This window comes from Dipteris shenzhenensis, chromosome 10 (genome assembly GCF_047967505.1).
Source record: "Dipteris shenzhenensis isolate YYH24624 ecotype China chromosome 10, Dip_SZ_1.0, whole genome shotgun sequence".
Lineage (NCBI taxonomy): Eukaryota > Viridiplantae > Streptophyta > Polypodiopsida > Gleicheniales > Dipteridaceae > Dipteris > Dipteris shenzhenensis.
Genome location: NC_141605.1, coordinates 52,468,114 through 52,756,471, shown reverse-complemented (window position 1 = coordinate 52,756,471; position 288,358 = coordinate 52,468,114). Strand labels below are relative to the sequence as shown.

Here is a 288,358-nt window from a genome sequence, read left to right as displayed (position 1 = left end):
CTTCACACACAGGAGTCCCCAGGGTGACATTCTATAATCAAGAGGACAATGTCACAAGCCAGCTGAGCGTGAGTAACCTAAATTGTCTCAAAAGATGCTTATGGTGGGATGCCATTTTGCCCCATCAGCTAACTCAAATTATCAAAAATCTCATTGGTTTTTGTTTACCCCTTCAGTGTTCAGAGGATTTTTGCCAGTAGCAAATCGATGGGCAATATATATAATTTAATGTATATTTGTCAGAGGATTCAATACTGTAGGGCCGATCTCCTCTCTTTATAGCAACAAAAAACGGTCCCATGGGTATGCGTGCAGAATGGGGTGAGGGGATTGATGCTGGACATGTACGATTTTGAAAATGATGTTTGGCTCTGCCATTCATTTGGAGGGCAGTGCTATGACTTCACAGCTTTTGTGAGTTTTGTTTTCACACCCTAACTCTATTCCGTTCTTTCAGTATTGTTCCGTTGTACAGGTTATGGTTATGGTACACGTTATGATGATGACCATCATTACCATTCTAAATTTAGGACTTCAAACTTTGATCTTTACCTGTTTCTGTGTAAATCTACTTACCTATTGCAAAATCTATTCTTGTAGGAACCAGCTCTTGACACATTACAGGAAATAGAGGCTTTTTTATCAGCCAACCCCTCCGAGATTGTCACAATATTCATTGAAGATTATGTTCATGCACCAAATGGCCTTACAAATGTATTTACCGCTGCTGCATTGATGCCGTTCTGGTTCCCTGTCGGAGAGATGCCTAAAGATGGGGGAGATTGGCCATTGGTTAGTGATATGATAGCCAAGAATCAGCGACTGGTGGTATTTACTTCGATTTCTTCAAAGGAAAGTACAGAAGGCATAGCTTATCAATGGAACTATGTGCTGGAGAATCAATGTAAGTGTGCTAATATACCAAATATTCCAGGTCCTGTCATTTGTTTATGAAGTATATCGTCAGAATAATGTCTCTAAAATTGAAACCGTTATGCCTTTTCAGATGGTGATGGTGGAATGAATGCAGGATCTTGTCCAAATCGTGGAGAATCATCCCCCTTGAATACACAAACAAAGTCCTTGGTTCTCGAGAATTTCTTTCCCACTGATCCAAATGACTTGGCTGCTTGCCAAGATAATTCCGATATGCTGTCACAAATGCTCAGAGTGTGTTACGCTGATGCTGGCAACAGATGGTCCAATTTCCTTGCCGTTGACTTCTACAAGGTCTTTAACAGTTCCTTTTTCGAGCTCTACTGCTCAGAAGAATCTCAGCTATATGATCAAGTTTAACATCAAATTAAAGGACGTGGTTTGTTGTTCTGTAGAGAAGTGAAGGTGGAGGAGCTTTTCAAGCTGTAGATACACTCAATGGGAAACTCATATGTGGATGCGATGACATTCATGCCTGTGAGGTAAAAGATCCTCTACCTTTCACGTTCTGTTGCAGTTAATATGTGAGAAGCTCCAAATAACTTGCTGGCGTTATTTCTTATTTACAACTACCATTACAGCAGATTTTCTCACTAACAACACTATCTTCTGTCACTGCTTCATTATTTTGCTAATATTGAATGGTAAAAATTATATCTAAGGTTAGGCTAGGCTTGCCAGCCCACTTTATTGATGTGGTCTTATAGGAAATATTACTTCAACCTAGGACCATCAGTAGTTTGCCGTGTGTGGTACAGAGCGAAGATGGATGCTACTATGTGCATGCGATCATTTACAGCTGAGAGTAAGGTCAGAAGAAAAAGAGATGGCTTGGCATTGAACCAAGAAGATTGCATTGTGTCACACCCCATCCCAAATTAGGTGAGCAGTACACATCAAGCTAGCATCAGCTTAAAGCCTTCGAGGGGTAAACCCTATCCAACCTAGTGACAATCTCGCACCTGTTGGTTGGATCAATTGAACGATTTGTCTTCTATGGCATCAACAAGATGGAAAGCGTCCTAGCATCTTCCCAAGCACGGATTTCTACACCCCTTCTGATAGAGCATAATCCACTTTACCTCTGTAAACTCATATGCAAGAATGAGCTCATTAGAGGGGATTCAGAGCAAAGATGAGTGTTGCTCAACGATTGTCTATCGAACTCGGTCTGGGAATCCAGCAAAACGTGAAGAGTATAGGTTGCTTGAGCGCCAGTAGTGTGCACAATTGCAAGTGCAGTCAATAGAGCCTCCTTGTGCGCTAGTAGCTGTATTAACTTGTGGTCTCAGAAGTTTTGAGTCAGCAGAGCTAAGTTCACTTGTTCAGCTGGCTAAACACAGACCCTCCTCTGCTTTGGGAAAGCTAGACCTTGCATTGATTCACCAATTTGCATTATGATACAACTCGAAAAGGGCATCACGATGAGAAGGAAGATGCAGACTACCTTGTCCTATAAGAAGGTAGATGCAGACTACCTTGTCACTAGTTCAAATTGAAAGCTACCAAAACTCTTCCGGATTTTTTGCAACGTCTATATTCAAAGCTTTCTCTTCCTTCTATGTTCACTACTAAGATGGTGAAAGCTGCATCCGGATTTGCATTCAAGGAGTTTAAGTGTCATACCACAGACATACTTTAGCTCGCGGACGTCCTGAAAAGGAGCAGCCATGCACCTGAGAGTCTTCTAAGCAATTCAAACAGCCCAATCTCTGAACCAGTATACTGGGACTAAAGATAGGCATCACAGGGTTTTCTTTTTTTTTCTTTTCAAAGAAAGGAACGTTCTATTAATGCTTGAAAGACTCCATACAAAACAGCCACCCAGAAACAACCGCCCGAAGGTACTCAGCAGTGTGTGTGGAAAAACCGGGAAAACGTTGAAAGAAAACCGGTCTGTTCCAGAGAAACCCAGCTCACTAGTAGCCTAGGGGATCTTTGGTACGGGGGCTAATAGCCAGGTGGGGGGACTATACAACCACCGAATCCCTCGCGGAGTGAAAATGTAAAAAACTCATGCAGGCCAAGCCTTGTAGAATCGAGCACGCCTCGCGACAATCGCCCTAGAGCTTGGGGTCCCACGCTCCTAGGTGGAGCAAAGGGTGTAGATGATATTCTACCAAATGGTGACCAAGGTAGCCGAGGGTGGAACCGACGGATGCTCACCCATTACCAACCTGCAGCGAGCAACCTGGCTACTACGATGCCCTCCGGAGGAGGAGGAGCTAGGCTATCATGAGGGACTACCTCATGGAGCTCTATCCTCTAAATGCTCTGACCCTGTATCCGGTAAGATGGGGAGATCTCATCAATTTGGAATGCATGTCCTCCATCAGTCAACAAGACCACCACTCGCTGTGCTACGACAGCTCCAAAGGAAATGTGGGATCATCTCCAGAAAACCAGCAAAGCAATAGTGACACTACCCCTCCACTTGCATCTGCTCTAACCACAGGCCGATGGGCAAGCCTTTGTGGGCAACCAACCAGTAGAAGTAGGATATCTTCCTTGGCTACAAATTGGACCATAACCGCATCCAAAAGCTGGAGCAGACATCCCGAGGCACTCTCTGGGCCACCCAATGCCTCTCCCTCGAAGGGGTTCACATCGAAGAGTCCATCTGAAGCCTCCTACCAATCCGTGTGGTGTAGGAAAAGAAGGGCACCTTGTCCACCTGCTCGGCAAGGCCGCCCCTGGAGGGCTAGAACCACTCTCCCGGATCCCACTGGACCTCCCTCAAGGGCTTACCCTCCCAAAGCTAGAGGCGCCATTTGGGGGCATCCTGCTCTCAGATACTTGGAGGGTCAATGTGCCAATTCTTCCCCAAATGTCCCACCACTTTGATTATCTGCCAGTGAATCCCATCAAAACTTCCATCCATCTCTGGGTCTCTCTCAGTGAGTGCCTAAAGTAGGCCTCCAGGTCCTACACGAAAAAAACTGGGCTGCGTGCTGCCTCGCTGTATCATCATCCTCAAGGGGATACCAATATGAGAAAACTGGCCCAACAATCTACTGTCCATCTACATGCGAAGTCCCTCCCACCAAGACCTAGGGATGGCTAGGTCAATCTCTCTCATCCGCTACCTTGCCCCTCGCAGATGCACTACGACGTCAAGCCTCGCCTCTGCCTCCATGGGTAATCTACTCCATCTGCCAAAGGACCCGACCGGTCCATTGTCCCACTGTGCCCAATCATAGACCTCTGGAGTGACTGTCTGTGAGACCGAGATGCAAACCCCTCCGCTCCATCCTACTGCAAGGGACCACTCCTCTGGACCTTTCCCTGGGAGAAGGTGCTGTCGCTATCTGATGTTTGATGCTGAGAACATATGCTCTTGAATTAAAAGGATGTCCACTGCCTGCCCTACCATTGCCCTTTGCAACTCTTGTCGAAGCATCAGGTACTGTGGTTGACTATGTGCACGGTCGTGGAGCCTGTGCATGCTCCAACTCACTATGGTCCAGCTCATGAGGACGGGGATGCAGAAAGCAAGGCTCTCCTGTGAGTGGGTGCATGCTCTAGAAAGACTACCTTATGTGACTTTGCTAGGGGTTTGGAGGGCGAGTAGTTTGTGTCTGTATGTCAACGTATTAAGGTGGACACCGGCTCAATGCTAATCTTCCGTGCCCACTTCATCATGAAGAAGAATTCTACCCCAAACAACTCCACACACTTCTTGAGTGGCTAGTAGTATGCATGATCAACCTTTGCCTCAAGCGGTAATCTGATAACTCCTATTGCCAAACCACACATGGGCTTCTCTCATGTGAAGCAAAGCTGAAAATTCACCTCCGCACCATGGGTGTGCCAAAGGTCTAGTCCCTATGGCCTCGTCCACTCATCCATCATGCGTGAAATATGATCTCCCATAATAGTAGGGACCACTTCTCCAACCCTATGGATGCGAACTAGAATCTCCAAACTGGGTGTGTCTAGGAGCCCACCAGGCTGATCGAACCCCCTTTCCGGGGCTACAAGACCACAAGCGTTACCTCCACGGGTAGAGGGTAAGAGTTCAAAATCTCCAGGTAATTCTAGGGTCCCAATCTCTAGAAGTCCCGTGGTAAGGGATGCCTAGGCTGGAGATTGGGAGCTGCTAGCCGGGAGGATGAGCCCCTTCCCTCTGGCTCCCTCCTCGACTCGACAGGATGCTGTAACGAGGAAGCGGAAGGGGACGTCGTCTTACCCTTGCCTGCTGGCAGGGGTGTCGAGGCATGGGAGGGGTGCGAGGCTGAAGAACCTACTGAGGAGGTGGAGAGGGGGGCGGAGGGGGATGGGGAGGGAGGGAGGGAGGCAGGTGGTGAGGGTGACCATAGTTGGAGGGGGGAGCAGGGGGGATGGGGTGAGGGGAATCTAGGAGGGAGGGGGGGAGTGGAGAGGGAGCGGGATCTGGAGGAGAGGGGGACGGGGGGGATTAGGGGCGACCACAGGCCCCCCCTACTGTGATCAGGCTCGTCAGGGATCTAGATTTGCTCCTCCTCAGCCACTGTCGGGCTAATGTCTGCAGCTTTTACCGTCGCAATGTCATGAACTCCTGGGGCTCATTGTTGATGCAATGGTGAGTGCGGATGTCGAATCTCCATCACAGGAGGATCCTCTAGCTGGGCAATGGCCCCTTCCGCTAAGGGAGATGGATCTCCACATAAGGGCTCCTGCTACTGCTCCTCCACAGGTGCCTCTTGAAAAGCCCTGTCTCTCTCTTTGCATCTAGCCCTCTGCCTACGATGCTTGCAGGCCTGTTCGCTTGGTTTCTTTTTCTTTTTAACCTGGGTCCAGTCCCCTTCTGAGGGGGTCACCCAGGGGGTCTGAGACTCCTCTTGCTCCTATCTAGGGGGTGCTGGGCTCTGGCCTGCTAACTCTGCCTGCTCTGCGAGGGTAGGGGGGAATTGGCTAGGTGACCCATCTGTCAGCAACAAAGACATTGGCCTGGTAACCTTGAAATCTCCACTCGCTGGCGAAGTGTGCCCCCTTCGAGATTCTCTAGGAGGATCAGCTTTGGGAGGGACTCTAGGCTCTCAACCTCTAGTCCGATCCTGGGGACCCCGTCATCTACTACCACTGAAGCGGCTAAATCTAGTAGAGACTCTAGCACGATGCCAAATGCCTAATCAATGGAGGGGAGGATGGCTCTATACTCCTTTGGGAGCCCTAGGAAGCGGAGCGTAATCGGAAAATGGGGAACATGGTGTGTCGTCCTCCACTATAAAGCCATGGTACCAAGGAAAGAGGTACACCAAATGCAGGCCAAGGAGGATGGGGCTCTGCTCCACGTGTCGAGGCAGTATCGGGGGAGCTCAACTAGATGAGGAAGACACATCTTCCATAGATGGTGACCTCCTGAATGTGGTCACCCTCTAGTGCCAAGCTCGCTTGGATCCACTCTCGCACCTGTTGCCTTGTGGGTGTAAGGCCCACAATTCTACCTACAATCGCCTTGTCCTAGAGGGATTGAACTGCTTGCTATACCTGTTGCTTGTCGACTGGAGAAAAGAGGACCTTAGCGCAGCTGTGGGATTCAAGGGTGTTGCCACAGAGCCCCTCTATCCAGAGCAAGGGTCACCACCAAGAATTTCTTTCTCCAAACAAGCACAAAGCTCCCACAGCAACGGAAGAAGAGGGAAAAAACATAGGGAAGGAGGCGAAGAGGGGGGGTGGGATGAGGCAGAGAGATGGTGAAGGAGGAGGCAGAGATAAGACGAAGGGGGGCGGAAGAAGACAGGTTGAAGGAAGGATTCAAAGGAGAAGGCGGGGAGGGAGAAGAAAAAGAGCTAGGGGGAGGCGACAGGGGATGGCGAGGAGGAGGGGGTGGAGAAGGCAGGGAGGAGAGGTGGAGAAGGCGGGGGAGAGGAGGTGAAGAAGGCGGAGGGGGGAGGCGAGAGGGACAACGAAAGGGAGCAAGAGGGCAAAGGGAAGAGGCAAGGGGTAGCGGGAGGTGAGAAGAGCAGTGGGGGGTAGAATGAGTAGCGGGGGGTGGGAGGAGCAGCGAAGGTGGAGGGGGGAGCAAAGGTGGAGGAGGGGGCAAGGAAGGCAGCAGGGGAGGAGGCGGGGATGGAGGGGCAACAATGGCAGAGGAAGAGGCGAGGAAGGAGGTGCAGCGAAGGCGGAGGAAGAGGTGGAGAAGAAGGCAGTGGAGAGGGAGGAGATGGCAGGAAGGAGGTAGAGGAGGGCTGCGGGGGGCAGCAGGAGCAGCTCTTGTACTTTCAAGGTCCACTTTGCTCTATTGTGATGGCCCCTCTAGGGTAGTGCTGAGCTTCTTTAGGCATCACATAGTTAATGTAAGCTAGTCACTAACTTGTTCATAGAATTTTGAGATGTCTTTGCTTGGGACTATATAGATTTCAAAGATGCTTTGCACAATGTATGCCAACGCTTGATTCATTTGGTACTATATACTAAGCCAATTCAATAGCAAAGATATAGAACAAATTCTTAATATGCCAAGTGAGTGAAGGAGGAATTAGATAACTATTGTGAGCAAGATTTATATATACAAAGGACAAGAGCAATTAGACCTTTCCAATTGTGGTGGCTCCGATGAAGAATGGCAAACTATGAGCATGTGTGGAAATGGTGGCCAACTTGTGCTTGATCCCATTCCATGATGGGATTGTGGATGGAGCTGAAAACAAAGTTTTGAAATGTGATGTCTTCCAAAGAATGAGACAACCCCTATCAAAGCAATCACATGCCACTCCGACTAAGCAGACCTTGTGAATCATTTTAGCATTTGGGACTGAAAATCCAAGGAAGCAACATCGGAATCCTCAAAATTCTTGGACTAAATGGTGGAACTAGCCTAGAATTATTAAAAGCTCAAACAAACCAATGAAAGGTAGAGAACTGAAATCAAGTAGAGCCTGATGAGCTTGATACCTAGAAGCTAGCAAAACTAAATAGCAGGGAGTAGGACATACCAAATGATTGATGGACTAGATCTTGGAACGCCTGGCACAATTGGAATGCCCAATTCAAGATAGCTAAAATGGCATGGCACTAGAACCATGAGCAACAACCAAACAAAGCTAAGTCAGCCCAATGAGAATTCCAAGGACACATGGAGAAGCTTTTAAGAGTACAGGTCATTGACAAATGCTATTGTGGAAAAACTTTGGAGTCCCCTAAGCCAAAGGCATTGGTCACATCTTTTTTGAAGCATGTGTACACTGAGGCAATGTGTGGCAATCTCTTAATGCATGTGACCATTCCGTAATAACCCTATCTAGGATTACTGGTTAGATCTTCTAAGGAATGTACGAGTTAGTCGGGTTGGCCAAGGTTAGTGAGGGAGGATTATTAGTAGAGGCTATCACCAATAAATGGTAGTGCTATAACCCTTCACGAGCCATTGGAGGAACAAGACCCTCCTCTCTCAATTGATGTCTCATGTGTAGTTGTTAGTATGTGCATCTATGTTAAATGAAGTTCCATTAGCCATGGCCAGCTTATTGTATATGGCAGCCCTGAGCAATGGAAGGATAGCAAGGTTCATCACCCTTAAGAAATAAAAGGCTACTTGTATTGAAGATCGATGAATTGGAATTTTATGAAAGATGGCAAGGAATGTGGCAATCATAGTTTGTGAAGTGAAGAGCATTGTGGATTCTTAATGTGAAGCTTGACTATAATACTCACTCAAAGATGTTTTCAAGAAACCAAAACAACTGATTGAACATAAGAATAGACAAAAAATGCAACCCTAGTATCCCTAAGAAAGGGAATGGAGGAGGGAAACTCTCAATACAAGCTAGAAGTCCACTGTGGATAGCAAGCTAGCTCAATGGAGAAGTATGTATGCACCACAATGACTCATCTGCATAAAATTCCTTTTGAACCCTTGTTTTGGAGTAAGGGATCATTGATATAGTCTCCATGGCAAGGCGATTTGGAACCTCCTTTGCTAGTTGCAATCATCTTGCTCACCAATCCCCAAAGTGTAGCAGCAAAGGCTAGGGAAAAAGATAAAGATCCACCCTACATCTACAAGATACCTATGATGAGGATGTGGAGGGGTATATAAGCTATATTTCATCTTAAGGAAGTATGTGGATTTGACGGTAGGATTCTGATGTAGGTAGTCTTCAAGTGGGATATTTCTATGAAGCCTCCTACTATCAAAGTAGGAACTGATGGATCTAATGGTAGGATTCCAATGTAGGTAGTCTTCAAGTGGGGTATGTCTATGGAGCCTCCTACTATCAAGAGGCTGCCTCCTACTATCAAGAGGCTATCTCCCCAAAAAGGGAAACAATGTTAGTTAGTAATTGACATCGATTGAGAGAATGCTCATGGATACCATGTTATCAAGTTGTGGAGTACCTACCATAAAGTTGGTGTGACTTTGATCATCATCATGGCAACAAGGCAAAGCCTTCATTACAAGGTGTAAGCAAACATTCTAGCTTGGATTAGTTTATTATGGTTGGTCCAATGGCCCAACTACCATCCTTAGGCATAGCTAGTGACTTAATCCAAGACTCGATAGTAATTGACCATACAAAGCATCCACCTTGGTTGCATAATCTTACCTCTAAGCCATAGCAATCTAAGGAGTAAACTTAAAAAAAATAATGGTAGTGTTGCCTTATTACAACTATTAGTAACATGAAAACATGAACCCAACGATGGATCCACATCAGTACCTCCCTTCGAAGGTTGAAACTTCCCACATCCTCAATCAAGGTGGGAAAATATAAATTTGAATAAAAGAATGACAGGGTTGCCTTATTACAACTAGACCCAATGATGGATAAAGTTTGAAACTTCCCACAAACTCAATCAAAGTGGGGAAATCAGGAGGCCAAGTGGCCTTGGAAGGAATATGGCCCTTTGTGCCACAAACTATAACTCTTGGGTTCCTAGCCCTATTCTTGATGTAGTATCATATACAAGGGGCTAATAATGATTTGGAATTAGATCTATGGGAAGAGAAGGCTAAATAGGCACTAATTCATCAAAGAGAAGTGGGGGATTATAGGGCTTCAGAGATTTTACGTTGAAGATTGGATGGAGAGAGAGGCTAAGAGGCAAATCTGGCATTAACTTGCTTAAGAATTTTCAAAGGTCCATATCTAAGGGCTTGGGCCTTAATGTGGACTTTCTTCCAATCTTTTCTTGAGCATATGCAAGTAAACCATATCTTCTTCCTCAAAGTTGATAGGTTGCCTATGGTCATCATCAAGCTAGAGCTTATACTTTGTCTATGTCTACTCCAATGTATGATGCACAAGCTAATGGAGATCTTGGTGATGCTTTGAGGAAGCTTCCACTTTGGCAATATCCTAGGCTAACTTGGAAGAACAAGCTTTGAACTGAGGGGCTTACAAGCAAATTCATAGGCAAAGCAAGTTGAAAACAATGACATACCTCAAAGGGGATTTCACCAAGAAGAATATGGTACTATGTTGTAAGCATGCTGCACGTAGCCAAGATAAGCATGCCAAGTTTTGAGCTTATGCTATAAAGTCTGATAAGCTCAACCAAGGCTTTATTAACCATCTCTATTTGACCATCAATGGGTAGATGCCAGGCTATACGATGCTTAAGCTAAGTATACATGAATGACCATAGTGCAAAAAGTAGAGAGGAATCTAGAATCCCTATCAAAGACAATGGATGTAGGAAAACCAAAATGAACCCACACATGCTTGAAGAATAGCTAGGCTACTTGGATTGCACCACAATGCTTGGTGCTAGACATGAAGATGGCCGTTTTGGAGAATCTATCAACCACCACAAAAACACAGTCATGTCCCTTTTTAGTGACATGGATATGAGAGGGAAAATGTTCCCAAGGCCTAGAAGGAGCTAGAAGAGGAAAGTATGATCAATGAGGCACTTTACTAATCTTATTTTGTTGGCAATAGCCATATGATTGATGAACTTTTCCACATCTTTTCTCAGATGGGGCCAACAAAATTCTCTACAAATGCATAAGAATCTTGAGCACTCCAAAGTGTCCTACAGTGAGGGGATAATGATGCTACATTATTAATTGCAATCTTAGCTAATGGTTGGTGTGGATAATGACTTTTATACCAAGCAGCTAGTGACTCCAATGCTTGAGCGCCTACTTGGAGTAATGCATAGATCTCTTTATCGTAAGTAGCATAATTCAAAGTAGTATTAGCTAGGACTAAATCAAAATCATCCATTGCATGGATTTCCTTGGAAAGAAAGAGCCCGATTGTACAAGTACTTGCATCATCTTCAACCTCAAAAACTTTGCTACAACTAGGGAATCTAAGAATTGGAGGAGAAGCTAGCTTAATCTTGAGAATGGCCATGATTTGTTCTTAAATAGGGCCCCAAACTTCTTATGGCAGTTTGCCAAGATTTGAAAGATTATCAACTCAAATATGTTAATGCGAATAGGCTGAGGTCCCATGATTGCTTGGATTTTATTGCTATCAATGGAAACGCGTTCTTGGGAAATGACAAAAGCAAGATGAACATTCAAGTGGGAAAGCATAAACTCACACCCTTTTGGATTAAGGTGGAGAGATCTTGAGCAAGGAGAGAGAAGGCTTGATGAAAAGTGATCTAGGTAGAGAAATCCACAATGCTGCAAGGGCTCGATGAGGGGCCTCTTCATGAAGGGCCATGATACCTCCACCATAGGATCTATGATCTTGAATGATGCAATCCAAGAGAGCCATGATATCTTTGTTATCTCATCTCACAATGGTCTCCATTGTCCATAATCCCTAGCTAGTCGGAGCATCATCGCATTCCCCACTCATATGTCCTTCAGTGGCTCCTAAGTCCCCTCTCTTTAATCTTTCATAGCTTGAGCCCTCGATTTGAGCCAAGTCATTAGTTCCTCGATGGCTCATGAAGCTACCCCATGAAGCTGACCTACTATCAACATTCTCAATTCTACACTCCATTCCATTTTAGGCCCACAAGAGGCCAATCTTTCCTTAACATATGGCATCATTCATGCCATTGATCAGACCACCCTCATAATGGTTTTAGGTTCAACTCAAATTTCAATGTATGAAAGAATCCCATCACTCCAAGAATGGCACTCACAACCCACTCACCACAACCTACTCCCCATCATTCAACCATAGAGGCTCACAAAACCCTCTCCATCAACATTATTATGCTTGAGCCCCATTTATTCATCACCTTTGTAAAGCCTCACATTTCCTTATAGTTGAATTGAGGCCCACCTCTTGCGTGATATTTGAGCTCCATAGACAAAGCCTCTCAATGTTTGAACCATAAGAAAAAGACTTAGAGCACTGGTTGAGTGAGTAATGTGCCCTTGACTATAGCCATGTTCATTAGATCTCACTAAAATGGGACTTTGGCACTTTCATCTTTATTTTGTGCATTGTGGTCACCTCTGCTTGATGCACTCCCCATGTGTTTGAGAATCAATTCATATTTATTAAGTTGCACAAATTGTGTGCCTATCGCAACACCCATCTATATGAGAATCAATTCATGTTTATTAAGTCGCACGAATTGTGTGCCTATCACAACATCCATCTATATTTCTAAGTCTTTGTAGAGTGAATGCATCATCGATCCTCATCTCATGATCAAGTTCTTTGTAGTTTTCGCTTCATTGCACCCTGTGTATTTCATTTTCACTCGCTTTAAAGTTCCCTATCATTAGTAGTTAGCTTTGTCCACCTGAATGGCGGCTATCACAGGCCAAGCACCAATGGGTCCATTGGGAATTACATCTATCCGTTTATCATCTACAGGCATTCTACCCAAGTGTATGATTTTAAAGGCGAAAGATAGATCAGGTGCACAACAACATCCCTTGGATCACAAAAGCCATGCAAGGCAACAACTACTCGAATTCCATCCCTTGGATCTTGATCCAAGGGTCTGCATCCTTTGAGTAGATCCAAGGTCCAAAGTAGGTGTTCAATTCATTAAAGAGTATTAACGGACCAACCTGATTATTAAAGAGATATGGGTGGTATGCATGCCTACATTGGAGAGAATCCAAAAAAGAGCAAGTGGCTAGAAATAAATCCAAGACAACACACAACGTGAAATGTGGAGGAGGGAGAGAGAAAACCAATGTGATTAACTATACGCTAACTTTATTATGAGCAATGAATGCGTATATATGTGTTCCATGTTAATTTTATAGGAAAATTATAGCTACAATACAATTGATGCAATATTGACTTCCATGAACAATTTAGAAAACAGATGTTCTAGTAGTAATGCTAGCCAAATGAAATAATGTGAGGTAGTGGATTTTTAGAATTTATATCAAATAAATTTTGAGTTCTTATATTCTTTTATGGTTTTGTAGGTTGGTGCAACGTCAGGAGCTTGCACCCCATGATCATATTCCTAACAATGGAGTTGGTCACATGAAGCTCAATGCCAATATTATTTTATCCTCATTTTATCAAACTGCAAATGAAGCCATATTTTTTTACGATGGCTTATATTTACAAATCAATTATATCCTTCTTTTTCCACTTTGAGCATGCTAACCATTCCATCTCATCATCTTTACACATAACATTTCTAGTTGTTTCTTAACACATACTTCCTCTATTAATGTATATAAATCCCAAGTATATGACTAGTAATGATACAAAAGGATCACTTCTACAACTATGTTTTTAGTAAAATGCAATAAACTTCATTTCGGTCCCTTTTTTCTTGTGCTTTTTTTATCCTAATCTAATTCAAGGTGTGCATGGTGCATTTTGTTGATCCTACTCCATAAAATTTTAAAGGTGCCAATTTCGATTCAAGAATATTGCATCAATAAGGACCAAGGTGAAAAGAGCAACACATGCACCCTATATTTCCAAGAAAAGTTAGAGCATGTAGATTTCCTTTCTATTCAAATATCTTCCCCTATTTATTCCATTAGAGATCTCCCAAGGTGGAACCTCCATAACGCATAACATAAGAAAAACAAGAATAAATTTAAAATGCTTCTACTTTTAGAATTTTACATTCCATACATATCCATGTTTGAACTTTGAATTTAATAATTTCCACCATTCAACATTAACATGTATGAAGCACATTGTTTAATTATGTAATACCCTTATGTATATATATTGCAATTAATTCCTTTCATCTAATTAATTACCTTCCATAAAGGAGCTTGCTAATGCATGTGTGTACAAAGTGATCACCCCAATGTAATCTTATGGATATACTTTTCTATATTGTACATTGTAACTTGTGGATTTAGCTTCTACAAGTACATTTTAGAGATGTTGGGTATGCCAAAGGTAAAGGATGAGTGGAAAATGATGAGCTGTATTTAAATCTGTGCTTTCCTTAAAGGATTAGGAAACAAGTATAAGATCTCTTCTTCTTCTTTTTACCTAATAGCTCCTTTCGTATGCTCTAGCTAAAATTTTGATGTCTTTTGTAAGTTGATCCAATGTTCAAGCCCTATATTTGTTTATAGAATAGAAATAACCCTTCTCATAATGTGAACTCTCTCTCTCTCTCTCTCTCTCTCTCTCTTTGAACAAAGTAGTGTACCTTTGGACTACACGTAGGGATGCCAAGCAAAGGGGTGTCCAATCAACAGGAGTGGTCTAGCAAGCAACAAGGATGAGTTAGGTAGATAGTTAACTCGACCTCCTCTTGTTAATAATACTCACCCCACTAGTGTGTTGTAGTGCAACTAGAAGAGATAGAGTCCAAGCTGCTAGCTCATAAAGTCCCAAGTTAAGCTGAGGCGAGCAAAAGTGACTAGAGAAGGCAATCTAATGCTAGTTTCCAGACACAAGTTATTTGTACTCACTTTATTGGAAAGTAATATAATTACTTATATCTTGAATTGTGTTGTATTCATGTTCTATTCACATTTATACTTGACTAAGATATTTCACATTTCTTGCACCATGTCTATGACTAGCAACCTCAATCTGGAAGCATCTGCTAAGTTAGACAACTCCAATTATGATACATGGAAATACCAAATGGAGACCATTCTTGTACTTCAAGACAAATGGGAGTATGTCAATGGGTCTACACCTAGACCATTGGACGATCCGGCCGGTGGTAACTCGACTCCACCTGTTGTCATAGCACCAGCAGTGGGATCTACAATGGGATCTATAGCTACACAAATAGTTTTCGCACCTATAGCAGATCTTGCCATTGCCCAACGAGCTCCGGTAGAATGGATTAAGAAAGACAAGTATGCCTATCATTTGATCAAGCAGAATGTGCAAGATGTCATGCTAGGATAACTCAACACAATTAAGACATCAAAAGAAGCATGGGATATGTTCATAGCTCTCTACGAGTAAAAGAACACTTCCAGGATTCTCACACTGAGAAACCAAATCAACCAGAGTTCTGCAACAGTAGAGCGAAACTGGTCATGCTTATGTACTCTAGATAAAAGACTACAACAATCAACTTACAGCAGCAAGAGAGACCATGAATCCAGCAGAAATGGTTCAAGTCATCTTGAATGGATTAGGAGAGGGATATGAGAATCTAGTCCAGAGTATTGCCATCCAATGGTAAATTTTGACACTAGAAGAACTTCAGTCAGTCCTACCTGGTGAAGAACTCAGGAGGCAAGCCATTCAAGCACGAAAAGGTTATTCTAATGATTAGGCATTCACAGCTTTAGACAGAAGCAGAGGTAGAGGTAGATCATATCAGAGAAGTAGTAATCATTAGCAACAACAAGGTCATCATTAGCAAAATTAGCATCAGCATCAGCAACATCAGAATCAACAAAGAGGAAATCATTCCAACCAAGGAAGATACCAAGGATGAGGGAATGCATCCACCAATGTGTCAAACATCTAGTGCCAAGGCAATCAATCTACGAGGGAATTTTTGAGGCAAAGGAAATCATCGTGGTGGACATTCTAGTCACAATCATTTTGCAAATCAACATGGGAATATGTTTCTTGCAAATGAGGAAATGACAAAGTTCAAGGGGAAGACATCACTATTGCACTTTTGTACATAGATGATCTAATTGTGACATGAAGCGAGGATAACTTCATCAGAAAACTGAAGGATACACACTGTGGAAGCACACTGAACAACGATGCAATGATTGGGATATATGAAGAATGAAAAGTACAAGGCTTATAAGCCTAGATACCAAACGGGATAAAATAGTGCTATCTAAGCACAATGCTAGCTAAGCACAAAGTGCTGTAAATTGAAATAGCTAAATAATAAATGAGATATCATGAGGCCATGTGGGCCCCATGGGTCCAGGGAAAAAACCTCCAGCTACCGGAGTAAAAAGTGTCCCGAACCACTACAGTGTGATCACTGGCACTCCCGTGGGTGCATACTGACGGTAAAACCCAACAAACCCCCCTGGAGTGATAGGTGATCACTGTACAAGGATGTATCAATGGAGTGATAGGTGATCACTATACAAGGATGTATCAAACACCAAAAGGAAATAAGTTTAAGGCATGTCGAAAGGCCTCAAACTTTTCTCTAGAAAGAGCTTTGGTGAAGATATCTGCCACATTCTGATCAGTAGGACAGTAGATCAGACTGACATCCCCTGCATGTAGCCGCTCCCACACAAAATGATAATGAACCTCAATGTGTTTCGTCCGTGCATGAAACACTGGGTTGTTAGCCAAAGCAATAGCACTTTGACTATTTGAAAAGATAGGAGTGGGTTCATCAACAGAAGAAGACAAATCAGCCATGAGTCTTCTGAGCCATACACACTCTACAACTGCTGTGAAAGCTGCCCTGTACTCAGCCTCACATGAACTAGTGGCAACCGTGGATTGCTTCTTGCTCAACCATGATATACAGTAAGAACCAAGAAAGAAACAGTTACCACTAGTACTCTGTCTGGTGTCAAAATCACCTGCCCAATCCGAATCACAGTAGGCATGCATCTGAAAATCACCCCCCTTGGGATAAAGCAACCCAAGATGCTATGAACCTTGTAAATAATGGAAGACCCGTTTGACTGCCTGCCAATGTGAAGCATGAGGACTGTGCATGAATCTGCTCAACTGTGACACTGCATATTGGATGTCTGGCCTAGTGTTACACAAGTAAATAATGCATCCAACAGCCTGAGCATAGGTACTGACATCAAAAGGTTCACTGCTATCATGCAATGACAACTTAAGACCTGTCTCCATAGGAGTACTGATAGGCTTACAGTCCTTAAGACGAAACCTCTCCAGAAGTTTGGCCACATACTTTGACTGTACTAACCCAATACCTTTTTCATCCTGTATGAATTGAATACCCAAATAAAAATGCAGTGGCCCTAAATCTGACACGTCGAATGTCTTCTTCAAATCAGCCTTAAAAGCTGCAATTTTGACATCACTAGTGCCAGTCAGTAGTAAATCATCAACATAAAGGATGATGATAATCAAATCCCCCCCTTCCTGCTTAACATAGAGGGTGGACTTAGATGGATAGTTGATATAACCCTGGCTTAACAAATAAGCATCTATTTTGGCATACCATGCCCGTGGAGCCTGTTTTAGCCCATATAGTGCCTTTCTTAACCTGCAAACCTTACGTTCACTGCCAGGTACTGCAAAACCAAGTGGCTGATTTACATAAACTTCTTCCTGCAAATCTCCATGTAAAAATGCAGTCTTTATATCAAGCTGAAATACTGTCCACTGATGGTGAGCAGCCATAGCAATCACAGATCTGACTGTAGTCATGCGGGAAGTGGGGGCAAATGTTTCATCATAATCAATCCCCTTCTTTTGTGCATAGCCCTTTGCAACAAGACGGGCTTTGTACCTGTCAATGGAACCATCTGCCTTACGCTTGACTTTATAAACCCATTTGGTCCCAATGGCCTTCTTCCCTGTAGGCAGGTCTACACGATCCCATGTGTGATTGCTCTTTATGGAGTGCATCTCTTCCTGCATGGCTGTCCGCCAATGCTCATTAGCATTTGCAACATCAAATGAATCTGGCTCCTCTTGATCTGCACATACTACCATAACATAATTTGATAGATGAGCCTGCTCATGCAACCTAGCATCTGCACGTGTACGGCCAACAACAGGAGTATCTAGCCCACTGTCCCGCATAGTAACTGTATAACACTTGGGTACTCGCTTGGATTCCTGTATACCTTCCAACTCTTGTTGTACTTCCTGTTGCATTTCGAAATCTGCCATAGGCTAATTTTCAGCAGCAACTGGAGGTGCTATTGGTTGTGCATGACCACCAACAGCAGGAGTACAAATAGTGTCATCCATAGACATAGGCAGAAGCCTCTCAAATATGTGAGGAGGAGCTTGATAAGACTCATAACCAGCCAAGGAAAGTTCTAATTTTTCATCGAAAATCACATCCCTGCTAGTCAAGACTTTCTTACTGACAGGATTATAGAGCCTATAGCCCTTGCTTTCCTTACTATAGCCAACAAAAATGCATTTGACTGCCTTATCATCCAGCTTTCTTCTGATCTCCTTTGGTACATGAGCATAAGCAATACAACCAAAAGTACGAAGATGTGCTACAGTAGGTCTCCTGCCATACCAAGTCTCGAAAGGTGTAACCTTCTTCAGTGCCTTTGTAGGACACCTATTCAAAATGTGGCAAGCTGCCATGATTGCCTCCATCCATAGGATATTCAGCAACTTCTTAGCCTTGAGCATACACCTAGCCATTTCAAGATGTGACGGATTCTTACTCTCAACCAAGCCATTTTGCTGAGGAGTATAGGGGCATGTGTACTGATGAGAGATCCCTCTCTCCTGTAAAATAGTATTCAAAATTTTAGACATGTACTCCTCCCCTTGGTCAGATCTGAGAGACTGCAATTTACATGAGGATTGATTTTCAGCCATGGCAATCCAAGCCATGAAGGCATCATACACCTGAGATTTCCTGGTCAAAGCATATATCCAAGTGAACCGAGAAAAGTCATCAATAAAAGTGACAAAATAGTAGTGACCCCCTAATGACTTAACATTCATGGGTCCACATACGTCACTGTGTACAACCTGAAGTTTCTGTGTGGCTCGAAAGGATGACCTGGAAAAAGAGAATCTGTGCATTTTCCCCAAAATACAGCCTTCACAAACATGTGGTGGTGGCTTCTCCACAGGAGGCAAATCAGCCACCATATTGTGCCTGTGCATGAGCATCAAACTTCCAAAATTTACATGCCCCAGACAGGCATGCCACAACTCTGCAGTGGACTGTGCATGAGTAAGTGGGGTGGCTAAAAAGCCAGCCTGATCAATAGGCTGTCGTGTATCCAATTGATACAAAGCACGAGTCAAAGTACCTGTCATCAAAAGAGAGCCATGCTGGCTGCATACAACACACTGATCTCCCTCGAAAGCAACAACAAGTCCACCCTTCGCCAAGGAAGATACTGATAACAGATTCTTTTTGATTCTTGGTACAAATAGAGAATCCATGAGGTAGATTGTGGAGCCATCTATGGCTGTAAGCATAATCTTACCCACACCTTTTACTGGATAGGTGGCACCATTTGCACATGCCACTATCTTTTTGAGAGGGAGGAACTATGGACACAAAGAAATCACACCTGGCTATAATGTGCTTTGAAGCACCGCTATCAAAGTACCAAGCATCATCAGACTCACCAATTTGAAGTGCATGTGAAGCATCATAACTGCAAGTATAAAAACACCAATTCTGCTCTTCAATAAAATCAGCATTTTCATCTGAAGTACCTGCAGTAGAGGCATCGGCAACCAAGCCTTTCTCCCTTTGCTTTTCTTTTGCAATCCTCTTCGGACACTTCGTAATAAAATGCCTTGGCTTTTTGCAATAGTGGCATTTGCCCTTCTTTTTAGGCTTGCTGCCATCCTGCTTCACACCGGAAGAGGTTGCTGCACTTTCACTTCCCTGCCCAACAGGTGCATGTGGTTTTGTTACAGGATGGGGTTTAGGCTTAGTTTTGCCTTTCCCTCTGGACCTAGCATAAAAAGCATCCTTTGCTGCACCAGATCTCAAATCTTTGTTCTTTCAAACCTGCTCTTCCTGCAACAATAAAGAAACCAGCTCTTGAAAGGAAAGTGGCTGTGCTGCGTTTCTCAAAGAGAGATTCAAAGAAGTATGAAATGATAAATAAGACGGTGGTAGAGAGCTCAAAGCTGTCTGAACAAGCTGCGTTTCAGGTATAACCTCATCAATGTTTATCAGTTGCTCTCTCAAATCCTGTATTCTATTCAAGTGAGTCTGCATAGCATCACCTTCCTTCATCTCTAAATGATCCAGCTCCCTTTTTAGAAAGGAGATTTTAGCCTCATTCCTGGCTGCGTATAACCTCTCCAAGGTTAGCCAGGCTACTCTAGCATCTATGCAAGAGCGAATGTGAGGAATTATCTGTCTTTGCACTGAAAGAGATATAAGAGACATTGTCTGTGCATCTCTCTTGTCCCATCTTTTCTGATCATCTGTCCTAGGAGGAAGTGGAGGTGGTGCCAGTTGTTGATGTCTACCCCCCTGTGGTGGAGTGGCAGGTGCAACTGTTGGAGGCCGAAGCTCGTCACCATTAACATACTCCCAAAGGCCTTTGGCCACCAAGATGTTCTTCATCATAAAGGACCACATCAAAAAATTGGTGCCATCAAGCCTGTCCTCCTTGGACACAATCTGTAACACATCATTTTGATTCTGTGCCATTGCGTGCAATCAAAAAGACAAATAAACATTGTATGTGTTCTCACACTGATTGTACCTGCAGCAAATAAAACAATACCCAAATAACGAAGGTCACCTTATGTGACACTTTTGGATTAAGAATTCTAATTTTTCTGCTGCACACTTACTAATGCATCAAATGTTCTGCTGCTACAACATCGCCCAAAATCTCCCACTGTTGACTGTTAAGTCAATATCAAATGCATTCACCACTGAGAGTACTCAAAGCATATAAATCTGAATATTTAAATTCAGGTCTGCATTATTTCTGAGCACAAATGCCAACCAAATCCACTCACAAACTGAGTATTTTTGCCCAAGCTTGCATCTGATACTTCACACAATGTTCCTGAGCACAAACGAATAAAAAGCCCCTTGTTTATCCACCACAAAACTGAGATTCACTCAGTGTGGATCAACAAGTACGAATCTGAGTAAAAAACTCAGAAATCAACAGCATAATTCCTCCTCGAAAACCGTTCTACATTAGCAAATGATGATTGGCAAAAATCTGAAGTGAATTGCATAAGCCCACAGCCAGTGTCTTGCATAAAAACAGATGTTTGCAATGTACTTGCATACGATTGTGAGAGACCTCGAAAGTAGCAGAATAAGCTAGATGCCTGCGTGTGGTGTGTAACACTTTGCCTACTTGGCTGTGCCTGTACGGCCCGTTGCCTGCGTGTCTACCGCCTATAAGGGAAGTCGCAATGCTGGTGCTGCTACCGCTTGTGGTCGCCAAGAAGCCACATAATAGTGTCACCCAGTAGTTCGCCCAGCACAGAACAGGAAGCGCCCTGTCTAGTAGAAAAAAACAGTAGCTTCAGGGTGATCACGAACTGAAGAAATGTATCGCCCAGCAGCAAACGGCCTGTAGCAGCTTCGTCCAACTCGCCCACAGCCAAAACGAAGAGCAGGAGTAGGGTAAAACGACCAGCAACCACTTCGCCCAGCCCACAGCTCGAGTAGAGCAGGTCGCAGGCCTCTAAGAGTTCGCTAGGTGAGGAAAAATGAGCAGGCAGACAGAAATGAACAGCCTACTTCTCACAAATCGTGATCCCCAACAGCAGCCTTAAAAAAAAACGACAAGAGCAGCTCCACAAGTAAGAGGGAGAGCAGCACGAGAGGAGTCACGGCTCCACGTTTCCTACTCTAAGAGACGACCTCCAAGAATGAAGATGCCAAGAGAAGGAGAGCCTGCTCTGATACCAAATGAAGGATACACACTGTGGAAGCACACTGAACAACGATGCAATGATTGGGATATATGAAGAATGAAAAGTACAAGGCTTATAAGCCCAGATCCCAAACGGGATAAAATAGTGCTATCTAAGCACAATGCTAGCTAAGCACAAAGTGATGTAAGCTGAAATAGCTAAATAATAAATGAGATATCATGAGGCCATGTGGGCCCCATGGGTCCGGGAAAAAACCTCCAGCTACCGGAGTAAAAAGTGTCCCGAACCACTATAGTGTGATCACTGGCACTCCCATGGGTGCATACTGACGGTAAAACCCAACATTCTAGTCACAATCATTTTGCAAATCAACATGGGAATATGTTTCTTGCAAATGAGGAAATGACAAAGTTCAAGGGGAAGATATCACTATTGCACTTTTGTACGTAGATGATCTGATTGTGACATGAAGCGAGGATAACTTCATCAGAAAACTAAAACAAGACTTATCTGCAGAGTTCGACATGAAAGATCTTGGACTTATGCACTATTGTCTTGGAATTGAATTATGGAGAGATTCAGATAGAGCATTCATGAGTCATCTCAAATATATTGACAGTCTCTTGAAGAAGTTTCATATGGCAGATTGCAAGATTGTAGCCACTCCCATGGAACAGAGTTTGAAACTTACTAAAGATTAAGAAAAGCCTACAATCAATGACAGGTTCATCGGATCTCTTATAAATCTGACTATCACTAGCATAGTTTATGGCAAATCCAAAACAATCTCATTGGAATGTAGCCAAAAGAGTCTTGAGATACTTCAGAGATACAAGACAGTTTGGGATAGAATACAAAGGAAGTCATCCACGGTTGCATGGATACTGTGACACTGACTATGCCGAAGATCATGAGGCCAGGAGATTGACACAGGGATATGCATTTTTCCTTGGTCAAGGTGCTATATCATGGTTGTCAAACAAACAACCAATTGTTTCTTTGTGATCCCCTAACCCTAACCCTAAATGGGTTTGTATATATTCTACATTTTCAACTAAATCTAGTGTACAATTAGTCATTTGTGGTGTGCTCTCTAGCTATGCCCTCTCTCCTCATCCCCACTCTTCTCCTCTCCCCTCTTCATATTTTGTCACAGGTTGCCAAAAGTAAACCCTGAGCCAAAGACTGTAAGAGATGAATCCCAGACCAAATAAGGGCAAGACGATGAAGATGCCAAACAGGAAGCAACAACAAAATGGGTTGGTCACTTACAACACACAAGTATGGACATTAAGGAGGAGACACTCACTTCAACGATAGGGATTATTGACAGAGCAAAGAAGAATGCCTCATAAGATCCATAGATTACCACAATAATGATAGAAAACATAACAAAATCTAAGGAAGCGATGGCAAAGATTAGAAGGATTACAACTGAAGCTAAGCAAGAGGCCCAAATTATCACTCCCATTGCCAAAGAATTAGGCATGCACATTGTCCTTGTGCCTTTGTGACAATAGAGACTATTTTTTGGTCAAGTGGATCACAAAGGGAAGGGGACTATGGATGAATCAACCGGACCTAATGGTCACATGTCCCCAAATTAGGAGGATGTGGCACACAACTTTGCAATGCAAGACATGCAGATGGCAAGGCCAAGGAAAATTAGAGCAATGTGCAAGCTATATATGGATGATGAGTACCAACAAAAAAATTTGAGGATATTTTATTTCCCATCTTAGGAAGTTGGAAGCCAAGTGCCATGGCTACCTCCTCCATAAAAAATGAAATCTCGAGTGAGGGCATTGACCCTCTATTCTATTCATGAGATCTCACAAGCTAGGAAGTTCTTGCTGTGAATTAGTTGCAACTCAAGAAAATAGGGCTAAAGGTAGCTCGAATAGCCCAACACATTACTACCACCTTAGGTACGCCCATAGGTACTTCTCCCCTAGCGATAGGAATATCCATGTTATGCGTGTGAGCTTAAAGCTTAGTATGATGAAATTGTGGACCTTTAGAGGAGAGAGAGAAAGAAATAGATGAGGAGCTTGCCTATCTAAAAGCCCGCTCAAGACCATCTCTAAGTAGACCATGGGCTTCTACTCCACAAGTACAAAGAAGCCATGGGCCAAGGCAAACTCATGATCCATTAAGAGGAGATGCTAAAATCCCTCGGCAATGTTAACACCAAGCTATTGCAAAACAAGAGAGAAAACGAGGCAATCCACCAATGGGTAGGGACCCTCAATTAGATCTGAATGCTACTATAGGACTTGGACCAGCCCACAAAGCACTCCAATGTACCTCTAAGTAGGAAAGACCCCGATGATGATGTAGACACTACAAGATAGTGTGGAGCAGCCGTAGTGCTAGATCAAAGTGGCTTAGCTCATGGGCTGCCATGATGAAATTTCTCCCCATAGACCACTGTACACACTAGATGAGGAGTGGTTTCCTCATCTTCACATCTAGTTGGTGAACCTTACTAGGAAATCTACGTACATTGCAACATTCATTGATTGTGGTGATAATTGTGAGTTGCCCTCCCAAAAATTATTCATGGTGTTTAGCATATTTTAGAGATCACCTACAAGACGTGGAGATTCACACCCATGGAGTTTCTCCATTGTTTTTTGAACTTGCCAAGAAGTTAGTATCCAAAATGTTATGCCCTCTTTTCTTACATATTTCTTGAACTTCTAATGATAACCTCAAACCCTTAACTTTACCATCATGTTAATGGGCAAAAGTTTTATATTGGTGTCAAAAGTTTGTATGCCTTGATAAAAATTAAGGTTTGAAAAATTCGCCAAATTTTGAAACTTTTATGAGAAACAATTTACACTTTTGCCAAGATTCTTTAAAATTTAAAAGAAAATATATAAATTTATAATATGTTCTACAAATATTAAAACCTAGCTCGATAAAAATTTGCCAAGATTTTATATTAATATATAAGTATAGCTTTGATAAAAACATCCTTGATCTTTATAGTGCCAAATTTCCTTAAAATGTCGTGTTTCTTTCATGGATGCTCTAAGAAAGTGTCCGTCAAATTACCTCCAAGAATGTCAAGTGTGTTATCAATGATGGTTTGGTCAATATAGATATTACTACTCCCATAAAGAATGTATCCGTCCTTTAAAATCACTTTTTCATAGCATTATCTCATCAGCTATGCTAGGCTAGTCTACTAGCAAGGTGGGTATTAGGTGGATATCTAAGCAAGAATTTACATACACCAACTGTCATCTCCACCCTATTGTTGTCCTCAACTCCACCCTCCTCAGCTAGCAACTTCTTGCTCCACCCTCCTCACTATCAAGCTCCACCCCTCATCTCCACCATGTGCTAGGAATAAATCTTCATTACAAGCACCCTCATTAAGATATGCCTCCCCATCCTCTTCAATATATGACTTGGAGCCACCTTGTCAATATATGCCTCCCCATCATCCTCAAGATGTGTCTCTCCCTCTCGTGAAGATATGCCTAGTTGACTCACCCCATGATGATTCCCATTTAGTTTGCTTCAACATCAAAGAAATGGTCTTATTTTACCAGGATTTTACTACCAAAGAGCTTATGACTGATGTCATAGGGTCTCTAGTTTAGCAAGGTAAGATTCCTTGGAAGTGGAGCTGAGAGTTATTTTTGAATCCATCTTAGATGAGATTTCTTAGGGGGTGTCCAATCTTTTTGGACTGGGTCGTGAGTCTTTTTGGATGAGTTAACATGACCCACCCCACTAGCATAGAATGGTGGTGTCTTTTTGAAGTATTTGCTCTCCCTCTCAAGGCCAAAAATGGTGATAGCTCAAAAATTTCATCATACAAAACGTTAAGCTCTCAGGTATAATGTTAATATTCTTATCGCTAGGAGAGAAGTACCTATGCGAGTACCTAAGTGGTAGCAATGTGTTGGGCTATTGGAGCTACCTTGAGCTCTATTTCCCTAAGTTATTGCTAATTGGCAGAAGAACTTCCTGGCTTGCAAATATCTTCTGAGTAGAAGAGAGGGTCAATGTCCTCACCTAGGATTATGTGTTGTGGAGAAGGTAGCCATGGCACTTGGCTTTCAACTTCCTAAGATGGGCAACAAAATATCATTTGTCATTGTTGTTGTCGGCCATCATCATCCACATATAGCTTGCACATTGCTATAGTTTTCCATGAACTTGCCATCTGCATGTCTTGCATTGTAGAATCCTGTGGCACATCATCCTAATTTGGGGACTTGTGATGACTAGGGCCAATTGATTTCTTCATAATCCCCTTTCCTTTTTTATCCACTTGAGCAAAAATAGTCTCTATTGTCCACAAAGGAACAAGGCCAATGCTCATGCCTAATTCTTTGATGATGGGATTGACTTAGGTCATTGTTTGCTTGGGTGTAACCATTTTTGGTAAGGCTCAAGGAATTTTCTATATATAGGTATCTTGCATGACCCTGCATTGCTCAATGGAATTTGGCAAACTTTGTCTTCGAGTTATAGTACACATTCCAAACTTGACTCATGAGACCAAAAAATTATGGAATAATGATTTGGAATGAGACCATTAAAGCATTACAAGTGCTATATTGTAAGTGAAGTATGCATCCTGAAGACTATAGGATATAGCAATTTATTCAAAAACATCAAAAATTTGTTTTGTACATACATGCATTAATGGGCGTCCAATGCTGTGCTAAAGTGATGCACACCCATTTGAGAGCACACTGTATAACTTTTTTTGGATTTGTTGAAAACCAAAACAGATTAAAAATTTGGAATCCAAACTACTGGTACTATTGCATGGTGGTCTTAAAACATTGATAGTTATTGGTATTGGTATCTAGATTCACCCTAAAATGGAAGAAGTTGAAAATGTGCAATTTGTGCATGTGCAAAGATCTTTTAATTAATCCAATTATAATTTTGAATTGTTCCTTTTTCCATGCACTTGCTTACTATATGGCTCATAAGCATGCCAAAGGTCATTGCATTTCATAATACACAACATCAAACCCGATAGCATGCTCTTTGGCCTATTTGTGTTTTGAAGCATTTGAGGCCACATTGCACTTTTTTGGGATATCCAATTCTGTTGACATGTATCGACGAAGGGGGGGAAATTGGCGGCTCAAAATTTTGCTACTCCCACAAATTTTGAATTTTCACACCTCCCATCCATCAAATCTTGGAAGATTAAGTACCTGCAACTTGTCCCCACCCTACAAATCGCACGCATCTCAATGTGACCTTGTGCCATCTTTGGTTTGGCATTGTCATCTTTTGGGTAAGTTGTCTTCTATTCTTTGCTCTCCTCACAAGCTAGCTTCTCTCTGTTTTGGTTTGGCATTGTCATCTTTCACTGATCATCACCATGGCAACATGCAGCTTGCCATGGCTTGCAAGAACAGCAGACAGAGGTTGTGAGATAGGAAAGTTGAAAAGTTTGGTCAAGGCATAAGGAACAGAAGACTCCTTGCAAAGAAGCAGAGCAGGAATAGTTGCAAATGCATGCATTCGATCATTGCCATTAGAGCGAAGAACACAAACTGTGATGTCACAATTGGTGGTAGCATTCAAGGAAGCAACATTAGGACATTCAGGTGAATACCAATCTCGAGTCTTCACAAGATTTAGCCTGCACCCTAAAGTTCATAGAGTGACAACCCTACCAACACCTCAAGAGATGTACGCAAAGCAGACAGAACACAAGAAAAGGAGAGATGGCCTTAGTGCAAAAGTCATTTGCAATAGTGGTGACGTTTTGGCACGAAAATACAAGAGTTTCTCCAAATAACTAGGATGGAAGATGTTTGACGAGCACATCATACACATGCTTGATACAACACATGTTAGTAGTGGTTTCCTAAACCATCCCCGTGGTTGTTTGTGATTGAGCTTTGGGATAGTTTACGTGTTTTATTCTTAATACAATGCAGGTCAGTGGTTGCCTAAACCAGCCTGGTGGTTGTTTGTAATTGAGCTTTGGGATAGTTTGCTAGGCTGGCTTGGACTTAATGTGATTGTCCTAAACCATCCCGATGGTTGGAATATCATGGAACCATGGTTGGTTCAGCTCAAACACCAGAACTAGGCTAGCTTGGACTTAATGTGATTGTCCTAAACTAGCCCGGTGGTTGGAACATCATGTGCAATAGTGGTTGGTTCAGCTCAAACACCAGTTACGTGATCATCCTGAACCAATGTGGTTCAACAAAAAGTAACAGCTGCAATATATTTCGCAATAGCACATCAATATATTGTTATTTTACTAAACCAGCCGAGTGGTTGGAACATCATGCAACCATGGTTGGTTCAACTCAAACACTAGTGTGGTTGAACATGGTTGACCAGGTTGGTGGTTGAAATTATTATGTTTCTTAGTACTTAAATTAGTTAAATTTAATTTCCTACTGTTTGGGTCATATACCACTTAATTTCTAGACTGGGATGGCTTGGACTTAATGTGATTGTGATTGTCCTAAGCTAGCCCAGTGTTATTTCAAGTCAAGCAGTAGTATCTGATTGAAATTGTGGTTGAACATAAATAAAGAAATGAAAGCAATATATTGGTATAGAAATGAAAAGCAATATATTGTTATTTTCTAATTGTGAAATTCAGAAATGAAAAGCAATATACTTGTTAATATTTATTGTCTAATTGTGACCATCAGGCTAAACCATCCTGGTAGTTGAAATAGTGACCGTATCCTAAACCAGCATTGTGGTTGAAATAGTGACCGTATCCTAAACCAGCCTGGTGGTTGAAATTGTGACCGTATCCTAAATCAACCCGATGGTTGAAATTGTGACTCTGTCCTAAACCAACGTGGTGGTTGAAATAGTTTTGTTTTGCTAGTACCTTATTATATATGATTGTATTAAACCAGCTCAAGGGTTCAAGTTGTTTTATTTTCCCATAGGTTGATTAGTTTGATTAGACCACATTTTTTCACATACTGTATTTTGTTTTGTTTTCCTCATAGCAGTGCAAAAAGGGGGCCTGCATGTTGGGTCAGCAGACGGATTGTATGTCAATCTTATGGAGCATAATCTTGAGATTTCAATTGGGTAGAGGAGCTTTGAGCATTGGAAGCCCTAGTATGTCAGGAAATTCAAAGATAGGAATGTTTGTTGTTGCCAATTTGCTAAACACACATAGGCTTTGACTTGTGCAAGCAGTTGTGAATGACTTGAGATTTGGTTGTATTGGAGCATTGCTCCATGGGGATTGATACCCATGTCTCCCTGATGAATGTGTAGTCTATAGGCGGCCTGGATCCTCATCATATGTCGCAAGAAAGGCCACCTAGATCCTCATCACATGTCCCAGATAACCACCACGCTTGTTTTTGTAAATCCCAAATGATAGATTAACCCCATGCTTGTTTTTAGTATATCCCAAACAACCACCACCGTGCTTATTTTCAGTCATCTAATCGCACGTCATGGGATCCAATTGCTCCCACAAATAGGCTGGTTCTCTTTAACTATTGTCTGATTTCAACCACCGAGTTGGTGAAATAACTATTGTCTGATTTCAACCACCGAGTTGGTGAAATATTAGAAAATGCATTTGTTTATGGCGTCCCCTTTAGGTTGGTTCTCTTTAACTATTGTTAAATTTCAACCACTAGACTGTGACTACGAATCAACGGGTGACCACAAATACTAAACGAATTAATTGCATGCCATTCATCTTTTAATAATACAAGCAAACCACTGCACTAGTGGCAATTAATATCCTAGTGTGCAACCAACCACTACGCTGGCGACCACTTATCCTTCACTACCACCTTGTTATCCTAAAATGGATCATATTGTTGCAAAGTGCTATACTAAAATAGTCCCCTTTAGGCTGGTTCTCTTTATCTATTATCAAAATTCATCCACCAGGCTGGTGACCACAAATTCTAAATGAATTGCAAGCTATAGGATCATACTATATTATTGAAAAATGTCCATCAAATTATAAGGTCCAACTCACAGAAACATTTTCAAATTATAAAGTCCAACTAAGTGAAGTAGTCATAAGAAAATAGAACCTTTGAATCCAACTAAATGCAACATTTTCAAATTATAAACTCCAGCTGAGTGAAGCAGTCATATCCAAGGATGGATAAGTGGTGAATTATTACTTTAAAACTGAAGTTATATAGAATAGCCAAATGTATAGTCAACCCCTAAAGTTACATACCCGGGTAATATATAACCAAGATTTACTCTTCTATGTTTCACCATCGTATCTAAGGATGGATAAATACAAGGACAATTTATTACTCTCTTTTTTTTTTAAAACAAGACAATTTACTGCTTAATTCAAGTTCTATTGAAAGGCTGACTGTATTAGAGAGGTGGTCAGCCCCTAAAAAAGTCCCCGGTAATATATATCCAAGATTCCAAGAGATCAAGTCCAAGAGGACTTTATATTTATGCAAGGATTCCAAGACAAGGGCTCGACACTTTGCATTGTGGAAGCCTTCAACAACATACTTCCCCAAGGGGATTCACTCTTCATTAAAGGGGGACGTCACCTGCGTGCATGAACTTCAAGAAAACCCCCTATTTAAGATCCACATAGGATGATAAAACACCCCTATTTAAGCTTATAAGATACCACCAAAATTCCATTATGTCCCCCCCTTTCCTTAAATCTACATTCTTTCTCAAGCATTTAGATTACACAATAAGCAAATTTAGGTTACTTTCCTTATGACTATTTAAAACCATACACAAAATCAAACTTGTTTAGACTAGTTACCCAAGGTAACCTATATTATATCCCCCCTTCTTAAATATGACATGGTCCCCCTAGCTTAAATTCAATATTGGGGAAAAAAAAAGAGCCCCCACCCCTAATGTATAAGCTTATGCCTCATTTCAAAAAAACCCCCTATTGTACACTCACGTGATATCATAAGTTTCCCCCTGTGAATCCCCCGGGATACTTCCCAAACTGTGGGTTCTTATAATATTTAAGGCCTTCCCACAATTCCTCCTACAATGTGACCATCTTGTGAATGACTCTTGGGAACTCTACATTCCTCCTCCAATCGATCAATCTCATGTACGACAATCTTGGGTTGCCAAGGGACCCCTTGCAAATGTCTTCATCAAGCTCAGGACAAGCAGTAGAAAAAATGTCATTGCTGATGTGGCTTTCCATCTCTGTTCTTTCGTTGTTCCTTCACTCAAGACCTATTGAGTTTTTAAACTAGTTTGCTCTCCTGCTATCCAAGATGTAATTGTTCACATATTCTAATCTATCAAATCAAGCCATCTTGACATGCTCAACGATGTAATCCAATGAGATCTTTGCCATCTTTGAACACCTGTGTACCAATAGATTCCCCACACATTACATCGACTTACTTGCATCTCATTCCTTTTTTGCAAATATCCTAAAAACTCTCGTGTTGTTGTGCCTAAATAATCACTTAGTAAAGTCTTCCTTTTCTTGTGTTCTATTGATGCTGACATACTCCTCACATCAAGATGGGAGCTGCATTGCTGCCACTCTACAACCAATTGTTGGAGCCATGTTGGTCCTTCTAATTGACAATATCCCTCAATGTTGTGTGCCCAAGTCATTTTTTGTTTGTTTCAGGGGACACCAACGTAGCTAATGTTGCCCTTTTTGTAGCTACTTAATCTAAACAGTGCACCCCTTTCACTATGCATGGGCCATCTCTCAAGTTAGAGAGTACACTCACCTCGGCGTGCATTTCCCTAGGTGTTGGTAGAGTTGTCAATCTGAATTTTTGGGTGATAGGCATTGCTTCTTTTAGGAGGGACATGGCTTTGGTCCACTCACATGACTGATACATTTTCACGATCAAGTCAATGTTCAAATGCGTGCCTATGCCACGCTACATATTGCAGCTCTACAAGGAGCTTTTCTACTTCATGTTGTTTATCCCTCTACATACGTTGCAAACATGTATTTCCTTGTCGGTTTGATATAAGTATGCCCTCAAATAGGTGTGCGTAATTTGAGTACAACACTTAAACCATACCAAATGTTCTCAATTAGGTTTGTCCTTTGGTCAAGGGGAAGCTCAAGTAGTGCCGCCTTGAATGATTACATGATTGCATGTATGTGGAGCACGAATTTTTGATGTTTTTGAATAAGAAGTTGTATCATATACTGTCTAGGATGCATGCTCCACATGCAATATAGCACTTGAAATGATTTAACAATCTTATTCAAAATGTTAATTCCATATTTTTTTGGTCCCATATTCAAGTTTGGAATGTGTACTATTGCTTGGAGACCAATTCTCCTGGGCAATGCATAAGTTATGGGTAAGGCAAGTTACCCATATGCAATATATTCCCTAAAAAGTGGCTACACCCATTCATGCATTTGCGCTATCAATGGTCTTCATTTTTTGTAATAGAAAATGGATAGCAACTTCCCTAAGGGGTGATTCACAAATGTCTATGCCGGACAAGAGAAGCCCCCAAATGTATCGTCTGCTGCAGCTTTTTGGAGTTAAAACGTGTGTGGATTCACAAGGGGTAGACTACTACGTATAAATTCATAAATTTTTGTAGATTGTATTCTCAAGGTAGAGTTGGTCCACTGGTCAAAATGTGAAATCCCATCCTACAAGGCCCAAGTTTGAATCCTATCTGCGGGTTGACTTCTGCGACACCGTCTAGTAGCTAAATCCCATCTTGCATTAAGGCCCACATTCGAATCGTGTCCCCGGGGTGTTGATTGGTTCTAATGTGTCCGCGGGGTGTTGATTGGTGGACTTCTAGTGGACACTCCTTTGGGTGCTCGGGCGGGCACATGGTCGTGAAAGCATGGTTTCGCAAGAAGCGTGCACCTAGCCATTTTCTTTTTGAGAAAAAGATTAGGAGAAGAGCTTTTTCGAGAAAAACAGCTTCTCCAAGCTTCTAGTTTACTTTGAAGTGATTATCATCGTCCGTGCGGCAAAGTTCTGAAAACATCCACAGCATTCCTAACTTCCAACTATAATAAGCAATCGCCCTACGTGCCCATTCCACTGTCTTCTTCACTGCTACTACTTTCTTCGCCTCTGTTTTTAATTTGCATCATCGTCTCTGATCACGTCTCGTATTGCGGGCTTTCTCTCTCTCTGCTCCATCCTCCTCCGTTTGCAAGCATTTCATTATGGCCTCGGTCGACAAAGCCGTCGGTATCGACCTCGGTACTACCTACAGCTGCGTGGGTGCCTGGATCAATGACCGTGTCGAAATCATTCCCAACGAGCAAGGCAACCGTACCACCCCCTCCTATGTCGCCTTCACTGACACCGAACGCTTGGTGGGTGATGCTGCCAAGAATCAGGTGGCCATGAACCCTGAAAATACCGTCTTCGGTAAGGTCTATGACGTGAATCTCCTGCTTCAGTGTTGGAATACTGTTCTTTGCTCCGTCAATATGAGAGATCGGCCTTAAAAGAGTGACGAGTTCAACTTCTTTTCGTTAGACGAATTTGTAAATCTGCTTTATGAGTCTAACACAATCGCAATTGGTGTGAGCTTTTGTTAGATGCAAAGCGCTTGATCGGTAGACGCTTCAGCGATCCTTCTGTACAAAACGACATGAAGCTATGGCCATTCAAGGTCATTCCTGGACCCGGAGATAAGCCGCTCATCGTCGTGCGCTACAAAGGAGAGGAAAAGAAATTCACGCCAGAGGAGATTTCCTCTATGATTTTGGCCAAAATGAAGGAGATTGCAGAATCCTACCTGGGACAAACAGCGAAAAACGCTGTTGTTACAGTGCCAGCTTACTTCAACGATTCCCAGAGGCAGGCAACTAAGGACGCTGGTGTGATTGCCGGGCTTAACGTCCTGAGAATGATCAACGAGCCGACTGCTGCGGCCATCGCTTACGGCCTGGATAAGCGAGCCACTACTGGTGGAGAGAAGCTAATTCTGGTATTCGACCTGGGTGGAGGTACATTCGATGTGTCTCTCCTCGCAATAGAAGAGGGAATCTTCGAAGTGAAGGCCACAGCAGGCGACACCCATCTAGGTGGGGAAGATTTCGACAACCGTTTGGTGAACTTCTGTGTACAGGAATTTAAGAGGATGTACAAGAAAGACATCAGCAATAACGCGAGGGCCCTTCGTCGCCTGAGGACGGCTTGCGAGAGGGCCAAGAGGACGTTATCCTCAACTTCGATGACAACAATTGAAGTCGAATCTTTATATGAAGGCATAGACTTCCGGATACAAATCTCCAGGGCAAGGTTTGAGGAGTTGTGCATGGATTTGTTCAGAAAATGCATGGACCCAGTAGAGAAGGTTCTCCGTGATGCGAAAGTGGATAAGGGCCAAATTGCGGAGATCGTTCTGGTGGGAGGATCTACTCGGATCCCGAAAGTCCAACAGCTGCTGCAGGACTTCTTCAACGGGAAGGACCTGTGCAAGAGTATCAACCCCGACGAAGCTGTTGCCTACGGAGCAGCTGTGCAAGCTGCGATTCTCACCGGCGAAGCGAGCCAGAAGGTGCAAGACTTGCTCCTTCTGGACGTGACACCGTTGAGTCTGGGTCTAGAAACCGCGGGAGGAGTGATGACCACGTTGATCCCCAGGAACACCACCATTCCCACCAAGAAGGAACAGATCTTCTCGACGTATTCCGACAACCAACCAGGCGTGCTCATTCAGGTGTTCGAAGGCGAACGGGCCAGGACCAAAGACAACAATCTGCTGGGCAAATTCGAGCTGACCGGCATCCCCCCGGCGCCCAGGGGAGTTCCCCAAATCAACGTCTGCTTCGATATCGACGCCAACGGGATACTGAACGTGAGCGCGGAGGACAAGACGGCCGGGGTGAAGAACCGGATCACCATCACCAACGACAAGGGCCGGCTGAGCAAAGACGAGATAGAGAAGATGGTGAGCGAGGCTGAGAAGTACAAAACGGAGGACGAGTCACACAAGAAGAAGGTGGAAGCGAAGAATACACTGGAAAACTACGCGTACAGCATGAGGAACACGGTGAAGGATGAGAAGTTTGCGGGGAAGCTGAGTCCAGCCGACAAGGAGAAGGTAGAGAAGGCGGTGAAGGAGACGATGGAATGGTTGGATTCGAATCAGCTGGCGGAGGTGGAGGAGCTGGAGTACAAGCAGAAGGAGCTGGAGGAGGTGTGCAATCCGATCATTTCGAAGATGTATCAAGGAGGAGGGGGAGGAGGGATGCCGGGGGGAATGCCAGACGACATGGGCGGTGGTGGTGGTGGTGGTGGTGGTGATGGTGGAACTGGAGGTGGCGGACCGGGTCCCAAAATCGAAGAAGTCGACTGAAGAATTACACACAACACAGATTGGTGCTTGATGATGCTGCTTGTAGCATACATCGTCTCCCTGTTGCTGTATAAGCTTGTAGGATCACGTAGATGTTCTGCATGTTGCTTATCGCTCTGTCGTAGCTGCTTGTATATATCGCCTGATAGCATCACGTAGCGTTTTGGCTCTCCATTTCTACTTGTTGATATACTGCTTCTTGATTTTCTGTTAGCGGCTCTCGTTATACCAACGTTACTGGAGGAGTTGGTGGCTTTCATGTCTGATAGGATAGGTTAGCTTTCTGGATCTCCATTTCTACTTGTTGGTGGTACACCGCTTCTTGATATTCTGTAACTCTTTTAAACGTTGCTGGAAGAGTTGTGGTGTTTCATTTCGCTCATCGCTCTGTTGTAGCTGCTTGTGTACATAGCCTGATAGCTCCATTTCTACTTGTTCATACACTGCTTCTTGAGATTCTGTAGCTTCTTCCCCTAATATACGACTGTTGCTGCTGGTGATCAGTTTAGCGTTTTACATCTCCATTCCTACTTGATGATGATACACAGCTTCTTCATACTCTCTAGCCTCCTCTCATTATATCAACGTTGCTGCTGGAGTTGGTGGTGTTCATGTTGCTAATCGCTCTGTTGTAATATATAGCATCACGTAGTGTTTTGCATACTTGTTGATACAGTACTTCTTGATAGTCTGTAGCTTCTTCCCGTTATATGAATATCGCTGGACGCCCCTCCCCCTGGGTCCCAAAATACGCAACCCCCCTGATGCTTGATATTGCTGCTGCTCCTTGACGTTGCTCTATTAACTTGTACTTCGAGAGTTTTCTCTGTAATTATAGCCTGAACAGATTACACAGAGTTTGTTTCTCCATTTCTACTTGATATACTTGTCGCTGCTGCTTCATATATACACCTTCTCGCTGTTGCTCGTAGCATCACGTACTCGAAAGTTTTTTTCGCACATTGCTTTGTTACGTAGAGAGTGTTTCTCCATGTTTACTTCATACGCTCCATCTTGATATGTGGCGCGCACACTGCTTTATAGACTTCATAGTTTTTCCATTGCTCTCTACCCATTCGAACAATTCGGTCACTGCAAAGATTTTCTGCTGTCAAGAATTTGGACTTTCTCAACGGGAAAGAACATAATCTTGACATGCTAAAGAAGGAAAGAAGGCCACAAAATGAGAAGTAAATGCAAGAATGGCCAGTTGTATCCCCAAAAAAAATGTAGCTCCTATTCATGTTGTTCAAAAAGACTTTCGTCTTCTTGTCTTTAGGTAGAGAGAAGAATTTCCTACTTTGCTTGAAGAGGTGAGCTCATCTAATTCATTGACTCCATGATTAAAAGCACAGTCACGATGCAGACTGCAGGATGAATGGAAACATCAAAGTGAGAGAACAACATCATGTGCAGAGAACTCAATAGAGAAGCAAGGATGTCGAGGTGATTTTGTGATTGCGTAGAGAGAGCTTCAAAAGAGACGATGACCATGCAATGTAAGCTTCCAAAAAGGACACGTGGCTCAAGCTACCACGTGTCCTCCCCTTTGTTTGTGTGGTTAATAAGTAAAAATAGGTAACTCCATAACTTCAAGAATGAGTGTGGTGGTTAATAAGTAGAAATAGGTAACTCCATAACTCCAAGAACTAGCACGGTGGTTAATAAGTAAAAATAAGTAACTCCATAACTCCAAGAACTAGTGCGGTGATCGCTCCAAGCCAATCTTGAATTTTCATGATTTGCATCCGATGATAGGTGGCAAAGCTATAGCAAAAGGCTGCACGATGACAAACGGTCAAGCTAGAGATTGCGTTGCATGTAGCAGGGTAGAGTTAACAATGTAGTCAGGCTTTTGACTATGCTACATAAAGCAGGAAAAAGCTACCATGTGTTGAGCTCTGCGGTGTTCAGAATGATAGATTTCATCTCATTATTATGCTAGTGTGGCATCATGACATCAAGAAAATTATTGACGAGAATGCGGGTCCGCCCCAAATTCATTATCTCACCTAAGAGAGCGTCACATCATGGTCCCAAAATGGCTGCAAAAAGAGTTTTGTCGTGTGTCAATCTGCAACCACCTGTCCCGCACTCCTTACTTCAAAGACACATCCACACAAGTGAGGAGACTCTTGTTCTCTCCAAAAAACAAATCTTTTCCAAATTTCTAGGTATATTTTTTGTGCTACCAATTTGCCATTCTCTTTTCAAGTTCTTATTTATAGGGTTTTCTTTGCAAGTAGATGTATGAAGAAGAAGAGGGGGAGGAAGATTTTTGTAGAGGAGAAGAGGAGAAAGAGGTCCATGAAAGGGAGAAGAGGGGTTTCATGTCTCTTCCCCCGTTCCCTCTTTCCATCCTTTCTCCCTTTCCCTACCCACATGGACAAGATAAACTGTGGATAGATTTTAATATGGCCATGATCATGGATGATTGCACACCATATCACATATGCTTTATAAGAAGTACTTGGCAACTGATACACCCTATGGAGATATTGAGACACACACGATATGGACAAGGAATCCTGGGTTATCATTAAGAATGTTAACCATTTCATGGATCGGCAATAGAGAAGAAAAGGAAAGGACTTTTTGGCAAACTGTGACGAGAATGAGCAAACAAATAACAACAAACGGAAGGAGATCTATGACAACCACCATCCACTATGCTGGTTCTTGGAGTTATATATTAGTGCACCAAGGAAAATGTGTTTCCTTGTGCAACCAAGGAAAATGCAATTGTTGATATGGCCCTTGAGGGGTCCCCTCTAGGGGCAAGGGCCATATCGACATGCATTATACAATAGCCAGGATGCCTCTAAACAAATATGGCATGTCAATATGGCCCTTGCCCCTAGAGGGGACCCCTCAAGGGCCATATCGTCAATTGCATTTTCTAAAAGTTTAATTGTATTTTTCTAGATGCATCTTCATGCAAACACCATGGTGGTAGTTGGAGCTATTTTAGCGCTATTTTGCTCCTAAGCCAAGGAAAATGTAGTCCTCCTTTAGTGGTATTTTAGTCCTTGTTGTAATAAATCCTAAATGAGGGAAAAAGTATTTTGAGCCACTGTGTTGACTGGAGGCCCAGTGGTGCCAATCATTCAAGCCAAAATTCAAGTGATTGGAGGCCTAGTGGTGCCAACCACATAATCAACTACAATTCATCGAGTAAAAATTGAGCAAAAGAGATCACATCTACATCCAATAATAGTTTATATAAAAATTAACAACAATTTATATTGAGAGCCTCATGGAGCAAAAATTGAACAAAAGATCTTACATTTATAAAACCTCAACAATTGCTAAGAGCCTTAGAGGCCAAAAGATTATATCCAGCCAAGGCTACATGTGCTGGGTGGTTTATATAAAAATTAACAATAGTTAATTATACTAAGCCTCATGGAGAAAAAATTAAACAAAAGAGATTACATTTATAAAAACTCAATAGTTGTTGATCGCCTCAGAGGCCAAAAGATTATATTCAGTGAGCCAAAAGATTGTTGAGAGCCTTAGAGGCCAAAAGATTACATCCACCCATTGCCGAGTGGTTATGAGCCTCATTGAGCAAGAGGATATTTATACAACTCACTATTGCCGATTGTTGAATATAACAAGAGGATATTTGTACAACTTAGTATTGCCAATTGTTGATATTGACGACAAAAGCTAGCTCATCTTTGCTGCATTCGAATTTTTTGGGGAGCCAATGGAGGAGTAAAACAAGTGCAGTGGTTGTTTGGGATATACAAAAAACAAGCGTGGGATTTATCGTTTGGGATTTACAAAAACAAGCGCGGTGGTTGTTTTGGGATTTACTTGTATTGGGATTTACTAAAACAAGCACGGTTGTTGTTTGGGATATACTAAAAACAAGCGTGCAATTTATCATTTGGATTTACAAAAATAATTACAAAAACAAGCGTTACGAGGTTGTTTGGGATTTACTAGAAGAAGCGCATTCTCAAATACATTTTCCATTTTCCAAGATAAGTGGAATATTGCTTCCTTGGAATGAGACTACATTTTCTTAGTACTAGCTTAGTCGTCCTCGTCCACTACTCCAAGACACCCCATGATGTGCTCATGCATGTCTAAACCTATTTTAAAGACACTCTTGCCCTTGTTTCGTTATGGCACAGGTTGCATCTCGAACTTAATAGCTCTTACTAGATGAGAGTACACAAAATTTTTAGGACTCTTATGTAACAAAATGTAATTGTGGCCTCTTGGATGTTTTTTTGTACTAAAGAGCTCCAACTACTACATCTCACTTCTCATACCAATGATCCTTAAATGCTTCCTCAACCTTGTGCTTCTAAGTTTTGTGCACTGCAACACAAAGTATGGGTCATCTTCCTTGTTCTCTCCAGAGGCAGCAATAACTACAAAGTTATCCGAATTCCTCTCTTCCAGACAGTCAGTGAGGTCATCGAACCTCTCCTCAAACTATGGCGAGTCATTGTTTGTCTCTCCATTCTTTGTCACTCCATCTGAATGTAGAGAAAAAACATGAACTCGCTCCCATGTCTTCACAGTTGCACAATTGTCATTATCTCGTAGATACATTATCTGTGAAGATTACATTTGGATCTGTGAGGATGTAGAAGAGGGTGTTGAGATTGACCCTCAAAGTGATGAGGACGTAGAAGGAGGTGTTGAGAGTGACCCTCAAAGTGATGAGGATGAGAGTCATCGTGATAGTGATAGCAATGCTAGTCTATAGCTAGTGTGCTCTAGTGTGATGTCTATCTATTTTGTCCATGCATTATAATCTCTTATATAAAAAAAGAAAAAATACATAATAAAATAGAACACATAAATAGAATATCTATTTTGAGATATATAAATATATGACAAACAGTTTCATGTTGATATTCCCTTTCCCTCTCCATTTTTAAAGTTTTGGGAACTTGCATTCTAAATCTTTCAAGAATGTTTGCTTTGAGTTGCTACGATCTTTTTAGAAATTTACAATCTCACAAATTGCAATGCTATTGTCTTGTAGGCTTCATAACCCACTATCAAAGAAAAACTCTAAGTATGTATTTATTGTTTTGCATCTTTTCATGTTTTCACACTACAAGGCATAGGCCCTTTTTCGATGGAAATACCGACCTTTTTTACACTAAAAAGTTTTTTTACGAGCGCAAAGGTCGATATTTACGTCGCTATAAACATAAAAAAAGAACGGTCGCTATATAAGCATCGCTATATAGCGACACTGGTAAATGTCGCTATATAGCAACGATGAATAGAAGCTTTAAAAAAACATTAGTGGGACTAAACAGGGCCACAACAAGCCCTGTTTGGACCCACTAATGTTTTTTATTTAGTAATTACAAAAGAATGTTTTTTGTTATTACAAAATTTCCCTTATGGAAAGGGTGATTAGAAAGAAGCTAGCAAGATTTGGCCGCACAGCCAGATCTCCCTAACCCTCGTGACTTATAAAAAGCTAGAAAGATTTTGCATCGTAGCCAAATCTCCCCAAACCTTAGTGCTTTGAAAAGATTTGGCTGCATGGCCAAATCTCCCCAAATCCTGGTGCTTTGAAAAGATTTGGCCGCACGGCCAAATCTCCATAGACCCTCGTGATTAGAAAGAAGCTAGTGCTCAAGATTTGATCGCACGCAAATCTCCCCAAACCCTGGTGCTTTGAAAAGATTTGGCTGCACGGCCAAATCTCCATAGACCCTCGTGATTAGAAAGAAGCTAGCAAGATTTGGCCACATGACCAAATCTCCCTAAACCCAAGTGATTTAAAAGAACCTGGAAAGATTTGACCGATTTGAAAGAAGCTAGCAAGATTTGGTTGCATGGCCAAATGTCTCCAGACCCTAGTGCTTTGAAAGAAGCCCACAAGATCTGGCCACAAGGCCAAATCTCCCCAAACTTTGGTGCTTTGAAAGAAGCCCATATGATTTGGCCACACATCCAAACCTCCCCTTCCAATGCTTTAAAAGAAGCCCATAAGATTTGGCCGCACGGCCAAATCTCCCAGCTAGTGTGGCCAAATCTCCCTAGAATCTAGTGCTTTCTCAAATCTACTACTATGTCTAGTGTCAATTCTAGATTCTATTTCAGATATGTTTATCGATAATGTGTTTTGTCTAACATTAAAGATTATAAAGATGATAGTTTGTATATTGCTTGGGTTTTTTACAAGAAAGACACAAATGTGAACAAGGTTGAGAAAGTTGTAAGTGGATTTGGAGAAAAAAGCATACCTTGGTACTTTGACATATATAGCATTGAGGGAGCATAGTTGACACGAGTTCACTTATTTGTTTTGTCACCTAATAAAAGTGCATACACTCGTGTTGGATCAGTACATCAAATCACAGAAGACGTGGTTGGAAAAGAGGAAGATATTGGATTGTTGATCATTATAAATCAAAATAAGAAATTTCTCTTGGATCCTAGTGATTATGAAGCATCTCGTATGAAGTCTGATGTAGATGACAACATGCACTCAAGAGGCTGGATAAGTGTTGAATCAATTGATGGAAATGAAATTGACACAGTGACAACAATCATTGAATCATATCGCAAAGTTTCAGCAACATTAAAGAAGCGTAAGAGTGGGGAAGATAGTGGGGAAGGAACAAAGAAAGGAAAGTCGACTATGCTTCAAGCACCAGGTGGTAGCGGAGAAGGGGCAAAGAAAGGAAAGCTAACTATAATTGATGTACCACAAGAAGTAACACCTCCAGAGGGTATGCTAGCAGTTGTGGAAAGAAGCAGTGGTAGTCAATTGGAGCCAAGTGGAGAGGTCATAGGAAAAAAAGGGCAAAAGAAACCATCATGCTTGGTGGAATATGAAAAATACTACCCATTCGGGTTGCATGCAACATTTCCAATTCCAGTTGCAAGATGTCAAAAAGCTCCTCCAAGCTATGTATATGGAGGGTTGAACAAATAGCATGTGGAGAAGCTTGCTGCAGACTTCGGTTATAACTCTAGGCCTCTTGCTGCTATAGCGGATTTAATGCCTTTCAATCTTGAAACAAAGCAGCCCCTAGAAAGGGTAGATAAAAAGGATTTAACCAAGTGCCACTATTGGATACTATCTGGACAACATTCAATATATGCTGCTAAAATATTCACATCTAGTGATGATAATAGCACGGCCCAAAGAAAGAACTACTACCGCACCTCCCGCACGCTTTTGTGTGGAGATATCAAAGATGGCAAACCTGGAGTTTCAAAATATCTTGAGACAATCTCCATACATTGATATACTTAAGCAGGTGAGGGGACAATGGATTCTCTTTAATAGACCCAAGAAAGCACACAAGGGCTTGCAAAAGGACATCCAGATCGTGAGAATTGGGATGTAAGTATAGATTTTAATTATGAATCACTTTTTATAAGTTTGTTTTCTTAATTATTGCATTCTAATGGATTCATATATTTTGCAGGCTTTCATTGACACTGGCAAGGTAACATTGGGAAATAGCTTTGCCATGAAGGATGTACATATGATAATCACAAGCGATGCCATTTATGATGGTTGGATCTCCATCCTTGAGGATTACATTGCAGGCAAATATTCACAAGATGGAAAATGCCGTAGGCAACCCACAGTCTCAATGTTTAGATGCTTGCATGGATTGAGTGATGATCAAATTGGTCAAATTCAAAATGACATTTAGGAAGGTAGAGTAGTCATAGCTAAAACAAAGACTGATGCCGTAGTTGTTGATATTGAAGGACGAGCTATGTAGATCAAGAGAGATGTTGCACTACAAGAAGAACTTTATATGTTTATATCGGCAGAACGACCTTCTTTAATGTTAAAAATTTGGGATGAGTGTAGATTACATTTTAAAATTACTCTAGAATTGTATCATCGGATTCATGGTTGCTCTGACTCATGGTTAAAAGTGAAGCTTCAACAGGGCAAGGATACTCCACCATTGCCTGATGCTGCAAAGGGGTATCTGAGGTGGATTATGGGACAAAGTGAAGGTGCAAGTCATGGACCGAATTCCACCCGGCCTTGGAGGTTCTACACATTTCGTTCAAACATGGAGGGAATGGAATTTATACATAATGTGTACCAAGAGCCAATGGCAATAGGGGTTGCTCTTTTAGATGTAATGTATGGACCAAGCAGAAGTAGAAATTGGAATGAGGATCGCTTTGAGTGTTTGTTGAAAAGCTTGATGAAAATCGCTTCTCCTCCAGTGCAATTCCTTTCAGTGGTGTTCTTGACCATGGATCATGTCTCAGGGGGGTCACTCATCATATGTAACCCTATCACATGAGTTTAACAGAAGGTTATTTTTAATTCCTAAATTCTACAAAAGTTAACTTACATAAGGAAGTATTTAAAGTAAGTTTGGGGGAAAAGTACAGATTTGTATGGAAAAAGGGTACGTTTTATTAAGAAAAAATTTACAGATAAGGGATTTTATAAATATGCTTTGAACGCACATGATATAGAGGTTTAATATATAGTGACCCCCCTAAGGATCATGTATCATGTTTGAAGAATGCATTAAATAAGACATGCGGACAATATAAAATACACTTCGGTTGCTCCTTAATTTTGAAACTGTAGATATATTTGTCACTGGATCTATGGATGGCTTAATTGCCTGTGTACTGGTAAGCAAGGAAAAGCATTTCAATGATATTGAGCGCTATACTAATGCACAATGTAAGCCATCAATATATGTTGCAGATGAAAAATGTGGTGCAGAAGAATCAGGTGTCAAGAAGATGAGTATGTATTGGACTTGTTCTCTGAGGGGCTTGCTGCAATAGAGTCTCTTTCTTGTAAGAGGCGTGTTGTTTCAGTTGTTGAGACTTATGAGGAGTTGGCAAAGGTTGAAAGTATATGTTGCATGTATGCTTACAGTAATCATGAAATTCGACAATGGGCTGGCTTGCAGGAACCAATATTGACAATAGAGGAGGTACCAAAAGAAGATGATACAACTGAAGGTGGAGGGGATAAAGAAATTGATACCATACCATGACAAAAAGAGCTGCAAGGGCATTCTTAGCCAACTTGATTTGATTTTATTGCATAGACAACCCTTAGTGAATTTGAGTAATATTGTTAATTGCGTTGCAGACACAAATGCTCAGCTAAAACATTTGTACCTACATTTTGATTATATTTGGACACTATTTGGTTAGATTCGATTTGCAAAACATTATGTTTCAATTTGTTTTGTGAAAGAATTAATAGACATTGAGTTAGTACCTTGTCCACAAAATGCTCTGTGCTTTGTGATGTGAGTTTGTATTCCTCCACTAAAAGAATGATTCTTTGATTTTAAACATATGATAGGTGTTGCAGATTGTCGTGAAAAGTTGAAGAGCTATCTTATTACAAAATTTGATCCTGCATCCAATGGTTTATGGAAACATGAATTGCCCATACCCATTGAGCACGTGTTTGAAATGAATGGCATCCATTATGAAGTAAAGAAATCAATAATACCTAGGGCAAGATATGGTCTTTTTGTACATACGAGCATCAAGAAGAAACAAGATTTGATGGTATATAATGGTCCAAAGTATGATTATATTACTTGGAGATCTCTCCTCAAGTTTTCCCCAAGAATGAAGACTTATGGAATGTTTGAAGATCCATTCATTGAGCCATTGACAGATGTGAAATGTATTGTGGGAGATGTATTGTATGGAAACATTGTTGGATATATAAATAGCTCAATGTATTATAAGGAAAGAACAAATGTTATATTTGTATACATCCCTAAACTACCACCTTGGGCTCAAAAGTCACAAGGAGATTTGAGTGCCCATGGCTACATTACTGTGCAAACCATAAAGGATATCTCCTTCGGAGATGAGTTACTTTGTGAGTATGAATACTAGTATGGAATTGTTAATGATTATGTTAAACGATGTGGTGCAAAATTGGCTATGTGTCAATGGTTTTGATTATATTTAGCACAAGAAAGCAATTTAAAAAAAGGTTTTATCAAGACCATGTCTCTAAGTTTCATGAGCTCTATTGTGATGGAGAGTTTCACGAGCTCTATTGTGATGAAATGGTGTTTTTGAACACCACATTTATATCATGGATGTCAAAGGTCTACCATAATCCTATTGCATATGTCAATACTGCAATTTATCAACATAGAAACATATGCATTTGGCATTAATTTGATACATCTAATATACCAAATAAAAATTGACAGTTGTTGCAAGTTTAATTTTGTTTTTGAACACCATATTTATATGATGGATGTCAAAGATCTATAACAATCCTATTGCATATATCAATACTGCAAATTAATTTACTCCAATGAATCTTCCTGACGCAACATCTATAAATTGGCTTTTGTTTATGGTTTCGATGCATATGAAACAACAAACATCTTTCTTTCACTAGCAAATCAACAAATGTTTTGGCCATGGAGCCATGTTCACATCTATTAAGGCCTTTTGCCATAGCAACATACAGAAGCTTGTTGCTTGGGTTCTAAGAATTGGGAAAGTATTGTGCATGGTCTAGTCTCCCCCAACATAATTGAAACTTGGGTCCTCAATGGAGCTAATGTTTCAATAAAAAACATCAAAATTTACTTTAGAAGTGACTATATTTTATTTCATGGGAATTGGCATTTTCCCAAATTCTCTAATACAGTGTGTTATATGAGGGAAAGAGGGGGGGGAAAGAGGGAGGAAAAGAGGAAAAGAGGAGAAGAAAAGGAAATAAGAGAAGAGAGGGAAAGAGAGGGTTCCTATGCCCATCATTGCAGCTAGCGCTTAGGGCGTTAGCTGCAGGCCAATGCAAATAACGAAAATAACAAAAAGGAAAAAGAGGAAGCACTTTCTTACCTGGAAAAGTCCCGAACCGTGTTTTGTGGACAGGGAGAAAGAGGAGGAAGAGAAATACCAAAAAGAGAAGAGGTGAGTCTTCTTTCTTTCACCAAATCTCGTTTTTTCACCTGAATCTCTGAAAATCAAGCATGAAAATTAGCACATAGCCTTAGCAATACAAGGAGAAACATGCTTCAACAGTCACAAAACAAAAATCTCACAAAAAATGAACCTACATTACTTAAAGAGACCCACCTTCTTGAAAAACTTCCTTTCACACAAGCAGAGAGGGAGAAGGGTAGAGAGGAAGCACAAGTGTTAGGAGAGGGGTTGGGTAGGGGTGAGGAGTGGGGAATAGAGAGGAGAAAAGTGAGGTCATTGAATATAAGGTTGGAGGAGAGATCTCGCAATAGAGATAAAGACGATGTCATGTGGGGTTTCGGGTTTAAGCCCCCAGCTTCGCTATATAGCAATGCTGGTCAGTCGCTATATAGCAACGTTTATATCCAAAAAGCGTCACTATATAGCGACAGAACAAGGCAAAGCGTCAGTATATAGTGACGGTTCAGGGCACTTATTGTTAGAAGAGAGAAAAGGAGCTCATGGGTGGCTATTTTTTGGATCTTAATAGATTTCCTTGCAGCTCATGTTGTGATTTTGAAAGTGTGCAGATGAAAGGGACGAGTGGAAGCTCGTCAAATGACGTGCCAACGCGCAGGAGTGCAAAGTGGCTTACAAAGAGGTTATATTGTCATTGCACTCATTGCAAGCGAGAAGTATGACATCAACGTCATATTGTCATGCACCACTTGCGGATGTATGGGGAGGAGCCCGAACCAGTACCCACTGTTGGTGTTACACGTGGTGATGGATCATTGGTATGTCAATGCTATTTGAGTTCATGATTAATATTGGATACCATTATGACACGAAACCTTGAGACAAGATCTTATATTTACACGAAATCTTGAGATAGGATGAGGAGGGTGGCGAGGGTGCGCATATACCTTCACACTTTGAGCAAGACTATACCCTCCCGGATATGCCAGATGATGACGAGGGTATGGTGGACATGATGGATTCTATTTTTAGGGGCACTACATCACATGTACACGTGATGTTAGAGTCTGAGGTCAATATGCAAGAGTTGCAATCAACACAGTTGTACGAGGGTGCCAGGATGTCTAAACTATGGGCTTGTGTCTTAATCTTGAATCTGCAAGCAAAGTATGGGTAGTCGGATACAAGTGTCTCGACCTTAATGAGGTTAGCTCCCGCATTAATTTGACTCATTATTTGGATATTGTTTGTTTTGAGAATCATCATTATTCGAAGCCTATGTATGTTTGAATTGTGACTCTCTTTTCTCCTCTCTTTTTCTCTCTTTTTTTTCCTCTCTTCCTCTATTTTCCTCTCTTTTTCTCTCTTTTATCCCCACTTTTTCTCTTTTCACTCTCTTTTTCTCTCTTAGCTCCCCTCTTTTTCTTTCTTTTTTTAATCTCTTTTCTCCTTTTTTACTCTTTTTTTCTCGTGGGGCACGTGCGCAAACATTGTCAAATGCTCCAGCCCATGCAAAATGCTGAAAGTGCAGAAGCTACGACCAACGACACCTTAGTGTTGGGAAAAGATCACCTAAAGCCGTAAAGGCGGAGGCGACTTCAGGCGCTCCAAGACGACCTCCCATTGCCTTTGTGGTTGAGGCATTGTTCCGAAATCTCTCAAGCAGTTCATTGACGACGTCATGTCGACCGTTCACAGAAGAACATGACATTCCGCTCTACTCCGTTCCCTCTATTTCATGTCACCTTTGGTGATAATCTCACCCATGTCGAAACTTTGACAGGCGACATTGTGGAACTCTCTCTGGCCAGTAGAACCTTCAATGTCTAGACAACCATTCTCCCCAGTCAGATCTTCCTTGTAACTCTTGGCTGTGATTGGTTGCTACAGCATGATGCCATTCTTGCTTTCAAGAACCAATTCCTATGTTTTCCAAATTTTGCGACCATTCCCTGGTTGTATTCTAAGCTTCTACCTACACACCTGAACTCGGCTCTTAGTCACGCAGAGGTGTTTCGCCAAGCAGAGATCAAACCACTCCTCTCTAACTTTCCTCAGGCATTTGCCGGCCTTATTCCCTCTTCAACGACTGCTCTCATTGTTCAGGAGAGACCCACCGACTCGTCCCATCTCTACACATCAACGACGACGGTCTCTCAAAGAAATATAAATTCTACGCCAACAAGCCAACGACTTGCCCAAAAACGGCATCATCCAACATTCACACAACCCGTGGGCTCGTGAACCACATCTGGTGAAGAAAGAGGATGGCTCCTACCGATTTTGTGTAGACTACCGCCCTCTCAATCAATAAGAGATCAAAATCCCCTTCCTTGTCTCAACGACATTCTCGACTCCTTGGCGAACTCCAAGTTCTTTACCACACTGGATCTTCAATCCGGATATTGGCAAATACCAATTCTGGAGGCCGACCATCCGAAGAATGCACTTTTCGCACACCCTTCGGGCTCTATGAATTCAAGGTCATGCCATTCGGATTAAATAACGCTCCTGGCACTTTTCAACGCTTGATGAACAATATTCTTCATGATCTAATCATTCAAGGCAAATTGTTGGTCTATCTGGACGATGTCCTGATACATCTTGGGAGGAACATAAAGCAGTTGTGGCGCAAGTTTTACAACTATATTATATACTGCATCAAGCGAATCTGAAGTTGAACCCCAAAAAGTGTAACCAGGTTTTATAATCTCTAAAGATGAGATCCGTCAGGATCCAGAAAAGGTCATAGATGTACACAATTTCCCAACTCCTTCGACCACCAAACAACTTCAAATGTTTCTTGGCATGTTCGCATTCAACTCACGGTTTATGCCAGAGCTGGCCCAAACCTCGGCACCTCTTCAGAAACTCCTCCTCCTCCATGCCAAATTTAGTTGGGATACTACCTGTCAGACAGAGCAAATCAAAGAACGCCTCCTGGACTACGCTACGCTGCTATGGAACTAGAGTGCTTCGCTGTAGTGTGGACAATTTCAAAGCTTCATCCATACATCCATGGAACCAAGTTCGGACGGACCATGCAGCCCTGACCAGCTTACTAAAGAAGAACTCTCTCCAACGTCGCCTCGCTCGCAATTTCCTACCGACCTGGTAAACTAACAAAGTTGCGGAAGCCTTATCACGTTGTCATTCATCATCGGCACAAGGTGATGAACTGCTTCCAGTCGCAACTCGGACACCGCTTCCTCTCCACCATAATCCAGACAAACTTCCGCTTGTTGTGGATCTCAAGCACCTTCAAGAAGAAAACAACATCCACCAAATTATGGATAAGTTAGTCTTCCGAAGCTCCTCTCTATTTTCAATTAATTGAGGGACTGTTGTATTATCATAAAGCACCCTTTCGCCCTCGCCTTTATGTCCTAGCTGTGTGTAGACAACAGTATTTACATGCTTTCCATGACGTGTCTTTGGGGGTCCCCTTGGGTTCCTAAAGGTGCTATCCAAGCTTCAATCAAGAGTCTTCTGGCCCAAGCTCTATCGTGGCCCAAGCTCCGATAGAGCCTACACCTCTACCTCCAATCATGCCCGATGTGTCAATCCTTCAAAAACCCGACCACCAAACCTTCTAGAGATATGCAAAGACCTGACCTTTTGAATTGGTCGCATGCGACATTATGGGTCCTTTTCCAACCTCACATTTTCAAATTCTTCCATTCTAGGGTAAATCTAGATACCAATATCAACAACTATCAAAGTTTTAAGACAACCATGCAGTAGTTCCACTAGTTTGGATTCCAAACTTTTAATCCGTTTTGGTTTTCAACAAATCAAAAAAAAGTTATGGAATGGGTGTGCATAATTTTAGCACAACATTGGAGGCTCGTTAACCCATACCTAAATTTGTTCTCATTTAGGTGTATCCTTTGGTTGAGGAGAAGCTCACATAGTGTACCTTTGAATTATTACATGGTTGGATGTACATACGTGTATAGAATAAAATTTTGATATTTTTGAATAAATTACTATATCCTATACTCTTCAGGATGCATGAGATTTTGTAGGTGGCAAGGGGAAAGCTTCGAAGTTTGCAATGAAAGCAACGCATCTGGGGCAGGCATAGTGTTTTTTTTTAGCATAGCTTCATTATCGTTGTTATTGTTGGGGTAAAGGGCAGTGTGCCCACCCACTTGTACAGGGCCCATATATATATGATAAAGGAATAAGCTAGAGTAGCTTTTGCTCCACCATATACGGTGTCTTTTATCCCTTCCTAAGTGCTCCCTCTTCTCCCACAACTGGTATCAGAGCACCATGGCTTCGGGCCTGTGGTGTGTGTGGGTGTAGACGACGCTTCAAGCTTCAAGTCGACGCACTTCTTGCGACGTGCGGAGCTTCCATAGCCATCAACAGAGAGGGAGCTTCATTGGAGAGAAGGAGAAGCTCAAGGGAGCTTCTACAGTGTGGAAAAGGGCTCTTCTCTTGGTGAAAGGGCTAAATCTAGTCACATTACCAGTTTTGGAGTGAAGAAGCTTCTTACAAAAAGCTACAGAGTGTGTCGTGGAGGTAATGGGAGCTCATTGTGAGCTCATAAGTGATTGCAAGCAGTAGTTTTTTTACCAAGATCTACTCTTTGGCAAAAAGGCTATTGAGGCCATAAGCCTCAAACTTGAGCAAGAGGGAGGAAATCAAGCCTCTGTGCTGGGCGCCTTTGCTTGGTAAAAGTGTGTTAGTTTTGCTTGTTGCAGTTTGCACAGTCCTCTGATTGCGATTCCGTCAATGCGAGGCTACCTGAAAAATTGCAATTCTGCTACCTATCACCTCACATCAAGGTTTCCTCCCAATAGATTTGGGTCTTATTTTGGCACCATAGCCATTCTTCGCACTTGCAGGTTCCAGTCTTGGCATAGTTCTTTGCCATTGTCTCTAGCTCACCTGGGAGTTGTTGGGAAGCCTGTGGATTGCATGTTTGATGCAGTTGTATGCTTGGGAGATAGCCGGTGTTACATTTGAGGTCTTGGAGCTGAGCTTGGCTGATTTTGGTCTCTTTGAAGGACATTTTACAAAGGTACGCCTTGTGGATGTTGTGTGGAGGGTTGCAGTGGATGATTTATAGGCCATTTGGATGCATTGCAGTCGTTATTGGATGCACTGATAGGCCCAAATTGCCTTGTGGGATGCTATTTTTATAAACGCTTTGCACATAGATGCTATTTTATGCTGAGGGATAGCTCTGACACATTGTAGGTGATGCACTGATAGTGCTATGCTCTCTTGGATGCGATATTATTAATGCATATGCCAGTGGACGGTGTTTATGCTTGAGTCATTTGGCACTTGTAGGCATTTTGGATTGCCATTGTAGTTGGCATTTTCTTTTGGGCCAGATTTGCTCATATGGATGCATAGTATATGCACATGAGTCAGATGCTTTGAGACATGAGTTTTGGTGATATTTCACTCTATTGTGGCATACACATTTAAGTGCACCTAGTATTTGGTGTGATTCTCTCTTACAGGCACTAGCTTTGGGATTTTGCTTTATTTGCATTATGGCATCCTCTTTCATGTCTGAAAAGGAGTTTTTCAGCATTGAAAAGTTTGATGGAACAAACTTTTCTTTGTGGAAAGAACAGATAAGGGATGTGCTTTTTCAAAAGAAGTAGATTAAACCCTTGGCAGGGATTGAAGCTAAGCCTGCAAAGGGTGGTAGCAAGCTAAGGGTGTCCACTTTTTGTTCACTCCCCAATCCTAAGGAGGTGGAAAAACAAGCTTTTTAGCACACAAAAATGCAAATCTCACCTACTTCCCTATGGATCTAGTCTTTGAAGTCTTCTAACACAACATCACACTTGCTATTGTGCACACAATCGTATAGTCTGATCGAAAATTCGATGCACACACAAAAAATTTCTTTGTGTCACACGGCATGGTTCCAGGGTGGTCACACGTTTGTCACGAACAAAGAGTGTCATATAAAATTCTAAATTTCTCACTCATTTTAGATTAAATGTTATTGAAACTTTGTAAGTGGTCTCTTTGCATTATGTAGAGCTTAACTTGATTTATTGGTAATTTTTTGAATGATTTATCTAATTATAAATAATTATTTATAATAAATAAAGTCATAAAATACATGCATTTTAGTAGCACACCACATTTTTTTAGTATTTTGAATAATTAAGCAAATCCAATTCGGTGGAAGGTTAGTAGGCACATAAGGGTGTGTGGTTGAATCATCAAATCCCAAATCCAACGGTTAGATTTAGGAAGATTGAAGTTTAATTTTTACTTTTACTCCTCAGAGGATCAACAAAGAATATTAAAAATAAATCTAGTAATTCTCAAACATAACCAAACATTTCAAAAATGTCAATATTTTTAGTCCTCTGCATGATGAATAAGAGGAAAAAATTTTGGTTAAATTTGAGTAAGGGAAACGTACGATATGGCCTCCAACAGTTAAATCTCCCTTTTGTGGGGGAAAAAGGGCCACCCAAGCCTAATACCAAGACAAGGTAGGCTTGGTATTAGGCTTGGTGAGGTAGGCTAGGAGCATCACCGATCCTAGTGGCAAGCCTTTGGAGTCTGCATGCTGCCCATGTGGAAGGCTGAGTCATCAAAACCATGCCACGTTGTTAGACCACGTGGTGCCATCTCATCAAGCAGATGTGACATCACTCCTTGCCATGTCACCTTACATTGCCACACGTGCTGCCACATGTGCCACCTCATCATTCCACATCATCAGCCATGTGACCACATAATGCCACCTTGGCATACCTCATCTCCTGGCCACGTCACCAATCCCTCCACCTCAATTTGCCATGTCATCTACCACCTCATGAATGCCAACTCATCATGCCACATCATGCCCAGTACCACATCATGACCATGCAGGAAGAGACTATATTACCACATCATGACCATGCATGGTGCCACATCAGCCAGATGTATACACATGACGATGTGCGATGCATACAATACCTCGATCGAGGTACATATGATGGGTGAGGCATACAATACCTTGTTCGAGGTATGTGACCGAGGACACATAGAGATACCTCGATCGAGGTTCATACATACATGCATGCGCAATGCACTAAATACCTCGATCGAGGTATAAGGTCTGATCACGGCTTTGGGCATAGCAGACCTCTCCACCAAAACTAAGCCAATTAGTATCAATCTTAGCACCTCTCCACCAATAATAATGAAGAGCAATCTAGTGGATGAGTTGAGGCTCTCTATAAGACACCACGTTTTGGTTCATTTCACCCATTCTTAGCCATTCTTGCCTCCTCATCACTTTGTCACACCTTCCATCCTACTTTCATTGAGAATGGGTTCTCAAAGCCGTAGAGCTAGTAGATGTGAAAGATGTAGGAACCCCCCCCCAAATCTCATTGACGAGGAGCGCAAGCGGAAGGCTCGTGAGCGCAAGAGAGCCTCTAGAGCTCGAGCTCGCGCTGCCACCACTGATCCACCTCCAGCTCTACCTCTACATCCCACCTCCACTCCCACCCCCACCTCCATTGTCCCCCCATGCTCATCCGCTCCCCTACCTCTAGCCTCCGCCCTTCCCCTAGCCACCTACATTTTGGCCTCCACCTCTACCTCTTCCCCCTCCACCCTCCCCCCTCCCCCTCCCCCTCCCCCTCCCCCCGCTCTGCTTGGTGCCTCCCTTCCCCCGTCCACCCTACCATCTCCCATTGATCCCGTTGCCCCACCTTGTAGCAGCAGTGTTGCTTCACGACGTGACTTGCCGAAGTCCACTATCCGTCGTCGTACTAGCAAGATTGTGCAGTCTTTTTTTTGTGACCTCACGCCAGCTTCGCAGTCTTCTCTTCTTACGTCCCTGATTGGTCACCCTGACTTGGTAGAGTGTAGGAGGCTTGTTGGTCTTGGTGCACGTAGAGATAGGGTTGTATCTAGCGAGGTCCTTAGCAGTGTTCGACGTTCCTATGCTTCTATTAAGCATCGGAACTCCAGTGATGCCTTGGCAGCACATCGTGCTATTGTGGCTGCCATTAGTAGACCTCATATGATAGGCCATGTGCGTACCGCTTCACGTCTTCTTCAGATTGCACCGCGCACATTGCGAGCAGGCATCATTAGGAGGCAGAGTCTAGAGGATAGTGAGACTGATGCTCTTTGGGCTTCGAGTGGTCGTGCACCTCGCAGCGATCGATTGTTGGATGATTCCACTAGGTCCTTCATACAACAGTTTTGGGAGGAGCATTGCAGAGCATCCCCGGTGTTCAAGAAGGCATTGCGGAAGAGGGTGTCACACGGTGTGTACATTGAGCATGGTGCATGTTTTTTGCAGTGTACCCAGACTGAGTTGTACACTCAGTTTGTAGAGGCGCACCCGGAGTTCAAGATTGGGCAGAGGTCATTTGAGCGATGCAGGCCATGGTTTGTGCGATGCTCTCAGGAGCATGACACATGCTGTTGTCGCTACCATGTGGATTTTGGATTGATGTATGACGTATTCCGTTCCCTTGATGGTCATAGGGGAGTGGTTCCTACTAGCCCTCGCGACTTCATTCATTCCATATTGTGTACACGAGATGGTGATGTTTTATTCCACTCCCTTGATTGTGTGGAAGGCACGTGTACTTTGTGTGGTGACTTTGCTAGAGTGCCACGAGTTGCACTAGATACTTGTGATGTGCAGATGGTTCGTTGGCAGCAGTATGAGTACTGTACCTTGACATTAGATGGTGGTGCACAGTCGAGGAGGTTGCAGCTTGTGGGGAAGGAGACACCACGTGTTGTATTCATTGACTGTTTTCGAGGGAAGCTGTACCACTACATACGCCACTCGCACACTGCGAAATGGGAGGATCGTCAGTTTCGTGCATGTTTGAGGACATTTCCTATAGGGGTGGTTGTCTCAGTGGTGGACTTCGCGGAGAATTACACCTTTGCACCACAGCATGAGATCCAATCGGAGTATTATTTCTCTGAACAGGTGATGTGTGATTGAGTATTGATTTTTTCCCCACCTCATTATATTGAATTATTTCAATAGTCATATTTTTTTTTCAATGCCATATTGCAGGTTGCTATATTTGTGCACATTAGCTATCGTCATGCACAGGCTCATGTGGATGGCATTGATAGCACCATGGACTCACGCATCATTGTGCGAGAGTATCACTTCTACATTAGTGATGATCGATCGCATGATGCCCATTTTGTGCAGCATTGCTTCACTTTGTATGATAGTTTCTTGAGGGATCATGGTGTCACATGGCAGCGGCGCTGGATCTGGTCAGATGGTTGCGGTGGTCAGTTCAAATCCGCTAGATAGTTTTATTGGTTCTGCAGATGGCACCGTGAGACAGGCATTCCGATCACATGGAGCTACTTCGAGACAAGGCACGGTAAGGGAGAGCACGATGGTGCAGGTGCTTGCGTGAAGCGTGCTTTGCATCGATACCAGTTGCATCATAGTGCCGATCGCTTCAAGGTTGCACATGATGTGGTGCGGTGGTGCAGCCAACACTTATCCACTAGTGCTACGTCCTCATTTCAATCGCGTGACGATAGGGTGGTGAGCCGGTATTTTTGGTGCGTGGACATTGGGAGTCTTGATCAGTCGAGGCCTTTTGATTGTCGTTCTGTGCCTGGCACTCTTGATTTCCATTCCATCAGGAGCGTAGGTGAGTCTCACCCCGTGATCTTTTCTCGACGGTTTGCATGTTTTTGCTCTGCATGCATTGATGATGATTGGGGAGGGTGCTCCATGATACCATGGGCCGATCCATGGGTACGGCGAGTGCTTTCTCCCTTCCAGCCTTGGGAGGAGATACATGATGGTCAGGATGCGGGATTCAGTTCCTCTAGAGATTATGACCAGCTTACAGATATTTTGCGTATTGGTGATATCTTCGCGATTATTGCTTCGGAGGGCAATGAGGAGGGTGTGGATTATTACTTGTTGCGATGCTCTATGCTGAAGAGTGTGCTGAATGAGGATACAGTGGATGGGCATGGGATGCACTTCAATGCTCATAGCATGATCGTCGGTGGCCACTATTTTTAGCAGATACAGAGGCGTGGTCGCTATATTGAGTTCCAGGAGTACATGGCGGATCGGGAGGCATACATGTATTCTCATCTTGTTGTTGGGATCAAGATTACTTTGAGTCGTGTTCGCACTCGCAAGGCGACGTCCACTCCACGATGGCGCCTTGCAGTGGCGGATCACGAGAGCATACTTGCAACTATTGGCATGAGAGCTGATCCTAAGGAGTAGCACATTACATATCATATTTTTTGGGATCATCAGTTGATCAGATTGATTTTTATTGGGTATCACTAGTTGATTACACTTTTTTGTATTCGATATGTATAGGCTCACTGTGTGACCGTACCATTGTAATTTTCATGGACTCATATTTTGTATTTCACTATGATGGCTGTATACACGTTCATACACATCATTGTATTAGATTCTATTTTTAACATGATGTCCGATGTCTTCTCAATGGGATTTGTTGTGTTTGTAATACAAAAAATTGTTTATTAGTAGTAATGTTGTAATTTGTTTTGTGCATTAGGACATTTTAAAAACGTGACTAAGAAAATTCGCGCACGTACTAACGAAATATGCGTGTGGACTTGCTTGTTGGGGATGAAACTTCGCACGACTCTTAGGCCACCCTAGACATACATCCACGCGAGATTTGGTCTGAATTGATTTGGTGTGCGCCACGTGGAAGGTACGATGCGTACATTTTTACAATCCCTACTAGCACGCATGACTACGTATGAGCTATGGCACATGTACTAACGAAATGCGCGTGTGGACTTATCTGTTGGGAATGAAACTTCGCACGACTCTTAGGCCACCCTAGACATACATCCACGCAAGATTTGGTCTCCAACTTATTTGGTATGCGCCATGTGGAAGGTATAATGCATACATTTTTACAATCCCTACTAGCACGACTACGTGTGAGAAATGGCGCACGTACTAACCAAATATGCATGTGGACTTATCTGTTGGAGATTAAACTTTGCACGGCTCTTAGGTTACCGTAGACGTACATCCATGCAAGATTTGGTATCCAACTGATTTGGTATGCGCCACGTGGAAGGTACAATGCGTACATTTTTGCAATCCCTACTAGCACGACTACGTATGAGCTATGGCGAATGTACTAATGAAATACGCGTGTGGACTTATCTGTTGGAAATGAAACTTCGCACGACTCTTAGGCTACCGTAGACGTACATCCACGCAAGATTTGGTGCCCAACTGATTTGGTATGCGCCACATGGAAGGACAGTTGCGTACATTTTTACAATCCCTACTAGCAGTCGTGACTACGTATGAAAAATGGTGCACGTACTAATGAAATACGCACGTGGACTTATCTGTTGGGGACGAAACTTCACACGCCTCTTAAGCTACCCTAGACGTACATCCACGCAAGATTTGGTCTCCAACTGATTTGGTATGCGCCACGTGGAAGGACATATGCATACATTTTTACAATTTCTACTAGCACGACTAAACCCTAAACCCTAAACCCTGGACCCTAAATTCTAAACCCTGTTGGGCACAAAACTTCACATGCCTCTTAGGCTACCCTAGACGTACATCCATGCAAGATTTGGTCTCCAACTGATTTGGTATGCGCCACGTGGAAGGACAAATGCATACATTTTTACAATTTCTACTAGCACGACTAAACCCTAAACCCTAAACCCTGGACTCTAAATCCTAAACCCTGTTGGGCACGAAACTTCACACGCCTCTTAGGCTACCCTAGACGTACATCCACGCAAGATTTGGTCTCCAACTGATTTTGTTTGCGCCATGTAGAAGCAATCCCTACTAGCACGGCTAAACCCTAAACCCTAAACCCTGGACCCTAAATCCTAAACCCTGTTGGGGACGAAACTTCACATGCCTCTTAGGCTACCCTAGATGTACGTCGACGCAAGATTTGGTCTCCAACTGATTTGGTTTGCGCCACGTAGAAGCAATCCCTACTAGCACGGCTAAACCCTAAACCCTAAACCCTAAACCCTGGACCCTAAATCCTAAACCCTGTTGGGGACCAAACTTCACACGCCTCTTAGGCTACCCTTGACGTACATCCACGCAAGATTTGGTCTCCAACTGATTTGGTTTGCGCCACGTAGAAGCAATCCCTACTAGCACGGCTAAACCCTAAACCCTAAACCCTAAACCTTGGACCCTAAATCCTAAACCCTGTTGGGGACCAAACTTCACATGCCTCTTAGGCTACCCTTGACATACATCCACGCAAAATTTGGTCTCCAACTGATTTGGTTTGCGCCACGTAGAAGCAATCCCTACTAGCACGGCTAAACCCTAAACCCTAAACCCTAAATCCTGGACCCTAAATCCTAAACCCTCTTGGGGACGAAACTTCACACGCCTCTTAGGCTACCCTAGACGTACATCCACGCAAGATTTGGTCTCCAACTGATTTGGTTTGCACCATGTAGAAGCAATCCCTACTAGCACGGCTAAACCCTAAACCCTAAACCCTAAACCCTGGACCCTAAATCCTAAACCCTGTTGGGGACGAAACTTCACATGCCTCTTAGGCTACCCTAGACGTACATCCACGCAAGATTTGGTCTCCAACAATTTTACATTGGGCTATGGCATTGTCTAAAAAAAGTAATTTTCTTTTTATACAAATTAGTTTATCAAATGGTTGAATTTCAACATATTTTGATATTAAGATCGGAAGGCTAGATTTGGAAGCATGAATATGACAATAGTTGTCTTTTTGAAAAATTGATGAAAATTTGGATTTTGAAACACACTTTATTGACAAACATGAATAGAATAAAATTTTTGTTTAAAAACTGAAAAACTTTTATCAGCAAAATAAAATTTTCATCCAAAAAAAGATGAATTTTGATATGTTTAATGTTTAATGTTTGCAATTAATGTTTAATGTTTACAATTACTTCACATGGCATTCTTTTTTAAATACCTTATGTATTAAACAAACTATAAACTGAGATAAACTGAGATAAACAAAGTGTGAAGAACATCATGAAAGTACGAAAATGCTCATACATCATAAAAGTGGGAACAATATCATGAAAGTACCAAAATGAATCTATACATCATCATCATCATGCTGCAAAAGTGCATCCCTATACAAGAAACGTGTGAAGCCTAAACAATCAATCTGAATCTGAATCTGATAACTCTACATATGATCCTCTAGTGGAACGCTGACGTGGCTCCTGTATGACTCACTGCCCAACCGTCCGCCGCTGTGTGCCCTCAGGCAATGCCGGCTCAGATGGGCCAGCCTCATCACCTGCATGAGATGGGCCAGCCTCATCCTGATGAAGAGGAGGGCATGCTGCACGCACCACTGCTGCCATCTCTGCCTCCCTCGCCTCCTCTATGTACGCGCGTCTCAGCTCCCATAGCTGTGCATCTGCGAATACTCGTGCCTGAAATCCAGCGCGAGTAATCGTCTCTACATGTGAAATACGCTAGTCTCGGTCCCGCCCTAGCTGCTGCTCCACCCACTGTTGCAATGATGTCTGCAGCTCTACCTCTCACTTAATCCGGTGTGCCTCCTCTGCTCGTGCCTCGTCACCTGGCATGAAATCACCGTACGAAAAGCATCGTGGAATGCATGATGCAACCACCGATGTATCCGCACCCTCCTGCATCAGCAATGCTCTATGTGCCTCCTCCCTGTAGTGCTCTGTCAAGACTACACGGGCGAATGGATCAATAGCCTGACGATGACCAGGATATAGATCATGCATGCCCAGTCCTCTGTATGTCGCCACATCAATGTCGGCAAAGCATACAGGGCACACTGAACGTGCCACCATGTGGCGGGTCATGCAGTGGAGATGTGCGATGTGGCCGCACCCTAGTCCAAACCACCCTACGGTGTCAAAGTCCTCGTGGCAGAGGACACAAGTGGCAGTAGGAAGCCTCGCTATGACTACTGCGTCTATCGGTGTCCTAGTCGGCACATCTATAGGAGGAGCAGGGTATAGGGCCACACTGGGGTCGATCCTATGGCGCGACGGCGGATCACGACTAATATGCCTCAACTGCAAAATATAGTGCTCTGCGCGATGGTATGCTATGCGTGTCCGAATCCTCTGCTCCTCCAAATCTGTCTGCAACAGTCGTACGCGAGACTCCATCTCCTGACGCAATAGATGTGCCTGCAATGCAAACATGTCGCATACATGGTGAGAATTAACCAAAAAACTTCAGTTCAAAACACGCTACAAAAAAATAAACTAACATAATCAAAATAACTAACCTCGTCCCTAGACTCGGCCAACACAGCCTCCAACTCTACAATCCGTCTGTCTCGAGCCTCCAACTCATGCTGAGGCGCCGTAGATGTGGGAGGTGGTGTAGATGTGGGATGCTCCATCGATGATCGAGGTGGGGGAGGTGGAATCGCAATAGATCTCGATAGGGCCGAGACCATGTGTTGCAAGGATGATGCCACTGAATGAACATCCCCCCTAATCTGTCCTCCCACCGCTCACAATGCCGGTGCAGGGATGGTGTGCAACTCTGGTCCCTCGCGTGGACGCCGACGAACACCTACAATCTGACGCTCCTGACGCCCCATCCTACCACGTCCTGCTCCTGATCCTGGACGGGTACTGAGGTAGTCCACCCGATGACCAAGGACAAACTCAGCGTAAAGCTGCATGGCAAACGACCTGGCTATCTGGCGGTTGTGAGGCAACTGACCACCATTCGCAGCAAGATATCTCGGATAAATGTGTGCTGCTATGATGGGGTGCCTACACCGTAAAATATGCAAGGGGAGCCCTGATCGTGGTCGCTGGCCCTCGGTGTGACCATCCCAAAACATGTCGTCCAAGGCCTCCCTGTGATGTGACTCCCGCTCAAACAACTGTCGAATCGCTCTCCAATCCAAGCCACCACCAGGGATCTCCGCCTCGGCCTGTGCCTGAAAGCTATCCACAACGTCCTCAACTGTCTCCAATCGACTCAGAGCCTCAATAACTGAATCCAGGCTCGCAACCAAGTGAGGGGGTGCCCTAGCATCTTGCAGTGCCCTCATCTCAGCTCTCAGCATCTCTATCTGCATACAAATAGTGGTGCTAGAACCTGTGCGCTGGCTGGCGCATGCACAAAAAAAACACATGGAAATTAATATTATATTTGGGTAATGAAAATAATATTCTATTCAATATGACTTATAATCTATTTACGTAATGAAAACTATTTGTACGTACTCCTTGATGAGGTAGATCCTATGCACCTACCAGTAGATGGGCCAAATGTGTGGCTCAATATTAATCAATATTATTAATAATTCTTAATTTTGATTAGAATTTTTTCACTCTAGTCATTGCATTTTAAAACTTAGATGTCTCAAATATTTTCTCCTTATATGTTTCCCTTTTTTCACTTTTTATCCAATATGAAACTTTTCCACATGTGGTGTAAGGACCACATTGTCCACTAATGGCCCCTATACTAAGGATAGATAGTGGAGAGGTTTGGTTAATAAGACCTTCTTTGAATGCTTTACTGCCTTGGGTTTGCAATAGATATGGAGGAGATAGAAGGATACCTAATACATTACTTTGAACGATACACAAGCAAGGCGCATCTAGTATTTCTCGGACTACACATTAAAAAAGAGAGCGGGTTCACACTACAGACCTTTTAAAGCGAGAACTTTGAGAAAATAATTAAGCCTTTTCAATATTATCTATTTTGGTTGGGCAATCCACCTCAACTAGTGGCCATTCCTATAGATCATCACTTGGTTCAAGACATTTTGTATAAGACTCACTCGACTTGTAGTTGTAAAAATAGTTTTGGAATGAGATCATCCACATATGTAGCAACAACAAAGGGCACAAGATCCCTAGAAGAGGATTCAAAAACTTTGAAAATTAAATCCTTGGATGTCCCTATGCAATGGGAAGGGTTGCATACGATAACTAATGTTAATTTTGGTTGAGCTCAAGTAATAAGCGTCACCGTTGCCTATGGTTGGACTAGCAAGAAAGAGACCACCCTTGCTTACAATGAAACTAGCATATAATTCCTTGAGCATGTGGTTGACATTCCATGTGTGACATAGTTTCAACGAGGGAAAGGAGATATGTAGCATCCGCACTATTTTGGTTATGAGGTGGTTCACGTGATTATTGATACAAAGTCTTTTTGGGAAAACATCTTAGTCATTTGTAAAAGACAAGATAAATGTTGTTAACATTAGTCATAGGTTTCCCTACGGTGCAAAAAGGGATGTATGTGTGCCACATGGCGAGCTGCCATGTAGCAAACAACATGGAATGGGATGCTTCAAATGTCGACTCTTGAAGGTTATGGAGTTCTCTCTCTCTTAAGTCTCTTATCTATGATCATTAAGGGATGATTAGGAGAGATTCAGTCATTAACAGGCTCTATTTGAACTTAGGTCTATAGTTGATCAAAACACTTGCATATATTAGCATGAATGTGGAATGAATATAGATCCACTAGAGTCCCATGTGCAATGAATGTTAGGTATTCTAGTTAAACTTTCAGTTTCTCTATGGCATATTTCTTTCTTCTTATACATATAAGAGAAGTAGATGAATTATGGAACTAGACAACAAACATGATCAAAGTGCTAGATCTAAAGCATGCCATAGTGATAGCATAAGAATCTCAAACAGTTTATAGGCACAGACCGTAATATTCGAGTTCTTGAAGACCCATCCAGATATTCTCAATCTTGTAATATTCTTTTTTCAGTTATGCTAGAGTCTATGCATAACTTAGAAGAATTAGACATTTGCAAACTATTCCATGTCTTCTTAAGGTCTAAGCCACTATTTCATGTCTTCTTAAGGGATATTGAAGATTTGGACTAAGCCACTATCTAGGCATTTCCAAGCTATAGCCTTATCATGCATGCTTAGTCTAATCAATCTATTGACTAATAGGGGACATATGCCTTCAACATATTTCCTAGTAGAATCGATCCTTACTAATTGCCAAATAGTTAAAGGATGATTTATCATTAGTAATTTCCCAATATATTAGGGATGATTACCCAAGCTTAAACCTAGCTTCCTTCTAAAGAACTTGCTTGTCCCAAAGTGTCTAGTCAACTTCAAGCTTTGGTCACCAACCATGTCACTAGTCAATCTTTAATGTCCAACTCCAATAGTTGACTAGTAGGTTTATGTTTGTGTATTAATTCGATAAGTCGAGCGAGTCTTATACAAAATGTCTTATTAATTTGATAAGTCGAGCGAGTCTTGTGCCTCATTAAACGTTTTTTAAATTTAAAATTTTCACATTTTAAATTTTAAATGTCGTAATTCAAAAATAAAAAAAAATTTTACAAATGCATTTCAAATTTATAAATACTTTATAATTATTCCTATGAACGTTTTTTTATTTAATAAAAATAGCTCTATTTAACAAAAAAAAATCTCATTTTCACATTTTAAATAAAAAATGTCGTAATTTATAAATTTCAAAAAAACATTAAAATGCATTATAAATTTAGAAATTTTTTATAATTTTTCTTATAAACTAAAATTTAATTAAATTCTACCAAAAAGAAAATGCTACATAAAAAAAACAGAAATATAGAACATCTTCACATTTTGAATAAAAAATGCCTCATTAAACGTCTTTTAAATTTAAAATTTTCACATTTTAAATTATAAATGTCCTAATTCAAAAATTTTAAAAAAATTTACAAATGCATTTCAAATTTATAAATATTTTATAATTATTAATATGAACGTTTTTTTATTTACTAAAAAAGCTCTATTTTGAAAATAAAATTTCATTTTCACATTTTAAATAAAAAATGTCGTAATTCATAAATTTCAAAAAAACATTATATTGCATTTCAAATTTAGAAATTTTTTATTATTTCTCTTTTAACCTAAAATTTTTTATTATTTCTCTTTTAAATTCTACCAAAAAGAAAATGCTACATAAAAAAAATAGAAATATTTAACATTTTCACATTTTTAATAAAAAATGCCTCATTAAACGTTTTTTAAATCTAAAATTTTCACATTTTAAATTATAAATGTCGTAATTTAAAAATTAAAAAAAAAATTTACAAATGCATTTCAAATTTATAAATATTTTATAATTATTAATATGAACTTTTTTTATTTACTAAAAAAAGCTCTATTTTAAAAAAAATAATAATTTTCACATTTTAAATAAAAAATCTCGTAATTCATAAATTTAAGAAAAACATTAAAATGCATTTTATAATTTTTCTTATAAACTAAAATTTTAAATTACGTTTTTTAAAATTAAAATTTTCACATTTTAAATTATAAATGTCGTAATTTAAAAATTAAAAAAAAAATTTACAAATACATTTCAAATTTATAAATATTTTATAATTAATAATATGAACGTTTTTTTATTTACTAAAAAAAGCTCTATTTAAAAAAAAATTTTAATTTTCACATTTTCAATAAAAAATCCCGTAATTCATAAATTTCAGAAAAACATTAAAATGCATTTTATAATTTTTCTTTTAAACTAAAATTTAATCAAATTCTACATAAAAGAAAATGCTACATTAAAAAAAACCCTACCTGGACTCTCCCGCTCCCCGTCCATCTCCGTCGATGTCCGTTCGTGGCTCTCCATCGCTCGCGCTTTTCCGTCGAAGTCCGGCAAATCCGAAATCGGTGGATGAGGCAGAGCTCGATCGAGGTATGCGGAATGAGGGGGGTCGCTCTCCTTTTATAAGAAAAATTAGGGTTTAGCTACCTCGATCGAGGTATTCTTTACTTGCCCATACATCTCGGCACATATACCTCGATCGAGGTATTGGCATGCCACGATACCTCGATTGAGGTATTCTTGACATAACCATACATCTCGTTGGCATGCCACGATACCTCGATCGAGGTATTCTTGACATGCCCATACATCTCTGTACATCTACCTCGATCGAGGTATTGCCATGCCACAATACCTCGATCGAGGTATTGTGACATGCCCATACATCTCGGTACATCCACATCGATGGAGGTTTTGACATGCCACGATACCTCGATCGTGGTGTGTTGGCAGAAGCAGGATGCCAAGTCATGTGTCCAGCATACCTCGATCGAGGTATGTCATCCGCCCTGTTGGCTGCCCTGTCGGATGGCACATACCTCGATCAAGGTATGCTGGACATGCCACCTGACCTCGATCGAGGTTGAGCTGGATTGCCACAATACCTCGAACGAGGTAGATGTGGCATGTATAGCTGGCTTGCCAGCAAGCCTCGATCGAGGTAGAGGCTCGGTCCGGTGAAAAAGCTACGTACCTCGATCGAGGTATTGGCTAGGCTCGGTTGTGCTCGTGTGTGATTTTCATTGGAGCTTATACCTCGATCGAGGTATTGGAGACCGAAGCAAAACCTTTGTATTTTCACTCGAGCGGGTGTCACACTCACTCGAAAGTGGTCCGGAAGTGGACACCCTTAGCTTGCTACCTCCTCAAATATGTCTGAGGATGATTGGAATGAGCTGGATGCATTAGCAAAGTCTACTATTAGACTTCATCTTGCAGAGTTAGTTTATTTCATAGTAGTAAATGAGCAAACTACGAAAGATTTGTGGAAGAAACTATGTGCCACTTATGAGAAGGAAACTACCTCTAATAAAGTTTACCTCATGAAGAGATTGTTTGAGCTACAGATGAAGGAAGGGGTCTCCATTGCTTCTCACTTGAATGAATTCAATATTATTTTCAGCGAGCTTTAGGCTCAAAAGATGAATTTTGATGCGGAGACTAAGGCAATATTTCTCTTATGTTCATTGCCATCCTCATGGGATACCTTCCGTACATCTGTCAGTAACTCTACACCTAGTGGAGTACTGAAATTTGATGATGTTGTGGGTAGCTTGTTGGCCGAGGAGATTAGACGGAAGTCTATGGACGGCAACAAGCAGGATGCAGCCTTAAATGTGCAAAGGCGCAGATCATAGTTCAGAGGGAAGTCCCAAGAAAGAGGGAAGTCTCGTAGCAAATCCAAGGCACGGAACATTGAGCGTTACCACTGTGGCAAGAAGGGCCATATGAAAAAGGATTGCTACAAGCTAAAAAGAGAGCAAAAGGATAAGAAAAAGAATGCAAATTGGGGTGCAAATCAAAAGGAAGAGAGTCCAACGGAGGACAAAGGAAAAGTGAAGATCGAGGAGATCAATGCAGTCACTAATGATAGTGACAATGACGTTCTCTTCATGTCTAGTTTATCTGCAGAGTTGCTTACCACTTCAGATGATGCATATTCCCAGGATTGGACTTTGGATTCTGGTGCTTCATTCCATGTTACTCCCCATAAGGAATGGTTCTCCACTTATGATAGTGGAAAGACAGGTCGTGTGTTCTTGGAAATGACTATGCATGTGACATAGAGTTTTCTTTTGCAAATGGGTCTGCATTTATTTTGAGACATGTGAGACATGTGCCTAAGTTGACCAAGAGTCTTATTTTAGTGGGTCAGCTAGATGATGTTGGTTTTCACACCACTTTTGGCTTTCAGAGTTGGAAAATTTAGAAGGGCTCTATACTTTTAGCCAGGGGTGCCAAGTGTGGGACTTTGTATCCCTTACATGTATCAGGGGTATTTGATCATGTTGTTGCAATAACCGAGCAGGCAAGCACTTCTTTGTGGCATTGCAGTTTGGGACACATGAGCCAGAATGGAATGAAACTCTTATGCCATTTGGATTATGTACCACATTTGAGTTTCTTTGATTTTGAATTTTGTGAGCACTGTATGGGAAGCAGACTAAATCAGCCCATAAAAGAAGGGGAAAGAAAGAGTTTGAAAAGCTTGATTTGGTGCATTCAAACGTATGTGGTCCCATGCCTACACGGTCATTAGGTGGGGCTGAATACTATTGGACATTCATTGATGATGCAACTAGGAAAGTGTGGGATTATGCTGTAGCTTGGAAGAGTGATGTGTTCCAGGTATTTCAGATCTGGCTGGCCTTGGTTGAGAATCAGTCAGGTAGAATGCTTAAATGCCTATGGACTGACAATGGTGGAGAGTATCTCTCTCATGACTTTCAGCATTTCTATGATACACATGGGATTAAGAGGGAGCTCACATCCCCTCATACTCTATAGCAAAATCCAGTTGCAGAAAAGATGAACCGTACCATTTAAGAAAGGTTGCAATGCATGCTTTCCAATGCAAGTCTTTCTGGTGGTTTTTGGGCTGAGGCAATGAAGACTGCAGTGCATGTGATCAATAGATCACCTGGTAAGAGTTTGGATGGTGGTATTCCTGAAGAGGCATGGAGTGGCAAGAAGCCCTCTTACTCTCATTTGCATATATTTGGGTGTGAGGCATATGCATATGTGCCGAAAGAGCTTCGAAAGAAGCTAGATCCTAAGTCTAGAAAATGCATCTTTCTGGGTTATGGTGAAAGTGGAGAGATGGGCTATCGTCTCTGGGATCTAGAAGCAAAGAAGATCATACGCAGCCATGATGTAGTCTTCAATGAGAAGAAGATGCATAAGGCACCCATGAGCGATGTGGAAATGAGAAGAATCACTTTCTAGGATGTGAATCCAGCTACATATGTTGATAGACAACAAGCTATCCATGCACCAAGTGTGCAAGAAATGGTACCACCAAGTACTCCCATAGGTATACAATCAAGGGTAGATGATGGATCATCTATTGGTGGAAATGATGAGCCAAATGTGGCTGATATGGCCCTTGAGAAGATAATCTAGAGTGTCTAGACCGCCTGATAGGTTTGTTCCAGGGGTAGACTATGTGATGCTTACTGATTACAGGGAGCCTTCTTGCTACAGAGAGGCTCTGGTGCACGAGGATCAATGCAAGTGGGAGTATGCTATGCAATCAAAGATGAGTTCACTTATGAAGAATAAGACTTGGGACTTGGTTTCTTTGCCACATGGAAATAAAGCATTGCCATGTAAATGGGTCTACAAAATGAAGATCACAGGTGATGATGTGCCTAGGTACAAGGCCCGTTTGGTCACTAAAGGGTTCAAGCAAGAGAAGGGTGTGGACTTTGATGAGATATTCTCTCCGGTTTTGAAGATGACCACACTTAGATGCATGCTTGGACTAGTGGCATTAGAGGACATGGAGTTTATGCAGATGGATGTCAAGACAGCTTTCTTGCATGGGGATTTGCATGAGGAAATTTACATGGTGCAGCCAGAAGGCTTTGAAGAAAAGGGCAAAGAGCATTTAGTTTGCAAGCTGAAGAAGAGTCTCTATGGTCTTAAGCAAGCGCCTAGAGTATGGTATTAGAAGTTTGATGCTTTCATTCGGTCCCAAGGTTTTAGAAGGAGTGAAATTGATCACTGCCTCTACACTAAAAGGGCTAAGGATAATAGCTTGATAATCTTAGCACTATATGTGGATGATATGCTATTGGCTAGCAAGAATACTTATGAGCTAGATGCATTAAAGGCCAAGTTGCATGAGGCCTTTGATATGAACGATTTGGGACTTGCAGGTCATATTCTTGGTATACGCATCACACGTGATTGGAGTAGGAAACTCCTTTGGCTTTCACAAAAGGAGTATGTTACAAAAGTATTGCAGCATTTCAATATGGAGGGGGGGAAGGTAGTGAGTACTCCATTGCCTCCATATGTGAAACTGAGTCATACAGATAGTCTCAAATTAGATGAGGAAAGGGCCATGATGGCCAAGGTTCCTTATGCATTAGCAATTGGGAGTCTTATGTATGCTATGATAGCTACTAGACCAGACATTGCATTTCAAGTGGGAGTTGTTAGCCGGTATATGGCTAATCTAGGACAGAGGCATTGGGAGGCAGTTAAGTGCATCATGAGGTACATGAAGGGTACCAAGGAGATGTGCATATGCTTTGGTAGAGGAGACATGCATGTACTTGGGTACATAGATTCAGACTATGCAGGGCATGTGGATAGTAGAAGATCCACTTCTGGTTATGTGTTCACCTTTGCAGGTGGTGCAGTGTCGTGGATGTCTCACGCACAAAAGTGCATTGCTTTGTCTACCACAGAGGCTGAGTATGTTGCAGCCACATAGGGTTGCAAGGAGGCTATATGGCTTGATCGGCTAGTGGGAGATTTGGGGATTCATACAGGTGTACCGACATTGCATAGTGATTCCATGAGTGCTATTCAGCTAGCACAAAATCTAGCCTTTCATGCAAAGACCAAACACATTGAGGTCAGGTGCCATTTCATTAGGGGGGTACTTGAGGACAAGCGCATAGAGCTTTTCAAGGTTCATATAGATGATAACCTTGTAGATATGTTGACGAAGAGTCTACCTAGTCAACGGTTTGAGTATTGTCGTGTATTGATGGGCATTGGATAGTATACTCACTGGGTTTTCTCCCTTAAAGGCACATTGTCCTTTAAGTGGGAGGTTGTGGGGGTTAAAGGTCATTGTGCCTTTACCCCAGTTATGTACAATACTCAAACACATATAAATGAATGAAAAGAAGATTAGGGTGGTTCTGCACCCACCAAAACTTGTGTGGCTCTCTATTTCTCTCTCTTCCTCTTTCGTTCTTGCTTCTATTGAGAGCACTCTCAGTTGTGGCAAAAATCTTTGGATCGCAGAGTGCCCTCATCATGGTAGCCCAGCTACTTTCCAACCACTCTGCAGAGATTGTGGCATAGGACATGCCTGTATGGATTGGCCCATGAAAAATAAAGGCCCAAAACAAACAAAGGTTAAGCTTGATGTCCCAATCGGCATCATTGGGGTGGACCATCAAAGTCTAGGTCCAGCAAGTGTAATATCACAACCTGTAAATGTAATTACATGCCAACAGAAAGAGGCCACCAAGGACCCTAACATTCCAATCCAACCAAAGCAACTTCTTAAAAAGAAAGCACAAGTGCCTCCACCTCCGCTAAGCAATGAGCAGCCGAGCTCATCCACATCAACTCTCGAGCCTCAAATAAAAGAAGCTCCATACCCAAATGCAGAGGTGGAGGAGGCTCATTTTCAGGCACTTCAACAATGCGTACAAAAGGAACAAGGCTGAGAAGCCAAACTCAATTTGAGGCTGAGAAACAAGCTCCAGACCCAATCCATGACTTGGCCCCACAGAGTATTGATATTGTACTCGAGCCTCTATTCCAACAACAAACTCCACAACATAATGTACCACCACATCAACTTGAAGGAGCCGCACTCTCTAGCATCCTGAGTTGCCCTGTGTCAATTCCCATCGAAATCCTCCTACGAAATTGTCCCAATCTCTGGGAGAGTTTCAAAGGGTGGATTGAACTCACAAATCCTCCTCCACCTATGAACGACATCGAAGATATCCCTGTGCAGATGGGTGAGAGAGATGACATATGCAACATTATTGTGCCTTTGATCCACAAGGCATATAATGAAGTCCAAGCCATAGTGGATGGTGGAGCAAGTGTAAATGTCCTATCAAAGGAGCTCTATGAAGAATGGGGTCTCCCACCAATGCAAAAGGCTAATTTCAACATACACCTTGTCGATGATTCACGGGCTAAACCCTTGGGAATAGTAAATCACATGTCCACAAAGGTCGCAAGAGTCTGCTTTTCCCTTCAATTCACAATCTTGGATCTTCCCAAAAAATCCTATCAAATCTTACTGGGACGTCCTTGGTTACGGGAAGCATCAGTCCTCCATGACTAGGGAATTGATAGATTGACAATCTAGAATTGTGACACCACAGTTAGGGTGAATGTAGGAACAGGAGCTATAAAACCAATTATGCCTAGAGCATTGGATGACTTATCTTCCATGACAATCTCAAGCAAATCAGCTCCCTTGCAACAACATGCCATAGCAGGTGATTCACAAAGCAATGTCAATAACTGGATACAGACATTGGCAACCATCAACAACTACCATTCATTAGACCCCATCTTCTCACAGATAGATGCTAAGGTGCTACAAGTAGATCCTCCACTCACACATGAAGAACCAATCGATCTAGAGATGCCATTCTTTATGGCTGACCTCGAGTGGGATAATGAACCTAAAGAAGGTACCCATACCTAGGATGACTCAGAATGTCTTTGGGACCTTGAAACTGAGGCTGAGAATGCTGAAATTGAAGATCAAATCTTTGATAATGACTTAGCTATTCTACATGCCCTAATGTCAATCGAGCTCCCAATAGTAGAAGATCCCACAAGAAAGCTGAAGGAGGAAATCGCAGAAAACACTTCACTGAATTTGAAGGAGTCCAAACAAGGGTCGTTGAATTGTACCTTGCAAAGCCAACTCCCTCAAAATCAGAACCACTGCCTCTTGAATGGTCCCCTGAGGGACTGGAAGGAGTATGTGCAGCAAATGAACCCTTACTAGGATATACCTTACCAGTGGAAAAGTTACCCCACAATTCCCAACGTAAGAAGTTTTGGAAATATAATGTGTAGATGAAGCTCGATCAAGAGACTTCAAAAAAAGAAATCAAAGAAGAGCCTAACAAATTGGTAAATGCAACTATGCCACCTAGTGCACATGACACATTTTAGGCTAGTTCAACACCATCAGAGGCCAATCTTTGAGAAGTGCCATAATACTTCAAGAATTACACAAGTGGCAGTGCGCCAATAGCAATGCCAAGACCACTAAGCAAATCTGAAGTTCAAGAAACCGATAGCATTGGAGAAACTCCAATCTATGTGGGACCGGCAAAAACATGCACAATAAACCTCACCCTTGAAGGGGAGGAAGAAAAACTGGTTTTCATTGGGAAACAACTTCGACAAGAAGATGAAACCAAACTCAAAGCACTCCTAATGGAATACCGTGACTGCCTAACATGGTCATACAAAGAGATGAAAGGAATTTCATTAGAAGTGGCAATACACACGATACCTATAAGGGAAGGTGCTCACCCTAAGGTATGTGGACCTTATTGCACAAATCCTAAATATGGCACCATGGTTTATGACGAGCTGGAAAAACTCCTAGATGTCGGATTCATCTATGAGATAGAGCACATTGATTGGGTTTCCCCCATTGTCATTGTGCCTAAATGCAACAAGAAGCTCAGAATATGCGTAAACTTAAAAAATGTGAATGCCGCCACAATTAGGGATCACTATCCCCTACCCTTAATAGAAACAGTGTTGGAAAAAGTGGCAGGCTCCAAAATATATAGCTTCTTGGATGGCTTCATTGGCTATAACCAAGTGCAAATTGCTCCTAAAGACCAATTAAAAATAGCATTTGCTACAGAATGGGGTATTTTTGCATATAGAGTCAGGCCATTCGGCCTTTGTAATGCCTTGGCCACATTCTAGCGAGTCATGTTCACAGCTTTCAAGTCATTTCTGAATAAGTTTTTACAGGTGTTCTTGGATGATTTGTGCATCCATTCAAACAAAAAGACCACTTCAAATGTCTTGAAGTAGTACTAATCAAATGCAAGGAGTATGGAATCTCCCTAAATCCAACAAAATGCCAGTTCATGGTCACCCACAGAGTTGTTTTGGGACACGTCATCTCTCAACATGGGATTGCAACTGACATGGACAAAATCAAAATCATCGTGGAATTGCCGCCTCCTACAAATTCCAAAGGTGTACAGGTCTTTATGGGACATGCCAGCTATTATAGAAGATTTATATTGCAGTATGCCATGATTGCAGTATGCCATGATAGCTAGAAGAGTGTGACCAAGCCTTTGAGCTTTTAAAGTGGTGGCTAATCACAGCACCCATCGTTATATCTCCCAATTGGGATATTGATTTTCATGTTCATACTGATGGATCCAAGTATGCAATTGGTAGTGTGCTTTGTCAACCTGGTGAACATAAAAAAGACTACCCATTCTACTTCGCCAATCGACAACTCAATGATGCAGAGATTAACTATACCACCACAGAAAGAGAAGCCCTAGCAATGGTGTATAGTGTAAAGAAATTTCGGCACTATCTACTAGCAAATGATTTTGTCTTCTACATCGACCATCAAGTATTGCTTTATCTTGTGAACCATCCATGTACAATAGGAAGAATTACCAGATGGCTCCTCTTGCTTCAAGAATTCAACTTCAAAATAGTGGTCTGCAAAGGTGCCCAACACTACATTGCCGACCACATGTCTCTTGTCAAGTCGAGAGAAGAAGCCACTGGAGTAGAAGATGACTTACCGGATGCCACACTATTTCAAATAGATGATGTTCCAGAGTGGTGTGGAGATATCATTGGGTACTTAATGGCAGGAAGACCACCCCCTGAAATGAAAGTAGTAGATGCCAAAAAATTGATTTTAAAGGCTGCACCCTATCAACTCATTGTAGGACAACTGTACAAGATGGGCAAGGAACAGATATTAAGAAGATGTGTAATGCCTCATGAGATCATGCCAATCCTAAGTGAAGTCCATGAAGGCATTGTAGGAGGACACTTCCAAGGGGAAGCCACATCAAGAAAAGTTCTCCTCATAGGCTACTAGTGGCCAACACTATGGGCAGATGCCTATGAATATGTAAAAGGCTGTGATGTATGCCAACAGACTATTAAACCACAACACAAAGACTTCAATCCCCTAACAATAGTTGTTGCACAAAAACCATTTGAAAAATGGGGGATTGACTATGTGGGTCCCATACATCCAATAGCAAAAGGAACACAGGCATGCTACATCATTGTGGCCACTGATTACTTTACAAAATGGACTGAAGCTAAAGCAGTCAGAAAGGCAGATGCCAGAAGCACATCAAGATTCTTATACAAAAATGTGATCACCTGATTTGGATGCCCCATTGAAATTGTATCAGATAGAGGCACACATTTTATCAATGAGGTAATCCAAGAACTCTTGTTTGGCTTCATGGTAATCCATAGAAAAAGCACTCCCTACTACCCCCAAGGGAATGGACAGGCTGAATCCATGAACAAAATAATATGCATTATCCTCACCAAGGTAGTAGAACCACAACGTTTTGATTGGGTAGAGAAACTGAATGCTACCGTATGGGCATACAAAACCACATTCAAGGTCAGTACAGAGAACACACCTTTTCAATTGGTGTACGGCCTTGAAGCTGTGGTCCCACTAAAATTTGCAATACCAAGCCTACACATAGCAGTACAGGAATGCATGGGAGACCATGAATCCTTGAAAGAAAGGCTCTATCAATTGAAGCAGCATATAGAGACAAGACTAGCCACCTACCATGCCATGACAATAGAAAAATCTAGAAGAAAGGCATGGTTTGATGGAAATCTGAAAGCTAAAGACATCAAGGAAGGTGACTTAGTCCTGTTATACAATGCTAAAGTACACAAGGGGAAACTGAAGTATCTAGGTCAAGGACCCTACCGAGTATGAAAGATGAATCCCATCAGAGTTGTGCTGCTATAAACATTGGATGGAGTCCAATTCAACACAACAATAAACGGGAGCTGATTGAAGCACTATTATATCAACACACAAGCCATCCCCGACAAAAATGAAGATTTGGGAAGCCAAGTCTTCCTTAGTTAGGATTAGATTGTATCATGAGCACTAACTTGCATATGTACGTCTTCGCACATATAGGTAGCATTAATCGATTTTAACCTAGGGCTCATAAGTGATGCCTGAGTTCTAGCTGCCCTATGAAAATCCAGCAAAAAAAAGCATATAGTTAGTCCCTACCTAGCTACTAGGTCACACGCACTCACACGCTTTCGCTTAGACACATAGATGATTGCATGAATAATTGTACCACACACTTTCATTCCACATCGAGAGCACATGCCAATCACATGGAGGGCATGTGGAGGAGTGTGGAAGAGTGTAAAGTCAAGAGAAATCCTTCTAGAATTCCAAGGTGGTATATGGAGGATGTTGACATATGAGAGGGTCCCTATGGGCTCCAAGGGGAAAGACTCTTGACTTTCTCAAATTTTTAAGAGTCATGAGGATCTTGTGAGGGGACACTTGTCAAAATGTGCCCAAAAGGACATTTGATGGTGGCCCATGTCCTTATGTCACCAGGGGGTGAAGAAATCTACTGGCTGAAAATGTAACAAGGTGAAGGAGTGTGAGAATTGCTCTATACAAGAGACCTCTCTCCTCCCTCTCCACCATCTGGTTCTTCTCATTGTAGTTATGCCATCACTTGTATCCAACTTTGCCTATCTCTTCCCTTCTCCCTAGAGCATTAGGCTCTCACTTTGTATCCCTCTTCTTGCTTCTGATGTTTTGAATAAAGTTCATGCTTCTTTTTCCTCATCCTTCTTCCATCTCCTCTCTCCTTGCTCTAAAACTTAGTGTACCCATATGAGTGAGTCATTTCTAGATTTGTTTTAAGGGTATTTTCTAATGACCTCAATTTTCCATGTATCTTGGAAGCTACTTCTCTACTAAAGGATATCGTTGCCCTTTCCATAACTATAGTCAGGTATGGATAGTTTTGATAGTCTTTCGTAAAATGGTCATAACTTTCTACTTCAACCTCTGTTTTGAATGAATCTTAAATCAAAATCTTTGTCTTTTCAAGATCTATCTATTGATGTATTTAGATATTTGTTCCATTTTGTAGAATAAAATTTATTATTATCTGAGTGGTTGGGTCTATTGTTTGGAGCAGTTTTGAGAACCTTTCATAAAACCATCATAACTTTTTGTTCCAAGCTCCGTTTTGAATGAAACTGATATCAGAATCTTTGTCTTTTTGAGATCTATGTTTTGTCCCAACCATCCCATTCAGCCAAATCAGCACTACTAATTCATGCCTTTCACATTAGTTCACATTGTGTTGAGTTAAAATATATTCTTCCAACAACAGCTCGCCCTTACTTTTGGGGTTGACCGATTAGCTCAAAACAATGCTTCCCTTCAGCCTTTCTTATTTCCAATGCTATAAACCTCACCTTTGACGTTTATATCTTTGTTTTGATCTGAGAAGATAGAGAGTGAGTGTCTCTTTAAGCTTTATCTTATGCCCAAATCTCTTCTCTCTTCTTCAATTTGTGGGTTGAGATGTGACCAAAACCAAACCCCTAGTTTTGTGTCACAGTACAATCACTATACATCAGAGCCCACTAAAGATTATCCTCGGTAGTATAGTCATTCAAAGGTCTCTCTCACTACCAACACAAGGTACAAATACCCTAAACGGCCTGCCGATGCAAAGTTCCTCGAAGTATAGTCTCTCCTCACCAAGGGCACACTAATCCATAGAGATGGCATATTGCTTTGCACAATCCTTGACCATCGCCTCAAGGCAGCAGCACAATTCCTATCCACAATCCTGGGGGTTAAGTGTAGCAAGAATTGATCCCTTCCACTCAGCACATTTGTTTTGCTGAGCAAGAAGCTAAAACAAGACTGGGTCTAGCACTTCGTCATCTTCTTTATAAAGAAACTAGATGGTTCTTCAGGCCAAAAATGTAAAATTCCACACCTATTGGCTATAATCATTAAAAAAGAACTACAAGAAAGAGAAATGACTCTGCCCCAGTCACCAAAACCAATTGAGGAGTCGGACATACCCTTCTCACCAGTATGGGAGCCGTCACCAGCTTCTCCCACTATCACATTGATAAGTGCAGATGCCTTAGCAGAAATACCTATTTTGGAGGTCAGGATTGAGGAATTGCCCCACGAGTCTTTTGGTTTAACAATTGTAATTGTTAAATTGACTTACTTGCCTTGCATAGGTACGATATGGATTTTTGAGACTCTAGAGTACACACGTGAACGACAACCACGTAGGACTGCAGTAAATAGACATAAACTTTTTGAGCTACAGCTCGGTGCACAATTGCAACCAATATATCTCTAACAGCAGCAACAACCAGAGCCCGAGGCAGGATTGGAACCAGAACCTGAGGAAAGATCGGCACCAGAGCCTAAGACTACATCATCACTAGAATCATCCATCGACGCCATGCTAGTCGATGAGTCACAAGGGGAGCTAGTGCCAAATCAACAGTATGACTATTGTACACAAGGGACTAAAATGCCATTGGAACAACCTCCCCCAAGTACTACAGAATCATTGGGATGGCTAGATGTGCACCACTTGTATCAGCAATATCGCCAAATCTCATCACCGTCTATCATTCTCCAACATCAAGCTAGCCAAATGGTCCAAATGTCAGAACTATTCACTAGCTTGGCCAAGGAAGAATATGCAAGAGAATTGGACAGGTAGACTACAACAGAAATCAAAGACCAATTCCAAGCAATTGCCATAGAGGTCAAGGCACTTTGGGCGCAGATAGATGAGAAGGAGGTAGAAGAAGTGTGCATGAACCAAGCTCTCCAAGCTCAAGAGAAGGCAGTGAGGGATGTGACCTCCAACCTCCACCAAGACGGAGGTAGTGTCACAAGCTCGACTCACTCTAATTCACAAAGAAGAAGAGCTCTAGGATTGCAAAGATAAGCTTGGAGACATGAAACAATCTTTGGCAGTACATGCCTTCAACATTGACTAGCTTACAAGGGAATGCAAAATCTTAAAAGACCAACTTGCTACTGCTCAAGAGGCCAACACTTCACAAGCACAAGTCTTGGACCACCAATGGTCCAATACCACTGAAGACATTCCTCAACCTTGTAAATGAGAAAGCTTAAGGAGGCATATACAACCATCTACCATCAATACAAAGAAAAAATGAATGAGATGCACTCCCAAAAGATAATCATCTCCAAGCTTGAACTCCAATTGCTAGTGCACAACAGTGAGGCATTGGAATACAACACCAATGAAGCCCCATTACAATGCACAACGGTGGTGTACCAAGAGCTTGTGGCTACTCTACAATTGGAATATCACCTCATTGCACACGTGCTTATCCAATGGAAGCAACTCCAAATTAGGATCATATCTGCTCATCCTACAATCAAATGGGAACATTCCATCGGGACTAAAACCTTGCACATAATTTGTCAAGACTTGTCCGAAGATGAGAAAAATATCTTCTACCTATCTACACATGCCGGGTTTATAGCACTCAGGATGGATGCTTTCATTGCATATGTATGCCTCATGGTAGTCCTCCCCTTAGCATTATTGCAGGTTTGTTGCCATTGCTACAAAGGCCATCACTATTATTTGCAAGGCACAACATAATCGACATCCCACCCATGCAGCTGATGATCTCATTGCACCAGCAAAAAGAAGTGTCAAAAGATGACACGGCCTATTTCACATCCAACTTCCCATATCTAACCACTCTTTCTGCCAACATCATAACCTCACTTACCCTTGCTGCTACCACCCTCTTAACCTTCCCTAAGCTCCATCCTAACATCTATTCCCTCCATCATTTGTTTTCTCATGCCTCTCACCATTTTCAACTAACCCAACAGTCACAAACTTACAAGCCCCTCACAGCTAGCTTCTTCCCCTCCCTTGCTAATCCTACCCTTGAGGATTACCAAGCTGCTCAAACCATTTGCCTAGTTCTTTGCTCCCTCCGCTCTGCTCCCCCTTCCACAACTAACACTCTTTCATATTTCTCCCCATGTCCCTAGATTCTCTTCCATATTTGACCTTCGACACCACTTGTGCTTCCATCAACAGAAAATGACATAGTATTTGATTTTGAATATCAAGATTCGGATAATCCAATTTGTACTCCCATCCAAGTTCCAATGATGGGTATGATTTTGATGAGATACCACTTCCCAGTAACCCCATTAAGAAATTTTGGAGCTAATATCCTGATATGAAAACTTGAGGTGGATGGACCCTAAATAACTTTCCTACCAACCTTTGTCAGCATCAAATTAGTGAAGGTTGGATTAGCAAAATGGATCCACAACTTGATAGGTGCCACCCCAAGCTCTTTGATGTAATCTTCTTGAAGGAGTACCTGCGTGCACCTTCATGTCTCAGAACCCATCCCAAGTTCTATGTAGTTCCACGGCGTAAAAAATGGGAAGCCAACATACACACTTTGGATGAATATTGAACCATACTCTTGTGTAGAATGGAATATCCAAGGCACAATGGTTTGAGCACTTCAGTAGCATGAGCAAGTAATGCACGGCAACATTGATCGCTTCCTTCGCCTAAGTGCTATATTCTGTAAAACGTTGGAATTCATTCTGGAGGTCCCATCTTACCTCGATTCCCATTTGCCTCCACTCAGTTTCAATCCTAATGAACGGGTCGATGCTCAGATTACAAGCTGTCTCTATCAAAGAGTGATCTTCTTAGAAGCATGTGACATATCTCTATTCAAGCAAATGGTGGATATAGGCTAACTGAGCAAAAATTGTATGGTGCCAAGGCTTTACAGCAGGATCGACTAGCACGACACAAGTTCCACAGCCACTAGACTAAATGCATGGCAACCCAGACACAAACTCGCAATAAGCCATAACCCGAGGATGGGTAATGAAATGGATCCGAGAGTATGTTGTCTCTGTGCCAACATAGACTTAGGTAGAACAGAATGTGTGTGTAGAGTAGCGGCAAAGCTCCACTTGTACTTGCATATGCCTAGAAATAATCCCTCTTAGAAATGCAACTTGCATGTTTAACAAGTTCTACATGCAACACCTACATGTGAGTTCTACATGCAACTCCTACATGGAGTCCTACATACAACTCCTATATGCAACTCCTACATGCAAGTTCTACATGCGACTTCTACATGCAACTCCTACATGCAACTCTTACATGCAACTTCTATATGCAAGTTCTACATGTAGAGAGAGAATGTGTTACAATTCCTACATGCAGAGAGAGAAGCTCTCCAACTTGTATAAATACCCCATAATGGAATGAAGCCCACACTCTTTGGGGCATTGCGTTGAGTTCTACTTTGGTATTCCAAGTAATTGTCTCAAGTGTCCATGCTTCCTTGCACTCCTCCCTTCTCCTTCTCCCTCCTTCTCCTCCTCCCTCTTCCTCCTCCCTCCTCCTCCTCCCTCCTCCTCCTCCTCCTGCTCCTCCTCCTCCCTCCTCTCTCTTCTTTCCCCCATGCTCTTACACCTTCTTCCTCTCCCACTACTATGCTCCCCCTAAACCCTTAGTTCCTCAACCCTTAATCTCCATGATCTACAAGGGAGATGAGTTCTCCACCATGTACTCTACTCTAAACCTTGGAACCTCTTCTAAACTCTAGAACCTCTCTCTAAACATTGGAACCTCCTTATAAACCTTGGAACTCCTTCTAAACCTTGGAACCTCCTTCTAACCCTAGAACCTCTTCTAAACTTTGGAACCTCCTTCTGACCCTTAAACCCCTCCTAAACCCTACAACCCCCAATGAAGGCGAAAGCCTTCATTACCTCAACCATGATGGTACACATTCTTTTACACATGCATGCACTTCTTGACTTTGGCAGAAGCACCTCTCGATCATGAGGTATTCTTGACTTAATACATACATATGTATGGGGTTATGCACAGATTGGCACCATCAACGGTTCACTTTACTACTTGACTTTCATCGACAACTACAGCAGATATTGTTGGGTCTACTTTTTGAAAGAGAAATCTAAAATCTTTTCTAGATTTCAAGAATTCAAAGCCATAGTTGAGAACCAGACATGTAGGAATATCAAAGTCATGAGAACACATAGAGGAGGTGAATAAATATCTTCAGCATTCATGAATTTTTGCATAAGCAATCGCATTCGAAGACAATTTACTTGTGCAGATACTCCTCAAAAAAATGCAAGAGCTTGAAGGAATAATGGTACTCCAAAGATGTAATCTTTGATGAGGAATTAGAATGGAAAACCTCAAATACATAGGAGATAGACACACTGATTGCTCAATCACCTACAAAAAATGTTGATGAAGAAGAGCAAGAATTGCTAGAGACACCCCAAGAAGAGCATCAACAAAAATGGTCTACTAGGGAAAGAAGACCACCAACCAAATTTACATATGCTCAGAAAGGAAAGGCAATTTTTTGGGAGAGCATAATGATATACGATTTGCATCAAGATCTATGAGTAATTTGACATCAGTTTCATGAGGCAATTTGACATTCGTTTGATCATCAAAGAAAGATTCCAGAGACCAAGTACCAAAGCATATTTTTAATGCTTTTATTGATGCGTATACAATGAAAATATCAACTTTGGTAAATTTCTTGAGAACTTATGTTTGGATCCATCTTACACATTTTTTTCATTGAGCTAGAATTTTGTAACATACTGTAACAAGCTCATGTTCTTTTTTACATGTCTTCAAGTGCATCAGCATCTAAAGAAGAGACTAGTAAAGGGAATCTTTGTCAAAACATCTTGTGTGATTGTGTGCAAAATGCAAAGGATAGATAAAGAGACTACTCACCATATCAATGACACACACTGTAAAGAGATATGGTCCCTTCTAGCCTTTACCTGAGGTTGAGTTGAATGTTGAGGGTACAAATTCTATTTTGGCTATATTTGCTAACTAATTCACTAAATTGTTTTCATGTAATTATATGTCATGATTTTACATGTCTTTTTTGTGTCATTTCACTAAATTCTTTTCATGTAGGGAGATGACATAGTTTTGGGAAGTTTGTGAGCATTGTATAATCATTCTCGTGAGTCAATTTTGACCCAAGGATATTGAAATGCTCTAAGGTAAGATTGAGAGCTAAAAGAGCAACATTATAGAAGCATTGAAGAGGAGGATGCACTAAATGAGGATGAAATAATGACCATAACTTGAGTCCCAAGGAGGATAGCTTACACTATGAAGTAAGCACCATGTAATATGAAAGCTCAAGCAAATCTTCTCTTGTAGCCATTCTTCTAACCTTAAATCTACAAGAAACTTATGGATGGTCAGACACTAGCATTTCATCCCTCTTTTAATAAGAGTTTTGAGTTACTCAGATGAATAGTTTCATTGCATGTATTTCCAATTTATTGCTTCAAGTTCATTGAATGAATCAATATCTCAAGTTACTTCAAATGGTACTTCCAAAAGGAAATATAATTGCTAACTCAACTCCAAATAAAATGCTTGCATCATTAGGAATACAAGTCAATTCATGCATGTCCCAATGATTGCATCCTTTATATAGGAACATACAAGAACAATACAACTTTTTTATAATGTGGTGCATCTTGATATAGACAAGGCACACAAGAAGATAAGCTTTTGGGAAATTTACCATGACACATGCCCATCCTAACACGCATGTTGCACCTATTTCATTAGGGATCATTAGCTAGACTTATGGATTGGCATTCTTGCACCTACCCCACAGATGTGACATTAAGGATCCCTAGTATGGATGGAAAGGCTTAGAGACATGCAGAAAAGAGATAGAAATAAGTGGCCCAAATTTGGGCTTGAGTCTTGGCTTCTATGTCTTGTATTGGCTATGGATGGTGATAATCCCTTTGGGCATCAATCAACATCATGGTCCATGTGGCTAGTGGTAGTCACAATCTCCAATATTACTCCATGGCTGACTATAAAGAAGGGGAATCTGATATTGGTACTCATTATGCCTAGCAAGCGTAAGGTGAAGGAGTCAATGTTTTCTTGGGTGTAGCCATTTTTGGTGGGGTTCAAGGCATTTTTGTATATAGGTTTCTTGCCTATCCCATAACTTATGCATTGCTCAATGGAATTTGGAAAACTTGGTCTTAGTTTTATAGTACACATTCCAAAATTTAACGTGAGACCAAAATTTAACGTGGCCTTAATTTTATAGTGCACATTCCAAAATTTAACGTGAGACCAAAAAAATATGTAGTAAAGAGTTGGAATGAGACAGTTAAAGCTTTACAAGTGCTATGTTGCATGTGATGACAAAATATGAAGAGGGGAGAGGAGAAGAGTGGAGATGAGGAGAAAGGGCACAGCTAGAGAGCACACCACAAATGACTAACTGTACACTAGATTTAGTTGAAAAAATAGAATATATACAAACCCTTTTAGGGTTAGGGTTAGGGTTAGGGTTAGGGGATCTAACCCTTTCCTTTATAGCACTCTATAAGGTTAGTTCTGCACATATGATCACGTGATGGTGCTATGCACACATGACTAAACTCTCAACACCTTCCCTCAAGATCAACATCATGAAGTAGGCCTTCCCTCAAGATGATGATTCTGGGGAATTGAAGAAGGACTGAGCATTACATTCCATCACACCCCTTTAATGGGAATGTCCTTCCTTTGCATCAAACCAAGAGCTAGTCAGTGTTTCTTGAATAGCTCTTTACCAAGTGGTTTGGTAAAGATGTTTGCAACATTCTCTTTGCTATCACAATGCTGCAATGTGATGTCACCAAGTAACACTCTTTCTCTAATGAAGTGCTCTCTGACATCAATGTGCTTTGTCCTGGAGTGATATACTAGATTTTTGGCTAATGCTTGAGCCAATTGATTATCACAGTATATTGTTGTTGGCCTTGACTCATCAAAGTTATCTATTTCTGACAATAGTCTTCTGAGCCATATAGCCTCACATGCACCTGTAGTGAGTGCTCTATATTCTGCTTCAGTCAAAGACAAAGAAACAGTTGGCTGTTTGTTTGACAACCATGATATAGCACCTTAACCAAGGAAAAATGCATACCCCTATGTCGATCTCCTGGTCTCATGATCTCTATCATAGTCACTGTCACAGTATCCATGCAACCGTGGATGACTTCCTCTGTATTCTATCCCAAACTATCTTGTACCTCTTATGTATCTCAAGACTCTTTTGGTTGCATTCCAGTGAGACTATTTTGGATTTGCCATAAACTGTGCTAGTGAGCTTACTATATAACAAATATCTGGCCGTGTGATTGTTAGATATATAAGAGATCTGATGAGCTACCTGTAGTATTTGTCATTGACTGTAGGCTTTTTTGAATCTTTAGTAAGTTTCAAACTCTGTTCTATGGGAGTCTACATACAAAAGTGCAATATTAATGTCTTCCCCTTGAACTTTGTAGTAGAGAGTATGATCTGCATTGGACTTCATGTATGCCAAATCAGCAAAATACTTGTCGATTTTGCTGTACCAGCTTCTGGGTGCTTGTTTTAAGTCGTAGAGACTTTTCTTGAGATGGCAAACCTTATTCTCCTTTCCTAGTTCAACATAACCTATTGGTTGTTGCATGTAGACTTCCTCGTCTAGATAACCATTGAGAAATGCATTCTAGACATCGAGCTGGTACACATTCCATCTGCTGAGTGTCGCTAGTGATATCAAGAACTGTATGGAATACATCTTTGCTACTGGATCATAAGTCTCATCATAGTCTTGACCATATTGTTGTGCAAATCCTTTTGCAACTAATCTGGGTTTGTATCTCTAAATACTACCATCTAGATTGTACTTCACTTTGTATACCCATTTGTTTGCTATGGCCTTCTTTTCTAGTGGAAGGTCGCATAATTCCAAAGTGTTATTTTTATACAAAGCATCCATTTCTTCATTCATAGCAGTTTGCCATTCTAGCTTGTCCACTGCATCTTCGAAGTACAATGGCTCTTCTGTAGCCATGATGGTAGTCATAAGAGCATAGTTGGTGGTTTCCACTTGAATTGCTTTGCCTTTCTAAGCATATGTTAATCTGGCTGGAGGTCTGCTTTCCCTAGTAGACCATCTGAGCTGCTGTGGCTCTGCTTGGGGTGTTGCTGGCAATTCTTGCTCTTCTTCATCAACTTGTTCTGTAGATGACTGTGAAGTCGATGCTTCTATCTCCTATGTAGGTGAGGTTTTCCATTCTGACTCCTCATCAAAGATTACATCTCTGGAGATAATGACCTTGCGGTTGATGGGATCATACAATTTGTATGCTTTGATTTCTTCACTGTAGCCAACCATGATGCATTTGCATGACTTTGCATCCAATTTCCTACGATGATCATCATGTATGTGGGCATATGCTATGCAACCAAATATGTGGAGATGCCCAATGTGTGGCTTGTGTCTAGTGAATGCTTCATAAGGAGTCATACCCTATATCAATTCGGTAGGAAGCCGATTAAGAAAGTAGTTTGTTGTAGCTATTGCTTCTACCCAATACTGATTTGGAAGATGCTTTTCACTAAGCATTGCTCTAGCATTGTCTGCTAAAGTCCCATTCTTCCTTTCAGCTCTTGCATTCTGCTGAGGAGTATTTGCACATGTGAATTGTCTTCGAATGCCATGATTTCTGCAAAAATTCATGAATGCTGAAGACATGTATTCACCTCCTCTATATGATCTCATGACCTTGATCTTTCTGCCTATTTGGTTTTCTACCATGGCTTTGAATTCTTGAAATCTGAAAAATACTTCAGATTTCTCTTTCAAAAAGTAGACCCAACAATATTTGTTGTAGTCGTCGATGAAAGTCAAGTAGTAAAGTGAACCATTGATGCTGTGGGTCTGGGCATAACCCCATACATCTGTATGTATCAAATCAAGAATACCTCATGCACGAGAGGTACTTCTGACAAAGTGGTTCACTTTTGTTTGCCGAAGCAGCATGCTTCACAAACTTTTCCAAGAAACTGTAGCTTTGGAATCCCAATTGCCATATTCTGATTCCTGAGATCTAACAAGTACTTGAAATTGACGTGACCATATCTCTTGTGCCATTTTGCAAATAGTGGCATCTGTTGCGGTTGAGCTGACATGGCATGCTTATCTAGTACTGTAGCTAGCATTTTGTATAAGCATCCTTCCTTGACACCTTTTGCTACTAGCTGACATCTTTTGGATTTATATCTGATAGTGCATTCATCACAGTCGAAGATGACTTTGTAATTGTGTTCTGTCATTTGACCTACTGACAACAGGTTCTTGCTGAGCTTCGAAACATAGAGCACATCTTTCACTAATCATTTTGTACCAATGAAATTGTTCATAGGGATAACGCATGTCCCTTGTACTGGATTCGATGTATTGTCTACTGTGTAGATGACATTTTTCTATCCTTCTAATGGTTTCATCTCTGTGAACCATTCCTGATGATTTGTCATGTGAGATGATGCACTGCTGTTGATGTACCAAGGATCCTATTCCACTTGATCGACTTGATAGTTGTAATCCTCTTTGGGATTGAAATCAATGTCTAGGTACACTGTATCAGTCTGATGCAATTCCTCACTTGCAAGAAACATATTTCCATGTTCATTTGCAAAATGATTATGACTAGAATGTCCACCATGATGATTTCCTCTACCTCGGGAATTCCCTCGATTACTGCTAGATTGATCACCTTGGTCGTACTACTTCTTGCGGCAATCTCTTTCATAGTGTCCAAACTTGTGACAGTAGTTGCACTGAATGTTTGACACATTGGTGGATGCATTCCCTCGTCCTTGGAATCTTTCTCGGTTGGAATGATTTCCTCTTTACGGATTCTGATGTTGCTGAGGATGATACTGATGCTGATGTTGATGTTGACTTTGATTTTGTTGCTAATGATGACCACTTTTCTTATATGATCTACCTCTGCCTTTGCCTCTGCCTCTACTTCTGTCTGAAGCTATGAATGCCTGATTGTTAGAATGACCTTTACGTGCTTAAATGGCCTGAGTCCTAAGTTCTTCAGTAAGTAGGACTGATTGAAGTTCTTCCAGTGTCAAAATTTTTTGTTTGAATGGTAATACTCTGGACTAGATTCTCGTATTCCTCTCCTAGTCCATTCAGAATGACTTGAACCATTTCTGCGGGGTCCATAGTCTCCCCTACTATTGCAAGTTGATTGTTGTAGTCTTTGATGCGGAGTACATAAGCATGACCAGTTTCATTGCTATTGCAAAAACTCTAGTTGATTTGGTTTCTCAAGGTGAGAATCCTAGATGTGTTCTTGGACTCATAGAGAGCTGCAAACATATCCCATGCTTCTTTTGATGTCTTGACTTTGTTGAGATGTCCTAGCATGACATCTTGCACATTCTACTTGATCAAGTGATAGGCATACTTGTCTTTCTTATCCCATTCTGCTTGAGCTCGGCAGGATCTGCTACTGATGCGAAAATTGTTTGTGTAGATGTAGATCCCATTGTAGATCCCGTTGCTAGTGTTGTGACAATAGATGGAGTAGAGCTACTGGTGGCTGGATCGGCCAATGGTCTAGGTATAGACCCATCGACATACTCCCATTTGTCCTAAAGTACAAGAATGGTCTCCATTTGGTATTTCCATGTACCGTTATTGGAGTTATCTAACTTAGCAGATGCCTCCAAATTGAGGTTGCTAGTCGTAGACATGGTGCAAGAAATGTACTCAAAAGTGTCATGAAAATATCTGTATGAATCAACTGCAAATACATTGACTATGCCAAGTGAAATCTCTGTACCGCCAGTGACGATAGAACTACAATTTATAAAATCTAATCTATATTACAAGGCTTATGGCAATGATGCCGAGAACAGCCAAGAGGCTTTACAAGGCTGAAATGATGTGCACGATGCCGTGAGATAGCCGAATAGGCTTTACAATGGTGGCATGTGTGTGTGAAATCAAATGCTATCTGACCACTAAAACAATCAGCAATGCCTTTGAACTCTGAAGTCTACTCATTGAACTGATGAACGTAAGGTTTCAGGTAATGTAATGATGTGAAACCATATGTAAGCATATGGACTGACTCCGAGTAGGTACTAGTCAAGAATTTCAAGCATGGCTTAGATTGGCAACTTGGGGAAATTCAAAGCATCCCCCTCTATGGCGATCTAGTCTACTCTAATCTAGATCTATACCAACCATCGATCGATGAAAGAACAGTAAATAATTCCTTTTCTTTTGTTCTTTTTTAATGCTGGGTCAAATGCATCGATGTAGAGGCAAATGTACATGAAGGAAGTGGTTTTGTCGGCGAGGCTAAAATGTGTGTAACTTGCGCCAAAATGTGCGCATAATGTGACGAGCACGTAGAGCAAAAAAAACGAGCGACTTTTCTTTTTAGAGCGCCCTCAAATTCTTCCTAGATCAAGAGATACGACTTGATCTAGGTGGAGGGGCAAAAGGAGTGCAAATGTGCTCAATGATGATGTGTCACTATGAGTCACATGCAATGATGATGTGTCACTGTGCCTAGCAAGAGGTGTGCCAGTGAAGCCCTGTGTTGAGGTGGCAAGGGTGGTCACATGAAGTGATTGTAGAGCACTATGTGTGCCTGCAGAGGTCAGTGCTGATTGGACAGCTGAGGTGGCATAGATGATGATGTCAGCAAGGTGACATGGCACTGATGATGTGTCCTTGATGATGTGGTAGGTGATGTGTCATTAATGATGTGGTTGATGATGTGTCACTGATGATGTGGTAGATGATGTGTCACTGATGATGTGGTTGATGACATGTCACTGATGACATGGCAAATAATGTGTCAAGCTAGCAAGGGTGATGTGGCACCGAGGACGTGTCTGTTGATGTGTCAGATAAGGCTGATGTGGCAGTGGATAAGCTACCACGTGGCAGTCTCTTAATCACACCTTGATTAGGGAACCGTGGTTAAACCTTACCTGGGTTGGCTTGACCAACATTATCCAACCCTTTTGAGGTGAGGTTGTGGTGAGGATGAGGAAGCTGCCACGTGTTGCTTCATGGGCAATCGGAATCATGTTGATTCTGACAGAATCTAAGAAGATTCTATCTCCTTCATTGGGAGGAGGCCCGTGCATAGGCATTGGCTGTGTGGCACTAGAGCGCTACGTTGGGAAGACCCGTCTAGGAGGTCACTGGAAGACCCATTGAAGGACGGCTGGTCATTGGGCGTCGAAGCCTTGGAGTCAAAGATGCGACTTAGGTAGGCCCATTGGCCCTCTTGGAGGAGCTAGCACTGAGTGCATGCTTTGAAGCGGCTGAAGCTGGCTATAGCAGGAGTCCATTGATGGGAGGCTATTTAGTTGCAGTCGGACGTTGACGGCACTATTGGAGAAGGCATCAAAGCCCGTGGAGGAGAGTCGTATGAAGATACCTTGGATGAAGTGGTGGCTGATGCTTGGGTTGGCTATTCAGCCGAGAATTAAACCACTGAGCTGGTGACTAGCATTGTGATCAAGGCTTTGCAGATGACTTCGATGGTCTGAAAAGGGAGCAACCCGTGGATGCTAGAGCGCCAAGGCTGCGCAGGAGCTTGTTGCTCAAATCGTTGCTGCATAGGTCATTAACATTTTAGGAGGCAGCCACTTGATTGTAGAAGCTGCTGGAGAGCCTGGGCTATCTACGGTTCATTGCACAGAGGGCGAATGCTTTGTCATAGGAGTTGTCAGCGAGTTTGTAGAGTTGCTGCCCGTGGGTGGAGTCAAAGTAGCAGGAGTAGTCCCTATACTACGTGAGCGAGTCGGTGCTGCTGGGTGTCACTTGTAGGAGTTGTAGGCAAGGGTGATGGCATTTGCACATGGATGGGGCTTTTGGAGCAGCAGCTTCATACTTGGAGCTCTTGGTCACTCGTAGATAGATTAGGGAGATGCTCTTCTAGTCTAGAGGCTATTGGAGTAGTTTGTTGTAGTAGGCTTGTTGAGCCATTCGTTGAACCCGCTTGCTGTAGAGGCTTGAAAAAGGTCTCTCTCTCCTTCTCAATGGAGAAGAACACCTCACTCTTAAAACTCTCTTACAAACAATGAATCTCTCAATGAAATGAACTTCTCTCACTTGCAATTGAGATCTTTGAAAGGATGGACTCTCAATGAACGGAAGTCTCTCTCTCTCTCTCTCACATGAACGGAACTTTCTCTTGGAATGAATGGAAATTTTCTATCAAAGGATGGATGAAGATCTATCACTAGAAGTGGACTCTCACAGAGAACACTCGAGAACTCTCTCAATCTTTCAATCTCTCTCACTCTCTCAAGAATCGCAGTGCTGCAACGGAAGGCAAGGGAGCTCTTATACCATGACAAAATATGAAGAGGGGAGAGGAGAAGAGTGGAGATGAGGAGAGAGGACACAGCTAGAGAGCACACCACAAATGATTAACTGTACACTAGATTTAGTTGAAAAAATAGAATATTTACAAACCCTTTTATAGTTAGGGTTAGGGGATCTAACCCTTTCCTTTATAGCACTCTATAAGGTTAGTGCTATGCACATATGATCACGTGATGGTGCTTTGCACACATGATCACATGATGTTGAGCATCAACTCTCAACATGTGAAGCATGCATCCTAAAGAGTATAGGATATAACAGTTTATTCAAAAGCATCATAATTTTATTTTGCATATACATACGACCAAGTCATCATTCAAAATTACACTACATGAGCTTCTCCTCAACCAAAGGATAAACCTAATTGAGAATAAAAGATGTGCTTTAAGGGTCCTCCAATGTTGTGCTAAACTTATGCACACCCATTTGAGGCACACTCCATATCTTGCTAAAATCAAAACCAATTGAAAAAATGGAATCCAAACTAGTGGGACTACTCCATGGTGGTCTTAAAGCATTGATAGTTGGTGATGTTGGTATTTAGATTCACCCTAAAATGGGAAAATTTAAGAATGTGCAATTTGTGCATGTGCTAATATATTTTAATACTATTTCTAAATCTATATTTATTCTTTTTTCGTGAAGCTCATTGCTATATGACTCATGAGCCTATAAAAGGTCATTACATTTCATAATATACAGCACCAAACATCATAGCATGCCCTTTGGCCTATTGTGTTTTGAAGCATTTTGGGCCACATTGCACTTGCTTGAGGGCAATCAGTTCATCCAATTTCGCTAACATCTATCGCTTGGAAATCACAATGGCTGAAAATTTTGCTACCCTGTGCACTTTCAAATTTTTACACCTTTCGCTCTGCAAATCTTTGAATATAAAAGTACATCCTCCTCCTACCACCTTGCAACTTGCACCATGCAGAGTTAGCTTCGATGTGACCCCATTCTTTTAGTGGTTTGGCATTATCTTCTTTACTTGGGTAAGTTGTCTTACTTGGTGGTTTGGTAGTATCTTCTTCACTTGGGTAAGTTGTCTTCTATTCTTTGCACGCCTCACAAGCTAGCTGGTCTCTCTTCTAGTAGGTCTATTATGATAGTCACTTATTGTTGCCATGGCTTCAATAGCAAGATCTAGCTCTTCATGGCTTGCAAAAGAGAAGGCTACGAGATAGAAAAGATGAAAAGCTTGGTCAAGGCAAGGCACAAGGAACATAATATGGGGCAAGGACAGAAATGGAATGGTATAGAAATAGCAAGAGAAGACACTTTTACAACATTTGCGGAGGGAGAAACATTGAGAATAAAGAAGACTCCTTGCAAGGCAAGAGTAGGAAGCCATTTGCAGATGCACACATTCGATCATTGTCGCCAAAGCAAAGAACACGAGCTGTCGTCTCACAATTGGTGGGAGTATTTGAGGCAGCAACATCAAGCCATTCAAGTTGGGTCTTCACAAGCTTTAGCTTGCATCCTAAACTTCATAGAGTGACAACCCTACCAAGTCCTCGGGAGATGCAGCCCAAGAGACGATGCTCTCTAACCTAAGAAATGGCCTACAAGAAGTGAAAGGGGTGCATGCTTAGATCAACTAGATGCAAAGAGGGCGACATTAGCTATGTTGCTATCCTCGTCAAGAAAGGAGAAATGGCTTGGGTGCACAATGTTAAAGATGTTTTCAATCAGAAGCACTAATATGGCTTCAGTGATTGGACATAGAGCGAAAGCAATACACGATCATCCCAACCCGAGAAGTCTATGGGCTTCCATAGAATGCAATAAAAGGAGAGATAGCCTAAGTGTGGAAGTCATTGATAGAGGGACAATGTTATGGCATGAGAACACGAGAGTTTCTCCAAATAAGAAGGACATAATGTACAAAAAGTGGACATGACACAAGTATTGGTACAAGCACATCATACACATGATTCAAGCACATCATACACATGCTTGACACAATGTAGGTTAGTGGTTGCCTAAGCCAACCCGATCGTTCTCTATTATGATTTTTGGAGTAGTTTAAGATGAGTTTTGGAAGAGTTTAATTCTTTAATTTCTGAATTGGGCTAGCTTGAACTTAATCTTAGTCAAAACACGGGAAGCACCTAGGCTGGGTTTGCAGAGAGGTGGATACAAGGATCAAAAGAGCTCATGCATGGGTTAGAATATGCGGATCGCCTACGCCATCATACGGAGGGCTCACAAGCTGTGTGTACGAGCAGATACGGCATTGTTGGTTGCATGATTGCCTTATGGAAGGACTATGGGCAGATGACATCAAGCGTATGCTCAATGTACAAAATCCACACGTAAATTGTACAATGGACAAAATCCACATGTAAATTCTACGGTCAGTGTATAGAATCCATACAGGCAATGTACGATCACTGTATGAAACCCATACATGCGGTGTACTACTATTGTAGAGCTCACTATGCCTATTCTTTTGTGTGTCAGTGGGTTCATTAGTGAAGGACTAGCTTGATACTCTGATGCATTTGTTGAGAAAGGTAAGCTCTCCTACTTGTGTAGGCCTTCAAGGATGCTAGCTATGGGTTTATGTCTCTATCTCTACATTTGAGTAAATAACTGGTCAAGAAAACATTTGATGCAATTGCAAGACTTGTGTGATCCCATACGGATTGCTAGGAATAATTTTTGGCTTAGTGAAAGCCATATGGGACTAAAATGTGTGCTTGCTTTATGGACACCAAGATTCCCTGTTACAAGGGAATTCCAAGTTGGAAAGAACTACTTAAATAGGATTTCCCGCACACAATTTCCCATTCAACCTACATAGTAGCAGGTGCTAGAACAATCCATCGCTTGCAAGGGTTATCCATGGATTCCCTAGCATTTGACCCTTCTTTTATCAAATCACATGGTCTAGCATACACTGCACTATCACATATACGCAATCCTGAAAAACTTTTTTCTCATTAATCCACTAGAAACCAAACACATAAAAGTGGACACCAATGTCCTCAAAGAACTCCAATGATTGCGAGATGAAAGAACATGGAATACAAAACAAATAAACTTCTCGAGCATGCAAATTCAATAAATGACAATACAATCACTCAACACACAAGCCCTAACATCACACATACATGATATACGTTCAGGGAGTTGTTGGGAGTTGTTGGATTGCATGTTCTCTAGCTCATCTGGTAGTTGTTGGGGAGCCTATGGATTGCATGTTTAATGCAGTTGTATGCCTGGGAGATAGCCGGTGTTGCATTTGAGGTCTTGGAGCTTAGCATTGGCTGATTTTGGTTTCTTTGTGGGACATTTTGCAGAGGTATGCCTTGTGGACATTGTGTGGGATATGTGCTTGTGCACTATGCATCTTCTTTCGATTGTAGTTGAGCTTTCTTAGCTCGTGTTTTCTCATGCATTTGGGTCCTATTGGTGGACATAATTTGGCTGCATCTTGTCCATGCTAGGCATTAGATAGCATCAATTTCTTTCAGTTGGTTTTGGGTATAGGTCTCCCCGAGTGACAGTAGGCTGACAGAGACTTAGGTTAGGAGTTCTCTTATAAGAGGCCATTGCAAATGCTTTTGGGATCACATGCTTGACTGTGGACACATGCTTTGAGGTCATTTTGACACTAATTCGGTGGACATTTTGATGGTTTTACACCTACATGTATGGTGGTGTTTATGTCAATTCATTGAGCAGCTGTGATGGATGTATTGTCAGTGATTGGGCATTACATTAGGCATTTGTCGAGGCTATTTTTTGGGGTTGTTTTGCCATAGCAGATGAGTGCTATAAAGGGCAATAAGCATACAAGGAAGCTGTTGTTGCTGTTTTTATGACAAAACGATCATTTTTAGGACTGAATATCTCTTTCTTGGTGTGGAATCGCACTGTGGAATCGCACTTTGTGCCGAACTGGAAAGTCCTAGTTCCCAAAATAGACTACAACTTTGCTTTGGAAGCAAGTTGATCTGGCATATGCTGCATGAGATACAGCCTCTACAACACCACAAAAAGTTGCAGTCTACTGTCTATTTGTGACCAATGTTCAAGAAGTTGTTTTCAGGTGAGAATTTCTGAGAATCCACAAGGATTTGGCTCTTGAGGTCAACTGACAAGATGTAGATCTTTCTAAAGCTACAACTTTGCTGTTTACAGCTTTGGCATCCAATCTTTTGGTGAAAAGTTATCACTATTCAAAAATAGGGACAGCGCGTTATCTTGCCCAAAGTGCATGCGAAGTATTGTTGTACAAATTTCTCTTGCACAACCGTGAATTGGGAACTCACAGTAAATTACAAAAAGTGTTTGGGATCCCACTTCAATCCAAGGGCATTATTGGCATTTTGGCAAGTCACTTTGGCACATTTGGGAAGTGGTGAATGCTTGATTTTGATGCCAAAGGGTTGCAAACTTGAGGTGATGCATTGGTGATGCAGTAAATGCCATTTTGATGCATATGGTTGATGCACATGCCTGCTTGAGCTGACAGTTTTGTCATTGGACACTTGGATAGTGGATTGCTTGCACACATTTTGGTGTATGCATTGAGACCTTTGCAGGGGACACTCTATCGCATTTATGACAGGCATTTGGTATGCTTTTATGCATCACAGTGGATACATGTTTGAGCTGGTTTGTGCTCATTGACTTGCAAGATACTTGATGTATGCCCAAAGTATTTCTCATGATGTCACTTGGCAACAGTCATTCTGATTGAATGATCATTTCGTTCACTATCTAGTTTTGGTATTCTATGCAAGTCAGTCTCGTGATTGGGATTTCCTTGACTATGGATTTCAATGCATTATGGATTTGCATTGATGGATGCCGCACTGATGTTTATGGATTGTTGAGCTGGGCTCCTACTGCCATTGGTTGAGCAGGCATTGCTCATTTGGTTTAGTGCATTCCTTACTTGGATTGCTAGGCATTGGCAGGTTACTCGGCTGCATATATTCTTGTTTATGCCTCTTTATGGCTGAGTGCTTTTGAGCCTTGGATCAGCCAGTTTATTTGGAGACCTGATTGGTCTGGACAGCACTATATCTTTTGGTCATTTGGGTTGCCTATTATACTGTAATGCTCTTTGGTTGTGAGCTATTATGCCACAGATATGGCATCTACAGCTGGTAGTGAGTGCCCTCTTTGATATTGAAAGGTTGGATGGATCGAACTTTCAGAATTGGAAAGAGCAGATTTATGATGTGTTAGTGCAGAAGAGGCAACATAAGCCCATTCAATGCAAAGGTGTGAAGCCTAATAGCATTAAATAGAGTGATTGGGATGACATGGATGAGCAAGCATGCTCTATCATTCAGTCATCACTCTCGAAGTCAGTCTACTTATAGATATAGGATCGTGTACAAGGTGTAGACTGCCATGCATATGAGTTCTATACTCGTATATGCTGGATGTATGACCATGATAGTGTTATGTTACAGCATGATGGGTTGAAACGCCTTGATGGGCTAAAATACAACCTTGATATGCACTCCAGAGGTAGATCAATTGGTAGAAACAGGTCATGTTCAAGGGAGAATTCCAAGAGCAAGTCTAGCTCTCCGACTTGTGTTAGATGTTTCTATTGTGGAAAGTATAACCACATGAGAAAGTACTGCTAGAAATGGCTAAGAGCTAACAACATCTTCTTGGCTAAGAGCCTTGAGATACATCATAGGTATAAGACAATTTGGAATAGAATACAGAGGAAGTCATCCATAGTTGCATGGATACTATGACATTAACTATGCAAGAGATCATGAGACTAGGAGATCTACTCAAGGATATGTATTTTTCCTTGGTAAAGGTGTTATATCATGGTTGTTAAACAGACAGCCAAGTCTTTCTTTGTCTTCAACAAAAGAAGAATATAGGGCACTCACAATAGCTGCATGTGAGGCTATATGGCTCAAAAGACTATTGTCAGAAATAGTTACTTTGATGAATCAAAGCCAATAACAATATATTGTGATAATCAATCAGTTCAAGCATTAGCCAAGAATCTAGTATATCACCAAAGAGCACTTCATCAAAGAAAGTGTGCTAGATGATGACATCATACTGCAAAATTGTCACATCAAAGAGAATGTTGTAGACATCTTTACCAAACCACTTGGCAAAGAGTTTTCTAAGAAACACCACTGAAGCCCTTGGTTTGTCGCAAAGGAAGGACATTCCCATTAAAGGGGTGTGATGGAATGTAATGTTCAGTCCTTCTTTAATTCCCCACAATCATCATCTTGAGGGAAGGCCTACTTCATGATGTTGATCTTGAGGGAAGGTGTTGAGGAACCATCTCAACATCATGTGCTCGATATCGTGCATAGCACTAACACATAGGTCCTATAAAGGAAAGGCTTAGAAACCCTAACCCTAAAGGAGTTTGTATATATTCATCATTTTCAAAGAGTTATTGATTTGTGATGTGCTCTCTAGCTGTGCCCGCTCTCCCCATCTTCATTCCTCTCCTCTCCCTGACAATGGCACCAAATGTTGTCACTTTTCTCTCATTATTTCCAAGGTTCGAGGGTGTTGGTCACCTATAGTCATGTGACGGTTGTAGCATACGTATTCACAAGTGTAGCATAGATCATCGGGTCATATTTTGGTGAGAAGTTAATACACAATCAGAGACAAATCCAAAGGATATCAGCTAGTAGGAAAAGCAGTCAAGGAAGGAAGCTTGTTTGGAATGCTAGCTTCAATTGCAGACTTACATCCATGTCAGCTCAGCAGCAACCAATGCCACTTTCCATAGTATGGCACAAGAGATATGCACATGTCAATTTCAAAAGCTTGATGCAGCTAAGAAATCAGAATATAGCAATTGGAATTCCAAAGCTACAGTTCTTGCAAAAGTTTGCAAAGCATGTTTCTTCGATAAATAAAAGCAAACGAACTTTGGTAGAAGCACCTCTCAATCATGAGGTATTCTTGACTTAATACATACATATGTATGCGGTTATGCACAAACTGGCACCATCAATGGTTCATTTTACTACTTGACTTCCATCGACGACTACAGCAGATATTGCTAGGTCTACTTTCTGAAAGAGTAATCTGAAGTCTATTTTAGATTTCAAGAATTCAAAGCCATAGTCGAGAACCAAACATGCAGAAATATCAAAGAGAAGGTGAATAAATATCTTCAGCATTCATGAATTTTTGCATAAGCAATGGCATTCGAAGACAATTTACTCGTGCAGATACACCTCAAAAAAATGCAAAAGCTTAAAGGAACAATGGTACTTTAACAGATAGTGCGCAATGCTCAGTGAGAAGCATCTTCCGAATCAGTATTGGGCAAAAGCAATTGCCACTACAAACTACTTGGTTAATTAACTTCCAACCAAATTGATTTACGGTATGACACCTTATGAAGCATTTACTGGATATAAGCCATGCATTCAACATCCCCGCATATTTGGTTGCATAACATATGCCCACATACATGACGATCATCGCAAAAAGTTGGATGTGAAGTCACGTAAATGCATCATGATTGGCTAAAGTGAAGAAAGCAAAGTATACAAATTGTATGATCCCATCAACCCAAGGTCATAATCTCCAAAGATGTAATCTTTGATGAGGAATCAGAATGGAAACCTCAAATACATAGGAGATAGACACACCGATTACTCAATCACCTACAAAAAATATTGATGAAGAAGAGTAAGAATTGCTAGAGACACCCCAAGAAGAGCAGCAACAAAAATGGTCTACTAGGGAAAGAAGACCACCAACCAGATTTACATATGCTAAAAAAGAAAAGGCAATTTCTTGGGAGAGCATAATGATATACGATTTGCATCAAGATCTATGAGTAATTTGACATCAATTTCATGAGGTGATTTCACATTGGTTTGATCATCAAAGTAAGATTCCAAAGACCAAGTATCAAAGCGTATTTTTAATTCTTTTATTGATGCGTATACAATGAAAATATCAACTTTGGTAAATTTCTTGAGAACTTCTATTTGGATCCACCTTACTTTCATTGAGCTAGAATTTTGTGACATACTGTAACAGGCTCATGTTCTTTTTACCATGTCTTCAAGTGCATCAGCATCTAAAGAAGAGACTAGTAGAGGGAATCTTTATCAAAACATCTTATCTGATTGTGTGCAAAATACAAAGGATAGATGAGAAGACTACGCACCATATCAATGACACACACTGTAAAGAGATATGGTCCCTTCTAGCCTTTACCTGAGGTTGAGTTGAATGCTGAGGGTACAAATTCCGTTTTGGCTATATTTGCTAAGTGATTCAATAAATTGTTTTCATATAATAATATGTCATGATTTTACATGACTTCTTCGTGTCATTTCACTAAATTCTTTTCATGTAGGGAGATGACATAGTTTCGAGAAGTTTGAGAGCACTGTATAATCATTCTCGTGAGTCAATTTTGACCCAAGGATATTGAAACGCTCTAAGGTAAGATTGAGAGCCAAAAGAGCAACATTATAGAAGCATTGAAGAATGCACTAAATGAGGATGAAATAATGACCATAACTTGAGTCCCAAGGAGGATAGCTTACAGTATGAAGCAAGCACCATGTAATATGAAAGCTCAAACAAATGTTCTCTTGTAGCCATTCTTCTAACCTTAAATCTACAAGAAACTTATGGATGGTCAGACACTAGCATTTCATCCCTCTTTTAATAAGAGTTTTGAGTTACTCAAATGAATAGTTTCATTGCATGTACTTCCAATTTAGTGCTTCAAGTTCATTGAATGAATCAATGTCTCAAGTTACTTCAAATAGTACTTCCAAAAGGAAATATAATTGCTAACTCAACTCCAAAGAAAATGCTTGCATTTTTAGGAATACACGTCAATTCATGCATATCCCAATAATTGCATCCTTTATATAGGAACATACAAGAACTCTACAACTTTTTTATAATGTGGTGCATCTTGATATAGACAAGGCACACAAGAAGATAAGATTTTGAAAAATTTACCATGATACATGCCCATCCTAACACACATGTTGCACCAGTTTCATTAGACTTATGGATTGGCATTCTTGCACCTACCCCACAGATGTAAAATCACTAGTCTAGATGAAAAGGCTTAGAGACATGTAGAAAAGAGAGAGAAATAAGTGGCCAAAATTTGGGCTCGAGTCTCGGCTTCTGTGTCTTGTATTGGCTATGGATGATGATAATCCCTTTGGGCATCAATCAACATCATGGTCCATGTGACTAGAAGTAGTCACAATCCCCAATATTACTCTCCATGGCTCACCATAAAGAAGGAGAATCTGATCTTGGTACTCATTGTGCCTAGCAAGCATAAGGTGAAGGAGTCAATGTTTTCTTGGATGTAGACATTTTTAGTGAGGTTCAAGGCATTTTTGTATATAGGTTTCTTGCCTAGCCCATAACTTATGCATTGCTCAATGGAATTTGAAAAACTTGGTCTTAATTTTATAGTACACATTCCAAAATTTAACGTGGTCTTAATTTTATAGTACACTTTTCAAAATTTAACGTTAAGACCAAGAAAATATGAAGTAAAGAGTTGGAATGAGACAATTAAAGCTTTACAAGTGCTATGTTGCATGTGAAGCATGCATCCTAAAGAGTATAGGATATAACAGTTTATTCACAAACATCATAATTTTATTTTGCATACACATACGACCAAGTAATCATTCAAAATTACACTACATAAGCTTCTCCTCAACCAAAGGATAAACCTAATTGAGAATAATAGATGTGGTTTAAGGATCCTTCAATGTTGTGCTAAACTTATGCATACCCATTTGAGACACGCTCATATCTTGCTGAAATCAAAACCAATTGAAAAATGGAATCCAAACTAGTGGGACTACTCCATGGTGGTCTTAAAGCATTGATAGTTAGTGATGTTGGTATTTAGATTCACCCTAAAATGGGAGAATTTAAGAATGTGCAATTCGTGCATGTGCTAATATATTTTAATACTATTTCTAAATCTATATTTATTCTTTTTTCGTGAAGCTCCTTGCAATATGACTCATGATCCTGTCAAAGGTCATTACATTCCATAATATACAGCATCAAACCTGATAGCATGCCCTTTGGCCTATTGTGTTTTGAAGCATTTTGGACCACATTGCACTTGCTTGAGGGCAATCAGTACATCCAATTTCGCTAACGTCTATTGCCTGGAAATCACAATGGCTGAAAATTTGGCTACCCTATGCACTTTCAAATTTTTACCCCTCTCGTTCTACAAACCTTTGGATATAAAAGTACATCCTTCTCCTACCACCTTGCAACTTGCACCGTGCAGAGTCAGCTTCGTAGGACCCCATTCTTGAAATTCTATCTACAAAATTAAAGATGAGATGCAAGTGATTCGAGCTCACAATCATTATTAGATTGTGATATATAGAACTAATGCATCAAGTTTGACATACATCATATCAAACAACTACACACAATCGATAACAAAGGACCCACCAATGCTACTCATGAATTTTCAATGATGTCAACTTAGCGAAAAGTGGTGCAATCACAAACCAAGGGAAGTAAGTATGCCATTTCAGTCCAAATTAGTGCTTCCACTACAAATGACACAATGAAATTCAATTACATCTTTGTAATAGGAATTATACACATAAATGTATAGTTATTGCTATTAATACACTTAAGACAAAAAAATGTGGCCATGCCGAAAATTCACACAAGCGGAAAAGGAGTGGGCAAAGGGAGAGGCATCTAAAGTGAGCTTTGAGGGGCTTTGAGGTAACAAAGTTTCTAATTACATATAGCACAGTACAAGACTCACGAGTGTCTTCCTACTCATGATTAGTGTAACTTTACCACAATTTGTCCCTTCTGCTTCCTTACACGATATTGTTGGACACATTGTCCATGCATATACATACATACTCTGCACAGACATACTTTGCCACAGGGTTATTTACTTGCCATGGATCCTTTGTGGTAAAATCTTGGATACTCTTTTCTTAGATGCACTGATTCGACATACATTCAATATACACTCCCATCTGCACAATTACGAAGTTATGTACTGCAGTACGAGGTCCCACCCATATGCTCATAGACACATTACCAGTTTGATATTATACAAACTGCAGGCCTGGGGCTTCCGAAGTGAGATGTTTTGATAAGACGAGAACGGTTGCAAAAACAATTTGAAATGGACTGGATTGTCCTTTCTTTGCTCCTTCCTGCAAAACTGGTCTCTGGAAAATCTAAGATTAACAGGTATTGGGACCAAAAAGATCACAAACAATGCTATTGTTAATCAGCAGTTCCCACTTTGTCAAACAGGTTTCTGCATTACAAATTTGGAAAGTGTTAGGCCCGAGATTTTTCGCATATTCAGTAAGGAGCCTGATCTTTCGAGAAACTCTGACACAGGCATAGAGCAATAGAACTCAAGCAATATGCCACCAAACAAAATCAGTAGAGAGTAAAAGAATCCAAAAAGGTATGCATTTGACACTAGAAATAGAAGAAAAAAGGGGAAAAAGATAGAGAACATGGCCCTCTTACCAAAAAATGTGGCCAGAGCATACTGTACAGCTCCTGACAACATAGTAATAACAACCCCACAAATGGCTATGTGATAAACCTTTGCAATTTGGCCCAATTTTTTTAGCATAAACGCAGTTCGCCAGGATTGAGCCAGGACTCACCTAAGATCCATCCCTGTAGATGGAAAGGGTACTTAGTTCGTGGTTGCCATCTATAAAGAGAAAAGCTTATCTTGACTTATACTCTTAGCAGACTTGCTTTGACAAACAAACAAGGAAGAGGAGCAGATCAGCCTTAATATTCATTAACAACTTGCTGTATGGTCACTGGTGAAACTTTTTCAGGCAAAATGGAGATGCTGTTGCATGTTAACTAATTCAAATCCTCCTAGTATCTAACTTTCTGGCTAATCTAAGCAACACAAAATAGTTTGTTTCACAAAATGGTGTCACTCAAACAGCATGCAAAAAAGTCACAATGCCAGCTAGAAATTCTCTTTACCATGCAAGGCACACATATACCAAAGGAACATGAAGCAATCACATGCAACAGCGTGTATGCTGGGTGAATGAAAGCAATCCACACTTAGAACTTCAGAGATGCTAAAAACTAGCAATCCGGAGAGTGAATGAAAGCGGGAGGCACCTCTGATTTGGGTATGAGAGGAGTTTCGGAAGGTCCTCGAATCCATCTCTGAAAAGACAGTGGTATCATCCACGGATCTCGTAGTAGACTAGGCTGCAGAAGGTGAAGTGGTCCTCTAACTCGACCTCATGCCACTCACATAATGTGCAGATACAACTCTCTCTGGGGATCCCCTCTGCTCGTCCACTCTCGATACTAAGTCGGTGTGATGACACATGGAACTGTCCAATGGAAATCCTGAGTGAGTGTGGTAGGTGGATCTGAGTGTACCTAGGCGGCATGGTTGACACATACAATCACGTTCGATGCATACCGTTCCATATTAGTCCAGTACTAAGCGAACTAAAAAATCTTAGGCTTACGTCCGATGGTACGTTCGACACGTTCGATGCATACCGTTCCATATTAGTGCAGTACTAAACGAACTAAAAAATCTTAGGCTTACGTCCGATGGTACGTTCGATACCCCAAAAGAAAGACAAAGATTTTAGAGTTTTGGAGTAGGTAGTTGTACAAGCTTTAAAACTTGTACAAACATGTAATATAGGTGCTTGATGGAGATAAAGAGGGAGAGAGATGAAGATGCTTGATGCAGCTTGAGCCTCATCACTTGTTGGAGATGGAGAAGGGAGAGTTGAGACTCAGAGTCGGAGGTAGATGCTTACTATGAGATCATAGTGAGGAGAGAGGGGGTTTATATGGAACCTTGCCATTTGGGAGGCCCAAAATCAGTTTGGCAGAACCACCACCAATAACAAAACCAGTCATCCAAAACAAACGAACGAAAAAAAAAAAAAGAAAAAATGAAAAGAAAAAAACGTACGGATTGTACGGTACCATACGGAACAGAACCAAATGCACGGAACGTTCCGTACGTTGAACGAGGGCAACCATGCTAGGCGGGATAATGAAACCCTCCTCGGAGATGTGTAAGCAGTGGTCCTAATAGAAACTGAGCTTCACATGAAGCTCTGTCTGTGCCAACCAGGTCCTAAATGTGTGTAGCTGTAAAAGATCCTCTCGAATGATCGGGTTGAGCTCGTTACCACGAAATGGGACAAACGGAGCATCAATGTTGTACTGGAAGGGTGGCATCCTGTCTATACAGAAGCCCAGTCTCCCAAACCATATGCATGTGTGTGCGTACCAGCATCTCTGATCACCCTAAGCTGCTAGTGCCATGGAAGAGGCTAGCGCCAACCATGGTAGTTTCCGACGCCCTGCAGTACAGGAGCCATAATCTCGCACGCAGTATAGATAAGTGATAGTCTGGAATGCTGCATCTAACTACAATGGAGATGCCCCGATCTCAGCCTAAATGACTGATGGGGAACAAATGGCTTACTGCAAATCATCCGTGATAACAAGAGAACCTGTAATCTCTCCACTCGAGTCCACTCTATATCAGATAGGTCTAGCCCCTAGCAAGGGCTGCCATACATGCCCGCAAGTTGAACCAAGGAGTCGAAAAGGAGAACCTTGGTCCGTCACCGCATCCCAACGATGCATCCATGGCATACCCAACAAAACGTCACAACCTGCAAGGGGCATAATATAAAAGTATTTGCTGTCCATGAAAGACTGAATATGCAAGCACAACTTTCCTATGATAGGTGACAGGAGTGGCGAACTCTGGGTTAGCCATATCGGCTTCACAGCTCGCTCCCATCTTGTCCGCTCGAATGCCCAATCTCGTTGCCATCTCTAGAGAAACAAAGTTGACCTTTGCACCTGGATCAAAGAAAATAAGAGCTGTTTGATCCCGAACCTTACCCCAAGCTCTGCATAACTCAATTTCCTCACCCTGGGGCTGTTCACTGATCACATCAAGCATCAAACCAGCCATGTGATCACCTTTGCCTGCATCAGCCTTCTCCTCATTCCACTTTGGACAATCCCGAGACACATGACCTCGTTCTTTGCATTTAAAACATCTATTTTCTTCATACAGAGTTTTTCGCTCCTCTAGACTCAAATACACAGCTGCCTTTTTATTGTTTTGTCGCCTCCCTACAACAAACGCAGCTTTCTAGCAATTAGCCTTCTTTATTTTGGAAAATTGGAACCCAGATCTCTTGTCTATGTCATCCTTCTTAGATTCCTGCTTCTCTCCACCTTTGAACCCAGAAGTCTTCCCCTGCATCAAAGCATATGCCGTGCTAACATTCTAGATAAGCTAAGACATATTGGAGACTTTAGTCTTCGTGCAGTAGTCTCTCAATTCCTTAGGCAGCCCGCAACAATATTTCTCAATCTGCTGAGTAAAAGGGACAATCTGATTGGAGCTAACAGGCAAGAAGACCGCCCTATTATACTCCTCTAAATTATGGCAATTATTGGAAGTCAGCTCATGCCAAGCAGTCATGATACCTACCTCAAAAGTCATAATAAGCCACGCAGCTGAAAACACCTATTTGAAACCTACCCTGTTGGAGATATCATAGTCAAAGAGTGTGTTGGTGTGAAGTGTTGGTGTGTAGTACTACGTAATCTAGTACTAGTCTATGTGTGTGTCTTGTGTGAGTGCCACGTGTCATCATGGGACTTATCCCATACGCACTAGGTGCTAGTGTGTGAGTGAGTAGCCTATATAAGGCTTGTACTTCACTTGTCTTTTTATACTTGATGAATGAATGAAAGCCTTCATGTCTTCATTTAAGCATCATTTCCTCACACCCTAACCTTCTCTCTCTCTCTCTCTCTCTCTCTCTCTCTCTCTCTCCACCATGTTTCTAACATGGTATCACAGCAGGTTTACCCTGCCATAGCTGCCACGTCATCCTAGACCTAACCCTAATTCTGCTCAAACCTTTCTTTCTGCAGCTGCCGCAGCCCTGCACATTTCCAATCAGATACAGCCTCGTTTCTGTCTCCTTTCAGCTGCTTTCTACCCTTTAGGTTTCTGCACAGCTGCCATCTTTGCTGCCCATTCCGCCTCTGTTTTGCAGCCCATTTGCTCTCCTTTCTGCACACGTAGCCTGTCCATTGCCTCCCCTTCATAGCCACCTCTGTTCAGGTCTGTTAGAAGCAGCACGTGTGGAAATTCGAGCCATTTCAGAGCATCTTCATCCCATTTTTAGGGTTTCCAGGCTGCTGCAGCAAAGCAGGCCATCCATGCGCGTTGGTTGCAGATTTTCGAGCTATTTGGAGGCATTTTTAACCAGTTTTGGAGCTCCGGCTTGCATTTTCAAGGTGTTCTAGGGTTGCTATTGCAGAACTGCCTACAGCAGAGGCATTTTCAAGGTATTTCTGGTCTTTCAGCCTGTCCAAGTCCATCGATTTTCAGTGTGAAGACTTGCAGCAGCATCTCGGTGTTCTTTGAATAGCCGACTGAGCATTTTGGAGCTCTCCTGGAGGTTTGCTACTTCATTTCGGAATACCTAGAGAGTTGTTTCATACATTTTTTAAATAAAGAGTGATATATTCCATTCAAAACGAATCATACAACAGGTGGGAGAGAAAGTACTCTATCCCTAGCCTCAACAATGTGGCAAAAAAGCCATGGTGGTGGTCTAAAATGCCACGACATCCCAAAAGGGGTCAAATGAAAAAATAATGAGCAGTCCCATGTCCTCATGAAGGATATAAGTCTCCCACGAGCTGCCAAAGAGGTGCCTGTACACCGCTCCCACTGACTCCTGAGAGTGAAGATAATCTCCGCCCAAATGGAAGCGAGAGTGTCAGCCTCCGTGCATAAATGGCCCCCAAGGACAAAAGAACATCGCGAACACCATATCCGCCATAGGGTAATGCTGGAAATCACCTCCCAGGCTGACCCTACAGCTGAAGAAGGCAGGGAATCCTGAGCTGGTACAGGTACCAAAAGCAAATTCTGCGGCTCCATGATGCTGGCCTCTGTGGGACCCCGTCTCTGGCAACGCTGCATGAAGAAACCGTGGTCTCCTGGCTCTGACTCAAAGAGAATAAAGGCTCCAGATCCTCTCCCCCAAAGGGCAGCGCCCCATGTCATCAGAAAGGACTCAGATGTAACATGTGAGAACAACTTGAAGATACCTGTCCAGACCACTCTAGAGCTGGGGCAGCTCCATAAACAATGCTTACTAGATTCCTCTGCAAGCTGACAACGCATACACAAGGAGGGTCTACCCATCTGCTGAAGCCAACTACCCACAGGTATGCCCCTATGTATAGTGACCCAAAGAAAGTAGGAGGCTTTCCTAGCTCTACTGATGCCCCAAAATTGAGTCCAGTAGCTCAGCAAGAGCTCTGCAGTAAGTCCATGTGCGTGCCAATGCTGTGAGGCAGATGGTAGGTGATGAGAGTCTCTCTGCTGAAGCCTGTAACCTGCCCTCGTCGAGTACTGGAAAAAGGAAAGAGGACGAACGCCTGCCACCGGAGCAGGCCATGCCCACTCACCTGGGTCCCAATCAAGCTCTGCAAGAGATCGACCCTGAAAAATCCAAAGTCTCCATCTAGTATCCTCTGCAATGGTCTACCTGGAAGGATCTGTGGCCCATTCCTTACCCAGGCAACCAATGACCCTGACTCTCTGCCAAAGGAGCTCCTGTCGATCCAAGGGCTGAGTGGGATACAATTTGTGAGAGGAGACCGTTTCAAAATAAATAAACGGTGCTGGTCCTAAACGAACTCCAATGCATAGCCCAACCTCACTAAAACAACTTGACCAAGTACAGATGGGGTGAACATAGGCTGGATCTGTAAGTATATCCCTCCACTGCTGAGGAATAGCTCTCATGATCAGTAGTCTAGTGGCAGCAATCTGTCCAAGTGGCCCGTGTCTATCTCTGATCACCTCCTCTGACATCTCCACACCTCCCCTGAACCAATCTCCAATTGTCACAACCCCCTGAGCATGCCATCGGGCCAACGGAGTCCTAAATTCTGTACCAAGGTAAGATCCCTGATACCAAACCAGGGGGTTATGGTAAAGTGGTTGTCGGACAATTTCCTCTCTGGAGGAGGGAACTGCTTTGACGAGGTGCTGTCGCAAATGATCCCATATCTGAATAAGCCTTTTCATAAGTGGTGAGGAAGGCTGAGAATGCTGGTCCGTCAGGAAGATCCAACTAACTCTACCTACCCACTGGCCTGCTGCTCTGGGGGTACACTGGTGAATCCCATGCAATAGGAACTGCTTCCACGGCTGATCTCTTGGAGTTAAACCTCTAACAAGAAGTTTGACTAAAAGGGCTCTGCTCTGCATCTCCGGATCAAAAACCCCAAGTCCTCCCTGCGAGGAGGGTAAAGTGATAGTATCCCATGAAACTCTGGCCCTAGTGTCCTCAGAACCATCACCACCACTCCACAGAAAGTTCCGAAGCAATCTCCTCACCTGACGGATCGAGTCAGCATGAAAGCACCAACATGACGCAACGTACCACATAGTCGCTAGTAGAACCTGGCAGCGCTCTTCCGGCCAAAGAAAGTCTAGCCGTACTCCAGTAGGCTAGCTTTCTCCGGATACTCTCAAGAACTGGGGCAAACTGTTGCATCGTGTTTCATACATTTCAAGTAGTTCACACAGGATCCTCGCTTCCAAAAAATTCTGAATTCTGATGTGCAGCCAAAGAAAAGGAAGCCCGATGATAGGGATGGGGATGCTGAAGCTAACAAGAGACCACATGTCAGCTTTCAGGATCAGCCCTCTCAAAACCTCTATGGTTTGCGGCAGCAGCCCAATGCTATTTTGGGGTCGACTCAAGATAATAATTTTCAGTCCACGTTTTTCCGGACAGCAAGGAACTATGGCAAACCAGGAAATGTGTGAATTAACGTGTCCAACAGCTGGTGGATGATCTCGTAGACTTCAAAGTGCAAACCCTAATGTAACAGAAGCAAGAATACACCTTGAAATGCAGAACTGAATGATCTCGAATCAAAGAGCAGTAAGTAGATGCCCCTAAAGTGGTAAATGAACCAATAGAAGAGTACTTGTGGGCAGGATAGTGCTCAAGATGCTACGAAATCCTGAAGAGGGTAGCTAGAGGGGCACCAAATGGAAAGATATAGCTTGATTCCAGTAAGTAGATGCCCCTGAAGTGGATAAATGAACCAATAGAAGAGTACTTGTGGGCAGGATAGTGCTCAAGATGCTACGAAATCCTGAAGAGGGTAGCTAGAGGGGCACCAAATGGAAAGATATAGCTTGAAACGAGAGAGAGAGAGAGAGAGAGAGAGAGAGAGAGATTATTTCAAACTAGTATGTTGTTTTCTATTTGAGGGGATGAGTGAGGGAGAGAGAGACATAAAATAGTAATTTTTTTCTTCATTAGTATAGGAGGGATAGATATAGGAAGGGAAAGAGAGAGAGAGAGAGAGAGAGAGAGAGAGAGAGAGAGATTATATTTCAAGCTATATCTTTCCATTTGGTGCCCCTCTAGCTACCCTCTTCATGATTTCGTAGCATCTTGAGCACTATCCTGCCCACAAGTACTCTTCTATTGGTTCATTTATCCACTTCAGGGGCATCTACTTGCTGCTCTTTGATTCGAGATCATTCAGTTCTGCATTTCAAGGTGTATTGTTGCTTATGTTACATTAGGGTTTGCACTTTGAAGTCTACGAGATCATCCACCAGCTGTTGGACACACACATTTCCTGGTTTGCCATAATTCCTTGCTGTCCGGAAAAACGTGGACTGAAAATTATCATCTTGAGTTGACCCCAAAATAGCATTGGGCTGCTGCTGCAAACCATAGAGGTTTTGAGAGGGCTGATCCTGAAAGCTGACATGTGGTCTCTTGTTAGCTTCAGCATCCCCGTCCCTATCATCGGGCTTCCTTTTCTTCGGCTGCACATCAGAATTCAGAATTTTTTGGAAGCGAGGATCCTGTGTGACCTGCGTGAAAGCACTCATGAAACTCTGCATCTGTACCCTAAATAAATCCACATCCTCCTAAACAATCCAATCATCTGGATGTTCATCAACATGCTGGGACACCTCTATTGCACCCTGATGATCATCATGAGTCTGAGACATCCGCTCTTCTTCTTCCTCTCCAGTAAGATTCAGAGATCTCTCCCTATGAGACATATTTACGGAATAGTATGCTGTCTTCTTCGCCTAGTCTACTGGACTTGCACCAAGCCAACCACAGGCTCCCCTCTTGAAGAAGTTAGGTGGATCCCAGCAATGGAACCACTGAAACCAGCCTCAACAACGTAAAGGGTGGTAAGATCCACTTAATTACAGCATACACACAAATGATTATGCACCACAGATTAAATCACAAGAAAGCAAGAGCGCTCCTACTCAGGTACAAGGACACCGATTGGACCCAAGCGTTGGCGCCCCTTGCGGTATTTATTTAACATTCATTTGAAGCCAAGCGGCTGATTACAAAGGTCTCTGGGAAGCTGCACCACAAGCAAACCAATGCCCACAGACTCCCCGTCCACCTTGTAATTCCTAGCTCAACTCCAAATGGTGAAATGGCATCCAATTACTAGACAACCCTCTATCCTCAGTCAACCAAAGCATGCAATAAAGACCCAAAAGAATCCACTGTCTATGCCACACTTGCAATTGCACAACCAAGTGCCCAACCAGCCAGACACGCCTAAACAACTGCAAGACAAGCCCTCAACAGCCAAAATCTAGTGCAATCAATCAACTAAGCACTTCCAAACATGCTGCCTCAATCTATAGCCTCTCTGACCACTACCCAACAACATTAATCAACCTTTCTTCGCGAGGAAAGATACCCAAATGCAACTAGCTAGCAACCAATCAGGGAACGGAAAAAGCAGGCAAAAAGCAAGCCTTCTTCTACCCAGCATCCACAGAAGATAGGTCACCAGGACTGGAATACCCTCAATCCTGTAGAGAAAAGTTGATTCTGCTATGGCACATCCCCAATAGCAACTTAGAAGAGAACACCCACGCCTAGAAAGTTACCAAAATCAGCAGCAACACCCTGAAGCTCCTCAGAATTAAATCGCAAGTTCCCTGCAGAGCTTGGATAGCCTGGAAAGCAAATTGCAATCTCCAACAGCAGCTTGGACATGTCGCAATCTCTTGGAACAAGTCGCAACCACCTGGAACATCCCGGAAGACATGGAGATCAAATCGCAATCTAAAGAAGACACTGTGGCAGAAATCACAATCTGCAACAGGCTCCTAGATCAGGTGCGATTTCTTCTGGTAGGCTCCGGATGCACTACAACTGACCCTTGCTTATGGCAATTTCCCTTGGCAGGCTCTGGATGGCTCCCGGCAGATGGCAATTTGGCTCTGGATGCACTTGGCAGGCTCTGGAAGCTCGTAGTGATGATATAACTCCTCTAGAATTGATTTTGGCCTTCTTCCCCCAAAAACAGGGCTCTCTCCTCTTTTTGGAGTCGTGTGCTAAAATTAGCAATTTTTACAGACTCACAATTCCCAAGGGCCCACTAGGAAATTTTAATTCCCCGAATCCTGCCCCATGGCCGGACCCTCGCGCCCCAGAGGCTCAAGGTAGTCATGCGCAAATTACGGAAGTCGCAAACCAAAGTCTCATAATTTCACGTCGTCGTGACAAAGAGAACCACGTCCTCCATCACCCCATGAGACAGCTTGACCGACACAGATACGAGAGCTCTTCGCATCTCACCCGAGAGCCATCATGTCAACTAGATACATGGAGCTTCAGCATGTACTCGGTGCATTACCCTTGAGTACTTGATACTATTGGAACTCAACAAGGGCCTTAGTGAGCCCTTTGCTTCAGCCCGCAGTGGCTTTCACTACTTGCATATCACAGAGGAGGGTTTCATTGACCCACCAGGATACATGCAAATCCACTTACCGCACTCATTGAGGATCTCTATTAAGCAGTTTTGGGTGTCTTCACATGACTCCGTATCGAGAGCGACAAAGCAGAGGGCCTGCCCAAGGGAGAGGCGCATATGCACATTATGTGACACACAGGAGGTTGAGACGGAGGAGCACTTCATCTTCAGGTGTCCTGTTTACTATGAGATTCGAGTGCCCAACTGCCTCTTCAGAGAAAGCTCTAGGGTTTGGTCCCGATTCCTCTCCTATCCAAACTAGCAAGATGCTTGGCGGCTTTCATTCATGAGCTAGTTAGGCACCACGAGAGACTACTTCGATCACGGAGACAGGAGCAGACTTCTTCCTGGGCAGATCCCTCTAAAAGTGCTATTACGGAGTTCTTCCTGCCAAATCATATGGACCCTCACGAGACGAGGCCTCGACATGATCATGACCCAGAGCAGCCAGTGACTCAACAACTCAGACAGAGGGTTGACACGCAGATTACACTCGGGGAAATCCCCTCCCTGTTCAAAGTCGGCCCGGCCGACAAGGGTTACTATAGCCCTTGTTAGGCGCAGAGCTATGACCAAGAGACGTCACAGGGCCGCATATCGCCGCTTTCATGTCTCCGTTGCCTCATCCACCCTGATGTCCTAATGATGATGATGATGATGAGATTGATATGTAGTCGACCACTGACATGATTGTTGTACTTAGTAATACTGTTTTGCATTTTTGCATTCTGCATTGGTGTGGATGCTCGTTTAGTAGCTCCACCCTTCACAGCTCGTTTGTACCAGGATTTCATAGTCTCATAGATCCATTGGTCTTCCGAAGACTTTAGTAAACATTCTCATAGACCCATCGGTCTTCCGAAGACTTTAATAAACGCATGCAATCTCCCTCATCCATATGCGTATGAGAAAGCTCTCGCTTCAAAAAGGAAACTCTGGCATCATTTCTTGCTGCAAACATACTCTCTAATATCTCCCAAGCTGCCTTTGATGTCTTGCATGACTGAATGTGAGGTATAATGAACCCCTTGACAGAGACATAAATCACTGATAGAGCTTGTGCATCTCTAGAATCCCATCTTTTCTACTCTGCTCTGGGAGCTCCTGGAGCGGCAGCTCCAACTACTTGTGCTGCCTTTTGACCTCTACCCCTGCCTCTAGCTGTAGGAGTGGCAGGTGTGGCCACAGTATCTAGTCTTGCTTCATCTCCATTGACATAATCCCAAAGATGTCTGCCAACCAAGATATTGCGAACCATAAAACTCCACAAGGAGTTGTTGGTGCCATCCAACTTATCCTCCTGTGTGAGGACTCCGAACACCTCATTGGAGCCATTTTTGCCAAATAAACTCAAAAATACAGCAAACTGAACGAGTAAAATACCTTCCTGGGACGCAAAATGCACGAGTAAAATCTGCCAAAGAAAATCTGCCCACAGTGACAAATACTATCACAACCTATCAAAGGCTCAAAATGCACCACAATGCTCTGCTGAATGCCCAAAAATCTGCAAATAGAATCTGCAAAAAGTGACAAAAGTCTGCAAATTGACTCGTACTAAGTCCAGAAATGCTTGCAAACTTCCAAAATGCTCTTTTAATTACAAAATTGCAACCCAAATGCAAAAGCCCCAATTTCTTGTGGGAAATTGCATACAAAAGAGGGCAAATGGTCTGAAAGCCCCAAATGTTGCACAATTTGCACTCTGCCTGCAAAAGCCCCGAATTTTGGGGTGAAATTGAGCAAGTGTCACTCACATTTCAAGTCTCTTGCAAACAGCCCCAAATTTCCACCCGCTAAATCGAAATGCCAAACAATGGTACAATGCACAAATAAACCTCCAAATGGACCCTGCCAAGAAGGACGGACGCCTTCAACTTGTACGGAATTGACAGTACCGAATTGTCAGTACAGATTCTATTCAATTGTACAGACAGTGTACTGTCAAAATCCATACACCTGTATTGATGTACGGATAGAACTGACAACGGGACTGTATGGCGTGTGTGCTGATGTACGGACGGAATTGTACGACAAGGCTGTACGGACAAATTAAGTACACTAATCATACGGCCTGTCGGTACGGTGCTCCAATAGAAGTGTACGGAATGCAAGACAGTTGGTACTGTACGGCACAGCCTGTACAGGCGAAATCGTACGGACTGTGCGGCGAAATCGTAGGGGGACCGTGCGCTTGTACGCATGACATGTACGGAGATGTATGGTTGAAACTGATGTAGTTCGCACGTGCGGCGTCACAGTACAGACTGACAATCCGTACGTTGTACGGACGATGTGCTACAGGGTTGGCGATGAAGCTGTATGGACAAGAGCTGAAATGTGGGAGCTGGGAGCAGGGAGCAGATCTAGGAAGGAGAGTTGCTTTGATACCAAATGTGTGAAAAATGGAAGAGAGCAAGAGTGAGCAAGATGGAGAGTGAGCTGAACGTAGGTCACTCCCAAAGTGTATTGAATGAAGTGTAGTACAATGAAAGAGATGAGGGTTTTGTTCAAGTGACGAAACCCTATCTAATCACTAACCGTAGTTAGAGATTAGACTGTGGTTAGGGGAAAAAACCTCTAAGAGGAAAAAGTGCCCCTAACCCGCTTATTACATTACACTGGCCATTGCCTAGAATATAATAATAATTCTAACATATGCAACTTCAATGAGTGGCTCTATTACCCCGAAAGGTCCATAGTATTTGGTTGAGAGTTTTTGTAGGCTATCTCATGGGCTATCCACAGATGCCAGTTATATACCTAGATGAATCCAAGAACATTCCCAAACTCATCCTCTAAAAACACAACATAGTGCAGTTTCAATCCCACTTCTACCTTGGTATGAGCCTTGTAGGCCTAGTTATAGTCAGTTAGGACTATTGATACAGTTAGTTTATGTACCATCTAGGTCAATTAGGACACTTAGTCCAGTTAGGATAGTTAGCCCTAGGGTTTTGTTATGTTGGCTCTCCACCTCCCGGCTCTCCACCTCCTCGTTATCTTACCCTCTCCTTCTCCACACACACACACTTCCTGGGCAGATCCCTCTAAAAGTGCTATTACGGAGTTCTTCCTGCCAAATCATATGGACCCTCACGAGACGAGGCCTCGACATGATCATGACCCAGAGCAGCCAGTGACTCAACAACTCAGACAGAGGGTTGACACGCAGATTACACTCGGGGAAATCCCCTCCCTGTTCAAAGTCGGCCCGGCCGACAAGGGTTACTATAGCCCTTGTTAGGCGCAGAGCTATGACCAAGAGACGTCACAGGGCCGCATATCGCCGCTTTCATGTCTCCGTTGCCTCATCCACCCTGATGTCCTAATGATGATGATGATGATGAGATTGATATGTAGTCGACCACTGACATGATTGTTGTACTTAGTAATACTGTTTTGCATTTTTGCATTCTGCATTGGTGTGGATGCTCGTTTAGTAGCTCCACCCTTCACAGCTCGTTTGTACCAGGATTTCATAGTCTCATAGATCCATTGGTCTTCCGAAGACTTTAGTAAACATTCTCATAGACCCATCGGTCTTCCGAAGACTTTAATAAACGCATGCAATCTCCCTCATCCATATGCGTATGAGAAAGCTCTCGCTTCAAAAAGGAAACTCTGGCATCATTTCTTGCTGCAAACATACTCTCTAATATCTCCCAAGCTGCCTTTGATGTCTTGCATGACTGAATGTGAGGTATAATGAACCCCTTGACAGAGACATAAATCACTGATAGAGCTTGTGCATCTCTAGAATCCCATCTTTTCTACTCTGCTCTGGGAGCTCCTGGAGCGGCAGCTCCAACTACTTGTGCTGCCTTTTGACCTCTACCCCTGCCTCTAGCTGTAGGAGTGGCAGGTGTGGCCACAGTATCTAGTCTTGCTTCATCTCCATTGACATAATCCCAAAGATGTCTGCCAACCAAGATATTGCGAACCATAAAACTCCACAAGGAGTTGTTGGTGCCATCCAACTTATCCTCCTGTGTGAGGACTCCGAACACCTCATTGGAGCCATTTTTGCCAAATAAACTCAAAAATACAGCAAACTGAACGAGTAAAATACCTTCCTGGGACGCAAAATGCACGAGTAAAATCTGCCAAAGAAAATCTGCCCACAGTGACAAATACTATCACAACCTATCAAAGGCTCAAAATGCACCACAATGCTCTGCTGAATGCCCAAAAATCTGCAAATAGAATCTGCAAAAAGTGACAAAAGTCTGCAAATTGACTCGTACTAAGTCCAGAAATGCTTGCAAACTTCCAAAATGCTCTTTTAATTACAAAATTGCAACCCAAATGCAAAAGCCCCAATTTCTTGTGGGAAATTGCATACAAAAGAGGGCAAATGGTCTGAAAGCCCCAAATGTTGCACAATTTGCACTCTGCCTGCAAAAGCCCCGAATTTTGGGGTGAAATTGAGCAAGTGTCACTCACATTTCAAGTCTCTTGCAAACAGCCCCAAATTTCCACCCGCTAAATCGAAATGCCAAACAATGGTACAATGCACAAATAAACCTCCAAATGGACCCTGCCAAGAAGGACGGACGCCTTCAACTTGTACGGAATTGACAGTACCGAATTGTCAGTACAGATTCTATTCAATTGTACAGACAGTGTACTGTCAAAATCCATACACCTGTATTGATGTACGGATAGAACTGACAACGGGACTGTATGGCGTGTGTGCTGATGTACGGACGGAATTGTACGACAAGGCTGTACGGACAAATTAAGTACACTAATCATACGGCCTGTCGGTACGGTGCTCCAATAGAAGTGTACGGAATGCAAGACAGTTGGTACTGTACGGCACAGCCTGTACAGGCGAAATCGTACGGACTGTGCGGCGAAATCGTAGGGGGACCGTGCGCTTGTACGCATGACATGTACGGAGATGTATGGTTGAAACTGATGTAGTTCGCACGTGCGGCGTCACAGTACAGACTGACAATCCGTACGTTGTACGGACGATGTGCTACAGGGTTGGCGATGAAGCTGTATGGACAAGAGCTGAAATGTGGGAGCTGGGAGCAGGGAGCAGATCTAGGAAGGAGAGTTGCTTTGATACCAAATGTGTGAAAAATGGAAGAGAGCAAGAGTGAGCAAGATGGAGAGTGAGCTGAACGTAGGTCACTCCCAAAGTGTATTGAATGAAGTGTAGTACAATGAAAGAGATGAGGGTTTTGTTCAAGTGACGAAACCCTATCTAATCACTAACCGTAGTTAGAGATTAGACTGTGGTTAGGGGAAAAAACCTCTAAGAGGAAAAAGTGCCCCTAACCCGCTTATTACATTACACTGGCCATTGCCTAGAATATAATAATAATTCTAACATATGCAACTTCAATGAGTGGCTCTATTACCCCGAAAGGTCCATAGTATTTGGTTGAGAGTTTTTGTAGGCTATCTCATGGGCTATCCACAGATGCCAGTTATATACCTAGATGAATCCAAGAACATTCCCAAACTCATCCTCTAAAAACACAACATAGTGCAGTTTCAATCCCACTTCTACCTTGGTATGAGCCTTGTAGGCCTAGTTATAGTCAGTTAGGACTATTGATACAGTTAGTTTATGTACCATCTAGGTCAATTAGGACACTTAGTCCAGTTAGGATAGTTAGCCCTAGGGTTTTGTTATGTTGGCTCTCCACCTCCCGGCTCTCCACCTCCTCGTTATCTTACCCTCTCCTTCTCCACCTGCCGACTGCCTCTCCACCTCAGGCCTCCACCCCGCCTCTCCACCACCTCCCACTGGACGTGCCTCACATTATGGGGGGGGGAGCCGGTGCTCCTGCTCCCAGTCGGACACTAAGACCTGCACCCACACCCAATTTATATATATATATATATATATATATTATAAGGTCCAAGAGAAATGGGGGACAAAGCCAAGAAAGACGACAACAACAACAACAAAAAGAAGCAAACGACACAACTGAAATTGGAGGATGTGAACACACGTTACAACCGAAGTGGACTCGGGGTAGACTGCAAGGCAAAGGCAGGACCCGCATCAGTTTCTTCAGCCCCTATCTCTTTCTCAACCTCAACTGCCGCTACAGTTTCAGTTTTGGTTTCAACTCCAGCCTCAGCTCCCTCTATCTCTATCTCTACTTCGACTTCAGCCCCCACTTCAAGCTCAGCTCTAGTTCCAGTCTCAGCTCCCTCTACATCTACGATCAATGACATACTCATGCCCATGGCGCCGTTTGTTGTTCCCTTCCCCTCCTCTCCTGTTACAACTCTCGCACAGCTTATGACCCCTACTTCGCAAGTGTTATACACTGTTTCGCATTACGCTTCACTCTCCCCTCTCCCTCTCAGTCAGCCCACGCTCCCACACCCCGTTGGGACTGCCTCATCCATTCCACTGTCATCTCCGTTCCTCACTTAGTCACCGTCCAGTTTTCAGTCACCATAGTTTCAGCATGGACATGGGTGGGCTGATACACCAGAGGCCCGTGAGACCTTGCTCATGGAGACACATAGTTTCCGTGAGCATGAGATGGAGCTGACTCGCTTCGCACAGGAGCAGGTATACTTCAACCAGGAGCAGAGCTGCATCATACAGGAGCAGGCTAGGGCCATTCGGAAGCAGGCGGGTCTCATTCAGGGACTCAGACACGATATCATGCAACTCCGACAGGAGTTCACAGCCATACACATTGTCCCAGGGAGTACCCCGATGGTCGAGGCACAAATTGCGAGCATGCAATTTGCTATTGAGGAGACTTCCATATGGGTTGATGTGGCCAAACGGGAACCCACAAGGCTAACCGTTTCGGCTACCCTCATGGAGCAACAGCAGAGAGCCAGTAAGGCTCTCAATATCAGAGTACGCAGGATCACACGCACTGAGGCTACACCGATGGTAGATGTGACTGCGTTCGTGGGCACTACTCTGGGTGTGGCTGAGCACAGGATAGAGACGACATGGTAGTTGGGGAGAGATCCCAACCAAGAGCAACCCCTGATCATACAGTTCCATGAAACTCAGGCATGACTTTCAGCTCTACGACACAGGTCAATCCTTCAAAATCAGCCAGCGATCTCTATGGATGAGGACCTCACACCTCTATAGGATGAGGACCTCACATAGGCGCTCTTTACTACAGCAGCAGCGGGATCAGGCTCGGAACGAGGGGAAGTGGGCAGTGGTACGAGAGGGACGACTTCTTATAGGCCCCCGTAGGGCACCTGTCCCCTCCCCTACATAGGGAAGCGGGGTCTCTGAGACTCAGATATCCGAGACCCTGTCCTGCACCATTTGGAACTATAATGGTACCTTATGGTTAGAACCAGGGAACTTCTCAGAATCCTATACAGGCCACGACATAGTCTTTTATACAGAGACGCATCAGAGTCCAGAGCGCCCTCTTCCAATAGTTAGCGGGTATACATGGGAGTCTGCCTACAGAGATGAGACAAGGGGTACAAGAGGAGTTTGAGGTTCAAGTGGAGTTGCAGTCCTTTTCAGATCCACACTTCGGGGGACCATTTCAGTAGAGTAGAGAGATACACATTCCAGATTTCTTTGGATCCGGATTCGACACACAGACAGCCGGGATCTGTTTATCGCAATTTGCTACTTCCCCCCTGAGACCTCCCACTATGCCACATATATCCAAGGTGATGATGACACATCCCCATTTGCTGCCCTTTATCAGTCCATCGTTGACTTCTCTAGCCGCGGAGAAATCCTTCTAGTGGGGGACTTCAACACGAGGACAAGGGCCCGTCAGGTACCACTTCTTAACTTCATAGATGATTCCACTCTATTGCCAGATATTGACCTTGAGGAGGCAGGTATGCTACGGGTTTCGGCTGACAGGCGAGGTCCATCCTCATCTTATGGGCAGGCCCTATTAGACCTCGACACGATACATGATCTCATTATCTATAATGGTCTTGACAGGGCCTGCTTCAGGTGGTTTGACATGCTTTCCATATGGGGGGGGGGGGCTCCAGTGTTGATTATTACATCATGGGATCCCCTGTCTTCACATCTCGCATTACTGACTTCACTGTAGCACCTCTCCCCCCAGGGGCTGATCATACAAACCTTTTCTTTAGCATCTCCACCTCCCTTCACACAGCATCTTCCACCCCACTCAGTCCTTACTCCACCTACCAGGATATACGCTTTGATCGGGATCACTCACCTTCTTACTCTGGCCGTTTCTACACACTTCTCATTTATATTGACTTCATACCCCTTTTAGAGGATCGTGCTGCCCTTGTCACCCGCTCACTACACGAGGCTGCCATTCACGCTTTCCCCCACACCACCCGCTCCACCCGCCCACCACCCCCTGGAACCGTACCATGTAATCGTTGGTACGATGATGAGTGTAAGGCTTTTCACCGTCAACTCAGATTCAAAACCAAAAAGAGTCTTCCGAGCGCACCAGATACGCTACGTGAATACCGTAGACTGGTACGGAGGAAGAAACTAGACTTCGTTCCTCGAAACGAGGAGCAACTACTGAACATTCTGTTTAGTAACAACTCAAAGGACTTCTGGCGGAGATTTCTAGAAGGACGGTCCCCTCCACCACTCACTGACACTCAGATTTGGTGTGATTATGCACACACACTTCATGACATCCCAAATCAGCCAGCCCCTAACCTCTCACACATGCCTCGTCCCACATCTTGCACCCTCTTCACTAGAGGAGGGATAAAGGATGCAGTAATGAAACTTCATAATGGCCGAGCTGTCTGAGGGGGGGGGGTTTCCTAACACTTCCGGAAGTATTACCGGAGGCCTAGGGCCACTGGTGCGAGAAGCGAGTAAGACATGCCATAAGTGTCACGGATGGTATGTAGGCGACGGATGGTATGTAGGCGAGTGCTTGTCGATGGTATCAACTATGTGCAAGCGGTAGATGGTGTCAACTATGTGCAAGCGGTACAAGTGCTGAAGTGATGTGAGCAAGAAGAAGACCAAAGCGGAACAACATCACGAAAGCCAACCCTCGATATGAATTGCAAGAACTTCAAGCACATGACACAGGTCCGTTGTACCAGGTGAAGGGAGAGGAGGGGGGGGGGAGAAGAACACAACGGAAAGAGATTTTAGAGTAGCGAGCAAAGATGGAGAGTAGCATAACTCATTAGAAAGCAAGATGACGGATACACCCCTAGAAGATACACACGAGGTGAGCTCTTGACTCTAGCCTCTCACTCCTTCACTCACGCCTCTCGCCCCTGCCAGAATGTCCCTCCCCCTATTCCCTTTCCCCCTCTTCACCTTCTCCTCCTCTGCTCCACCCCCCGCTACCAATCTCCTCTCCTTCTTCCTATTGGATGTCTTCTTGCACCCTTAGCCATCCTTAGCCATTCCACCGTTTGTGGGCCGCTCTGTCCTTGATGGCTTCTGCAACACTCCAACCTGTCCTAGGTCAGTGAATCCCATGCTCCGTGTTCTCCTGCGCTCCTGACACTAGTTGGTTGAGAGGGTTGGTGCACCACCTATGCCTCTTAACTGTTGGACTGCTTCCCATGTGCACCAACAGGTGTATCCCGTGTACCATTGCGCCAAAACTGATTGATTTTGACCATGGTGAGTTGAGGTTGAGGTTTGGCACTCTTCAGTCATGTATTGCTTCCGTCATACCCAAGTCATGTCCAGGTCAAGTCATGTCCAAGTCTGTTCCATGTCATGTCCAAGTCATGTCCATGTCAAGTCATGTCCAAGTCTGTTCCATGTCACCAAGATGTGAACATATGTGAACACGCTGCGACTAGGTGCTGCGACTAGGTATGACCAAGGTCTAACAACTTGGCACGTTGCTGAGGTGACCATGACGTGACCCAGGTGTGACTCTTGGTGGGTCGCCATAAACTTTGAGTACAACAGATCCCCCGCCACTATCATTCACTGTCCCGGTGAATGACTGAGGATCTGTGTGAGAGAAAGTTAAGTGTAAATTACAAATAAGAAAGTGACCTTGTGGTTGACATCCCAAAACTGAAAAGAAAGGGCTCATGGCCTTACAACTGTAAAACTGAAAAAAAAAAAAAACTGGCTCATGGCCATACAACTCCAAAATTCCTTATTTACATGAGAATCCAAATGTACAGAGCTCGCAAAAAGAAATGCCGAACTAAAAGATCCAAGAGCTACTGCTTGCTGGATGAAGGTCAGGGAGGGGGAGGGGGTGGGTGTGGTGGGTGTGCTGATGTTCCGGGGCTGGTCCTTGCCTCTTCCTCGATTGTGTCCATGAGGTTGCGGATGTCCTCATATTTGGATTTATATCTGTGGTAGCCAGACCTGTAATGATCACATCGAGATTTGAGAGCAGCATTTTCAGCTTGCAGCCCATGGAAGTTGTCCTGCAACTTGGAATGTGAAACTTGGAGATGGTCCTCCTCCTCGAGAATCTGCTTCATCTGACTCCGCACCACCTCCACCTGTTGATCCACAGTATGCTTATCCTCAGCCAGTGAGGTGTATCTGTCCTGTAGGGCTGCAAGCTGCTCCCTCTGGATCTGAGCCTGTTGGGCTGAATGATTGTCCTCCAAAACTTTCTTGGTGGCTGTCCACTCTGCCTCCTTTGCTGCAAGACATTGCTGAAACTCGTCCTGTTGAGTTTTCCACGCAGCCTCCCTTGCCTGTAAAGTTGCTCCCCACTCCGCTTCTTTCACCTGCAATGTTGTATCCCATTCTTTATGCATGCTGGCTACCTGCTTCTCATGTTCCAAGCGGATGTGTTGCTTCTGTGACAAAAGCTTGCAAACCTGACCCGTAGTATTAAAGAGGGAGGCACCCATCTGAATGAAGCTGTCATCTATAATGCACTGAGCCATATGAAGGGATCTTTTAACCCATGCATACCTGTCCCGATAGGTCATTCGGTCAGCCATGTCAATAAGTTCGCCATATTCCTCGAAGGCTGCTTTCATCCCCTCTTGCTCTGGGTCCTCGAGAGCTGCCACTAGAGCCAGTGTGTCGATGTCTAGGTAACAGCTTGGAGCTTGGGATACTTTCTTGTTGGAAGCGATTGTCTCTTTCAAGGGAAGTGTGAAAATTTGGTCCAGGTCCTCCTCCTCCATGCAAACAGGAGACCGCTTCTGCTTTAATGCATACAGCAGTCGTTTGTGTTCCTGGCTCTGTTCCTCTATCTGGGCCACATGGGTGAATAGATCTCCTGAGGAGGATGCGAAGTAGGTATCCAACATATCATTTTGAGGAAGTGGAGGACAATCCGCTTGAAAAGGTATCTTACCCCCAGCAAAAATAACCTCGCCAGGTCGAGTTTCCAGTAAGTCTTGTTCAGCAGCCTCCATACTTGGTTCAGGGGTCAGTCGTCGAGACACCCGAGGTGGTGTCTTTGCGTCACCAGTGGCTCCCAAAGTAAGATTCAAGTTCAATAACCTGTGTCGCTCTCTTGCCTCTCCATCAAGAGATTCCAAGGCAGAGGTGCCTGCTGCCATAACTTCTATCGATGGATCCCCCTGAGTTGGGTGGCCAATGTGCATATCTTTGCACCCTACTGACCCTGATGAGATGATCGGAGGGGGAATGGTCATGACTGCGGGGGAGGTAAGTGGTAATGTCATGCCATGGTGGGTGAGACCTGAGGAGTGCAGGGGAGTGACCGGAAGAACATCATCAGGGAAATCAAAATCTGCCTCGAAGGGGATGGATGGAGAGGCGACTCCTGCATGAGCAACGGATGACAAAGCTCCAAAGGCTGGCCCAAGAGGGGATGGCTCAGAAACCTGTGCTGCAGATGTGGGTGGAGCAAGAGTGGGTATGGAGACTGGAGAGGAAGAGAGGACAGAGACTGATGCAGCAGAGGCCGAGGATGCTGGGGCCGCACTAAGAGCCAGTGGAGCTGATCTCAAGTGGGGGATCATAGGGGCGGAGGGTGGGCGGTGAGGAGAAGATGAAGTATGTGAAGGTGGAGGAAAAAGTGCAGGCGTTGCAGCCCGCCACTGGTGCAAGAGGTAGGTGAGGTGAGGTCCACAAGTACAGGTGTGTGTGCTTCTGCGTGTGCGATTTCGAACAGTGGCCCGGAATGTTGAATAAAAGAGGGATGCAAAATCATACTGAGTGATGGTGAAGAGAGCATTGAGAGCAGGACGGATACCTTTCGTGATGTAGTAATGCCCGGGTGCTGAATAGAAGCGAGTGAAGAAGTAGCGTGTGATCACTGCTTCTTTGCTTCCACCTTCCAAAACCTTTTTGCAATCATATCCCCTCCTGTTGGGTTTGCACTGTGAAAGGAATGAAAGGAGATGTGGTGAATCGTCGGAAGGAGGCTGAATAGGGAGAGCAGGGAGTCCCATGTACTATGAGACCAAATTGGGTGTGAGAAGCTGCCTGGAGCCCATGAACTCAAAAGTGTCTGTGACAGAGTCATAAGATCTGATGAATCCTGTACACAGTTCCACATCCACAGGAGGGAAGATGACCTGGTCGAACTCAGTTAGACCCAGGGTCTGGATCTCGGAAGATGTCAATACCGAGGATAGTTTGAGGTTTGGATCAAGAAGAGATTTAAACATAGCCCGAATGTGGGAGAGAGGAGGGGTGGTTATCGAAGGGCTCTGTATCTCTGTTGGCCCACCCGACCCTTCTGAATGTGGTCTTCGTGCAGAGGGGGTGTAATCTGAGCCCCCATGGTCGGAAGAAGAGGTACTGGAGCTCTGAGAGTTGAAGAGAGTGTATCTCAGCTTATTGACTCACATGGGGTTTTACAGACAGAGCCAGATGACGTCTTACGCGTAGCTTCAGATTTCTATGCCACCCTCCTTACTGCTGTTCCTGAGACACACGATATAGAGGATGCTAGACAGGCTATTTGGCAGAGTATCCCAGTGTTGGTGAATCCGGATATGCAGGTTTTACTTGACGCACCTTTCACCAACACAGAGTTCAGGACTGCACTTTCAGCCCTTCACAAGGGCAAGTGCCCAGGTTTAGATGGCCTCACCCCGTCTTTTTTCATTGCATTTTGGGATATGATTGGAGACTATATTACTTCAGCCATGCAGGCCATTTGGGACTCTGGCGAGATGCCTGAATCGCTTACAGAGGGCCTCATCCACCTTATCCCAAAAGGAGGTAGCAGAAATTTATTGTCCCAGTGGAGGCCTATCACACTTCTGGGGACTTGTTACAAGATTCTGGCCAAGGCTATCAGCCTCCGATTGCAGCCACTTCTCCCTGATCTTATCCACGACACTCAGACGGGATTTGTGCATGGCAGAAGTATTTTTGATAACATTTTTTCTTTCTGGGAAGCTTCAGAGTGGGCCATGCAGAGTGGCCAGAATCTTGCCATTCTACTGTTGGATTTTGAAAAAGCTTATGACAGAGTAGATTGGAGTTTTTTGGAGGGCACCCTTCTACGCTTTGGATTCATTGATGTTTGGATCAGAGGTGTTTCCTCTTTGTACAGATCAGCCCATAGCCAGGTACTTATTGGTGGGGTAAGGGGTGAGAGATTTCAGATTTCGAGATCAGTCCGTCAGGGATGCCCCCTTGCTCCTTTCCTTTTTTTATTCGTGGCCGAAGCTATGAGCATCTATGTTAGATCTCAAGCTGACATCTTTGGGCTGAGACTTCCTATCAGAAGAGAAGAGGAGCTGCTTGACAGTGAGTTGGCTGATGACACAGCGATTTATTTGGATGCCTCTCCACAGGCATTGACTTCTTTCAGGACAGCATTGGATTTATTTTGCTTGGCGGCAGGGGCGCAGATAAATTGGCATAAATCCAATGGCTTTTGGATCAGTGATGAGGACACTCCAGTTTGGGGACTTGACATAGGGTTCACTTGGGTTCAGAGGGGTGTGCCTATCAGGTATTTGGGCTGCCAGGTCGGCTTGGGTATTTCTACCACGCAGCAGTTTGCTCCCGTGTTGGAGAGCATCAGAAGGAAGCTTCTCTTTTGGAGCTCAGCCAAGCTGGATCTTGCCTCTAGAGTTGTGGTGGTCAACCAGGTCCTCTTGGCCACGGCCTGGTTTATTTGTTCATGTTGGTGCCGTTCTAGGGACTGCATCATTCAGCTCAGAAGACCGATCAGGAACTTTCTCTGGAGTGGGCTTGATGGCACAGCAGATGCCTTAGCCAGAGTGGCTTGGGAGACCCTCATCCTCCCTACACAGGATGGGGGTCTCAATATTATTGATCCAGATTTACAGTGCAGAGCCTTACTTTGCAAGATAGTGGTGCGAGGACTTATGCCAGGACAGGAACCGTGGAAGGACTTTCTTATCAGCAGCATACAGAGGTGCACACCTTCCTCAGGAGGAGACTGGATGAGCAGTGTTAGATGGATCTTCACCTCAGCACACCTCAGATCACCTTCATCCCCTCTCATGATTGCCATTCTGAAAGCTTGGGCTCGTTTCAGAAGCTCTCTTTGGAGGATTCCTCCCTCCTCCCGGGAAGAGATTGATAGGCAGCCCATCATGTGGAACGACAGTATTTTAGATGATCGTGGCAGACCACTGGGTGCCTCACCCTACATGCAGTGGGCCAGGTGGGAGAGGGGACCTGCTTCTTCTTTAGGATCTTGGAAAGCCTTCCGTAGGCTTCCAGAGGAAACCAAGTCAAGGTTGACAGGACATCTCAGAGGGAGTGCAGGGAGGATCTTGCAGATTGAGACAGCCCTTCCAGAGGCTTGGATAGACACAGATGATATGCCTCTCACTACCTCCACTTGGGCAAGTACTTTTTCGAGAGGCGGGGTTCCACTTCAGGTCTTAGCCTTCCGAGATGCACAGGAGGATGCTTTGGTTTTCAGTGTCCAGGATGGTGGCAGATTGCTCAAATCTACAGATGATATATTGCTTGAGTCTGCTTTTCAGCCTATCAGGGTCGTAGGCCTTTTGATGCAGGGATCAGATTCAGAGTGGTTCTTAGACCCTGACCCCCAGTTACTCTCCACCGGGTCTTGGAGACTTTGGCTCTATGGAGGAGTTCCCATCAGGTATTTACAGTGGGACCCCGGAGAGTGGGAGTGGATTGACGCGGGGCATCGAGAGAAGACCATCCCCTTCTTTCGTTACACGGTCAGTAATGCCAGGAGATTTCAGCTCAGTAGTAGAGGCTGGAGACCCTCCAGAGTTCCTCATTGGGAGACTTTTGGTATTACTGCGGATCAGCAGAGGTACTTCTGGAGGAGGCTCTGGAAATCCCACAGGAATAGAAAGATCACTATCTTCTTTTGGCTTTCTATTCATGGAGGGATTGCAGTGAACCTTTGGAGGTCCAGATTCGGAGCCGATCCTACTTGCCCTCGTTGCCTTTCTGCTTCGGAGTCTATTCAGCATTGCTTATGGGATTGCAGACAGGCGAGATTGATTTGGATGGGGATAGCCAGGATCTTCAGTCACTTTGCCCATTCCCCACTCTTTATGACTTGGGGCTCGGTGGCTTGGCTTTCTCTTACAGGACCTCAGGTTTTCTATGAGGGACTTGACTCCTCCCGGGCCATTTCGGTTCGACGTCATCGGGTTGAGCTCTGCTCGTTGGATGTGGTTCCACACCGTCCTTTTACAGCTGTACATGCCTCTGTGGATACTTCTTGGGAGATTATAGCGAGCATAGCAGCCTGGCATATCTGGAGATCCAGATGCACAGAGGCTATGGAGGGTACTCAGGTTCATCCCTCGCACACATTGGCTAGTATCTGGACAGACATCGTACACACTCTGATGGCCGTATGGACAGGTATGCAGGGGGACTCCCGTGCAGCCTCAGCTAGGAGGGCTTCTTTCTTCAGGGAATGGAAGGATTCTCCTTTCTTCTCTGAATCTACTACAGGGTTGAGATGGCACTTTCAGCCTCAGCCTTGGTTTCTTTCCACCTCACTCTGAGGGGGTTTTTTATTATCCTCATGATTTCATGATGTATTCCGCTTTGAGCTTGCTCTCGCGGGTTTTTGTTCTTACTTAATAGAAGTCTTTTTCATGAAAAAAAAAAAAAATTTAGGAAAGTAAGCCAAAAATAGCATGAGTGGGCTGTAAGATGCGATGGATGAGCTGATCCCAAGGATCCACGCTGAGTTTAGCCAGATGCTAAATATAGCACTGGTCGGAATTGGGAGGTGAGATGAAGGACCGACGCTGAATTTGGTGGCTAAATATAGCCTTGGTGGGAGGTGGTAGGTGAGAGAAAAAGCGGTGTGGGCAAGAGGAAATATTTGAATGAAAACGGTGGGAAAATCGAAATTTGAATTTTATTTTCTCCTGTATAGGCCAGTGGACGAGTGTGTCATAGGGGTGAATGAGGCGGAAGGAGGGATGAACCAAGGGTGAACCAAGGATGAACAAGGGGTGACATTGGTGTGCCCATGGGTGACTGAGGGGTGAACAAGGAGCGGCAAGGAGTGACCTAGGGTGAACAGGGGAGGAACAAGGGGAGGAACAAGGGATGACATAGGGAGGAGCATAGGCGACAGAGAGTGAGCTTGGGGGGTGACATAGGAATGAACAAGGGTGTACTAGGAGTGAACAGAGGTGACCTAGGAGTGAACAGGGGTGACCTAGGAGTGAACATGGGTGACTTGGAGGTGAACATAGGTGACAGAGAGGTGAACATGGGGAGTTGACATAGGAGTGAACAGGGGTGACCTAGGAGTGAATAGGGGTGACCTGGAGGTGAACATAGGTGACAGAGAGGTGAACATGGGGAGTTGACATAGGAGTGAACAGGAGTGACCTAGGAGTGAACAGGGGTGACCTAGGAGTGAACAGGGGTGACCTGAAGGTGAACATAGGTGACAGAGAGGTGAACATGGGGAGTTGACCTAGGGGTGAACAGGGGTGACCTAGGAGTGAACATGGGTGACAGAGAGGTGAACATGGGGAGTTGACATAGGAGTGAACAGGGGTGACCTAGGAGTGAACAGGGGTGACTTGGAGGTGAACATAGGTGACAGAGAGGTGAACATGGGGAGTTGACATAGGAGTGAACAGGGGTGACCTAGGAGTGAACAGGGGTGACTTGGAGGTGAACATAGGTGATAGAGAGGTGAACATGGGGAGTTGACATAGGAGTGAACAGGGGTGACCTAGGAGTGAACATGGGTGACCTAGGAGTGAACATGGGTGACAGAGAGGTGAACATGGGGAGTTGACATAGGAGTGAACAGGGGTGACCTAGGAGTGAACAGGTGTGACCTAGAGTTGAACATAGGTGACAGAGAGGTGAACATGGGGAGTTGACATAGGAGTGAACAGGGGTGACCTAGGAGTGAACAGGGGTGACCTGAAGGTGAACATAGGTGACAGAGAGGTGAACATGGGGAGTTGACATAGGAGTGAACAGGGGTGACCTAGGAGTGAACAGGGGTGACTTGGAGGTGAACATAGGTGACAGAGAGGTGAACATGGGGAGTTGACATAGGAGTGAACAGGGGTGACCTGGGAGTGAACAAGGGTGACCTGGAGGTGAACATAGGTCACAGAGAGGTGAACATGGGGAGTTGACATAGGAGTGAACACGGGTGACCTAGGAGTGAACAGGGGTGACCTGGAGGTGAACATAGGTGACAGAGAGGTGAACATGGGGAGTTGACATAGGAGTGAACAGGGGTGACCTAGGAGTGAACAGGGGTGACCTGGAGGTGAACATGGGGAGTTGACATAGGGGTGAACAGGGGTGACCTAGGAGTGAACAAGGGTGACCTGGAGGTGAACATAGGTGACAGAGAGGTGAACATGGGGAGTTGACCTAGGAGTGAACAGGGGTGACCTAGGAGTTAACAGGGGTGACAGAGAGGTGAACATGGGGAGTTGACATAGGAGTGAATAGGGGTGACCTAGGAGTGAATAGGGGTGACTTGGAGGTGAACAAGGGTGACTTAGAGGTGAACATAGGTGACAGAGAGGTGAACATGGGGAGATGACATAGGAGGGAACAGGGGTGACAGAGGTGAACATAGGTGAACATAGGTGACAGAGAGGTGAACATAGGTGACAGAGAGGTGAACATGGGGAGTTGACATAGGAGTGAACAGGGGTGACCTAGGAGTGAACAGGGGTGACCTGGAGGTGAACATAGGTGACAGAGAGGTGAACATGGGGAGTTGACATAGGAGTGAACAGGGGTAACCTAGGAGTGAACAGGGGTGACCTAGGAGTGAACATGGGTGATAGAGAGGTGAACATGGGGAGTTGACATAGGAGTGAACAGGGGTGACCTAGGAGTGAACAGGGGTGACTTGGAGGTGAACATAGGTGACAGAGAGGTAAACATGGGGAGTAGTGAACAGGGGTGACCTAGGAGTGAACAGGGGTGACTTGGAGGTGAACAAGGGTGATTTAGAGATGAACATAGGTGACAGAGAGGTGAACATGGGGAGATGACATAGGAGGGAACAGGGGTGACCTGGAGGTGAACATAGGTGACAGAGAGGTGAACATGGGGAGTTGACATAGGAGTGAACAGGGGTGACCTAGGAGTGAACAGGGGTGACCTAGGAGTGAACATGGGTGACAGAGAGGTGAACCTGGGGAGTTGACATAGGAGTGAACAGGGGTGACCTAGGAGTGAACAGGGGTGACCTGAGGTTCAACCTGAGTGACAGGGGTGAAGAGGGATTAAGGAGAAGTGTGTGTCAGAGAAGGCAAGGGCTGTTTCCGTGTTGCTAGAGAAGGAGAAACTCAGTTTTTATTGGTCTCCCACCAAAGAGTGCAACTGGGCAGAGAGTAGAAGCTTGACAGGGTTAGGAAAGGGAATACATTGTTGTTGTTTTTTTTTTTGAATAAATAGAAATTCAACTAATAGGAATGGAAATCCTTATCCAAAGAGAGAGAGTCAATGTGGATGATACTTCTTTATCCGTGAGCCATTTACAGGTGCTGGTAACTTCTTGCCCTCCAAGGTGGCCAAATAAACCCCTCCACTGGGAATAATCCTCATGATAAAGAAGGGCCCTGTCCAGCCCCACTGACAAATTTGGGTTTATGCTTCAGGAACTTACTGGAATATAACAAGACCAAGCTGCCAACTTGGAATTCCCTCTTCCTGAGATTTCTGTCATGCCATGCCTTCTGCCTTCTTTGCCAGACTTCCTGAGCAAGGATCGCTTCACGACGATGTTCATCCAAGGCTTCAAGATCCCATAATCTCTCAAGTGTGCATGCCTCCAAGTTATCATCCATCTCTACCATGACACTAGTGGTCTTCATGTGGAACTCATAGGGCATAACCGCCTCCAAGCTGTAAACTAGCTGGAAGGGTGAATATCCAGTGCTAGCCTTGTATGCTGTTCTGTAAGCAAAAAGAGCAGCTGGTAGTAGAATATCCCAATCTGCCAAGGAATGAAGGCATAACCGAGCCATAATATGAGACATGGTCCGATTGGAGCTCTCGGCCAAACCATTGGCTCGAGGGTAGTATGAACTAGAGGTCTTGTGAACAATTTGCAGTTGGGTGATGAGGTCAGTGATGACATCATTGAGAAAGTGGGTACCTCTGTCACTCATCAATTCCACAGGACATCCAAACCTAGAAATGATTTGATCATACAAGAATGAGGCCACAACTTGAGCAGCGCAGGTCTTCGCTGCCTTAGCCTCCACCCATTTAGTGCCATAATCAGTAGCAATCAGAGCATACTTGTTCCCTCTTCAAGTTGCAGGAGAGATGGGTCCAACAAAATCCAATCCCCATCTATAGAAGGGTGGTACAGGGCTCGATGGCTGAAGGGGAAGATACTCCCGTCGGGTAGGCTTCGGCCCCCCTCTTTGACATGAGTCACAGCGGCGCACATAAGCATAGCAGTCTTGGAATAGCTTTGGCCACCACAACCCAGAGCACATTATCTTTCTAGCAGTGGCCTCTGGTGCCATATGACCTTCCCCCATTCCTGAGTGAGCCTCTTGAAGGATTGCTTGTGTTTCATGAGGGAGCACACACCTCCTTAAAATGTGGTCCTTCCCCAACTTGTACAGCTGACCCGCGATCAGTTTGAAAGGAGCAGCCTGAACAATCTGCCTCCGCTTTTGTGCTGGAGTTAACCCTTTGGGGAACTCCCTTGTAGACAACAAGTGTACAATGTGTGCATACCATGGGGGAAAGCAGTCCACAGCAAACAGGCAGTCATCTTTTGGTACTGTGGCATCGACACGGAAGAGGCCCGCATCTGGAAGGTCATCATCAACTCCTATGGCTGCTTCACTTGAAGAGATCCTTGATAAGTGGTCTGCTGGTTGATGCAATTGGCCTGCTCTCACTAGGATGTCAAAGTCAAACTCTTGAAATATGCTCTCACTAGGATGTCAAAGTCAAACTCTTGAAATAGAAGAATCCACCTGCTCACTCTCCCCCCAAGCGTTGGTTTGTTCAGTAGGTACTTGAGAGCTTGATGATCAGTAATGATGATAAACTTACTGCCCAAGAGATAGTGCCGATACTTTGTCATGGCATAGACCATGCCCAAGCCCTCGCGTTCAGTGGTGCTATAGTTTCTTTTTGCTCCATTGAGTTGTCTGCTTGCGAAGTACACAGGTAGGTCGAGTTTGTGCTCTTCATCTGGTTGGGCCAATATCGCCCCAATCGCCAGCCCACTTGCATCTACATGCACATGAAAAATGACATCCCATTGAGGTTGCCGCAAGATGGGTGCCTTTACTAGACGATCCTTGAGGTTGTCAAACGCCAGTTGTTGAGGTGCCGACCAATTGAAGGACTGCTCCTGCCGAAGGAGTTCCGTCAACGCCACCGCTATGTGGGCATAGAACCTGATGAATCTTCTTTGCTAACCCACATGTCCCAAAAAAGACTTGACTTCTCTGGGTGTGCGAGGAATAGGCAAGGTCAATATCACTTCCACCTTTGCTGGGTCCGTGGTCATTCCCTCAGCCGAGACGATGTGGCCAAGGAGAACCCCTCGCAAGGCGAGGAAGAAGCATTTGTCCGGATTCAAGCACAACCTAGCTTCTTTGCACTTACCAAAAACCCACCTCAACTTACTCATGTGATCAATCTGAATAGCAGGTTCGAGGTGAGAAGCATTCTTACCATTGAACACAGAGAAGTCATCCAAGAATACCTCAAGGAACTTTCTGATGTTCTCTTGGAAGAGTTTGGTGACAAGACGTTGAAACGTGGCCGGTGCATTGCATAGACCAAAAGGCATCATCCGGTAAGCATAAGTTCCCCATTGGGTGACGAAGGCAGTCTTTAACTGATCTTGCTCTCGCACCCAAACCTGGTTATACCCACTGTATCCATCCATGAAGGAGTAGAGAGCATGACCAGCTACGGTTTCTAGCACCCTGTCAGTGAAGGGGAGAGGAAACCTATCCCGACGTGTGGCGGTGTTCAAACTCCTATAGTCGACACAAACTCGGAGTTTTCCAGTCTCTCTTTTGGGCACCACTACGATGCCACTAAGCCATTCGGAGTAGTCAACAGGGTAGATCAACCCTGCTTGCTCCATCTTTTGAATATCAGCATGGACAGCCTTGTCATGGTTAGGATTCATGCGATATGGTCCCCTGATCACCGGCTCTGCTTCCGGATATAGATCGATGCGATGTTCCATGAACTCAGTGGGTACTCCCTTTAAATCCTTATATGACCAGGCAAAGACATCTACATACTCTTGAAAAAAATCAGACAATGCAGCAAGGAGATAGTCATGTTCCCAGACCCAACTGGCTACCTTAAGATGTCGTGGTTGGTCTTCTGTCCCTATGTTCAGATACCTCCAATCCCTGGCATGGTCAACCTGAGGTATGCTTCCTGATGTGGAGTTGTTCGGTTCTTCTACTCCCACTGCTGGGTGTGCAGGAGAATCATCCAGAGAAAAATTCCCCACTACTTCTTCCATCCAAGAGCTCGGATAGGACGGTTGGGTGTGTTCTGGAAATGGTTGAAATGTAGAGGCAGCACTTGGGCCCATTCTCTTCTGTCCTTTTTGTGCTTGCTTGAGCATTCCTCTGTATGGTAATCCAACCACCTCGTATGTAGTTTCATGAACCTCCTGTGTCGTTGGGGGGTCAGCTTCTGACATATATAAGTCGAGTAGAACAAGGTCCGCGACATCTTCTTCTCCCTGTATGCTGTGGGCTTGCCTTGAAGGTCTAAAGTTCCAGACTCCAGTGTGAATGTGGACGGCTCCTTCAAATCGTCTGATCTCTTGACCCCTCCTAGGTTGGTCAGGTTACTCAATGGATTCAATAACCCTTCCAAGAGTCATTTCCGGCACCGCCTGCCTTAGAATGACATCAGTAAGTAGGTGGTCATCCTCTTCTTCTGCAGATCCATGAGTGTCTTCTCCAATACCATCATTGTGCTCAGCCAGCCCATGATCTATGTGGTCATCTTCTTCTTCCATAGATTCATGAGTGTTCTCTTCAGTACCATCATTATGCTCCGCCCGCTCATCATCTTCTTGCATAGTTTCCTCTTTCTCCTCTGTTGTGACCCCATGGTCATTTTCTTGGTGTGAGGCATCCATGTCGTGTGCCTCCATTGCTTCCATTGCTGCTTCATGGTCTTGTCTTTGAGTCACCCTGGTGGCCTCCCCACCACTTGGTCTGGTACTTGCGGACATCATTCGCTGATACATGTGGGGATTATTAAGAAGACCAAAAGGCATCCGTTCATACATGAGATCAGCCAAACCAGGTGGGGAAGAGGCTTCCTGGCGCACCTCTTGCGCATTCCGTGAAGTACCAAGATGGGCTTCAGGATCCTCTTCTGGACACAAGTCCACCATGTTGATGGCTAAGGATCCCAGGGCCCCCATCCAATCCAAGATGACAGCTTCTTCCTCATCTGGTCTAGCATGTTCCAACAAGTACGTCAAGCTCTCTCCATCATCTCGTGCTGCTGTTACATAGGTTTCACCTTGGAAGGGTGAGTCCTCCACATAGGCCAACTCTTCCTCCTGTAGGGGCCAATCCCCAAGTGCCCATCGCTCCTCTTCCACCCCTTCTTCTTCTTCAAAATCCTCTTCCCCAAGTTCCACAGGTCAGTGACGGGCCCTTCCAGTAACCATGTCTATTTCTAAGGATGTGGATCCCAAAGGTAGTCGAACTTCATCACTTGACCAATCTTGAATGGCCTTTGCTGAGCGTAACCATGGTCTACCAAGAAGTAGAGGATAAGTCTGCTCACCCTCCGTCATATTAAGTACAACAAAATTGGACAGGAATGTAACTCCCCCAATCTTCATGTGAACACCTTTGACAGCCCCCATAGGCTTCACCTTGCGTTGATCCACCATGCGTACTTGAAAATGTACGTCAGTTGTCAATTTCAAACCCAGTTGTTGAAGAGCACCTCTCGGCATGATGTTTACTGCTGCCCCACCATCCAAGAAAACATCTTTCAGCTCCACCCCATTGATCTCCACTGCCAGCTTGGGACTTTGTTCACATGTGAGGGCAGCATAGGCTGATGTTACTCCATCTTGAACTGTTACTGTCTCTGGTGTGGGTCCGCCCTGAACAGATCCCCTTTGGCGCCCTCCTGGCATGCGATTCAAAAATGCAATAGTCTGATGCTTGATATGTGGAGACAATTGACAGAGTTGTCGTAAGGTGATATTGGGCCTAAAATCCATCAAGTCATCCATCAAAGAATAGGGCTAGACAGTAGCAGCAGCCTTTTGTGCCTTCATCCGCCGAGCTTCTGGCCGAGGGTCGAAGCTCACGCGAGGGAGAGGAGGTGTCTCTGGATTCTCAGTCAATATTTCCTGTGGTGACTCTCCCATCACCCATATCCCCTTTTCTTGGGCACTACTAGGCTTCACCCCTTTTTCCTTCTCTTGCTTCATTGTGCTTCCTGAGTGGAAGGTGGATGGGCCTACCTGCGACTCCTCACGTTTTTGCCCTAAAGTTGTCACCTCTGTTGCAAACCTCACTATTCTGGACTTGCAGGAAGGAAACTGAGGTGTGACGCCTTCCTCTTCAGAACTAGATTGAAGATCTTTGGTGACACTCCTGACCACCTCCTGATACCTTGAAGGCATAGATTGCTCACTTGGAGCTGAGGTAGTTTGAGAGCTATTGATAGGTCTTGATGGCTGTGGGGCCCTTCGGGTCCTTTCTAATCCAGTTACAGGAGAGGACAAGGGTGATGCAGTCCTGTGCCCACTGTCCACCTTGGAGGAAGGAGGTGGGGATGCTCCTCTAGTGACTGAGCTGGTATTAGTTGGTGATGAGGCCTCCGATATTGATGTTGAGTCATCCTTACTACTGTCACCCGTCATTTGTGACCTAGTCACAGCTCCCAACACTGCACCAATCAAATGGGGTTTGTCACCCTCCCCCGCCACTACTACATCAACCATGTTGACTTGCGATGTTGATTCCCTTCTGCCATTGGGACAATCTCTGGTGTAGTGGTCATTTGTGTTGCACTGTGTACAAGAGGGTCCCCCGAATGGTTGTGTACAATCATCTTGGTAATGGCCGTACTCGCCACATCTATAGCACATGATGGGCCTGCGAAAGTTGGTACCTCTGCCTCCACGTCCACCTCGGAACCCACCCCGTCGACCGCGGATATAAGGGAGTCCATATCCACCCCCTGACATAGGTGGTTGATATTGTGCATAGTAGGGCGGAGGATAGAAGTATGGAGCCCCAAATTCACTAGGAGTAGGAGCTTAGAGCAAAGGAGGATTAGGAAGTAGTGGAGGTGGAATGATAGGATGGGTGGGTGGTTCAGGTGCCTTCACAGGGGCTGAAGCTAGGGGTACTGGCCCTGAAGTGGTCGGTGCAGCTTTGTTGATTGTAGCCACCAGTGGTTCTCCAATTGGATACTCCAGCAGAAGCTTCCTCAACCCCTTAAGATACCTACACTCGGAGGCATCATGTCCATGAATTTCACAAAATGTGCAAAAGGAGGTCGGGGTGGGTACCTTACGCTTCGATGGACATTCCCAGTAGCCATGGCCAGAACCCTTGCAGTCGGTGCACCAGAGACCACTTCTTATCTGAGCTTCAAAGGGTGACGGTCCATCCACTTTTGTTCTGTCTTTCAGACCTTCTTTGATTTCTTCTAATTCCTTCTTGAGTTGCTGCCATGCCTGTGAGCCCTCTTCTCTCAGAAGTTGGGCGGTCTGGGCGGGTGTTGAGGCAAAACTTAACTGGGACCGTTCCATCTTCACCGCTTCCCTCAGAAATTCTTGTAGTGAGGCATGCTCAGGAAGTTTGTCAACCAGCCTTATAGCAATGGTGGAGGGTAAAGCCTTCAAAAACCACCCCTTCATGACGACGTCATTGGGTGGCACCGACATCTTTGCCGCCAAGACCCTCATCCTTGTGTACATCTCAGAGATGCTCTCTCCAGGCTTCATGGTGTCAGTGGATAACTCTTGGACAATCATGTGTTCAAATTTTTCCAACTTGAAAGTGCGTAAGAATTCCTCCCTTAGGTTTGTCCACATCTGGAAGTGGTCCGGAGGAAATTGACTGTACCATACATCCGCGGCATCCTCCAATGACGAGGGAAAGATGTGAAGGAACGCATGCTCATTCTCCACACCTTTAGCTCTACATGCTGTGAGGAACTTCCTCACATGAGCTTCCGCATCCTCATGGAGGTGGCCTTTAAACTTTTGAGTCTTCACGTGGACCTTGTTGAGTAGCTCGAGAAGTCTAGCTCTGTCTGGAGGACTGAGAACGGCCATCCCCACCCAAGAGGTTGGAGAGGATGCAGGAGTTGGAGGGAGTCCCGATGGGGCTGTAATGAGTGTTGGTGCTCCCAAGGAGGAGACCACCCCAACAACTCCTCCTGTGGAGGACCACAATGGAGAAGTCCCTACTGATGTAGTCATAGGGGAAGTGTACCCAGATGGTAGGGCGTAAGTGGGGGGTCTCGGTGTTGCAGAGGGAAAGGGTGAGAACATGGAAGATGTGGGGGTGAAAGAGGATGGGAGAGCATTTGGGAAAGAGAGGGACAAAGTTGAAGTCATGGATGAGTAGGCAGAAGGGAAGGAAGGAGATGGTGGAAAAGGCAACACCGGTGTGGATGGAAAGGGAGATGAAACCATCATGGCAGGTAAAGGCATGGCCGGAGCAAAAGAACCCCCCAATGGAATAGATGTAGAAGAAGGATTAGCTAGGAGTCCGGAGCTATGCATAACAGATGAGGTAGCAGCTTGTCCACAAGAGATTGAGGCGGGAGCAGATGGAGTCACCATTCCGGTAGAAGAGGTGGTTGATGAAGACATTGTTGCAGGAGGAGGAAAGGGGCTGCCTTGACTTGGATGAGTCCCTGAGGAGCCCTCGTCCTTAGTACCCTCTTCTTTCGCCTGTTCTTCACTTTGCACTTCTTCTTCTCCGGAGTCCGGATCTGACCACCAGGGTTCCTGTTGATCCAAGTCAATGAGAGTGTCGATGAAGTTACTTGCTCTGGCTACTGCTCCAATGGGCTCACTTTGTACTCGAGTTGAGGACTTCGCAAACTTACGTCGCACGTAATGCTTCTTGTACCTAGTTTGGTCTGCCGGAAGTCTTTTCTCCACTCTCCTCAAGTACCTCCTAGTTCTCTCACTAGCTCCTTCAAATGTTTCAAAACTACTCGGCATAAGACCTCTCTCTAGGACCCTAGATCACCACTTCACTCGTGTTATTCAACACCAGCAGTGTCCCACCGTGATCGCCATAAACTGTCTGAGGGGGGGGGGTTTCCTAACACTTCCGGAAGTATTACCGGAGGCCTAGGGCCACTGGTGCGAGAAGCGAGTAAGACATGCCATAAGTGTCACGGATGGTATGTAGGCGAGTGCTTGTCGATGGTGTCAACTATGTGCAAGCGGTAGATGGTGTCAACTATGTGCAAGCGGTACAAGTGCTGAAGTGATGTGAGCAAGAAGAAGACCAAAGCGGAACAACATCACGAAAGCCAACCCTCGATATGAATTGCAAGAACTTCAAGCACATGACACAGGTCCGTTGTACCAGGTGAAGGGAGAGGAGGGGGGGGGGAGAAGAACACAACGGAAAGAGATTTTAGAGTAGCGAGCAAAGATGGAGAGTAGCATAACTCATTAGAAAGCAAGATGACGGATACACCCCTAGAAGATACACACGAGGTGAGCTCTTGACTCTAGCCTCTCACTCCTTCACTCACGCCTCTCGCCCCTGCCAGAATGTCCCTCCCCCTATTCCCTTTCCCCCTCTTCACCTTCTCCTCCTCTGCTCCACCCCCCGCTACCAATCTCCTCTCCTTCTTCCTATTGGATGTCTTCTTGCACCCTTAGCCATCCTTAGCCATTCCACCGTTTGTGGGCCGCTCTGTCCTTGATGGCTTCCGCAACACTCTAACCTGTCCTGGGTCAGTGAATCCCATGCTCCATGTGTTCTCTTGCGCTCCTGACACTAGTTGGTTGAGAGGGTTGGTGCACCACCTATGCCTCTTAACTGTTGGACTGCTTCCCATGTGCACCAACAGGTGTATCCCGTGTACCATTGCGCCAGTACTGATTGATTTTGACCATGGTGAGTCGAGGTTGAGGTTTGGCACTCTTCAGTCATGTATTGCTTCCGTCATACCCAAGTCATGTCTAGGTCAAGTCATGTCCAAGTCTGTTCCATGTCATGTCCAAGTCATGTCCAAGTCTGTTCCATGTCACCAAGATGTGAACATATGTGAACACGCTGCGACTAGGTATGACCAAGGTCTAACAACTTGGCATGTTGCTAAGGTGACCATGACGTGACCCAGGTGTGACTCTTGGTGGGTCGCCATAAACTTTGAGTACAACACGAGCGAAGAATCATGAGGGGCTATACACTGAGTTCATTGCATATGGGATTAACCTCCTAGCCCCGATCTTAGCAAAGCTTTTTGATAAACCTGTCTATTTGGGATTTCCACACACTTGGACCATTAACACTATCTCACCCATCCACAAGGCAGGGGATCCCATGAGCCCGGAGAACTACAGGACCATTATGATTGGACATGTCATGTCCAAGATTTATGCATCAGTACTTGACTCCGAGGTTAGCAGACTTGCAGAGTGTTGAGGACTTATACCAGCAGGACAAGCCAGATTTCGGCGTGATCATGGAACCATGGACCACATCCTCACACTCAGATGTATCATCGAGGAGGCGAGGTCACGAAAGCAGAGGGTTTATTGTCGCTTTGTGGATTTCCGCAAGGCCTTTGACACGGTTCTGAGAGCCCGCCTCATACGGTGCCTACAGGACTTGGTCTATGAGCAGGAGATCATTTGGGCTGTCATGGCACTTTACGAGAGAGTTTCTGGCAGAGTTCGGGTAGGATCCAGGTGGACAGACGAGATCATGAGCACCATCGGGGTCAAACAAGGGTGTCCTTTGTCGCCTACCTTGTTTGGCCTCTACATTGACGAGCTTGAGACAGTGATGCACACACAAGGGGGTGTAGGTTGCTCTCTTGCGAGCACGTCGATCCCGATTCTGCTCTATGCAGATGGCGTGGCTCTCTTGTCTTCCTCAACAGAGGGGCTTTAGAGACACATGTGCCAATAATGCATCATATACCGTGAAAGATAATGGGCAAGTTGCTCTTACTTCTGTCTCTGGTGGTATTGTCACTCTAGAGCATGTGCTTTATGTTCCAGGCATTCGTAAGAACCTCATTTCTATTTCAGCCATTGCTACATGTGGCTTTCAGGTTATTTTTGATTGTGAGGTGTGCAATGTATGATGTTACACATGCCTTTACCCTAGTTTTGGCCGGCACATTGTCTAGCGGTCTTTACAGACTTGATGCTTATGACAGATGTTCAGATGATGATGCTGCACTTGCCGATGCGCATGCCTTTGCTATTGATTCTACCATGGTAGATACTCATTTGTGGCATGAGAGGTTTGGACACCTCAATTTTGGAGCCCTGGTGAAGTTATATAAAAAAGATATGGTTGTGGATCTTCCCAAAATGCATATGCCTTCCAAACATGTTTGTGATCCATGCTTACTTGGTAAGATGCACCGTGCTGCGTTTCCCAAGGATGGGAGAGTTGGTGCTTCACGTAAGCTTTATCTGGTTCATAGTGATGTTTGTGGACCCATGAGGGTTGCAGCTCTTGGGGGGTTCTACTATTTTGTTACTTTTATTGATGATTTCACCAGGTATGCTTGGATTTTCACATTGAAATCTAAGTCTAATGTTTCTTCATGCTTCAAGCACTTTATTGCCTTGGCTGAGAATGAGAGTGGGCTGCACATTGCTCACATTAATACAGATAGCAGGGCTGAATACATGTCCAAGGAGTTTGTTGTTTTTTTAGCGTCCCGTGGCATTAATCATCAATGCACAGTGCCTCATACTCCTCAACAGAATCCCATGGCTGAGCGGAAGAATATATCAGTGATGGAAATGGCCAGATGCATGTTGAAAGGCAAACATTTGCCTAATAAGTTGTGGTTGATGCGGTCATGTGTGCAAATTACATCTTGAATAGATGTCCTACAAAGGCATTGCAAACTATCACACCTTATGAGGCTTGGACGGGTCGTAAGCCTCGCATTTCCCACATGAGGACTTTTGGATGCTTAGCTTATGCTCATGTGCCTTCACAGAGACGCACTAAGTTGGATGATAAAGCTGTTAAATGCATTTTTCTTGGGTATAGTTCAGAGAGCAGGGGCTATAAGCTATATCAGCCCCGCATGGTCAAGTGTTTTGTCAGTCGGGATGTTGTGTTTGATGAATCTTCCAATATGCCTTTGCTGGACTGTCAAAAACAGCCCGTTGTTGATGCCCCATACATATTTGACAGCTTTATGCCTATCATTGATCAGGATCATTTGCACAGGGCTCTTGACCAGGAAAGAGCAGAAATTCAGAAGCCTAAAAAGGTACCCCATTGGCTCCTTGACACATTAAAAGACAACAAACAAGACACTCCTCTGCCAGCCCGTACGAGAGCAGCTGTCCGGAAAGAGCACGCTAGTTTTGTTGCTTATGCTTTGGTTGCTATAGCATGCAAGGAAGAGCCATTATGTCATCAAGATGCCTTTCAGAATGATTGTTGGATGAAGGCCATGCAAGCTGAATTGGATTCTATCCATCAGAATTACACTTGGGAGTTGTGTGATTTGCCTTATGGCAAGAATGCCATTGGAACTAAGTGGGTTTACAAGATCAAACGGAAAGTTGATGGTTCAGTGGACTGTTACAAAGCCCGTCTTGTTGCTAAGGGCTATGCTCAGTAGCATGGCATTGACTTTGAGGAGACTTTAGCTCCCACTTCCGAGATCACTACCATTCGCATTGTTATTGCCTTTGCTGCCCACTTTCATTGGCACATGCATCAGTTTGATATTAAGACAGCTTTCCTTCATGGGCATTTGCAGGAAGAGGTCTATGTTTCCCAACCTCCTGGCTTTGAGGTTGAAGGTTCTGAAAGCAAGGTATGCCGCTTGAAAAAATCCCTCTATGGATTGAAGCAAGCACCTCAGGCTTGGTATTCAAGAATTCATTCTCATTTGCTCACACTTGGCTTTCAGAACAGCCCTACAAAGACTACCCTTTACATCCGCAAGCGTGGGACAGATTTGCTGATTTTAGTCCTTTATGTGAATGACATGCTTGTAACTAGGACACATGCTCAGCAAATTGCAGATTTTGCAGCAGACATTTGCTGTGTCTGATCTTGGTCTTCTACACTACTATCTGGGCATTCAATTTGCTAGCAGTGAGGGGGGCATTTTGATGTCACAATCCAAGTACATTGGACAGCTTTTGCAGCGTTTTCAGTTTGAGGATTGTAAGCCAATATCCACACCATTAGAGACTGGTTTTCACTTCTCTTTTGAGGATGGCAGCGGTAACATGTGATGTCACTCTCTATCAGCAAGCAGTTGGTTGTTTGATTTATCTAGGCCATACGAGATCTGATCTACAGTATGCTGTCTCACAGTTGAGCAGATATATGCACAACCCATCTATGCACCATTGGCATGCCGTGAAGCGTGTTTTCGGGTATCCTAAAGGCACTCAGCATTTAGGCCTTCTTTATGGGGCTGATACTTCACTTGTCATGCATGGACTCACTGATAGTGATTGGGCTAGTTGTTTCGACACTCGTGTGTCACATAGTGGCAACTGTTTTATGCTTGGTACTTCATGTGTTTCTTGGTTCAGCAAGAAGCAGAGTTACCTCTAGCTGTGAAGTTGAGCACAGAGCGGCTTTTATAGCTACAATGGAGTGTGTTTGGCTTCGGAAGGTACTTGCAGATCTTTGTGCATGTCACACTGCTCCTATCGTCATCTTCACTGATAGTCAGAGTGCTTTGGCTGTCACACGCACTCCAGATTTCCATGCTCGCACAAAGCACATTGAGGTTCACTATCACTATGTCAGAGAGCGTCAGCAGGTGATATTGAGTTGTCTTATCAATCGTCTCAAAGAAGCTTGTCCGAAAAGGTAGCTAAGGTCAAATAGAATACTAGCCCATGTGCTCACAGCACAACTACAAGCAAATGGCCATCAAAGAAAATCACCTGATAACCTTACTCGTGCATCCCGATCTCTATACTAGACAAGCAATGTACACCAAAACGGCCTCCCTAGAATGGCACCATGACATCTATGCCTCCTCACCTTGGTGTCCATGTCTTCTACATGTATAGTCATCACTAAGCCATGATCATGAGCGCATCCTTGACCATACATTAGGGTCACTTCCTCTTGGTCTTGAAAGGGCAAGAAGAGTGTAGGAGTGAACAATGCAAGACACAAAGTGTATTCCATAACGAGCTAATAACAAATGAAAATACAAGAGAGAGTTGGGCTAATGGTGTCTGAGCTTGAGTTGTGAGCTAGACGTACGTGCTTAGATTCTCCAATACGGTATAAGAGCCCAAGTAGTCTCTACTCTAGAGATTTGCTTCTACAAGTGAAAGGTGAATCGCACTTGCTCTTCAATTCAGTCAAGCATGTTGTAATCAAGTGACGTTTACAATGAGTACGAAGGATTTTTGGTTGACTGAATTTATAGGGAATCATCAATGGCGTCTAGTATGCCTACCCCTTGAGAAGGGGATGCTGGATGGGACTAACTATCCTATCTAAAAGATAAAGAAAATGGAGTCACAAGGTGGCGTGAACCTTATGGGAGATTAAAAGCCCCCATATGAGGACAAGGGGGAGTCAAACCAATAGATGCTAGGGATAGAGAATGTGTGGGCAGCACACAGGCTGCCACATGGGCAGTAAGAGTTTATCCTTCTTAGGGTTCATTCAAGGCAGGCATGCAGGGTGTACAGGCCAGCACATCAGGCTGGCAAAGAGCCCAAGGAGTGGGCAGATGGGCTGGTGGAATACAACAAAAAGGTGCCTATGAGAAGGGCCTTATATGGGCGGGCTGGAGCTGGCTGCAGGTTGGCATAACCCTGGTCTACAGCCCTGATTAAGCCACTTTTACAAACTGTCTCAAGATCTTCAATGCACTGATCCACAGCAAAATCCTCATCTTGAGTACAAACCAAAGGAAAGGGTAGAAATTGGCCATAAATGATCTCAATTAGTGCTCTACCTATAGAAGAATGCACTATGTTATTGTAAGCAACCTCCACCATGGACAGATACTTCTCCCATAAAGTGTGATCATGAGTAGAAATGCCGAGTGAGGATGGCTTGCCTCCGCTTTTGTGATCCTGGGAGAACAATCTGCACTCCATTATGTTTGCCTTTTCAAGAGATCTTTGACTTGGGTCAGCTTCCCCAATCGCTTGTCCGTGGATGTGGTAGACATTCGGCAACGGCACCTCATCACACTATTAGACATTGCCTACAAGATCTTAGGCAAGATCTCGAGATCCATGACACTCAGATAGTTTTGTTCAGAAGAGGAGCATCTTGGACAACATCGTCAACTTTTGGGAGACCGTAGATTGGGGTGGGGGAGTCACAACTATGAAATTGAGGAAGAAGAGTTGGTAGTTTGTAGGATCGCGAGAGAGAGAGAGCACAGATAGTAAAACATAGCACAAGCCTTAGCCGTCACGTTAAACTTGGATTACATAATCAAAAACAAAGGAGTACAAGGTACAAGTACCTAGACCTAGGACTAAGTGTCCTAGGTGTCACATAGGACTAAGTGTCCTATGTGGCCTAAAAGACACTAACACTGTAAGTGTCTTTATTTATGCCTACAAGGCACATACCATGGCCTATAGGGCATCACTAGAGTCTAGAACCACCAGAGGATGGCCTACAAACCCCCCTCCATAGGATGGGCTGAAGTACTCCGGACTCTCAGAATACCTAGTATTTTCTAGTCATGGTGGCACATGTTCATCCAAAAGGATATAGCCACCTATGAATGTATAAGAGATGTCAGATCATGTAACAAAGGGAACCAAGTGTAAAGCCTGTCGAAAGACTTCGAACTTCGGACGAGGAAGTGCCTTTGTAAACATATCTGCTATGTTGTCCTCTGTGGGAAGATAGGACAACTCTATGTCTCCTACTGACAACCGCTCCCGAACATAATGATAGTGAACTTCAATATGCTTGGTACGCGCATGAAACACTGGGTTACACGCAATGGCCAAAGCACTCTGGCTGTCAGTGTAGACAATAGTGAAGGATGTCTGCCGAATACTAAGATCTGTAAGTAACTGTCGAAGCCAAACACACTCTACTATAGAAGTGAAAGCTGCCCTGTACTCAGCCTCACAGCTAGACATGGCAACTGTTAGTTGCTTCTTGCTGAGCCAAGAGAGACATGAATTTGCCAAGCAAAAAACAATTGCCAATATGTGACACTCTGGTGTCGGAATATCCTGCCCAGTCACTATCCGTGTAAGCATGCATAGTAAGTGAACCCTGATCACCATAGAAGAGGGCTAAATCCTGAGTGCCTCTAAGATATCTGAAGACTCTCTTCACTGCCTGCCAATGCTGTGAACTGGGCATGTGCATGAATTGCTGAGCTGAGATACTGCATACTGCAAGTCACGTCTGGTGTCAAATAAATAAATAAGGCATCCAACAGCCTGCTGATAAAGAGTGATATCGCATGGTGGGCTCCCATCATGAGCTGAGAATTTGAAGCCAGGGTCCATTGGTGTAGAGATTGGCTTGCAATCCTCAAACTGAAAACGATCAAGGAGCTGTTCAATATACTTGGACTGAGACATCATGATATCCCCCTCAACATGAGCAAACTGAATGCCCAAATAATAATGGAGCCATCCCATGTCTGACATGTCAGAAATCTGCTGCAAATCAGCCTTGAAAGCTGCAATTTGCTGAGTCTCTAGACCCATTATGAGCATATCATCCACATATAAAATCAGCACTAAAAAATCAGATCCACTCCCACGGACATAAAGAGTGGGTTCTGTGGGACTATTCTGAAAACCAAGGGATAGTAAGTGTGCATGAATTTTGGCATACCATGCCCTGGGTGCCTGCTTCAAACCATAAAGGGATTTTCTAAGCCGGCATACCTTATTTTCAGAATTAACAACCTCAAATCTAGGAGGTTGTGTGACATAGAATTCTTCCTGCACATCCCCATGAAGAAAAGCAGTTTTGATGTCAAGCTGGTGCACTTGCCAATGATGATGGGGTTGCAATGGCAATGACACATCTAATGGTAGTAATCATGGATGTGGGAGCAAATGTCTCCTCAAAGTCAATGCCTTGTTGTTGGGCATACCCTTTTGCAACAAGACGGGCTTTGTATCAATCTATGCTGCCATTAGATTTCCTTTTTAATTTGTAGACCCACCGCGTTCCAATGGCATGCTTGCCAGGAGGGAGATCTACTAATTCCCATGTGTCATTTTTGGCAATAGATTGTAACTCAGCTCTCATTGCATCCATCCACTCTTTGCTATCAAAAGCATCTTTATGGCACAGAGGCTCTTCATTGCAAGCTGTAGCAAGGAGTGCAAACTCAAGAAAGTGACCATGCTGTCTATTCCCTGATCTTTCCGGGCAGCAAAAGGCTGATCTCGTTTGCTGTCCCTCAATGTATCAAGAAGCCATCTGAGAACTTGCCTTTGCTGTCTATTGACAGCTCTTTCTTCAATGACTGCATCATGGATAGTGGGATCATTTTGTGCTGGAAGAGAAACCTGCAAATCAGCATGAGGTTGTGGCTGATTATTGCTTAGTGGAGGGCCTGCAGGAGGCTCATGTTGCTGATCAAAATCCTCTTCTGATGATGGCAGAGGTAACCAAGATTCAAAGGCATCAAACATGTCAACATCTGGCTTTGCTTTGCAGTCCACAAGAGGAGAAGCTGAATGTTCAGCAAAGATTACATCTCTACTGACAATAATCTACCCAGTATTTGGTTGATATAACCGATACCCTCTGCTCTCCTGGCTATAACCAATAGATATGCATTTGATTGCCTTGTTATCAAGCTTATGTCTCAGCTGAGATGGTACATGAATATATGCAAGAGGCCCAAAAACTCTCTGTGTGAAAGTGAAGGCTTCCTGCCTTTCCATGCTTCATAAGGTGTAACAGTCTTCAATGCCCGTGTAGGTGATCGATTCAGCACATAGTTGGAACACATTACTGCATCAAGCCAAATTTTATTGGGCAAAGACTTGGCCTTAAGCATGCATCTGGCCATCTCCATTGTGGACCTGTTTTTCCTTTCAGAAACAGGATTCTGTTGAGGAGTGTTAAGGAGTAGTGCATGAGTGAATAATGCCCCGTGAAGACAAAAATGCATCAAACTCCTTTGACATATACTCTCCCCCCCTATCTGTGTTGAGGGTGACAAGCTTGCATCCTGATTCATTCTCAACCATATTCAGCCATCGCTGAAAGCATAAGAAAACTTCAGATTTGGCTTTTAAACGACATACCCAGCAATATCTTGTGAAATCATCAATCAGAGTCATGAAATACTTATACCCCCCAATGGCATTTGTCCTCATTGGGCCACAGACATCACTGTGTACTAGCTGCAATTTCCTTTGTGAGAGTTTTGGACAATTTTTTTGAAAAGGAAACCGATGCATCTTACCCAAAAGACAACCCTCACACACACGTTTGGAAACTATGTGAGTTTGAGGTACATCATTTGCCATCTACTATGAATGTAGCTTTGCAAGAGCTCTATAATTGAGATGACCCATTCTCTCATGCCAAAGATGACTTTCAGCAAGCTGTGAATCTGAAATTGCAAATGCTTCAATAGAAAGTGCAACTGAGTGATGATCAAGGTGATAAAGCTCCTTTTGTGAAGTGCCAGTAAGAACTATGGCATTGTCATCACGAATATCATAAACTAGGCATCTATAGCCATCAAAAATAACTCTGAAACCTGAAGTGGCAATTGCTGAAATTGAAATCAAGTTGACTTCAATTCCAGGCACAAAAAGAACATTTGTCAAAGTAACAGGATGGCTTGAAATGGATGTGAGCTGCACATCTCCAATTCCTTTAACAGCATATGAAGCATTATTAGCACATGTGACAGTCCCCCCTCGAGGTGCATCAGCTAAAGAATGAAACACCTGTCTGCAAGATGTGACATGCTTGGAAGCACCACTATCAAAGTACCAAGACTGAGCATCATTACCAGTAAAGAATGCATGAGCTTTGGAGGGATCAAATGAGCAATGGACAGCCCATGCCCAATCATCCTGAAGAGCATGTGCATGTAAAGCATCTTTTGGCTCATGGGATTCAATAGCATGTGAGGCAATAACTGTGAATCCTGCTTTCTTTTTCTCCGAAGCAATGCGCTTCCTGTATTCTGAAATGTCATGTCCAAGCTTGCGACAATAGTTGCATCTTTTCTTCTTTGACTTATCTGCTGTATTTTTAGATGCATGGGAGGAATTGCAACTGCTATGCGCAGATTTTGGCTTGCCCATAGGCTTGGAAGCCTTGCCTCTTCCTGTCTACTGTGAAGCAAATGCATGATCAGGAATAATGGCTTGTCTATTAGCTCTACTTTGCTCTTCCTGCAAAAGCAAAGTCACTAGCTAATCAAAAGAATAGTGGTCTGGACTACCCATGGCCACTAATCAAAGGGTTGTAGCAAACCCTTGATATGTATCTGGCACTCCATTCAATGTGGTACTGACAAGCTATGACTTTGGCACCACCTCATCAATGTTGGCAAGCTGTTCCATGAGGTCCTTGACCTTTGTCAGGTATGCATCCATAGACTCACCTTCATTCATACTGACTTCCTGTAATTGCCTTCTCAAATATGCAACACGAGCTTCATTGCGAATCTAATAGAGATAAGCCAATTTATCTCAAGCATCCTTTGCTGTCCTGCAAGACCGGATGTGTGGAATAATGATTCTCTTGCATGATAAAGCAATGCATGAATGTGCATTTGCATCTCTTGCATCCCATCTTGACTGTTCTTGAGTTGGAAGAGCAACAGCAGGAGTGCTAGAGGAAGAGGCATCAGGAGTAGTACCCCCTGCAGAAGGACCAGCAGTAGAGGCAACCACTGTAGCATTGGCTGGCCTCAGATCAGCCCCAGAAACAATAATCCACAAATGCTTTGCAACAAGAATACGTTTCATGAGATAAGACTACATCAGATAGTTGGTGCCATCCAACTTATCATCTTCACGAAGAACTCCAAATAAATCTTGATTGTTCCCAGCCATAGCAAATGTGATACCCTGAAAAAGACCTGAAAACCCAAAAGCCTCAAGGCTATCACTACAAAAAGCTGGCTGTCCAAAAATGACAGCAAATATCTGCAAATTTCCGACCCAAATCAAAGGGCAAATGCAGATCTGACCCAAATGTGACTGTAGCAAGCAATGTTCACTGAAAAAACAGCAAATCTGGCAAAAGCCCCAAATTTATTGAGGGCAAATAGGCCAAAAAAAGGGCATATGCAGAAAAGCCCCAAATTTTGCCGAAACTTTTGCAAATGTGACCCAATGTATGCAAATCTGACTCAATGTCCTGCAAAAGTGACTCAATGTCCTGCAATCTAACCCAATGTACTACAAACAACAAGAGATTGCAGACCAAATCCCAAAGCCCCAATGTTCTTGCAGGAATTTGCAACCAAAGAAGCTGAAATGGACTGAAAGCCCCAAAAAATACCAATGTCAAGAATGTAACCTTGCACGTGCAACCACCTGTACGGGAACCTTGAAAGATGTACTAGCTGTACGGACATCTCAAGTACAGTGTACAGTAACTGTACGGATCAAGTACAGATCAAGTGCACCATACGATGTATGGTTGAAGTACAGAGCTGGTACAAGTATAATGGTACACTGGTATGAAAACTGAATGGAACAGTACGTTCCCACGTGCATGTATGGCTTGCAGTACGGACAAGTATGCAGGGCAAGTGCGTAGTTGTACACCTGCTCAGGTACGGAGCTGTACTGCGCAAGTACGATGGCAGGTACGAATGCAAGTGCGATACCTGTACGAAAACGTATTGAAGAGTACGACGATGCAGGTTCACCTCTGTACGGCTGCTCGGGTACATTGTACGAAACTCAAACATGATGTATGGCGCAAGTACGTACGGACTATATGAGACCTTCCGTACGCTTGTACGAAAGATGTACGGCGCAATACGAGTCTGTGTGAAAGTCCGTACAGAAGGTGATGCAGGGAGTCCGGGGGCAGGAAGACGAGTCAAAACCAGCTCTGATACCACTGTAGGATCGCTTGAAAGAGAGAGAGTACAGATAGCAAAACGTAGCACAAGCCTTAGCCATCACGTTAAACTTGGATTAGATAATCAAAAACAAAGGAGTACAAGGTACAAGTACCTAGACCTAGGACTAAGTGTCCTAGGTGTCACATAGGACTAAGTGTCCTATGTGGCCTAAAAGACACTAACACTATAAGTGTCTTTATTTATGCCTACAAGGCACATACCATGGCCTATAGGGCATCACTAGAACCACTAGAGGATGGCCTACATAGTTCCCATAAAGAATCTTAAATTGACATTGTATTAGTCTCGTTATAATCATCTTAACGGTCTAAGGTCCAAACTCTCACAAATCAGGTATTGTACTAAAAATGCCAGTAGCCCATTCTTCATGTCTCTCACTGAAAAGGACTTACAAACACAAATTCTCTTCTTTCTCTCTTTCCACTTTCTTATCATTGCCATTGCTCAAGCCTCCAACATGACACCCTTTCATTATTTTCAAACCAGAATAAATAGAATACCTTTGCTCCAGCTTTTGTAAAGGATAAATTTAATACCTGTGCTTCCGCTTTGTGCTTGAAATCCTCATAGAGATGAGCAGCATGTGTACAACTATCTGAGATTAATGTCAATACATCCGGCCCTTCAGCCTTCTTGTGTTCAAACAATCTTTCAAGCTTCTGTTCTCTAGTCGATATAATGCGATTGTGCATAAAATTGTCTAAATCTGGTTTATTTTGGGATGCTTTTCTGAGAACATGAAGGACCATATGTGCCTGACAACCATGACACAACGTCAGACATCAATGCAAAGAAACATGGAAATGAGAAGCTAATTCGAAATGGCAAAACAGGTAAGATTTGTGAACCTCACATGGAAGGCAGCTTTCAGCACATCATCTGAAGTCGCTCTCTCCTTCAAGACAGCATATGCTTTCTTCTTTGTTGGAAGATATGTGACCAGATAATTCTCTTCCTGCTTGCCAAACAGAACTTCTAGAGGTTACATATCATAAATAGCTGTAAAGTAATTGTTGCAGGGGCAGCAAAAAGACACCAACGAAACAGAAGGTGAAGACGACTTTAACCTCAAACAATGCCTTCACAGCTAGGAAATGCTGTGGGTTCAGAAAGGAATCTTTTATGGATGAGCCTGGCAGTCCATCAGAATTATTGTAAGGACTTGACAAGCAAGTGGTACATATTTAGAACTTGGACAAGTAGCATCAGAAACAAATTCATATGTACCAAGCTCAACAGAGTTTTTCTCTGTCCATGGGAGGAGAACAATGCGCTCTTTCCGATTTCCATCATTCAAAGATGGGACTTCTCCTGCAGTCACATTACAGAAAAACCACATTGCAACATTTCTGCATCCAGTCATGAGGCCACGTTAATTCTAAAAGCCTTTTATGACCCTATAATTAAGCTAACAAACACATGATACTTCAAGCATTTTCAAAGTAAAGTGAAGAACAAAAAATACAAAAACAAGCAAGCTAGGAAGAGATAGAAGCAGGCTTAAGCTTCCAAGCACCAAAAGTTGCACTGCCTTAAATAGTAAAATATTAGAAAACCCCACCTGTTTCAAGAAAGGAATGCACTGCTATTCCAAATCTTGCACGATTCAAAGAGGGGAGAACAACTGATTTAACCTAGCAAAACACTACTGCCACCAGTTATGATAGAAACCTCCAGATAACCAAAAATTAACTGAGACTATATGAAACTGTAAAAAAAGCTTACCTCCTGATACGAACTGTACACATATCCACAGGAAAGCACCAAAAATATGGGCAATAGCCGTGGATTGTTCCTTGAGATCAAAATGCCCAGACTGGTTCCAAGCTACCAAAACGAAAACATAGGATCTACATTTCAGCACTGCCACAGAACAACCTGCAAGAACTAGTTTAAACCTCCTAACTGGTTGTAATCAGTTTGGGCACATCACAAGCAACCATCAATGCTTCACGTTTTTTTGGATATTAGAGCAGTTGCCTTGTGAAATTTTATATTCTCTTCAAGCGGAGAGAGGGGGGACGAGGCCTGATTGTACAATTGCTTAGTGCATTAAGTTACAACACACACAAATCATAAAAATTCAAAATAAACTGCACGAGGCACAGCAGCACACTTCTACTCCAGGCAAGGTATCTTCTTCATTACAAACTTGGCCCACCTCCAGCACATAGAGGCATCCTAGGCCTCAAATTGATTATGCCGTAACTTTTTATTGCAGCCAGATGTGGATTACCCGACCAGTCCTTAAGTGTGTAAACAAGCAGATAATCAGATTCCCAATTTCAGTCAGCACATCTAATTCCTATAGACCAGAGGCTGAAAAAGGCTGGTGACTGGTAAACCCTCAAAATGGAGACAGCAGCGTACAGGAATGTACCTTCAAAGAACCTCACATCTGCAAAAGCATGCTGGTCACACTTAACGCTGCCAACACCCAAGGTTCAGACCCTTATTCTTTCAGGGATACATATACGATTTCAAGTCATGCACGTCCCTCCTCTCTGATGTCCTTAAGGTGCTAAATGCCGTAAAATTTTATATATATCTAGATGAATCTAGGAACATGCCCAAACTCATCCTCCAAAACCACAACACATAGTGCAGTTTCAATCTCATGATAGTCACTCATAAGGTTGAAAACCATAAACTCCCTCACGCATAACAAGGACTAGCTACTATGACATCCCCACTGACGTCACCAGCGCCGAACAATGGGTGTAGACCATAGTATAAACATATGCTCCCGCACATACAAATCCACACACCCACACATACTTGAGCATCCATTTATACAATGTCTTCTTTCCAAAAAAGAGACTTCTATTAAGTAAGAAAGAAACTCGCTAGAGCAAGCTCTGAGCAAAAATACAACATCATGAAATCATGAGGATAAATAAAACCCCCTCAAAGTGAAGTGGAAAACAACCAAGGCTGAGGCTAAAAGTGCCACCTCAACCCTGTAGGAGTCTCAGAGAAGAAAGGAGAGTCCTTCCATTCCCTGAAGAAAGAAGCCCTCCTAGTTGAGACTGCACGGGAGTCTCCCTGTATACTCATCCATATGGCCATCAAAGTATGTACGGTGTCTGTCCAGATACTAGCCAAAGTGTGCGAGGGATGAAGCTGAGTACCCTCCATAGCCTCTGTACATCTAGCCCTCCAGATATGCCAGGATGCTATGCTCGCTAAAATCTCCCAAGAAGTATCCACCGAGGCATGTACATCTGTAAAAGAAAGGTGTGATACCACATCCAACGAACAGGACTCAATTTGATGACGTTGAACCAAAATGGCCCGAGAGGAGTCAAGTCTCTCATAGAATACCTGAGGCCCTTTAAGAGAAAGCCAAGCCCCTGAGCCCCATGTCATAAAGAATGGGGAGTGGGCAAAGTGACTAAAAATCCTGGCTACCCCCGTCCAAATCATCCTCGCCTGTCTACAGTCCCATAAACAATGCTGAATAGTCTCTGAAGCAGAGAGCCAGCGAGGGCAAGTAGGGTCGGCTCCAAACCTAGATCTCCAAAGGTTCACTGCAATCCCACCATAGATAGAAAGCCAAAAGAAAAGAGTGATCTTTCTATTCCTGTGGGATTTCCAGAGTCTCCTCCAGAAGCACCTCTGCAGATCCACAGTGATATCAAATGTCTCCCAATGAGGAACTCTAGAAGGTCTCCAACCTCTACCACTGAGCTGAAATCTCTTGGCATTACTGACCGTGTAACGAAAGAAGGGGATGCTCTTCTCTCGATGCCCTGCGTCAATCCACTCCCACTCTCCAAGGTCCCAATGCAAATACTTAATGGGAACTTCCCCGTAAAGCCAAAGCCTCCAAGACCCGATGGAGAGAAGCCGAGGGTCTGGGTCGAGGAACCACTCTGAATCTGATCCCTGCACCAAAAGACCTACAACCCTGATAGGCTGAAAAGCAGACTCAAGCAAGATGTCCTCTGTGGATCTGAACAATCTGCCATCATCCTGCACAGTAAAAACTAAAGCATCCTCCTGTGCATCTCGAAAGGCCAAAACCTGACGCGGAACACCGCCTCTCGTAAAGGTACCTGCCCAAGTGGAGCAAGTGAGTGGCATGTCATCTGTGTCTACCCACTCCTCTGGAAGGGCTGCCTCAATCTGCAAGATCCTCCCTGCACTCCCTCTGAGATGTCCTATCAACTGAGACTTGGTCTCCTCTGGAAGCCTCCGGAAAGCTTTCCAAGACCCCAAAGATGATGCAAGTCCCCTCTCCCACCTGGACCACTGCATGTAGAGTGAGGCACCAAGTGGTCTGCCATGATCATCTAAAATATTGTCATTCCACATGATGGGTTGCCTATCCATCTCTTCACGAGAGGAAGGAGGAATCCTCCGAAGAGTGCTCCTAAAACTCGCCCATGCTTTCAGAATGGCAAATATGAGAGGGGACGAAGGTGATCTGAGGTGTGCTGTGGTGAAGATCCACCTAATACTGCTCATCCAATATCCTCCTGAAGAAGGTGTGCACCTCTGTATGTTGCTAATAAGAAAGGCCTTCCACGGTTCCTGCCCTGGCATAAGTCCCCGCACCACCATCTTGCAAAGTAAAGCTCTGCACTACAAACCTGGATCAATAATATTGAGACCCCCTTCCTGTGTAGGGAGGATCACGGTCTCCTAAGCCACCCTTGCTAAGGTATCTGCTGTGCCATCAAGCCCACTCCAAAGAAAATTTCTGATCGGTCTCCTAAGCTGAGTGATGCAGTCCCTAGAATAGCACCAGCAAGAACAAACAAACCAGGCCGTGGCCAAGAGGACCTGGTTGACCACCACAACTCTAGCAGGATCAGCAGTAAGAAGGGCGGCATAGAAATCTGAAGCTATGCGTAAGACATCTTCAGGATCTGTCTATAAAACCCCATGTGAGTCAATAAGTTGGGATACACTCTCTCTACTATGTCTAGGGCCAAGAGTAGAGAAAAAGTGTTTATTGACTCTGCCACCCATCTAAATCCAGAAGGACTCTCGTGCATGAAAGGCATACTCTACTCTCTGATCAAGCAATACCTGCTGATGAGCCCTTGCTGCAGCAAGGCGCTCCTGAATCCAAGCATCTGAAGGCCGTTTCTACACTTTCCTCTGCAAAGCTGCCAACTGCTGGCGGACACCAATTTCACGTCTGAGAATATCTCGTCTCCTGGTACGAGCAACTGAGAGGTAGAAGTCGCTAATACCAGAAAGGGCAGCAGCTACCCGTGATGACAATGGCTGCCCACCCTAGCCTCTATAAGGTCCTCCTCTGTGTACAAGGCATATGGAATCTTGATGCTGGCAGATCGGCCTCTCAAGTGAGGCTCCAAGATAGCCAGCACAACAGGAAAGTGGTCTGAAGTGGAGACCCCAACAGCAATGCATACCGATCCACCTCTGTCAAGTGCCCAATCATCTACATAGAATCTGTCAATACGTGCATGAATAGGCATTTGCTGCCTCCTATTCGACTAAGAGAACAAGAGGGACTGTGGCTGAATCAGAAAGGCATCATCCAACCAAGTATCTCTGCCACAATAGTGAAAAAGGAAGGCATCCCAAGCTGCTCTCTCCAAAGAGTGAAGTCCTCCTTCTCTATCCCCTTTTTTGTCTAAAGGTAACTGAACCATATTAAAGTCACCTCCAATCACCCATGAATCCGCAATGGGGGCCCAAGAGAGCAAATCCTTTCACATAAAGACATGTTCCCCTCTAATGTTGAAGGCATACAGGTTAAAGAAACCAACCTTACACCCTCCAATCTAGAGGGAATAATGACTCCGTGTCCAACAACCAAGGGGAGAACCGATTGCGAAACTCAAATAGAAGTGTCCCCCCTGGTGCCCAAGGCCGGCGATCAAAAAGTATGACCAGAAAGCAGCTTGTCCGACTTAGAGCAATCACTGGCATAAGATTTGTGTTCCTGGATAAAAAGGATATCAATAGCACCTCCAGTGACACCTGCATGAAGCTGATTCCGGATCAGCTGCCTACGGCGACAGTGTGGAACTCCGCCTAGGCCCTATATGTTCCAGCTGACTATCCTCATCGACAGGAGGATGCTGGATGGAAAGGCTTACCCGACCTAGTAGAGGAGACCAGCTTCCCCTTGGCCGAAACACTCCTGCTGAGGGCAAGAAACTCAACAGGTGAAAGATCCCTACACCTGCTGAGGGGGAGGCCCTATCAAAGGGAATCCCAATGACCGGGACCCCTAAGGTGGAGGGCACAAACTCCTCATCATCCAAGAAAGTCGCCGAATCAGCCAGTGTCGAAAAAGAGTTTCTCAGAAGCAAGTCTGGCCGAGGAGTGCGAAGAAGACCTGCACTCGTGGAGGAAGGAGGAGAGGAAACCTGCCAGGCCCCTATCAGCAAATCTGGAGTTGGGAGCTGAGGAGGCCTGTGGCTGGGCTGAAGAAGGATCTGTAGTCCTCATCTATGCACACACTCCCTCAGCTATGGCATGAATAGTCTGAGGGGGAGAAGTATCGGTAGCCCCCTCATGATCGAAAACGAAAATGAATGGGGCTAGTGCATCTAAAGGCCCCTCCTGATGAGAACTGTAGTATCTGGGGCTACAGCAGCCTCCACCTCCAGAGTCTAGATGGCATCTGTTTGAACCGGACCAAGGGTCTCCTCTTGAGGTAAAGGAGCTACTATGACCGCTCTCCAACGTGGTACTGGGAGTGTTGCAGGCTCTGGGCACCCTGTTGCCCCTGGTGGCCCTGGGGTGCGCGAAGCAGGGCGCCTTGCTGCTCCTGGTAGTCCTGGAGTACATGGTACAGGCCGCAGGGGAGGTGCAGACGGGATAGTACGTGAAGGAGCTGCACCAGAAGACCTCTTGGGTCTTTTTCTCTTCCTTGGGTAATCTCTAGCAAAGTGCCCAAGGGTCTTGCAAATCCTGCACTGATTCTGACTTCCTGCAATCTCGATTCTCTGTCAAAAGAGAGCCATCTGGACGCTGAATCATGATGTGGTCATCTGAGATGTTAGGGTCAGAGACAATGACCCTAACTCGAGGCACCCCATCCGCTCTGACTGCCTCTGCCGAGGAAGAAGGCATGCCAGGAAGGGGGGGAATCTCAGTGACCACTCCAAAAGTGGCTCCGATAGTAGCAAGAAGTCGATGGTAAACCTGAGGAAGACCAGGAAACCTAATGAACAGTGATGTGACCTGACTATCCTCCTCGACCAAATCAAAGCCCAAGGTGTAGGGCAAAAGAAAAATCCTCCTCGAACCCAAAGCCAGGGGATTAGCTTTGAGAACAAGGACTGTGGACTCGTGGGAGTCAAAAATCACTTGGAAGAATCCACGTCCCAGAAGTCGAATATCCCTGAGGTGTGGGGCGAGATCTCCTGGTAACGCCGCCAGCATTCAGTCTCTAGCCTATGATTTGAAAGGATGTGACCCAAAGATGCGGGCGAAAAAGTGATTTGGAGCCCTCTAATTCCACATCTTTCTTGAGCTACTGCAACTCGTCTTCTGAAAAAATGACGGTTCTCGTGGCCGGTGGAAGTGAACGGAGATTGGCTGAATGGGGATCCATTCGCCAATCGAAGTGAAAAGGCCGATTCCAACACTGTTAAAGCTCCGTCCATGAAACTACTGCCCAAGACGCCCTGAAACGGGCGTAGGAAGGAGGAGAAAGAAGAGGACAGGAGAGAGGGGAAGAGACGGAGAGAAGAAGCGGAGGGGAGCTAAGATAGGATAGAAGGGAAAGGGCTGACAGGAAAGGAGAGGGTAGGCAACGGAGAGGAAAAGAGGGGGGTTAGGAGGGAGGGAGGGGGCGGGCTAGGAGGGAGGAAGGGGGCTGAAGGCGGGGAGGGAAAAGGTGGGCAGGGGAGAGGAAGGGAGGGGGCGAGGGAGGGGAAAGAGGGGGTGGGGGGGAAAGGGGGGGGCGGTGGAGGAGAAGGGGGCGGGGGGGGGGGGGGGGCAGCAGGGGAGGAGAGGGAGGGCGGGGGAGGGGAAGGGGAGGGAAGGGGCGGGGGAGGAGTAGGGGGGGGGGGGCAGCGGGAGAGGGAGGGTGGGGGAGAAAGGGGGCGGGAGAGGGAGGGGGCGGGGGATGGGGAGGGTGTGGGGGAGGGAGGGCAGCGGGTGGGGAGAGGGAGGGCGAGGAGGGAGAGGGAGGGGGCGGGTGGGCTGGCAGGGGGGGAGAGGGAGAGCGGGGAGGAGGAAGGGAAGGAGGAGGGAGAAGGGGAAGGGGCTGGCGAAGGGGAGGGAGAGGAGGAGTAGCGAGGGGAGGGAGAGGGCAGGCAGCGAGGGTGAGCGGGGGGGAGAGAGAGGGAGAGGGGGCTGGCTGAGAGGGAGAGGGGGGGGGAGGGGCAGCAGCTCATGGGGAGCAGCAGCTTCGCTTCTGTTGCCGATAAACATTTTTCTGACTGAGTTTATGTTGGCACTCCGGATGTGAAGGGCAGACTTAGTTGTGACAAAGGCTAGCACAAACCCAACAACCCCCCAGCCCCCTCCCCCCCCGCGCCCTCCACAACAACCCCAATCCCTCCCCAAAAATTCCCAAAAAGAAAAAACATCTAGATTATGCCATATAGTTGAGTATGTACAAGTGACAACAATTTATCAGATACAATTTCCAGGTTTCATACCAAATCTGCAATGTTGCTGATGCCTTCTCCCTTCGCTGTCACATCCCCTATATTCTCTTTGATTGCAAAGGCCTTGTAGATAGGAGCTCGTGTAGAGGTGGAAGAGACAACCGCAACATTCTGTCCAGATATAAGATAAGAAACACAAGTTAGCTTCCCATTCTAGTTGATAAATCGAGTTTGTTGCCTATAAGAGGTCTTCTAGTAAACATCATAGTGACAGGTCAAAACGTGATGAGACATTTCTACGAAATGCATGAAACGTGGCACTTCCAGATGAAACATTTTTTTAATAATGCATTTATTCTTTTAATGGAAAAAAATTTTGCCTTCCTTTTTTTTTGGGCCGGGGGGCGAGGGCGGGCCGGGGGGGGCGATATATGTGGTTGAGTGTACTATAGTCTATGTATGTGCAGCATGCTGGTCGGCCCGTTGAGGTGTATGCACAGGTGCTGCTGGTCTACTGAAGCGCTCCATACATTATGAGATATATTATTGCATTTGGCACCCCTCCAGCTACCTTCTTGAGGATTTCGGATCTGCTCCAGCACCTTGAGCACTCATATTGCCCACAAGTGCTCTTCTATTGGCTCATTCTTGCACTTCAGTGTATCTGCTTGCTGTTATTTGACTTGGGTTCACTCGGTTCTGCATTTTGGGGAATTCGGAGCACCACTAGACACCTATATCTGCCCGAGGCCAACCCATTCCTTTGCTGGTCCAATTCAGCTTGCTGTCCGCCTTCATCAAGGTCTTTGCCATCATGACTTCATTGTCTTCATGTTCTCTGCTCGTGGAGAAGTTCAAGGGGGAAGGTTTTCCCACATGGCAAACCAAGATGCAGTTGCTCCTTATGCATGAAGGTGTTTGGGATGTTGTTGAGGATGACAAATGTGATATACTTGATCAGCAACACCAAAGGATTTGGAAGCAGCAGAATGCCAAGGCCATCGCCTCATTGGTCTTTGCTTCGCCGACTCTCTCTCATCCATCACGTGGACTTCAAGTCAACTGCTAAGGAGATTTGGGATCGCCAGAGAGTGATGAGTTGAGTGATCATCTAGCAAGGTTTCAATCTCTTGTTCAACCCTTGAAAGCACTATTTACTTGGAGCTCAATTTATCATTCATATCAATCACCAAAGTGTCTAGTATTTCACGCAATAGCCATTGATTTGATCTGAAGGAAACATATGCGTTGTGTAAATTTACTTTCTACTCCCAATTTTCAAATTCAGCATATTCCATGGAAACAGAATGCAGTGGCCGATGCTTTATCTAGGAAACCCAAAGGTAATTCTATTACTGTAGATGGAAACTATTAAGGAAGTATACAAGGATGATCCCCAACTTACCAAAGATTTAAGTTGATTTGAGCAAAGTGCCAAAGGACATATAGAGCTCTCTCAAAATTGGATACCTATGTATGCAACACGTATTTGTGTCACCATGAGTATGGTGAGAGACGATTGAAGAGAGTCAGCCTTGATGAAGCTTGAAAGGTATTTTTATTGACCCCACATGCATCATTACAGTGATAATGTGCCCATTCCGCACTCTAACAAACCCATTGATACATAAATGAAATAATACAAATGATTTCTTTACCGAATCATCCTAGACCCCATAATCACTTGTAGGCACTCAAATTTCCTCCAATCTGTCTTCGGAGATCACATCCCCAAAAGGGTGTTGCATACATGACAGTCGGCTGCACTAGTGTATCAAAAAGCAAGCCCTCCATCAGTGGATCCTGCAAGTGTGCCTGGAAGCACTATCGCTCTAGCCAAGCTAAAGCACTCTACCCCATGTGAGTCATGCCTAGGTAGCGTGGGTCATCGTGAAAAGGAATCCTGTGAAAACTGCTCCCAAATATGTGTAGGATTGCACTATCTCCACTAGCTCGTTGCGATAGGTGAAGTTGAGTCGGCGGATCACTTCGCGTGAGGTGTTGAAGACCATAACCTTGGTCTTCCCAAGGTTAAATGTCATGTCTCTCTCTCTCTCTCTCTCTAGAACACCTCTAGGGCCTCCAGATGTCGCTGCAGTCCTTTCGCTGAGGATGATACAAGGATTATGTCATCAGCGTATAGTAATATCTGCATCATGAGGTCAGCCAGTAGAGATCCCTCGCCTCCTAGGCGGTCTATGAAGGGCGTAATCTCATCGATGTAAAGTCTGAAGAGAGTCGGTCAAAGGGGGCAGCCCTGCTTCACCCCGATCATGCTCTTGACCCAATCCCAAAGACCACCCTGGGCATGAACTATGCCTAACTTGACTCATGTAGGCTCATCACACCCCAAATCAATGTCTCCTAAATCTACATCCCCTTGTAGTCTCCTAATCATGCAAATCGTGGGACCGTGTCGAGACTCGAAGGCCTTCCGAAAGTCTACAAAACATGTGTAGACTTTCTAGTGTCTGGACCTCGCCTCCTCAATAATAGCCCTCAAATTGAAGATGTGATCTACAGTAGAGTGTTGTCTCCTGAATCCTACCCGTCCTAGTGCCCACTACCCCCCATGCCTCTGTATTACTGTCTGCTGATCTCCCTCTCTACTACCAATCTAGAAATCTTGGCCACTGTGTGGCCAATCATGAGGGTGCGGTAGTTCCCAGTATCCATGGGGTCTCTTGCTTTGTGTATCGGTACAATAGTGATGGTGCTCCACGCCGGTATGAAGCCATGGCATACCTCTACCCCTACCCTTGCCCTTGCCTGTGTTACTCTGTGTAGAAATAGCAATAGTTGACCTACGACGTAAACAAGCAACTCATCTATCTATGATCTCCAACTCTCTATGTAGCTGTGCATATCTCCTCCTCAACAACTTCAATTTTAACATAATTGGGCAGCTTGGTTATGTTGATGCTCGTTGGATCCACCTGCAATGAAGTTTAGAAGAACATGTTCAATGTTGTGATTCCTAGTTTAGAATGACCAAATTTAACGTTCATGTTACATGCAACCTGCTGGAGTTGTTTGGGAAAAGGGCCAGAAGCATGCAGCCAGGGAATGGTAATTTGTTACAGGTTTGGTTGCAGCACATCTACATATGCAATTTCATGCCTCACCTATAAGAAAGAAGGGCTACTCATTAGAGTGCTTGACTGGAGCTTGGTTAGTAGATTAGGGCAGAGATGACTTGCTCAATAGTGCTCAGATGCAGTCAATATGGCATGCACACTCAAGACCATGGGTCACCACATGCACTTTGGGTTGCACATGGCTAATAGCTTTCGGGGAATGGGCATGTTTATGCTGTCTTCGAACTACAGCAGTACCATGGACAACTGCCCTTTTCAGCCTAAAGCAAACGGAAGTCACACAGGATCTGGCATTTTCTTGTTTTATCCAATGCCCCCTCCTTGTTCTACCACATTAGGTTCAAACAATATGTTGGAATATTTTGTTGTCATGGGGTTGGACTTTGGTATATCCAGCGACAAGAAAATCCAAGATATTTTCACTGCTCATAGGCAAGCCACCACGGTGCCGGGCTTTGGCTTCTGAGCCTCAGTCTTAGATCTCAGACCTTAGCATGCTACAGCTCTCAGCTGGTCTCCGGATTATATTATATCTGATTTTGTTTGAGCTATTGATCAGTTTATCAGCTTATCAGTTTATCAGGTTTTCCGTTTTTCAGTTTAAAGGTACTAGCACTCAGCAAGGGCCTTAGCGCACCCTTTGCTCCAGCCCACTGGGGCTTGTGTGAGATCATCCTTTTGGTGTACCTTGTACCTTGTCCCATAGGCCCGTGTCTTCCGCAGACGTTAATACATCTCTCTCTCTCTCTACCATTCTGCATTTTTTGCATTTTGCATTGGGTGTGGATGCTCGTTTAGTAGCTCCACTACCACAGCTTGTTTGTACCAGGCTTTTCACAGTCTCGTAGACCCATCGGTCTTTTGAAGACTCTAATACACTCTCCCTCCCTCCCCCCCCCCCCTCTCTCTCTCTCTCTCTCTCATTTGCTGCTCTTTATCAGTCCATTGTTGACTTCTCTAGCCGCGGAGAAGTCCTCCTAGTTGGGGACTTCAACATGAGGACAGGCACTCATCAAGCACCACTCCTCGACTTCAGGGATGATTCCACTCTACTGCCAAACATTGACCTTGAGGAGGCAGGTATGTTACGAGTTTCGGCTGACAGACGAGGACCGTTCACATCTTATGGGTAGGTCCGATTAGACCTCAACAGGATGCATGATCTCATTATTTATAATGGTCTTGACAGATGGCCCACATCAGGTAGCTTCATGTGCTTTCCACATGGGGGAGGCTTCAGTGCTGTGGACTACATCATGGGATCCCCTGCCTTCACACCTTGCATCACTGACTTTGCCGTAGCACCTCTCCCTCCAGGGGCTGATCATACCTATCTTTTCTTCAGCATTTCTACCCCCCGCCGCACAGCACTTTCTACCCCGTTGAGTTCTTACTCCACCTACCATGATATACGCTTTGATCACCATCACTCACCTACTTACTTTGGCCGTCTGCACATACTTCTCGCATACATCAACTTTATACCCCTATTGAGGACCATGCTACCCTAGTCACATGCTCACTACACAAGGCTGCTCTTCACGCCTTCCCCCACACCACCCACCCACCACCACCTAGGACCGTACCCTGTAATAGCTGGTACGATGATGAGTGTAAGGCTTTACGCCATCAGCTCAGATTCCAAACCAAAAAAATCTTCCAAGCGAACCAGAGACGCTACACGAGTACCGTCAACTGGTACGCAGAAAGAAGCTTGACTTTGTGCGCCGGAACAAGGAGGAGCTACTAAACATTCTGTTTAGTAACAACTCTAAGGACTTTTGGCGGAGATTTCTAGAGGGACGGTCCCCCTCACCACTCACTGACACTCAGGTGTGGTCTGATTATGCACGCACACTCTATGATATCCCAAATCAGCCAATCCCTAACCTATCACACATGCCACGCTCCACATCCTGCACCCTTTTCACTAAGAGGGGGGTAAAGGATGCCGTAATGAAACTTCATAATGGCCGAGCAAACTATCATGAGGGACTATGCACTGAGTTCATTGCATATGGGATTAACCTCCTATCCCCGATCTTAGCAAAGCTATTCAATGAAGCTGTTTGCTTGGGGTTTCCACGCACCTAGACCATTAACACTATCTCACCCATTCACAAGGCAGGGGATCCCATGACCCCGGAGAACTACAGGACCATTATGATTGGACATGTCATGTCCAAGATTTATGCATCAACACTTGATTCTGAGGTCAGCACATTTGCAGAGTGTCGAGGACTTAGAGCAGCAGGACAGGCCGGTTTCAGGCAGGATCATGGGACCATGGACCACATTCTCGCGCTCACATGTATCATCGAGGAGGCAAGGGCACGGAAGCAGAGGGTTAATTCTTGCTTTTTGGATTTCCGCAAGGCATTTGACATGGTTCCGAAAGCCCGCCTCATACGATGCCTACAAGATTTGGGTTACGACCAAGAGATCATTTGGGCTGTCATGGCACTTTATGAGCAAGTTTCAGACAGAGTCCGGACAGGATCGGACAGGATCTAGATGGACAGACGAGATCATGAGCACTATCAGGGTCAAACAAGGGGGTCAAACATGGCACCTACCTTGTTTGGCCTCTACATTGACGAGCTCGAGACAGTGATGCAGACACAGGGGGGGTAGGTTGCTCTCTCGCGGGCACGCTGATCCAGATACTGCTTTACGCAAATGACGTGGCTCTCTTGTCTTTCTCAGCAAAGGGGCTCCAGAGACACCTTGACGCACTACAGTCCTTTTGTGAGTCTCATGATTTGAAGGTCAACCTGGGTAAAACCAAGGTTATGATCTTCAATACGTCTCGAACTGTCATGCGCCAATAGCAGTTCGCATTTGATGGGTCCCCTGTTGAGGTAGTTTCAACATACACTTATCTTGGGGTCATCTTTTTTGGACCCATCTTCACTATGAGACCCGCAATGCATGCACGTCTGAGCAGAGGATATGCTTCATTGGCTAGACTAGAGAGGCAGTGCTTCCGCTCTCACTTTCAAGAACCACCGACCAAAGGGTTGCTTTTTGACTCCTTGATCCACCCAGGAGGGATGTATGGCAATCCATGCTGGGGGCCAGACTTGTTGAATACAGAGTGGGCCAGGGTGGAGCGGCTACAGGTTCTCATGTTATCACGAATGATCTGTGGTAAGCCATCCGTTCCTCACCAGATCATTTGGGCGAAGTTTGGGTCACCCCCATTACAGCTAGATGCTGCATTTCAGGTCATCACATATCTGTAACGAGTCAGGGAGTATGGGGATTACACCTCTCGGCATAGCAAGATACCATGGCTAGCACTGTCCTCTTCTATGGCAATTGCAGCAGGGAGAGACCAGAGGTGCTGATATGCACGCACAAAGAGATGGTTTGAGAGGGCTAGGGCTCCACATGGACAAACTACCTCCATTCCAGTACAGCATGGATGCTCTGTTCTCTCCCCTCCTATCACACAAGGTCAACCAGGTTATCCGTTAGGATCCACTACAGCTACACACATTCCGGACTTGGTTGGGCCCGAGTGATCTTCCAATGAAGCTGGGCTTCTACAAAGATCACTTCTTACATATCACAGCGGAGGGTTTCATTGATCCACCAGGATACACGCAGATTCACCTACCCCACTCGCTGAGGATCTCTCTTGGGCAGTTCCAGGTCTCTTCACACAGACTTCGTATTGAGAGCAGCAGAGCAGAGCGGTTACCCAAGGAGAGGCGCATATGCACACTGTGTGACATGCAGGAGGTTGAGACAGAGGAGCATTTCATCTTCAGGTGTCCCGTTTACTATCAGATCCGAGGGCGTTTCTACTGTCTCTTCAGAGATAATTATCAGGTTTTGACCCGTCTCCTCTCCTACCCAGACCAGCGGTGTTTGGCTGGTTTCATTCATGAGGTGCTTAGACACATAGTTGCCAGCCGAAACGGAAACGGAAGAAACGGCAATATGATATAATTTATGTATAAAAAATTATTTTTTATACATAATATAATTATCAATTACATGGGAGTCTACCTACAGAGATGAGACGAGGGGTACAGGAGGAGTTCGAGGTTCAGGTGGAGTTGCAGTCCTTTTCACATCCACACTTCAAGGGATCATTTCAGTAGAGCAAAGAGATACACATTCCAGATTTCTTTGGATCTGGATACGACACATGGACAGCCAGGATCTGTTTGTCGCAGTTTGCTACTTCCCCCCGGAGACCTCCCACTTTGCCAGAGATCTTCGAGGTGATGATGAGACATTCCCATTTGCTGCCCTTTATCAGTCCATCATTGACTTTTCTAGCCGCGGAGAAGTCCTTCTAATGGGGGACTTCAACGCGAGCACAAGGGCCCGTCAGGTACCACTTCTTGATTTCAGAGATGATTCCACTCTACTAGCAGATGTTGACCTTGAGGAGGCAGGTATACTACGGGTTTCGGCTGACAGGCAAGGTCCACTCTCAACCTATGGGCAGGCCCTATTAGACCTACGCAGAATACATGATCTCATTATCTATAATAGTCTTGACAGATGGCCCGCTTCAGAAGATTTCAAATGCTTTCCACATGGGGGGGGCTCCGGTGTTGATTACATCACGGGATCCCCTGTCTTCACATCTCGCATTACTGACTTCACTGTAGCACCTCTCCCCCCAGGGGCTGATCATACATACCTTTTCTTTCGCATCTCCACCTCCCTTCGCACAACACCTTCCACCCCACTCAGTGCTTACTCCACCTACCACGATATACGCTTTGATCGGGATCACTCACCTTCTTACTCTGGCCGTCTGTACATACTTCTCGCTTATATTGACTTCATACCCCTTTTAGAGGATCGTGCTGCCCTTGTCACCCGCTCACTACACGAGGCTGCCATTCACGCTTTTCCCCACACCACCCGCTCCACCCGCCCACCACCCCCTGAAACCGTACCCTGTAATAGTTGGTACGATGATGAGTGTAAGGCCTTACGCTGTCAACTCAGATTCGAAACCAAAAACAGTCTTCCGAGCGCACCAGATACGCTACGCGAATACTGTAGACTGGTACGGAGGAAGAAACTAGACTTCGTTCGTCGAAACGAGGAGGAGCTACTGAACATTTTGTTTAGTAACAACTCTAAGGACTTCTGGCGGAGATTTCTAGAAGGACGGTCCACTCCGCGACTCACTGACACCCAGATCTCGTTTGATTATGCACGCACACTTTATGACATCCCAAATCAGCCAATCCCTAGTCTCTCACACATGCCTCGTCCCACATCCTGCACCCTCGACCTCGGCAGGATACATGATCTCATTATCTTTAATGGTCTTGACAGATGGCTCGCTTCAGGTGGTTTCACATGCTTTCCACATGGGGGGACTCCAGTGTTGTTGATTACATCATGGGATCCCCTGTCTTCACATCTCACATTACTGACTTCACTGTAGCACCTCTCCCCCTAGGGGCTGATCATACATACCTTTTCTTCAGCATCTCCACCTCCCTTCGCATAGCACCTTCTACCCCACTCAGTGCTTACTCCACCTACCACGATATACACTTTGATCGGGATCACTCACCTTTTTACTCTGGCCGTCTGTACATACTTCTTGCTTATATTGACTTCATATCCCTTTTAGAGGATCGTGCTGCCCTTGTCACCCGCTCACTACAAGAGGTTGCCATTCACGCTTTCCCCCACACCACCCGCTCCAACCGCCCACCACCCCCTGAAACCGTACCCTGTAATAGTTGGTACGATGATGAGTGTAAGGCTTTACGCCGTCGACTTAGATTCGAAACCAAAAACAGTCTTCCGAGCGAACCAGATACACTTCGCGAATACCGTAAACTCGTACGGAGGAAGAAACTAGACTTCGTTCGTCGGAACGAGGAGGAGCTACTGAACATTTTGTTTAGTAACAACTCTAAGGACATCTGGCGGAGATTTCTAGAAGGACGGTCCCCTCCATCACTCACTGACACTCAGATCTAGTTTGATTATGCACACACACTTTATGACATCCCAAATCAGCCAGTCCCTAACCTCTCACACATGCCTCGTCTCACATCATGCACCCTCTTCACTAGAGGAGGGGTAAAGGATGCCGTAATGAAACTTCAAAATGGCCAAGCCAAGAATCATGAGGGGCTATGCACTGAGTTCATTACATATGGGATTAACCTCCTAGCTTTGATCTTAGCAAAGCTTTTTAATGAAGCTATTTGTTTGGGATTTCCACGCACCTGGACCATTAACACTATCTCACCCATTCACAAGGCAAGGGATCCCATGGGCCCGGAGAACTACAGGACCATTATGATTGGACATGTCATGTCCAAGATCTATGCATCAATACTTGATTCTGAGGTCATCACATTTGTGGAGTGTCGAGAACTTAGAGTAGTAGGACAGGCCGGTTTCAGGCGAGATCATGGGATCATGGACCACATTCTCGCACTCAAATGTATCATCGAGGAGGCAAGGGCACGGAAGCAGAGGGTTTATTGTTGCTTTTTGGATTTCCGCAAGGCATTTGACATGGTTCCGAGAGCCCACCTCATACAATGCCTACAGGATTTGGGTTACAACCAAGAGATCAGTTGGGCTGTCATGGCACGTTATGAGCGAGTTTCAAACAGAGTCAGGACAGGATCTAGATGGACAGACGAGATCATGAGCACTATCGGGGTCAAACAAGGGTGTCCATTATCACCTACCTTGTTTCGCCTCTACATTGACGAGCTCGAGACAGTGATGCAGACGCAGGGAGGGGTAGGTTGCTCTCTCACGGGCACGCTGATCCAGATACTACTTCACGCAGATGACATGGCTCTCTTGTCTTCCTCCGCAGAGGGGCTCCAGAGACACCTTGACGCACTACAATCCTTTTGTGAGTCTCATGATTTGAAGGTCAACCTGGGTAAAACCAAGATCATGATCTTCAATACATCGCGAGCCATCATGCCTCAAGAGCAATTCACATTTGAGGGGTCATCTGTTGAGATATTTTCATCATACACTTATCTTGGGGTTATCTTCTCCAGACCCAGCTTCACTATGAGACCCGTGATGCAGACACGCTTGAGTAGAGAGTATGCTTCATTAGCCAGATTAGAGAGGCAGTGGTTCCGCTCGCACTTTCAGAATCCACGCACCAAGGGGTTGCTTTTTGACTCCTTGATTCGTCCAGTGGGGATGTACAACGGCCCTTGTTGGCGGCCAGACTTGTCGGATACAGAGTGGGCCCGTGTGGAGCGACTACAGGTTCTCATGTTATCACGGATGATTCGTGGCAAGTCATCCGTTCCTCACGGGATCATTGAGGCCTGGTCACAATCTAGTTATAATAACCAAACTAGTCTGGTTGGGTCAACTAACTAGACCTCTAACCAGTGCACTAACCAAGGTTAGGTTACATAAACCCATGGTCTGCCACATCAGCCACCTGCCTGCCATGTGTCAGTGCCACATCAACATCTGAGCTGGCTGCCACATGTACTGCCACGTCGGCACCTGCACATGCATGAAACCTGGCTGCCACGTCAGCTCGCACGTGTGGTCACCACGTCACCTGTGTGCCACGTGTCTGCTAACCTGCCAAAATTTTTGCCACGTGTCCTCTTGTGCCACGTCAGCCTAAGGTTCAGACCTTGGCTGGCTGACTGACGTCGCACGTCGCGCTTGCATCCTGAATACTTCTGCAGCACCTAGCGCCCACACAAGCGATCGACAACGGAACAAGTTGACGAAAGAACCTACGTCTGCAATCTACGACACCTTATCAACGATCGAATTCGTCACACGTAAAGCGTAAGCTGATCTCTTCCACGCAGATTACCAAGGATCTTTCGTTCTCAGCGGCAAGTGCCAGATGCATAATTATGGAGTCTTTCCCCTCAACAGTGCTCATAGAGCTATTCATTTGCAAATACGCCAATCTTAGATGCGCTCAGATTTGCAACAATAATACTCAGCGCTACATGCGCTTTCTCCCTAGCAACGGACCAATTTGCAAAAAATGGTGATTAGCTCGCTCGTCGCCCGTCAGCATCACGTGCATTGATTTTTTTAAACTCAAACTATACACAAGTTCACGCGCAGCTCTTGAATTCCCTTCTCCTTCACGCTGATCTGCGTGTATCTATTATACACATCTCTCACAAACAACTAGAATCGTGTCCCCTTCAAAAAGAGAGCAAAACCTACTCTGATACCAATGTAACCCACTCGCTCATAAAAGACAGCAATTCCTCACTCCCTCTCTCTACAGATGCACTAGGGCCCAGGACAAAACGTCGGGCTGGACCCCCCCAAAGGTTTTTATTCATGAGAGAGAATACGAGTACACAGTTCAACATAGAGCTGCTCATACAAATCCAAAACGTGAATCCCAATTACATGAGCTCTCATGCTCCCCTTCTTAGCAACAAGCCACTTGTCAATTTCTACATTACTTTCCTAATTACATGCCACTAACGGCAACTCTGGAGTCTTCGAAGCACTTGGTCACGTGAACCACCTCCTAGACTCTTGTTAGGCTCCCATAGCGCTTAGGAAAATAACTCTTCCTAGTACTTGCAACAATAATTAATTAAAGCGCACCACCATGGTACCCATTAATTGTTAGCGCTTTGCATGCAAATAACACATTGTGGACTAATTCTAGTCACGGTGGGTGTCCCCACTGAACACATGTGTACACATAACAAATATAAAAATATATATTTATTCTCTTGTTAGCCGGAGTCAACACTCTTGATTATAATTAAGAGGCTTTGACCAAGGGTCGAGGCGCCTTAATTATAGTCAAGTCTCTCCAACCGAAGTTGGCACATCTTGGTTAACCGTAGTTAACCCTCTTGGCGCATGCCAAGTCTCGTTGACCGAAGTCAACACTCTCTGACCGTGGTCAGCTCTGTGGTTCTCTGGTTAACCGCAATTAACCCTCTCGGTAATGAGCCAAGTCTCCCCGACCGAAGTCAGGTTTACTTGACCAGAGTCAAGTATCTTTGACCGTAGTCAATTCTTTGACCATTAAAAGGACTCTTTGACCATAATTAACACATATAAAAACTCTTTAATTATGATCAGATAAATGGTCAACTGTACTTTAGCTTGGGATATTTACATTGTGGTGACATTTGTATCAGGTTCTCTTTTAGTCTCATAGACCCATCGGTCTTCCGAAGACACTAATAAAATTTCTTTCTTTCTTTCTTTCTCCCCTAAAGACGTTGATAATGACAATGATGCTGAGATTGATATATAGTCGACTATCAACATGACTATGTTGTACTATGTTGTACTTAGGACTTAGTACTGCCATTTGCATTTTTTGCATTCTGCATTGGTGTGGATGCTCGTTTAGTAGCTCCACTACCACAGCTCATTGTATCAGATTTTTCACAGTCTCATAGACCCATCGGTCTTCCGAAGACTTTAATAAACTTTCTTTCTTTCTTTCTTTCTTTTCTCTGTGTGTGTGTCCGCGCGCGTGCGCGCAAATCCAGCCCAACCCCCTTTCTCTCTCCCCGCCTCTCCCCCTCCTACCTAGGCGCAGGTTGCAGCATGACAGCAACAGGCACAGGCCACATCGCGGGGTCACAGCAGAGCAGAAGAGCTTCAATTCACAGGCCAAACAACTGCTCCAGTCTGTACCGCATTGCCCTTTCGCCCTTAGCAGGTCAGGTCTTCTTGCTTCTTCAGGTCGCTCTGCCAGTTTTTACACAGCCCACTAGTTATCTTTAGTTTCAGGTTACCCCAGGCTGGGCTGAACCCGAAGCCCAGCTTGGGGGTTAGCTTCAGCAGAGGGGTTCTAAGATTTGCAAAGGCCCAAACGGAGTTCTTTAAGATGAGGCTGTTTGCCACAACCCCTGCCAACAAGCCATCGTACACTGCTATAGCAGCGACACCCAGCCCCTATACATTGACTTTCATGGGAAGGATCAGTTCTGACCCACAGGAACAAATTTATGACCTACAAATGGAAGTAAGAGAGCTCAAGCTTACAGATTGCAGCCCTTGGAAAAACGATGAAGGAGATGCAGAACAATGGCAAGCAGGAAATCATTGCAGACATCTCCACTAGCACCATTACTTGTTTCCATGGTCAAAGATATGGTTGCCACTCAAGTAAGCTCAGCCACGAAAGAGATGGCCATTGTAGCCAAAAAAAAAATCAATAAGACAGATCTCTATGCGGAGGTCAAAGAAAATCTTACGCATTGGGGGGCTGCAGGAGAACTGTCTCGGCTATCTTAAGAATACTCAGAAGACAAAAAAATCATGAGTCAAGAAGGGGATGCCACAAATTGAATAGGATGAAAATGACATCAGTTGTATTACTCAAAGGGAACACAAGTGCAGGTTTACTTAAGAGAGGACTCGGAGTTAAGATTCTCCAACAAACAAATAAACTGAAGAGTACAAAGGTATGAATATCTGAGCTCACCATGACTCAGCTCAAACAAAGGGATATTGAACTCACTAAAGGGAAGGACGCATGCAAAGCGGGGAAATGGTCGGTCTACCGGGATGGAATAGAATTAATTAGAGTTTTCAATTCCCAACCCAAAAACACTCAATCTCAAACTGATGTAATGAAGGCCACTTTGTTATGGAACTAGAATACAGATGTGTGCTATAATAACTCGAGCTAAGATGCCATGTGCACTTCTTGACTCTCTGACACAAGAAGTAGTAGCTGCTTCCATTTGATGTGTACTTTGTCTCATGGGCCCATGAGACCTTCTGAAGACGTTAATAGAACTTTCTTCCTGTCTCTCTCTCTCTCTCTCAGAGCACACTCAATTGAGGTTCGGCCTATCACCGCTTTCCTCAGAGGGGACCACCCGAGACGAGGGGTCACTCTGAACATAGCTCAGCAGGTTCAGAGATCGAGGAGACCACGCCCCCCTCCGATACCACAGTATGAGACAGCCAGACAGACTCAGATTCGAGACATTTTCACCGCTCATAGACGAGCCACCACAGTGCCCGGTTTCGGTTTCTGAGTTTCCAGTCCAATTCCAGTTCTCAGCCTGCTCCCGCGTGCCCTTTGCCTCAGCCCCTTGTGGCTTGTATGAGTTTTTCTCTTTGGTGTCACTTTGTCCCATAGGCCCATGAGGCCTTCTGTGGACGTTAATATTTCTTTCTTTCTTTCATTCTTTCTCTCTCAGCTCATGGATCTCAAACACACACACACACACATACATAGAGTCTACAAACTACAGTGCAGTGTGCACACACACAAACTACATAGTACAGTGCATAGTTTAAAATTTCAATCAAGATTCAACTCACACATACACACATACTCTCTCTCTCTCTGTAGTGCACATAGACTATATATATACAATGCACACACATACTCTCTCTCTATATAGTGCACATAGACTATATACACAATGCACGCATATGCACATACACACAAACTATAGTGCACAATGCACACACACACAAGATGAACAAACCCAAAACACATACACATACACATACAAGAAACAAAAAACCAGTCCCCCCAAAAAACAAAAGGCAACCCTTTTTTTTTAATCCCAAAAGAAGTCCCCAAAAAATATAGAAAACTATTGACGAAGTGCCACGTTTCACACGTTTCGTAGAAACGTTTCAGCTAGAAATGTTTTGTCGGGTTTCAGCCTCACAAAGCACATTTTTTGGTAGCTATGTATGTCAACGAATTCATGCACAGTGAAAGAGATGCTCATTGAAAGAGGACAAATTGTCAGAAAATCAGATCTTTGTGGAAGAGATGCTTATAGACAGAGGACAAATTGTCTGAAAATCAGATCTTTGACCTTTGTAATATTTGCAGCACAGGCTAGTGGCAAGAAAAAGAAGGGAGCAGTCACAGTTGATAGATCCAATCCAGCACCCAACTCCATGAGAAGATGACCTGCAAAACGCAACTGCTTGAAACTTTACATCAATAGAGAACAACATGGGCAGGGCCACAAACAGAGAAGAAAATTTCCAACATCAGGCAAAAATTACACCTCATGCAACATACCTGCTTCAAATCACAATCAAATTTCTTTCCATGCCTGGCCGAAATCAGCTTCCCAATGCGCCCTGCACCATCCTGTTCTGACAAAGAAACTACGCATTACACATTTAATCATGCTGAATTACACTACCAAAGTGTACCAAAAGCAATGGCCTGTTTAAGAAGAGCCATACCTTCATGACCCAATTGACAGCTACAACAGAAGAACTAGCTCCACGTGTGGAAACTCCCACTGCATGAAGTAAAGATTGTGTAGTGAAGACACCTATGGCTCCTCCAAAGAAAAACTGCACAAGCCATAAGCTATGAAGTTTAGCCAAAAAGTCTCCTTCCGTTACTTTCTTAAGACCTCCATATTTAATCATTAATGTGAGAGAATACTTCAGGAAGTATAGATTGTAACTAGCATAAAATACATTGATCAACAGTTGTAAAACCAAACAAGGAAACCCTGCACACATCTTAACTTAGCTGCCCCAAAAAAAATCCAAACTTACCTAAGAGATCTCTCCAACGATTACCTGAAGGGCTCGCCAGCACATATATGATGCATATGATGGAGCCACACTTTCTGGATAGCCTTCTGGAAGTAAACATGACCTAAAAAATGCAACCAATTCCTGATTTCCATGTGAGAGGTTAGTGCTATGTAACGTTGTACATACACCATGACACATCCATAAAGAACCATACAATGTGCACTGTGACCAACTCAAGTGAATTACTCAAGCATCAAAGCAATGATCTTTGCGCAAGTTGTTCATGCACAATGCCTACAAACTTTTTTTTTTTTGCGAGAAGAAATCTTTTATTTCGATGAAATAATTACATTCATAGCTGCTTCAAAACGAAGTAGCTACTACTCAACAAAAGATCTCAGTATAAGCTGTATACACATCCTGATCTATCAAACGAGTCTGAAAACAATCGTAGAATGATTGTTGCAGAGATCGTTTGAAAAAAAGAAAGGATGAAAATAGTGGATCACCAAAGACTCTGTGATTTCTATCCAGCCATAAAGTCCATAGGGTCCAATATCTCACCCATACAAAAAATAAATCAAAACCCTGTCTCTGAGGATGAAATCCAAACAACCAGAAAAATCTGCCAAAAGTGACAATAGGAAATCGTTGTCGAAGCCTCTGTCTGATGAGAGCAATGAGAGCAGAAGTGTTTGGACAGGACCAAAAGATATGGAGCACTGATTCAGTAGAGTGCGAGCATCGGTGACAAACAGCTGAAGCAATATGTCTGCGTGCGAGTAACTGTCCAGATGGAAAAATGCCAAGGAGAACTCGCCATAGGAAAAGCTGTTGTCGAAGAGGGACTTTGTAATGCCAAAGGAGACGCAGCCTTTTCCTCCACCACTTCATTGGACGATCCATATGCCAAACAGTATTTACTCTGTTGGAAATCCAAGATCCAAGGTGGAGGTAATAACACTTTATATAGTGATGACACTGTAATATGTGAGAGCTTTAAAGGACGGACATATGAGGAAGGAGAGCATAAACTCCAATCCTCAAGCCGATGCTGAATTTCTAAATGAGGTACCGGCAAGTACGGTTGGAGCATTGCTGAAATTTATGCCATAAAGGACGATAATGAGCTCCCAAGCCATATTTGCGAGCAGCCAAAGAAAAGGATAGAATTGTGCCATCATCCTGAAGTACATCCGCCACAGATGAAATGCCTTTGAAGGAGAGAAAATAAGAACGACGGGGTTCTTGTATGGCCAAAGGTGGATGGAATACTTTGGACCAAAAGAGATTCTCTGCCCTCAAAGAGTTGCCCGAGAGTGAGTCCCTTCCTTTCCATTCCAAGTGGGATAGAATATGTTTCCAATCAAGAAGCAGAGAAGAGACAAAAGGGCATCCTTTGATCTTGCCTTGGATAGAGCCAAATAAAAATTCCCACTGAGTAGGCTGCCAATTCCCAAAAGCAGATGTATGAAGATGTAATAAGAGAGAGCGGATCATAAAAGACCAAGGCTGATCTCCTTGTAGAAACTGCATCATCATTTTCCCCCTGTGAGCAAGCAAATGCATTTGAATATTGAGAATGTTCAGACCCCAGTGCATCTTTGGAGAACAGAGACGGTGCATGGAGAGTAATCTGAGACTTTTCTTGCCATGTTTTGAACGCCAGAAAATTTCCATGATAGCTGACATAAATGAAACCAAATCTGCCTTAGTGAACATAGTGAGAGGCAGATAAAATTGTATGTATGCTATCAAAATGGATTGTGTAATTCGCAGACGAACATGTAATGGCCAAGTTGCAAGCTTCCAATATTCAAGTTTTGCCCTTAACTTTACTAACACCCAATCAGTTTGTTGTGAACGGGTGAGTCCCCAGCCTAGAGGATAACCAAGGTGTCGAATAAATTGAGAAGCAGGGACAATTTCCCCAGGCCACAAAAGATTGTGCCAGTCCTGTGCATGTAAAGGCAGCAATTTTGATTTTTGAAAATTGACCTGAAGGCCAGCAGCCAATCCATATGTAGAAAGAGCATACATAATCATGGACAGATCAGCCCGAGTATTTTTTGGAGTAAAGAAAGAATCATCAGCATATGCTTGTGAGCAATCATGCTGCGACTGCCAAGAATCTCCAAACCGTGCAGCTGGTCAGTGTCTAAGAGGTGATCCAGATATTGAAGCAGTGGATGAGTGGCTATGGCAAAAAGTAAAGCACTTAGTGGACAACCTTGTCTGACAGAGCAAGCAAGAGTCCAGGATGGAGAAATATCTCCTGAAAGTATACAGGCAGCTTCACTATCTTGATATAGCCAATTAATGAGTTGCTGCATTTTTGTGCCAAAACCCAAAGCCTGCATAGTCGATGAGATGAAATCCCACTGAACTGTATCAAAAGCTTTGGCAATATCAACTTGCAATAACAAAACATCCTGCTGTGTGTATTTGGCATATTCAATTCCAATGTAGGCATTGGCAATGTTATCGGTGATATGCCTACGCGGGACAAAGCCATATTGTGCAGGATGCAACCCATCATGTAAAACCCCCTTTAGCCGAGCAACAATCATTTTAGTAGTAACTTTGTAAATTACCGGCATAAGAGTGATAGGTCTCCAGTCTGCCAAAGACTCACAAATTTGTTTTTTAGGAAGGAGCTTAACAAGACCTCTCTTCCATGTGTCTGGCATTTTCTGATGTTGCCATGCAGCATTCACCATATATAGTAATGGATGCTTCAAAATAGACCAGTATGCTAGAAAAAACTCGACTGTTAAACCGTCCCATCCGGGGGATTTCCATCTGCCACATGATTTGATTGCACCTGACAGTTCGCTCTCAGTAAAGGGTTCCTCCAATTCCAAGGCTTGAGTAGAGGAAATTATTGGAGAAACATTTTGCAACAGTAAATTCCGAGCAAGCAAAACCTGTTGCGAGGGCGGAGCTGCAGAGCCAAATTGCTGGGAGAAATGATGCACACAAACAGAGGCAAGCTGTGACCGTGATGTAGTCCATGATCCATCGGGCATAAGCACTCGGCAAATTTCTGTTTTGATTCTCCTCTGATGCAAACTTTTGAAAAATTCTTTGGAAGAGCAACCTTTATCTGTGAAGGCTCTTTGTCTTGCTCTAGTCTCCCATTTTGCCAGTTTCCTGTGATCGTTTAATTTAAGACAATGTCTAGCCTGACATAGTGTGGTTTGCTCATGCATAGACAACGAACGATGATGACTGAGTTCAGTGAGGTCTTGACAAGTAGACTTGGCCTGAGTAATGGTTTCCCTCAGAGTCCTCATGTAAGACTTGCCATAAGCTCTGATCACCATTTGCATTTTAGAAATAAAAGAAGCCCAGGCATCATCAGCATGAAGATAGCTACTAGAGGAAAGACAATGAGCTGCTTCAGTAACCATTGCCTTGAATTCAACATGTTGCAAATAACTATTGTTGATGATTAGATGTCGCCTTTGTGGCAATCTATCTTCTGGCGTCTTATGAAAAGATAAACGCAGCCATAGTGGTGCATGGTCTCAATGCACAAAGGCATAATCAATCCATATTTTGCATGCGAGATCCCCATTTTGTTGGGGAGCGACACTATACCAGCGATCCAGTCTTGCCTGATAAGCGGAAAGAGCATTATGTTGAAAAGTGTAGCCCGGTGACAAAGGCTGCAATTCCTTCCAAAGGTCAACCAGATTTAAATGCAAAAGTAGTTGAGACCATGCATGCCTTTCAGGAGATAACATATGATCGTGGCTGGAAGTGTTGTCTGTTTACGATGTACGGAGACATACGGATGCACAAAGTCGGGTTATGGAGAAAGGAAAAGATGACGACGCACACACACGCAGGGTTGGAGCGGGATGACGCAAAGATCTGCAGAAGGGGCAGGATGATCGCGCGGGCTGTCCGTACTGGTGTACGGTACCTGTACGACAGCCGTACAGGTATACAGAGCAGACGGGGGAGCTGTACGGAGCTCTCACGACCGGGCTTTCTTTCTCCTCTCTCTCGTCGTCGTATGCTCACCACCACACACACACACACACACACTCTTGCACAATGCCTACAAACATTCAATCACGTAGACGTTATCCAAACTCTTTTGCTCAAGACACAAAACTTAGGCCTCAAGTTGGAACAGGTTAGTATCCTCACGGATCTAAGAATAATGCAAACAGTGTACACGAACATAGCACTTTTAACTGTTGGGTGCGGGAAGCAATGGAATGAGAATGAAGTGCAAAGGAAGCAAACAACAGACTAAAGCAAGAACAAAGTACTGCTCAAAAGGATGAGAGGAAAATACAAAGGGTGGCCTATATGGCCCCTAAGTCAAGTCAACCATATGGTTGACTAGAGAAGTCAACTCATTGAGTTGACCTGACCTACAAGGCTCATAGCACGGCTAAGTGCTACTAAACCCCCCTCCATGGTATGGTTGAAGTATCCTAGAAATATATCAGGAATACCTGGAAACTACATCACGGTTGCACATATTCGTCCCAGAGGGATATAGCAACCTATGATATGTACAGAGTGATCCCTCACGTAACAAAAAAATCCAAGTGTGAAGCATGTCGAAATGCCTCAAACTTGGGCTTTGATAAAGCTTTCGTGAAAAGATATGCGAAGTTGTCCTCGGTGGGAACATAGGACAACTGGATGTCTCCACCAAACAGTCGCTCTCTCGAACATAGTGATAGTGGACCTCAATATGCTTTGTGTGTGCATGAAACACTGGGTTTCTAGCAACCGCCAAAGCACTCCGGCTGTCAGTGTAGATCGTAGTAGAGTCGGGCTGAATGATATCAAGATCTGCAAGTAACTTGCGAAGCCAAGTGCACTCTATTGTAGCTGTGAAAACTGCTCTGTACTCAGCCTCACAACTGGATGTGGCAATTGTAGGCTGCTTCTTGCTGAACCAAGAGATGCATGAAGCTCCAAGCATAAAACAGTTGCTGTTGTGTGACACCCTAGTGTCGTAACATCCTGCCCAAGTCGATGTCCGTGAATGCATGCAGGCTGCTTCTTGCTGAACCAAGAGATGCATGAAGCTCCAAGCATGACAGTACAGCCGTACATCCTACTTGAGCTGTCTGTACAGCTATTGCTTCTCTCGAGACTGTCGTACAGGTGTTGCACGTGTGAAGTCTCTTGCAGGACTTTGGCAAAATTTGGGGCTTTCAATACCTTCAGGAGAGATTCGGGATTTGGTCTGCAATTTCTTTTTGATTGTAGTACGTTGAGTCACATTTGCAGGACATTGAGTCATTTTACAGAACATTGAGTCACTTTTGCAGGACATTGAGTCAGATTGCAATAAATTGGGTCACATTTGCAAAATCTCAACAAAAATTTGGGGTTTTTCTGCATTTGCCCTCTTTTTGGCCTATTTGCCCTCAATAAATTTGGGGCTTTTGCCTAATTTGCTGTTTTTTGCAGTTAACATTGCCTGTCACAGTCACATTTGGGTCAGATCTGCATTTGCCCTTTGATTTAGGTCTGAAATTTGCAGATATTTGCTGTCATTTTTGGGACAGCCAGCTTTTTGTAGTGACAGCCTTGAGGCTTTTGGGTTTTCAAGTCTTTTTCAAGGTATCACATTTGCTATGGCTGGGAACAATCAAGATTTATTTGGAGTTCATCGTGAAGATGATAAGTTGGATGGCACCAACTATCCGATGTGGTCTTATCTCATGAAACATATTCTTGTTGCAAAGCATTTGTGTAATATTGTTTCTGGAATATGTTGCAAAGCATTTGTGTAATATTGTTTCTGGGGCTGATCTGAGGCCAGCCAATGCTATAGTGGTTGCCTCTACTGCTGGTCCTTCTACATGGGGTACTCCTCCTGATGCCTCTTCCTCTAGCACTCCTGCTGCTGCTCTTCCAACTCAAGAACAGTCAAGATGGGATGCAAGAGATGCAAATGCACATTCATGCATTGCTTTATCATGCAAGAGAATCATTATTCCACACATCCGGTCTTGCAGGACAGCAAAGGATGCTTGGGATAAATTGGCTTCTCTCTATCAGATTGTTGCATATTTGAGAAGACAATTACATGAAGTCAGTATGAATGAAGGTGAGTCAATGGATGCATACTTGACAAAGGTCAAGCACCTCATGGAACAGCTTGCCAACATTGATGAGGTGGTACCAAATTCACAGCTTGTCAGTACCACATTGAATGGACTACCAAATACATATCAAGGGTTCGCTACAACCCTTCAATTAGTAGCCATGGGTAATCCAAACCACTATTCTTTTGATCAACTAGTTACTTTGCTTTTGCACGAAGAGCAAAGTAGAGCTAACAGACAAGCCATTATTCCTGATCATGCATTTGCCTCACAGCAGACAGGAAGAGGCAAGGCTTCCAAGCCTATGGGCAAGCCAAAATCTGCGCATAGCAGCTACGATTCCTCTGCGCATAGCAGCTGCAGTTCCTCCCATGCATCTAAAAATACAGCAGATAAGGCAAAGAAGAAAAGATGCTACTATTGTCGCAAGCCTAGACATGACATTTCAAAATGCAGGAAACGCATTGCTTCGGAGAAAAAGAAAGCAGGATTGACAGTTAATGCCACACATGCTATTGAATCCCATGAGCCAGCAGATGCTTCACATGCACATGCTCTTCAGGATGATTGGGCATGGGCTGTCCATTGCTCATTTGATCCCTCCAAAGCTGATGCACAATTTACTGCTAATGATGCTCAGTCCTGGTACTTTGATAGTGGTGCTTCCAAGCATGTCACATCTTGCAAACAGTTGGTTCATTCTCTAGCTAATGCACCTTGAGGGGGGACTGTTACATGTGCTAATAATGCTTCATATGCTGTAAAAGGAGTTGGAGATGTGCAGCTCACATCCATTTCCAGCCATCCTGTCACTCTGATAAATGTTATTTTTGTGCCTGGCATTGAAGTCAACTTGATTTCAATTTCAGCAATTGCTACTTCACGTTTCAGAGTAATTTTTGATGGCTACAGATGCCTAGTATATGATCTTCGTGATGACAATACCATAGTTCTCACTGGCACTTTGCAAAAGGGGCTTTATCACCTTGATCATCATCCAGCTGCACTTTCTATTGAAGCATTGGCTATTTCAGATTCACAACTTGCTGAAACTCATCTTTGGCATGAGAGAATGGGCCATCTCAATTATAGAGCTCTTGCAAAGCTACATACACAGCAGATGGCAAATGATGTACCTCAGACTCACACAGTTTCCAAACATGTGTGTGAGGGTTGTCTTTTGGGTAAAATGCATCGATTTCCTTTTCAAAAGAATTATCCAAAACTCTCACAAAGGAAATTGCAGCTAGTACACAGTGATGTCTGTGGCCCAATGAGGACAAATGCCATTGGAGGATACAAGTATTTCATGACTCTCATTGATGATTTCACAAGGTATTGCTGGGTATACCCTTTAAAGGCAAAATCTGAAGTTTTCTTATGTTTTCAGAAATGGCTGAATATGATTGAGAATGAATCAAGAAACAAGCTTGTCACCCTCAACACAGATAGGGGGGGTGAGTATATGTCAAAGGAGTTTGATGCATTTCTATTCTCACGGGGCATTATTCACTCATGCACTACTCCTTACACTCCTCAGCAGAATCCTGTTTCTGAAAGGAAAAACAGGTCCACAATGGAGATGGCCAGATGCATACTTAAGGCCAAGTCTTTGCCCAATAAATTTTGGCTTGATGCAGTAAAGGCAGGAAGCCTTCACTTTCACACATGAAAGTTTTTGGGTCTCTTGCATATGAACGTTCATGTACCATCTCAGCTTAGACATAAGCTTGATGACAAGGCAATCAAATGCATATTCATTGGTTACAGCCAGGAGAGCAGAGGGTATAGGTTATATCAACCAAATACTGGGAAGATTATTGTCAGTAGAGATGTGATCTTTGCTGAACATTCAGCTTCTCCTCTTGTGGACTGCAAAGCAAAGCCACATGTTGACATGTTTGATGCCTTTGAATCTTGGTTACCTCTGCCATCGTCAGAAGAGGATTTTGAGCAACAACATGAGCCTCCTGCAGGCCCTCCACTAAGCAATAATCAGCCTCAACCTCATGCTGATTTACAGGTCTCTCTTCCGACACAGAATGATCCCACTACTCATGATGCAATCATTGAAGAAAGAGCTGTCAATAGACAGCAAAGGCAAGTTCCCAGAAGGCTTCTTGATACATTGAGGGACAGCAAACAAGATCAGCCTTTTGCTGCCCGGACAAGATCAGGGAATAGACAGCATGGTCACTTTCTTGAGTTTGCCCTCCTTGCTACAGCTTGCAATGAAGAGCCTTTGTGCCATAAAGATGCTTTTGACAACAAAGAGTGGATGGATGCAATAAAAGCTGAGTTACAATCTATTGACAAAAATGACACATAGGAATTAGTAGATCTCCCGGCAGCATAGATCGATACAAAGCCCGTCTTGTTGCAAAAGGGTATGCCCAACAACAAGGCATTGACTTTGAAGAGACATTTGCTCCCACATCCAGGATTACTTCCATTCGATGTGTCATTGCCATTGCAGCCCATCATCATTGGCAAGTGCACCAACTTGACATCAAGACCGCTTTTCTTCATGGGGATCTGCGGAAGAAGTCTATGTCACACAACCTCCTGGCTTTGAGGTTGTTAATTCTGAAAATAAGGTATGCCGGCTTAGAAAATCCCTTTATGGTTTGAAGCAGGCACCCAGGGCATGGTATGCCAAAATTCATGCACACTTACTATCCCTTGGTTTTCAGAATAGTCCCACAGAACCCACTCTTTATGTCCATGGGAGTGGATCTGATTTTTTAGTGCTGATTTTATATGTGGATGATAGCATCACGGGCCCAGATACTCAGCAAATTGTAGCTTTCAAGGCTGATTTGCAGCAGATTTTTGACATGTCACACATGGGACGGCTCCATTTTTATTTGGGCATTCAGTTTGCTCATGTTGAGGGGGGTATCATGATGTCTCAGTCCAAGTATATTGGACAGCTCCTTGATCGTTTTTAGTTTGAGGATTGCAAGCCAATCTCTACTCCAGTGGACCCTGGCTTCAAATTCTCAGCTCGTGATGGGAGCCCACCATGTGATATCACTCTTTATCAGCAGGCTGTTGGATGCCTTATTTATTTATGTCACACCAGACCTGACTTGTAGTATGCAATATCTCAGCTCAGCAGATTCATGCACGTGCCCAGTTCACAGCATTGGCAGGCAGTGAAGAGAGTCTTCAGATATCTCAGAGGCACTCAGGATTTAGCCCTCTTCTATGGTGATCAGGGTTCACTTACCATGCATGCTTACACGGACAGTGACTGGGCAGGATGTTCCGACACCAGAGTGTCACATACTCGCAATTGTTTTTTGCTTGGCAATTCGTGTATTTCTTGGCTCAGCAAGAAGCAACCGACAGTTGCCACATCTAGTAGTGAGGCTGAGTACAAGGCAGCTTTCACCGCTACAGTAGAGTGTGTTTGGCTTCGACAGTTACTTACAGATCTTGGTATTTGCCAGACATCCTCCACTATTGTCTACACTGATAGCCAGAGTGCTTTGGCCATTGCGCGTAACCCAGTGTTTCATGCACGTACCAAGCATATTGAAGTTCACTATCATTATGTTCGGGAGCGGTTGCCAGCAGGAGACATAGAGTTGTCCTATCTTCCCACAGAGGGCAACATCGCAGATATGTTTAGAAAGGCACTTCCTCGTCCCAAGTTCGAAGTCTTCCGACAGGCTTTACACTTGGTTCCCTTTGTTACACTTGGTTCCCTTTGTTACATGATCTGACATTCCTTGTACATTCATAGGTGGCTATATCCTTTTGGATGAGCATGTGCCACCATGACCAAAAACTACCAGGTATTCTGAGACGTTTCCAGAGTACTTGAGCCCATCCTATGGAGGGGGGTTTATAGGCCATCTTTTGGTGGTTCTAGTGATGCCCTATAGGCCATGGTATGTGCCTTGTAGGCATAAGTGTAGGCACTTATAGTGTTAGTGCCTTTTAGGCCACATAGGACACTTAGTCCTATGTGACACCTAGGACACTTAGTCCTAGGTCTAGGTACAAGTACTTTGTACTTGTGTGTTATCATCTATCTAAGACTTTGACGTGACGACTATTCTACTTCGTCTCCTTCGTACCTGCACTCTCTCTCTCTTCTCAACGCACCTTCAATTCTAAAAGCCACGGGCTGTCAAAAATGCATGTATCTCTGCATACCATGCCCGGGATGCCTGCTTCAAGCCATAGAGGACTTTTCTGAGCCGGCAAACCATGTTTTCAGAAACTGATTGTTCAAAACCAGGGGGCTGAGTGACATAGACCTCTTCCTAGTAGTGATGTGTGATGTGGGAGCAAAGGTCTCCTCAAAGTCAATGCCGTCCTGTTGGGCACCTTGTGACATAAAGGTTCCTCATTGAAAGCAGTAGTAACCAAAGCTACAGCCAAATAGTTGCCATGCATCTCTTTATGTGCACCTCTAGTGCGGGCTGGCAGAGGCTCAGCTTGTTTGTTGTCCCTGAGTGTGTCCAAAAGCCATCGTTTAATGACAGCACTCTCTTGTGCAACCGCCTATACCTAGATGAATCCAACAACATTCCCAAACTCATCCTCTAAAAGCACAACATAGTGCAGTTTCAATCTCATGATAGTCACTCATAAGATTGAAAACCATAAACTCCATCATGCATAGCAACGACTAGCTACTATGACATCCCCACTGACGTCATCAACACCCAACGGTGGGTGTAGACCATAGTATAAAAGTATGCTCTCACACATACAAATCCACACACCCACACATACTTGAGCATCCATTTATACAAAGTCTTCGTACTGAGTTTCTATCGGCACTCCGGAGGTGAAGGGCAAACTCAGCCATGACGAAGGCTAGCACTAAAGGAGAAGGCTAATCAAAAAGTAGTCCAAATCTCTTCATTCAAGCTACAACTGCTTGTAAAGTCTAAACGATTTCATTTTAGTCTCTCCCAAACGAGCATCTAAATCTAAATCTAGCTGATAGGGCAACGCACCATTTAAGATAGAAAGAATTAAAGCAATACCAGCAGGCCGCAACTTGGACGAAAACTTCACAAGGTTGCTCAATAGCATGATCATCCACTAAAGGCATATCAGGCTGAGCAGAAGCTATTGGTGGAGGATGTGCACTGGTAGAAGTGTATGGCACAACACTCTGCACTAGCTGCATTGGATCTCTGGACGATTGAAAGAGAGGCCACAATGTATCAAAGACATCTGAAAGAAAGAAAGAAAGAAAGTTTATTAAAGTCTTCGGGAGACCGTGAAGGTCTATGAGACTAAAGATAACTGATACAATGAGCATAACGGTGGTGGTCTCAAAACGGGCCAACCAACCGTTTCTACAAAAAAAGAGGTTATGAAGGACTATGTGTCTAGTCCTGATACAAAAAATATATGTGTCTACCTCCAGATGATACAAAGAAGAAGAAGGGGGGGGCACAAAAAAGTGGGGCAGAGGAGGGAGATACAGTATACATGTGCAGGTGGTGATCGTCAGAGACCAATCATAGAGGGGCCATCAAATGGGAAGTCGGAAAAAATCCTGCGATAGATGATTGGCCTCTGACGTCACGCGGCCTAGTCGAGCTCGGTCGTCGGGGGCGGCGGGTGGCCCTGTGGATGAGGGCAACGGTAACCCCAGTGGGGCAGGCCGAGAGCAGAGACGAGATGTCATGGACCTGGATGTGTGAATCTGTCCGCTGACGCAGCTGTCGTGACTCTGGCTCTCGCTCACGTCCGCGTCGTCGGCTAGACTGAGAAGAGGTATCCTGTGGCTGAAAGAAGTCAATGATAGGCCGCTGGATATCCTCACGCTGTGTGTGCTGCTCGTGTCGCCGTGCTCGCTGAAGAATTAACAGTACGCTGTTTTTTACATTCCAGCAAAGGTAAAGGCATATTTTCAGCAAACACAACATCTACTAACAATGACCTTGCCCCTGCTAGGCTGATACAACTTGTATCCCTTGCTCTCTATGCTATAACCAATGAATATGCATTTTACAGCTTTGTCTTCAAGCTTGTGCCTCAGCAGAGATAGCACATGAGCATAAGCCAATGACCCGAACACCGCATATGAGAAATTTCAGGTTTGCAACCGTGCCATGCCTCGTAAGGTGTGATAGTCTTCAATGCCTTTGTGGGTGCTCGATTGAGCACATAGTTGGAGCACATGACAGCATCCAACCAAAACTTATTTGGCAAAGACTTCCCTTTGAGCATGCACCTGCCCGTTTCCATCTTTGACGGATTTTTCTTCTCTGCCAGCCCGTTCTGCGGCAAAGTATAAGACACTATACATTGATGAATAATACCCCGAGCTGCCAAAATTCAGAGAATTCATGGGACGTGTACTCTCCCCCCCTGCCAGTGCATAGAGTAAGGAGCTTGTGCCCCAATTTATTTTCAGCCATGGCAAGCCAATGTCTGAGGCATGGGAACACATTAGATTTGGCCTTCATGCCATATATCCAAGAAAATTTGGTCATCATCCACAAAGATAGAAAAGTAAAGGTAGCCCCCAAGAGATGCTGTCCGCATCAGCCCGCTCACATCATTATGCACAAGGTGAAGCTTCCTGGATGCACCAATTGTCCCATCTTTTGGAAATGAGAAACACTGCATTTTACCCAACAAGCATGCCTCACAAACAAGTACATGCATGGGTGGGAGAGCAACCACCATGTCCTGTGAACGCATTTTAACCAAGCTTCTGTAGTTGAGGTGACCCAACCTCGCATGCCATAAGTGGGGATTTGAAATTACAGATTCAGCTACCAAATTTGCCTCTATAGAAGGCTATTTGTCATAAACATCAAGATGATATAGCCCAGAAGAAAGTGACCCAGTAAGTACTATGCTTTTGTCGTACCGGTTGTCATACACGACACATCGATAACCATCAAAGAGAACCCGAAAGCCATTCAAGGATATGGCTGCAATGGAGATGAGGTTCTTCTTGATACTTGACACAAACAAGACGTCCATGAGCATGACCGTATCTCCTGAAACTGAAGTGACCTTGACCTGGCCAATCCTTTCACTTGACCTGGCCAATCCTTTCCACAGGATATGATGCATTGTTGGCACATGTCACTGTGCCACCATGTGGAGCAGCCCTCAAATGTCTGAAAGAGTGATCTGCAAGAAGTGATGTGCTTCGAAGCACACTGTCAAAGCACGAATCTGACTTAGAATCTAAGACAAATAAGGCTGTACCATACTTCTCTCGATGGTACTGGCATGTCACCGTAAAAGCCCACATGGTAAGCAATGTTTGATGCCTCATGACTATGATCTAGGGCAGCAACAGTAGTAGTGACAGCAAGTCCTTTTTGCTACTTTTTTTGTTGTGGACACTACTTGAGCATCTAGAATAATTTCATCCACATTGATGAGCTGCTCTTGAAAATCCTTGATTTTTGTAATGTATACATCCATGCTGTCCCCCTCATCCATTCTGACATTCTCCAATTGCCTGTGTAAGAAAGCAACACATGCCTCATTGCGAACCTGATAAAGGTTAGCCAAGATGTCCCACGCAGCCTTTGATGTTTTACAAGACCCAATGTGAGGAATGATATCTCTCTTGACTGAAAAAGCAATGATAGAATGTGCTTGGGCATCTCGACCATCCCATCTCGCCTACTCAGGTAGTGTGTGGCTGGAGTAGCAGTAGATCTAGAGGCGGCTGTAACAGCTGCCTCAGCTATAGTAGTAGATCCAAGAGTGGCTCTAACAGCTGCACCAGCTATAGCTGTAGCAATAGCAGAAGTGGATGCCACACAGGACAGGACAATTAAGCTTGAGTAAATGTCCAAGATGAAGAATGCGTGCCTCAAATCGGACAAAACCCTCAATGTTGGTGATTCTATTAGAATAACCAACTTCTCTCTATGTAATAGAAATATTTGTAATGACGGAGGTACTGCTGATTTCACCTTAGTTTTCGAACGCCTTCTACTAGGATCGAACGATCTGAGCCATTTATGATCGATCCAATGTTTGTTCCGACAATAAGCATTTCCAAGTATAAGGAGGAATGTAAGGAGCTTATAAACAAAGAACAAGTGAATTACATTCCCTCACGCGGGCTCGAGTCTAGAGATAACAGGCAGATAGGAGAAGGACCTTGTGGTAAGATCAGAGGACCACACCATTGGTGGGACTCTCTTTTGTATTGTGTCCATAGCTTTGGACAGAAATATATTATTTTCGTGGTGGTTTCTCTACTTGGCTGGTTCATTGTCTATTGATGAGTCTGCACATCTATTTTATGCACATAAGTTAAGAAGTTTGTGATTCCACACCCCACACCACACTGTGTGAGCTCTTGGGCTATTCTATCCATCTTCCGTTGTGCGTACCCTCTGTTGGGTCATTTCTAACACAAAGGACTTAATAGCGGCATTGATTTATTACAATTGATACCCTTCCGACTAACTCACATAAAGTAAATCATGGCCTCTCTTTCGTTCTAGACAATCTGTTTTGATTTTTTATTTTTCTTAACAGCTTACATTTTGGAGTAATAGGCGTTTTGATTACGTCAAGATTGCGGAAAGATTCAAAGTTGCTAGATTTTATCATTTCATACTAAGGAATGTTAGGGTGAAGAAGAATAGTCAGCCTATCGCTCTGAATATGTTGGATCTGACCATTTTGGTTCTCCCGACTCGAATTCCCTCGATCTCTGCAAGGTTAGCGCATGTTTTCTATCAACATATTCAACAAATCGTCTATGGCAACTAAGTATGGTTTACTACTCTTTAACCTTTGCAATGTTTTACGAATTCACCTCATTCTATTGACAATTTGCTTTGCCATCATGTCGCATGAAGGTGAATGGTGTCCTTAGTATAGTCGGGATCAACTCAATACTATACGAGCCTGTATGCACTTTTTGTAAAAAATGCAAAATCTCAAAGGACAATATGTGACACGTTGTTTGACTTGTAATCAAGTGACAATTCTAAAGAAAATCCCGAAACTAAAAGATATCATTACAAGTCTGGATGGCGGGACTATAGACATTATCTTGAAGGACGTGTAAATAGACAAGGTGTTGGGTTTACCACGTTCATTCATCGAAATGCTCGAGAACGACACACAGTATCTAAAGTCTGAGTTCTTCGACACGAAGATTAAAGACAATTGAAACATATATGATATTTACTAATCCTGAAAATTAGCAAGTTAGCAACACATCATTATACACTCAAGAGTCGATGGTGACATGGTCATATTTCAGAATTGAAATTATGAATCATGGATCGTGACTCATGTCAGTGTATCACATGAGTCATGACTCATGACAAGTTACAAGAGGTTCAATTTTCAAAGCTAAATGATGCTAATACTAAATAGGTACTCTGATGTTGTGGAATCTATAAAAAAAGAGTACATAGCAAAATATGAAAGTACTGAAGTAGTCAAGAGTCAAGAGTCAAAAATATGAAAGTACTACTAACTAGAGTAGTAAAAAGAGTCATCCATCAATGGTCATGACTCATGACTCATCCTCCATATCCTTAGCATCCTTGCAATCCTCCCTCTCGCTACAATCAAATGTGTCATCATTTGTTGGAGATGGTGCAGCACTGCTACTTGCAACTACGGGAGGTGGTCCAGCACTGGTACGAACCCTCTTAGAAGATCGTGTCACATGAGATGGAGCTGAAATCTCCTCATATAGCATGGAGTAAATGTCTCTCTTCTCCTCATGAAATTCTAGAACGTCCTTGGTTTTATTGATGTCAATTCTATTTGGATTGACTTGTTGTGGCTCAATGGGATTCCCCTTTTGCTCCAGCAATCTCAAATTGCAATGACAAAAAACAAGTCTCTCCAATTGTGCAGTGGAGAGCCTGTTTCTCTTTTTTGTGTGAAAGAGAGCCCAAGTACTCCAATTTCTCTCACACGGGCCAGAACTACAGTCTCATGCGACAAAACCTTCATGGCAATGTGTCTCTACAATTTACAAAGAGGTGCAAATATTCAATGAAAGAGACATAGAAAGAGTGCAATAGAAACAACAAAATATGTTACCAAAAGAGATAAGAACCCTACCAATTCTAGGGTAGAAAATCCATACTTCTCCCACCACGAAACTAGCTGCAACTGTGTGTCATGAAGCAAAGCAGCTGGTTTTCCAACATGGGGGGCCTCTACTAGGCTGCCTTCTTTGAATTATATGTTGGAAAATTCCTGCATGTGGAGACTCATAAATTGGTGCAGAACATGAGACACTGATCCTCGAGCTTCCTCACGAGATTTGAATTATCATCCACTAATGCAGTAATGTACTTTGTCCAACCCTCCTCAAGCTCCTCACACAATGCCTAGCTCTCACTCCTCCACAGAGGATGCAATATATGTGCGACCGTGTGGTTTGGCCTATGAAACCAATCCCAATGTGTGTTCCATATCTGCTTAATGTCTTGAACCCTACATAAATGATAAGAGTTCAAAGGTTAAGGATGCAACACGAACTTAGCAAGCATTGCAATTTGCGTGATGGAAAATAAGTAAATATTTTGCATGCAGCAAGGCAAAATATGCTTGGTTCCTAGTTAGAGAAGAACCTCTCGCGCTGTAGAACAATGCAAGCATCCAAGGATTCCCCAATCTTGACCATGAAGCCCAATGGTGCTACCCTCCATATCTGTGAGTCGCAAGACACTATATAAGGGGTTTAGGGCCTTCACCAAGGCCTCTACATCTCGCCACCAACTATCACACAAAACTGCCCGAGCAAATGCAATAGACTTGGGTTCATCCCTATCATCCCATGTACACCACTCACGTCACAGCACAACGCATGACAGGCCAAGTCGCACTCTTAGCAACCTCTCCAACACAATAAACGTGTATGAAAAGCATATGGTGGCAAGCTTAAGGAGCTCCAAATCACTGTTTGCTCTGAACATGCTCAAAACCTTTAGCCTCTTGGCAACAAATTTCACCATGCTTGATGCTTTAGAGAAAAGACAGCTCACCCAATCAAGCTTGCATGTCTTCCATCAAGAGATCAAGGTTGTGGACTGCACAAGGTGACCCAAAAATCTTAGGAAACTCTTCCTCAAGCATGTGTCCCATAGACACACAATTGGAGCCATTATCTGTAATGACCTGCACAACGTTATCAGGTCTAATTTCAATGATAGCCTGGAGGATTTGAGACCAAATAAATTGTCCTATAACCACAATCCCTGCCATGGATGCATCAATGGCACGAACACATATAGTACCTTTGCATGACGACGTGAGTATATTATATACACTTCTCCTCTCCACATCTGACCACCCATCACACAACAAGGTGCATCCATACTTCTCTAAAGTGGCCTTTAATGGTTTCAGCTCCCTCTCCAAAGACTCCTTCTTGTTGCGAAGGTGTGACATGCACGAGGTTGTATAAGAGGGACCATCCCACTCACAACCTATGCATGAGATGGATCTTATGGCCCATTTCCAAGTAGGCGTGCGCGCAATGTTGAAAGACATCCCACACTGGATGAACAACTTGTCAACTGACTAGTTGCTTCCTCCATGACAGTCTTTTGCATCCCTATCTTCAAATGCCCTTGCTTATACATATGCAAACTAGTTCTTTTCGCTCCAAGTGCTGAGCTAGAACCACCTCCGACAGCATCAACATCACTAGCATCTTCCCCCTCCATCACTAGCATCTTCCCCCTCTAAGTCCTCTGCAACAGTACGAGATCTCTTGGACAATGCATTACCAACATCTTCTCGAATGGCTTTCCAATTTGGGAGATTATTGATGGTGATTCATGTTACCTTACACTTCCACGTTTTAAGTCAGTTGAAAATGTCTTTAGGCACCTGCTTACAAACCAAAACCTGAGGTGTGAGAGAAATGTGCCTTCAGCCTGGTCCCACTACCCGTTTTCAAAAGGCCACATACCTTGCACTTCCACTTTTGAGCACTTGAGCCGCTCACTGAAACTCTAATTGGATAATAGTGAGGATTCATGTTCAATTTGGAGTTGGGGCCATGAGGCTGCCTACCGCAACCTAGTTCTCCTTCTCTCTTTCCTCTCTTTTCTCTCTTTCCTCCCTTTCTCTCTTTTCCTGTCTTTTCTCTCTTCCACTCTTTCCTTTCCTCTCTTTTCTCTCTTTCTCCTATTCCCTTCCTCTCTTTTCTCTCTTTCCTCTTCCTCTATTTTCCCAAGTTCTCTCTCTTTCTCCTACTCTTTTCCTCTCTTTCTCCTACCCTCTTTCCTCTCTTTTTTCCATTTCTCCTACTCTCTTCCCCTCTTTCTCCTACTCTTTTTCCTCTCTTTTCTTTCTTTCTCCTACTCCCTCTTCCTCCCTTTCTTCTACTCTTTTCCTCTCTTTTCTCTCTTTTCCCCTCTTTCTCTCTTCCTCTCTTTCAACATTATCCCATAGCGAATCACGAGTCATCTTGCTACCTCCAAAATCATCCCAAAAAAAAAAAGCTCAACCTTAGCTTGGGCCCTGCTGTTGCAATATGTTGAAAGCCTCAGCCTTAGAAGAGTCTTATGCATGCAGCATCTGACTATATATATATATATACGTACGTACGTATGTATGTATTTGCTACACTGTTTGCAGCTACAAATATAGTGCAGAAGTAGATCCTTCCAAGCAACAAAGCAACATGACAAGTCACAAAAAGCCGCAATTAAAGAATCCTGCAGGATTGCAGAAAGAAAAAGCTGATCAGAAGAAGGGAGCCAGCTCAGAATCGGAGGAGTCAGCTCAGTTGGTGGGGTAAAAGAGGAACTTTCCTTGGTGGCATCTCCCAATGCTGCTGAGATTAGGTATATGGACCCCGGTATTACTATCAGGATGTTTGACATTATGAGATGGTCAGAAAAAGAGTCAAGATCATTTGTGAAAGTGATGGACGGTGATGGGTGCCTGGAGCCATCTAGGTGCCTAGGTAGTATTGCTTATTCTTCAACAGGTTCTGAGAGTCATACAAAGGCTATGTCTTAGAGGGGGACAACACAGAACCACGCATGGAGCTTTACAGTCCAGATAATCTAGATTTATGCCTAGGATATGATGTCTCGGGTATGTTATTTGGCTGCAGACCTAGCCAGATGGAGGACAAGTTGAAATAGACCCTGAGAGCTTGGTGCCTGGAGGACTTCAGGCTATTCACCCATCATGAGGGGGGCAATTGGAGGATGTTGGTACCTGGAGTGCTTGAGTTCAAAGGCGGGTGGTGCCATCAAGGGCTACCAAGGATGGACATGCGTACCAGACAAGTGTCCTGAAGCGAAACCAGACCTAGCGGAGCAGGAGCCACTGAATGAAAAGCCAAGAAACGACTACGACGACACCAAAGTGTTCTAGAGGGCTACAACACGAGAGCTACTAGAGCATCTTCATAATTGGGCCAATGTGAATCTCTGAGATGGGTTGTTGGATTAGGGTTGGTCACCTCCCCATCTGTGAGCCCCCAAATGAAGAGTGCATCGAGGGGTTGGACCATAGGATACTAGAATGGGTCATGGGACTGCCACATGGGCAGCACATGGGCTACCATGTGGCAAAGTATAGTTATTGGCATTGATTCATCTTCACAGAGAGTTTTTGGGCTTTCTGGTGAACTCAGGAGTGAGTTCTTAGAGGAAGGGGAGTATGTGATGTGCATGGTGTACCTAGGGTTGAAAAGTAGGTGAAAGTGGGTTACGGGACAACATAGGATAGGATGGCTACTTTTAGTCAAGATTGCTATATATAGAGTTCATATATAGTGCTCACTTTATATGGAGGGAGCTATTCATAGCATTGTGCTATCTATAGCGGGTTTCCTTCTATATAGAGGGAGGGCCAATGCTATTGTGCAGCTCAATTGAGCGCTCCTCAACTAATGGATGGGGCTTGGACCCAGGCCGAGACTCTGGCCATCTACATGGCGGCTCAGGTGGTATGGGATGCCTGGGTTAGATACGAGCCTATGGATGAGTCGAGCTGTAGCCCACGTGCTCGAGGGTGGTTGGAAGGATCGAGGCGCTTGCGCTATGATTCTAGTTGGATTGAGGACCAGATTCTAGGTCAGTGATAGGGTCAAATCTTGTGAAGTCGTGTCAATCACGTTGTGTATTGAGTGCATCATCTTGCAGTTGCAGTTAGTATTGAGGAGGAGAGAGTGAGGATAGTCTATCTCCCGCTACATTGGTATCAGAGCTTCAGTTTTCTTTCTTGAGATAGGGAGGGTCAATTTAGGGGCAGCTCTATTGTTTTATGGTCCAGACAAGATCCAGCAAGGACACCATGAGCACAAGTGAGCAGTCCAACACAGGGGGGATGAGGTTTCACTGCCTCAGCTGCCACCACCACAGTATCCTACAAACACTTCCATGTCTACCATGACAGCCATGTTGCAGACTATGATGCAGATGCAGAAACAACAGTCCGAGGCTCTCTTCACCCGCATGACCCAACTTCATGAGATGCGGGACGATCGTGAATAGGCCGCCAGAGAGCGTGAAAGACTAGCTCAAGAGGCAAAAGAAGAACATGATCGAGAGGCTCGGGGGAAGCAAAATAAGAATGTGATCGGGAAGCTTGAGAAGCCGAAAGGGCAGCTCGGGAAGCAAAAGAAGAACGCGTTTGGGAAGCTCAAGAAGCCAAAAGGGAAGCTGGGAAGCAAAAGACGAATGCGATCGAGAGGCTCAGGAAGCCAAGGAAATCTGGGACCGTGAGAGTCAAGAGGCCAAAGAGCTTCAAGAACGTACTACTCAAAAAAAGAGAAGTAAGAAAGGGACCGGCACCTACTCAATTCTCTACTCTGACTAGCAAGGGAGAAATGGAGAGACTTCCACCTCTAGCCAAGCCCTCCTTCCCAAGGAAGCTCAACTTCACACGGTACGATGGTAAGCAAGAACCCCTAGTGTTGACTTTGTTATTTTTCATTCATGCCTACGAAGAACAACGAACGGTGCATCCTAGTATCCATGCATCTCACAGGCGGGGCAATTACCTGGTGGCTCAGGTGGCACAAAGACCACTATGATGTAGATGAGAAGACACCTTTTTACAGCTGGACGGAATATGTGAAAGATCTCCAATCACGGTTCTTGCCACCCAAGTACCTGGACAAGCTCCAAAGTCAGTTCTACGAGCTACGCCAAGGAGACACTGAGCAAATTTCTCCATGGGGTGCATACAGACATCCTGTTAGAAATCGACCAACAGAGGGTATGCACAACGGACAACTAATAGAATAGCCCAAGAGCTCACACAGTGTGTGTGGTGAGTGGAATCACAAACTTCTTAAAATTTATGTGCTTCAAATAGATGTGCACACTCATCAACAGACAATGATCCAGCCAGATCTAGAAGCTACCAAAAGAATATATTTCCATCCAAAACTACGGACACAAAACAAAGAGAGATAGATCCAAAGCCCATGCGTGGTCCTTTGATCATACCACCATGTACTTCTACTAGCTCCAGGATATCTCTAGAACTTGAGCCCACGTGCTCCACCTCGAGCGTATGTAGACTCTTTGTCCTTTGACCTCAGCTTCTCGCTGCCCTAGGAGACAGCCAAGTACCAGCCCTAGTAGAGCTCAGTCTGCAGCCTCTATTGCACTCCTCTGTCTCCTGGATGTAGGCCTGGGGATGTGTGAACTGCTGCTCCCAAGTTTGCTGGCTTGCTGGACAATTTATGCCCCACCAAAGGGCTGCTTTTATAGGCCTCTAGGGCCCTCTAAAATAGCCGACTGGCAGCCTCGTTCTGTCCAACCAGTCTTTCAAAAAACCCGCCCCCACCAGCGCTATATTTTGGGCTGTGGGCAGCTACTCTTGGGCTGTGTGCCCTCTGCATTTAAGTGGAGGCCCAGCCCCATCGCTTTGTGTGCCAGATGACTTGCTGGCCCCTTCTACACCCCCCTATTTTGGGGCTGTGTGCTGAGCCTTATGGCCAACCAGCCAGCTCCTTGGGCCTATAAAGGGCAGGGTGCTGCCCATTGCAGCTCCTCCCTTTCTTTGCCATCTGTTGTGCTGTTGCCAGGCCCTGCTGGCAGACACCCGCCTTATAGGCACCTTCACATCTGGTATCCCCCGCCATGTCTGCTGCTCCAAATGTGCCTTTTCCACGCCAGATCCCTCCTGCTGAGTGCATAGCTATCTGCTCCGATCTTTCAGCTCCATTTGACGCAGCCATCACGACTCCTGTTGTGAGGTGCTGCCCATGTGGCAGCCCCCTTTCTCTCTCTTCTTTGGGCATATCCTGCCCTAGGTCTCCTTCCCCCACGCTCTCCTCAATTGGGGGCTTACAGATGGGGAGGTGACCTTTCCAATACCCCCTCGAAAACTGGTCTTCAGTTAACAAAAGGGCAGTAAACTGTAGCTAACTTAGCATCCACACCATTTACAGCCACATTGCATCATAAGCAATCACTTCCATTAGTTAAATGCCACTGATAAACAATCTTGAGAACACTTAAAGGGAGGCTAGAATGCCCTTGCTCAGTAATGAGACACAAGACACCCACTGGCCCCAAATGCTTTGACACCCCTTTCGGTTTTTATTTAATTCTTCAAAAATGGAATCTACTTTACAACAAGGGCTCACCCTTGTACTGTGTTTATGGCAATTCCACTGCCTAAGCCAATGCTTGGCCTCAACCTGCATCCAATTCCCGTGGACATACTAGTTCCCAACTGCCAGGGCAAGGCTAAGGCATTTTCCCACTGTTTGCGTCCACTGCAAAGCTGTCCAGCCATTCCACAAAGCATCCAGCTTGCTAGACAGGGTTTGGCAGTCCCACAAGCCAATGTCCAGCCTCTCAGTGCAACATTGCATCAACACAAATGTCAAACTGCACACATGACCTCAAAACAGGAAGAAAATCCACACATTGCCCCTCTGGCACAAATCTAGGCACACACTCTGTAACTGAGTGTCTGTCCACAGCCTGACTGACCAAGAGGGAGTTTCCAACAACAAAAGGAGAAACAACAAGCTTAGAAAAGAAAAAACCGATCTTGGAGGAGCTCCCGTCTGCTGCTGCCCGTCGCCATCACCCAGCCCTTGGCCGCGCCCTGCCCCCTTGGCCGCGCCCTGCTCCCTTGGCAGCGCCCTGCTGCCTTGGCCGTGCAGGCCCCCTTGGCAGCGCCCTGCTCAGGTCGTCCCCCTTCAGCCCTCTCGCGTCGCGCCCCCCCTTCAGCCCGCTCGGTCGCGCCTCCCCTTCAGCCCGTCTGGCTGCTGCAGGTCGTGCCCTGTTGGTCGAGCCCCCCCTTCAGCCCGCTCGCGTCGTGCCCCCCCTTCAGCCCGACTGGCTGCTGCTGGTCGCGCCCTGCTGGTTGAGCTCCCCTTGCCCTTCAGGTCGCCCCTTCAGGCTGCCATCTAGGCCGCCAGTAGCTGTTGTCTGCCCCTCCCTTGCGCTTCAGGCTGGGCTGCTTCAGGGCCCTCTCCGGGGCTGTTCTGCTTGTGTTCCGGGGAGCTGAGTTCCTGGGCTGCTTTCAAGCATTGGCGGAGCTTTCTGCTTCAGCATTGAGCGGCCTGTTTTCATTCCATGCAGGCTGAAGTTTGGGGCATTCTTTAACCAGGGGTTTTTTGGGGATTCTAGAGGTTGGTTGTGAGTTCTTGGTGGGTATTTTCAGCAGAGGTAGCTCCTCCCCTCAGGACAGCGCAAGCTGAGACAATGGAGGACACTAATGCCGATCCCATCGCCGAACCTGAGGAGATTGAAGTCACAGTTTCTTTTCCTCCTGACATTGTGCAGATGATTGAGGTAGCAGAGGAGGGTTTTCGTTTGATGCACATCATTGGCTTTCTACCTGGTAGAGGCCAACAATTACGTGATTGGGTGTACATTAGCTTGGCCTCATTGGGTGTCTTACTTACGGTTCTCCAATTGCTTGGCAAAGGGTATTTTTCTTTTGGCCTTCAGTCTGCAGAGCAGGCTCAAAGAGAACTTATGAGCTCACCGATTCAATTTCAGAGCAGAGTCATCCATTTGTGGCCTTGGCGGAAGCACTTCAGTACTACTTCCCCGGGACCGCGTCAGGTCTCTTTTTGGATGCTTTTCCCTGGACTTCCTGATGAGGTCAGCAGGCAGACTATGTGCTGCCCATGTGGCAGCCTCTACCCTTGTTGTAGAGCTGTGGAGCATATGGCTAGTGTGGCAAGTACAGTCATCCCATCAGGTGCTAGACTTTCCTATGCTCAGTCACTTGTTGGTACAGGTGTTACAAGGGTCAGACTCGCTTCAAAGTTCCCCCCTCCTCGACCTTTGCCTACTTTGATTTCGTACTCCACGGGAGATGGGGTCCCGATGCAGCAGAGGGTTTTGTACGAGGGGCTTCCTGATCAGTGTCTTTTCTGTCGGAAGAGAGGTCACTTTATTAGGGATTGCCCCAGTCGTCGGCCTCGATCAGAGACTCCGGATCCTTCTCATCCTACGAGTGACCCAGAGCCTACAGTTCAGCCTCCAGGCGTCTCTGAGCCTGCTTCGACTCATTCAGCAGAACGAGAGGAGACTCCTCTGGGGGAGCCTCCAGTGGACTCAGAGGACTTGGAGGTGCCTCCAGTGGAATAGCTTTCACGGAGAGCTCGGAGGAGACGGAGACAGAGGGAGAGCCAGCAGTACGAGCAGCCCCAGGTACAAGCTCACAGATGGCAGAGAGTTGAGACACATGTGCAGGAGACCCCGGAAAGGACAAGTGTAGAGGACCATCCGCACGCAGGTCTTGACACTGTGCAGGAGACAATAGCTCAGGGAGTCGAGACACATGTGCAGGAGACCCCGGAAAGGGGAGATGCAGAGGACCATCCGCAGGTCTTGACACTCTGCAGGAGACGGTAGCTCAGGGGGTCGAGACACATGAGACCCCGAAAAGGGGAGATGCGGAGGACCATCCACACGCAGGTCTTCACACTGTGCAGGAGACTAGCTCAAGATTTGATGACTCTAGACACTACTACCCCAGAGGTTCAGATATTGGTTACGGAGACAGTTATTCCGCAGGAGAGACTACTCAGGCTGCAGTTACTATGATGGATGCCTCTCCCCAACAGTCCATTGAGAGAGTGATTTTTTACAACACAGGTCAGAGTCAGAGCCCGTCCCAGGATCTCATGCGCCTGTACAAGGTTCCCTTGAGACCCCTTTCACAACCCCGTCGCACATTACCTTCCTTTGTTGCTATGCAGAGTGTCCTTTTAGACACCCCTCCCAGTACAGCCTCGTCCTCGCAGCTTTTCACTCCTGGTTTATCCAGATCTTTTGCAAATGCGGTCACAGTTTTTGCTCAATACCCAGACAGGCGTGAGGATTGGGAGATCCTAGCAGACGAGATCAAGCGAGATTATCAATCACCCACGCGGACACGCATCTCATCACAGATTCTTCCTCTCCCTCTCACCTATTCCAGGAGCAGAGTCAGGACGGCTCAGCCCCTTTTAGCTCTTCTGACTCCTAGACCTGACCCCAGGATGGTTGACAGAGATCTGCCCGTTGAATTTTGGCCCTTTTTGGCTCGAGGGGTTATCACAGACTCCCTCACTCGATTGGAACTTCTACCGGTGTTTTGCCGACGGTCAAAGGAGGTAGAGGAGTACTTGGGATCTGTTACTCTCTCCAGAGAGGGGCACATTCTTCGTTTCTCCGCAGGTAGCTTTCGATCTCGGGGGAGCGAAAGCTGGTCAGCTGAGTTACTTGACGGCGAGATTGCTAGACAGCTCACGAGCATGACTCAGTTTTCATCGGTTCACCATATTGTCGGCTCGCAGATTCATTCTTGCCCTAGGACTCTTCGACCTGGCTTCGGTGGCAGGGCCTTTCTGTTTCTGTTCTTTGAGATTCAGGGAGACTTTGATTTGCCCAGGAGTGCTGGTTGGTTTGACTTTCAGCTCCTCAGTTCGCGCCAGAGTACTATTCCCTTGGATGGAGCCATTTTACATGAGTTGGGGCAGATTTGGAGTTCGATCAGAGACCGACTTTGGATTGCACCGTCAGAGAGAGAGTTTTGTGCAGTTGCCACTAGCACCCCCTCACTTCCATCCAATGTCTAGGTTGTCCATCATTTCTTGGAATGTGAGAGGACTGAACGGCCGCAGATTTACCTTAGATGCAGATGGTCGTAGATTGCGAGTTCCTAGATTGCAGTTGCTTAGGGACTCCCTTCGGTTTATTTCCTCAGGGTCCCCTCCAGACATTGTGCTTATCCGGGAGCATAAGCTCTCCCAGGACAGGATTGACAAATGCAGATCCTTGCTCAAACCTCATTCTCTTTTCATTAGAGGGCAGCTTTCAGAGGCTCAAGAGAGACTAGAGGAGATTCAGGGCAGGAGGGCCCAGTTCAGGTTTTACTCCCAGCAGACTTTCTAGATTCAGAAGGGGGATAGATGCTCTAGAGAGTTCTTCAAGGCAGTGGGTCAGACATACTCTTCGGACAGTCTTCGTAGACTTGTGGATGAGGCCGGGTCTCTTCAGACGGACCCTCACCGTCTTGTTGAGATCACTTCTAATTTCTATTCCACTCTTTACACTGCCGATTTAGTCACCCAGGAGATGATCAGAGCCAGAGAGGAGATTTGGAGCCATGTCCCTCTGATGCTCTCAAACAGGATGAGTCATGTTTTGGATAGCCCACTATCACTCCTGAAGATCACGGACGCGTTACATGAGCTGCCCAGAGACAAATGCTCGGGGGAGGACGGTTTGTCGCCACTTCTTTTTAGAGCTCTTTGGGATACGATTGGGCCTCATCTACTCTCTGCCTTTTCAGAGACTCTCGATACAAGATCTTTGGGCAAGACATTATGCATAGGTATGATTTGTCTCATCCCGAAAGGGGGAGACAAGACAGTCCTACGTAATTGGAGACCCATTACACTTCTAGGGACAGCCTACAAGATCCTAGCGAAGACCTTGGCTCTTCGCCTAAAGCCTATGCTGCTAGATATCATCAGAACTACTTAGACAGGATTCGTCCAAGATTGGAGTATCTTGGATAACATCTTCACTTTTTGGGAGGCCACTCACTGGGCGAAGGAGAGTCAATAGGAGATTGCAGTTCTTCTTCTCGATTTTGAGAAGGCTTATGATAGGGTGGACAAGGGTTTCTTGGAGGGCGCTATGAGGAGGCTAGGCTCCAGTGATAGATGGATTTATTGGGTCTCCTCACTTTACTCCCACTCTTCTAGCAGGATGGTGGTCTGTGGAGGCAAAGGACCGGCTTTTCAGCTATCCAGATCGGTACGACAGGGATGCCCGCTTGCAACTTACCTTTTCCTTTTCGTAGCGGAGGCTATGGGATACTTTATGCAGGCTACCAGTCATGGCACTTTGGGCCTCCATCTGCCTATCCGACAGGAGTAGGAGCTTCTGGACACTGAGTTTGCTGACGACACGGCACTGACAGTCAGAGGAGATGCATATAGTCTTGCTACTGCTGCGGATTCAATTGACAAGTTCTGCCTAGCCTCAGGGGGACTTGTTAATTGGAACAAATCAAAAGGCATCTGGACTGGAGCTCAGCAGGATACCCCAGCATGGGGAGGAGACAGAACAGAGGCTTTGTATGGATTCCAGGTTGGCATTGAGGTGTCCCCGACGCAAAAGTTTGCCCTAGTTCTTGAGAGCATCCGGAGAAAGCTAGCCTACTAGAGTACAGTTAGACTTTCTTTGGCCGGAAGAGCGCTAGTACTCAACCAAGTTCTACTAGCGACTATGTGGTACGTTGCATCATGTTGGTGCTTTCATGCTGACTCGATCCATCAGGTGAGGAGATTGCTCCAGAACTTTCTGTGGAGTGGTGGCGATGGTTCTGAGCACACTAAGGCCAGGGTTTCATGGGATACTATCACTTTACCCTCCTCGCAGGGAGGGGGAGGACTTGGGGTTCTTGATCCTGAGATGCAAAGCAGAGCCCTTTTAGTCAAACTTCTTGTTAGAGGTTTGACTCTAGGAGATCAGCCGTGGAAGCAGTTCCTACTGCATGGGATTCACCAGTGCACCCCCAGAGCAGCAGGCCAGTGGGCAGGTAGAGTCAGTTGGATCTTCCTGACGAACCAGCATTCTCAGCCTTCCTCACCACTTGTGAAAAGGCTTATTCAAATTTGGGATCATTTTCGACAGCACCTCATCAGAGCAGTTCCCTTCTTCAGAGAGGAAATTGCCCGACAGCCACTTTATCATAACCCCCTGGTTTGGTATCAAGGATCTTCCCCTGGTACAGAACTTAGGACTCCCTTGGCCAGATGGCATGCTCAGGGGGTTGTGACAGTCGAAGATTGGTTCAGGGGAGGTGTGGAGATGTCAAAGGAGGAGATCAGAGATAGACACGAGCCACTTGGACAGATTGCTGCCACCAGATTACTGATCATGAGAGCTATTCCTCAGGAGTGGAGGGATATGCTTACAGATCCAACCTATGTTCATCCCATCTCTACTTGGTCAGGTTGTTTTAGTGAGGCAGGGCTATGCATTGGAGTTCGTTTAGGACCGGCACCGTTTACTTATTTTGAGATGGACTCCTCTCACAGATTGTATCCCACTCAGCCCCTGGATCGACAGGAGCTCCTTTGGCAGAGAGTCACGTTCATTGGTTGCCTGGGTAAGGAATGGGCCACAGATCCTTCCAGGTTGATCATTGTAGAGGATCCTAGATGGAGACTTTAGATTTTTCAGGGTCGACCTCTTGCGGAGCTTGACTGGGACCCACCAGGCGAGTGGGCGTGGCCTGCTCCGGTGGCAGGCGTTCGTCCTCTTTCCTTTTTCCAGTACTCGACGAGGGCACGTTACAGGCTTCAGCAGAGAGACTCTCATCACCTACCATCTGCCTCACAGCATTGGCACGCACAGGGACTTCCTGCAAAGCTCTTGCTGAGCTACTGGACTCACTTTTGGGGCATCAGTAGACCCAGGAAAGTCTCCTACTTTCTTTGGCTCACTATACATAGGGGTATACCTGTGGGTACTTGGCTTCAGCAGATGGGTAGATCCTCCTTGTGTATGCGTTGTCAGCTTGCAGAGGAATCTAGTAAGCATTGTTTATGGAGCTGCCCTAGCTCTAGAGTGGTACGGACAGGTATCTTCAGGTTCTCATATGTTACATCCGAGTCCTTTCTGATGACATGGGGCGCTACCCTTTGGGGGAGAGGATCTGGAACCTTTGCTCTCTTTGAGTCAAAGCCAGGAGATCACGGTTTCTTCATGCGGCGTCGCCAAAGACGGGGTCCCACAGAGGTCAGCATCATGGAGCCGCAGGATTTACTTTTGGTACCTGTACCAGCTCAGGATTCCATGCCTACTTCACCTGCAGGGTCAGCCTGGGAGGTGATTTCCAGCATTACCCTATGGCGGATATGGTGTTCGCGATGTTCTTTTGTCCTTGGGGGCCATTTATGCACGGAGGCTGACACTCTCGCTTCCATTTGGACAGAGATTATCTTCACTCTCAGGGGTCAGTGGGAGCGGTGTACAGGCACCTCTTTGGCAGCTCGTGGGAGACTGTTATCCTTCATGAGGACATGGGACTGCTCATTATTTTTCCATTTGACCCCTTTTGGGATGTCGTGGCATTTTAGACCACCACCATGGCTTTTTTGTCACATTGTTGAGGCTAGGGATAGAGTACTTTCTCTCCCACCTGTTGTATGATTCGTTTTGAATGGAATATATCACCTTTATTTTAAAAAAAGAAACAACAAGCTTCAAAAACATCCAATGGGAACGAAAATGAGGGTCAAAAGGCCCATACCCGCTATCCTTGGAAGAGGGGCGAGCTCTACCCTTGCACCTATCCCTTGTTCAGGCTCCCAGTAGTGCACAATGACCCTCAGCCACGAAGTAGAGTAGCAATTGAAGAAGGATTCACCTCTCGGGCATGCAGAGGTGATGCTATTTCAGCAAAATAGCGGATGAACTGCCTGTAGTACGAGCATAAGCCAAGAAAGCTCTATATTTCGTGGATGTTGTGCAGCGGTGGCCAATTCCGTATGGCTTCCACTTTGGTATGATCCAACCTAACTCCATTCTTAGATATTATGTGCCCCAAAAGTGGATTTCGTGCATAAAAAATTCACCCTTCTTAGCATTAACCAGCAGCTTATGCTTCCTGAGCTCTGCAAAAACAATTGCCAAGTGTTCTTTGTGCTCAACCTCGTTCTTAGAGAACATATACCTAGATGAATCCAGGAACATTCCCAAACTCATCCTCTAAAAACACAAATAGTGCAGTTTCAATCTCACGATAGTCACTCATAAGATTGAAAACCATGAACTCCATTACGCATAGCAGGGACTAGCTACTACGACATCCCCACTGACGTCATCAACGCCCAACAATGGGTGTAGACCATAGTATAAAAATATGCTTTGACACATACACATCCACACACTTCTTAGAGAACACTATGATATCATCAAAGAATGTCCCGACAAAAGCTCTATGCTCTCTGAAGATTCTATCCATCATCCAATTGAAGGTGTGGCAGGTGCATTTGACAATGGCATCCCGAGAAATTCAATGTGGTCCTAAAAGCTGTCTTATGCACATCCTCAGGTCATATTCCTGATCTGATGGTGGCCACTATTCATATCTATCCGACCGAACATTGCAGACCCCTCTAACCTATCCAAGATATCATCAATCCTGGGTATCGGGAACCTATTCTTGATGGTTATCTTATTAAGAGCCCTATAATCCATGCACATCCTCCATGAGGTCCTTCTTTTGCACAAGTAAGACCGGGGAGCAATAGGGCGAGGAGCTGGGCTGACTCAGCCCCTTCTCCAGGAGATCCTTTACCTGGTTCATGATCTCCTCCTGCTGGGCTGCACTAACCTTGTAAGGAGGCTTGTTTAGCGGGCTGCTACCACGAATCACATCTATGGCATGGTCCTCAAAGCATTCTGGTGGTAATTCCTGTGGTAGGGAGTTAGAAAAACATTCACAGAACTGAAAAAGGAAATCTGTCTTCTCATTATCCAGCTTATAAAAATTAGAGGTTTCTTCTGCTAGCTGTTTTTCAGTTGCAAAAACAAGTCCGCAGAAAGATGCTTTGTCATTAAATTTGAAATGGCTGAAGCCGATACAACTGGAATAGATTCTCCCTTCAGTTTAGCATCAAAAACATACGTTTTCCCCCGGTGAGTCGAAGTCAAAGTTCTATTTCTAGCATCCAAAAGTGCTCCCTTCCTGTAGTGCCAAGGTATACCCAGCAAAACATCACGCCCATTCAGCGGCATAATGTAGAACTCCTCAGTGTCCACGCAGCTTTGAATGTGCATGCGGAGCTTCCTAGTGATCAGTGTAACTGACTCACTGTGGCCTGGGCAAGCCATATTTGTGTCACATAGTGGGCCCATATCTTCTGCCTTTATGCCCAGTTTTCCAGCCAGCTCTAGCGATATAAATTGGCTCTCACGCCTAGATCAAAGAAGAACAAAGCGATCTGGTCACGGCTCTGCATAGCTCCATGGCATCCACATCCTGTATGGCTCCACTGAAATCTGACAAAAGACCAGCAGTGGGTTTGGGCTTCTTACCTCTCTGGTCATTCTTCTTTTCTCCCTTGTTCTCATTCTGATCCAACGAAGGAAACTTCCTCTTTCTATTTGGGCATTCATGTGCTCGACCCCTCTTCCTTGCATATGAAACATTTGTTGGCATCGTAGAGGGCCTTCTTCTCTTCCTCTGACAACTTCTTTCGAGGCGATCGTCACTTCTGTCCTGCAACAAATCTAGAGTTGACGGGCTGCTCAAATTTTCTAAAATGTTTATGGCCTCTTAATGCGTGCTTGCCCGCACATGACCACAATAAAAAACATACATTGATGTCCATATGACAATATGACGAGACAGAAGCCATTCATAACAATATGGACTCATGACAAGGGACAATAATGATGAACATTTGTCATTTACAACCAACATGCTCTGGAGTGCCTGGTACATCCACATTGCATCTCATCATCTCACACCTAAAGCTCTGTAAACTTCATTCATAAGCTCAAAGAGACTTTTTACATCAGAGCATAGAGTCTCTAGATAAAAGGTGCTCACAAAACCCAAAACCATCACGATTTGGCTATGTGCAAACCTAAGTGCCTACCCACAAGCATGCATTAAATGGGAAAAACTATTTACAATTTTTATCATATCAACGTCACCCAGATTTTGGGTCAATTGTGTCATAGTGCCCACTAGACTTGCCAATTTCATCTTGAAAAGGGCTTCTGCATCTACTTCTTCAACTTCATCAGCTTCATCTTGGGATACCTCATTGGCATGCCCCGAAAGAACATGTTGTCCCTCATCATCCTGTCCTTCTTCATCCTCACTAGTATTGTGCACCTCCTCAAAGCTGTCTGACCTCATGTCTTCCTCCTGCTCTAAGATAGTCAATGACCCCTCTTGGTGTGACATGCTTGCTGGTTTTATGGCTGTAACACGAATGCAATGGGGGCTTTCTTCACCCAACACCACTAGGGCTCACCTCTATAGGAAGATGGCGACTGTCTTGGCAATGGAACCACCAAAACCAGCCTTCAGTTAACTAAAGAGCAGTAAATTGTAACTAACTTAGCATCCACACCATTTACAGCCACATTGCATCATAACCAGTCACTTCCATTAGTTAAATGCCACTAATAAACAATCTTGAGAACACTTAAAGGGAGGCTAGAGTGCCCCTACTCAATAATCAGACACAAGACACCCACTGGCCCCAAATGCTTTGGCGCCCCTTTCGGTTTAATTCTTCAAAAATGAAATCTGCTTTATAACAAGGGCTCACCCTTGTACTGTGTTTATGGCAACTCCACTGTTTGAGCCAATGCTTGGCCTCAACCTGCATCCAATTCCTATGCACACACTAGTTCCCAACTGCCAGGACAAGGCTAAGGCATTTTCCCACTGTTTGTCTCCACTGCAAAGCTGTCCAGCCATTCCACAAAGCATCTAGCTTGCTACGCAGGGTTTGGCAGTCCCACAAGCCAATGTCCAGCCTCCCAGGGCATCAACACAGATGTCAAACTGCACACGTGACCTCAAAACATGAAGAAAATCCACACACTGTCGCTCTGGCAAATATCTAGGCACACCCTCTATAGCTGAGTGTCTGTTCACAGCCTGACTGACCAAGACGGAGTTTCCAACAACAAAAGGAGCAACAACAAGCTTCAAAACTATCAAATGGGAACCACAATGAGGGTCTGAACCTGCTGTCCTTGGAAGAGGGGCGAGCTCTACCCTCGCACATCTAGGCTCCCAGCAATGCATAGTGACCCTCAGCAACGAACTAGAGTAGCAATTGAAGAAGGATTCACCTCCCGAGGGCAGCAAATCCAGAGCAAAGGCTAGCAGGAGAAATGAGCAGCTATGGGGAAGAGAGAACACGCTGGAATGAGAGAGAGGGGACAATAGGATCATGAGAAGAAGAGGAAGAGCGTTCAACCAGCTATGGATCTCGGGATGCAAGCCAAGTCAACCGTACAGCCTGCGCAGCTGCCTCGGTAAACGTGCCAAAATAATCCGTACAACAAAAGACTTCCTTTGTACAACTCATAAATGATTTGTACAGCCAAGGGTGGTGTCTCGGAGTGCATGCAACAATCTGTACAAAACTTGAAATGCGTGCCAATCACATCGATCTACGTGCCAATCACCTCCGTACAACAGCTAGCAGATTCAGTACAATTTATACGGAATCATCAAAGCGTCTTGGGATCTGTGCGATGAAAATCCAGTACGGTTTTCCCTTGGAGTGCGTGCCAACCACCTCGAGTTCCACGATGAAAATTCTGTACGATTTTCTCCTTCACATAACTCTCCAAGGTCCAACAAAGTCTAAGGGTAGAAAGAGAAACCAGCTAGAGAGAGAAGATCACACTTGCCATCACATGCACATTTGAGACTGCCACGTGGCTCTAATATTAAAGCCTCTAACCGACTTACCAATGACACACTTTGAGTTCCCTTGGGCCCAACTTTATGACCCCTCTAAACCTTGCCTTGCCTCTAGCATTTGGACCTAGTGGGTGCGCCTAAGAATTAGTGGGTGCACCTTAGGGGGTTTTCAATGTCCACGGGTTTATTTGCACAATAAAAATCACGTCCCCGTGACACCCTCTCGCAGACACATCTCAATCCAATGCCAACATGTTGATGACGTTGCCCCAGCAGCTCCCATGATGAAACCTTCTGGAACAATCTGGTGTCGATTCCGGCTCCTGGCTTTTCTTTTTGCCGAAAAAACAGTGCTAATTATATTACTTTGAGAACAAGATACAAAAGGTCAGCTTGTAGCTGACGGGCTGCGTTCACAAATCGGACACAGCCCTAAAAGGTAACAAAATAAATCATACTCTCACGGAGGGATAAGACGAGTGTGAATGAACAGCCATCGGGGTGGTGAGTAGTGCCACCGAAGGCACTGTGAAGTCTGCTCGAAGAAGAGCCCCTGTGTGTCCCAAGCCCCGGAGGAAGCGTCTCCGCTTCTCTTGACCAGCCCGAGAATCTCCCTGAATCTGGTCCCACTGGCCTCTGAGGGTATGAATAATCTCGCTCCAAATCTCCGTCATGATCTGGGCAGTCGATAAGGAGGTGCCACCGAGGATCTGCGCGCAGCACGAGGTCCAGATGTGCCACCCTGCAATGCTGCTAATAATCTCCCAGACTGGCTGCCTCTCCCGAACTCCTGTATCAGCCTCTACTAGGTGCTGCGGGATACCCTCGAGCGGCCCCCACGTCCCCTGTGTGATAAGGAAAGTGGGGTCCTGCTAGCATGCCTCGAATAAGTGATGAAGACCAGGTGCGGTGCTGCACCAACAGAACGCGCCCCAAGTGATCAATCCTAGCTCTAGTGCTGCGCGAGTAAGAATCCCGAAAGTCCACCTCCACGCTTCCTGGGCGCGAGTGCAGCTCCACAGGCAGTGTTTTGGTGACTCCTCATCCTCATGGCAAATCTGACAGCATCCGTCCTGGCCTATCTGCCGCAACCAGCTCCCCACTGGAAGACCTTTGTGGGCAAGAAGCCACAGGAAGTATGAGATCTTCCGCGGCCGCCAGCTCTCCCACAAGGCCTTCCAGAATGCCTGCAAAAAGAACCTGGAAATACCCTGAGCATACCAGCTGGGCCGCTGGGTGGGGGGGCGGCTCTGCATCCTCCCAAGAACTCGCCTGCCCAGAGTCGTGCTGTAGGCGAAGAAGGACGTCGGCCCCTGTCCTGTCACAATCTCTGGCCACCACCACTCTCCTGGGTCCCAATCAAGCTCTGACAAGGCCCGCCCCTCCTAGAGCCAGAGACGCCAAAGCTGCATCTGGTCCTGCTCGATGCTAGGATCGGTACGCCAGACCTTCCCCAAAAGGCCTACGACACGAACCCTCTGCCATGGGAGTAGGGGGTCGATGAGCGCATCCTCTCTCCTGAGTCGTCCATCCCCAAAAACCGCAAAGAAGGAGATAGAGGAGTCATCCATACGTCCTGCGATCACCAGTGGGATGCCACGGGGGGTGAACTGTCCCAGCCAGCGGGCGTCGCCAGGCATGAGGACCTGAGGCTCAGGTGGAACCAACCAATCAGCTGGGATCGCGCCGTCGATCTCCGTGCATCTCGCCTGGGCTCCACGTGCACCTCCAGCTGCGTCTGCAAGATCAGCCGTCTCCAGATGTCTGTACGTATCCCTCCAAACTCAAAGGGACCGGGCTGGCCCCCTCATCCAGCCATCCCACCTGATATGTGATCTCTCCCCCAACTGAAGGCCCTCGGCATCTCTGACCTGACCGTTCCAGATAAGCGGCTGGCGATCGATCTCCTCCTGACAGCTAGGAGGAGACTGAATGAGACTGAGGCGGAGCCGCCTCCAAACCATGAGGAGGCTACGAACGAGTGGGGAACGAGGCTGAGTGAGCGGGGCGGAAGTGAAGATCCACCTGAGGGACGGTAGCCACTCTCCACCTCGGCGCGGGACACAAGAACCGACTCCCTGCTGAAGTAACATCTTCCACGTCTGCCCCCCCGAGGTCAAACCGCGGATGACAAGCTTGCCTAACAAGGCCTGACTCTGAAGCTCTGGATCGATGACCCCCAGGCCACCCTCAGCCTGCGGAAGAATGACTGTCTGCCAAGCAACCCTGGCTCTGGTATCTCTGAGACCATCCTCCCCGGACCAAAGGAAGTTCCGAACCAGCCTCCTGAGCTGTGCCACGCTGGATCTCGAGAAACACCAGCAGGAAGCCACATACCAAGCCGTGGCTAGGAGGACCTGGTTAACTACCAGGGCACGACCTGCAAGGGAAAGCTTAGCAGTGCTCCAGAAAGCCAGCTTCCGTCGGATGGAGTCTAGCACCGGGAGAAACTGCTGAGCTGGCGTGATGTCTAGGCCAACCTGAAAACCAAGGTATCTAGCTGTCTGTTCCCGTGGGATCCCTCTGAAACCCAAAAACCTCCCCCACTGAGAACACGCCCTGGGGTCTGTGAGAAAACCAACTGATTTGTTCCAGTTGATTTTCGCACCAGCGGCCGAGCAGAAGACCTCCAGGGCCATCCGCACCCTCTCTAGCATCCTCTCATCGTCCTGGACATACAGGGCTGTATCATCTGCGTACTCCGAGTCCAAAAGCTCCGTGTCCTCCCGGAGTGGAAGGCGAACACCCCTGATCCCTGTAGACCTCGCCCGAAGGTAGTAAGTCATAGCCTCGACGAAGAAGAGAAACAGGTAAGGAGCAAGGGGGCAGCCCTGACGCACTGATCTCTCCAAGCTAAAGCGCTCACCCATCCTGCCTCCAATGATGACCCTGCTAGAAGCTGTCCTGTACAAAGCTGAGATACCATGAATCCAACCTGTTGGGAAACCTAGCCGCTCCAGAGTCCCCTCCAAAAAGGACCAGTCCACTCGATCGTAGGCCTTCTCAAAGTCGAGAAGAAGAATGGCAAGGTGTGATCCACTGTGCTGAGCCCACTCCGCCGCCTCTGAAAAGGTGAAGACATTATCCAGGATACTGCGATCCTGGACAAAGCCTGTCTGAGTGTCATGGATGAGGTCTGGGAGTAGAGGCCGAACTCTGGCGCTGATCATCTTGGCGAGGATTTTGTAGGCAGTGGTAAGGAGAGTGATCGGGCGCCACTGACGGATCTCCTGTCTATCTCCTCCCTTCGGGATGAGGCAAATCAGTCCCGAGGAAAGGCTCTCTGGCATCTGACCGCTGCTGAAAATCCTCTGCAGAGCTGCAAGGAGGGGCTGATGGATCTGGTCCCAGAAGGAGGTGAAGAATGCCCGGGATAGCCCATCCTCACCTGGGCATTTCTGTCCGTCGATGGCCATCAAGGCCTCCAACATCTCATCCATGGTGAACGGTGCCAACAACGTCGCCTGCATGCTAGGCTGGACCAGGGATGGAGTGTGCCTCCACACCTCCTCACGGGCACGCCGAGTACGAGGGGCAAGCGGCTCCTGCTGGAAGAGGGTCCTGTAGAAGTCAGTGGCCAACCCCAAGACCTCCCCCGGATCCGTAACGATGTGACCATCCGCTGTCCTGAGACTCCGAAGCTGATCACCTGCAGCTCTCTGGCCATGCGTCCTGAAGAACTCCCTGCACATCCGGTCACCCTTTCGGGCCCAGAAGGAGAGAGAGGCGTGATAGGAAAACTCTGAGCGACGCTGGAGTGTCTCCTCCAGAAGGGCTCTGGCTCGAAGGGCCTGAATCCGAAGCTCCTCCGAGCCCGTGGAAGCCTGCTGGAGTCGCTGAATGGAGGCGAGGTCCCTCCGAAGAGCTCTCTCTCTGCCCCACCAATCCTGTCGAACCTATAGGGCTGCGAGCTGGCAGATCTGGCTGGACTCCTGCAAAGCCTGCGCCACCGAGCCAACCAGATCCACGCACTCGCCCCAGTCTCTGTCCCAAAGCCTGCAAATACTGCTGCGCACATCCTCCCTCGAGAAAATGGAGTCAGGAATCCGGCATGAGCGGGGGGGAAGGGACTGATCTGCCGAATCTAATGATAAGAACACAGGCACATGGTCGGACAGTGTCGTCCCTGGAACTATACCCGCCTGACCGCCTCTGCCGATGGCCCAATCACTAACATAAAATCTATCCAGCCTCTCCAGGAGTCTGCCTCCTTCCCTGCGGAAGCCCCACGAAAAGTCCAAGCTCCCGTGCCAGCGTCGGAAGGACGGGTCTCGCCAACTGTCCCTTCCTCCTGTCGCAAAGATAAAAGAGTCCCAAGCTGACTGCTCTGCCTGAGACATACCTGTAAACTCCGGTCCTCTGCCCTGCTGATCCTCCAAGGTCTCCAGATTGTTGAAGTCACCTCCAACAATCCAGGAATCCATGTCTGGGAGAATCCCTGTAAGTCTCCTCCAGAAGGTGGCTCTACAACGGAGATCTGTGGGAGCATAAATGTTGAGGACTCCAACTCTGGATCCCTCCAGTTCCAGGCCTACCCAAAGGGCACGGCCTGGTATCAGCGTGCCATGACCGAAAACTCCCTGGGCTAGCTGCTCGCCCACGGAGGTACAAACACCACCACTCCTCCCCAGTGCGCCGATCGAGGGCTCCCAATAAGTGTGAGAATGTCCAGGGAGAATCTTCCCGCATCTGCGGGAGTGAGCCGCAGAAAGCTTGTGCTCCTGGAGCAGAAGTACATCCAAACGACCTATCACTGCTGGCTGAAGTTCTTGTCTCAAAATGAGCTTCCTAGGACCACGGGTTCCAGAAGAGTGAAACCCGTTCACATTCCAGGAAACGAGGTGTAGGCTCATGGTGAGGGCTGGGAGGCTGCGAACAGCTGTCTGCTCGCGGTTGAAGTCGAAGAAGAAGCTGACATCTCGGAGTGGAGGCGCTGACGCTTATGGGAAGGTTTGGAGGGGGAGGCGGGGTCATCCTGCCCGTCCTTCAACACCTTCAGCAAAGGCGAGAGGCCTTTGGTACCATGAACGAAAGCTTTCTCGAGCCAGCTCGAGATCTCTGAGGTGGTCATGCCGTAGAAAGCGCGGAGTTTCTGAGGGGTCCAGGCTCTGACATCTTGGGGGAGGGGCCAAGACAGGGGGGGCCTGAGGATCACAATCAGTCTGAAGCGTTTGGCGGCGCAACGCCACCACAGGCGCACGTCACCCTCGGACCACTGCGTCTCGAGAAGCTGCCCACCGGACGGGCCTATCCAGGAGCAAACCTGAGCATGTGTCTGCTCCCTGAGAGCCTCCCAGACCGAGTCGTCTATCCAGGTCTCGGTGCCGTCGCTAAGGAACGTGAAAGCAAAGCTAGGGCCATCCCTGGGGGCCAAGGCGGCTATCTTCCCATCCGCCCCTTTGCGGAGCAGGAAGATACTGATGTCGAGGCAAGCAGGGAAAGTCCCGAGGTCGTCGGCCACATCCAAGTAGTCCCAGGGGCCAGATCTGTAAAAGTCGCGGGGGAGCTCTCTCCTGAAGCTGAGGCCCGTCGGAGTCTGCTACTGAGGGGCTTGCGGACAGAGAAGCCTGCTCCGGTGAAGGTGTAGACTCAGGGTGTCCTGCCAGCGGAGGGGGAGGGGGAGGAGGCTGGGGAATAGGCAACACAGACTCCTCAGGGGCGACTAGTGGAGGAGGAGGAGGAGGGGGAGCGGGGGCTGCCCTCGGCTGAGGAACCGTCGGTGCAACTAGCTCTGCGGGAGGGATGGGGATGCATCTGGAACTGGGGCTGAGAAGGAGGGGGAGAAGACTGAGGAGGACGAGGAGGGGGCTGAAGCTGCGGGTCGGGAGAAATGGGGTGCAGATGGGGGCTGGCTCCTGGCTTTTCTACCAATGGCTCTTGCTCCTCCAACTCCGATCCCGCACAAGCAAACCATCCTAGTACACAGGTCCATCCACAGTAGCACCAAACGGCACCACCATCTTCAGTCACGTTCCCGCCTTCGAGCTCGAGCAATCTAGACACCACGATCTTCCAATTGTCCCCCTCATAATGAGTGAACAACCTGGAGTCTTCCAGGCACCATACTGTCAAGGTCTGTTTCAACCTATCCTTCCTTTGGCAAGGCCCACAACAAAAGAACCATCTCGAGAAAGATAACATGGACCACGAACTCTCCTAAGCTCTCAAGCAAGTACTCTTCTGGCTTTAATACACCTTGTCCATCACCTTTTAGCAATCTGTGTCTGAGATTTGAAGAAGCACCCACACTTGCTCCCTTCGAAGAAGGTCCATACCCTCCAATCTCACATTATTTAAGACATATGAAGAGCAGATTCTCTCCACAGCATGCTATAAAGCTTAAATCAAGTACATACCAGATCGTCGTACTGCCTATGTGCTTGCTCTGAAAGTAAACCATGCACCTCATCGAGGCACATACCAATAACCTGTACAATCCTATACTATCCCCTTCTAAATTACAGCAACCATCTTAACATGAAAACCCTAGGGCACTCCGTGGAATCCACCATCGTGTCAATATCAAACATGCACCTGAAGATTCCAAGCACTCCATGCTGTCCTTCACCTTCCGAAAGGTTTCTGACTCCCCGTCGGCCCACATCTCAATGTCAAACATCTTCACTATGGCTTCTAGGTCGGCATATCCTACCTCGGTAACACATGGAAATGTCACCAAGAATAGTTCTTCGATTGCCACATTAGCTTTGGCTTTTGTGTCACCATCTGAATCTAAGTTAAACTCTTTCTTGTTTTTTTGCTCCGCCTTCTTCTTTCTGCAATCCTTCGCAAAATGGCCTAGCATGTCACAATAGTAACACTTTTTTCTTTTGCTTCCTCCGCAAAATGGCCTAGTGTCACAATAGTAATACAATAGCTAAGGTCAAAGGACGGAGACTCTACATATGCTTGAGGTGGAGCACGTGGGCTCAAGTTCTAGAGATATCCGGGATATAGTAGAAGTACGTGGTGGTAAGATCATAGGACCACGCTCTGGTGGGCTTTGGTGACACGTCCCAACACTCCTGAAACCTCTGATTTGCAAGCAAACACAAGAACACACACAACATGAGGAAACTGAGCAGGCTGCTCACCACCCAACCATGACATCTACGAGATGTGATCCCGAATTAGGAGAAGTCCCCTCCGAGCCACGAGCTGAGCTACTGGCACGAACTCCCAACCAGATCCTAACCAGCCCTGGTGTCCGTCCCATACCACCAGGTGGCGCTGTGAAGCCTAGGATCTGCTGCTGGGCCTTGGGCTACGCTATGATGCAGGCGTGCGTCCGCGACTCAATCCAAGATCAGACCTAGCACCTAGGAACGAAACTTGCTCCCATCGGCTCCCTGAGAATTGAACCTCTGGACCCCTTATATAGACTCGGGCCCCAAGCGCCAAAAATAGCGAAGACCTCTAACTGGTTCGTACCCTTGCCACTCAACCCAAGAATCAAGCTTGCCTAGCTCTAAGCCTCCCCAGGCTACCTGAGCTAGTGTAGTGTACCCAGTACACGTCGGATACCAATCCGTGCACATGACATACTTCCCCTCCTCTAAGAACTCACTCCTGAGTTCGCTAAAAAACCCGGGAATGTCTTCTGGAGGTTCTGTAATGTCTCCCATGTTGCATCCTCCTCAACACGATCCTTCCACTTGATCTTGTATTCCGTGATAGTTCGATTACGAATCGGTCTTTCACGAAATTCAAGAATACACTCATGTTTGTGTGGAATAAAAGTCAAATCTGTAACTTCTATTATTTCTTGAGGAGAAACAAGTTAATCATCCGCACCCAATACTTCTTTCAGTCTACTGACATGAAAGACTGGATGTACTTTAACATCAGGAAGGCAATTCTAGTCGATATGCAACTGGTCCAATTCTTTTAATAACCTTGAAGTGACCACAGTATCTGGGGGATAACTTCAGAACCAAACCAATACTTAGGCTCTTGGATTCCTTGGGAATTCGCAAATATACCTTAGTTCCTTCAGAGAACTCTCTAGGTGAACGATATCTATTAGATAAAATCTATCTTGATCTTGGGCACTTCTAATAGACTCCTTGGCAAACTGGAACATTTCCTGCATGTCTAGCAAGAAGGTCTTTGCAGCATCATTTAACCAACCCATAATTGGTGACTTAGGGATTCCCTTTAACCCAACCATATTTGGTGACTTAGGTTGAAATCCGTACATAAGCATAAAAGGACTGTAACCAGTACTTGAATAATTTGCACTGTTATAAGCAAATTCTATCATAGGTAGATAATCTTCCCATGAAGACTGTCTCTTAGAAACATATGCCCAAAGCATATCTTCAACCAATTGGTTGACCTTCTCTGTACTGCCATCGGATTGTGCATGATCTGAGGAACTCATACTTAGAGTAGTTTCTAACTTCTCAAAAACAAGTGTCCAAAAGTTACTTGTAAACTTCGAGTCCCTATCACTGACTACGTCAGAGGGCAAACCATACAGCTTAAACAAGTGGTCCACAAACTCGTGAGCCAGCTGCATAGCTGAAATAGTTGTTCTAGTAGGTAAGAATCGAGCCATTTTTGTCAGAACGGTCGACTATGACCCAAATGGAGTCATGACCCTTGCGCGTTCGAGGCAAACCAGTAATAAAATCATGGAAATACTTTCCCATTTATTACCTGGAATTTGCAATGGCTGTAATAAACCCGCGCTTCTAAGGCGTTTTGCCTTAGTAACCTGACAAACCCGGCAACCTACCACATAGTTTTCAATAAATGCACGCATCTTAGGCCCAAAAAAGGTATGCTTCACAAGAGACAGAGTCCGATGTATACCCGGATGTCCAGCACTAGGAGCATCATGACACTCCCAGAGAATCTTGAATCGAAGTTCCAGAACATCGGGCACACAAAGCTTTCCATTCCAGAACAGCAAGCCGTTCCTAATCATCCACTGACCTCCTGCCGCCTGTACCATAGGTGGCACAATCCCTGAGTCCTGGTCAACCATGGAGCTCCCATCCTGGACTTTCTGCCAATAAGAACTGAAATGACTATCAATTGCGCAAAGCCCTCTCAAGGATTGAAATAGGTCTGAGGATATTTCTGTAAATGACATAGCATTTACAAACTTGACTCGACTTAAGGCATCTGCCACACTATTCAACGAACCCTTGCGATAACGTATTTCAAAATCAAAATCTTGCATTAATTCTGCCCATCTAGCTTTCCGTCCCCTCAAGTCAGACCCATCACACACATACTTGATTGATTGATGATCAGTCAATACAAGAAACTTCGAACCATACAAGTAGTGTCTCCAAACCTTCAGGGCATCCACTACTGCATAGAGTTCTTTTTCTAGTGTGGGCCAACGATATTGGGTGTCATCTAGCTTCTTACTCTCAAAAGCTACAGGTCTGCCCTCTTGAAATAAAGCTGCCCCAATCGCAAAATCACTCGCATCGGCCTCTAAAACATAAGGCCGAGTAGGATCGGGTAATGCAAGAACGAGTGCTTCCTTGATAGAAAACTTCAAGGTTTCAAAAGCCTTGTTCAATGCATCATTCCAAGAGATCGGTTGGGTAGACCTGCATCCACGACCTTTCAATATGTTAGTCAAGGGTACCGTGATGTATGAATAATCACGCACAGACTTCCGTAGAAATACCGTAAATCCTAGAAAAGAACGAAGTTGTTTCACAGTCTGAGGGATAGGCCATTCTAAAACCTTATGGATACGATCCAGATCAATGCTAATACGTTCAGAAGAAATCTTGTGTCCTAAGTAAATGATCTCCTTCATAAAGAAGTCACATTTACTCATCTTGGCATAGAGCTTATGCTGTCTTAGAATAACTAAGACAATCCGGAGGTGTCCTATGTGATCCTCTAGCATTCGGCTATATACCAAGATGTCATCTAAGAACACTACAACGAATTTGCCCAGAAAATCTCGGAACAAATCGTTCATCATTTGCTAGAAGGTGGCAGAAGCATTAGTCAAACCAAAAGGTAATACAAGAAACTCGTAGTGGCCATACCTAGTTCGGAATGCGGTTCTATCTATGTGTTTAGCATAGATATGGATTTGGTGATAACCCGTTCACAAATCAATCTTAGTGAAATACTTCGCTCCAGCCAAACGGTCTATTAGATCATCGGAACGAGGTAGAGGGTATCGATTCTTAATTGTCATTTTATTCAATCGTTTATAATCTATACACATTCTCCATGTAGAATCTTTCTTCTTTCTTAAGAGGACAGGTGCTCCCCAAGGTGATTTACTTGGGCGAATATAGCCCATATTCAAATAATCCTGTAGCTGTGAAGCTAACTCACCTCAAGCTGGCTCATCCTACAAGGTGGAACACTAATAGGTTGAGCCCCAGGTACTAAGTCTATGCGATGATCTACTGCCCGTTCTAGAGGTAAACCTTCCTGCAGTTGAGCAGGGAATATATCCAGAAAATCATCTAACAACGTTCTCAATTCACGGTGTTTAAACACACTTAAATCATTCTTGTTATTAACAGAGATAACAAATGAAGAAAGCGGAATCAAAACACACTGATAGACATCATAATGAGAAGTGTTTAATATATTCCAAAGCTGCATCGCACATACAATAGGTCCTTGAGAAGAGGAAATGTTATCACACTGAATACAAAATTGGGTGTCCTTACCCAAAAAAGAAAGAGTATGGTCCTTCCATCCAATCCGAATATCGTGGGTTTTAAACCACTCTATTCCAATTAACAAGTCCACATGCTCCAAGTGCATGACATAGCACGTAAGAGCCGCTGTGTATTCTTGAATCCGGATAGAAAGGGATTCAATCTTGCGATCCCAAAACTGCTTCCCAGCTGGAAGCTGCATCTCGTAGGTGTGATCGCTAGGTATCGTGGACAGCCCCATCTTCTGCTCATGGGAACCAAATAACGAAGTATTAAAAGTGCAATTACAAGAAAGTGGTCAAGTAATGACATTTACAGAAATACATGTCATCGCAACATGATTAGCTCCCTTGGCTTTGGTACCCGGACCCGCCTGGAGCTTTGGTCCCGGTGCTTGCTTCTGGTTCTTGCGCTTAGGACAATCATTCTTAGTGTGGCCCCGCTCCTCGCAGAAGAAGCAACGTCCTTCCTTGTTTAGCTTCAAGGTATGAAGGAAACGGGCACGACCATTCTTCGCCTGAGTCAAATGCTTCTTGGAGGCATTGTCTATAGACTTCGACTCCCCGGTACCAGCGGTAGACTGGAAGAGCTTCCTCTTGTTCTTCCCACCCATGTCGGCAACTGTGGTTCCCTTTGCACTGGCCATGGTATCATCATAAATACGCGCACAATTCATGGCCTCTTGCAACGTGATACACTTGTTGTTCTTGATCTGTAACTTATAGGAGTCAGGTAAACCATCCACAAAGAAACCTAACAAGGTCATTGGATCCATCTTTGTAGCTTTGGTCTGCAAATCCCGAAACCTCTGAAGATAAACCCCAAAAGTCAAATTCAGCTTGGACATATCGAGGGCTTTAAGCTTGCCTACGATATCATAATCTTCCTCCTTCTTCAGAAACTCTTTCCTGAAGACCCCTTCGAACTCGATCCATGTTGCAGGCTTGGGTTGGAGTTCCTTCCACCACAATAAAGCCTTTCCCGACATAAACCCGGCTGCAAGCTGTATTTTCTTGTCATCTGGATAAGGGTGAAACTGGAAGTGTACTTGCCACTTGTGCAACCAAGTGTCAACAACCTCCTTGATACGAGACTTTTGATCTCCGGGAAAAGGATCTAGAGAGATGTTCGGACCTAACACTGAAGCCATGGCATCCACATGCGTGAGCCCTTGAACAATGCTAGTCAAAAGTGTGAGTGTAGTCTGAATCCCTTAGAGTTGCTGTGTCAACCCCGTTTGATTCGTGTTAACCTGCTCAAACTTTCCATCAAGAGCAGTGGTGAATTCACTGAAGGCTTTCTTCGTAATCAGATCATCGTAGAGACCCTGGTCATCCTCCGCATGGTAGTTTAAATCCTGGTCTCCCATCGCAAGCTCAGGGTCGACAGAATCAGCCATATCTGAAACCTGATCTGATGAAGGGAGGGAGTGGACTTAGAGAAGTGACAAGTGGGATCAGAGCTTGAAGGAGAGTGGAGCAGAGGAAAAAACTGTCCCGAGAGGAGGTGACGAAAGAAGAGAGGCTGGCCGATTAAAGAGGTACAAAGCTGACAATCAGCTCGAGTCAGTGAACCCTGAGACTCCCGCTACTGGCTGTGCCGTACGGAAGTCTGCTGCAAGCCGTACCTAGGTGACGAAATCTACCAGGGGTGTGGAGGGGTCTTCTTGTGCGCACTAGCATAAGTTGAGGCAGAACTATAGTCTCGCCAGGCTGTAAAGTAGAAGGTACAGCTTTTAGAAAGCTACGCATTCTAAAAAAGCCCACCCTCCCAAACTTGGAGGTTTGATGCTTTTTTTAGCATGCCCACCCTCCCAAACTTGGAGGGTTGGTGCTTTTTTAGCATCCAGCCTCCCCGAACAGCAACCTGGCCGCAATCCTGCTCTAGCCTATGGCGCACCCCTCTACACTCTCCTACATGCGTCACCTAATCACTGCGCAGCCCTAACCATACACGGAATCCCCTGGGGTTCCCCTCAACCCTTCGCTTGCCTAGCAGCCCCTCTCACGCCTCTCCTACAATCCTCTCCACTCTCTCCTAGCTACACCTCACACTCTCTCTCACCTAACCCCACTTAGCAGCCTCGAATTCACCCTCTCTCTCTTCTTCCTTCCTTCTTTCCCTAAACCTTAACCACTTCCCAAAACCGATGAACCAGCAGACACTTGCAGCACAAATTTCGAAATTAGGGCATACCTGGAGGAGAAATCGTCCAAAATTCTCGCAACAGAAGTTCCTACCTCAGGAGTTGGCTCTAATACCAACCGACACGTCCCAACACTCCTGAAACCTTTGATCTGCACGCAAACACAAGAACACACACAACATGAGGAAACTGAGCAGGCTGCTCACCACCCAACCATGACATCTACGAGATGTGATCCCGAATTAGGAGAAGTCCCCTCCGAGCCACGAGCTGAGCTACTGGCACGAACTCCCAACCAGATCCTAACCAGCCTGGTGTCCGTCCCATACCACCAGGTGGCGCTGTGAAGCCTAGGATCTGCTGCTGGGCCTTGGGCTACGCTATGATGCAGGCGCGCGTCCGCGACTCAATCCAAGATCAGACCTAGCACCTAGGAACGAAACTTGCTCCCATCGGCTCCCTAAGAATTGAACCTCTGGGCCCCTTATATAGACTCGGGCCCCAAGCGCCAAAAATAGCGAAGACCTCTAACTGGTTCGTACCCTTGCCACTCAACCCGAGAATCAAGCCTGCCTAGCTCTAAGCCTCCCTAGGCTACCTGAGCTAGTCTAGTGTACCTAGTACACATCGGATACCAATCCGTGCACATGACATTTGGATCTCTCTCTCCTTGTATTGTGTCCATAGTTTCGGACGAAAATATATTCTTTTGGTATCTTCTATATCTAGCTGGATCATTGTTTATTGATGAGTCTGCACATCTATTTGAAGCAAATAGGTTTAAGAAGTTTGTGATTCCACTCACCACACATTATGCGAGCTCCTGGGCTATTCTATCAGTCTTCCGTTGTGCGTGTTGGGTCCATTGCTGCTCCAAGAAGAAGCTAGGGAGACGCTCTACAGCAACGACAATGATGACAAGGTGTTGCTAGCAAAGGAAAGGGCAAACCTAACGGTGGCAAGACCAAGAAGGATGACTCTGGGATGACGAGGACACCACCTCAGCTTCTTGCTGCCCTAGGAGACAGCCAAGTACCAGCCCTAGTAGAGCTCAGTCTGCAGCCTCTATTGCACTACTCTGCCTCCTGGATGTAGGCCGGGGGATGTGTGAACTGCTGCTCCCAAGTTTGCTGGCTTGCTGGATGATTTATGCCCCACCAAAGGGCTGCTTTTATAGGCCTCTAGGGCCCTCTAAAATAGCCAACTGGCAGCCTCATTCTGGCCAACCAGTCTTTCAAAAAAAACCCACCCCCACCAGCCCTATATTTTGGGCTGTGGGCAGAGCTCCTCTTGGGTTGTGTGCCCTCTGCATTTAAGTGGGGGCCTAGCCCCATCTCTTTGTGTGCCAGCTGATCAGCTGGCCCCTTCTACACCCCCCTATTTTGGGGCGGTGTGCTGAGCCTTATGGCCGACCAGCCAGCTCCTTGGCCCTATAAAGGGCAGGGTGCTGCCCACTGCAGCCCCTCCCTTTCCTTGCCATCTGTTGTGCCCTGCTAGTGGACACCCGCCTTATAGGCACCTTCACATCTGGTATCCCCCGCCGTGTCTGCTGCTCCAAATGTGCCTTTTCCAGGCCAGATCCCTCCTATTGAGTGCATAGCTATCTGGTCCTGTCTTTCAGCTCCATCTGACGCAGCCGTCACAACGACTCCTCTTGTGAGTGCTGCCCATGTGGCAGCCCACACTCTCTCCTCTTTGGGCATATCCTGCCCTAGGTCTCCCTACCCCACGCTCTCTTCATTTGGGGGCTTACAGATGAGGAGGTGACCTTTCTGACACATCGAGTGGTATGTCAAAAGTTTCAGGCTGCGGGATTATGAGTGTGCACAATTTTATGGAGGGCTTACCTTCTAAATAACTACATGATCTCTAGTGAACTCCTGCTGTGTATCTGCATCTGTGGAAAAAGATGGAGTTGGATCCATGCATGAAGATGATGGATGTGCTATTCAGCAACTAAGCAATTCCCACTTTACGGGGCAATCCAAATAGCTCACAGGCCAGCCAAAAGGCCAGCTCTCTCAGCCAAACAAATGGCCAGAAAGTCCAGCTGGTCTGGCCGACCAGATCTGGCCGACCAGTTGGCCGACCAGCTGGCAGGCCCACCGACCAGCTGGCCGACCAGCTAGGTCTGGCCTATAAAAGGCCTTTGCCCTCACACTTCCTTGACAAGACAGGACCTGCAGCTGATCCTCATCTCCTCCATCTTTTGCTGCAGGCCCGCCTGCTCCATCTACCTCTCCTCTGCTGTCTCCCTCTCCTGCCTCTCCTTCCTGCCTCCTGGCTGCTCCATCCTCTCCTCCAGATCTGTCACAACTTCTGCTCCTCTGCTCAGATCTGCTCCTCTTCTCCAGATCAGATCCTTCTACTCCAAATCTGTCCCATCCTGCTCCAGATCTGTCCCCTTCTGCTCCTCTTCTCCAGATCAGATCCTTCTACTCCAGATCTGTCCCATCCTGCTCCAGATCTGTCCCCTTCTGCTCCTCTTCTCCAGATCAGATCCTTCTACTCCAGATCTGTCCCATCCTGCTCCAGATCTGTCCCCTTCTGCTCCTCTTCTCCAGATCAGCTCCTTCTGCTCCAGATCTGTCCCATCCTACTCCAGATCTGTCCCCTTCTGCTCCTCTGCTATAGATCAGCTCCTTCTGCCCCAGATCAGCTCCTTTTCTTCATCATATTGCTATTCCAGATAGCCTGAAGGTTCCTTCCTCAGAGCATGCTGGTTTCAGCCATCTCCAAGGGCAGCTTCAGCTCCCATCATCCTCGTCATCATTGAGCTACACGGAGGACTGCGTGACGCTCCCTCTGCTGCTATCTTTTCTACTGTCTCTCTACAGATTCACCTCAGCCACGGTCCTTCAGACACGATGGCTTGAGGTTCTTGTATTCAGTTTTTCATATTACCGACAGGCACTATGTTTTCTAAGTTCCGTTCTTCAGTTGTATTTGAGTATTGTCTATTTTCTGATCGCTCCACTGCAAACCCTATGGTTTCTCTTTCGTTTCTCTATATGTGCATCATAAAAATCAATATGAATTGATGGAGATGGGACTACCTCGTGCTAAGAGCTTACAATCAAATGTGTCTCATGCTAAGGTGTTACCGTCAAACATCTTCATTTGATCTCTCAAATGAGGCTCAGAGTCTGCATCATAGACTGGTACATACCATGTGGCAATAAATGGTTAAAGAAGGTTCTCTTTCCACTCAAGAATCTCATCCGGAGTCATGATTGGTGTATTATCAATTGTGTGATGAGAATAACTCCATGCTAGAGGTGGTCTAGTGCTCTATCCAAGAGTCTTACCTATGTATTGGTGGTGAGAGTGTCTAACCATGAGAACACTATGTGTAATCATGCACAAGGGTCAAGGATCCAAACAGGTCAACAGTAAGAAGTCCCAAGATTCCACACCAGGTGATGGTGGGAATGAGCAGCAGAAGAAGAGCTGGATGGCGAAGGATAGCAATGGCTATGGCGGGTACTTGGATAAAGCGACACAAGCACTCTATGCCAAAGAGAACCGATGCTTCCATTGTCATGTGCTGGGCCATATTAAGGAAGATTGCCTGCACTACCAGAAGCTTCTAACAGTAGAAGCCCCATCAAGTGGTTCAGCGACAGCTTCAAAAACCTCAGTACTCATCGATGAGCTTGATGACCCGCAGACTACAAGGACAACCTCAGTAGTCATACAAGAGCTTGAAGCTCAACAGAAGGGGGAACCTCATCAGTTTCCCAATTGTTTCAGTTTTATGGACAGGTCAGTGGTTAAAAGGTCCTTATCCTGGTAGATTCAGGCAGTTCCAAGGACATCATCTCCACCAATGCAGCTCAGAAGGCTCAATTGTCTCTTACACCAACAAAACCAATGACCTTGAATGGGGCATTTCCGGGGCCACAGATAGAGAGCAGCATGCAGATAGCGTCAGCCACTCCGAAAATCTCAAGTTGGGTACACAGTCGACCACTCAGGGTCATGCCTACTTAGGCAACGGACGTCATCTTGGGAGCACGATGGTGGCACCAGTTCGAAGTCCGACCAGATTATCAGCACCAAGGCTTGGGTGTCAAAATCGTAGGCCATGGGTCCAAGTTCATCTATTGGAGTAAGGGAACTAAGAGATCACCTCCGGATTCATGAACCAAACATTTAGATCAAGATTTATTATCCAAGTATACCAGAAACAGTCACCTCCGTCAGCACGATGGGAGGCCCCTTTCATACCCTAGTTTGAGTTTCAGCAAAAGAGGATATCATGGGCATCCACAAGCCCGTGGCCACGCTAGTTGGTGCTCACGCAAGCAGCCAAGTCAACTACCACGCAGGCATCCGTACAGCCATGTAGGCGTCCTTGAGCAGTCAACAATGAGAGCACAGTCAAGAGACAATCAACGCCATGTCAACGCATGTCAAAAAATGCAGAGTCGACTTTTTGGCCAAAAGTCGATGCATTGACTCGTTGACTTTTTGACCAACCTAGTCAACAGTCGACGTTGATCAACCGACCAAGGTCAACGGCCAGCTGGGCTGACCTAACAGCCTATAAAAGGGTAGCCTTTGCAAAGCCCACAGTTGGGCATCATAGCCTCAGTTCAGCAGCAGTTAGGCCTCCTTGCAGCAGACCAACAGGGTGCCTGACCCTCTACAGGGATCTAGTGAGGATTCACCTCCTCTAAGTAGTCTAGTTTCTCTACAGTTTTGCAGTGAGGGTTTCAGCCCCTTCATACGTATTCAGCCCTTTGGGCATTCATTATTCGGTTGTATCTATTTCCTCATCGGAGGTCCCCAACATTCTCTTCCTCTAATTCTCTCACTCACATCCACAGAATCACTTTGTCTATTGAGTGCATCATCTTGCAGTTGCAATTCGTATTGAGCACGAGAGAGAGTGAGAATAGGCTATCTCCCGCTATTCTTGGATTTCCTACTTTCAACAATTCTAAAAGAGCACAGCCAAGTCCTCTGTGCAGAAGGGCAGCTCCATAAACAATGGGTGATCGTCTCCAGGTCACAGCCTCGCAAAACAATGGCAAGTCTTGCCTTTCCTCATTTGCTCCATCCAAGGGCCATCAGCCAAAAGAAGTATGAGATCTTCCTCGAACGAGGGCTAGTCGAAAGGTGGGACCAAAATCTTGTAATGACCTTGAGAAGCACCTCCTACTTGTTAGTCCACTGGAGAAGTATACGCAAAGGAAGCAATCTCTTGGATCTCTCACAATGTTGGTGCAAATACGCTGAACCCACACTCAGAAATCTGATGCAGAAGATACCGAAGCAAAACTAGGGTTAGGGCCTATTTATAGGATCGGTGGGAAGCTGAAGGCAGGTTGGTGGGTGCACAGACCAGGTGGGTCTGTCACAGACTTGGTTGGCCTGCTATAGGGTTGGTTTCAGACCTCGTCGGCTTAGTTCAGTCGGCCCAGTCAGGGGGGGTATTTAGCCCCTCAACCCCTATAAATAGGGGGCATAGTCACACTCCAATCCCACCGAACCCTGATTCTAGGCAACGCAGGAAGAGAAGCGAGAGCTTCATAGCTTCCTGCAATTCTCAGTATTGTAGTCATTTCTGACTGTAGTTTTCCCCAGCACCTTGTTGGATGTTTGTGGCTCTTCTCAGAGCAGTTTCCCCCGCACTTGTGGATGAATATATTATGGAAAAACCTGCTGCAACCCTACAGCGCTGCTACTCATTGCCATTCTGTAGATCCTCCCTACCAGGCGGAGCCTAACAGTGGACATGCACCAGCCTCTACAGCCCAGATTCTACCCAAGTTTGCTATTAGGAAAAACAACGCTGGAATTTAGCTTTGTACATTCCAAGATTCTTTGCTTAGTACAACATATATGCTGCATTAATATCGTTAAACCTGACATCTGTATAAAGAAAGCTGTCTACTGGCAATGTGTTTTTTGTTTTTTACTTTTTTACTTTTGAGTTGCGTACTCTGTCCAGAACACAACATGATTGGTTAGCACTGCATCCCTTTTCTAAGAACTAAAGCATATAAAATTCCAGAAAAAATAAGGAAACTTTCTTGGCTTTAACGACTGACATTCACGTAAGGTGGGATTTTGAAGTTGGATTCTTCCGACCAAATGCTTTTTTCTTTAATGTGGAAGATGAGAGAGTCTGATTTCGAGGATTAGCGCAAAGACGGAGAGCCCATCTCAGATTAAAGCAGCACATAGGGGAGTGGGACTCACTCCCAAGAAATTGCGATTCTGCTTTACATTCAGCACCAAGAATTCCGACTTGCGAGCAAGTCCAGTGGAGTCCCATCTGCTGGAATACTGAAAGTGCGACCTGCCCACCTTCTCGAGGCATACGAAATCGGATCTAATGGCGTCGTGGCTGGGCAACTCTGTAGCAACTGAGGTGGAAGGAGTTGTGACGTGATGGTGGAAACGTTTGAAAAGGGAGATTTTCTGTGCGGCATTCTTTTTCACTATATCAAATAACGAAGACTGAGATGGACAATCCGAAGAAGATGGCATCCTGCACAACAAGACAAGCAGACACAGAATGCTCTTGAAGTTTCCAGTTTAGAAACTCAGTGATACACACGTGACCATGACTTGCACTTGTGGGTGTGTATTTGCCGGTCAAGCCACGATGTTGGCACTTTCAATTTCGGTACAACTGAAAACAAAGTGTCAATGACAGCAAATGGAAGTTATATATTTCTTTGTTTGGTTATATGGCTTTGATCTCTCATGCGAGAAGGAATGTGATTGAGTGATCGGCCCAGTACCAGAAATTGATTCGTTCACAGGTATGTCCAAATGTGATCTAATGTGCTACCGTTAAGAGTTGTTGGTAAGTTTAATATGCATTTGGAAATGGTAATCATTCATAATTCTTTTGAGTTTTGTTGAATTTGTTGTTGTTAAGTTCATGTCAATGTTAAAATCACCGATGAGTACTTGTTTTGATTCATTATTGATATTGAGTTTCAAAATAAATTGCAAGAGGTCAAAAAATGATGTTATGTTTGAGTTTGGTGATCTATATATCGTTACTATAAAGTAGGCTTGCATGTTTTTATTAACAAGAGCTTCAATGATTTCTACTCCTAAGATTTTGTGTAAGTGATAATGCAATAAAGAAGTTGTATTGTTTAGTAGAATGCATGAACCACTTGAAGAGAAAACATGTATCTATTGAAATTTATTGAAAGTTAATGTCTCATGTTGATGGGATTGAATTTCTTGTAAGCATAGGACATCTGATTGAATTAGTTCTTCAGTGTTTTCAATGTCTAGTTTGTACTTTTGTAGAGATCTTGTATTCAAAGAATGGATGCTTATGTTGAAATTGAAGTTGTTTCTTTGTTGTTCTTTTAGTGTGATCTATCTGCATGTTCTATTAAGTCTTTGCATCTCTTGTTGAACATCTTTGTCCACTTGAAAATTTTCATGTTTGAGTGGTTCGAGCAAGTAAAGATTCTCAATTTTTTAAACCTTGGAAAGTGCACTGTAAGCCAACCTATGTCCTCGCACTTTTGATGGAGACAATGCCAAACGATCCATTGTTAGGCCTTGAGACCTATGGATTGTTCTTCCTGTAGCTGCTTGTATGGGGAATCGTTGTCTTGTTAGAATGCTTGTTTTCAATGGTCCAATTTGCACCTCTTTTGCAATACAATGAATAGGTGTCCAACTTTGATTGATATCGTTATTGTATGTATCTCTATTGTTGTTTCTTGCTTTTTTTCCTACATTGATGTTTTGAAATTTGATCCAAACTATGTCTTTTCCTTGAGAAGTTCAAATTCCTTGGAAGACTCCATCAGCTCCATTCACCAAACCATCATGTTGATCGAGTTTTCCTGAACAAAGTTAAACAAGCATTCTTTTTTTTAACAACACTTTAGTTCTAAGCCCATTGGCAGCTTTTGGATCCTCCATTAATTTCTTTGATGTGCATGAAGACTCGGAGAAATGATCAATTGCTATGAGAGAATATGGTTCGCCTTCCACCATGTCAAGTATTGAGTCGTTGTGTGCATTCATTTGCATGTTTGTATAAAATAGATATGGGAAGGCGTGGCCTTGTGGTGGTTGTCGGAAGCATATGTTGTTTATGCATTCTATTTGATTTTGAGTGTGGGTGCACTTTCTAAAGAAGTTCAATATGTGTATGAATTCATTGTCATTTTGTCTCATTGTTTGTTGTAGTTCAAAACATTTTATTTTAGTTTTCCAATACGTATTCGCCAAGCTCTCAAGTGCTTCATTGTTGTCTTTAAAAACCCAAGCGTCCTTCATGGGCTTTGCTTGGTAAAAATCTCCACATGTTATAATGTCAACTCCGCTGAAATAGTCTTCATAATTTCTTTTCAAAGAACGCATTCTCAAGTCAGCAAAGTTCATTGTTCTTCTACCCACTAGGGATATTTCATCAAACACAATGAGTTGAACTAGCTTGTAGAGGCTTGAAAGGACGTCTAGTTTTTCTCAGGCTAGCGACATGAGTTTTTTGCTATGTACTGGTAAGTGTAGAGTGGACTGTATGGTAATTCCATCTATGTTATGGGCAGCCTTTCCAGTGTAGGCCAGCAGCAATGCTTTTGTTAAATTAATGTCATTTGATGTTAATACTTGATTGTAGAATCTAAGTAATCCTTGAACAAGAAGAAGTAGCAGATGTGTCTTCCCTGTGCTAGCTCCACCTGTTAGGAACAAGCTGATTGTTTCTTACGCTTGGCACCTTTTTTCTTTATTTGCTTTTGATCTTTTAATTCTGGTGCACAAGAATCATAGTTTTGTATGCTATTTTGTTCTACATTATTATGCTTGTCATTATCACTTGCTAAATAATTTTGTCGTATATCTCTCACTTTTACAATAATTGTATACAAAGACATATTCCTTGAAGGGTACATGTTCTTGAAATCATTAGCTATAGCTCTCAAACTACGTTTTGGATCTTGGAGAATACTCTTGATCAATGATGACTCTAATTCAATTGTCCAAAATTTTTTCTTGTTAAACTCTTTCCGAAAAGTACATGGGAACACATACATTTCAGGATAATGAATGACAAGTTGAAGTTCATTACCTTTGAAGTAGAAGTACTTATGTACTTTTTGTAGTTTGTGTTATTGTTATTGTTATGATATATTTCAATTTTAAAATTAAACATATGGACAATTGCATTGAGTAGGAAAGATTCTAATGGAGAAAGTAACATTCTCTTGTTTTGAAGCAACTGCAAGTATTCCTCCATTAAGTTCAGCAAAGGGTACCACTTTTGGATTTTATGACTGTAGAATTGTGGATGATCAACAGTTGGTCCATTCTTTAGCATTTCTTGAATATCATTTTATCATTTTTTAAACAATAACATCTCTTAATTTTTCATTTGTGACATGATAATTTAGAGATTGGTTTAAGCATAAGAAAATGCACTTGTTGTCTGGGTAAAGTTTAAGAAAAGATTCATTCAAGTCAAAATCATTATTGGTGGCAAGGATCTCCATTAAAATAGAAGATTGAGCCTTCAAGGAAAAAAAATTATCTTGTCAATACCAGAAAAGCTCTAAAATATTCACATCTTCTATTCTAGTATTTAAGCTTCTGGAATTTGCAGATATCACAAGTGAAAAAGAGTGGCTAAATTATAATGTTAGAATGCAAATACAATTCCAATATAAAAGATATATTGTCAAAGGAAACGCATCTCAATGATTTCAGAACCACTTAATACTTCCATTAAGTAAATGTAATTTAGGAATTCTCAAACTGTTATATTTGAAATGATAATATGTCAGCTTCAAAGCATTACAGTTACTATGACAATGTCAATTGCGAAGATCAAAAGCATTCTTATAACTGAAAATAAAGACCAAAAACATGGAGTACATGGTTGGTTCAAAAAACTGAGTACTTTCTTGGGAATTTCAACTTCCAAGAGAACTAGAAAGAGGAGGAGCAAATGCTCATTTTTAGTCAATAAAACCAGTCACCATCCCAAACATATCGGTTAGAGAACGTCCCTCCCCTTTCTTTGTGAACAGCTGAGACATAAGGAACTGGGTGTTCTTCGTAGTAGCTGTATGAATGGAGTAGGTAGTTGAAGCGCCTTGTCAACTATAGCATCCTTTATAGTGACCTCAATTTCAGCTCCATCCACTATTGTAATGGCACCTTTAATCTTTGGTATTTTCACAAGGGCTGTATGTTTGTCACATGACATGAAAAATACTTTATTAAGCTATCTAGAATTTTGCCTTCCTTACAAGCTCCACATACAGACTCGTATAAAGTGGAATTAACACCATGGACTGTCAAAGAACCTATAACCTGCAGCAAGTTGAGTTGAAATAACAGCAAACTCTCTTAGAATATTGATAGTAGCTCTAGTATATGTTGAAGCATAACTTTATTGAAAGCTAGAACAAAGGACTTAATAAAAACACTCATTTTCTTGAATGAGTACACACCTGGTTGCCATAACCAATTTGCTAAATGTGTGAGAAAAACCCTTGATAGCCTAGCTACGAGAGATGGATCTTTAATTGGAGCTATTATAGTAGCATCCAACATGTTAAGGGCAATTGACTGTGTGTTCCTCTTGACACCCACATTTCTTAAAATAAATTGACACTCTCCAATTGTCTTTAAACGGTCAGCAACCTTCAAGTAATTTGACCTTCTATTGCTCTAAAAGGTAAGCTAAGACAAGATTCATTGAATAACAAAATTCAGAATAAGGTATAATAGAAAATATACTAATATACCATCAAACAAATCAAATCACTTACTGTGATAAGATCATCAGCCAAAGTCCGATACATTACAATCTTACTGTATTTTCTTCTTATGTAAAACATTAAATTAACAATGTTGTAACTAACTTCACAACTGTGAACTTGAAACTTATAAAATTACAATTCTCTTTAATGTTTAGCATCCTGCTAGTTCTACCAAAAATCTCTGTCCACTGACTTTACAGTAAAAATAAATGCCAGTAATTGTAGTTAAAATTGTCTATTGTCTTAATGAAACATGATAGTTATCCCAGTTTATACTATCTGTTGGTAGAAAATATAACAAACATCTATGTAAATAGAATGAAATATTTAAAAAGGATCACTTTGCTATCTAATCAACCCATCTTTCAATACATTTATAATTACAGGCAACTTTCCTATGATATATTAATCAAATTTCGAAAATGACAACCTAAATAAACTTAACAGCAGTGCTTACAGCACTATTCAAATGCTTAAAGCAAATAAGGTATACTTCGACAGGGAGAGATGACAATTTCACTCTGCTCCTTCCATGCTTCATAAGTCTCGTTGAATAGAGAGACTACAAAGATAATGCTACAATAGATTTATTAAGCAGTAGATTCCTAAAGAAAAAAGGATTTCTTTGACCACATTAAAAAGAACACTGATGGGAGATGTCAACGAATAGAGACTCTCCTTAGATGAAAGGAGTAGAGCGAACAGTATAAATAAAGAGAACTGCTACAAAGGACGAAAAGAGCGCCATTGCTAAGAAAGAAAGAAGAATGCATGAAAGTGAAAGTAATACGTACGAAAAGAAGAGGATTCGAAAAAGAAGTACAAACAGAGCGAACCTTTTGAGTCGGCCATTTCAACGTCTATGTCTTCAAAAAACGCAGTAGAAAACATAAGCTGGGAATACAGGGAAGATGCAGACTATTCGTATCTATAGGACATCCTAGGGATAGTGTTAAACATGCATGCCCATGAGAAGAGCATGTTTAGAGTGCAGTTCAACATTAACTAAGACTAAAAAACACTAGTTGCATGCCCAGTTGTAGAGAAAATGATTCTTGTTACAACCTAATAGAGGAACTACAAGAGGTGAAGAGTAACTGTCAGAGAGCGTGAACTGAACACACAGCATCAAGAGGCATGATGTCTTGCTTGCCAAGGTATAATGGGTAAGTAAATAGAATAATATAGACAGTTTATAAAAACAACAAAATAAAGTAACACAAACCAAGGGGAGGATTTTTGGTTTGACAGAAAGATCTCGCTGCAGGAAGAAGCCATCACCATTCAGATATGTGATCCAAAGATCTCGATGCAGAACCAAGCCATTGTTGAGAGTTCATGCTCAACATCATGTGATCATGTGTGCATAGCACCATCACGTGATCATATGTGCATAGCACTAACCTTATAGAGTGCTATAAAGGAAAGGGTTAGATCCCCTAACCCTAACCCTAAAAGGGTTTGTATATATTCTATTTTTTCAACTAATTCTAGTGTACAGTTAGTCATTTGTGGTGTGCTCTCTAGCTGTGCCCTCTCTCCTCATCTCCACTCTTCTCCTCTCCCCTCTTCATATTTTGTCATGGTATCAGAGCATGGTTCTGCCTTCCGTTGAGGCGCCATCCTTCTTGTGAGAGTGATTGTGAGATTGAGAGTTCTCTTGAGTGATTGTGAGATCCTTCCCTTCACTTCCGTTGAGAGAAATTTATGTTCATGTGAAAATTTCCGTCCATGAGAGATTTCCATTATCTCCTTCCATTTGATTCATTGTTTGTGAGAGAGTACATTTGAGTGGTTCTTCATAGTGTGAGAGATTTCTGAGAGTGGTTTCCACCTATGAGAGCGAACGAGAGAGATTTATTTCCTTGAGAGCTTCAAGAGAGACATTTCTAAGCTTTGTAAGGTACTCTGATTGTGACAGAGACAGGGAGAGATATTTCATTTGTTGAGAGCTTCCAAAGCTCAGGATCTAGTCCCTCCTCTATCCAAGAAAAGTAATAGAGTCCCTTTATGCTCTCAGCCTCGACAAGGATGTCCGTTAATCTCATGGCTCCTTAGCCTCAGCTCATCGAACAACAGCACCTTGAGGAAGCCAATCAGCTGCAACTACAAGGCAGCTCCTCCTACGACCCTCAATGCAAGCAGCGGCTCCTTCTACAGCCAGTCGACTCCTTCAGCGAACGATAGTCGCCTCTCAAAATCGGACGTAGACCATCATAGGGCCTCCCAAAACTGCGACGCTGACAACAAGCCTCTTCACCGGCTCCAACGCTACTTGCAGCTTCTCCATCGACTCCAAAGCAACAAAGGCGGCTTAGCTCCCTCGACAACAAGGTCTCCTGAGCCGGCCGTCACCAACAAGCCATTAGACGCTGTGGATCCCGGGCGACCCCTATAGTAGCTACAACTACTTCATCGACACGCAGTGTCTCCAGCCGACCAAATAGCTCACGGCAGATGCTCTACGCCCCGTGTGGCAAACACGCCCGTCACCGCCCCGCGTGGCTGTAGCAACCTCCATCGACAGCGACAAGCCATGCGCCTCTCTTCAGTAGACGAACTGCGTGCAATTGCTCCAGCAAGCTTCTGACATCCCCGTCTCCATGCAGTATCAACGTTCCTAGTATCTCAGAGGCTTCCAGCGCATCTCCTGCTCAGCCGCCACAACGACCAGCCTCACCGACAAGGCTCACGGGTAGCACAAGTGAGCCGACGCTCACGGGCACCTCTATGACCTACTTCAAGTTTGCAAGGCTGAGGACCCGACAGCTCTCAGCCACCAACCAACTCCACCGGTAGCCCATCTAAGCAATCGACCTCTACAACGACGGAATTCTCAGACGACGTATAGTCTTCGCGACGGAATTGGAATCTTCGACGAAATCTTCGTCGATTCCGGTGCACCATTGGTCGACACGTGGCAGATAGGATAGAACCACGGTCTGGTGAAGATCACCTTGGGTTAACTGGTTGACCCACGGTTGGACATGTGGCACCTTATCTCCAAGTGCCACGTAATCTTATCTGACACATGGCAGTCCACTGCCACGTCAGCAACCCACGTCAGCATTGCCACGTAGACAAACACATCACCGACTGCCACGTCATCAGGTCACGTCACCTGCCACGTCATCTGTGCCACGTCATCTGCCACGTCACTTGTGCCACGTCATCATTGCCACGTCATCAGTGCCACGTCATCAGTGACACCTCAGCACTGCCACCTCAGCACAGAGCTTCACTGGCACACCTCTTGCTAAGCACAGTGCCACATCATCACTGCATGTGACTCACAGTGACACATCATCATTGAGCACCATTTGCACTCCTTTTGCCCCTCCACCTAGATCAAGTCATATCTCTTGATCCAGGAAGAATTTGAGGGTGCTCCAAAAAGGAAAGTCGCTCGATTTTTCGTGCTCTACGCGCTCGTTACATCACGCGCACATTTTGGCGCAAGTTACACTCACATTTGAGCCTCGCCGACAAAACCACTTCCTTCACGCACATTTGCCTCTACATCGACGCATCTGACCCAGCACTTAAAAAGAACAAAAGAAAAGGAATTATTTGCTGCTCTTTCATCGATCGACGGTTGGTTTAGATCTAGATCAGAGTAGACTAGATCGCCATAGAGGGGACGCTTTGAATTCCCCAAGTTGCCAATCTAAGCCATGCCCGAAATTCCCGACTAGTACCTACTCGGAGTCAGTCCATACGCTCACATCCGATTTCACATCATTACATTACCTGAAATCTTACGTTCATCAGTTCAGTGAGCAGACTTCAGAGTTCAGAGACATTGCAGATTGATTCAGTGGGCAGATAGCACTTGATTTCACACACACATGCCACCATTGTAAAGCCTATTTGGCTATCTCACGACATAGTGCACATCATTTTTCAGCCTTGTAAAGCCTCTTGGCTATTCCCGGCATCATTGCCACAAGCCTTGTAACACAGGTCAGATCTTATTTACTGCAGTTCTATCTTCACCGACGGTACAGAGATTTCACTTGGCATCTTCAGTGTATTTGCAGTTGATTCATACAGAGTTTCTTCAGGACACTTTTTGAGTACATTGTTTGCACCATGTCGACTAGCAACCTCAATCTGGAGGCATCTGCTAAGTTAGACAACTCCAATTACGGTACATGGAAATACCGAATGGAGACCATTCTTGTGCTTCAGGACAAATGGGAGTATGTCGATGGATCCATACCTAGACCATTGGCAGATCCAGCCACCAGTAGCTCTACTCCATCTGTTGTCACAGCACCAGCAACGGGATCTACATCGGGATCTACATCTACACAAACAGTTTCCGCACCAGTAGCAGATCCTGCCATTGCCCGAGCTCAAGCAGAATGGGATAAGAAAGACAAGTATGCCTATCACCTGATCAAGCAGAATGTGCAAGATGTCATGCTAGGACAGCTCAACACAGTCAAGACATCAAAAGAAGCATGGGATATGTTCGCAGCTCTCTACGAGTCCAAGAACACATCCAGGATTCTCACCCTGAGAAACCAGATCAACCAGAGTTTCCGCAATAGCAATGAAACCGGTCATGCTTATGTACTCCGCATCAAAGACTACAACAATCAAAGGAGAGACTATGAATCCCGCAGAAATGGTTCAAGTAATCCTGAATGGACTAGGAGAAGGATATGAGAATCTGGTCCAGAGTATTGCCATCCAACGGCAAATTCCAACACTTGAAGAACTTCAGTCAGTTCTACTTGGTGAAGAACTCAGGACTCAGGCCATTCAAGCACGTAAAGGTCATTCTAATGATCAGGCATTCACAGCTTCAGACAGAAGCAGAGGCAAAGGCAGAAACAGAGGTAGATCATATCAGAAAAGTGGTCAAAATCAAAGTCAGAATCAGCATCAGCATCAGCAGCATCCTCAGCAACATCAAAATCAGCAAAGAGGAAATCATTCCAACAGAGGAAGATTCCAAGGACGAGGGAATGCATCCACCAATGTGTCAAACATTCAATGCAACTATTGTCACAAGTTTGGACACTATGAAAGAGATTGCCGCAAGAAGCAGTATGACCAAGGCGGTCAATCCAGCAGTAATCGAGGGAATTCTCGAGGAAGAGGAAATCATCGTGGTGGACATTCTAGTCACAGTCATTTTGCAAATGAACATGGGAATATGTTTCTTGCAAGTGAGGAATTGCATCAGACTGATACAATAATGCACCCAGACACTGATTTCAATCCCAAAGAGGATTTCAGCTATCAAGTCGACCAAGTGGAACAGGATCCTTGGTACATCGACAGCGGTGCATCATCTCATATGACAAATCATCAGGAATGGTTCACAGAAATGAAGCCATTAGAAGGTCAAAAGAATGTCATCTATACAGCAGACAATACACCGAATCCGGTTCAAGGGACAGGTGTTATCCCTATGAACAATTTCACTGGTACAAAAGGATTAGTCAAAGATGTGCTCTATGTTCCGAAGCTCAGCAAGAACCTTTTGTCAGTAGGTCAAATGACGGAACACAACTACAAAGTCATCTTCGACGGTGATGAATGCACTATCAGAGACAAATCCAAAAGAGGTCAGCTAGTAGCAAAAGGTGTCAAGGAAGGACGCTTATACAGGATGCTAGCTACAGTACCAGATAAGCATGCCATGTCAGCTCAAATGCAACAGATGCCACTATCTGCAAAATGGCATAAGAGATATGGTCATGTCAACTTCAAGTACTTGTTAGATCTAAGGAATCAAAATATGGCAATTGGGATTCCGAAGCTACAGTTTCTTGGAAAGGTTTGTGAAGCATGCTGCTTCGGCAAACAAAAGCGAACCAACTTTGTCAGAAGTACCTCTCGTGCACGAGGTATTCTTGATTTAATTCATACAGATGTATGGGGTTATGCCCAGACCCGCAGCATCAATGGTTCACTTTATTACTTGACCTTCATCGACGACTACAGCAGATATTGTTGGGTCTACTTTCTGAAAGAAAAATCTGAAGTGTTTGTCAGATTTCAAGAATTTAAAGCCATGGTAGAGAACCAAACAGGCAGAAAGATCAAGGTCATGAGATCAGACAGAGGAGGTGAATACATGTCTTCAGCCTTCATGAACTTTTGCAAAACTCACGGCATTCGAAGACAATTCACATGTGCAGATACTCCTCAGCAAAATGCAATAGCTGAAAGGAAGAATGGGACTTTAGCAGACAGTGCTAGAGCAATGCTTAGTGAAAAGCATCTTCCGAATCAGTATTGGGCAGAAGCAATAGCTACAGCTAACTACTTGCTTAATCGGCTTCCTACCGAACCGATACAAGGTATGACTCCTTATGAAGCATTCACTGGACACAAGCCACGCATTGGGCATCTCCGCATATTTGGTTGCATAGCATATGCCCACATACATGATGATCATCGCAGGAAATTGGATGCGAAATCACGCAAATGCATCATGGTTGGCTACAGTGACGAGAGTAAAGCATACAAATTGTATGATCCCATCAACCGCAAAGTCATTATCTCCAGAGATGTAATCTTCGATGAGGAATCAGAATGGAAAACCTCACCTACCCAGGAGATAGAAGCATCGACTTCACAGTCCTCTTCAGAACAGGTTGATGAAGAAGAGCAAGAATTGCCAGCAACACCCCAATCAGCGTCACAACAGCTCAGACGGTCTACTAGGGAAAGCAGACCACCAGCCAGATTGACATATGCTCAGAAAGGCAAAGCAATTCAGGTGGAAACCACCAACTATGCTCTTATGACTACCATCATGGCTACAGAAGAGCCAGTGTACTTCGAAGACGCAGTAGATAAGCCAGAATGGCAAACTGCAATGAATGAAGAAATGGATGCTTTGTATAAAAATAACACTTGGGAATTATGCGACCTTCCACCAGGAAAGAAGGCCATCGCCAACAAATGGGTATACAAAGTCAAGTACAATCCAGATGGCAGTATTCAGAGATACAAAGCCAGATTAGTTGCAAAAGGATTTGCACAACAATATGGCCAAGATTATGATGAGACTTATGCTCCAGTAGCAAAGATGGATTCCATACGGTTCTTGATATCACTAGCGACACTCAGTAAATGGAATGTGTATCAGCTCGATGTCAAGAATGCATTTCTCAATGGTTACCTAGACGAGGAAGTCTACATGCAACAACCAGCCGGTTATGTTGAACCAGGAACAGAGAACAAGGTTTGCCATCTCAAGAAAAGTCTCTACGGATTAAAACAAGCACCCATAAGTTGGTACAGCAGAATTGATAAGTATTTTGCTGATCTGGGATACATAAAGTCCAATGCAGATCATACTCTCTACTACACAGTTCAAGGGGAAGATATTACTATTGCACTTTTGTACGTAGATGATCTGATTGTGACAGGAAGCAAGGATCGCTTCATCAGAAAGCTCAAACAAGACTTATCTTCAGAGTTCGACATGAAAGATCTTGGACTTATGCACTATTGTCTTGGAATTGAGTTCTGGAGAGATTCAGATAGCACATTTATGAGTCAGCTCAAATATGTTGACAGTCTCCTGAAGAAGTTTCATATGGCAGATTGCAAGATTGCAGCCACTCCCATGGAACAGAGTTTGAAACTTACTAAAGATTCAGAAAAGCCTACAGTCAATGACAGATACTACAGGCAACTCATTGGATCTCTTATATATCTGACAATCACACGGCCAGATATTTGTTATGCAGTAAGCTCACTAGCACAATTTATGGCAAATCCAAAACAGTCTCACTGGAATGCAGCCAAAAGAGTCTTGAGATACATCAGAGGTACAAGACAATTTGGGATAGAATACAGGGGAAGTCATCCACGGTTGCATGGATACTGTGACAGTGACTATGCTGGAGATCATGAGACCAGGAGATCGACACAGGGATATGCATTTTTCCTTGGTCAAGGTGCTATATCATGGTTGTCAAACAAACAGCCAACTGTTTCTTTGTCTTCGACTGAAGCAGAATATAGAGCACTCACTACAGGTGCATGTGAGGCTATATGGCTCAGAAGACTATTGTCAGAAACAGATTACTTTGATGAGTCAAAGCCAACAACAATATACTGTGATAATCAATCGGCTCAAGCATTGGCCAAAAATCCAGTATATCACTCCAGGACAAAGCACATTGATGTCAGAGAGCACTTCATCAGAGAAAGAGTGTTACTTGGTGACATCACACTGCAGCATTGTGATAGCAAAGAAAATGTTGCAGACATCTTTACCAAACCACTCGGTAAAGAGCTATTCGAGAAACACCGACTAGCTCTTGGTTTGATGCAGAGGAAGGACATTCCCATTAAAAGGGTGTGATGGAATGTAATGCTCAGTCCTTCTTCGATTCCCCAGAATCATCATCTTGAGGGAAGGCCTACTTCATGATGTTGATCTTGAGGGAAGGTGTTGAGAGTTCATGCTCAACATCATGTGATCATGTGTGCATAGCACCATCACGTGATCATATGTGCATAGCACTAACCTTATAGAGTGCTATAAAGGAAAGGGTTAGATCCCCTAACCCTAACCCTAAAAGGGTTTGTATATATTCTATTTTTTCAACTAATTCTAGTGTACAGTTAGTCATTTGTGGTGTGCTCTCTAGCTGTGCCCTCTCTCCTCATCTCCACTCTTCTCCTCTCCCCTCTTCATATTTTGTCAGCCATAACCATTTGACATGTAATCATCTTCACGACGAGGCGGCGCAAGGACCTGCAAAAGAATAAAAAGTGTCAGTATGCTAGGGCTTTGTCAGCAAGAATTGGAAAGATAGGATGATTATAGATACAGCTTGTAAGAAAGGGAAAAACCGTCTCTTTTACCCATCAGAAGTGGTCGCCATGCACAACCAGTAACGGACAGGAACATCTCGCCACCACGCTCTAACAAAGCAAGCTTGCAGATGCTCGTGCATGTGTCGAAGGCCTTCATGCCTCATGTCAGGGTATAAGGAGAGGTAAGGGAAAGCAGAGGCAAGATGCAACCGTTAGAATCTACATGCAACCAGAAGGGAGACGACATCGATGAGAAATAAGACGGCCAACAAGAGCCAGATAAAGACCAGAGAAAGGAGCACGAGAGCCAGAGATGCCAGACAGCGAGCAAGAGCCACACAAACAGTAGAGAAAGGAGCTAGAGAGCAGAACTACCAGAGGAGTGCTAGAGAAAGAGCGAGATGGAGCTCGGTGAGGAGGGAGATGGAGCTCATCTACGAAGTAGGCCGAATCCTCGACTTGGAGATGGAGTAGGAGATGGAGCTTGCCACCGACAAGAAGATGGAGCAGCACATGGAGCTCGCCACTGACGAGGAGATGGAGCAGGAGATGGAGCTCGTTGCCGACAAGGAGATGGAGGAAGAGAGCTCTCTAACATGTACTAACCTCTAAACCTAAACTAAAAAAACCTAACCTAACTATACTGACAAACCTAACCACATTGATAGGCCTACCTAACCTAAAAAAACCTAACCTAACTATACTGACAAACCTAATCACACTGACAGGCCTACCTAACACACTCCATAACATTACCTCTAAACACTCCACTAACTAGAATCACGTCTAACAACCTAATTAAACTTTATAATCAATTACTAACCTAGTCTCAACAAGACTTCCACAACACACAAACAAACATCTACACAAAATACACATCAACCCATATGCCCCTTGCAGGGCCAAAAACAAGGCGAATGATATTCAATCATTCATAAGGCCTACCCAAGATCAAAAAAGTAAACAAAAAGGAATCCACTAAAAATGGTGTGAAGAAAGGGGAGATAAGGGGGGAGAGAGAGAGAGAGAGAGAGAGAGAGAGAGGTGGGGGGGTGGGGGTGGGAGAAAAGGTGGAGATCGCGTGTAAGAAGAGTTGAGGAGATAAAGATGGGAAGAGAGAGAGAGAGAGAGAGAGAGAGAGAGAGAGAGAGAGAGAGAGAGAGAGTCAACCGCTTTAAAGTCTGCATTCAAGTCCAATGAAGAAGAGCTAATAGGAAAAATGCACTTCCAAACATTCAAGAAATGCCTAATTTTTGCTTTGCCAAAATCGCATCGTTGCTAAGGCTACCTTGAGGGCAGACCAAAAAGGTGAATTATATTCACTGGGCTGCCCTCATCCTTTTAATATAATTGAAGTATTGTGTAAATAATTGAGTGATTGGACCAATAAGTGAAGTTTGTCCCGAAGATAAGATTTCCAAATATGGTCTATGATGATGTAAGTTATGGTGTTTGTATTTTGTATGTTTTATATTTCTTACAAGCATTGAAGTAGCTTTTTTGGTAGTGTTTTTGGGTGTTTGTAGACATTAAATATTCGAATTGTGTTGTTTTTTGTTGTTCCGAAAATTATAAGTAAGCATGTTGGAATAACTATGGTCAAGGGCTTGCTCTATGGTGCATGTGTGCATCTAGGGGAGTCACATGTGTGTGCATGTGTGTAGAGAAGCACATCTAGTGCTATGAGGTATATGACCATGACATAGGTGATGATGTAAGTACAAGGCCCCCACATGGGAGGTTCCTTTGATTTAGGAAGACCCCTTGATATAGGGGGTGATTCCACTGATGTAGGGGAGGTGCCTCTAATTTAGGCCACCCTCTCCCCATTTCTATAAGAGAGAATCACCTCTCTCACAATCAACAGAACACTCATTTCTATATCTCATGTGTTCTCACTGAGTTTTGCCACAATCCTCTCCTCTCTTCCCAAGTTCCAACATGTGATATCAGAGCTATGATCCTCCTTGCGCTTCCACCTCATGAGCCTAGCCTCATCCCTAGCTTGCTGATCCTACCTAGCCTAGTCTAGTCTCTAGATTCCTTGATTCTTTCAAGATTCTAAGACTTTCATTTTGAAGCTACCTCAAGGACTACTACTGTCATAGCTCCTTGTTTTGCAGCTCTTGTAGTACTCATTATCTAAAGCTCAAAATCTAACCTTAGCATTGTTGCAATACTCGAATGTGCGAAAGATTATCTAGGCAATGGACTCCCGTGAGCCAAGACTCACTCTGTTAATTGACGTACTACTTTTGCTTGTGCCATCTTTTTGTGTTGCAAAATCTCACAATAGAAAATAAAGATCTTTGAAAGTCATTCGGGCAAGTCTTATTCTTAACTCTCAAGTGATTGTTGATGAGAAGCTTACGACTAGAGCACTTGTGCCTCTGCTAATTCCGCTCTAGAGCTTCAATTGTGGTAACGAGCGTGATAGGGAATTTATGACTGTGATTATTACTGCTAAAGAAGGAAGATTGAGCATAGTGGTGAAGGAACGTGACATCGAAAAGAAGATTCTACTACTCCTCTACCATTATCTACTGCTCGGACTTGTTTGCATTCTTTTTCCCTACTGTCATATGCCTTTCAGATTTCAGTCCCATAATCAGCAAGAGACATCGTTCACAAACAAACTCCATCATCGACCCAAACTGAAGATTTGAAGATCAAAGTAGTTGACAACAACTTCTGCTAGATATTATTGCCTATAGAGGATCAGATCTCTTCATAACATCTGATTACTCACTGAGGTTGTGTTTCGGATCTGCATCTTCTCTACTAGCATGCTCAGAAAAGGATTTGCATCTTGCTCTCTCTGTCTGCTCTCTGGGAAACTATTTGCTTGCCCTTCTCCATCACCTCTACGAAATACGATGCTTGATTTTGTTATGATGAGATCATCCATCATTGCTACTTCTGCTAATCTATTTGCTATTTTTTCTTTAAGGTTCTTTGAGTCTCCTATTGGGTGACAAGTGTCACACAATTCAGGCCTACCAGGCATAGTTTTTTCCTCCATAGAAATAGTCATTACACATGTCTGCCACATCATATGCCATGTGTCACAGTCCCTCACTAGCATAGTCAATTGTTGCATGTGAACAAAAGACAGTGCTAGGTAAGCACAGTTCTCTGCATAGAAATAGGCTTACCAACTTGGCAAAAATTTGACTTGTCATATCTCTCAATCCACTCAAAATTGACCATACTTCAAAAAGAAAAGTTGTTCAAATTTTCAAGCTCTACATAGGTGTTATAGGTTCTTTTCCTTTGCTAAAGAAGGTTGCAATCTCTCAAACCCATGGGAAGATTGGCTAAATGGTTGACAATTTTATAGGATCATGATTTCACTTGTAGAATTTTAAAAATAAGAATTCTCTAACTTGGAAAATGCATTGATTGATCTAGTTTTATACTTTGATAGTTGACTCGATCATCAGTTGGATAAGAAAATTTTACCGACATGGAACGGGACTTGTGAGGTCATAGAAGGACAAAGCAACAGATATATTAAGGTCCAAGAGCTTCAAGATCTGCATGGGAAAAAGGTCTTCAGCAAACAACACATCAACCCTTTCCATGCATGACACTCACCTAGTATTGGAATGTTGAGCATCCTATACCTAGGGGGGAAATGTTAATGGTATAAAAAGACTAGTAATTATGCTTATTTGCATTGTGTGTAATATGAAGTGGTGTGTATAATATATGATAAGAGGGCTAGGGACCCATGGTTGAGGTGGTGAGCTTACTCATGTCAACCCCTTCCATGTGAAGGCCCCATGTGTGCATTCAATGTGGTTGTTGTTCATAGTCCATGCATATAATAGTTTTATTAAGGGAAGGTAAGCCTAGGTGGCAAGAATCTTTGTGACAACCCTCCTCTTATTCTCATGGATTCTTGTGTGCATTTTAAAATAGGGAAGGTCCAAGGAGGTGAGTTATCCACTCTTGATTTAGGGATAGGATTTTGATTTATGTCAAAATTTAGGGAAATAAGACAAACATGCCCACATGGAAGATGCCCTATCACACCTTGTGCATGTGAGATGCAAACTAATGAGTGGAAATTTGGCTATAAAATGAGGGACACTAAATGGATCCACACACATGTATTCTTCCAAATAACTCGTTCTAGATTTCGACCTTAATGAAATAGCCATCTTCATGTATTCCATGTAGGGTTCTCTCCTCCCTTTACCTCTCCTCTCTTCTCTTTCATTTCCCTCCACATAACATCTCTCCTTTCCCTTCCATTCCTCCTTATTGATGTACATTTCCCCCCTAATCTGTTCTCCTCTCCTTCTTGTAAGCATAGCTCTATTCTTCTTTAGTGTGGATCTATGCCTATCCCTATCAATAGTGTATTTTGTCCCATCCTCTTGGTGCCTATATACAAACCACCTCTATGATCACCTACAAGTGCAAGGCGACATCATTGGTGGTCTTCTAAAATCCATCATAGCATACATGAAAATAAGCATGGAGATGAGATAGTTTGAAGAAGAAATGTGTGGTGTGTGTGTGTGTGTGTGTGTGCTTGTGTGCATGCATGCATGCGTGCATGCATGCACGCACGTGCGTGTGTGCGTGTGTGTGTGTGCGCTTACAAAACATATGCAAACCAACTCTCTACATTGTTGAACTTTAGTTCAACAAATTAGTCAATACACATCAAATTCAGAGAATCATTTTGTATAATAGTACAATGCTTCATATTGTCATGCTGTATTTCAATTGAATGTTAAATTTCCTTTTCTAGTATTGTCTTTACAAAAAAAATTAAAAATCTAGATATCAATCAAAATAATACTGTTGACATAAATATCCCAGTATACTCATTGAACTTTGTGAAATTTGTCATATTAATTAAAGGAGAGATACTGACCTGTCACCATCCAACATAACATTTTGTTGGAATAATATATATTATATTGAAAAGGAAAATTTAGAATCCAGTGGTTATCCATGTCACAATGAATTAAAACAATATTCACAATTTATCGATGTTATGTGTAGTGTACATCTGTTTTGTTTTTTATCTTTGTCGACATTACAATGAAATAGTACCAAAACTTCCTATTACTATAAGTGATAGAATGTACCTTGTCCAATGTCATTTCTTGTTTAGGTTGATGTATGTAATGTCGTCACTAGATAACATGTATTTTCCAATGTGACCAGACGTGTTTTGTTTAGTATGCGTTTGTGTGTTTAAAATGATAAAAAGTCATGTTTGCTTAAGGCTATGTCCTTCAATTAGTCAAATTATAGATAATCAAGTCAAGCTAATAGGTATTCGTACCCATGAATATAAATTCTAGCAACTATGAAAACATACGTACATACATACATATGTATGTATGTATGTATGTATGTATGTTTGCATGTGTGTGTGTGTGTGTGTGTGTGTTTCTACCCCCCCCGCCACACACACACACATATAAAACTTTTAGTTGGGTCCTCTGTGAGGACTCACAAGCCTTAAACCATTAACCAAGCATTCAATTACATATAAAAAAGTGCCCTCTTCTAGGACTTACTAATTGATAGATGCAAACTTTTGAGAACTATTCAAGGGTCATCATGGATAGCAAGAAGACATAAAATGGCAATGAATGGATCCTTAATCAATAAAAGCTTGAGCATCACAATGCCATGCGCATGAATCCCATGGATGAGGATAAATACTTATGGGATGCACAACCATGTTTGTATTCTAATGGCAAGACTCTCCATTTATTAGTGGACAATAAGAGTACCCATAATTTTAATAGAACCAAGAGCTTCTAGGAAGGGAAAAAAAGGATATTAAGATTGTTTCTCTAGGATTCAAAATAACATTGCCCTCTAGTTCATGCACTTTTCTTTTTCTAGAGCATGACTATCTATGTTACTGAATGACATGGGTTAGAAAATAGGCCTCTCTACACAAACATAGCAATTGTGATCATCCCAAGGGTTGCATCTTATACTTCACAATTGCATTATATTAAAGGATCCTCTCAAGGTACCAAATTGCACCCTTCACTCATCAAAACATACTACCACATAACATGTGCACATTTTCTATCAGAAACAAGGTCTTTCCCAAACAAGGCCTGCTTGAATTTCTAAATAAACTTACCTTCACAGCAAATCAAGCTTTAGGATTCATCCAACTTACACTTATCGGCACAGCTTTTGCATGGTGTATAGAAGTCAATAGAGGATTTGGTCTTATATGCTTCAAATTACATTTGTTTTCCCAAACGTAATGTATATTTGGGATTGTCTTATATGCTTCAGATTACTTTTGTTTGCTCAAACATAAGGTATATTTATCGAAATGGGATGTTTAATATGCAAGAGACCAACTTAGAGATTCACTTCGCATTCATATGCTTTGTGTATGATGAGATATGTGGATGGCATCATTGTCTCTTCAAAAACGTTTTGGCCCACTCAAAGGGTTTTTGGTACATACTAATCATTCGTGCATAATTGTTTTCCTCCTTGATGCTTAGAGACATGGAGATTAGTTCATATGAGCATAGAGGAGAGCACAAGAGTGATCGTCAAAGTCCAATAAGAGGACGATCATGGATTATTTCTTTAACAAAACAAGCGTGGGACAAAAGGGACTAATGTGTGCATGGCTCAACAGACTTGACCTCAGATGGGACATTCAAATGAGAACTGCTGATGTCCTCTCTCTAATATTTTATGTGGGGATACATACCAAGAGAGACACAATGGCACTTGTTAAACAATGACCTATCCACAACCATTGTTACATAGATAATCTTTTCTATCCAAAGTTAATCAATAGAGTTGGTCCTAGAAACATCATACACAAGCCCAATCACTCGCATGGATAGCTGATCTAGCGACTAAACCAATGGCCTCCCATCGCTACCCTTTACATTTTGAGTGTTCTTTCTCTTGAGCAATGATAAAGTGATGTATTTATTTCTTATTTCAGACACTAGCCTTGTTGTATGGGTGCCTATTTCTAGTCATCCCACCCCTTCTCGCTTTCTTTGTATCTAGTTTTTCCAATCTCATACACCGTTTGGTTTTTTGTAGACATTACTAAACTCTCTCTCTCTCTCTCTCTCTCTCTCTCTCTCTCTTTTGCTAGCACATTAATCTGGATATTGCTCTTTTGCTAGCACATTGATCCAGATATTGCTATATGCAGATGATGTGGCACTTTTGTCTTCCTCAATAGAGGGGCTCCAGAGACACCTTGATGCACTACGGTCTTTTTATGAGTCTCATGATTTGAAGGTCAACCTTGGTAAAACCAAAGTTATGATCTTTAATACATCTCGAGCCGTCGTGCACCAAGAGCAATTCACATTTGATGGGTCACCTATTGCGATAGTTTTGTTTTACACTTCTGGATGCAACAGACTACCATGGCTAGCATTGTTCTCCTCTTTAACACTCTCAACAGGGGGTGGCCAGAAATGTTACTACACATGCACAAAAAGATGGTTTGAGCGACTAGGGCTCCACATGGATAGACTTCCTCTCTTCTAGTACAGTATGGATGCTCTATTTTCAGTCCTCCAGTCACACGAGGTCAACTAGGTGATTCATGAGAATCTCTTATAACTACACACAATCCAGACTTGGTTGGGACCAGGCGAGCTTTTGGTGAAGCTCAGCTTCTACAAGGATCACTGCTTGCACATCACAGACGAGGGTTTCATCAACCCACCGAGATACATGCAGATCACTTACCCCACTCACTGAGGATCCCTATTGGGTAGTTTTGTGTCTCTTCGTAGAGAGAGCGACACAACAAAGGGCTTATCCATGGAGAGGCACATATGCATATTGTGTAACACACAGGAGGTTAAGATGAAGGAGCACTTCATCTTCAGATGTCCTTTTTACTATGAGATCCATGGGCATGTCTCTTTAGAGATAGCTCTAGGGTTTTGTCCCGATTCCTCTCCTATCCAAACCAGAGATGCTTGGCAGCCTTCATTCATGAGATAGCCAGGCACTGCAATAGGCTTCTTCGAGACAGAGGGTTGACACACAAATTAACCTCAAGGATATCCCTTGTCTATTCAAAGTTAGAGCTTGACCGATAAGGGTTACTATAGCCCTTATTAGGCATAGAGCTATGACCAAGAGACATCACAGGTTCACATCTGTGAGCAATTGACAACATTCTATTGCTGAATTCATGCCTCCGTTGCACCCACCCACCATGATGTCTTGATGTTGGTAATTGTGATGATGATCATGATAGTGGGGAGGATATTGATATTGATATGTAGTCCACCACTGATATGACTATGTTATACTCTTGTACTTAGTACTATCATTTTGCATTTTTTGCACTCTACATTGGTGTGGATGCTCATGTAGTAGCTCCACCCTCACAGCTCATTTGTACCAGGATTTTCACAATCTCATAGATCCATCGGTCTTCCGAAGACTTTAATAATCTCTCTCTCTCTCTCTCTCTCTCTCTCTCTCTCTCTCTCTCTCTCTCTCTCTCTCTCTCTCTCTCTCTCTCTCCTCCCCCCCCTTCCATTGCTAGACCCCCTTCTAGTCTTTTCTTTACAAGACTAACTTACAAGGACACAAATACTTAATGATGACTACCTAGAAACATTCCCAATAGCATTTGTTAGAGACTATTCTTGTAACAAGTTTCACACCAATCTAGTCTCATTTGATAGATATCACAAAATACTTCTCATTTTCTTGCATAAACTTATATGAACTACCGATTTCACATACGTTTATTGATAATGACAGAGGAGAATACATATTGTACCATATCACATGCCAAATTCTAATGATGTTCCACAGATCAACAAACATGCTAAGTTGTAAAAAGACATTGATCGCATATCAAGAACATCTTGGTATTCAATAACTTACATGGTACACTCTTGCATGCCTATATTATAGTGCTAGGAGAAATGCATAAAGAGGATAGATGAGGAGTTTGTGATTTAGAACACATCCACGAAACTAAAGGAAAGGCACCTTCTAAGACTTGATTCATAGTAAGACAAGCGAGCTATGATGCAAGGATAGTGTGCTTGAATATGAACTAAGGTCTCTCAAAGCCAAATTAAAGCCAACTAGAGGATTTAGAAACACAAGGCTCACTAAACTCAAGGGACAAAGGCTCAAAAAACTTTCACAAAGAATCCTTAGATATCACATTTATTGGTAAGAAACATGAGGGTGATTGTATTATTAATTTTTGCAAAAATTTCTCATACGGAAGAGTGAACCTAATCTCCAATCACTACTAGTATTAACCTAATCTCTAGTCATTACTAGTATTAACCATGCCAATCTAGATAGGCAACAAAGTAAGCATTCCACAATCACAAGTGGCAAATGAACATCAATACAGACACCAATGAATCACCAAAAGTCTCCTGTGGACGCTAAAAAATCTATATATGTATAAGTAGCCATGCGGAGGACAAAAGCAGAGGTCAAAATTGACGTAAGGCAAGAAAAAGATTAATGCTAAAGCATTTGGCTTGTCTAGAAACTTCTCCTCACCGCCTTTGATGCTCTCTCTCTCTCTCTCTCTCTCTCTCTCTCTCTCTCTCTCGTTATCTCTCACACTAAAAACCAAGCTTAATCAAGTTTAATCAACTTTAATGAAGTATGAAAATGATTAAAGGAATTCTACTTGCATCCTCTCTCACTGCTACCATTGGAGAAGTAGCAGGTGGTTTGGCATTATCTTCTTTACTTGGGTAAGTTTTCTTCCTCGGTGGTTTCGTAGTATCTTCTTTACTTGGGTAAGTTGTCTTCTATTTTTACTCGCCTCACAAGCTAACTAGTCTCTCTTCTAGTGGGTCTATTATGGTAGTCACTGATTGTTGCCATGGCTTCAATAGCAAGATCCAGCTCTTCATGGCTTGCAAAAGAGAAGAAGACAAAAGCTACGAGATATAAAAGCTAAAAAGCTTGGTCAAGGCAAGGCACAAGGAACATAATATGGGGCAAGGAAAGAAATGGAATGGTATAGAAATAGCAAGAGAAGACACTTTTACAACATTTGCAGAGGGAGAAACAATGAGAATAAAGAAGACTCCTTGCAAAGAAAGAGTAGTAAGCCGTTTGTAGATGCACACATTTGATCATTGTCGTTAGAGCAAAGAACATGAGCTGTGGTCTAACAATTGGTGGGAGCATTTGAGGAAGCAACATCAAAGTTCGGTCTTCACAAGCTTTAGCTTACATCCTAAACTTCATAGAGTGACAACCCTACCAAGTCCTCGAGAGATGCAGCCGAAGAAATGATGCTTTCTAACCTAAGAAATGGCCTACAAGAAGTGAAAGGGGTGCATGCTTAGATCAACTAGATGCAAAGAGAGTGACATTAGCTTGTGGGGGTTAAAGGTCACTGTGCCTTAACCCCAGTTATGTACAATACTCAAACACATATATAAATGAATGAAAAAGAAGATTAGGGTGGTTCTGCACCCACCAAAACTTGTGTGGCTCTCTGTCTCTCTCTCTCGCTCTCTCTCCTTCTTCCATTCTTGCTTCCGTTGAGAGCACTCTCAACTGGTATCAGAGCCCCGGTGATCTGGCTGAGCTTGCGTGAATGCTTGGAAGCTCAGCAGCTCTGTGGGAGGAAGGAGAAGCTTTGTGGGAAGCTTTGTGGATGACTTTACTTGCATCCGAGTGTGCAAAGACCTTGGAGGAACCTTTGGAAAAGTCACTTTGGCTTTGCGAAGTGGTTTTGAGAGCCTGTTAAGAGCTTTCAAAGAAAAAGTCGTTTTTTGAGCTTTTCCTTGTTCCGTTCCGATGACAGAGACTCCGTATTGACTTGTAGAGGCAACTATTGCTTGCTTTTGGTGTCCACATTACTTCAGGAGCTTGGAAACACCTTCATTCTTGAATCTGGGATCATTTCAGTGGATTTTTGACTCACTGTGTCAGTTCCTGCGTTTTTTGCCCGGGTGTTGGAACTCAAGTTTGGAGTAACCATTTGCAGATCTGTCAGTTCCGGTGGACTCAAGAGGTCCTAAAACTTCTATGTTGCTCATCATTCGCACTCCGGTGGAGTTTACAGATAGCTCTGTTTCTAAAAACGTTTTTCAGTCCGTGTGTTGGACCCAGTGATTGAGACCACGGTTTCCAAAACCGTCTGTCCCATTGCGTTCCGGACGCCCAAAAACCCCTACCTGTCAGTTCTTGCGCGATTCGGTGGAGGATTTTCAGAGTTATAGATCTCTGTGTATTCGATTTCGTCTCTCTGTTATGCATTTTTCATACTAAGGTTCTGAAACCTTAGATTTATGCCACATGGCAGTGGATAAGTGTTGACTCCCATTTCTCACTCATCGGTTGGGATTTTGGAGTTCTGGCAGAAGAAAGATATTTGCAGATTCTCTTGCTGAGTCCGATTATGCAATGGCGCCCATGTTTTGAGGCATCTCAGGTTCTATTTTCAGTAGCGCTCATTACCATGGGACTATGATTTCTTGAGCATACCTTATGCAGATCACTCTGGTTGCAGTTTGAGCAGTGTGCGCTCATTCGTGGTATGCATTGGGTTGCAGTGGATGATTTATAGGCCATTTGGATGCATTGCGGTCCTTGTTGGATAAGCTGATAGGCCCAAATTGCCTTGTGGGATGCTATTTTTTATGGACGCTTTGCATATGGATGCTATTTTATGCTGAGGGACAACTTTGACACATTGCAGGTGATGCACTGATAGTGCTATGCTCTCTTGGATGAGACATTATTGATGCATATGCCAGTGGACAGTGTTTATGCTTGAGTCATTTGGCACTTATTGGCATTTTCTTTTGGGCCAGATTTGCTCATATGGATGCATAGTATATGCACATGAGTCAGATGTATCTTTTGATGCTTTGAGCTTTGAATTTTGGTGATATTTCACTCTATTGTGGCATACACATTTGGGTGCACCTGGTATTTGGTGTGATTCTCCCTCTCCAGGTATCAGAGCACTAGCATTTGGGATTTTGCTTTATTTGCATCATGGCATCCTCTTCCATGCCTGAAAAGGAGTTTTTCAGCATTAAAAAGTTTGATGGGACAAACTTTTCTTTGTGGAAAGAACAGATAAGGGATGTGCTTATTCAAAAGAAGCAGATTAAACCCTTGGCAGGGATTGAAACTAAGCCTGCAAATATGTCTGAGGATGATTGGAATGAGTTGGATGCATTAGCAAAGTCTACTATTAGACTTCATCTTGCAGAGTCAGTTTATTTCACAGTAGTAAATGAGCAGACTACGGAAGATTTGTGGAAGAAACTGTGTGCCACTTATGAGAAGGAAACTGCCTCTAATAAAGTTTACCTCATGAAGAGGTTGTTTGAGCTGCAAATGAAGGAAGGGGTCTCCATTGCTTCTCACTTGAATGAATTCAGTGCTCTCAACGGAAGCAAGAATGGAAGAAGGAGAGAGAGAGATCAATGCAGTCACACATGATAGTGACAATGATGTTCTCTTCATGTCTAGTTTATCTGCAGAGTTGCTTACCACTTCAGATGATGCATATTCCCAGGATTGGATTTTGGATTCTGGTGCTTCATTCCATGTTACTCCCCATAGGGAATGGTTCTCCACTTATGATAGTGGAAAGACAGGTTGTGTGCATCTTGGAAATGACTATGCATGTGACGTAGTGGGAGCAGGTGACATAAAGTTTTCTTTTGGAAATGGGTCTGCATTTGTTTTGAAACATGTGAGACATGTGCCTAAGCTGACCAAGAGTCTTATTTCAGTGGGTCAGCTAGATGATGCTGGTTTTCACACCACTTTTGGCTTTCAAAGTTGGAAAATTCAAAAGGGCTCTATGCTTTTGGCCAGGGGTGCCAAGTGTGGGACTTTGTATCCCTTACATGTATCAGGGGTATTTGATCATGTTGTTGCAATAACCGAGTAGCCGAGCACTTCTTTGTGGCATTGCAGGTTGGGGCACATGAGCCAGAATGGAATGAAACTCTTATGTCGTTTGGGTTATGTACCGCATTTGAGTTTCTCTGATTTTGAATTTTGTGAGCATTGTCTCTATGGGAAGCAGACTAAATCAGCCCATAAAAGAAGGGGAAAGAAAGAGTTTGAAAAGCTTGATTTGGTGCATTCAGACGTATGTGGTCCCATGCCTACACGGTCATTAGGCGGGGCTGAATACTATGTGACATTCATTGATGATGCAACTAGGAAAGTGTGGGCTTATGCTATAGCTCGGAAGAGTGATGTGTTCCAGGTATTTCAAAAATGGCTGGCCTTGGTTGAGAATCAGTCAGGAAGAATGCTTAAATGCCTACGGACTGACAATGGTGGAGAGTATCTCTCTCATGACTTTCAGCATTTCTGTGATACACGTGGGATTAAGAGGGAGCTCACATCCCCTCATAGTCTAGAGCAAAATCCAGTTGCAGAAAAGATGAATCGTACCATTCAAGAAAGGTTGCAATGCATGCTTTCCAATGCAAGTCTTTCTGGTGGTTTTTGGGCTGAGGCAATGAAGACTGCAGTGCATGTGATCAATAGATCACCTAGTAAGAGTTTGGATGGTGGTATTCCTGAAGAGGCATGGAGTGGCAAGAAGCCCTCTTACTCTCATTTGCATATATTTGGGTGTGAGGCATATGCACATGTGCCAAAAGAGCTTCGAAAGAAGCTAGATCCTAAGTCTAGGAAATGCATCTTTCTGGGTTATGGTGAAAGTGGAGAGATGGGCTATCGTCTCTGGGATCCAGAAGCAAAGAAGATCATACGCAGCCATGATGTGGTCTTCAATGAGAAGAAGATGCATAAGGCACCCATGAGGGATGTGGAAATGAGGAGAATCACTTTCCAGGATGTGAATCCACCTGCATATGTTGATAGACAGCAAGCTGTCCATGCACCAAATGTGCAAGAAATGGTGCCACCAAGTACTCCCACAGGTATACAATCAAGGGTAGATGATGGATCATCTATTAGTGGAAATGTTGAGCCAAATGTGGCTGATATGCAAGTGGGACAGCAAGCTGAAATGCCCTTGAGAAGATCATCTAGAGTGTCTAGACCCCCTGATAGGTTTGTTCCAGGGGTCGACTATGTGATGCTTACTGATTGCGGGGAGCCTTCTTGCTACAAAGAGGCTATGATGCGTGAGGATCAATGCAAGTGGGAGTATGCTATGCAATCAGAGATGAGTTCACTTATGAAGAATAAGACTTGGGACTTGGTTTCTTTGCCACATTGAAAGAAAGCATTGCCATGTAAATGGGTCTACAAAATGAAGGTCACAGGTGATGATGTGCCTAGATACAAGGCCCATTTGGTTGCTAAAGGGTTCAAGCAAGAGAAGGGTGTGGACTTTGATGAGATATTCTCTCCGGTTGTGAAGATGACCACACTTAGATGCATGCTTAGACTAGTGGCAGTAGAGGATATGGAGCTTATGCAAATGGATGTCAAGACAGCTTTCTTGCATGGGGATTTGCATGAGGACATCTACATGGTGCAGCCGGAAGGCGTTGAAGAAAAGGGCAAAGAGCATTTAGTTTGCAAGCTGAAAAAGAGTCTCTCTGGTCTTAAGCAAGCACCTAGAGAATGGTATCAAAAGTTTGATGCTTTCATTCGGTCCCAGGGTTTTAGAAGAAGTGAAATTGATCACTGCCTCTACACTAAAAGGGCTAAGGATAATAGCTTGATAATCCTGGCACTATATGTGGATGATATGCTATTGGCTAGCAAGAATACTTATGAGCTAGATGCATTAAAGGCCAAGTTGCATGAGGCCTTTGATATGAAGGATTTGGGATTTGCAGGTCATATTCTTGGTATGCGCATCACGCGTGATCGGAGTAGGAAACTCCTTTGGCTTTCACAAAAAGAGTATGTTACAAAAGTATTACAGCGTTTCAATATGGAGGGGGGGAAGGCAGTGAGTACTCCATTGCCTCCATATGTGAAACTAAGTCATACAGATAGTCCCAAATCAAATGAGGAGAGGGCCATGATGGCCAAGGTTCCTTATGCATCAGCAGTTGGGAGTCTTATGTATGCTATGATAGCTACTAGACCAGACATTGCATTTGCAGTGGGAGTTGTTAGCCGATATATGGCTAATCCAGGAAAGAGGCATTGGGAGGCAGTTAAGTGCATCATGAGGTACATGAAGGGTACCAAGGAGATGTGCATTTGCTTTGGTAAAGGAGAATGCGTGTACTTGGGTACACAGATTCAGACTATGCAGGGCATGTGGATAGTAGGAGATCCACTTCTGGTTATGTGTTCACCTTTGCAGGTGGTGCAGTGTCGTGGATGTCTCGTGCACAGAAGTGCGTTGCTTTGTCTACCACAGAGGCTGAGTATGTTGCAGCCACAGAGGGTTGCAAGGAGGCTATATGGCTTGATCGGCTAGTGGGAGATTTTGGGATTCATACAGGTGTACCGACATTGCATAGTGATTCCATGAGTGCTATTCAGCTAGCACGGAATCCGGTCTTTCATGCAAAGACCAAACACATTGAGGTCAGGTACCATTTCATCAGGGAGGTACTTGAGGACAAGTGCATAGAGCTTGTCAAGGTTCATACAGATGATAACCTTGCAGATATGCTGACGAAGAGTCTACCTAGTCAGCGGTTTGAGTATTGTCGTGTATTGATGGGCATTGGATAGTATGCTCACTAGTTGTTCTCTCTTAAAGGCACATTGTCCTTTAAGTGGGAGGTTGTGGGGGTTAAAGGTCACTGTGCCTTAACCCCAGTTATGTACAATACTCAAACACATATATAAATGAATGAAAAAGAAGATTAGGGTGGTTCTGCACCCACCAAAACTTGTGTGGCTCTCTGTCTCTCTCTCTCGCTCTCTCTCCTTCTTCCATTCTTGCTTCCGTTGAGAGCACTCTCATAGCTATGTCTATATCCTCTTACACAAAGGAGAAATGGCTTGGGTGCACAATGTTAAAGATGTTTTCAATGAGAAGGACCAATATGGCTCCAGTGATTGGACATAGAGCGGAAGCAATGCACGATCATCCCAACCCGAGAAGTTTATGGACTTCCACAGAATGCAATAAAAGGAGAGAGAGCCTAAGTGTGGAAGTCATTGATAGAGGGACAATGTTATGGCATGAGAACACGAGATTTTCTCCAAATAATAATGACATAATGTGCAAAAAGTGGACAAGACACAAGTAGTGGTACAAGCACATCATACACATGATTCAAGCACATCATACACATGCTTGATACAATGTAGGTTAAAATTTCCAACTTGTGAAAGGTTGCACTATGAGCATCGTGAGAAGGCATTGCTTTTGCATAACTTGAAAGATGGATACAAGGATCAAAAGAGCCCATGGATGGGTTAGAATATGCGGATCGGCTATGCCATCATACACAGGGCTCACGAGCTGTGTGTACGGGCTGATACAGCACTGTTGGTTGCACGATTGCCTTATGGAAGGACTATGGGCAGATGATGTCAAGCATATGGTCAATGTACAAAATCCACACATAAATTGTACAATGGACAAAATCCACACATAAATTCTATGGTCAGTGTATAGAATCCATACAGGCAATGTACGATCACTGTATGAAACCCATATGTGTGGTGTACTGCTATTGTAGAGCTCCACATCAACTGTCATTTGAATTTCTAGTGTTGATCATGAGATCCTGCCTATTCTTTTGTGTGTCAGTGGGTTGATTAGTGAAGGACTGGCTTGATACTCTGATGCATTTGTTGAGAAACGTAAGCTCTCCTACTTGTGTAGGCCTTCAAGGATGCTAGCTATGGGTTTATGTTTCTATCTCTACATTTGAGCAAATAAGTGGTCAAGAGAGCACTTGATGCAATTGCAAGACTTGTGTGATCCTGTACGGATTGCTAGGAACAATTCTTGGCTTAGTAAAAGCCATATGGGATTGAAATGTGTGCTTGCTTTATGGACACCAATCTTTTCAATTATAAGGGAATTCCAAGTTGGAAAGAACTACTTAAACATGATTTCCCGCACACAATTTCCCATTCAACCTACACAGTAGCAGTTGCTAGAACAATCCATCGCTTGCAAGGGTTATCCATGGATTCCTTAGCATTTGACCCTTCTTTTATCAAATCACACGGTCTAGCATACACTAAACTATCACATATATGCAATCCTAAAAAACTTTTTTTTCATTAATCCACTAGAAAGCAAACACATAAAAGTGGACACCAATGTCCTCAAAGAACTCCAATGATTGCGAGATGAAAGAACATGGAATACAAAACAAATATACTTCTTGAGCATGCAAATTCAATAAACGACAATACAATCACTCAACACACAAGCCCTAACATCACACATACATGATATACGTTCAGACAAAAGCTTGCTAAGTTCCATAGTACTTTGCCTTCAAGAATTGCATGTCAAGACATCCAACATGCTTTGCTTACCAGGATTCATATGTTTGCAAAATACAAAAGGCATAGGTATTGCAACATGTTATCGTCACGAGAAACTTCAATTGCTAAGAAAAATATAAAAATAAAGAAGTTGCAAATGCTTGCTAGCAATCTTTGCAAACAAAAGCATGGAAAAAATAGCAATTGTCAATGTGTACAATTCCCCCTAAATAGCATGCTTGACACTTATCTCTCGTCTTGAAAGTCTTCAATGCACAATACAACCAACCACAAAAACAATTATCATAAGAGACTTCAACATCAACTATAACAACTCCAACAACAAAACAACAAAACTCTCAACATTCATGGCATACAATAAAATGAAACAATTAATCCAAGAACCAACATGTATACACGGCTCAACAATAGACCACATTTGGTCTAACACACCACAACAACATACTATATTTGGATCTAACTTTATTTATTGGTTTGATCACTCTCTAATTCATACAAACATACAACTACCTTGAAGACAGGCCACTTAAATGTAATTCATCTTGTTTTTGGCTTGTCTAGAGGAAAGGCATTAGTGAAGGTTTGGTTTTGTTGGAGATGATAAATTGCTATTTTTGGCCTACCTACATGAAAAAATCCGATTGGTTTTTGGGTTGGTTGTGTGTCAATATTGGATTGGTTGGTTTTTAGGTTGCTTGCGTGTTAATATTGGATTGGTTATCAATGCTCTAAACACATAAACGATGTTTGGCCTGTGTACTCTAGCTTAGGTGTCTCACATGTTGTTTTTGGATGTGTGCCACCACGTGTTATCCTATCTTCTTCAGGCCTGTGGCATGTGGGGGTGTAGTTGCAATGTGCGAAGCTTCCATAGCCATCGGCGGAGAGGGAGCTTCATCGGAGAGAAGGAGAAACTCAAGGGAGCTTCTATAGTGTGAAAAGGGCTCTTCTCTTGGTGAAAGGGCTAAATCTGGTCACGTTACCAGTTTTGGAGTGAAGAAGCTTCTACAAAAAGCTATAGAGTGTGTCGTGGAGGTAATGGGAGCTCATTGTGAGCTCATAAGTGATTGCAAGCAGTAGTTTTTTACCAAGATCTACTCTTTGGCAAAGGTTATTGAGGTCATAAGCCTCAAACTTGAGCAAGAGGGATGAATTCAAGCCTCTGTGCTGGGTGCCTTTGCTTGGTTATAAGCGTGTCAATTTTGCTTGTTGCACTTTGCACAGTCCTCTGATTGCGATTCCATCGATGCCAGGCTTCTTGAAAAATTGCAATTGTGCTACCTATCACCTCACATTGAGGTTTCCTCTTGACAGGTTTGGGTCTTTATTTGGCATCATAGCCATTCTTGGCACTTGCAGGTTCTAGTCTTGGCATAGTTCTTTGCCATTGTCTCTAGCTCATCTGAGTTGTCAAGGAGCCTGTGGATTGCATGTTTAATGTAGTTGTATGCTTGGGAGATAGCCATTGTTGCATTTGAGGTCTTGGAGCTGAGCATTGGCTAATTTTGGTCTCTTTGCGAGACATTCTATAGAGGTATGCCTTGTGGACATTGTGTGGGATATGTGCTTGCGCACTCTGGAGCTTCTTTTGTTTGTAGTTGAGCTTTGTTAGCTCATGTTTTCTTGTGCATTTGGCTCTTGTTGGTGGACATAATTTGGCTGCATCTTGTCCGTGTTGGGCATTAGATAGCATCAGTTTCTTTCTGTTGGTTTTGGCTTGGGTGTAGGTCTCCCCGAGTGACAGTAGGCTGACAGAGACACAGGTTAGGAGTTCTCTTGTCAAAGGCCATTGCGGATGCTTTTGGGATCACATGCTTGACTGTGGACACATGCTTTGAGGTCATTTTAACAGTGATTTAGTGGACATTTTGATGGTTTTACACCTACATGTATGGTGGTGTTTATGTTAGTTCATTGAGTAACTGTGATGGATGTATTGTTAGTGATTGGGCATTACAATTGGCATATGTCGAGGCTATTTTTTGGGGCTATTTTGCCAGAGTAGATGAGTGCTCTAAAGGGCAGCAAGCATACAAGGAAGCTGCTGTTGCTATTTTTATTACAAAATGATCATTTTTAGGATTGAATATCTCTTTCCTAGTGTAGAATTGCACTTTGTGCTGAATTGTAAAGTCGTAGTTTACAGAATAGACTACAACTTTGCTTTTGGAAGCAAGTTGATCCAGTATATGTTGCAGGAGTTACAGCCTCTGCAAAACCATAAAAAGTTACAGTCTACTATCTATTTGTGACCAATGTGCAAGAAGTTGTTTTCAGGTGAGAATATTTGAGAATCCACAAGGATTTGGCTCTTGAGGTCAACTGACAAGTTGTAGATCTTTCTACAAGCTACAACTTTGGCATCCGATCTTTTGGTGAAAAGGTATTGCTATTCAAAAACAAGGAGAGCGTGGTATCTTGCCCAAAGTGGATGTGAGGTATTGTTGTAGGAATTTCTCTTACACAACCATGAATTAGGAACTCAGAGTAAATTATAGAAAGTGTTTGGGATCTCACTTCAGTTCAAGGATATTATTGGCATTTTGGCAAGTCACTTTGGCACATTTGGCAAGTGGTGAATGCTTGATTTGATGCCAAAGGGTTGCACACTTGAGGTGATGCATTGGTGATGCAGTAAATGCCATTTTGATGCATATGATTGATGCACATGCCTGCTTGACATGACAGTTTTGTCATTCGACACTTGGATAGTGGATTGCTAGCACACAATTTGGTGTATGCATTAAGACCTTTGCAGGGGACACTCTACCGGATTTATGACAAGAATTTGGTATGCTTTTATGCATGACAATGGATACATGTTTGAGCTGGTTTCTACTCATTGACTTGCAAGATACTTGATGTATGCCCAAAGTATTTCTCATGATTTCACTTGGTAGCAGTCATTCTGATTAAATGATCATTTCGTTCACCATCTAGTTTTGGTGTTCTATGCAAGTCAATCTCGTGATTGGGATTTACTTGACTATGGATTTCGATGCATTCTAGATTTGCATTGATGGATGCCGCACTGATGTTTATGGATAGTTGAGTAGGGCTCCTACTGCCATTGGTTGAGTAGGCATTGCTCATTTGGTTTAGTTCATTGCTTACGTGGATTGCCAGGCATTGGCAGGTCACTGGGCTGCATATATTCTTGTTTATGCCTCTTTATGGCTGAGTGCCTTTGAGCCTTGGATCATAGCCATTTTATTTGGAGACCTGATTGGTCTAGACAGCACTATATTTTTTTGTCATTTGGGTTGCCTATTGCGCTATACTGCTCTTTGATTATGAGCTATTGTGCCACAGATATGGCATCTATAGCTGGTAGTGCCCTCTTTGATATTGAGAGGTTGGATGGATTAAAATTTTGATATTGGAAAGAGTAGATTTATAATGTGTTAGTGCAGAACATGCAGCATAAGCCCATTTAATGCAAAGGTGTCAAGCCTAATGGCATAACACAGAGTGATTGGGATGACATGGATGAGCAAGTAGGCTTTATCATTCAGTCATTACTCTCGAAGTCACTCTACTTGCAAGTACATGATGGTGTATAATGTGTAGACCGCCATGCATATGAGTTCTATACTCGTATATGCTAGATTTATGACCATGATAGTGTTATGTTATAGCATGCTGGGTTGAAATGCCCTAATGGGCTAAAATACAACCTTGATATGCACTCTAGAGGTAAATCAATTGGTAGAAACAGGTCATGTTCAAGGGGGAATTCCAAGAGCAAGTCTAGCTCTCGGACTTGTGTTAGATGTTTCTATTGTGGAAAGTATAACCACATGAAAAAGTACTACTGGAAATGGCTAAGAAAATGCAACAAGAAGAGCAAGGTTAAGAATGACAAGAAGAAGGAGAAGAAGCATGTTGAGCTTCAAGGCATGGATGCCAGGGTTTCCACTAACAGTAGCAATGATGAAGGCATTCTTTTGTCTATGTTTGACAACTCCTTCTTGGCCACTGATGTACCCATTCTTGGTGATTGGATGTTAGATCCATGTGCTTCATGTCATATGGCCCCTTACAGGTCATGGTTCAATGCATATCAGGAATGCATTATGGAGAGTAGTTTGATGGGCATTGATCATTCTATGGATGTCTATGGTTATGGGGATATCCACCTTGTTAGCCTAGTGGCTCTATTCTTGTTCTGCAAAGGGTTAAACATATACTAGAACTTGCTATGAGCAAGATCAGTATTGCACAATTGGTTTAGGTAGGTTGTCATGTCTCTCTAGGTGATCATGCATGGAAGATTGCTAGAGGCAATTTGGTTATGGCTAGGACACGTGCGGGTCCACGGCAATGATTTTTTTTCATGGGGAGGTCAGGCACCAATGGTTAAAATGGGATCAAAATTGGCAAGCCTCTAAATCATGATGGTATAAATATTCAGTGTTATTGCATTTGTTGTACTACAAGGCCTTGTTTTAGGGTGTGTATCCTCTTTTTATTGTACGTTGAGTTGATGAATTTTCAATAAGGTAAGGCCAAATCCATGGCTCCATGACCCGTAATGGGACAAGAATTGGCATGACTCTAGGTTAGTGTATGAGCCCAAGAATTGTAAAAAATTCTATCCTATAAATATAAAAACCCTAGTGACATGCACGGGGACATGTATGGATGGAAAACAAGGAAGGAGGCTTTTTAAACCATGCAAAGATATCAAATGGGTATGGTTCAACATAACCTCATGGTTGTTGCATGTAGAATTCCTCGTCGAGGTAACCATTGAGAAAAGCATTCTTGACATCTAGCCGATACACATTCCATCTAATGGGTGTTGCTAGTGATCCAAAATCTTATGGAATCCATCTTTGCTACTAGAGCATAAGTCTCATCAGAGTCTTGACCATATTGTTGTGCAAAACCTTTTGCAACTAGTCTGGCTTTGTATCTTTTAATGCTTCGATCTGGATTTTATTTCACTTTGTAAATCCATTTGTTTGGTATGGCCTTCTTCTTTCCTAGTGGACGGTCGCATAGTCCCCAAGTATTGTTCTTGTACAAAACTTCCACTTCTTCATGCATACATCAGCTTTGCCATCTCAAGAAAAGTCTCTATGGCTTGCAAGCACCCAGAAGTATGTACAATAGAAATGACATGTATTTTGCTAATCTGGCATACACAAAGTCCAATGCAGATCATACTCTATACTACAAATTGCAAGGTGAATACATTACTATTTCACTTTTGTACATAGATGATCTGATTGTGACAAGGAGTAATGATGGCTTCATCAAGAAGTCAAAACAAGACTTATCTGTAGAGTTTGACATGAAAGATCTTGGACTTATGCACTCTTGTCTTGGAATTGAGTTCTAAAGAGACTTAGACAACACCTTCATGAGTCAGCTAAAATATGTTTACAATCTCCTGAAGAAGTTTCATATAGCAAATTGCAAGATTAAAACCACTCCCGTGGAACAAAGTTTGAACCTTACAAAAGATCTAGAAAAGCCTACAGTCAATGATAGATACTATTCTAATGCAATCAAATGAGCCTTGAGATACATAAGAGGTATAACACAATTTGGAATAGAATACAGAGGAAGTCATCCACAGTTGCATGGATACTGTGACATTGACTATGCAGGAGATAATGAGACTAGGAGATCTACTCAAGGATATGTATTTTTTCTTGGTAAAGGTGTTATATCATGGTTGTTAAATAGACAGCCAAGTCTTTCATTGTCTTTAACAAAAGAAGAATATAGCGAACTCACAATAAGTGCATGTGAGGCTATATGGCTCAGAAAACTATTGTCAGAAATAGTTACTTTGATGAATCAAAGCCAATAACAATATACTATGATAATCTATCAGTTCAAGCATTAGCCAAGAATCTAGTATATCATTCCAAGACAAAGCACATGGATGTCTAAGAGCACTTCATCAAAGAAAGAGTGCTACTTGATGACATCATACTGCAAAATTTTGATAGTAAAGAGAATGTTGTAGACATCTTTACCAAACAACTTGGCGAAGAGTTTTTTGAGAAACACCGACAAACCCTTGGTTTGTCGCAAATGAAGGACATTCCCATTAAAGGGGTGTGATGGAATGTAATGTTCACTCCTTCTTCGATTCCCCACAATCATCATCTTGAGGGAGGGCCTACTTCATGATGTTGATCTTGAAAGAAGGTGTTGAGGATTATCTCAACATCATGTGCTCGATATTGTGCATAGCAGTAACACATAGGTGCTATAAAGGAAAGGCTAAGAAACCCTAACCCTAAAGGAGTTTGTATATATTCATCATTTTCAACTAAATCTAGTGTAGAGTTATTGATTTGTGATGTGCTCTCTAGCTGTGCCCTCTCTCCCCATCTTCATTCCTCTCCTCTTGCTGACAATGGCACCAAATGTTGTCACTTTTCTATCATTTCCAAGGTTCGAGGGTGTTGGTCACCTATAGTCATGTCATCACTCATTGTAGCATAGGTGTTCAGAAGTGTAGCATACATCATCGGGTCATATTTTGGTGAGAAGTAAATACACAATCAGAGACAAATCCAGAGGATATCAGCTAGTAGGAAAAGCAGTCAAGGAAGGAAGCTTGTTTGGAATGATAGCTTCAGTTCTAAACTTACATCCATGTCAGCTCAGCAGCAACCAATGCCACTTTCCATAGTATGGCATAAGAAATATGGACATGTCAATTTCAAAAGATCCCATCAACCACAAGGTCATAATCTCCAAAGATGTAATCTTTGATGAGGAATCAGAATCCAAAACCTCAAATACATAGGAGATAGACACACCGATTACTCAATCACCTACAGAAAATGTTGATAAAGAAGAGCAAGAATTGCTAGAGACACCTCAAGAAGAGCAGTAACAAAAATGGTCTACTAGGGAAAGAAGACCACCAACCAGATTGACATATGCTCAGAAAGGAAAGGCAATTTCTTGGGAGAGCATAATGATATACGATTTGCATCAAGATCTATGAGTAATTTGACATTAGTTTCATGAGGTAATTTGACATTCGTTTGATCATCAAAGAAAGATTCCAGAGACCAAGTACCAAAGCGTATTTTTAATGCTTTTATTGATGCGTATACAATGAAAATATCAACTTTAGTAAATTTCTCAAGAACTTATGTTTGAATCCACCTTACACATTTTTTTTATTGAGCTAGAATTTTGTGACATACTGTAACAGGCTCATGTTCTTTTTTAGATGTCTTCAAGTGCATTAGCATCTAAAGAAGAGAACATTAGAGGGAATCTTGTGTGATTGTGTGAAAAATGCAAAGGATAGATGAGGAGACTATGCACCATATTAGTGACACACATTGTAAAGAGATATGGTCCCTTCTAGCCTTTACCTGAGGTTGAGGTTAATACTAAGGGTACAAATTCCATTTTCGATATATTAACTAACTGATTCAATAAATTGTTCTCATGTATTAATGTCATGATTTTACATGACTTTTGCATGTCATTTCACTGAATTCTTTTCATGTAGGGAGATGACATAGTTTCGGGAAGTTTGAGAGCATTGCATAATCAATCTCATGAGTCAATTTTGACCCAAGGGTATTGAAATGCTCTAAGGTAAGATTGAGAGCCAAAAGAGCAACATTATAGAAGCATTGAAGAGGAGGATGCACTAAATGAGGATGAAATAATGACCATAACTTGAGTCCCAAGGAGGATAGGTTACACTATGAAGCAAGCACCATGTAATATGAAAGCTCAAACAAATCTTCACTTGTAGCCATTCTTCTAACCTTAAGTCTACAAGAAACTTATGGATGGTCAGACACTAGCATTTCATCCCTCTTTTAATAAGAGTTTTTAGTTACTCATATGAATAGTTTCATTGCATGTACTTCCAATTTAGTGCTTCAAGTTCATCGAATGAATCAATGTCTCAAGTTACTCCAAATAGTACTTCCAAAAGGAAATATAATTGCTAACTCAACTCCAAAGAAAATGCTTGCATCATTAGGAATACCAGTCAATTCATGCATGTCCCAATGATTGCATGCTTTATATAGGAACATACAAGAACTCTACAACTTTTCCACAATGCGGTGCATCTTGATATAGACAAGGCACACAAGAAGATAAGATTTTGGGAGATTTACCATGACACATGCCCATCCTATCATGCATGTTGCACCTGTTTCATTGGGGATCATTTGCTAGACTTATGGATTGGCATTCTTGCACCTACCCCACAGATGTAACATTAAGGATCCCTAGTATGGATGGAAAGACTTAGAGACATGTAGAAAAGAGATAGAAATAAGTGGCCAGAATTTGGGATTAAGTCTTAGCTTCTATGTCTTGTATTGGCTATGGATGGTGATAATCCCTTCGGGCATCAATCAACATCATGGTCCATGTGGCTAGTGGTAGTCACAATCCCCAATATTACTCCATGGCTGACCATAAAGAAGGGGAATCTGATGTTGGTACTCTTTGTGCCTAGCAAGCATAAGGTGAAGGAGTCAATGTTTTCTTGGATGTAGCCATTTTTGGTGGGGTTCAAGGCATTTTTCTATATAGGTTTCTTGCCTATCCCATAACTTATGCATTGCTCAATGGAATTTGGAAGACTTGGTCTTAATTTTATAGTACACATTCCAAAATTTAACGTGAGATCAAAATTTAAGGTAGTCTAAATTTTATAGTACACATTCCAAAATTTAATGTGAGACCAACAAAATATGTAGTAAAGAGTTGGAATGAGACAGTTAAAGCTTTACAAGTGCTATGTTGCATGTGAAGCATGCATCCTAAAGAGTATAGGATATAACATTTTATTCAAAAACATCATAATTTTATTTTGCATATACATACAACCAAGTAATCATTCAAAATTACAGTACATGAGCTTCTCCTCAACCAAAGGATAAACCTAATTGAGAATAATAGATGTGGTTCAAGGGTCCTGCAATGTTGTGCTAAACTTATGCACACCCATTTGAGGCATGCTCCATATCTTGCTGAAATCAAAACCAATTGAAAAAACTAGTGGGACTACTCCATGGTGGTCTTAAAGCATTGATAGTTGGTGATGTTGGTATTTTGATACATTAGAGGTACAAGACAATTTGGAATAGAATAAGAGGAAGTCATCCATAGTTGTATGGATACTGTGACAGTGACTATGCAAGAGATCATGAGACTAGGAGATCTACTCAAGGATATGTATTTTTCCTTGGTAAAGGTGTTATATCATGGTTGTTAAATAGATAGCCAAGTCTTTCTTTGTTTTCAACAAAAGAAGAATATAGGGCACTCACAATAGGTGCATGTGAGGCTATATGGTTCAAAAGACTATTGTCAGAAATAGATTACTTTAATGAATCTAAGCCAATAACAATATACTGTGATAATCAATCAGTTCAAGCATTAGCCAAGAATCTAGTATATCACTCCAAGACAAAGCACAGGGATGTCAAAGAGCACTTCATCAAAGAAAGAGTGCTAAGTAATGACATCATACTACAAAATTGTGACAGCAAAGAGAATGCTGTAGACATCTTTACCAAACCACTTGGCGAAGAGTTTTTTGAGAAACACTAACAAGCCCTTGGTTTCTCACAAAGGAAGGACATTCCCATTAAAGGGGTGTGATGGAATGTAATGTTCACTCCGATTCCCCACAATCATCATCTTGAGGGAAGGCCTACTTCATGATGTTGATCTTGAGGGAAGGTGTTGAGGAACCATCTCAACATCATGTGCTTGATATTGTGCATAGCACTAACATAAAGCTGCTATAAAGGAAAGGCTTAGAAACATTAACCCTAAAGGATTTTGTATATATTCATTATTTTCAACTAAATCTAGTATAGAGTTATTCATTTGTGATGTGCTCTCTAGCTGTGCCCTCTCTCCCCATCTTCATTCCTTTGCTCTGCCGAACAATGGCACCAAATGTTGTCACTTTTCTATCATTTCCAAGGTTCAAGGGTGTTGGTCACCTACAGTCATGTCATTGCTCATTGTAGCATAGGTGTTCACAAATGTAGCATAGATCATCGAGTCATATTTTGGTGAGAATTGAATACAAAATCAAAGACAAATCCAAAGGATATAAGCTAGTAAGAAAAGCAGTCAAGGAAGGAAGCTTGTTTGGAATGCTAGCTTCAGTTCTAGACTTACATCCATGTCAGCTCAACAACAACCAATGCCACTTTCCATAGTATGGCACAAGAGATATGGACATGTCAATTTCAAAAGCTTGATGTAGCTAAGAAATCAAAATATGGCAATTGGAATTCCAAAGCTACAGTTCTTGGAAAAGTTTGCAAAGCATGTTTCTTCGGTAAACAAAAGCAAACCAACTTTGGCAGAATCCCCTCTTGATTGGGAGGTATTCTTGACTTAATACATACATATGTATGGGGTTATGCACAGACTGGCACCATCAATGGTTCACTTTACTACTTGACTTTCATCAACGACTACAGCAGATATTGTTGGGTCTACATTCTGAAAGAGAAATCTGAAGTCTTTTCTAGATTTCAAGAATTCAAAGCCATAGTTGAGAACCAAACATGCACGAATATCAAAGTCATGAGAACAGATAGAGGAGGTGAATAAATATCTTCAGCATTCGTGAATTTTTGCAAAAGCAATGGCATTCGAAGACAATTTACTTGTGCAGATACTCCTCAAAAAAATGCAAGAGCTTAAAGGAATAACCGTACTTTAACAGATAGTGTGCAATGCTCAGTGAGAAGCATCTTTCGAATCAATATTGGGCAAAAGCAATTGCCACTGCAAACTACTTGCTTAATTAGCTTCCAACCAAATTGATTTACGGTATGACACCTTATGAAGCATTCCCTGGATACAAGCCATGCATTCAGCATCTTCGCATATTTGTTTGCATAGCATATGCCCACATACATGACGATCATTGTAGAAACTTGGATGTGAAGTCACGTAAATGCATCATGGTTGGCTATAGTGAAGAAAGCAAAGCATACAAGTTTTATGATCCCATCAACCACAAGGTCATAATCTCCAAAGATGTAATCTGATGAGGAATTAGAATGGAAAACCTCAAATGCATAGGAGATAGACACACTGATTACTCAATGACCTACAGAAAATGTTGATGAAGAAGAGCAAGAATTGCTAGAGACACCCCAAGAAGAGTAACAACAAAAATGGTCTACTAGGGAAAGAAGACCACCAACCAGGTCAACATATGCTTAGAAAGGAAAGGCAATTTCTTAGCAGAGCATAATGATATACGATTTGCATCAAGGTCTATGAGTAATTTGACATCAGTTTCATGAGGTAATTAATTTGACATTCGTTTGATCATCAAAGAAAGATTCCAGAGACCAAGTACCAAAGCGTATTTTTAATGCTTTTATTGATGCATATACAATGAAAATATCAACTTTCGAGAACTTATGTTTGGATCCATCTTACACATTTTTTTCATTGAGCTAGAATTTTGTGACATACTGTAACAGGCTCATGTTCTTTTTTACATGTCTTCAAGTGCATCAGCATCTAAAGAAGAGACTAATAGAGGGAATCTTTGTCAAAATATCTTGTGTGATTATGTGCAAAATACAAAGGATAGATAAGGAGACTACGCACCATATCAATGACACACACTATAAAGAGATATGGTCCCTTCTAGCCTTTACCTGAGGTTGAGTTGAATGCTAAGGGTACAAATTTTGTTTTGGCTATATTTGCTAATTGATTCAATAAATTGTTTTCATGTAATAATATGTCATGATTTTACATGACTTTTTCGTGTCATTTCACTAAATTCTTTTCATGTAGGGAGATGACATAGTTTCAGGAAGTTTGAGAGCATTGTATAATCTTTCTCATGAGTCAATTTTTACCCAAGGATATTGAAATGCTCTAAGGTAAGATTGAGAGCCAAAAGAGCAACATTATAGAAGCATTGAAGAGGAGGATGCACTAAATGAGGATGAAATAATGACCATAACTTGACTCCAAAGGAGGATAGCTTACATTATGAAGCAAGCACCATGTAATATGAAAGCTCAAGCAAATCTTCTCTTGTACCCATTCTTCTAACCTTAAATCTACAAGAAACTTATGGATGGTCAGACACTAGCATTTCATCCCTCTTTTAATAAGAGTTTTGAGTTACTTAGATGAATAGTTTTATTGCATGTACTTCCAATTTAGTGCTTCAAGTTCATTGAATGAATCAATGTCTCAAGTTACTTCAAATAGTACTTCCAAAAGGAAATATAATTGCTAACTCAACTCCAAAGAAAATGCTTGCATCATTAGGAATACAAGTAGCATTTGATGCACAATGATTGAATTTCAAACAACTCTGTAGTTTAGGTTTGCTACTTTTCACTGTGTGAGAGAGGCGTTGATGCCCTCATTTTGGCTTGCCTTACTTGCAAGGCTTTCATTGTATTTGTCTTTGCCTTGGTGTTGCAATAAAGAAGTTCAGAGTGCCGTAGCTTGAGTTGCATAAAATACTTCCTTACAAAGATTATTGGTTTTTCTTAAATCTTTGGTGTATTGCTTTCATATAGTTGGAATGTGCAAAGGTTAAATTCTATTGACCAGGGCCATACAATTTGTCAAGCAACTACATGAATTTGATCTTAATAAAACAAAAGCATTCAATGATCATAACCAACTTAAACATGGACGTCCTCAAGTGCATGCAATAATTTGTTCCAAACAATATATACGAAGAATTATTCAACATCAATTGCAACATCGGTGACATTGGATAAATCTTCATGCTTTCTATTCAGTAGAGTTCTTCGTGAAGTACAACCGGTCTCGATTACATGCCATGATGTTGCATTATTTCTCCGTACAGCGTTATGATTCTCTTCTTTGTTTGTCACAGCAACTTCAACTTCACTTTAAAGTACTTCTAGCCAATGGTGACAAAGTAGTCACACTTTTTGAGGTTGAAATGTCACCACTAAAGCAATCCCATGTGATCTTAGTTGATGAGATAGTGCATCCTACAACCGTCTATCCTCTCTTTACAAGAACCAAGAAGAGGAAACATGTGTTATGGACAGTCGAGGATGAGAACAACAGCTGAAGCAACTACTGCACATTTTTGTACATGATTCCAACTAGGGACATAGCGATCAAGTTCTTATCAATGTCTCAATCACCAAGCCATACGACCTGGTAGTAGTAATGAATAAAGTGTACAGGCTTAAAAGGTATTGCCACAACTACATACTTTAATGATGTAGAAGTGGAACACGGGCTGACTAAAAAGACAAAACATGATGCGCTAATAGCTCACAAAAACAAAAAAATGGAACAATCACTTAAAAAAGGAAGGGAAAGTGCGAGCAAAGGGAGGCAAAGACTCTCTCCAAATGAACTGTATAGAATTAAACTTGGAGATAGCCCTCAACATGAATGTGTTTGTTGTAAAACATTGACTTTTAAAAGGAAATTAATAGCGTTAACAAAAAGAAAAAGAGAATTCTTACAATCACACCAAGTCATATCATCCGAGTCTGAAAATAGCAAAACATTTTTTGTGTGAATTTTATGCAAATCAAATTAAAAGGCAAAAGGTTCCCACATTTAGTAATATGAACATAATTATGTCAACGTAAACACCTTATGTGTCATTATTAAACAACATCGAAGTTTGCCTTATATCAATCTAGATTCCAATCTCGCAAATACAAGAGTTATCCTATGAGGGGCAATATGGAATTTGAGGAAGCATAGTCAATGTGTTTGCAGGCGTAGATAGGGCGCAAACAATACTTCCTCATTTTATTGATGATAGTACAATAGTAATGGTGTCCTTAAAGTGGAAGTGAGAGTATAATCATAGCTATCTATGTGACCTTGTACACCCATCCTTAACAATGCATGCATTGAATGAACTATTGCCATCCTTAATAATGCGTGCATTGAATGAACTATTGCAGTCACCATTGTACGAGAAAAATGATGTAAAGCTAAACTCAGCTTGGTTGTACCACACCATCGAGCTACAAAAGAATTTTGATAGAAGTAATAGTCACAACACCAACCACATTGCCAATGAAATAGAGACTGACTTGGAGACAGACACTTTGGTGCACACAATCTACACCAGCCAAAAGTAATCGATTTTGAAGACAAAGTGATTAATCTTGCACCTTCTGAGGGTTACTCACCATTGGGCTTCTTCAAAGACAAGTATTGTGAGGAACTTGCTTTCCCTAATCTATTTTATGGACACCCTAGAACATACAGAATCCTAGCAACTACATCATATCAAGATATTGCACAGTGGGAATTAAAAAACAAGCACCAAAGATTTGCACTATCGATTGAGAATTTATTCTTTAAAGCAATGAAAAAAATGACAAAACAAGTATTATCCTCCACATGGGTAAGGATGCATAAAGGAAAGCTAAAAGGAAGAAGCCTATGTGTTAAAGATGCAATTGCCGACACAAACATTGAGAAGATGTTATAATCGAACATTGGATACAAAAACTTTGTGTGCTTGCGAACATCGATGAACTACAAAAACAAATTAAAGAAAAACCTTTTTGCAATGATACATCAATTATGTGCCCCCACATTTTTCATCACACTATCTGCAACAGCTGAAAGGCTGTGGAATCCACTAATCGAATGCCTGAAACAAATACATAGCCCAAACACGATAATTCAATCTTCAAAAAGCCCCGCACAGTTAAGAGACTTAATACGCTCAGATCCCGCAACCATAGCACGATACTACATCCACCAGCACGATGCTTCAACACAATGTGTTTAGATAGGAGCCCCTATAAACGAAGGAATACGATGAATGGAAAATGCAATACTTAAGTCACAACACATTAGTGCAAAACAAATAATTTATATTGCACTTTCCCTACCACTTACAAGCAACACAAGAAAGTTTACATACATCAACACAAGTCAATCGGATGAGCACACCCTGTTCCTGAAACAGCGGATGCAGTTGGAGAAGATGCACTTGGACAACACAAAAATGTTTTTCAATGACATTATTACAAAATATAGGAAAAGACCATGTAGCATCCACGACATTTGCTTAGCAGAATTCAGCAATAACTACACAATAATTGGTTAAAAAATAAGCAGAAGAAGAAAACCAAGAATAATAAAATTCAATAACTACAACCAAAACAAGGACCCCAAGAACCACTACAAAGAATTATGTCTACTGTATTTACCTTTTGGATTTAAGAAGCACCACTTGGATATAGTAAACACTAACTAGCATGACTTCTATATGCAAAAGAAGGCGGTAATAGAAACCAATAGAGCAAAGTTCAATCAAAACATAATCCCACTAAATAAGAACTATTCTGGAAATTAAATTGCGAATAGTGTTTGCTTGTCGATGACATCGCAATCAAGAAGAGAATAAAACCACAGGAACAAATCAAACTATTTCTTTTTGGAAATGCGAGAATGGGGAAAACATACGTACTACTTCTACTAGTGTAAATGCTACTTCGACACTATACATTCAAGCAATCAAACAACATAGACAAGCCAAGGGCACTACTCCTAGCATACACAAGCAAGGCTGCGTACAACATTGGTGGATCTACAATACACTCTACACTTCATTTGCCACTTTTGGTAACAAAGTACACGGGTTTTATCTCCAAAAAAACTTGTAGCATGAGCAACACTATACCTCGAATTAGAAACCCTATACCTCGAATTAGAACTACTAGTCATTGATGAGATATTAAACACAACTACTCATAACCATTTGGAGATGGGTGCACAACAGGACTTCACTCCCAAATACGGCTTAAAGAAGGAATGATTGGTGAAATTTGCTCAGGTAACTTAGATATATTGGATGAACTAGTAAATGGAGCAGATGGATTATTCGTGGGATATAGTAACAAAAAAAACAAGCCTTTCGTCTGGATACTCTTTAGAGACCAAAAAATAGGGAAAAGAACACACTACAAGAACAAAGACGTTTATGACAAAACACACCATCAACATGGACACCAATCACACAAATACAAAGAGAATTTCAAGTGGGAAAAACCAATTAAACAATGTGAGAAGAACACAATTTCCAATCCCGCCAATGTATGGTAGAACAATTCATAGATCATAAGGCCTATCATTGGATTGTCTCGCATTTGACCCAACGAGGATACAAACACATGGTTTAGTATATACTCCACTATCGAGAATACGAGACCCAAATAACTTATACTTGCTAAACAAAATTGAACCAAAACACATCAAAGTTGACACACGTCTACTACAAGAAATAGAAAGACCACAAAAACAATCAGCATGGCAATTTAAACAAATAGATTGTCAAAAGATTGAAAACAACAAAATCAATATCCAATCACTAAACACAACATCGTTTGCAATCCATAAGCAAAATATATTGACAACCAACAGCCTCATGGCAGCAAACATAATATGCTTTCAAGAAACACATGACCAAAGGTGATTTGCAAAGACTATATGGACTAAATAAAAACCATAACATTCTGTTTGGAGTACTAATCCAAGCAGACAACCTCAAAATTGACTACATGACGAAGTGATGGCCAAAGTTCAAAATATTGGACTCTAGAAAGCCCAATCGCCAATGTGCTTCATCAAACTTTGGAATGGCATTTAAACCGTGGACACAAATTCAATCCTTGTGTGGAATAGATGCAAAATCATCTATAAATATTTCCAAGAATTTTCCAAGGCCTATAGAGGATAAAGACCATTTGAATAAACTACCAAAATGTAACTGGTGCATTAATGAGGGCAAAAGGCATTACCTTGAATTAAAAGGTAACCTAGGGAGTGGTGAATGTTTTCATGATATCCACTTTTATAATTCGAATCTAATAGAATCCAAAATAGCCACCATCACAAAATCTATGCATCTCATGCCCACTACTTTTTCTAGGATAAAGTCCTATAATGGAAATAGGAATGATCCCTCTTAGTGGAGGCATTGAGCTTCTTGTACTTGATGCATACTTGTAATTTTTTATTCTTTTAGCCACCATCTCTTGTCAAAATGCTTGAAGAGCCTTGGGTATATCCTTGATAGAGGCTTCTTCCATTGTTGCCGTTGGTGGAGCGTATGGAATTGGAGGTGTTGGCAAGAGAGGAGGTTGGGAGGGGAACTATTGACGAGGCTGAGGGGGAAAGTGTTGATGAGACTACATGGCTACTAGTGGTTGAGGGGCCCATGGATATGAGGATGAGGTAGGAACCAAGATAGGGCGTTGAAATCATGTCAATTGATTAAAACCTTGTCTAACTTCAAGGCGATATATTTTTCTTGTTCCATTGTGGTTGGATCCTTCCATTTGAGCTTGAGTTGAAAGTCATCACTAGTATTGGACACCATGTGGCTCAGCACTTACTATATCATTTTAGTAAACAAACCTTCATTGCCAAGTTGTGTGGCTATTGTGCTATTGAGTGCAGCGGCCCGATCCACATACACATGCACTGTCTCACCCTCTTCTTGCCTCAACTCCTCCAGTCTCCCAATAATCTATTTGTTCTGGCCTTTAGCTTGACCTAGATAACACCTTTCAAGAGGACCTTATAGCATTACCAAGATGCAACCATCCCAAGTCACTTGGTAATGGAGAATGGGTAGAATCAAAGGATCAGGAGAAGGTGTAATTTTTGCCAGTTGGGTGGCTCCAAATAGACTCAAAATGCATTTTTTAAAATTACTTTCCTTTCAAATATAATAATGACATTATATGGCATTCTGCTTCTAAGTGGCCATCACATGAAGTCATGTTGCAACAGTTTCATTGGTTCCCGGTATTTTTGAATGATTAGCTCTTGCCATGCTTTTTTTGGTAGTGTGCTTATTGCTTCTTTTGGAGCTATGCGTTAGCATTTCTTTTTTGTTATGGGAGATGGGTTGCCTTCCTGATCGATCTCCTTAGCCTTTTTCTTTGGCTTTTTCTTGATCATTCCACTCTTCTCTACAGCGATAGCTTGGTCAAGAATCTCTTCATTGTTTTTTGTTGGATTCACAATCCCCTGTATGATCGAAGATTTATCACTGTCCCAATTAATAGCCAGGTAAACACTATCTTGTTGTCAAGGAACCTGCTCATCCGATTGATGAGAGCTCTCATCATAGGACAATCTTGGAATTACACTCCCTTATTTTTCTTTAAATTGTTGACTTTTTTCTTATTTTCATTCACTTCTTGGTGAAATGCCTCAAGAAGGCTTTTGTCATGTGTTGTAAATCCTAGAAGTAGCCAATGGGGAATTGTTTGAACCACTTCTATGCCCTTTTCACCAATGTTCATGACAAATAGTTTATGTATTTTTATCTTTTGTGCATCCACTGATGGCACATAGCCAAAGGAAACTTTGCATATGACTATAGGACTCCTAGAACTTTCCTTTAATTGGTATCTTGTACCACAGCGCTCCTTGATTATGGTTTCTCCATCTTTATGCTCTTTGGTCTCAAGGATGCCACTTTCCAATGTCTTGATAGGCTTCTCGAAGGCCTCTTAAGTGTGGGCTCTTGGTCTTGGGCTTCTTGATCTCACATATCTGAGTTCTTGGTCTAGCATGCGCCTTCACTTTGGACTATGCCTCTAGCCATCATGTCATGCATGCAATGTACTCATCAGGTGCATGTCATGACATTGGGATTTTTCTTTGGTTGGTTGTTTGTGCATGTCGCTATTGGTTAGATTCGCACCTCAACTCCAAGATTTTCCTTTGGATGCTTGGCCCTTCCCATCAATAGGGTTATGTCTATGCCTCGACGTTGGACATTATCTTTGGTTGTCTAGTCTAGCAAGTCAAATGTGCGCCTCAAATTTGGACTTTTTCCTTTGGTTGCCCGTCACTCATGGTCAAATGCACATCTCTAGTCCAGCATGATTTTGGTGGTTTGATCTTGCACGCCACTCTTGATCACATAAACAACTTAAGTCCGAACTTTTCATGTGGTGTCCTAGTCTTGTGCATTGCTATTAATCAAATGTATGCCTCAACTTTGTAACAGTTGGTTATTTTTATTATGGTATCTCTAGATTCCCTTACTCCGTAGCTTGGTTTGTACATAGGCTCTTCATTAAAGTATTCACAAGCAAAACCTTCAACTTTCGATAATAACACCTTAGCATCTTCTGTACACAAGTGTTCTAAGGCCGCTTTTGTTTTCCTATGTTCCTCTATTTGCCTTGTTCAAAAGACGTGTGGGACTAGTTCACTCCTGGTCTTGATGAAGTAGTATGATGTGCACCCCTTGACATAGTTAGGCCGGGTCTCCTCGTACATTGAGTTGTCTTCTATCAAATGCTTCCATACTACCTTTTTTAGACCAATAGCATAGTCATTGGCATTTACTTTCATCATGAATTGTTAATTTGTATGGACCAATGCTTTATATGGATGGGTCATTTGACCATTTCAACTATGCTAGACATGCTTTTAGGCATACCTAGATCAATGACAATATCTCAAGGCTACAAGTCGTAACTACAAAGAACAATTTATCTTTTACTAGATTGACGAAATTTGTTTGAGATTGACCCTTCTTGGGATCTTCCTTCTTCTTCCTACAATCCTCCACAAGATGTCCAAGCTAATCGCAATATAACATTTCATTTTTTCTTACTGTTATTGTTAGAAGAGTTGCTATCCCTTGAAGTATCCTTCTTGTTATGCTTACCCTTTTTAAGTCTGCCTTTACCCTTCCTTACATAAGTGGTAAGTGCCTTCTCATTGACATCATAACTTCTTCCTAGAGAAATAGAGGATAGTTCTTTTTAAACGCTAGAGGACTCAACCTTTTTCTAGTCGCGAGGATAACCACTAGCCCTGGGCTAGTCACTAGCCCATTGGAGCTGTTAACTGCTTGGGTTAATATTGTCACATTTTGTGCCTTCCCAAGAATACTTGTAAATATGTGCAATGTGCTCATGAATCTTATTCGAAGTTTCCTGGCAACCATAGCATCCCAAGAGGATTGTAATACTAGGAACACGAGAGTATAGAAGATAGGCATGAAGTGAGAGCATAGGGTTGGCCCTCCCTTCAAAAGGTGACATATATGAAAGAAGTAAAACTTTGGTCTTCCTTTTCCAAGAGTGGTGTCATGTGTTTCTCTTGTCTCTTGCCTTTGTGAATACTTCTCATCCCCCTTCTTTTCTCTTACCTCTTGCTTCCGACCCCCTCTCCCTCTTCCTCTCCCTTCCCCCCTTCCTTCTCCCCTCTTCTCATGAGGATTCAGATTGCAGCAACTCTGGAAGACATTTGCATGACACTTATAGAGCGTACGTGCTTACATAGCTCCCACAAGTAGCTTGGAGTAGGAGGCTCCATCCGCTTACCTCCAAGATCCCCACCATATGTGTCACGTCAATGGCTACACATTTTTGGTGCCATTGCCACAGAGTTAGAGGTATGCTTTTGCTTCATCTGCTTCTTCCATTATCTCCCATTTCCCAACAATTAGTAGCTAGGTGAACAATAGTTGGTTTTGGTGTTTTAAATAGGTATGAGCTAAAAAGAAGAGACAAATTTAGAGGTATTCCTCAATGATTTGTGCTTCCATGTGCATAAGATGCCTCAAAGTTTGCAATAGGATGCATGTTGGCACACCTAGGTGAGTATAATTTGGACTACCCTATATATTCCACAAGTCGTCAGCTTAACAATGCCGAGATGAATTACACAACCATGGTGAGAAAAGGCCTTGCAATTATTTTATGTTGTAAAGAAGTCTCGCCACTATTTGTTTTGGCAAACAAATTTGTGGTCTTTGTAGACAGTTAGGCACTTCTTTATTTAGTGAAAAAGCCATGTATAATTGGATGCATCACAAGATGAATGCTTATATTATTAGAGTTTGATTTCACTCTTGCAGCTTACAAGAAAAGAACCCATTTTATGGTGGTAGTATCTTCAACACAAGCTAGCAAACTGGCATCAACGATGATCTCTCTAATGTCCCATCATTCCTTGTTGATTTAATACCAAAATGGGCTCAAAAGGTTGGCCACTTTTTGGCCAATGGGTTTTCGCAAGGTAAGGCCCTTAACAAAAATAGGGCCCGAATAATTGTGAAGGATGCAACGTCGTACCAATTGATTGTGATCAATTATACTAGATGGGAAAGGATGGCATTATACACTGCTACGTCCATAATGATGAGTTTATCAAGGTGTTGGAAGAAGCTTAGCTCACCGCCCGCAAGTGTCTTACAAGCTGGGCTATGGTGGCCCACACTTTCTGTTGATGTGGCCGAATTCACTACATTGCAACCCCTGCCAAAGAGCATCCATCCTTCAAAAAAAGGATTATATGCCCTCATAAGAATTCTTATACATCAACTGTTTGGAAAGTGCAGTATTGAGTTTATCGGACCCATATGGCTAGTAGCCAAAGGGACACAAGCCCAATATATTATCATGGTGACTCGCTATTTTATCAAGTGGGCAAAAGGATATCTAACTTTGGCCTTCCCTTGGAGATAGCTAGTGATTGAGGGACTCACTTCGTCAATGAAACTACACAAATTCTTATGAGGTAGAGGCGGTAATACCCATGGAGTTCATAGTACCCATCCCAAGGGTGGCAATTCAAGAGAGATTGCCTAAAGAGGCCATTCTCGAAAGGTTACTAGAGCTTGAAAAGCTTGACGAGTCTAGACTTAGGGCTGCATATTGCATGAACGTTGAAAATTTATGACAGAAACATTGGTTTGACCACAACCTTAAAAACAAGAACCTTAGTGAAGGTGGCCTTGCATTATTGTATAGTGTAAGGAATACTGAATGGAAATTGAAGTATTGTAGTATGGGACATGATGAATTGCAATGCTTGATGGAGTCGAGATGGATGGATTTATCAACGACAGTAAGCTTAAATGCTAATATGGCCCTATGACTCAACAGACCCTTCAACCTATCCACAGGGAGAAAGAGCTTAAAAAGGAGGTTGCTTGCATGAAAAGACAAGCGATCGAAGAGCCCCGAGCCCATCATGTCAAACTTAAACGTAAGAGTCTATTGACAATTCTCAAGGAAGCCTTAGAATAGGAAGATGACTTTGATGATCTATCAATCGACCCTGAGGAGTTGCCAATTGAGTTGCAGGGTTGTAGATAAGCAGCGCGTTTTACCGTAGCCTTGGTGGATTCCGGAGCAAGCCACAACTTCATCTCGCAGGAAGTATGGGAACAATTATGAGGTACCCCTCAAACCTTTTTTGTGGTCAAAGAATGCCAAGTTTTGAGCTGTTATACGTCAAAGAATGCTCGTGATTAATTGTGTGGATATTGAAGCAACTGCTATGAATAACCATAGGATAGGGAGCCTTCTTTATGTAATGACCACATGCACAATCAATGTCATGTTGGGCAGAGAATGGTGCTTCCATGAAAACATGGGGAAATTTTAAAGAAAGTGGAAAAAATTAGGGGAAATTGGAGAAATGGAAATTGGTGCAGAAGGAAGGTAACCTTGACAAGTGGCAGATGCACAACAATAATGAACCTATGGCACAAGGATCACAACGAGAAGCCTACTCCAACAGTTACAGAAGCTCCCTTCACTTGCCCTTGAATCCCTTGACACCTATAAATGTTGCTACTCCCTCCTACCAAAGACCCCACTTCAACCAAAACAACTACAAGCAAAGCAAGTATGGAGGAGGAAGGACCACGAACAACCGTAAGCATTACTAAAAGCTGACACCTGATCTAGCTCTCGGTAATGTGCCTTTCCAAAGACCCACCCCAAGGGGAATCACGTATGACCCAGGTAACAGTGCAAATCTCGCAGGGTTCCTAAGACATTACTATAGGCCCAAGGGTACTACAAGGGTAGCCAACAAATATGGTTGTTGAAGCCCCACACTTGTACTCCCTCAGCAAGTACCACTCTTGTAAAGGTTGACCCAATGCTACCCTAACCGCAACAACTAGCATGGCCGCCCAAGCAAGAATGGCGACCTCCAACTTGGGTGCCAAATCCACTTGCAGTAGCACCACAAGAATATGCCACAACTAAAGATGTAATCCCACAAGAACCTACTACACCGATGGCCTCAGCCTCGACATCGACATCCCCTCAGTGCTCTAAGCAATCCAACCTTCACCAAAGGGCTTCAAGTGAGGGACAAGAAGCCAATCTCCTACCCACGTCAACCTCAGTAGTCCCACAAGAACCTATCCCTATCATGGGGGTAGCATCACAAGAACCTCCTCAAGTAAAGGATCTCAAGGAGCTAGATGTAACGTTGCCACCCCTAGAGCAACATAGAGAGCTGGCCAAAGTCACCATCGATCATGCTCGAGGAGTCTACAATAAGACCCTTGCCAAAGGTAGCAACCCGACCAACCAACCCCTTCTCATCTTGGTTGGTGACACGATATGTAGCCCTGCTATTTCCTTGAAGAATTACCGCCCCCAGAGGCACTCACTTGCATTCATCACTCTGTAGCTTTAGGTGAGTCTCAAGGATAGACATCCAGACACATTAGGTGAGTAGGGTATTTTTATTCCAAGGTCAATACATGCATCATATCCCACTCACATGTTTAAGCCTGAAGGCATGCGACAGGAGTTTCGCCTGCACAGTTACATTTTTAGGGTGAACGCTTCTTTCTGCCCACCGCACCAACTCCACTTCCAACATTCAACTCAAGCTAAGTCAAAGTCCCTCACAATGTCAAAAAAATGTCAAGAAATGGGTTCTCCAAAAACTGTCCATCTTGAAAATACGTTGAATTAGGGCTAACTCAGCGCATGCTAGTGCATGCTGAATTAGCAATTCAATGCACGGTGGGTTAGCTAATTCAGCGCGCGTTGCATTAATAACCCAATGCCACACACGGTTACCAATTCAGTGCCACGTGGGAATAATAATCTAGCACAACATTGCAATAATACTTGAGCACCCCAAGCAAGTCCAAAATATCCTCCAACTAGCCTTCATCTTAGATGAGCCTCTTCCACAAGGTCCACCTCTAGCTAAGATAGACCACTTTCCAACCGAAGGGAAGGACCACAGTGAAGACATTCCGATCGAAAACCCCAAGTGGTACCAGGTGCTCCACAAATGCAAATCTTTCAAAGATATCACCAACCTTAGTCTCTGTGGAAAGGCAAGCTGCAGAGTTTTATACTTGAAGGCTGTCAATATAATGGAGGTTAGGGCCGTAAAAACTTTTATTGAAAAAACTTTTTGGAAGTGGCAGACCGCCTTAAGCCAAATACCAAAGGCAAATATGCGTATCGCAATCCCCAAGCTATGCCCGTCAAATGACATAGATGTAGGAGTTCAACCAGCTTGGCAAATGTACAATAATGCATATCGCAACCGCCACATCCATTGAATTTATATGCCTCTCTACTACTGCAAATGAAAATGGAGCCTGTTTCGAAAGATCCTAACGAGCGACCTCAATGTCGTTTATCATTTTTCTAGCTTTGACTTTCCAAAGGTGGCCATTACATACAACCTCACATACCAGATGCATAATTGCATCCATACATATGCGGAAGTTTCAAATCTGATACAAGAGGATTGTAATACTACAAATAAGAGCATATATAAGATAGCTAGGAAGTGAGAGCAAAGGGTTGGCCATCCCTTCAAAAGGTGACATGTATAAAAGGCCAAAAGCCAAACTTTGGTCTTTGGCTGTTCATTGCAAGTTTTGGGAAATAGAAGCTCTCCCCTTTTCCAAGAGTGGTGTCTTTTGTTTCTCTCGTCTCTTACCTTTGTGAATGTCTCTCATCCCCCTTCCCTTTTCTTGCCTCTCTTAATTACCTTGGTTAACGTCGTCACATTTTACACCTTCCCATAAACTCTTGTAAAAACGCACAATGCGCTCATGAATCTTGTTAGCCGTATAACCACCCAAGAGGATTGTAATAGAAACAACAGCGTATAGAAGATAGCCAAGGAGTGAGAGCATAGGGATTCACAATCTCAGACCCATCGGTCTTCTGAAAACTTTAATAAATTTTCTTTCTTTCTTTCTTTTCTTCCTTCAAAAAGTGACACGTATACAAGGCCAGAAGTCAAATTTTAGTCTTCTATTGTTTATTGCAAGTTTTGGGAAATGGAAGCTCTCTCCTTTTCCAAGAGTGGTGTCTTATGTTTCTCTTTTCTCTTACCTTTGTGAATGCCTCTCATCCCCCTTCCCTTCTCTTGCCTCTTGCCTCCCATCCCCTCTCCCTTCTCTCCTTCCTTCTCCCCCTTCTTCTCATGAGGATACACATTTAAAAAACTCCAAAATCCCTTTGCATGACACTTATGGACCGTATGTACTTACATGGCTACCACAAGGAGTAGCTTGGAGTAGGAGAGGTTCTATCACCACACCTCCAAGATCCCCATGACACGAGTCATGTCAAATACTACACAAAAGCTTCGTGAAATCTTAACGAGGAATCGATTAGGTTAGGGTGATCTAACACCACCTGTAGAACTGTCAGTATACCACTTGGTAGTCTTCCACTAGCCCAACTAGTTAGTAGGCTTTCAACATACTCTGCAGGTTTCATCAACATTTAGGCATCCACCCAACATAGTTAAGGCCCTACCATGAGCACATATTGGTGCTCTTTCCAAGGCCTATAAGACAACCATGTTTGATGGATTTAGTGGCCCATGTGACTACCCTTCAGCAAATCCAAGGACAAATTCTTAGTCATAAGGATAAACAATCCTCATCATACTAGATATTTGGTGGACCTTACAATAGTTTTGTGATGGGAGGAAACTTTGGCTTCAACACCGAAAAGGCCGTGAATATTTTGCTAGAGAATGTGCATCTATTGTCCATTGCAAGCAATTGCAAGTACATTGAAGGAGGTGCACTCATGACCGTTAACACACACATTTAAATGCTTATAACTACATGATTGATTTTACAGCTTATGATCAATGTGTTAAGGTAGATATCATTAATCAAGTAAAGTCTTTACATTCAATGGAGAGTTAGAGAAAGATCCAACTTATGCTCCCCTACACCATTTTATCAAATAAATGCACATAAAAAAGAAATGGGTTCATGGGCTTCACATTCATACTACTATCTGGTGGTAGGTTGTTTGGATAAATGGTCAGATACCTTGTTGATTGTGCAACAGATTCTCGTGAAAAGAGCCTTATGTAAAAGTAATCTTGGATAAATATCAAAAAAATCTTACAAAAGAAAATCATGTACATCAAAGTAGCAGGGAAGATATCTTGACCATATTACATGCCCATAAGACTAATGAGGATGAAGAATACGACCCATGGAAGAGATGAAGGCGTGCTTTTGACAATGAATTAGCTCTTTCTTAACATTTTGTAAGTAGTACATTTGAATGTGTAGGACTACTGTAATTATAACATGTATCCACAATTTGAAAATTTTTTTATTATTTCTTCAAAATACTTTATGCATGTCTAGATCGTAGCAATTTCCATGGTTACTTTATTACATTATATATTCTTCTCTAAACAAAGTTTCATGCCTTGGTTATACACTACTTTCGGCTCCTTTTTATTCTTTACCAAAAATCTCATGTTTCTTTCAATTCATAGAAAAATTACAATGACATAATCTTTGCAACCATCTACGTAAATTGCATATGCACCTACCATGACCCTCAAGATTAAAAGTTGGAAAGGATCAAAACTATTGTCACCAATGGGCAAACTACATCTACTTGGCATGGGGCTAATGTAGGGCATGGGTGATCGCCCATAAAGAATTACACAAACCAAGCCATTCATGAGCACGCACTATTTCTTTTCAAAAAACTGCATATAAAGAAACCACACAACGGAACTATTCGATTGTATTTTGAAAACATGTTATATGCACAGTTCATGTAAGCTTATCTCGTCGACTTTACTGATAAGCCTCAAAAAGTAAGGTTATATCCGCATCAACACCCCTACCCATTCTTGTGGTTTAATCACTGCCTGTAAGACTCATAATTTGATCTTTAGCAGAATAAATAAAGATCATTTTATCAACTCTCTTGCATTTACGATTTCCATTCAAGATTTTATTCATGTACTATACTGATGTTCTCTTTATATTGTATAGACTCTATGAGTTACAATGATCTCTTTATGGGAGTGGAAGAGGAAGAAGCAGAGGACTATTAGTCACATCATGATTCAAGTTACAATTTTAAAACATCCAACCATTGTAGCAGAGAATGAGAGGCTCGTACAATAAAACTAGTTCTATGAAATGGCAATGTTTGGTGTTAAATTCTTTAAGTGTGCAACTTGCAACTTCTCATCGATAGAATTCAATATTCCACTTAATCAACTATTTAGGTGGATCAATAAACGAGAACTTCGCGAGCTTCTAAACATTCTTAAGAATTAATTGAAGTATATACCCAATGACTTGGTACCAATACTATCAATGTATGATACATACCTCGAGAAACTCAACCCACTCCTTGAACATATTTGCTTCCTAAAACTTTAGGGGATTGAGTTGTTCCTTTGTTTCCCTCCACATAGTGCAACTCTCATCAAGATTGCAAATGAAGGTGAAGGTAAATGAGCTTATAAAAGGTAAAACCTTAGATTAGCCTGCCCTAGACTTTTGGATTTCTCAATGATGACATTAGTGTGAAATTTTACAAAAGCATGACTCAAAACCGTAATCCCTTGTCATATGGAATTACAAGATCATGGCAGACCTCCTGGTACTTCTCGTTATATGTAGTGGTCCAGATGGGAAAGAGGACTTGCTTCCTCTGTGGCCTCTTGGAAAGATTTCAAAAACCTATCGAATGATCATAAGCTCAGTTGGTAAGTCACCTCAGAGGAAGTGAAAGATGAATTGAACATGTTGATGCAACCCTACCCTTACTATCCCAGTACAGCTCATCGAGCTTAAACAAGGTTCAAATAGGGATGCCTAGTTTTTCTATGTTCACTCTAGGGACAAGTTATCCAGGTCTAAGGATAAGGAATCCTTGTGGACATTGTTTTTTAGCCTATTAGAGTGTTAGGTCATGGAGAGTAGTGTTTCTTGACTTTAGTTGGTACCTAGACCCAAGCCTTTATGGAGGTGTCCCCATAAAGTATTTGCCGTGAGACCTTGAGGAGTGGAAGTAGATTTGATGTAGGGAACCATGAGAAGAACCTATGTTCCTATTGCTACACAATTCGCAATGCCAAGAGGCTTCAGCTCAACCTTAGGGACTAGAAGCCCACAAGTTCCTCGTTGGAAGAATTTTCAAATTTCATAATATTGCAAAAATCATTTTGGACAAGACTCTGGAAGTCCCTCAAGAATAGAAAATACACTATTTTCCTTCCTGCTCTATTCATGAAGAAATTGAGTGAATCTCTAAGTTTGAATCAGACCCTCTTACCATCGCTGCCTTTGTGCTGAGCAGTCCATTTAGCATTGTTTATGGTATTGTAGATAGGTAAATTTAATATGGAAGGCGATTGCTGGACTTTTGAGTACTTTTATTCCCTCCCCCTCCTTCATGACCTAGGGCTCGGATGCTTGACTCTCTCTTTAGAGGCCTCACATCTTTCGAGGTATCACTCCTCTTGGTATATTTCGGTTCAATAACACTTTTCCTCTTTCTCCTTACAAAACTGGACATGCCTCGCTGGATACATTTTTGGAGATCTTAGCAAGCATTATAGTGTGGCACATATGGAGATCTAGATGTAAAGAGGCAATTGATAGCTCCCACACCCACCCTTCTCAAACATTGGCTAGTATTTGGACAGACATTGTACACTCTAATGACCATTTGGTTGAGCATGCAGGGTCTTCCTCGCCGGCCTTTGACAACAGGAGTATCTCCCCCAAGGAGTCGAGTAGCTCCCTTTTTTTCCTAGTCCAATACAAGTTTGAGGTGGTTTTTTCAACCTCAACCTTGGTGCTTTACTAGCTCTTCTTGATGAGCAGGTGGTTTACCCACTCAGGTACTTTGTTTTTCATGCTACGTAGATGTACTGTTGCCATGAGCATTGTTTTTGGGGCTTTTTTCATACTTAAATAAGTCTTTTCACTTGGATAATAGCTTAATGTATCTGTCATGGGGACATGAATTTCTAAGCTTTAGGAATTTAGAGTGATTGCCCTAGCCTCAAACCGATTAAAACTGTTAAAAAGCCACTTCGATGCAATTAATTCCATGGGCCAAGGCAAGGATATGAAGGTTGGAGAGGGGGTGGAAGTCCCTCTGGCTGAGAATTGGGCTTGGAGGCCACATGTGTCATAGGTGACTTGCAGGGCAAGCAAAGGCAGCTACCAAGCCAGCTGTTCGTCCAGCTTCCCAGGGTAGCCATCTTCATGCATATCACCAAAGCATCTCGTTTTTGCTGCCTGCCTGATGTCCATGCCTTTGCAGAGCCCCAAATCTGAATCACTTTCCCCAAGATCCTTCTAGGCTAGGCGCCTATCAAAATCACACTTTTCCAGGTTGCTTGGAGCTTCTAGGCAGGTCGATTTGCTTCCAGGCTGGTGGATCAGCTGCGTCACGCCTGCCAAAGGTCTTCAAGGGCCACCAGACCTAATTTCACTACCTCCAGGTCCATTCCAAGATCACCAGACTGATCGTTTCAGGTTTCGCACCTGTTTAAGCTGCTCCAAGCCTCCAGATCTCGACGTGATTCTAGCTACAGGCTTCCAAGGTGCCAGACTACTTCAAGAATCATTTTGCCCACCAAGATTAGGATGCCAGAGGACCAAAAGGTGCCAGAAGGAAATCGCTTTTTTTGTATTTCACCCCTCCAGGACTGTTGCTGCTGATTTCATCTGCCAGGAAGCTTGGGAACTGGTCCACAACAATTCGTCTACTCGCTAGTTCTCCTCTAGGGTTTCTAGATCCCTCTGATCAATTGCCTGCCTGTCAGAAGCCCTACGGTTGCCTCAGAGCCTTCAAAATCTCTTGCCTTGCTGCAGGTGACCTTTTCGTGAGCTAGCAAAAGCCAGGGTTGGCTGCTTTGCTAGCCTCTGCCCTGCCAGGATTCTTTTAGAGCTGCCAGGACATACTCGGCTAATTTCTCTCCTGCCAATGTTGCACTGGACTGGGATGCCTATCTGAGACTGGAGCTGTTTGCATAATAGGACAGAAGTGCCTGTGAACGAAATATTCAGTTGGTTGATTTTGGACGGATGCACAAGAGTGCTTTTACTATATTTTTGTTGGCTTCTGAATAAAATATAAAAGGGGCGCTGAGTTTTAGGGCCTACCTGGTGCTGGTGCAGACAAGGGCAATCTTTGGCCTGAGCTAACATATTGCTAGCATTAGATGAGCTTGCGAAGTTCCCCAAGTTTGAGTTTGACTTTCAATCTATGCATATGATGTTCAATTGTTGGGTAGAGGATTCTTCTTCCTTCAATGTGTTCTCGAAAGGGCTCGCAAGTGCATGACAAGCCTTAGGGGTGCTGAGTTTTAGGGCCTACCTGGTGCCGGTGCAGACGAGGGCAATCTTTGGCCTGAGCTAACATATTGCTAGCATTAGATGAGCTTGCGAAGTTCCCCAAGTTTGAGTTTGACTTTCAATCTATGCATATGATGTTCAATTGTTGGGTAGAGGATTCTTCTTCCTTCAATGTGTTTTCGAAAGGGCTCGCAAGTGCATGACAAGCCTTACATTCTTCTTCCTGTAATGTGTTTCAATAAGATTTGATTTTATGCCTTGGATGCAAAGTGAATGAAACCTCTCGTAAAGGGATCCATGTGGGCTTTCTTTCTGCTGGTCAAGCATAACAAGTCCATGGATGTTCCTTTGAATGTCAAGAGCAAAAATATCACAGATGCACAGTTTTGTGATAAATTCACATAACATGAAAGGAAGCTACGGTCTGTTGGTAGATTTGATATGCAAATGGGATCCAAGGACCAAGCAATGAATCAAGTTGCAAAAGTTCAGGAACGTGAGTCTTGCAGCAAAAGGGGTGCCCTAATGAGGATGCAAGAAAAGTGGCTTTGGAAAGAAGCCTGATTATCTTCCCTCCCTAGCTCACTGGTAGATATGAAGGACTGAACTGTAGAAAATTTGAGAGGATCGAAGAGGCAAGAGTTCGGAGCAAGTAGATGTAGTTGGAGCAGAGTGACTACCCTTCTCACTTCTTCTTTGAAGCTATCAAGAGGAGCACTAAAAGGAGGTAGACCGGATCCAAAACAAAAATATCTATCTAGTGACAAAGTTTTGGCATATAGTCAAGGTCTTTTAAGGCAAAATCAAGCGAGATTGCAGGTGCTGAATTTGATTGTAGTGTGCACTGGGAAGAGCAGTGTACAGAGACCATGCAGAAAGTGAAGCAAGGGTATCTAATGCTCAAAGTGCAACCATCTCACGACAACTCTCTCAACAGGAACTAAGGAGAGCTTTTTGTATGCTCAAGCTTGA

General features: G+C 43.7%; 3 protein-coding genes and 1 pseudogene across 7 annotated transcripts in view; 2 read left to right on the top strand and 2 right to left on the bottom strand.

Moving 5' to 3' along the window:
• The window catches only part of LOC147897967 (PLC-like phosphodiesterases superfamily protein), a 15,950-nt gene extending 2,635 nt beyond the window's left edge, over positions 1-13,315 (top strand). The window contains exons 4-9 of the mRNA XM_087380475.1: positions 1-68; positions 316-414; positions 601-904; positions 1,007-1,230; positions 1,332-1,418; positions 13,226-13,315. The exon at positions 1-68 is cut by the window's left edge and continues 70 nt beyond it. Coding sequence (XP_087236601.1) covers positions 1-68; positions 316-414; positions 601-904; positions 1,007-1,230; positions 1,332-1,418; positions 13,226-13,258 — 815 coding nt within the window. The 3' untranslated portion in view covers positions 13,259-13,315. The remainder of the gene's footprint in view (positions 69-315; positions 415-600; positions 905-1,006; positions 1,231-1,331; positions 1,419-13,225) is intronic.
• A 19,562-nt stretch (positions 13,316-32,877) lies between these two features.
• Positions 32,878-35,024, top strand: LOC147897966 (heat shock 70 kDa protein 5-like). 3 transcript variants are annotated; one of them, XM_087380697.1, is made up of 3 exons: positions 32,878-33,085; positions 33,259-34,953; positions 34,987-35,024. In XM_087380697.1, the coding sequence occupies exons 1-3, from the start codon at positions 32,878-32,880 to the stop codon at positions 35,022-35,024; spliced, it is 1,941 nt and encodes a 646-aa protein (XP_087236823.1). The 3 variants fall into 3 exon arrangements, with proteins under 3 accessions (XP_087236823.1, XP_087236822.1, XP_087236821.1); XM_087380696.1 differs by having other exon boundaries at positions 33,259-34,956; XM_087380695.1 differs by having other exon boundaries at positions 33,259-35,024.
• Positions 35,025-100,394: 65,370 nt separating this feature from the next.
• On the bottom strand, positions 100,395-226,686 carry LOC147897964 (protein root UVB sensitive 6-like). Of its 3 annotated transcripts, none has more exons than XR_015541675.1 (14): positions 226,238-226,686; positions 173,322-173,420; positions 172,974-173,087; positions 172,804-172,875; positions 172,592-172,702; positions 157,750-157,869; positions 150,875-150,976; positions 150,711-150,783; positions 150,377-150,460; positions 150,217-150,281; positions 150,003-150,104; positions 149,686-149,904; positions 101,173-101,328; positions 100,395-100,859 (listed from the first exon to the last, which is right to left on the bottom strand). XR_015541675.1 is itself a non-coding variant. In XM_087380340.1 (13 exons), the coding sequence occupies exons 1-13, from the start codon at positions 226,526-226,528 to the stop codon at positions 101,275-101,277; spliced, it is 1,506 nt and encodes a 501-aa protein (XP_087236466.1). In that variant the 5' UTR covers positions 226,529-226,686; the 3' UTR covers positions 100,395-101,274. The 3 variants fall into 3 exon arrangements, 1 of the variants encoding a protein (XP_087236466.1); XR_015541674.1 differs by having other exon boundaries at positions 100,395-100,852; XM_087380340.1 differs by having other exon boundaries at positions 100,395-101,328.
• LOC147897965 (uncharacterized) lies at positions 188,862-190,320 on the bottom strand (annotated as a pseudogene).
• Positions 226,687-288,358: the final 61,672 nt, after the last annotated feature.

What these genes read in the sequence shown, in the direction of transcription:
- LOC147897966 (XM_087380695.1), top strand. Translation starts at nt 32,878, where the DNA reads ATGGCCTCGGTCGACAAAGCCGTCGGTATCGACCTCGGTACTACCTAC. An exon ending in CCCTGAAAATACCGTCTTCG is followed by an intron (nt 33,086 to 33,258) that starts GTAAGGTCTATG and finishes AGCTTTTGTTAG; the next exon opens with ATGCAAAGCGCTTGATCGGT.
- LOC147897964 (XM_087380340.1), bottom strand. Translation starts at nt 226,528, where the DNA reads ATGCCATCTTCTTCGGATTGTCCATCTCAGTCTTCGTTATTTGATATA. An exon ending in AGAATCGCAATTTCTTGGGA is followed by an intron (nt 173,421 to 226,237) that starts GTGAGTCCCACT and finishes CATGGAAATCAG; the next exon opens with GAATTGGTTGCATTTTTTAG. An exon ending in TGCTGAAAGCTGCCTTCCAT is followed by an intron (nt 149,905 to 150,002) that starts GTGAGGTTCACA and finishes CATGGTTGTCAG; the next exon opens with GCACATATGGTCCTTCATGT.